The 286,231-nt window shown below is 38.9% G+C and overlaps 24 protein-coding genes, 5 long non-coding RNA genes and 3 other non-coding genes across 42 annotated transcripts in view; 11 read left to right on the forward strand and 21 right to left on the reverse strand.

Moving 5' to 3' along the window:
* Window positions 1–203: 203 nt before the first annotated feature.
* Window positions 204–4,218, forward strand: LOC116250635 (formin-like protein 8). The gene is made up of 2 exons (XM_031624419.2): window positions 204–1,522; window positions 2,374–4,218. Exons 1-2 carry the CDS (start codon window positions 258–260, stop codon window positions 3,683–3,685), a joined length of 2,577 nt encoding a protein of 858 aa, XP_031480279.1. The 5' UTR covers window positions 204–257; the 3' UTR covers window positions 3,686–4,218.
* Window positions 4,219–6,571: 2,353 nt separating this feature from the next.
* Window positions 6,572–13,274, reverse strand: LOC116250637 (uncharacterized). Of its 2 annotated transcripts, none has more exons than XM_031624421.2 (6): window positions 13,111–13,274; window positions 9,877–9,934; window positions 9,608–9,718; window positions 7,248–7,318; window positions 7,107–7,172; window positions 6,572–7,023 (listed from the first exon to the last, which is right to left on the reverse strand). In XM_031624421.2, the coding sequence occupies exons 2-6, from the start codon at window positions 9,932–9,934 to the stop codon at window positions 6,790–6,792; spliced, it is 540 nt and encodes a 179-aa protein (XP_031480281.1). In that variant the 5' UTR covers window positions 13,111–13,274; the 3' UTR covers window positions 6,572–6,789. The 2 variants fall into 2 exon arrangements, with proteins under 2 accessions (XP_031480281.1, XP_031480280.1); XM_031624420.2 differs by having other exon boundaries at window positions 9,877–9,937.
* A 661-nt stretch (window positions 13,275–13,935) lies between these two features.
* On the forward strand, window positions 13,936–20,309 carry LOC116250575 (alpha-mannosidase 2-like). Its single transcript, XM_031624301.2, has 4 exons — window positions 13,936–14,524; window positions 14,905–15,054; window positions 15,304–15,336; window positions 17,051–20,309. The coding sequence occupies exons 1-4, from the start codon at window positions 14,012–14,014 to the stop codon at window positions 19,811–19,813; spliced, it is 3,459 nt and encodes a 1,152-aa protein (XP_031480161.1). The 5' UTR covers window positions 13,936–14,011; the 3' UTR covers window positions 19,814–20,309.
* Window positions 20,310–20,539: 230 nt separating this feature from the next.
* Window positions 20,540–28,983, reverse strand: LOC116250772 (uncharacterized). Of its 2 annotated transcripts, none has more exons than XM_031624698.2 (17): window positions 28,569–28,983; window positions 27,924–27,981; window positions 27,478–27,721; window positions 27,250–27,347; window positions 27,055–27,155; window positions 26,840–26,918; window positions 26,610–26,670; window positions 25,634–25,680; window positions 24,905–24,997; window positions 24,704–24,794; window positions 23,734–23,782; window positions 22,627–22,743; window positions 22,386–22,533; window positions 22,204–22,296; window positions 22,028–22,096; window positions 20,857–20,899; window positions 20,540–20,765 (listed from the first exon to the last, which is right to left on the reverse strand). In XM_031624698.2, the coding sequence occupies exons 3-17, from the start codon at window positions 27,533–27,535 to the stop codon at window positions 20,665–20,667; spliced, it is 1,248 nt and encodes a 415-aa protein (XP_031480558.1). In that variant the 5' UTR covers window positions 27,536–27,721; window positions 27,924–27,981; window positions 28,569–28,983; the 3' UTR covers window positions 20,540–20,664. The 2 variants fall into 2 exon arrangements, with proteins under 2 accessions (XP_031480558.1, XP_031480559.1); XM_031624699.2 differs by having other exon boundaries at window positions 27,909–27,981.
* Window positions 28,984–32,836: 3,853 nt separating this feature from the next.
* Window positions 32,837–33,437, reverse strand: LOC126409930 (uncharacterized). Its single transcript, XR_007572875.1, has 2 exons — window positions 33,323–33,437; window positions 32,837–33,224 (listed from the first exon to the last, which is right to left on the reverse strand). It is a non-coding gene; the product is annotated as an uncharacterized LOC126409930 (long non-coding RNA).
* Window positions 33,438–43,280: 9,843 nt separating this feature from the next.
* On the reverse strand, window positions 43,281–44,626 carry LOC116251121 (uncharacterized). Its single transcript, XR_004171610.1, has 2 exons — window positions 44,568–44,626; window positions 43,281–44,121 (listed from the first exon to the last, which is right to left on the reverse strand). It is a non-coding gene; the product is annotated as an uncharacterized LOC116251121 (long non-coding RNA).
* Window positions 44,627–45,415: 789 nt separating this feature from the next.
* Window positions 45,416–48,394, forward strand: LOC116249683 (protein NRT1/ PTR FAMILY 5.8-like). The gene is made up of 4 exons (XM_031622878.2): window positions 45,416–46,069; window positions 46,165–46,382; window positions 46,807–47,312; window positions 47,513–48,394. The coding sequence occupies exons 1-4, from the start codon at window positions 46,018–46,020 to the stop codon at window positions 48,342–48,344; spliced, it is 1,608 nt and encodes a 535-aa protein (XP_031478738.1). The 5' UTR covers window positions 45,416–46,017; the 3' UTR covers window positions 48,345–48,394.
* Window positions 48,395–58,359: 9,965 nt separating this feature from the next.
* LOC116251346 (metalloendoproteinase 5-MMP-like) lies at window positions 58,360–59,474 on the forward strand. The gene has a single exon (XM_031625552.2). It carries the CDS (start codon window positions 58,405–58,407, stop codon window positions 59,329–59,331), a length of 927 nt encoding a protein of 308 aa, XP_031481412.1. The 5' UTR covers window positions 58,360–58,404; the 3' UTR covers window positions 59,332–59,474.
* A 3,603-nt stretch (window positions 59,475–63,077) lies between these two features.
* Window positions 63,078–64,474, forward strand: LOC116250819 (metalloendoproteinase 2-MMP-like). Its single transcript, XM_031624763.2, has one exon. The coding sequence runs from the start codon at window positions 63,319–63,321 to the stop codon at window positions 64,384–64,386; it is 1,068 nt and encodes a 355-aa protein (XP_031480623.1). The 5' UTR covers window positions 63,078–63,318; the 3' UTR covers window positions 64,387–64,474.
* Window positions 64,475–67,585: 3,111 nt separating this feature from the next.
* On the reverse strand, window positions 67,586–71,837 carry LOC126409865 (uncharacterized). Its single transcript, XR_007572703.1, has 2 exons — window positions 71,505–71,837; window positions 67,586–68,387 (listed from the first exon to the last, which is right to left on the reverse strand). It is a non-coding gene; the product is annotated as an uncharacterized LOC126409865 (long non-coding RNA).
* Window positions 70,839–70,925, reverse strand: LOC116251778 (small nucleolar RNA R38). The gene has a single exon (XR_004171835.1). It is a non-coding gene; the product is annotated as a small nucleolar RNA R38 (small nucleolar RNA).
* A 7,642-nt stretch (window positions 71,838–79,479) lies between the features above and the next one.
* On the forward strand, window positions 79,480–81,940 carry LOC116249977 (UDP-glycosyltransferase 82A1-like). Its single transcript, XM_031623291.2, has 2 exons — window positions 79,480–79,993; window positions 80,704–81,940. The coding sequence occupies exons 1-2, from the start codon at window positions 79,504–79,506 to the stop codon at window positions 81,675–81,677; spliced, it is 1,464 nt and encodes a 487-aa protein (XP_031479151.1). The 5' UTR covers window positions 79,480–79,503; the 3' UTR covers window positions 81,678–81,940.
* Window positions 81,941–83,231: 1,291 nt separating this feature from the next.
* Window positions 83,232–122,820, reverse strand: LOC116251298 (uncharacterized protein At5g50100, chloroplastic). 4 transcript variants are annotated; one of them, XR_007572838.1, is made up of 9 exons: window positions 122,383–122,820; window positions 121,030–121,169; window positions 119,629–119,736; window positions 118,780–118,836; window positions 118,175–118,240; window positions 117,898–117,958; window positions 117,279–117,325; window positions 115,905–115,994; window positions 83,232–83,245 (listed from the first exon to the last, which is right to left on the reverse strand). XR_007572838.1 is itself a non-coding variant. In XM_031625470.2 (9 exons), exons 1-8 carry the CDS (start codon window positions 122,498–122,500, stop codon window positions 115,959–115,961), a joined length of 633 nt encoding a protein of 210 aa, XP_031481330.1. In that variant the 5' UTR covers window positions 122,501–122,820; the 3' UTR covers window positions 115,548–115,818; window positions 115,915–115,958. The 4 variants fall into 4 exon arrangements, 2 of the variants coding, with proteins under 2 accessions (XP_031481330.1, XP_031481329.1); XR_004171649.2 differs by lacking the exon at window positions 83,232–83,245 and adding an exon at window positions 115,548–115,818 and having other exon boundaries at window positions 122,383–122,819; XM_031625470.2 differs by lacking the exon at window positions 83,232–83,245 and adding an exon at window positions 115,548–115,818 and having other exon boundaries at window positions 115,915–115,994.
* Window positions 98,311–98,412, reverse strand: LOC116251764 (U6 spliceosomal RNA). The gene has a single exon (XR_004171822.1). It is a non-coding gene; the product is annotated as a U6 spliceosomal RNA (small nuclear RNA).
* LOC116250359 (UPF0496 protein At2g18630-like) lies at window positions 101,544–103,360 on the forward strand. Its single transcript, XM_031623987.2, has one exon. The coding sequence runs from the start codon at window positions 102,051–102,053 to the stop codon at window positions 102,816–102,818; it is 768 nt and encodes a 255-aa protein (XP_031479847.2). The 5' UTR covers window positions 101,544–102,050; the 3' UTR covers window positions 102,819–103,360.
* Window positions 104,787–104,872, reverse strand: LOC116251780 (small nucleolar RNA R38). The gene has a single exon (XR_004171836.1). It is a non-coding gene; the product is annotated as a small nucleolar RNA R38 (small nucleolar RNA).
* On the forward strand, window positions 112,094–114,440 carry LOC116249956 (UDP-glycosyltransferase 82A1-like). The gene is made up of 2 exons (XM_031623274.2): window positions 112,094–112,631; window positions 113,178–114,440. The coding sequence occupies exons 1-2, from the start codon at window positions 112,142–112,144 to the stop codon at window positions 114,149–114,151; spliced, it is 1,464 nt and encodes a 487-aa protein (XP_031479134.1). The 5' UTR covers window positions 112,094–112,141; the 3' UTR covers window positions 114,152–114,440.
* A 1,468-nt stretch (window positions 122,821–124,288) lies between the features above and the next one.
* On the reverse strand, window positions 124,289–128,957 carry LOC116251213 (proteinaceous RNase P 1, chloroplastic/mitochondrial-like). Of its 3 annotated transcripts, none has more exons than XM_031625339.2 (7): window positions 128,613–128,957; window positions 126,996–128,069; window positions 126,521–126,616; window positions 126,237–126,418; window positions 125,931–126,051; window positions 124,914–124,979; window positions 124,289–124,777 (listed from the first exon to the last, which is right to left on the reverse strand). In XM_031625339.2, exons 2-7 carry the CDS (start codon window positions 128,046–128,048, stop codon window positions 124,613–124,615), a joined length of 1,683 nt encoding a protein of 560 aa, XP_031481199.1. In that variant the 5' UTR covers window positions 128,049–128,069; window positions 128,613–128,957; the 3' UTR covers window positions 124,289–124,612. The 3 variants fall into 3 exon arrangements, with proteins under 3 accessions (XP_031481199.1, XP_031481198.1, XP_031481197.1); XM_031625338.2 differs by having other exon boundaries at window positions 128,235–128,957; XM_031625337.2 differs by having other exon boundaries at window positions 126,996–128,957.
* A 4,560-nt stretch (window positions 128,958–133,517) lies between these two features.
* Window positions 133,518–138,355, reverse strand: LOC116250556 (DEAD-box ATP-dependent RNA helicase 22). The gene is made up of 7 exons (XM_031624264.2): window positions 137,972–138,355; window positions 137,122–137,409; window positions 136,766–136,888; window positions 136,047–136,489; window positions 135,446–135,770; window positions 134,088–134,240; window positions 133,518–133,905 (listed from the first exon to the last, which is right to left on the reverse strand). Exons 1-7 carry the CDS (start codon window positions 138,284–138,286, stop codon window positions 133,819–133,821), a joined length of 1,734 nt encoding a protein of 577 aa, XP_031480124.1. The 5' UTR covers window positions 138,287–138,355; the 3' UTR covers window positions 133,518–133,818.
* A 439-nt stretch (window positions 138,356–138,794) lies between these two features.
* On the reverse strand, window positions 138,795–144,895 carry LOC116250557 (protein PHOTOSYSTEM I ASSEMBLY 2, chloroplastic). Its single transcript, XM_031624265.2, has 5 exons — window positions 144,624–144,895; window positions 143,602–143,711; window positions 142,510–142,693; window positions 141,008–141,100; window positions 138,795–139,252 (listed from the first exon to the last, which is right to left on the reverse strand). Exons 1-5 carry the CDS (start codon window positions 144,709–144,711, stop codon window positions 139,122–139,124), a joined length of 606 nt encoding a protein of 201 aa, XP_031480125.1. The 5' UTR covers window positions 144,712–144,895; the 3' UTR covers window positions 138,795–139,121.
* Window positions 144,896–148,670: 3,775 nt separating this feature from the next.
* Window positions 148,671–149,903, reverse strand: LOC116250360 (UPF0496 protein 1-like). Its single transcript, XM_031623988.1, has one exon. It carries the CDS (start codon window positions 149,901–149,903, stop codon window positions 148,671–148,673), a length of 1,233 nt encoding a protein of 410 aa, XP_031479848.1.
* A 7,003-nt stretch (window positions 149,904–156,906) lies between these two features.
* LOC116250361 (UPF0496 protein At4g34320-like) lies at window positions 156,907–158,067 on the reverse strand. Its single transcript, XM_031623989.1, has one exon. It carries the CDS (start codon window positions 158,065–158,067, stop codon window positions 156,907–156,909), a length of 1,161 nt encoding a protein of 386 aa, XP_031479849.1.
* Window positions 158,068–163,188: 5,121 nt separating this feature from the next.
* Window positions 163,189–164,421, reverse strand: LOC116250362 (UPF0496 protein At4g34320-like). The gene has a single exon (XM_031623990.2). The coding sequence runs from the start codon at window positions 164,359–164,361 to the stop codon at window positions 163,189–163,191; it is 1,173 nt and encodes a 390-aa protein (XP_031479850.2). The 5' UTR covers window positions 164,362–164,421.
* Window positions 164,422–189,328: 24,907 nt separating this feature from the next.
* Window positions 189,329–190,378, reverse strand: LOC126409954 (uncharacterized). The gene is made up of 2 exons (XR_007572944.1): window positions 189,947–190,378; window positions 189,329–189,647 (listed from the first exon to the last, which is right to left on the reverse strand). It is a non-coding gene; the product is annotated as an uncharacterized LOC126409954 (long non-coding RNA).
* A 3,197-nt stretch (window positions 190,379–193,575) lies between these two features.
* On the reverse strand, window positions 193,576–194,757 carry LOC126409951 (uncharacterized). The gene is made up of 2 exons (XR_007572934.1): window positions 194,424–194,757; window positions 193,576–194,108 (listed from the first exon to the last, which is right to left on the reverse strand). It is a non-coding gene; the product is annotated as an uncharacterized LOC126409951 (long non-coding RNA).
* Window positions 194,758–204,993: 10,236 nt separating this feature from the next.
* LOC116250364 (UPF0496 protein At4g34320-like) lies at window positions 204,994–205,863 on the forward strand. The gene has a single exon (XM_031623991.1). The coding sequence runs from the start codon at window positions 204,994–204,996 to the stop codon at window positions 205,861–205,863; it is 870 nt and encodes a 289-aa protein (XP_031479851.1).
* A 3,580-nt stretch (window positions 205,864–209,443) lies between these two features.
* LOC116251264 (protein CYSTEINE-RICH TRANSMEMBRANE MODULE 13-like) lies at window positions 209,444–210,450 on the reverse strand. The gene is made up of 2 exons (XM_031625429.2): window positions 210,120–210,450; window positions 209,444–209,868 (listed from the first exon to the last, which is right to left on the reverse strand). Exons 1-2 carry the CDS (start codon window positions 210,353–210,355, stop codon window positions 209,823–209,825), a joined length of 282 nt encoding a protein of 93 aa, XP_031481289.1. The 5' UTR covers window positions 210,356–210,450; the 3' UTR covers window positions 209,444–209,822.
* Window positions 210,451–213,562: 3,112 nt separating this feature from the next.
* LOC116249707 (uncharacterized) lies at window positions 213,563–219,147 on the reverse strand. Its single transcript, XM_031622921.2, has 3 exons — window positions 218,730–219,147; window positions 218,136–218,303; window positions 213,563–213,958 (listed from the first exon to the last, which is right to left on the reverse strand). The coding sequence occupies exons 1-3, from the start codon at window positions 218,938–218,940 to the stop codon at window positions 213,738–213,740; spliced, it is 600 nt and encodes a 199-aa protein (XP_031478781.1). The 5' UTR covers window positions 218,941–219,147; the 3' UTR covers window positions 213,563–213,737.
* A 24,551-nt stretch (window positions 219,148–243,698) lies between these two features.
* LOC116250365 (uncharacterized) lies at window positions 243,699–244,761 on the reverse strand. Its single transcript, XM_031623992.1, has 2 exons — window positions 244,378–244,761; window positions 243,699–244,076 (listed from the first exon to the last, which is right to left on the reverse strand). The coding sequence occupies exons 1-2, from the start codon at window positions 244,759–244,761 to the stop codon at window positions 243,714–243,716; spliced, it is 747 nt and encodes a 248-aa protein (XP_031479852.1). The 3' UTR covers window positions 243,699–243,713.
* Window positions 244,762–247,786: 3,025 nt separating this feature from the next.
* On the forward strand, window positions 247,787–255,866 carry LOC116251081 (GTP-binding protein SAR1A-like). 3 transcript variants are annotated; one of them, XM_031625151.2, is made up of 5 exons: window positions 247,787–247,982; window positions 248,272–248,335; window positions 252,736–252,948; window positions 253,427–253,558; window positions 255,127–255,866. In XM_031625151.2, the coding sequence occupies exons 3-5, from the start codon at window positions 252,820–252,822 to the stop codon at window positions 255,445–255,447; spliced, it is 582 nt and encodes a 193-aa protein (XP_031481011.1). In that variant the 5' UTR covers window positions 247,787–247,982; window positions 248,272–248,335; window positions 252,736–252,819; the 3' UTR covers window positions 255,448–255,866. The 3 variants fall into 3 exon arrangements, with proteins under 3 accessions (XP_031481011.1, XP_031481012.1, XP_031481013.1); XM_031625152.2 differs by lacking the exon at window positions 247,787–247,982 and adding an exon at window positions 248,019–248,177; XM_031625153.2 differs by lacking the exon at window positions 247,787–247,982 and adding an exon at window positions 248,019–248,156.
* Window positions 255,867–268,489: 12,623 nt separating this feature from the next.
* Window positions 268,490–273,482, reverse strand: LOC116250913 (cyclin-D1-1). Of its 2 annotated transcripts, none has more exons than XM_050076932.1 (6): window positions 272,994–273,482; window positions 272,817–272,903; window positions 270,217–270,315; window positions 269,936–270,137; window positions 269,460–269,590; window positions 268,490–268,817 (listed from the first exon to the last, which is right to left on the reverse strand). In XM_050076932.1, the coding sequence occupies exons 1-6, from the start codon at window positions 273,237–273,239 to the stop codon at window positions 268,800–268,802; spliced, it is 783 nt and encodes a 260-aa protein (XP_049932889.1). In that variant the 5' UTR covers window positions 273,240–273,482; the 3' UTR covers window positions 268,490–268,799. The 2 variants fall into 2 exon arrangements, with proteins under 2 accessions (XP_049932889.1, XP_031480762.1); XM_031624902.2 differs by having other exon boundaries at window positions 268,490–269,310; window positions 272,994–273,480.
* A 12,622-nt stretch (window positions 273,483–286,104) lies between these two features.
* LOC116250619 (tRNA (guanine-N(7)-)-methyltransferase) overlaps window positions 286,105–286,231 on the forward strand; it is a 1,252-nt gene continuing 1,125 nt past the window's right edge. Inside the window, exon 1 of the mRNA XM_031624387.2 lies at window positions 286,105–286,231. This exon is cut by the window's right edge and continues 1,125 nt beyond it. Within this exon, the coding sequence (XP_031480247.1) occupies window positions 286,179–286,231 (53 nt within the window). The 5' untranslated portion in view covers window positions 286,105–286,178.

The raw sequence follows: 286,231 nt of genomic DNA on the forward strand, positions 1-286,231 counted from the left end.
GAGCGAACCAGTAACCAGCCGGATAAAACAAACCATTCATCAATGGAAATTTCATTAAAACGCAATCTCTCTCACCTACTCTTGAAACAGTCAAACCCATCAATATATTATAATAAAAAATAATTAATTTTATATTTTATATAAAAAAAAAAAAAAAACGGCACCAACCAAAATTCTAAAAATAATATGAGGAAAGATCCTGCCCGAAAATCTTCCTTGTTTCTCGTCCCCCTTCTCATTCCCCCCCTCCTCCTCTCATGGCGGCCCTTCCCTTCCTCTTCATTCTCTTCTCCTTCTTCTCTCCATCCTCTTCGGATTCCCCTCGTAACATAGAGACCTTCTATCCTCCCATAGCGTCGCCGCCGGTATCACCACCATCATCGTCCTCGCCGCTACCAGTACCGCCATCTTCGTCGCCACCACCGGCCCGAAACGATACGGGCACTATACCGCCTCCATCGCCAGCACCCACATCCTATAAACGAACCATCGCGGTGTCGGTGGCGGCCACAGCAGCCGGCACCCTCTTACTCTCCTTTCTTTGCTTCTTCTTCGCGCAGAAACACCTCGACAAGCGGCGGATGTCTCGGCTTAAGAGCATAGTCGTCTCCGGTCCCCCGCCCTTCGCCGGCGCGAGTCGGAGTTCGTTCAAGCGGGTTGAGGGGACGCTCAAAGGCCTGATCGTTGACGAGAACGGGCTTGATGTGCTCTATTGGAGGAAGCTCGACGACCAGCACACGGTGAAGAGGGAGAGGGCGTCGCAGACGGTGCCGCTGCGATCGCCGGGATCGGTGTCGTCCACTTCGTCCGCTTTTCGGTCGCAGGAAATTAGAGATGATGAGATCAGGGAGTATGAGACGATCCCCGCGCCGGTGGCAGTCACGGGCTCGGTTCCTGCATTCATGACGAAGACGAATTCGGCTCCGAAGTCGATAAGAGAGGTTAATTCTGTTTCGAGGGGACGAACAGATGCAAATCAGCAACCAACATCAAGTTCGGCGCCGCCAACACCCGCGGAAAATCATACTCCTGTGCCACCTCTCCCTCTTCCACCAGGCAAAAGAGGTCCTTCCCCTCCTCCTCCGCCTCCCGGTGCTGCTAACCAGGCACCACCACAGGCACCGCCTCCTCCGACTGAGAAAGCACCGCTACCCCCACCACCGGGAAGGGCTCCATCACCACCACCACCACCACCACCACCTGGAAAAGCTTCACCGCCGCCTCCACCACCACCGGGCAAAGCACCCCCACCGCCACCTGGGAAGGCGCCCCCACCACCACCCGGCAAAGCACCCCCACCACCACCGGGCAAAGCACCCCCACCGCCACCCCCTGGCGGCGCGTTCAAAAAGCCTCCTGCCTCAGCCAAGTCGAAGGAAGGCGAGGCCTCGTCATCCTCCGCATTGCCGGAAAGCTCGTCGGCCGCGGCGCCGGCGAAGTTGAAGCCATTGCATTGGGACAAGGTTCCGGCCAACGCCGATCATTCCATGGTCTGGGACAAAATCGGTGGCGGATCGTTCAGGTCTGAAAGCACATCCTCCTTCATTGACTTCCTCATTTGTTTTTCACGTCACTTACGCCCATTGTTTCTACATAACTGATCCGAACAACTAATCTAAGCTACGTGATTATTAGCCCCACTAAAGATTTAGTTTACGCGCATTAGAATGAACATCCAACAATGTGATTGCAGAGGAATTGTTCAACTCTATACTATTACTATTTTTTTTTTTCCAACTTTCGCCAAGTCGATGTGATCTCTAGCTCACAAGCGATGGAAATTTACTTCACATATGCAACCCTCGTGTTCTTTTCTTATTATATCTGTTTCTCATGAATGTACTGTAAAGAAGGCTTTAGTTCCCCCCTCTAGTCGTTTTTGGGCCATAGAATGCATCTCTTGAGACCAAATTTGTTTGACAAACATAAAAGAGTTTCTATATTTCTTCAGTGTCTTTCCTGTTTTAATTCTTTTACTTCTGTTACGAATGATATGGTCAGTCAGACATGCCAAATGTCTAATTCACTTTATTTTTGTTTAACAGCAAAAGCAGTATATTTACATGTTAAATAACCATTAAAACTTGGGATGTGTAACTCACATATTAAAGACTTCCTCAAACCACAAGGCGAAGGTGGGAGGAATTATCCAAAGTTGTCCCCTTCACGTTACTGATGGTCCTCTCATAAAAGCAACCATAATAAATACAACTTCAATGTACCGCCGATAGAAAAACATCTCTATTGAGCAAGTCAAATGTCAAAGTCAAGACAGCCATCGGAGGCACGCGCGAACCTTCTCCTCCGCTCAGTCGCAAAATATCGGGACATTTCATCACGATATTTTGGGTTTTTTTTTTTTTTTCTTGGCAGGTTTGACGACGACCTGATGGAAGCGCTGTTTGGGTATGTGGCCACCAACAAGAGGAAGGGAGCAGCGGGCGAGCCCACCACGCCCTCCAAACCTGACCCACAGGCCAACCAGCCCCCACAGCAGATCTTCCTCCTGGACCCACGCAAGTCGCAGAACGTAGCCATAGTCCTGCGCTCACTCGGCCTACCTCGCCAAGCCATCGTGGACTCGCTCCTCCTAGGGAAGGGCCTCCAACCGGACACGCTCGAGAAGCTCTCTAAGATCGCACCCACCTCGGAGGAGCAGTCCGAAATCGTCTCCCATCCGGCCGACTCGGCCTCCCGCCTCGCCGACGCCGAGTCCTTCCTCTACGACCTCCTCACCGCCGTGCCGACCGCGTTCCAGCGGATCGACGCAATGCTCTTCAGATCGACCTACGAGTCCGAGATGCTCACCCTGAAACAGAACCTCCAGACGCTGGAATCGGCGTGCAAGGAGCTCAGAAATCGTGGGCTGTTCTTCAAATTGCTGGAGGCCGTGCTTAAGGCCGGCAACCGGATGAACGCCGGCACGGCGAGGGGAAACGCTCAGGCGTTTAACCTTACGTCGTTGAGGAAGCTCGGTGATGTGAAGAGCACGGATGGTAAGACGACGCTTCTGTACTTTGTGGTGCAAGAGGTTGTGCGGTCTGAAGGGAAGAAGTGCGTTCTCAACCGGGACAGGAGCTTCCGGCGATCGGATTCAACGCGCCGGGATAAAACGATGGCTGGGGATGATGGTAAGGAGGAGAGAGAGAGCGAGTACTTGACGCTTGGATTGCCGGTGGTTGGTGGGCTGAGTGTGGATTTCACCAACGTGAAGAGCGCGGCGGGAATCGAGTACGAGTTCGTGGCTGGATGCTGCGACAGGCTGAGCGTCCAGGTTGAAAAGATCAAGCAGTTCGTCGGGAGTTTGAGCGGCGCTGACGGCGGCGAGTTCAAGGAGGAGATGAAGGGATTCGTGGAGGGTGCGGAGGAGGAGCTGAAGGTGATCAAAGGAGAGGAGAAGAGGGTCATGGAGATTGTCAAGAGGACGACGGAGTACTACCACGCCGGCGCCGCGAAGGACCGACCGGAGAACTTGTTGCAGCTGTTCGTTGTAGTGAAGGATTTCTTGAACAGTGTCGACCAGGTCTGCGTGGAGATTGCGAGGACCTTGCAGAAGAAGAGAAGCGGAACGGCTTCGCCGTCTGCCGCTGCCGGTGGCAGATCTCCGGCGAGGTTCGCAAACTTGCCCGCGCATTTCCTATCAGATACTTCAAGGACATCAAGCGAATCAGATGAAGAATTCTAAGGTGGCTGAGTTTCATTTGCCGTTGTCGGAACATCCTCACAGAGCTGCCATGTTCTTTGCGACTTGAAGTTTTAGGTCCGGCCACAGCGGAAAGTTGATCAGTGTGGTCTATTTTCTCTTGAAAATTTAGCCCTAGTGCACACTTCGACCAATTTCTTATGGTGATGCAATTCTAGTTAGAAAAATTCACCTTGGGGATGTTGATTGCACCTAAGAAACATGGTAAAAATAAATCAGCATACAAGGTTCAGCTCAGTGTAGTGTTTCTGATCGGAGGATCGCTTCCTGTTTTCAGTTTCAATGTGTGGGGGAAAATAGAAGAACAAAAGGAACAAGAGTTTTCTCCATCTGTACTTCTGTAATATCTGTCAATATTTTTTTTCTTCTCTGTTGTAAATATATCAGAGATGATTGTATGGAAGGGAAGTTGAATCTCCGTTCCATAAGTTGGTAATCCTGTTCTTCACAGAACAGTTGAGATTTTTAAAAGACTCTTTCAAATTGTATGGATTCATTTGTGTGCATCTTTTTTCTGATTTGTGGTTTATTTGCTTCAGATGACTCCGAATTCTACTACTGATTGTGTGAATCTGTTTCCTGTTTTCTTTACTAAGGAAAATTTAAAGTTAGTGCTGCTGCAGATGCTCTCCTCTATTGCTCTCCTCTATCACGACAATGAGTACTTGAGCCTTAAGAATCACAACTTTTTGCAATATATTATCTACCACCATGAAGCATTGTCACGAAATTTTTTTTAATAAGTTTTCTTTTTTAATCTTTTAAATCGGCCAATTTGCCGTATCGGCACGGTTCATGAATATGGAATTTAATAAACTGGCCATGAACTATGAAATAAAAAGCAGATCAATGGATCCTGAAAATTCATCTTAAAGTTCGTGTTCGTGCTAAAATTGAATCAAGCCAACACTATCACGTGTCTGTTTAAATTCGTGTTTTCCGTTCGTGATTCACCAGACGCTTTTAATAATTAGAATTTATAAAGTAGCAACACTAAAAACAATTAACGGTCACAACATCATCACTGATAACTGATGCTTTTTTTTTTTTCTTCTGCAAACAATTTCACTTATCAATTGAAAATATTAAAAAGATTCTTGCAGCTGCCAGCTTGTTAGGATTGTAGCCACAGATGGCGTTATTGGTCGAGATTTTTGTAAAAATCATAAAGAGACAAATATCCTTATCCAATGATCTTTAATATCCAGAAAAGGGGAATTCTCAAAATCAGAATATACGAATCAAACAACAGCACGGCATATGGAAGGCAACTAAAACTTGGAAATTTATTATTATGATTATTATTTGCAAAATTTACGTGAAAAAGAAAAGCGATATTTTCAGAAGAAATAAGAATAATTATGACTGCTGGGGACTACTCGTGGGACTCCTATCTGTCACCTGCTGAGATTGTGCGATCTGCCATTAATGGCGGCACCATGTTAGGCCCATTATAACGTGTGAATGCAAACGGAATCAACGTACCATTTAGCTTGGAAGAAAGAAGAAGTAGTGTCTGTCACCATTTAAAGTATCATGCTAAAACATGACAATGACCACGATAAAGAAAATTTATTAATCCAAAGACGAATATTAGACTGTGGAACATAAATTTCAGTTCCCTGTAACTGGTCTTATTTCAATATGGATCTAAATAAAATACACTTTCCAGATCTGGATCTGAATACCTTCCGGAAGTTCCTTCTCTTTTTCCCCTCATTGCTAAGTTGGTATCCGCTCCTGAGCTCCTTCTCATGCTGGTATGGAATTTATTTAAGACTTGGGCGCTATATAGGAAAGGGTTTGCTGAATGCATGCCTGCTTTGATTGGATGTGGAGCATAGGCATTAATGAGTTCATAGTTGGCATCGACAATGTTAATTGTTTATAAGGTACATTGCTTGCCCCTGCAGAACGGCTGCCATATCCAGCCATTAATGTTAGTCAATGAAGTTTCTGATGTAGTTGTATATGTCTTCCATTTTCTTAAAACATTGTAATTTTAACGAGAAATTACAATGGATAATGACATGAATGCAAATTATTCAAAACTAAAATGATGTATTTGGGATATATTACGTAATAACACTCTCATAAGGATTTCAGCATACAAACTACTAGGCCATTTTAATTCTATGACTGTTGAATGTTCATATAAATGTGCAAGGTAATCGGACTTCTCAAAATCATCAAAACCTCTTGTTCTTCCCACCTTCCCGTTTACACTTTTCAAATTTTGACCATCTTTAGAATAAGTTATAAAACATGGTTTTAAATATTTACATACTGACAGAACTCTGGTTTTAAATATACATACCGAATTCAGAAATAATAAAACACACTTTGACTGAGTTATTATTTTATTTCGACCGTACTTGTATGTTCAAGTTGCCAGTGTTGTACCACTGGATTTGATGAATCGGACAATTCATTGGTTCAGCTGAATTGGTTGTGAATATGCTTGAAAATAGTGAAAAATTAAACACATAAAAGTTGACGTGATGCACTCTTGAATCTACCACTGAATTGAATCAGTTTGCCACTGATTTATAAAAATCTGCCAATTTTGATAACTCCGCGTTTTAGTATGCATAAGCAACTATAGGACAACCCCAGATCTGATGATCTGATAGATCCAGATTTCGCCACCCTTTATTGAGACACCAATATCAAATTTTGCAGGTATACATGTTTTTTGTACCCAGAAACAATCTCTAATATGATTTAGGTATAACTAGTTTGATACCCATGAGATTTATCCGACCAAACCCTGGCATCAACGGTGAAAAAGAAATGTTACGCATACTTTTGATGGGATTGTTAGTGTAAAGGCCAGATGCAAATGTTTTTTGAGTGGTCCAAGACACAGGCATGAATCTCGCGCGCGAGACAAGTGGATACTAGGTGAAAAAGAATCGTGAAACATATAACTGATAACATTACCTGAGTGTGTATTGGATGCTTAAATTTTAAACTTAACAAGCTGTCCGATTTTGAGTACGCTAATAAAGGCCACTTCCTCCGGTTGTCCTTGCACCTTTGTAATGCTAAACCATGCTTGACAGATGCCAAACCAAGATTCCTCGTTAAAGTTCTGTAATCTTCGGTCGCTTTCTCTTTTTGTCTGACCTCTCAGATTCATCCTCTGACAATGGTGACTCAGATAAAGCAGGATGGCCTACGATTTCATCATCATCGCTGTCATCCGTATCGGAGGGGCTAACTGGCTCAGAAAGGGCCATTTGCGCACCTGCCACAGCAGATTCAGCAGCTGCAACAGCTTCAGGTGTGTAAAGATCAACTATTCCTAGACGCAAATCCTGCAAAGTCGTTGACAATCATTACGTGACAAAGATGCATCTCCATATATCAATGTAACGGGGAAAAGGTAAAAAGAGACTACCATTTCAATGTACTGCTCCTCATTTCCAGTTAGTGCTTCGATATCAAATGCTTCCAGAGGTTTTTCCTGCACAAAGCACCTTTTTGTTCACAAGAAGGTATAGAAAGAGATTAAGTTGAGACTATATTGCCGACTTCAAACCTTAGCTTCACGCATTAGTTTTTCATTTGCTTCTGCCATTACTCCCAAAAAGTTCTTCACTCTTCCCAGAACTGTAAAATGGTTTCATGACCAATTCAGTTCATTCATGAAATAATTTTACTTTTCTAAATGAAATGGAAAGAAAAAAAAAAAGATACTGAATTCAGCCAAGCAAATATAACCACACATCTAATGCAACTCATGATGTCAAGTAAATTCATTGTTACACACTTTCCAGTCCGACTACTTGCTGATGTTTCATCTCAGCTTTGTACCCACACTTTTGTGTGTCTTCCAGAAGTGACTTCACACACACAGATGGACCTTGGAGGTGGTGGTCTCTGTTGTGGAGGGGGTGAGCTCATTTCCTGGGACTTTGGCACAGTGGGTTGTTTAAGCTGAAACAGGTTCCTCCTCTGCTTTCTCAGGAGCCCTTTTTGAACAACCGGAAATTGATGGAGGTGTTACTGGTGGCTGCGGGTAATTCCCAGGAGGTGGTTCTCAGATCTAACAGTGTTCATTGGAAGGGGTGGCTCCAATGTAAAATTGACGATTCCTGTTCAGGGCATGGCTTGGAGTCCATTTTTAGGGGAATTAGCAGGATGGTGATCAGTAATCATCTCTGCCCCCTGCAGAGTTCATTGATCTGTTTGTTTAGCAGAGTTACCTAGGGATGTGGTTGGGTTATGTTTTTGGTTGAGTTTTCTGTTGACTGTTGTCAGTCTTTTATTCTTTCAATACCTTCTTGATTCATATTGAATAAATCGAAGTAACTCCCCCAGCAGGTTCCATGAAAAAATGCACACCCTCCGAACAAATTTGTGTGCTTTTCCATGTCCTCCTGGTAGAATGGTCAATTTTGACTAAGAATTTAGAGAGAAGATCCCTCCTCCCTTCCACTGGCAAAATGAAGACTTAAGTTAAAATTGAAAATGATACAAGTTGGACAAGGTTCTAAAAGGACTAGTAGGGACTAGGGACTAATCGGTTCAAGACAATCCAAGTTAACATATATTTTTAAGTGTGTTCACATATGTACATATAACTGTATAAGTGTTTGTGTGTGTGAAGCGGGCTCAACCAGGACAGGTTTTTCCCCACCTGCTTTTCCTTTTTGTCCCCTTCTTTCGTATTTGTCTTCTCTCAAAACCACCCTGCCTTAAGATTGGTGGATTAAAAGGAACTTGAAATCCCCTCATTGAGAGAGAGAAAGAGAGACGAGAGGTAGTACAGTAGCCTAAGTGAGATATCTCAGCACACACACACACACAAACAAAGAACTCTCAAGCTGAAGCATGCTCTCTCTCTCTCTCTCTCTCTCTCTCTCTTACATATATACACATGAACACACACAGGCACTTCATATTAACAAGCTAACTCTGTGTATCTATGTGTACATATATACATGCGCACACAAGACATACACACACACACAAAAAGAGAGAGAGGCTTCACAAAAGGAAAAAGGGAACTAACAAATGAACCTAAATAAAAAAACTTATTTGATCAGTCAGCTGATCATGAACACCCAGCCAACTAGATGGTCATGGACTGGTTCGCCAACTAGTCACTAAGTTGACAACAAAGCTTAAGAGGAATCACTTTGTAGTTTATACCTAAATAACCCTTTTCAATTAGATCTGCAAAAATACTCATGCTTCAAAGTATCATGTTTTACCATAACATTTACCTTCTATATGTTTAATTTTTCCTTCAATATTAGCACCACAAAAAATGTGATCTAACTTATTCACGAAAGTGACCATGTGAATCTTGAGACACCAACTGGAACTCCCATGGTGACTTCACAAAATTAAGGTCTCTATTATACGATGCAGCTGACTCACTAATTAGTTAATTGTGGTAAAATGGTGTAGCTACTTGGCTATGTCACACACAAACCTGAAAGGTCACTGCATGCATGTCAACACAGCTCGACATGGGTGCCACCATGCAGGTGCAGAACATGTGGACACAGCAAAATGATATTTAGTATTTTTTTTATCCATCTTGTTAATTTCTACTTAAAATTTATGTTCTATAAATAGAAAAGAAGAACATATGTATCTTGGTCTTTTGAAAGCTCATCAGCTTTGTAATTTTTTCGTGATAATATTCAGGGAGAAGACCTCCCAGCAGGCTTTGCATCGGAAAGCTTAACAGCTTTTCCAGATTGAGATATCAGAGTAGCAAAACGGCCAGATGCTCCGATTTCTACTAGAAATTCAGGAGGTGATATCTTAAACAAAACAGTATCAGCAGTTGGCACATCAAATTTGAAAATAGAAGAATATGTGTGGCTTATGTCAATAACATTCTCATCAAAGTCCGAAGACATGTTCACTGCATAAGTAGCATACCTTGGCTTGTGGGAACTGGTGTTGTCAAAGGCTTCTCACCACCATTCTTGTTAGGATGAAGATTTCCTTGTCTAGATGAAAGATCATTTTTGCATACGAGAAGCCTTGATTCTGATGGGAAAAGGAAACACAGTTTGTCTTAGATTTATGCAAGTTGGGTGATTCTATTGTTAATAGATCACCAGAGCTTGACAATACTTTTTCACAATTTTGGTCCTCAAATTCTCATGGTACATAACAAATCAAAAGCCACAACAAGTTGTCACAACCTATGGTGGAGGATCCTCGATGCTCCAAGCCCAGAAGCTCCTTGTTTGTCGAACCCATCTTCTGGGGACCAATCAAAGAGGAAATGAGTATAAGTAAAAATAAATATTTTATCTTCAAAGTATATGTTTGGTAGCCCTAACAGCAGTTATATTTCAATCTGAAAGATGCACAATGAGAACAACAGAATTAAGGGATTGGTGGAATATCTATTAAAGCAAAAAATTAGAAATTGAGAAAAAGCGATTGTCTTATTCTCAAAGTAGAAAGAAGTAATGTAAGATTTAACATTTTGATCTACAATGACGAGCCTTAAAACAAAAAGTAGACATATATACGATACACCACATGATTGCTTTTTACATGCAAAATTCAATGAAAAGATTTTCCTTTTCTTAATTATGCAAAACAACCACAGCACTAAGTGCAGTCTTCTCATTTGTGTTTTTCTATGGAAAACATTCCGCTCCAACCCTGCTAGGGAAGCCCCCATATTTTATTTTTGTTGAAGAGAATTAAAAAATTGCCAAAATTATGCTTATGGTGGGATCTACCCACCAAACACCAGGCAGAGATTCCCATATTAAAACCTACTCAGAGAAAGCAAGGGGCCATTAACAACATCATCAACTTTAGTTATGGGTGGCAACATTCTAATGTGAAAAGTTTATGAGGTCTCCAGAAAGAAAATAATTTATTTCACGGAGATCGAACTTACCTGATTCGAGAATGTCAATGGAACCCATTCGAGGATTTCATCCATCAGGACTTAACTAAGTGATCATTAACTTCATCAATAACAAATGTGATTATCTCCAAAGTCCATTTTCGTCATGGCCACTTGATCAACTCAATAGTTTCTCCATGAACAACTGGCATGGGGTCTAGAAAGATGGATGTGGTGGATAGCCACAAAGCTCTCTCTATCTGCTTTGAGTCTAATTCCTCATGGAAAATGTACCCTCCAAATCTCACCACAGGGTAGCATAAAACTCCTTAGAATGAGGAATAAATTTGTTATGAGAACAATTTTCCCTTTTCCAAATGGGACCTTATTTATCCATCATCCCTGGAAAATTTTAGATCAAGGAATTATTTACATCTTCTCAAAAGGCTGACATACCTCTCAAACCTGATCCCAATGAAATCTTAGACAGTCCTTGCAAACTTGCAACGAAGTTGTTCTCTTCATTAAACCTGTACCCTTTATATGAGGTTCTTCATTGCTTGTGTCCTTGATCTCATCTTCAATACACATTTTAATTCCTTTCCTTTCCCTCTACAGCAGCCCTTATTGTGAGAACCCTACTTTCCCTTTTGATCTTGTGATTAACATCTTAACCTCTAACTAGCCTTCCCCCTCCACCAACTTGGATTTTGCCTTTATCTCACTCTATTCCTTGGATGTCTTCCGCTACTATTACACTAAGTGGGTGCTTACCCTGCCTATCACATAAAATTTTTCCCTTTACTTTGTAGAAGATATCGTTTACTATGTTTTTGTCCCTTGTTTCTAGCTCCACCTCAAAGCTAGGGATGAAAATTAATTGAAAGGAACTTCAATACAGATTCTCCAAAATTCAAGACGTAACATGGATATTGTGATAGTATCCACTTCCAAACAATGTTGTTAAATGTGATGAGGCCAGGTAAAGCGAAGCCTTGAACTTGAGCTTGTAAAGCAAGGTGAAGTGAGGTAAAGCGAAGTGAAGCGTAAGTGTAACCAATAAAATTGTGAAGTATATGACATCCATAAACTAATTTTTCCAGGTGAGCGAGAGGGTTATCCTACTGCCCAGGCAAGAGCCGCAGCACCCCCTCCTTCCCCTTGCCCCAGGGTTGAAAGTTGCAATAGTACCAGGCAATCAAATCGTTGTGCACTTCAACTTGCACGTAGGACCCAGTCCCCTTACGGTATAAGGAAAATAGCCAGGTTTCAAACTGGAGACGTGCAGTCAACATGCCCCCCAAGCCCACCCATTTATGCTATGCCCCTCTGGGCATCTATAAATAATGTTTCAAATGAAAAACAATAATTAAAATAACTAGAGAGACCTAATCCTGATGTTAGAAAGTGAACTCCCACAATTTGGTCATTCGGTTCTAAAAATTAACAATTAATATCTAACAAATAGATTGATAAGAATCAAGACAAATTTTAGTCAATAGGTGGCATATCCTAGAAAATGTGCCAGCCCCTTTTGAAACTCAATTTTGTCTTATATGCTATAAAATAAAAGAATGCAACGAACTAATCCTATGCTAAAATGATCATGCAATGTTTCACCTAAATGGAATGCATGACCAAAAACTATCGATTCTAGTCATCATTTTACATTTAGGACGGACCATCTGGTCACCAAACTTACCCACTTGCTTGCAGTAACTCAAACAACAAACGATGATTCATATGGTTTTCTTTGATATGATAGGGAAATTCTAGAGGAGAGATGAGAACTGCTTGCAGTCCCTAAACCAAATAAACATTTGTTAAAATATTTTTCTACGAAGAAAATCTCAAAAACTAAGCATTCAGGATTCGAGGTTTGTATAATGGCAAGATCACCACTTAATTCGCAAAAGCCGCAACTAAATAACCAGTTTCTCATTTCAAAGCCAAGATTTTAGTTGAATCAACAAATAAAATCTGAAACCACAAGCGAAATACATCAAAATCAGAAGCGACAAAAGCTTCAGACGACTGAAATCACCCATTCTAGTAACACCGACCAGAAAACTAAACAAAAACAAGCACCCCACCGGCAAATTACCTCAGTGAACAAACCAAACTACCAACTCACTGAAAAATACCACCATTCTGAACATCAGCAGAAGCCATGGAGAGTAATAAACAACAGAGAATGCATCGGGTTCTCCTCTGAAATAAGCTCGGGCACCCGACGGTGCGTCTGTTTTTCACCACCGAGGCGATGGCCTGACCCTCCACCGCCAGGGCAGGCCCGACCAATTAAGGCCACTGTAGAGGCTGGCCGTGCAGCGCAGGCGAGGGCTGCCAGCCGGCCCTCGTTACAGCACAGAGAGAAGGATGGAAGGACAGCAAGCTGGCGGCCCTCATTTAGAAATTAGAACAGAGAAAGAGATAGTGAGAGAGAAAATGGTTGCCGAACAGTCAGACATTGCGGGCCGGCAGCCTTAAACCGATAGATATAGAGGAGGATACAGAGAGAGAGAGAGAGAGAGAGAGAGAGAGAGAGAGAGAAAGCAAGATAACTCACCGGCGCTCGCCGGCGAGAGTGAAAGCCGTCACCGCGAATAGAGAGAGGGGCGCCGGCGCCGAAGTTCGTGAAGAGAGAGCGACCTGCGTCCGTCAGAGAGACTCAGAGAGAGGAAGGGAGGGCGGCCGTTTTTGCGCTCGTCGGAGCCTGGAAACGGTCGAGACACCAAAAGGGTTTTATACTTGGAAAACCCCTTTCTTTATCGGGTGAAATGTTAAAAAAGTGTGTTTACAAAGTTTTAAATTTGATTAACATCCCGTTCATTAATACTAATGACTTTAGCATGTTGAACCGAGTGAAGAACCGGGTCAGCCCAAGACAAGAGGCACAGAGGAAAGTGAGAAACCATGTTGGTCGAAAACGAATTTTGTTGGTCTTCTTTACCACCGATTCTAGAACCTAGGAATTCTGATGGATTGAATTTATTCGATTGCATTTGCAGACGTGAATCAAAAATTCATTTATTTAGATTCTGTAAATAAATCTAGATTCAATTACTAATCTAATTTGTATATATCTGGTCCACAGTTTCAAATTTCAGTCTAAATTTGAGTCTTTATTCGATTTCGATCCAATAAAAAAAAAAAAAAACTGACTAGATCATACATTCATGTTGGATCTTATGGTTGTCCTCTCCAATCCGAATCTAATTACACTTGAACTCAGGAAAGACTGAAAGTACGACAGAATCTGAAGTTTAGATCCCCAGAACCTCTTGACCGTGTCTGGTTATAAATCCGGATCGGATCTGCTCAGACTCGATCCGTTTGCTTCCGTTTATATAACTTCGTCATCCCAAATTTGGACATCATGAGAAGAGCCTTCCCGACTGACTCGGCAAAGGGGACAGTGACCTCATGAATTGAAAGCTCACTCTCTCTCTCTCGGTCGACCGATCGAGATGGCGGGGAGGCGAGGCGCACAGATCCTTCCCTACTCCAAGCTCAAATCGAAGCCGAACAAGCGAAGAAGGAACAGGCTGAGTGATCTGCTTCTGACCAACGTCTTCTCGCTCGGGCTTTTCATTTCCCTCATCTTCTTTCTTGGTGTGGTCGTTAAATATGGAATACCGAATCCCCTCTCCTCGAAATCTGGAAATTCTTCCTACCCGTCTCCTTACAGAACCAAAAGACTGTTCTCTTGGAGACCATTCTCCTCGAATCACACTAATTCGCCCGTGGACATCACCACGAAGGGTCTCTATGACAAGATTGAGTTTCTCGATGTGGATGGAGGGCCATGGAAGCAAGGGTGGGTGGTTAAGTATAAGGGAGACGAATGGGATCGCGAAACATTGAAGATCTTCGTCGTGCCACACTCGCATAATGATCCCGGCTGGAAGCTAACAGTGGAAGAATACTATCTGCAACAGTCTCGCCATATTTTGGATACCATTGTGGAGACTCTCTCAAAGGTAACAGCAAAAAGACGTGCGGCGTTCGTATGTTCACATTCTTGGTGGGGGTCTGAATTGATTTCGTTGATGGACTGAGTGGCGGTAGAGCTGATCAGTTAGTCATGCGATTCCTGACTTGTTGCTGTTTTTTCTGTTGATCTGTTTGTGGGCAGCTTAATTTTTTATGGTTTTTTTATCCCTCTTTTTGGTTTCTTTTTGACATTGTTAGACCATCATTTAAAGGTGGTTACGTTTCTATAAGTATGCTTTAGTTGCGCCTGTGCTGTTTTGATTATTGGAGTCTCTGTATTCTCTGTTGCTGCCATCGGTTTTTGGCCTTTGCATTGGGAATTCTTTAGAACCAAATGGTGGTTCCTCACTGAAACTGGCAATGGCAGGATACTCGGCGAAAATTCATATGGGAAGAGATGTCATACCTGCAGCGGTGGTGGAGGGATGCTTCCGACTCAAAGAAACAAGATCTTATCAGTTTAGTAAAGAATGGGCAGTTGGAGATCGTTGGAGGTGGATGGGTGATGAATGATGAGGTAACTTTCTGAAAAGTTGAACGCTTTTATATCTTCATTGTGTTTGTTTCATAGATCTGATTTGACTTGTAGGAGAACGGAAGTATAAGAGGTTTGGCTGTGTAATGAGTGTCACATCTTATGATGTTTTCCCCCCTTTTTGGGCTTAGCCTTTGTGTCTTTCAGCTTAAAATCACTATTTGTTATATTATCTTTCAGTTCAAGAACAAGTAATGCTAACATCAGAAACTTAACATTTTGTGATTGCAGGCGAACTCACACTACTTTGCTATTATAGAGCAGGTACGTTTAGTAGATAAAACCCTTCTGATGTAGTCAATCATGATAACTGTAGTTTGCTGTCTATTTCAATTGAAGACTACTTAATCGGGAAATTAGGACCGCTAACCACGAATGGTTCCCTTGGACATTGAACCTGCCAGTTTTCTCAGCTTTTTGTTTTTGTTATTCTAGTCTATATTGCAGCATTGGATATCTTCATGTCATGGTAATAGGAAAAAAAAATCACTTAGTTATGCAATATAACCTTTAAATATCTGGTTTTAGAAAACATGTAGATCATGACATTACCATTTGATGGTTTCAGACTTTCAAATATCTGCTTAATGTTATCTCCATGTTTGGCTGTATGTTTGGATGTCCTACTTCTATTTTAGCTCTTAGGGTTCTTGGAGTATGTGTACTGTCTCATTTGCACAAGCTTCTGTGTTTGTGCTACATAGTACATAAGATTTCTGAGCTGCATTCGTTAGTTTAAACTAGGTTAACTTAATCCGAATTCCGATGGTGGTGTTCGTTACTTAGAAACTTCCCTTTAACCCAATTATCCTTATGCTGTTTTTCTTGTGGAAGGGTAATTCTCATTTAAAATCATGGCCTAAGCTGTGAAATTGGTTTGTCTTATTGAACTTAACTTTGAGAACTTTTTCCAATCAATTTTCTCTTTTCTTATACCTAAGCTATCTCAATCAGAAGGTTAAATCCTGGAGAAGTATAGGTGTTGACTCCGTAGTTGTAATGTGGAGGAGAGTGGCAGCAGAAGTGGAGTATGGAGAGGTTACACCGCCAATTAGCAGGCAGGCTACAGTGTAATAAAATGGTATGGACTATGGAGAGGTACACAAGGAGATCTATAAAGAACCCACACATGGCAATAGGTTCACAAGAACCTATCATACAAAGCGACAACACACACAAAGCTCACAACAAACAAAAACGCTCACAAAACAGATCTGAAGAAAATATTTCATCAACTCATATAAAACAGGCATGATAAGCCTTACACAAGAGAGTGGTTAAAGTTGAACCTCAGTTTACACATCCAAGAGAAAGAGGAGCTAGCAAACATCTAACTCAGTTCAACCTTTTGCTGGCTGAACAGAAAAGAAAAATGAAAAAACCAACGAGTACAAAATTTTAAAAAGAATATATATATATATATATATATATAGAGAGAGAGAGAGAGAGAGCTGTATGACTATGAGAAATATGACAGGTTTAAGTCTCTGGATCATGCAGGTTTGGCATGTCTAATATGAGCATCTTATGCAAATGCATCACTACATCTGTGTTTTCTGGATAATTTTAATGCCGGTGCCGTCATGTCAAACAATTATTGTTTGTTCCTGCTGAAAGCCATGTTGATTGTGCTACATATCAATGGCCAACCACTTTCAGTAATCACAATTACTTAATTCTCTTTTGCCACCTATTGCTAAGTCAAGATTTAATATATCTGGTTTTATTTTTTACCAGCCAGAAATATACTCATATTGTGAATTCCTATAGGCTTGCTACGTTTACCTTGTCTTCTTTACCTCTACAATATGCCATATATGCAGATTTAGTTGCACATATGCTGTTGGCACTTGGCTGTGCTGGTTTGTCTTGGACCAGAACTTCCGTGCAGTCAAACTCTGTTGCGTTACACAGGTTATTTTAATAAATACAACATCCGGATGAAACCTGTTTGACACGCATAAGCTTTATGTTTCAGATGATGGAAGGGAATACGTGGTTAGCAGATAATATTGGGGCTGTTCCAAGGAATGCTTGGGCTATTGATCCATTTGGTTATTCTGCTACAATGGCATATCTGCTTCGCCGTATGGGTTTTGAGAACATGCTTATCCAAAGGACTCACTATGAGTTAAAAAAGGAACTTGCACTTCATGAGAATCTTGAGTTTTTGTGGCGGCAGGGGTGGGATGTGGAGGGAACAGCTGATATATTTGTTCATATGATGCCTTTTTATTCTTATGATATCCCACATACTTGTGGACCAGAACCAGCCATCTGTTGTCAGTTTGATTTTGCTCGTATGCGTGGTTTCAGCTACGAGTCCTGTCCATGGGGCCAACATCCAGTTGAGACCAACCCAAGCAATGTTCATGAAAGAGCCTTGAAGTTGTTAGATCAGTACAGGAAAAAGTCTACTCTTTACAGAACAAATACCCTTCTTGTACCCCTTGGTGATGATTTCAGATATGCGAGTACAGATGAAGCAGAATCTCAGTTTAGTAACTACCAAATGCTATTTGACTATATCAATTCTAATCCATCTCTCAATGCTGAGGCGAAATTTGGCACACTAGAAGATTACTTTCAAACTCTGCGTGCTGAGGCAGAAAGGATAAATTTTTCTCTGCCCGGTGAGATAGGTTCCAGTGTCCTTGAAGGTTTCCCTTCTTTGTCAGGAGACTTTTTTACCTATGCTGACAGGCAGAAGGATTATTGGAGTGGATATTATGTTTCAAGGCCATTTTTCAAGGCTGTTGATCGTGTATTAGAGGAAACCCTGCGGGCATCTGAAATTATGTTTTCTTTGGTCCTGGGTTACTGTTACAGAGCACCTTGTGCTAAGTATCCCATCAGTTTTTCTGACAAGCTGACAGCTGCGAGGAGGAATTTAGCACTTTTTCAGCACCATGATGGTGTAACAGGAACTGCAAAAGATCATGTGGTGGAAGACTATGGACTTCGAATGCATACTTCTTTACATGACCTGCATATATTCATGGCAAAATCAGTTGAACTATTGCTAAATGTAAATCATGACAAAGCAGATCATAGTCAGTTGTCTCAGTTTGAGACAGAGCAGGTGCGGTCAAAGTACAATGTTCAGCCCATACACCGTGTCATCGAAGTGCCTGATGGAAGTCTGGAGACAGTTGTGTTTTTCAATCCTCTTGAGCAAACAAGAGAAGAAATTGTAATGGTGGTTGTAACAAGGCCAGATATATGTGTACTGTCGTCAAATTGGACCTCTTTAAGAAGTCAGATTGCTCCTGAGTTGCACCATCAAGAGGATGATTTATTCACTGGGAGGCATCGTGTTTTCTGGAAAGCTTCTGTTCCGCCATTGGGTCTACAAACCTATTATATTGTCAATGGGTATGTGGGATGCGAGAAACCAAAACATTCAAAAATGAAATTGCTTGGTGGCTCAAAACCTTTGTCTTGCCCTGCTCCTTACACATGTTCAAAGCTTGTGAAGGGTGTCATAGAGATTCAGAATCACTTGCATACACTTACGTTTGATGCCAAGCATGGCCTTTTGCAGAAGGTTTCCAATCATAAAGACAGTAATGTAAGGGTTGTTGCGGAAGAAATTGGAATGTATTCTAGCATGGGAAGCGGCGCATATCTCTTCAAGCCTACTGGTGAGGCTCAACCAATTGTGCAGGCAGGTGGAAGGATTGTAATTTCAGATGGTCCTTTTATGCAGGAAGTATATTCTTACCCCAAGGTGTCATCGGGCAAAACTCCTATTTCACATAGTACTCGTGTTTATCATGGAGAGGATACTGTTCAGGGTTTTCTGATAGAGAAGGAATATCATGTTGAGCTTCTTGGTCCCGACTTCAATGACAGGGAACTGATAGCTAGATTTAAGACAGATATTGAAAATAAAAGAATTTTCTATTCAGATTTGAACGGTTTCCAGATGAGCCGAAGGGAAACCTATGATAAGATCCCACTGCAGGGCAATTACTATCCAATGCCGTCACTTGCGTTCTTACAGAACATTAAGGGACATCGCTTTTCTGTCCATTCTCGCCAGTCCCTGGGTGTGGCCAGCCTTAGAAATGGCTGGCTTGAGATTATGCTGGACAGACGACTAACACGTGATGATGATAGAGGTCTTGGTCAAGGTGTCATGGATAACCGCCCTATGAATGTTCTGTTCCACCTTTTGATAGAATCCAATATTTCTGCTTCCACAAATACTAAAATGGAGGGTTCGGCAGCCCTGAACCCATCCTTGCTCTCTCACCGTGTTGGTGCTCACCTGAATTATCCAATGCACGCATTTGTGAGCAAGAAAACAGAAGAAATTTCGGTTCAGTTACCTCCAAAAATTTTCTCTCCATTAATGTCTCCCTTGCCATGTGACGTCCATATTGTGCAATTTAAGGTCCCTCGTCCATCAAGATTCATGAGTGGGTCACTTGAAGATCTAAGGTTCTTACTTATTCTGCAGAGGAGGGGTTGGGATGCATCTTATTGCAAGAGGGGAGGATTTGGATGTTCAACACTAATAGATGGCATGTTTGATCTCTTCTCGGTTTTTAAAGATCTTGAGATCCTCGAAGCAAAAGCAACTTCTCTCAATACATTGCATGATGACACTGAGAATGTAGGGAACATTGAGGAATTACAGAGAAAGCAACTGCAGGAAATATCTGGTGAGGGACAAGTGATGCTCTATCCGATGGAGCTGCATGCATACAAATTGGGTATAAGGCCAAAGCAGTAAGATTAAATGAAAATGCTTTTTGTAGTTCAGCGGGATTCAGCCTTGCCAGTCACCATTAGAAGCTTGTTTAGGTATGCCATTTTGATGTTCAAATTTCTTCTTCGCAAGCGAAGAATTTTATGGTGCAGTGTGCAATACACTTGTGAACTGAGATGTATATCTTGATGAGAGAAAGAAGCCAACAAAGTGGAATGTTACAGGCTCGCCTATTGGGGAAAATGTCACAGGTTCGCCTATTGAAAAAAACAAGAACGTCATAGGTTAGCAGTACCGTCTGGTGAAGCAATTTAGCAGGTTCAAATCTTATAGTTATCAAACCTGTTGTCGATATTCTTGATCAATATTTACAGCACACGGATGGTTCCATGGAGCAGTATGAAAATAATCCACTATGCGAAGCGTTGTTCTTGCTTCGGCTGTGTAACAACTGCTGTTCTACTTAGAACATTCTGAGGAATTTTGTCTATCAAATCTTCTTAACCACAGTTTAAACCAAGTTGCTTTTGCTTTCTTCCATTGGAACATTCAAAATTGGGGCTTTCAGTGCTGATCCTGATCTCTCTCTCTCTCTCACTCACACACACACAAACACACTCACACTTAAATATTGGGCGCGAGAGCAGGTGCTGAGGGACATACACACGTCTAGATGCATGAACAATTGAACATGCAGACTAGCAGTCACAGGAAACTCAATCCTGAGCCTTTGGTCCATATTCAATAAGATAAAAAAAAATGATTTTTTATTAAGTTGATAAGAGAATACAATGAAGTAAACTCTAATGCTATTTTGACTTGTTCGCACGAAAGGAAGGGAAAAGGAAAGATTAAACAGCACGGTGTTCATTTCATTATAAAATAATCTCCGCCTGTACACTGATATTGAGAATCTTATTAGGCAGTACAACACAGTTGCTGACCACCACCTCATCCTCCACAATCACGGACTCCCCTACATTTGAAGCAAATGGATTGAAAGTTGTCAAATTCAACTCCAAGATGGGTTAGTATCTTTATACAAATGTTAAAGTAAAAATGTGTACCTAGGATCGTTATTCCAAGTTTTGCAAAGTAATCTTCTATACCCTGTGAAAATGAACACTTAATTCAAGTGATTTCATGAACTTCAGGATGTCTTTTACATGCAAAACAGCAAATATCATATATTCATATGGGTTACCACTAAAGTATTTGATTTGACCCACAGTTACCAAAATGAGAGCTAAAGGTAGGAACACTATCAGGGTATAATACTTGCAGTACATGGGTGTGGGTGTGGGTGTGTGCGTAAAATTGAGTTAGTATGACATCAAAAAACGATGACAGCATGTGCACTTCTGCTAAGTATACTTTAACCATTCAAAGATTCACAGCCGATGATAGGAAACCCTACAGGAATGTATCTGATAATAGAAACTATAGGTTAGACATGGTTGCAAGGCTCGCAATAAACCAAAATGGCTTTGTTGTAGACCAAGAACTAGATGACATATCTTTGGTTTTATAAAGACATGAAACAGTGGTTATTTAAAAGAGAATGGTTAACCACAAATAAGGAATTAAACAATCACGATCTTTAAAATCAATTTGCATTCCATTATTAAACACAAATAAGGCTTAGCAAAAACACATTTTCTTTAATCAATAATAACAACAAAATATGTGTACCGATCAACCTGAATGCATGTGTACAGCGATCCCCCTACTTTTACTCTAATCCATAGCTGAATAGCTGGTCAAACCGTTACAGCTCCATAAGTTGAGAAATTACAATAATAGCATATGGGGTTGGAAGTAAGATACTAAGATTTATTCTTGATTTTATTTCAACCAGCATGAAGAAGATATTTCCTCTTCCATCATTCTGGCAACATAACCAACACAAATCCAGGCAATCAAGATACTATAAGTTGATTTTACTTCTTTCCAACATAAACGTACTTCCCTTCTAACATTTTTCTAGTAACGTAGACAATATGACTGTAGGCAATAAAGATGTCAGAAAAAAAAATAAAAAGGAGTGAAGAAGAGCCACAGTCTCTATTCAAGCATTCACTGGAATTCTAGAAACCAGAAAATCCATGACAACTACTTCTCACATAAAGCACCAAACCTAAGGAAAACGAACAAATCAAGAAGGACAACAGCAGTAAAAAAACAAAAGACGATAAAAACAGAATATTAAGCTGGTATTACATGGAAGCAAAGCTTTACCTGAACTCTTGACCATTTCCCTATAGATGACTTCCATCCAACAATTGAGTGAGTAATTAATGCATGTTCCTGCCATTGTGGTAACCATTTATGATATAGTCAATTTGAAAAAATTAAAATGGAATAAATGTATTTATGTGCTTATGATTAGTGACTGGTACAGAATTAAAGCTGACCTTGACTTCAACATCATCAAGAATGATGCAAGTGATAAGTCTTGCACCAGCTCCTATACGAGCATTTGCAGATATGGAGACATTTGGACCAATCTGTTCATGTACAAATAATAAAGTCATCAAAATAGGATTGCAATGGGAATGCTGTATTAAAAAAATGTATACAATTTGAAACTAATAACCTTTGCAGTCGGGTGAACTTTTGCAGAAGGATGAATGTAAACATCACCAATTATAGTGGGACTTCTAGTGCCATCACCAGTAGCCAAAAGGTCAGGGGAAGTATGCCGATATTGGGAAAGGTACAAAGCTGAGCATCTAAGGGACATTCTACAGAACATAGAAAAATGCCTTCTGATTATGCTGAAAAGCAGGTAGTGTCCATATATTAAAAACAGCAGAATGTCACATATATGATCATACCCTGGAGTCTTGATCTGCTCCCAAAAGTCCAAGGTCTCATAAGTGTACAACTTCTTTTTTCCAGCTAATGGGGATAAAATGTCCTGATCCAACCTCACAAAATCCATTGGGAGAGTCCTACCATAAATTTCAAAGGTTAGACTGCGTTTTCCTCGACCTCAAGGTTGTTCAGTTTAGTGAACCAAATTTTTATTACAAGAGATGCACCTATTCCCTTCTCAAATTGAACTATGTCCGTACATACACTGTAAACTAAAAGTCAATTGTCCAAATCACATTTGCCAAATTTGAGCATATGAGCACCACAGACATCTCTGTTTCAAATCACATTACCGTATAAACATACCATAAAAAAATTAAACCTGCTCAAGATGATTCTCTTCAAAATATAAATTCCCTTCACTTAACATGCAATACATGCACAAAGAGATCATGTACACCACATTAACTTCAGAATGCTAAAAGTGGAGTTATAACCTAGTACATCCTAATCAGCTTACAAATCTAATATACAAGGATCAAGTTTCTTTAGCTACATCTATAAGTACAGCATCAGCCCCAGGCTTCCAGCTAATCGCAGCAGGGAACTAAGATTTAGAGGCAACTGTGTACAAGTATAAAAAGCTACTTCCAGAAAATTTTGTTTGTTTTAGTGCAAAATTTATGTACAGCAAAGCCAATCATTGTCAAGAATTGTTAATGGATGATCTTGTGAAGATAGTGGATATTTTATATGAAACAGACAAAGAAATGTTTTTGTGCATGTTAACATTAATGGCATCTGATGTAGTTTGTTACCATTTTGGTCCTTACTTGTATACAGTTCTTGTTAGGCCTTGTTTCATATAAAAGAGATCGAGGAGATTCCACTTCTCTAGTTTGAAAATATCTTTTGTGACTGAAGAGATGTTGACACTCTATTTCTCTTCCTATTCTAGTGAATGGCATGCAAATGAATTCAGAAACTTCCAAAGTATGACTGAATGCTATGATAATTGATAGCCAACAAAAGTGTTGTGATATTCTTTATTCAGTTGATGATACAAGATTGCTTTGTACTTTACATAAACCAAAAAAAGAAGTTCAAGCAGTAGGCTGCGCTCTTACTTAGTTGCTGATTGAAGAGCTTCAAAGCTGGATATACGCCGCAAAGTAGCTGAAAGTATAGCATAGGACTCAGAAATGGATAACAACTTCAAACAAAAAGCAACTAAATACAAATATCATATAGATAAAGATGAAAGGGTTTATGAAAGACAAAGCAAAAGGTATAGTTGAAATAGATTGCCAAGCATCAATCTGCACTATTTTCCAAATGATAAGAGTCAACATATTTTCAAATTCAGACTAGCATGTACTAAGATATGATGTAATATAAGAAAGAAAAAGGTAGAAATAAAGGCAAAAGTCCAATGTTAGTATGAATTTTAGTATGAACTAATCATGGCTTCAGCACGTTGGTAGGTGCATAGCATGGAAGCACCAAATAAGCAAATGATACCAAATCACTTTGTTTCATATGCATCTCTTTCTTTTCATAGGTCATCAACACAGGCACCTTCGATCTCATGAGCTTCTCTCTTCAGACATTAGGTTCAGCGCTAACGAGTGGTAGTCATCATTTTCTATGTCAGGCATTATTGTTGGCACTTTTTTCGTTGCAACTAGACCATTTAAACTGGTCAATTGGCAGCCTTATCCGCCCATATTGCAGCATGTTTTGCCTATGCTCCATTCATGAACATCAAAAGTAAGCACCATCCTGTTCCTAATGAATGCTCACTACCAGAAGATTTCAAAAGGAAAATTTTCATTTCCAGAAATAGTGACTATTTTCGTATAATCCTGTTGAGAAGTTCCCAAAAGTCCAAAACAAAGGACAACAGTGCCACTGCTGTTTCTTAAAAGTTTCTGACTTTATTAATGTCCAAGTGATTCCTTACCAAAATTCAAGTAGAAAACATTTTTAATGTGTATGCATACAGTACACAGATGGAAACTTCACTTCTCACATTTTGGCAGATATAAACCTCCGGTTGAAAAATTGAAAATCCAACTGAAGCAAGATTTCACTGACCTCTGTCTTTTCTTATGGTAGAAACATCTTGGATGACTGAGAAAATTTCAGTTGTAAATATATATACACCACAATTTATTAGATCACTTACCTGCAGAAGAAGCAACAAATAATCGTAAGAAATTTACATAGCATGAATATAATCATTTTGATAAACTTTAACAGCAAAGTCAAGCTTCTCAATCACTGATATATACATACAAAAGTCTCCGGTTTTTCTGTGTAGTGCAATAGTTCATTAGTTTCTGGATCTGCCACTAACTCACCAAACTGGCTCGCTGACTCCGGAAATACCTGCATACGCAACAGATGATGACATTTTTTTCCTGCACAAATGAAAGCTTCTAGGAAGAATTCATAAAATCAAAAAGTAGGTTTCCAAACCCCCACATCAAACTCCATCCAAATAAAAAGTGCAAATGGGAAATCACACAACAATTATCAGGATTCATGTCACAGCAACTGAATAACTTTACATAAACACCTAAGTCAGAATATGTGAAAAGAAACAATAATTGCCAACAAAGATGCTGAAAGAATGTATGCATGTTTTGGATATATTTGGTGATCCATCTTGGTGATTAGGCCATTCAATGATTCAATCCATTGAATAAAATCTAGCTAGCGAACAGATATCAGTATCAGGCTCCTGTTCATCCAGCTTCTGTTCCTCTATTCTGAGGATCTCAATGGACTTTTATACTATCTTTTATGAAAGTTCATTTTTTCTCATTTTTCAACTTGTCGAGACATCCACAGTTCCTCATTATAAACAAGAATTTATTGCTTCCATTAAGGTATGCCATGCCAAACAATTCCTCTGTGTGTGCATGCTTTTGGTGCATGTGCATGTACGCACAGAGGCACATTCTATGAAAGATAAAAAAAAATTAGTGCAGTTAGACAGTTACTCATTAATGGATACCTTACCTTGATGACTAAGACGGTGCCCATACCGCCATATCTTCTATGAGCATCTGCAACCAATGACCATCAATGAACAAGTTGTCAGGATAAAGTACAGAGACATTTGCTGCTTAATGTGGCAGGACAAAACACATGAACGTAAATGTGATGGATCAAATGTTATAAAAGGTGTAGCGTATCGCGTATCGGTCGGGCCGACCTATACGCCGTATCGTAACGTATCGCAAACGTAGCGTACTGTATCGTAAAATTAATTTTTAAATTTTAAAAAATATTTAAAAATAATAAAAAATAGAGAAAAATCATTAAAAATCTGAAAAAAAATGAACAAAAAATCAGAAATTAAGAAAAATGTATTCAAATATAAAAAAGATCATCATACATAAAGAACATTCATGTTTATTAACGATACATTCAAAAATAAGAAATCAAATTTTTAAGAATAACATATAAGCATCCATCACGATTTTAAACTTGAAAATTTTATAGAATCTTAGGACTTAGAGTCTTAGGACTTGGAGTTTTAGCAATTTTATAAGTTCAAAACATATAGTTATCATCTTTCCTGATTCAATGATAATATCTTCCAAATTGATGAATCCTTGGTTATTTTTTATGAAAATGGGCAAAATTTCTCCCCCCTACGTCTATTGGAGTCTTTAAATACAAGAAGAGAGAGGGGAGGAGTGTTTAAACTTTTAAAAAATAAAGAAATATGTGTTTTCTCCCGTATCGTACGATACGGGGGTGTATCGCCCGTATCGTACGATACAGACGATATGCATACGATACGAACGCGTATCGTGTTTCAAACACGTATCGTATAGGTTTTCTTGACCTATACGAGACGTATCGTACGATACGCGTCCGTATCATACGATACGGATAACATTGCATATCAACGAAAGATAATTCTAAAATATCACAAAAGGGACATTTCTTTGAGCAATAGAACTGTTTTTTACAGGCAGAAGCTTACCCAGCATGTCTGGCAATGGGAAACTACAGCAAACATCACAATTCAACAGAACTATCTGTGACTGTTGAGAAACAAGGGAGAAAAGAAACGATCATGTCAATATAGAAAGAAATCCAATTGCTCCTGCTGATACTTTATCTACCAATCTCAGTTGAAATTGTCTCTAGAAGATTAAACCAAATGCACAAACTAAAAGAACTCTATAGCAGGACATCGTAAAAGAAGTTAACCGGATTATCTTCCATGATTAAATCTCTGAAGTTGTAAAGCCCCCCAGCAGATCCATGCGGTTTGTCTTCTCTTAGGTACCTAAATTCACAGCAAATGAAAAATTAAGATGTCATTTTGCAAGATCCTATCAACAAACCAAGCCCGTTGATGGAATTCCATCAAAATTCTCCAACATGGGAGAAATATAAAGAACAAATCTAACACCAAACATTACCTAACAGGAACTTTCAATTCGTTTGATACTGAAGAGACGAATAGTGCAAACTCGCGCTCTTCATAAAATCCTATAAGATAGATCTGCGCCAAGTTGGGGATCTGCCATCAGAGACCAATCAATGTTTAGGAATTTTGAGAGATTCATTCAAGCCATCATCAAGAAGTAGAAAAACTAAGAGAAAAGACAGTGAACCCTTTTGCAAGCAGAAATTGGATGGTAGACCATTGGCTGCCCCGCAAGAGGGAATAGAGGCTTTGGTATGTTAAATGACAAGGGTCTGAAACGTGTTCCTGAAATTCAGCAAAATGTCAAGCCAGAAGCTTCAATTTTTCCCAGAAATCTTACTTATAGACAAAATTTAGAACCAAAGGTTGCGTAAAGATTTCAAGTCTGAAGAAAAGCAATAAGAAGCAGACTCACCCTTCGTCGGACCACCAACCATTATCACGGCAACCACTCTGTCTTCCGAGCTACCCATCTCATCAAACAAGATGAAGAGAGAACGGAAGAAGAATATAAATTTTGCAACTTAAGTGGCGTTTGAATACCTGGAATCAAAATCCTAGAATCTTAATGCCCGGTATTTTATACCAGGCAAATGTGCAATGGAATTTCACTTCCACATTCCATTTTGGCCATGCACTTGGCATTCCTACACCATGAGCTAAGAAATAAACAAACAAATTAGAAAACATGCACCTGCAAATCGTTTAAAAGATACATATGTTTTAGTACTCCAGAGGTTTAAATAAATATACATATATTTTGGTACTCCAGAGGTTTAAATACATCCACGTAATTCCACAGGTTTCAAATATACATATTTCTCAGTACAAGGAATATGCAAGGACCTTCAATTAGCTCACCTGCTGGAGCAGGAGAAGCAGGTGCTTCTTGAGAAACATGGATCTGATTCTTTAGAACCTGTAGTTAAAGATTGCATAATGAGGAGCCTGCCTGGATGAATTCAAAGTTTCAAGCCATGAAAGGAAGATAATATGCACAGTCGGATAGAAGCGAATGCCAGCAGAGTAAAATACGCGCAGTAAAGCTTAGATCTGACTTGACAAACAACAACTTTGAAACTGAAAATCCTACCGAACACAAAGTATCAGAAAAGGGAACTGCACAAAGGATACCCGGGACGTGAAACCTAATACATGGCAAACCCACCTCTACCCTGCCATAGCAATTACCTTTCAAAATTGAAACAACATAGATTTAACAGTAAGAAGAAGATTCACCAAAAATCGCCCGAAAGTAATAAACAGAATATTATGGTAAACAAAAAAAAAATTGTTCTGCACAATTGAAGCAGATGGACCAAAATATCGTATGCACAGAGAGAGAGAGAGAGGGAGCCTTCAGCCAAAGGACGCAAACAGAGTTCTAGAGAAATGAAATCCAGAAACGTCACGGAAGAAATCGTCCCCAAATAGTGTAAATCACCCTTTACGAGCATCCAAGAAATGGCGCTCGCGCGCGAGAGAGAGAGGGTGAGGAATTGGTACCAGTGAAATGCGACGGTACTGAGCTCCTCTTCCCACGAGAAGGTGGATATCTGCTTCGTAAGTTTGCGGCTGGATTGATGAACGCGGAGCCAAGAGAGTGCGGTAAAGCGATGAGCAGGAACGCGGCCCTGCCGAGCATTAAGGAAAAGGGGAGAAAAAAAAGTGTGGCCTGTCTGGGTGGGACTTTAGATCCAGGCATTTTAGTTCCAGATCTGGTCGTGAAAACTCCTCGTTTTAGTTTTCTGTTTGACGGCGAATGACAAATGTTTAAGAAATTGAATTTTAGTTCCACTTTCAACAGCCGATTCCCACCTCATCGAACGTCCCTGAAAAGCAAATCTTCATCGCCAACTTCGTGATGCAGTAGAGTTGAGCAAGACAAAAAGGAAAAGAAGGGTCATTGGCTATATCCACAGTCATAGAAGAGGAAGATTTGAAAGTCTTCATTTGGGGAGAAATAAATTACAAAAAGAGATTTCCTGCTAAATGCAAGTGCTTTGTGAACTTTTATAAGGAAGAAAAGGGTTAGTGCCCCCCAATAACGTGGGGGCTGCTAGATGATTAGTCTCTATTTCGAATCTTTAGAATGTCAATTTGAAGCAAAGGAAAAGCCGCCATTAACATACAAGTTGAGCATAGATTTCAGATATGTAATTTCTTTTGTTGTGGGGATCCACTTTGTTTAAACAATGGGAAAAGGAGGGTCTAATTTGAAATCCACGAACTTCAATATGCAAAATTTACGAATCTGAGAACCATAAACTTTAAGGCCACCATTGAGCTTTCAAGAAGGAAGAGAGAGCCTAACTCGAAATCCATGGATTTTAAAGATGCAAGATTTGCAAATCAATAGTGTAATCCTTGCATCTTTGAAACGTTGGATTTCAGATCTTTGTCACAAATCAAGGATTTGAAATCCTTGGATCTAGGATCCTAAAAGCTTAGATCACTTTCGAATTAAGATCAGAGTAATAAAGAACACCCGTAATGAACGATGAAGCTAAAAGCTAGCTAACTAGAGAGATCGTTTGGTCCTTTCAATCGAAGGAGATCAAATGGCTTTAACATACTACATTGGCTTGGATAGGAGATAAGACCTCATCTTCCTGAAAAAAGAAAAACCATGACAAGCTAGCAGTTGGCCACCAGGGCGTTTATTGGAAGAAAGAACTTTTCCTAGGTCTACCTTTTAGGAGAGTTTATCTGCAACACTACATCCCCCCATCAAACATGGAAATATTTTTCACGAAAACGATTCTTACTGCAGAAAATAAGTATGGCCTGATAGAAAATGTCAACTTCCATAAGCGGAGCCCCACTATGCACGCACCTCTGATTGCTCAGTGGGGTCAATGACTTAATATCATGTTTGTTTCTCAACCAAGCAAACAAGGAAAAGGCCTATGCGACCTTTGTTCAATCATTAAGCACAAACCATCGGAATATTTTATAAAGACTCCAATGGAAGCTAATAGATCTTCAGAGGTTCCTCGTGGCTAATTTAAAAAAGAAGTCAACTGTACAACACCAATTAAATTGCCGACCTTGTGCAGAGATCCAAATCTGAGCCTCCCCAATTTGTCCCACATCAGATCTGCATCGGAAGTAAGATTTTTGTAAGGTATTATGAGACATCGAAAGTAGATCTTCTATCATGTTAGGAATGTGGCTTTCCCATACTCTCTCTTAACACACCAATAAAAGAAAAAACAGAAAAAGAGAAAGGAAAAAAAAAAACACAACGTTTTATGTGGTTCAAAGGTGGAGTTCTCCTATGTTTACAGTCACCGCACAAAAGTTTCTTCAATGTCACAGGCCCTTTTAGTTGCAGTTTAACTCTACCCGAATTCAACCTACAAAATCTAACCCTCTTCGTTGTAGTTTGTTGGACCGTTTAGCCCACCTCTAAAAGAAATCCTGATTGCAGTTCGTTTAGCTCGCCTCTAAAAAAAATCCTGATTGCAGTTCGTTAGACCGACTTGCCTCAGACATGACTCCGCCCTTGCACACTCTCACATATCCTAGCACGACAAAGGTCGCTCTCGCCGGAAAATGGATCTCCGTCGTTTTGTGGATATGATACGAGCAAGCATGGTCATTTTTCACGACGAAAAACTTTTTGCCAGTGTCAGATCGTGTTAAAGGGTTGCAGGATGCCAAACAAGGAGCGCTAAAATAAGAAAACTCAAGACAGATCTGCCAAACACGTCACGTGGGATACTTGGCATATGCTGGGACCTGCTTTACTTTCTTCCTAAAATATGCCTTTCAGATTCTTTTTCTCTCTCTCTCTCTCTCTCTCTCTCTCTCTCTCTCTTCCTTCTTGGCCCAAGGAGGGAAACAAAAAGTTCAACTCAACTTTGCCACGAATTTCATGAAATAGATACATCGTTTTCGCTTTGGCATGGGGGGTACCTGCAAGTATCAGCCAAAGGCAGCCTTCCCTTCGTATTTTAATCAATTACTTTACTTATATTTCGTAGGAAGAATACGATACAGTACTAACATCCTATTTTAAACGAGATGTTTGAGACGGATGATGGTCCATCTAATATTCTTACCAAATGCATCTTAGTGTCCTACAAAAATTACGATGTTAGAGCACGTAGAATTGCAAGATGGTTAGAACTTCGATGTCAAGTAGAGGAAAGAAATTTGGTTTATTTTTAGGACAATTGGACATATTGGACGTCAGATCCATAATGAATCCAGAACAGCCAAAAGAAGAAGCTCTAAAATTCACAACCGAACCATGTGCAGCCCTGCTTTTTCATTAAAGACCAGATAACGTAGGCACGTAGTTACTTTGTATTGGATTTTTGCTCTTTTTTTAGCTGGCACTTCTGGCCTTGGATTTTCAGTGTGGGTACTGAATTCCCTGTCCCCAAACAATATCAGACTAGAAAGCATCTGATGATTTCCAAGATCATTTGGGTGAAAGTGGTAAGAGTTGAAGTAATTGCTTAGATCAACCAAGATGCATCTTTTTTAATAAGATCATACATCTTTCTGCACCCACTTATGTCTCTGAATCAAGTAGTTAGGCCTTAAACACAGTAATGTCGATCAAGATAAGATATCCATTGCATTTGGTTGAACAACCCTAAATAAAATTCGCCTACTGCTAATCAACCTCAGTTTTATCTGCTGGATTTGGTTGATCATCAGCCCGAAATTCTGAGTATGGTGTCAAGTAAACCGAAGCAATTGATGTTTACATGATCTTATTAGACCTAATTATGAAGCTGAACGCAGAGTGCGTAGACCCATACAATTGAAGTTCGAGATCAAAGATCTTATTATAACTAAGCTTACGCATCAACCACCCACTTGATAATATATGGGGATCTGCCAAACGCCTCCACTTTGCTTGTTGATTTAGGAAAAAGAACTTTCAGAGATTTCAAGCAACAAAACTTTACCAAACTAGCCAGCAAGATCTCCCTACGTCCACTTGATTAGTTAGGCGACTTGACTTAGAGAACCATCAAAATTAAGAAGTAGCAAAGCGTTTAACACCGACCGAACTGGCAATGATAAAAAAACAAGCTAACTTTTCAAAGCGCACTTAAAAAAATTGGCAATTATAAAAAACGAGCTAACTTTTTTCATATTGTTAAGAAGTATGTCTCGGTTGCAGTGAACCAAAAAGATTTATTTTTGAAAATTTAATTGTTAATAAGATTATTTTTGAAAATTTATTTGTTAAAAAAAAATGCATTTACCCTCTAAGATTATCTATCCCCCTTCACCCCTTACTGCCAGGGTTAAAGTTGTTTCAAGATTTGGGTAGGGTTAAAGTTGTTTCAAGATTTGGGTAAGGAGTAATACAACTGGAGCATCATGCATTTATCAATACAGTCTAAAAGAGTAGTGCCTATAGGAATAAAACTAACAACCAGACTTTTCGTTGGCCCATCAATTTAATCAGTCATATTAACTTGGTGGCAAACTTGTGGAATAAAGAAACGCACTATCTTAGCGATGGATTTAACTATCACACATTAACATTAGCAACAGGCTTCATAATAACCTAACAAACTTTTACCAACAGTTCCAACTGTCGCCTAATATAATTTGGCAACGGATTTGGTCGTTATTAACATTAGCAGATGAATTTTACCATAACCTTTGCATAATGAATTACGAACAAGTATAACTGTGACAAAAAAAACATAATTAGGTGTAACAACCATGGCTAAAAATATGTAGAATATTTGGTCGTCATGTAATAAATATATTAAGCAAAGTTTAGAAAAGAGAGAATAATTTTAAAAATCATAATTCTTATTAACATGAAAACATTGTTACATAATGTCAAATCACATGTCTTAAAAACTAGCTCATTGGTGGGCCTTCGAATCCAGCTATTGTGGTAGGCGCTACACTCTAGTTGACAGATATAACCATAAGATCACCCAAGTTTCAAAGCAGTCCTGGAACCCAAAGACAAGATGCAGGGGCGGTTTTGACCTCATGTGGAATCACCATATTGTGTATGGAAAGAAATTGGCATGAACGGTGTCATTAAGGTACAACATTGAGGTACAAAGGACAAGCCTGTACATCCTGGCCACCTTCTGTTCTCTTGCTCTCAACAACAGTTTCCTTCTTTTCATTGGTCGTCGCAGTCATTATATTGTGAAAATCCTGCGTCTTCCCGAGCAATATATTGAGCTGCCTTCTATGTCAGCACAAGCATAAATTTTCATGTATCAGGAGAACAACTATCTAATTAGTTAAGCAGTACACACCTGTGAGTCAAGGACTCAAGGTGACATGGATATGGCAACCATTTGGCCTCCCAATCTGATCTCCTAGGTCAAGAAGTCAGGCCCCAATCTAAAAGTCTCTCAACTTTTTTAGAGTACCTGTAAGAACACCTTGTTTGTTGTGCTAATAAGGCAACTACAGAGAACTTGATGACTCTGCTGTAATAAGATGGACAATTGCAGAAAATAGTAGTAACATCTAAAAAGAAAAGCAACGAGCCATACAAACAATGAACATAAAGTATGAGACCGAGAAACTTGGAAAGCATAGCAAGTTCGTATGTATACAACTCAATCCACACAAATAAAACAACTAAAAAATTTCATAAGAAACTCACTCAAGTCTCTGGCCCCAATCTCCTCAGCATGTAGGTGAAGACAATCAAATTGATTAGCAGCCACGAGTAGCACTTCTTAAAAAACAGCACTCCTGTTCTTCAAAAATATGTGACGCCAAATTTCTATACACATTTAGTGCAAGGAACATGGCGCATGTTAGGTCCAGATTTCACTATGGGGAGCTCTTTAAGGCACCTTGTTTTCATCGGTTCTAAAAGTTTAGCAAATAAGAGTGAAGAACTTCAGTAAAACCAACATTAGCAAGGCGTCTCTCTATGTCATACATTACTGATCTTCAGCATGCGTTATTGTAGAAGTTGGGCATAATGGCACGGAGATGATGATTTATAGTATTCAGCGAAGTCCATTTGAATATGAACTTCAGCAGCACTTGAGGTATGCAACCTCTAGCATCCACGTCGCCAGATTGTTTCCATCTTTTATTTTTGATATACCACGAATCTCCTGTAGAAGTTGATAGCCTATGCCTCAACGTATAACAACCTTCAAGCAATGAAAAACCTAAATTTGTGGTGTTTAAAATAGAATTGCAGTCTACATTATTTTAGAGAGATAAGGTGGCAAGCAACCCCTCAAATCGTAAAAGGTGTCATCATCATGGGCGTCCCCTGCGACATTCTTGAATTTCAACACTATTTAGGTTTCATTGGATCTAACTTCTAAGGATGCCTGGACCTATTTGGGGGTCTCTTCACCGAGAGAAACAGAATGTAGCAACTAGCAATCAATTTCGTAATATATCAGTCTTCACACAATTCTTACCACAAAATGTATAGGTTTTTCATACTCGTTTCAATTGAATTAGCATTTGTAAAACAAATGCTGCAACGTGGCCATTGTCCTCTGTTCTTGGCTAAGCATTTTAGATGTAAACCAACACTCCCATAGCAAGAATTTGGGTAACCAGAAATTCTGATTTCACCTTCAATATATCCTCCTGTTTTCCTGCTAGCAATCCATCGACGTTGTCATCCATCTAGTGTAGCAAAGACTCCAGACCCGAATGCCCCATCTTCTCCTTTTAGCAATTGCGATATGTTTCCTACTATGTCCTGCTCTTTCGTTTCTTGCATGAAGGAATCAGTCCCCATTGGTACATGGAACAAAGTTAAAGTTATTGCAGACAAAAAGGAAAACTATATATAGGATAGCAGTAAGTATTATCTATGGCGCCATGGATCTCCAACGGTGAACGGTGCGACAGATGAAAAACTGAAGCTGTGATTGAACCTACTTGAACGCTAAGATAGATGTTTTGCACATTTCGATAGCCAGTTACAAAAGTTTGTTTATGTGCATCGACTCCACTTAAGGCTGCCTGCCTTATACTTCAACCGCCCTTAACCTTGGTGATGCATAAAATAACGAAGTCATCGACTAGCCATCATCTCCCCAAGTGGCAGCCTACTTGCGTTGAATAACCCATGTTCACCAATTTGTACATCTTATAAGCATTCACAAATTTCAATGTCAAAAACTATTGTTGGCTGTACCCATCATACTGGTCGTCGATTGCTTTGCCGACTGTCGGAGCTCTGTTTCGACGCATTGCTCACTGTCGGAGCTTCATTTTCTACACCATGTCCGAGCTCCTTCAATCACCAATGGATGATCCACCGCGTTGATTTTTTTTATCTTCCTCAGCCACTGACACTGCAAAGGGAAGTTTCAGTTGTAGGGTTTTTGGTGAACAGATCAAAAGTGTGAAGGCATCGTGAGAAGAGAGAAAAAGAAACGAGGAAGAAGAATGGGCCAAAAAAGAGATATCTCATTTTACATATGATGAGGTATTTATACAACTTTACAGGCATATACAGATCCCACAAATTTTGGGATTGAGAAATCACAATCTTATGATAGAGGGAAAGAATATAATTTCTTTCCTGAAATTTCTCTTTCTGATTCTTCTCTTTGATGTATAGGAAAGATTTTTCCTGATTCCTGAAAATCAACAAACTGATTTTCCTCTCCAATACTCCCCCTCAAGTTGGTGTGTGCAAATCTGAAACACCCAACTTGATTCTTAAAGTTTGAAAACTATCTTTTCCCAATGGTTTAGTGAAAATATTAGCTAGTTGCATACATGATGATACATGATGAGCCCGAATTATTCCTTGCTGAATTTTTTCTCTTACAAAGTGACAATTTAGCTCTATGTGTTTCGTTCTTTCATGAAAAACTGGATTTGCTGAAATATGCAGAGCAGCTTGATTGTCGCAATATAAATTGACTGGTTTATCATGACTCCATCCCAAGTCATTCAATAAGGCTTTTAACCAAACAACTTCACAAGTTGTCAAAGCCATTGCCTGGTATTCTGCTTCAGCAGACGATCTGGCAATAGTAGACTGCTTCTTTGATTTCCAAGAGATAGGACTATTCCCCAAGAACACAATATATCCACGAACTGATTTACGAGTGGTAGGACAACTAGCCCAATCTGAGTCACAATAGGCCCTCAATTGTTTTGCACTTGATGAGGATAAAAGTATTCCGTTTGCTTGTTTTGCACTCTAAGTGCCGCTTCATAATGTGTAGTTTGTGGCGATTGCATGAACTGACTGAGAACTTGGACTGAATACATTATATCTGGACGAGTAATGGTTAAATAGATCAAACGTCCAACTAACCTCCTGTATTTAGCTGGATCTTTCAGTGGAATACCATCATTGGGAGTTAATCGCAATTTTTGCTCCATTGGGAATTCTATAGGCTTGGCTCCTATCAAACCTGCATCATTCAAAATATCCACAATATATTTTCTTTGACTTATAAATATTCTCGATGGCGCTCTTGCAACTTCTATGCCAAGAAAATACTTAAATATTTCCAAGTCCTTAATGTGAAATTTCGAATGTAAATATTGCTTAACTGAAGCAATTCCTGGTTCATCATTTCCTGCAATGATAAGATCATTAACATAGACAAGAATAACAATAAATTGTTTGTCATGTTTCCGAGTAAAGAGAGTATTGTCAGCTGATGATTGAATGAAACCAGCGCCTTTGAGTGCAGATAACAGCTTGTGAAACCAGTTACATGGCGCTTGCTTGAGTCCATACAGAGACTTATGAAGGCGACACTCTTTATTACTAGAATACTCCCCCTCACGCAGAAGGCCTGGAGGAATGGTCATGTATATTTCCTCATGTAATTCTCCATGTATAAATGCATTACTCACATCCATTTGATATAAGTGCCATCCTTGAATAGAAGCAAGAGCAAGAAGTGTGCGCATGGTTGTTAACTTTGCAACCGGAGCAAATGTCTCATGATAATCAAGTCCCTCTAGTTTAGTGTATCCTTTAGCAACAAGTCTGGCTTTGTAGCGTTCAATACTTCCATCTGATCGTCGTTTTATCTTATAAACCCAACGACAACCAATAGGTTTTTTGTGTGGAGGCAAAGTAGTAATAGACCATGTACTGTTTTGTTCAAGAGCCTGAATCTCATCAGCCATAGCACTTCACCAATGTTGATATTTAACCGCTTCAGCATACGAGCTAGGTTCAACATCACTCATGATAGAGGTCAAAAATGCATAATGAGATTTAGAGAATTTGTGAACAGGTAAATAATTGTGTATGGGATAACGTGTACCTGAGGATTGCTTAGTTGAAGTAGATTCCTTAGGCGGTGAACTTATAACCATCACATTGGAACACACATAGTCTTGAAGATAGGATGGTGAATGACGAGGACGACTAGATTTCCGTAGAGCAAGTGAATCTGGAGGAGGTGGGTCATTGGACATAGCTCGATGATCTAAAACTGGTAGATTTTGGTCATTGTTGATGGAATCGTGAGGTTGAATGGGTGATAACGGAGAGGAATTTGCTGGAACACCATTCTCACACGATGACATATATTTCTCTCCAAGGTAATCAGGTTGAGGATGAGGTAAAACAACATTGTTCAGATCATTTGTATGGCATTGTTCGGTTAAAAAAGGAAAATTATCCTAAAAAAAAGATATATCTCTGCTTATAAAAATTTGTTTGGTATCTAAATCATATACCCGATACCCTTTCTGAGTATGAGGATATCCGACAAAAACACATTTGTGTGCACGTGATGAAAACTTATGCATGGGGTTCAAATTTTTGGCATAACACAAGCATCCAAAAACACGCAAATCCTCATAATTGGGCTTTTTATGAAAGAGAAGTTCAAACGGGGATTTGTTATTTAAAAGAGTTGACGGCATTCTATTAATTAAAAAGGTTGCTGTCAAAATACATTCACCCCAAAAAGTTACCGGGAAATTTGCTTGAAACCTAAGTGCTCGCGCTATCTCTAGTAGATGACGATGTTTCCTCTCAACACGTCCATTTTGTTGAGGAGTTCCAACACATGAGGTTTGATGTTCTATGCCATGCTCATGAAAATATGCTTGCATATTATGAGCTGTAAATTCAGCACCATTATCACTCCGAACACATTTCACATGAGTATTGAATTGAGTAAACACCATGGCACAAAAACGAGTTAAACAGGAAAATGTTTCAGATTTGAACCTCATCAAGAAAACTCAAGTAGATCGTGTAAAATCATCTACGATGGTAAGAAAGTAATGTGCACCTGTGTGAGATGACGTAGCATATCCTCCCCAAATATCACAATGAATCAAGCCAAACGGATCACTTGCTCTACTAGTACTAGTTGGAAAAGGTAAACTAGTGAATTTAGCTTTAAGACATGCATCACAAGGAGAATCATGCTTGGAAATAGAAATGTTTTCATTCAATAAAAAAAGCTTATCAAATGAAGGATGTCCAAGTCTCATATGCCATATATGAGCTGTCTTATTACTAGGAGAAGCAAACAAAGCATGAGAAGTAGTTGGAAGAAGAAGATGGTAAAGTCCACCGCTCAAGTTACCCACTCCAATCAGCTTCCTCGACAAAGGGTCCTGAAAAGCACAACAGGTTGGAAGAAAAACAGCAATACAATTAGTGGACTTGGTGAACTTTGGAACTGATAATAAATTGTATTTAAAATCAAGAATATATAGGACATCAGTAAGCTGAATATTGGCTGAAAGGTAAACTGTTCCAATAGTAGAAACTAGTGTTTGATGTCCATTGGGTAGGTTAATGACACGCTGTTTCGGTAGAATTTTGATATTATTAAGCAAATGTAGATGAGGGGTCATATGGTCGGAGGCTCCGGTGTCAATAATCCAAGGAAAATGAGTTGAGAATGATTGTTTACCTGCTAGATTAGCAGTAGCCGGTGAAGTATCAACATTTAACCAAGATGCCAATTGACTGACTTGTTCTTCGGTAAGTTGTGATAAAACAACACTGACTTTTACATTGTTTGCCGATGTTTCTCCCTGTTGCGCCTTTTCAATTTTAGATGAATCACCAGTTGAACCTGCAGCCTTAGGATGATTTGGAGGATAACCATGAAGCACATAACATCGAGATTTTATATGTCAAAGCATTCCACAATGATCACATTTTGGTCGAGGACGGTTGCGAGTAGCATTAGGTGTCATTGCCATATTCTTTTTGGTATATGATGTAGGAGAAGACCTGGCTGCAAGGGCTATGTTATTGGATCCAGACAGTTTTGGTGTGAGAAGACGTTGAGTCTCTTCTTGAAGCAGCATAGCATAGACCCTATTAATGTTGGGTAGAGGATCGATAGCAAGAATCTGACTACGAAGATTGCTAAAACTTTCATTCAACCCCATTAAAAACTGATAAACTTTTTCCTGATCTTGGCATGAATGAAACTCTTTGAATGCACCACAAGTACATGCAGACACAGTCGAATAAGAACCGAGTTCATCCCAAAAAGTTTTGAGTGTAGTAAAGTAGACAGCCAATGAATTTTGTTCTTGACGTAAATCAGATATCATCATCTTCAATTGATAGATACGAGTAGCATTACCTTGAGAGAAACGTTCTTGCAGATCAATCCAAACTTCGTGAGCTTCACTGGCATAGATGACGCTATTTGCTATCTCCTTCGATAATGAATTGAGAATCCATGATAGAACCAAATCATTACAGCGAACCCATGCCATATAGTCTGAACTAGTGGTGGTTGGTTTCGGAATAGAACCATCAACAAATCCGAACTTGTTCTTGGCACTAAGGGCCATCTTCATTGCTCGTCGCCATGTGGAATAGTTGTCGCCAACAAGAGGATTTGTCACTAGAATAGCACCAGGATTATCAGAGTGATGCATGATGAAAGGTGATTCATTTTGTTCACCAGTAAACCGATCAACCACAGGAGTTGTTGCCATAGTAAAAAAAATATTGAATGTGCCCAAAAATTAGTATAGTGCGCGAAGCTTCAGATCCAAACCCGAATCCGATTAGAAGAAGGATCCATGGCACAATGATAGCGCGTCTGACTCCAGATCAAAAGGGAGCAGTCGAGCGCCTCGGCGTTGGTCCTTTCGCTTACCTTCCTCCCCGTGAAGAGTACCGACTCCACGTTACACTGCTTGAGGACGACGGTGGGGAAGGCCCTGCCGCCCTGGAGCAATCCGGGAACGAACCAAAGAGGAACTCGCCGGTTTGCAATGATAAAAATGCACACTTACGGGTTGTGACCTTTGATTTCAAGAGTCTACGAGCCGGTCAGTGAGCTAGACGGACGGTCTCCCTCTCAACCAGCAGATTTGGGCGCTCGAGAGGGCGAATGAATGCGGAGCTTCGAGCGAGCGGATGACGCTCGAGTAGGAAGGACGCTCGAGCAGGAGGCTCGAGCGGCAAGCAGGAGCAGACGGGAAGCGGGAGCTTCGTGCCCGGCGCTCGAGTTCGAGCGGAGAATCTTCGAGCGAAGCAGACGGGAAGCGAGGGCTTCGTGCAGGAGCCGGGCAGAGCATGTCGCTTGGGCGAGCGCTTGGAGAGTAAGACGCGAGCAAAAGGGCGCTCGGGCGGAAGCGAGCGATGGAGCGAGCGATGCAGAAGCGGACGATGCAGGACGCTCGGGAAAACGGCTGGAATGGCTTCGCAGAGGAGGCAGAGGAAACGGACAGAACCCTCGGACGAACGATTGGAATGAACCCGCAGAGGAGGCAGAGGCAGAACTCGAGAGGACAGGCGATAACAGAGCCTTCGAGCGAGCGGAAGAGGAGCAGTCCAGTCAGTGAGGCCCTTTCTTCAGACGGTGATTCCCTTTCTAAGAATGACAACAGGGTAAGCGATCTCTTTTCTTCTTTCACGCTCTGATACCATGTGAAGGCATCGTGAGAAGAGAGAAAAAGAAACGAGGAAGAAGAATGGGCCAAAAAAGAGATATCTCATTTCACATATGATGAGGTATTTATACAACTTTACAGGCATATACAGATCCCACAAATTTTGGGATTGAGAAATCACAATCTTATGATAGAGGGAAAGAATATAATTTCTTTCCTGAAATTTCTCTTTCTGATTCTTCTCTTTGATGTATAGGAAAGATTTTTCCTGATTCCTGAAAATCAGCAAACTGATTTTCCTCTCCAATAAAAAGGACCAAAGCATCCACGCAATCCACTAGTAGAAGATTCATGATCAAGGTCAATAATGCAGTATTGCATTTCCACTAACATTTTCGTACGATGAAATCACTTTTAACAGCATTAATTAGGACATTAGATAGTGGAATCGACGGAAGCTTGCAGCCTTTCAAAAGAGAAAGCCATTTGTGTCATTTCAAATGCCACCATTTGTATAAAGAGATGAATAAAGTGAAGCTTGTCCTTTAGTTCAAGTGATCAAGGAAGAAGTGGGTGTTAATCAGGGAGGACTACAGTAAAAAAGAAAGAAAATTATTCCCTGAAGATTCTCCCAGAGAGTGGGACGTACATAACGCGCAAGCAGCAGCTTTGCTCAAGACGATAATCAGGGATTGTTGATACAAGTGAGATAAAGTGGTACAACAAAGGAAGTTGCATGGTTCCTCTTTTCCTCTCTAAAAATCATATACAGCATGAACTTTTATCTAAAATATTAATCCCGCTTGTGGAACCTGACTGATGGTGCACTAAACTGTACGTACATTGGAGACTGCATGTCGATAGAATGTGGTCATCTTGGCGTGCACAAGGAATGCGGTGCTTTGACAGTGTGGGGCTACGTTGTTGGACCATTCAATGTGCTTCATAATTTTTTCTTGAAAAAAACCCATTTGCCGGCCTACCCATTTTTTCTATGTTCAGAAAGAGGCTTGCGTTTCTGAATTTCTTGGGTTGGGCCTATGTTCTGAAACAGCCAAACAGAAGCCTGGTCTATTTATCATTACCTGGGCTATTATTAATGCTAAACACTTAGTTAAGTTGTCGTCTTCTCTTTCTTTTCTTGCAAAGTACAAAAGGTATTCTAAACTATCAAGGAGGAATTTGGCTTAGGATAAATAGTAAAAAAAATCATGCTTCTCAAGATGATATTAGGTTGATATGAAGTGTTTAATTGGCAGTTTATAAAACATGAGCCAATCTTGAGAAATTCCAACGTCCTCTCTCCCCTCTCAATACACACACACACACACACACAGATCAGAGCAACAAGTGCAGAAGGAACTATCATGCACTTCCATAAAATATGTTTGGCATCTGGGGGTTAGGCAGACCGCTATATCTTTACAATCAGATTACCTTACAAAAAAATCAGAAAGGAATCTGGCTGCCAAGAAAGGAACCCACCAAATTCTATTAGTGATGAGTTATTTGTGTGCCGATTTGCTAGCTAGCGATGCAAAAAGTGGTTAGCATATTGACAGAGAAAGGAGATACGGAATCAACGATGGTATATTTGGTCCAAGATCACACCTGAATTAAAAAGAAGAACGTAACGTGGTGCTTTCATGCGGCTGTCACTGATGAGTTAAGAAGAAAAAGATGAACACGTCCAAAATATCTTTGAAACAAGCAAGGCAACACAGAAATATGGGGTTTTCCTCTTACACCACGATCCGATCATAAAATTACTCCACTTCCTTTATGAATGAGGAATTAATTTTCAGTTTCTCCCTTCTTATTTGATATACAACTTTCATCTCCAACAAGATCTGAACTACCAATTTCTTGGCGAACAATTCTTCGGACTTATTCCCCGAAAAATTACTTTCCTTAACAATATTCACTATTTAAAAAATAGGAAATATGGGAACACTAAGAAAATTAATGAAACAATGGCTGTTGTGCTATTCTTACAAAAGGATGAAAACCGATTCAAAAGTTTGAAATTAGTGTACATTTATTCAGGTATGCTTTGTTGGCGATGTTTTTTAAAAATTAGAACGACTATTCGAATGACAAACAACCCAATTTCGCAAAATCTCTTAAATTGGTCGACAAACAACCCAATTTCGCAAAATCTCTTAAATTGGTCTTCCATCGGTTCCTCGCACTATTTTTGCGGCATATGTAGCTCTTATACATTGTGAGCTCATCTTATAAAAGAAATGAGGTACCTAATGTGTTACCGGACTGTTGTCGGGCAGGTTTCTTCATTTTCTTCGAGACGCATTTATTTTCTCTTAGCCCAAGTTGGGGGGTGTGCATGAGATTTTTAGGGAAAATTAGCATTACCCTTGTTTCTTAACACCGTGTACCAGTCATTCAAATGAAGATACAAAAGCACAATGAGCTACTTTTATAAGTCATAATCTGGTTACAACTTCGGGAAAATGTCTGTGGAAAGCTGCAGACAGTGAATTCCTTTGACATAACGAAAGCATTAGGGGGCCTTTGCTAAGTTATACATAAAACGAATCCGTCCCCAGTCAAAGAAATATATTTTGGAGAATTCTTCAGCTTCCACTAACTGACAGTGAATTGATATATTATTCGCTCCTCCCTTATCGTGATCGAGAAATTGACATGATAGTTGCACTCTTAACTCTTAAATTAAAGCTGTTGATTTGATGCATTAGCAGCCTACTACAGTCAGCTACTGGCAAAAATAAAGCTGATTTGGATATGCAAGAGTCGGTGGTGGATTTGCCTTGAGATAAGAATGAGACAGATGAAGTTAGAACGCTACAAATTTGTCAAAAATTGATCCCCAAACGAACTTTAGTAGTTATTATGGATTGTGGGGCAACAAGAATTCGTGTTTACTAGCCCAACAATCAACTGCCCACAATGTAAAAATAATTTTGTTACCAAGAATCATGTTGTTACTGTCAAAGAAACATGTTTTAGTATGTGATCCCAAGCAATGAACATGTTGAGTGTGCAACTTCTCACCCGTGATCTGCAGCTAAAATGGAGGCGTAATATGGCGCCATGATCACAGATTCCTGCTAATCTCCAGGACCGGAACCAAGCGCAGATTATGCGAGCTGCCAATTCACAGAGCGCTGATGCACGTACTTTTGGTGGATTCTGTATCCGTATTGAGAATGATGAAACCAACTGAAGATGAGATTTCAGATCATTCCTGAAATGGATTTCGATCGTATATGTTCCCCTGTACAATATATATAATCTCCAATTTTCATTATTTGGTACCATAAAGTGCCAAACATCTTGGAAAACAGTGGCTTTATGCTAAAATGTGGCACATGCCTTTTCAAACAAAAGCCTAAGCTACCACAAGAAATTCATTTCATGCATCAACCTGCTAAATATTGTGACTGTGCCATGATGGTTTGTACAGTTACTGTACCACAATTGTACTTTGATCCTAACAGTTCCACGCACCAGTTTCAGAATGGTTACAGTCATCTCTGTGCCAAAATGTCAACTAAAAATAGCTATGCACTCTCGACAAATGGACACAACTCATAAGAATGAGGTGTATTAGGCAATACAGAAAACCAGAAGTTCCAAGTAAGAAAACAACAAAAACTTCAGTCATAACTTAAGTTCAAGAAAAACCAGTGAACCAAGTCAGCTTATCTCCAAGAGATTTACCTCACCAAGTTTTCACGCAGTCTGCTGTTACACTAAGTTGCAGATGGTGAGAATGTTATCTTGGATCCTCCTTTATGTATTGACAGAAAAAGAATGGCTTCTTCTGCAACAGAAAAAAAAAATCCAGTCTCAAATCAGCAAAAAGTGAAACTTTACACGTGTATTGGAGGAAGAGATTGCGTACCTGCAACTTATATGTGAATGTCGTCATAGTGCCAAACTCATACCACTACTTACAAATGCTATTGCTCGAGCCAAGTGTGCGTCGTACTAGCAAGCACTTGCTGTGCAGGGGGAGATAATGGCAAAAGCACATAGACTAATCTAAGTGAACTCCACGTACTATCACTGCCACTATTTGAAGAAGGTGGTGTCTGACCCGAAAACTCAGGCAGTTGGAGAAGGTTTTGTGTAACGTAGTTGCTTCTCAGTTCCGATGATGTTTATGGGATGAAGAATTTGCTATAGAAAAGCATATTAGTGGATCTATCAGAGTTTAATATCCAGCTTCATCATGATGAAGAGCATTAACTATTTAATCTGAATAGGCAGTGAAATGAGGTACACATCACCATCATGCCAACCTATCTGTCCTTTCTTTGGTCAGAAAAATCATGAAATTCAGTAGGCTGTCTGGGTATTCTTTCTCAGAGCATACCATAGTATTTCTCGCAGGTGTCGACATCTATCGCCATGATAAATGAATGTTTACAGCACTCTATGCATGCGTCTGTAATAGCTTAGGCATCCTAGCACCGAAGTTCAGCATTTTAAATTATTATTACCCATTTCAAGGCTGTGAGATTGGCTACTGACTCAAAAAGCTGGGAAATTAAAATTCTATCGGGAACTGGAAGGGTTTTCATTCTCTATGTTACTTGGTTCAAAGAAAAAAAATTCTAGATTGACTAAAGCGAGTTGGTAGTAAAAAGGAAAAATATTTTATGACCTGAGAACTTGTTCCAGAAAAACATCTCCTGTGGATGATCTTGTTCTGCTATTAGCTGAGGACCCCGGAACCGAAAGCTTTTTTAAACGCAACACTTTGCTCGTCGTATCTTGTCCTCACATCAACTGCTTACGGAGATACCACTACGCGCCATTGAACTCATTCTACTTTTGGATCTCCACCCGATTCTTTTGCAAGCCCACTTCGAGCTATTGAATGCAAAAAAGGCCCCACATTATTGTTCGCATGTAAAAGTGTCGAGGGTATTTGAGGTTCATCTATTGTGACAAAGGAACGGCCCTTCGCTTGCTCTGCCGCAACAAACTAAAGGTGAAGTTTTCTCTGAATCCTCAAGCAATGCATCTATTTCGGGAAATTGGTTGAGTTTTGGACCCAAGGGACATTGAAGAAGGGCCTCATGTTCAAAGTGTGAGCTAGCAACAACCTCCTTGCAGTTTCAACCACTCGGTTGTCTCCGTCGTCGTCATAGTTTGGTTTCTCATGGCTATAACAAGGAGATCATGGCTGAACAAGTCCTGCATTCTGATCATTGGTGAATACTGATATAACTTTTATTTATTTAATAACTGACATTGTTGCATGCATGTCTCTTGCGTTTCTATTGCTCAAATCATCCTATAAATGCAGTTGTTGCCAGCGTTGAGAGGTTTGCATACAAGGGTGTGGCTGCCAATTTAGTGAGCTATCTTACTGATGTCTTGCACGAGAGCACCTCTGTAGCAGCAAAGAACATCAACACCTGGTATGGAGTTACCTCAATGCTTCCTCTTGTTGGTGCCCTACTTGCGGACTCTTATGGCGATCGGTACTCAACGATTCTGGCATCTTCTTTGCTTTATATATTGGTAAGTATATATATTCCCTTTCTATGTTAACCCCACGTTCTTTCTTTGTAGTCCACGTCTGCTTGCAGAAATACTTCACATCACTTAGACATGGCATCTGTTGTTCATGAGTATCTGAAATCTTCACCATTTTGTCATGAGAATTCCAGGTGCAGTAAATGCCCAGGAAAAACATGGACACTATTACAAGAACTTCCGTTGCAAATGTCAAAATGTTTTCGTGGTAGCTTAGAGCCAATTTTTGGTTTTTTTTCTTCACTTCAGCCATTGAAATATTAAGAAACTGATACTAACAAGAATTGTGACTATGCTTAAAATACATTAACACTTGCCTCTAGTTCATGAAGTTATGTTTATGTAATTATGTGGTCAAGAACACAAAATGACTTGAACCCCAAGGATTTCTTTTCTTCGTCACTTCTAGGGCCTTGCTTCGTTGTCTTCGTGGGCGCTTCTGTGGACTTGGTTTCCGAAGAGGAAAAGGTCATCTTCCCCTCTGTTTTTGTCTCTGTACTTGACATCTATAGGCCAAGGAGGTTATAATCCATGTCTCCAAGCCTTTGGCGCGGACCAATTGGAAGAAGAGGAAGATGTGCTGCCTCGAGACAGTACTGAGGAGAACACTAGCACAAGGAGCTTGTTTTTCCAACAGTGGTATTTCGGCATCTGCAGTGGGAGTCTCCTAGGGGTTATCATACTGTCGTATGTACAAGACACTTTCGGCTGGGGCATCGGATTCGCCATCCCTGCTGCTGCAATGATGTTGTCAGCCTTGTGTTTCTCGTGTGGGTCGCCCTGCTACAAGAGAAAACAGAGCAAAACTGAGAAGCCTACTGGCAGCATGATCGACACCATTAGAGCAATTGGAAGGAAAATGATGGGCAGAAGTCTCCCTTTAACTGCAAATGACGAGCATTTGGCCGAGCTAGAGTAATCTCCCTCTCTCTCTCATGTGTGTGTGTGTGTGCGCGCCTTTCAAACTTCAAAAAACCAGAGATCCATGCCAGAAATTGTGTTTCTGTGTTTCTTTCCATTTTTTCAGAAAACCAGTGATCCTCCCTAGATGGTACTCTTTGAAAAGGGCATTTTTCAGCAGACATGACTGGCAATTTGTCGGTGGTCGTTTGCAGGCTACAAGAGAAGGCTCCCATGGTCGACAATGGCCGCATTGGCGTTCTGCAGACAAACACTTGTAAAGGTATAATCTCAGGGGAAGATGCAAGGATTGTTCTCAGATTACTCCCCATTTGGGCAACATGCCTGATGTTCGCAGTCGTATTTCAACAACCCACCACTTTCTTCATCAAGCAAGGCATCACGATGAAGAGGAACATAGGAAGGAGCTTCGAAATCCCCCCGGCGACTCTCCAAAGTGTGATAACGATATCTATAATCCTGCTGATGCCGCTATACGATCCACTCCTCATTCCCTTAATCAAGAGAATCACAGGCAGTGAGCAAGGGATAAATACATTACAAAGAATATGCATTGGAATGTTTCTATCAATCATGGCGATGGTGATAGCAGCAATATTAGAGAACAAACGGCTTCAAATGCAGACGTTCGACAATGGAACAAGAGTCGACATCGTCCATATGAGTATATTCTGGTTGGTACCACAGTACATTTTATTGGGCATCTCAGACGTGTTCACCGTGGTGGGTATGCAGGAATTCTTCTACTCGCAGGTGCCGAGTAGAATGAGAACAATAGGAATAGCTCTATACACAAGCGTGTTTGGATTTGGGAGCTTCCTAAGTGCCATATTGATATCTATGATAGAACTGGGGACAAGGATGAGGGGACAGAGAAATTGGTTTTCAGATGATCTGAGTGAAGCAAGGCTAGATCTTTATTTTTGGCTTCTTTCTCTTCTAAGTACTTTGAGTATGGTGTTATTTATAAGTATGTCAAAGTATTACAGTCACAAGTATGCTTTGGCCAACAACAATTGTAAATGAATTGTATGTTTTTGTGTATCCATTTAGAACCCTTTCATGAATTAGTAATTTGCTTATTGATTCACTTTGCATACAGTAATTGAAGCATGTTACTCTTTAAGCTTAGTTTGCGTAGCAAAGTGCTTTACTCTTTTACTGGGGCCGGGCATCAATCTTACCTCTCATGTTAGTGACCAATGAAACTTCCCCTTAAATAAATATTGTTCAGTGGGTATTCTTTTGGATTTAATTTTCGTGTAGGATGTGCTCAATGACACAAAGAATGAAAAGTGTCACGTTAATCTTCAATCAGATGTGGTATTGGAAGATCCACTTTCTTACCGTCCAACAGTATTTTAACTATTTATGACAAAGTACAGTTTCAAAATCATCCAGCGTAAACTTTGTCTGTTCTTCCCTAGTGTCCGTGCAAGCAAAACTTTTGCTGATACCAATCAATAATTCGTGAACGTTCAGTTTAAGAATGCCTTAAAAAGCTCAAGGCGCACTCAAATTTTTAATACATGGATATGGTAGATAAGTCATATTAAATGTGACATAAACGCGAGATTTTCTTTTCTTAAAGTAGGAACGTCACATCGGATATATGCTTAGCTGCATCAGTTTTATTTTTCCAGATATTTATATATTTGGATTTGAATACGAACTAAAAATAAGTCATATTATCCAAATCCGACATTCAATTTACAATTCGGTTCTGATCTGATCTGATCTGAATCTGATTTTTACATTTATATTTGAATCCAAATCCGAATTTTGAACTGAATCCAACACTTTTGCCTCTTGTTACGTTTAGAAAGATTTATGTGAGTCAAAGGTGTGGTCATGTCTCAAGGGTTACTAGATATGAGTATTTCTAAAGGTTTGTCTCCACCAACCAATTTTTCTTGCAGATCTCTGCCAAAAGTCACCAGTTCAAAATCAAGTGATTCAATGACTAGCACAGTTTGTTCGTTGTGATCTATATAATTTTTTCAACAAAAACAACTCAATAGCACATTATTTTCTATAGACTGAGAAATGAAAGAAAGATGTTGTAAGATCAACAACTCAGATGGTATAAAAAGTTTGATGATTCAAGAAATCAAGCTGGTCTTGTCTAAAAAAGTTTGTAATCTGAAACATGGCTTCTAACAGAAAACTACAAGAAATATATCTACGCAATTATATCGGATGAGTTCACAAAGTAATTTACAAACAAATGCTTCGTGAACGCCACGTAAACACTCCTTTAGATGCCATGCATTTGCATCTCATTGGTGCAGAGCATGTGGGACGGTGGTGACTTTTCTTAATTTTTTGTTTTCTTAAATAAAATCGAATCGATGGTTAAAATAATAAAGCACCATTATGTTTTAATATTTTTCAATATGAAGAGATTATTTGTGAGTTTCTTGAAAAAGACAAGGCTTATTTATGATAAGCGTATTTATTTTCGGCACAAAGGTCAAATGCTTCCGTGTAAATTTTCATTAATTTAAATAAATCCCAAAAGTGTGAAGATGGAGCGGAGCCTTTCCCACGGTTTAACATGAGGGGCATTTATGTCATTTTATAGACAAATATTTTTGCCACTACCATTTCCAGCCCCCAATATATAAATTCGGGAACTGTGGCAAACCGGCCTCACCCATTTCCATTAAATTTCGCGTTTAGCCAACATTTGCGTGCTTGAGCGCTTTAAAAAACACATATCCAAATCGTGGCCCTCCAATTTTGACTGCAACCGGATAATATCCACGCCAGCGCCGTTCCGTCCCCAGCAAGACACTACTTGAATTTATATAAAAAAAAAGTGAACTCCAATAAAAAAAATATTTAATTGGGAGTGTATCTTATTGTCATACGTATAGAAAAGATATGCGAATTTTCTTGTTTCATGAGCTTATCTTTTAGAATAACCATTCTTAATCCACCTAGTTATTTGCATCAATTGATTGAGGATGATGTGATTAGTTAATGCGGTTCTAAATTGCTCCTATCTACAAAAAAAAAAAAAATTCAAAAATAAAAAGCAGCAGATCACCATCACCAAGCCATGGTTTTAGATATCAATTTTCTCTAACTAAAACAATTTCTTTCCTATATATCAAATTAAGTACTTAGTAACCGGAGAGATTACAAAGAATCTGTGAGAGTACAATATGTCCAACAAACGAATGGGGGGAGATGAGCAAAATCTGGCAAACAAATGAAAGAAGAATCGACTAAAAACATGAGATATTTGGGGAGAGAGGTGCTAGCTAGTGCTTCTGGGTCGTTTTGGCGTAGAGGTTTTTCATCCACTTGAGTCCAGAAGCAGTCCCTTCCTTCACCTTCTTCATCCCATCCGCAGTCCCTTCCTTCACCTTCTTCATCCCATCTCCCACCATCTTGGCATACTTGCCTTTCCCCTGTGCAGCGGCCGTGGATGTTGGCTGATCACCGCTGGTGTCCCACTGATCTGCCCATGTCATCCCAAACGAGTTCCTGCGCTCCATCGCCTCCCGCTAATTCTTCCACCCCAACCAAGAAAGGCTCCTCAACAATAAGTATGAATGTATGATCACAGAGATAAAAGAGAGAGAGGGCGGATGTAGTAGAGACCAGAATTCAGATGAAGTCTGGGAAAGGGAGTTGGTATATAAATAGCTAGTCCCATGCATCGCATCCTCCAGAAGGTTCGTCACAGGCGACTTGAGCTTCAAAAACAGGAGACGGTGGTGACTGGGAGTCGATTGGTCAGACACGCTTCCAGTTGGCGGCGATACCAGGTTCAGGTTCCTTCCTTGCGTGGGCTTCCGTTTCTTCGTAAATGATCTAATAAACTATTCCAGAAGCGATGACTTGGGCAGCCATTTCCCATCTCTTTTCCCCCTCTAATTGTCACGGAACACGCAACTTTAGTCTTGGCAAGTTGGGTTCCAGGGTTAAGACCTATCTTAGATTTTAAAAGCTTTAAAAATTTTATATGTAAATTTAAAAAATTTTAATGTAATATATATAAAATATTTGGAAATTTTTATTTCGGTGTTTGTTAAAATTTTGAAACTATAATTTCACCGTTCCGACAAAAAATTCACAACTCTATCGTTGGATTTGACCGCAGATGGAGCTTCATTGTACAAGGAAAAGTAGGCCGAGTTGCTAGTGAAATGAATCTGAGTAGGGTAATTTGTTATATCTGATTTAATTATTAGATGTTCACATATTCCACTTCAAATTTGAATTTAGTTATGAATAAACAACACCCTGTACCATATCTGAATTTGAAGTTTACATCCGCAATCCATATTTCATCTTCTTCATATGACTTTAATTTGTTTTCACACTTAATCCAAATTTCTCTTTCAAAATGAATAAATATTGGATGTAAGGTATTTATTTGAACCTAAGGAACAAAACAATTGACTCACTAACAAAAGCCAGTGGCTAGAGCTACATGTGGGCCATTGCGCAGACCAAGCTACAAAAATTATGTTAATTATATATATTGGTACCTTATCAGTTTTCGTCTTATTTATACGTGAGTGCCTTTGAAATCTAAGTGACTAATATCTTATACGCAAAAATTTCTGACTTGGCCACGCTATTGAACAAAGCTTGAAATAATTGAGCCGCGCCTGTCAGTCTACAATCCAGTTCATAAGATCAAAGACTAAACTGCAATAATATGCCGTGCCAAGGACTGAGATTAATATTGTGCCATTCAATGGTTATTCAAATTTCAATGCGGTTAATACATCCAAGGTTCAAGTCCGGAAAAAATTGACGAATTTTTTGAAATTCCATTTGCTTCTGCCAAAATAATGACCAGGACAACATCTGATAAGGAAATCCAAATTCAAAACAACACATGATATTGATCATCAGCAATTCTGGTGTTAGAAAAATACTCGCATCTTCTGGAGATTGAGTGTGTGTCATTTTTTTCAAATGAATGGTCCAAAATCGCTCGGCAGAAATTGATGAGAGATGGAGATTTTGAGAAAAAGATCAATGTTATCCTACTCCAGGGTTTCTAGACGAAATCTTTTTGCGGAAGCTTCTGGATTTGATGATTTAAGTCAAAAGTGACATAAAAATTCGTTCCCTTTATTGATCAAAAAAAAAAAAAAAAAAGACGTGTAGACGTGACCTAATCTGAAAAATCACAAAAAATGTTTGCTTCTAGAGAGAAAATATTCCATCATTCTTCATTTGAAAAGCACCTTTCAATGTTATGCTGTTGACATGGGAAGACAATTTCCTAGATAAGGCTGGGATACTTGGTGCTGAATAACGCCACCTCCTCTTCCGGTCGGTCTGTGGCCAAGCTCGGCCACTCTGTGGCTCACTTCAGCTTCTTCCAGAACAGTCCCCGATGGACTAAAAACACATTGTCATATGCTTTCTCCACCGAGAACCAAGCATTTGAAAGGGCTCAGCTGCAAGCGGTATTTAGCAGTGCATTTGCGAGGTGGTCGGCTGTCTCGTCTTTCAACTTTGTTGAGACGACGGACTTGCAGTCGGCGGACATAAAGATCAGGGGAAGGGGGATGGTAATGCATTGGACGGCAGACTTGGCACACGAGCACATGCATTTGCGCCGGAGGCGGGGATGTGCCATTTAGAAGCCGAGGAGACTTGAGCTATCGATGCTGCCGGCTCGTCGACACCATCCTCCTTCAATCTTGAGTTTGTTGGCGAGACCGGCCATCTGCTGGGTCTTGAACATTCTACTGTTCCAACCGCCAAGATGTGGCCAGAAATCCCACAACAAACAACGAAAGTGAATCTTGATGCTGATGATATCCAAGTCATCCGGACCCTGTATGGTCAAAGGTCCTTGAGACGGTTTAATTTGCTTGAGAGTTAAGATTGGAGAGCATGAACAGGGGAGCATCAACCTTGCTCATGAAATCAGTGTTTCTACCCTTTCTATTTGTTGCAGAAGAATTTCTTTTTTTTTTTATTATTATTGAAAATGATCCATTTATGTTAATCTAGTGCTGAATAAGATCAAACATGATCATGAAATCATTCTTGAGAATCTCTCTGTAGTGCAATTACTTGAGGGAAAGTTTGTAATATTCTTGAGGAACGGCCTAGTGCCAATACAACCTATTTCCACAAAATTAACGAAGATCAAAGGATTGTCAAGTGCATATGTTTTGATTGTGGCAACTTCTGAAATAATAATATTGATGATTTAGTTTGGTATGTAGTCATTATCTAAGGAAATAAACAATCACCTACCTACACGCATCCTGATTTCTATTGAAATGGTCTTTGCACTATTACAGATTACTTTGCTTGCAGGGGCAGAACGAGGGCCCCCTCATGTTTTGAGAAACTAAATTTTACACAATAAACTTTTCAAAAGTGTGAGGTTGGCCCTTGCAAAGCTTATAAAAAATGTAGACCCTTTGCCCGCCCCCATCACCCCCAAGAACAAAATCCTAGCTCTGCCCCTGCTTCCAGTTGGCTTCACGAGGCATTTGAGAAGCATAAGCGGGCCAAGCTGTTTGGAGAATGTGCATAGATCGGATTTGATTAGGGTAATTATCATTTGGACATATCTAGTTTATTGGATGTTCACATTTTCCGGTTTAAATCTGAATTCAAATTCAATTAAGGGGGCGTTTGATATATCTACAATCATTGAATTTTAGAATCAAAATACTCATTAAAAAAATAGAATTATTGAATAAATAGGGTATTATGTTTCTGAAATTAAGGAACTGAAACGTGAAATTTTGCTTCCATTTCAATTTGAAGAGTAATTATGATTCTAGAATTTTCATTCTTGAATCAAAATTCCAAACCAACAAACACCTCTTTCAGAATGAAAGACAGTATATAACATATCTGAATTTGATATTTACATTTGCAATCCATATTTGATCTGTATATCGCTTTTGTTTTCACAATTTAGTCCAATTTTTTAGTTTAAATATATAATTGAACCGGAAGTACATTATTATATGTTCAAACCGGCTTTCAAAATGAATAGATATTGGACATAAGGTATTTATTTCAAACTAAATTCGAAAGATCAATTTTTGACTCATTTATATACGAGTGCCCCTTCAGGATTAACATCTAAACCACTAGTGTCTCAGTCCAAAATTCTTGACTCCAGTACCGGTGAACAAAGCAAAATTCTAGACTAAACCACTGAACAAAGCTTGAACTAGTTTAGTTAAGCCGCATCTGACACTCTACAATCCAGTTCATAAGATCATAGACTAAACCGAAATAATATACTCTGCCAAGGATGAAGATTAATGCTGTGACATTCAATGATTATTAAAATTTCAATTCGGTTATAAGAACAAGGTTGAAGTCCTGGTAAAATTTGACGAGTGTTGCAAGTACGTTGAAAGTCCATTTGATATCTGATAAGGAAATCCAAGTTCAAGAAAAGAAAATTGGAACGAAGCGATGTCATGGAATGGGACCTTGGACTTGATCAGGATATGTATGTCGCTCAACGGTGTTACAGATAGATTCATCTCCATTTTTGTGAATAATGAGTGACAAGAAGCGAAGATGAGACTTTACTTACAAATATAAGCTACTTCATAAACTTCCGTAGAGTTGGCAAATGTCTAGTTTGTCTAAGATTATACTAGCTAGAGAGTTAATTGATCAAAAAGAGAAAGAAAAATAACTGTGTAAAGTAACTTAAAATCTAAAATGAACCCGACGGACTAAATGAAAAACAAACTAAAACTTATTGAGGTTCGGTTCATCGGTTGGAAAAAAAAAAAAGCAAGCTAGAGGATTGCCGACCGGGTAATTTCTACCAGCGAGCCGGATCTGAAATATTTTGGATTTGTTACTGATATAAATCTAAAACACCTGAACAGCAACTTAAACGATTAAAGAGATATAACAAAGTAACCTTAGAATAAGAAAAGAAACTTAAACCTAGTGGAACTATTAAAGAAGAAAATGATAAAATCATTATAGCTATCCCTAAAACAAAATTTAAATCAATAAGAGGAACCCAAAGCAATGCAATAATCAAAGAAGTGGCTAATCTAACATAAAACCGGCAAGAAAACAACCGAAAACTAATCAAGAAACCGATCCGCTGCTGGAATTTAAAATAATCAACAAAAGGGGCTAAATTATACATTTAAACCCACCAAAATGAAACACTGGATGACTGAACATTGGATTTTTATGCTTCTGCAACTGTGCAAAGTAAATACTGACTATGGTATGAAATCAAAAGTACAGAACAATTTAGGCAAATAAACTACAAGCAAGTTAGATTAAATAAATGGTTCTAGGAGAAGAACGATGAACCCCAAATCCTCTAAACTATAATTCAAGCAAGAAACAGTCAAAAGAACTCAATTTACCATAATAAAAACCAAAGTTTTGTGTACAATCTGAACACTGCAGCATACAAGGATTTTAACGATTCCCAACGCATAAAACCCAATTTCTCGTTTAGTACTTGTAAATGATAAGATAAGGTTCCTCTCCTCCTTTAGGCTTCGACTCAATCTGTCGTTTTCCCTTCTTTCCAAGTTAGGAAGGCAAACCAAGAAGAGGGAGTGACCCCATTTCATAGTTCCTTACAGAGTAGTAAATCCTACAATTTTCTATTCCCCTGCTAGAAGAAATGGCTGAAGCTGAGGGTCGAAAATGCATGCGATCTCTGTCTTTCTCATATATGCAGATTCTGCAGGTTCACAAGACATAGAGTTCTCGTCGTTTTGTTTTTATAGGTAATTGCTTGGTCTTCTAGTTTGGAGAGAACAAAAACCCATGAGAAATTTGTTATTGAGGAAAAGGTAATGAATGTAGCCGATCTCCTTCTTCCGACCACGGATCCTTCAATGCTGAATGAGTTGCTCAAGCCTCACAAATTCTGTAGACCATAAAAAAACAACGAAAGTAGGTTTCCCAAATTATGTGATTGCCATTTGTTTCTTTTTCTTTCCCCTCTGTAGAAGGTTGAACGTGATACTTGGTGGGCAGGTGACTACAAGATCTTGAATCACTGTTGAAAAGGTCAAACCTTGAGATACTCTTCAATTTGTGTCAGGCAAAATTGCTACATTCTTTCTGTCCATTTATGTTGTACTTATGACTCACTCAAATAGTTCTCGAATCTATCTCCATAGTTGCACTAATTATCACTTTTCCTATCTTGGTTTTGGACCACATGCTTAAAAGAATTAATTAAGATGGCTGTATTCACTGTCTGCATTGAAATCTTACTGTTTACTGTTTTTACTTTTATTTGAGCCGAAGTCACCTCAGCAGTTAGTGCTCTGTGCTCTCCTGTTTTTCAGTTACCATTGTCCTGAATTATTTTGAAGACGGATCGCACCAAAAGGTTTTTAGACCACCACTACCCAGACAAGTCAATGTCAACAAGCGGCCATGGCAGAAGATTGACTTGAGACTAATACACAATTAACGTACGTAAGTTGTCGAGTTCATTGTTGCTGCGTTTTCTTTGGCACCCCATGGCTTGTCAACAGACCCCGTCCTAGTACAAGAGTGTCCCCTTTCTTCTTCAAGAGGAAGAAACTTTCTCTCTCTCTCCGAGAGAGGAACTCTCTCTCTCTCCCCACCACTGTACTTTACCAGGGCGACTACAGGCAACGCGCGCATCATGATGATAATAAATTGGAGTATCAACTGTAAAGATCAGTAGGAGCACTTCAGTGGAGCAGATACATCTATTTAACGAGGAAAAAATAACAGAAATACTTGATGCTCATGGTTCAGTTTGTCTCTGCTAATTCAGCAGGGAGATAGTTATTTTGAATGCACAAAAACAAGATTGGTAGACGGACCAAGAACAATATGTTTCCAAGTTGGATTCAGGTTGTTGATATCTTGAAGTTTATCGAACAGCAAAGAATTTCGGAGTAGAATCTCATGCATGTATCAAGATCAGATTCACTTATACTTGCTTAATCGCTCCTTAATTACATGGAATATGATAAAATTAAGGTCAATTACCTAATCAATCTGGCGAGATAAAGGGTCCGACTTGGATATGATGTAAAACGGGTCGAAATAGAGACTAAAGTGGCCACTCGATGTGATCATTTGCTTTAATGCAATTCATGGCTTCAAAGAAATTCACTTGGATTAGAATTAGCTTACATGCGTACCTACATATACGAATATTGCTTAAAGTGATTCTGTTTAACCAGCTTAATGGTAAGAATAGATTTGTCCAAGTTACAAAGGTGAACTGGTGAAAATTATGTCATGAACGGTAACGTGAATTATACTTAGACAAATAGTGGAGGCTCCATTAAGAAAAGTGCCAAAAATTTAAAAAACAACACTATGCACCCGTTTTTCCTCCAATGGATTTTGTGAAGGCTACGTCAAACTCCTTTGGGTCTAGTCGTGAACGTACGTCAGTTCCTCGTCGATTGATTTCGTCCGCTTTCCGATAGACGTATCTTCAAATTAGCAGCATGATGTGCGGTGTTGGTCAGGCACAGAAATTTAACGTCATGTTCTTGAGAACTGAGGAGATATGTGAACCATAGAGAGATCACTTTTACAAATCAATGAGCAATGGTGGAATAAACTAATTACCTTCAAAATGGTAGCACAAAAAGTTTCCTCTTCTTATCGTTCCCAAAGGTCAAGATTGGTGTGTGTGTGGAAGATATCAGAGAGAGAGATAGAGATGACTTGGGAGGACGCCGTTGGACGCATATATAGCTTGACCTGGCCTTGCCCAGAAAAGCACTCCAACACCGAAGCTGTTGAAGCAACTCGATCCGATGACCAAGCAACAGAGGATGTGTACGATTATAGCTTGCCTTTATTATATATTTATATACATATAATTCGTAATCTTCAACAAAGAGTTGTTCATGACTAATTAATTCGAGACGCGGTCGAAAAAGGAAGGAAGAAGACTCGGGTTCCTTCAAAACCTTTGAACAAGAAATATGCAGTCATTATCGATGGAAGTGCTAGGAAATTTTCCTGTAAAGCGATGCGATGCATATAAGTACACCACTACGCTTACACGTTGATCACCAAGCCCCATCATTCCTGTGATCAAATAATCATATTGTTGCCTGATCATACACCCATCATGCATCCTTCACCTCCTTTTGCTGCACTGCTTCTTCTGTGTGCAGCCCTTTGTTTCTCTGCCACCGAAGCTTTTGGCCATGGCCATGGAAGCCAATGGTGGGACGAGTTCCATGGCCTCGCCGGTTGCCAAAAAGGCCAAAACACCAGTGGGCTGGATGCCTTGAAGAGATACTTCCAGCATTTCGGTTACCTCCACGACCATGCCAACTGCTCGAATGAATTCGATGATGATCTGGAGGAAGCGATTCGTCTGTACCAACACAATTTCCATCTCAACGTCACCGGAGTCTTAGACACTCCGACCGTGCAGGAACTTATCAAGCCGAGATGTGGCGTCAAGGACCTCGTTAACGGCACCTCCCCTTCCGGCCGGTATGTGGCCAAGATCGGCCACTCTGTGGCTCACTTCAGCTTCTTCCAGAACAGTCCCCGATGGACTAAAAACACACTGTCGTATGCTTTCTCCACCGAGAACCAAGCATTTCAAAGGGCTCAGCTGCAAGCGGTCTTTAGCAGTGCATTTGCGAGGTGGTCGGCTGTCTCGTCCTTCAACTTTGTTGAGACGACGGACTTGCAGTCGGCGGATATAAAGATCAGATTTGCTCGAGGGAATCATGGGGATGGGGCGGCTAATGCATTTACCGGAAAACTGGGCACGCTAGCACATGCATTTGCGCCGGAGGTGGGGATGTGCCATTTTGATGCCGATGAGACTTGGGCTATCGATGCTGCCGGTTTGTCAACGATAAACTCCTTCGATCTCGAGTCCGTTGCCGTCCACGAGATCGGCCATCTGCTGGGTCTTGATCATTCTACTGTTCCAAACGCGATCATGTACCCAAAAATTCCACAACGAACAAGGAAAGTGAATCTCGACGCTGATGATATACAGGGGATACGGGCCCTGTATGCTCAAGGTCCATGAGACAGTTCGTCGTTGCCTTGAGAGTTAAAGATTGGAGAGCATGCATTGGGGAGGGCTGACCCTTGCTCATGAAATCATTGTTTACTACTCTTTCTATTTGTTTTAATAAGAATATTTTTTTATTATTATTATTAAGAAAGATCCATATTTGTTAATTTGGTGCTGAATAAGATCACATATGTTCATGAAATTGTACTTGACAATCTGTGTCTGTTTTTCCAACCAGATTTTCTATTTTCATGGGACAAGCTCTAGTGCATTGTGTTGGTTTCTTCGATGGTGCACTGTGAATAACAAATTAAGGTGATTATGTGGAATTACCTTGGGTGCAATGGGTGTGACTATGTCAATTTGTATGGACGTATTGTAGGTGCTTTGCACTATGCAAACTTGACATTAGTTAGTGCATTTGCCTACTCAATATTGGTCTCCAGTAAAAAAGATTTTGCGCTGTCTGAAGGGCACAACAGATCTTGGACTGAGACTTAACTCAGTTGTTCATGTTATGTAAGTGCCTATCTTGATTCTAGTTAGAATTTGTTGAGAATGCTACATCATAGAGAACCATAAGAGAAGCTACCACTGCTACATAACACACCGATGCCGAATACATGGTAGTTGTGGATCTAGGTCATTTCAGAAGCTACTTGGTGTGTCAACTGTAGATGGAATTAACTATTGAAGTGTGAACTCACGTTCAAAAAATATAGAACGATAATCTTTGGGACATGTATCAACTTCACGATCTTGCCTTTTACATTCAATCCAATACATAAAAATAGATTAACATTCGTAAGCAAGAGAAGGTCTTGTAAAGAAAAAATCAAGTTCAAGTTGCTTGGTTATGATCCACTAGCTATGTTTCGAACCTAGTTATATGCATAGGTTTGTACACAATTGCATTGTTCATGCTACGTACCCTTAAAAGCGGGTCAGAGGCTTAATGCAAATGAATCAGAGGTATAGTTGTTTTTCTCTTAAAGGTTGTGTACCGTGCACAGCATGCACGTAACCATCTCTAATTGCATTTAACGACGGTAACTCTTCCTAGCACTACAAAAAAGATGGATTTACCTGAAAAATCTCACATCCGTGACCCAGTGAGGTACTTTAAGCTTCACCCAACATGTTTCCATGAGGAAGCTTCAAAGTTCTTACCAATCTTTAGAGGCTGGAAAGCATATGTTGGGAAGCGTGGGCCTTCCTCACGAAATCTTTCTGTATACTATAACAAGGTTGTCTTCTCATTAATTTGGCCTTATGTAGGAGGAATTATTTACCGTTAAACTGTTACTTTTCAAGTACCTTTTGATGGAATGTGGAGTCTGATCCCCATTTAAGAGGCTTTCCTTGTTTTAGGCAGACCGAATTTCATAAGGACAGCCACTGGAATTGGCGGAAGCCTTTTTTGTGGTGCTAGTCAATCAAGAACATGGCTTTCAGAATGAGCAGCGCCATTTAGAAGAAGATAAGTTAATATAAGGTTCCGCAGGCTAATTCCTGGAACCGCATGTTTGAAAGCCTCCAATTTAAGATAATCTCAAATCACTCTGGATCTCATATCCAAGATAAACAAATGCACCTCCTAATGTTTGAATAATTTTTTATGCCCAAAAAAATCTGGACATTGGTGCAAAGGCTTGTTTAGGATAAAGATGCCTTTGATTTGACAGAAGACGTCGAGGACTGATTGAGAAAAAGATGGAACCATTGATCCGTTCAAAGGGGGCAGGAAGGATAAACATCTGGAAAGGAAAGCTGCTTTCACATGCTATCATTTGGATATTATATACAAAGAACTTGAGGAATTTGCAAGGTCATGTTTGAACGCAAGAAAATAAAAACTTTCGCACACAAAAGGATCAGTCAATCAGATGGCCGCGCTCCGAGTAGCGACTGGTCTCTCGCACAAGTCCAAGGAAAGAAGATTGTGGCGATGTCCAAAAGTGTTCCGTTTCCTACGGACAGACAAGAAACTTTCAAATAACTTTTCAAGCACGAGCTTCGAGAATATTTTCATTCGGACCGGTGTCATCAGAATCGGTCTCAGGCGATTCACATCAAACCGGTAGCTAATCGATTTGATCGACAAGTTTTCCCTAATGTTTAGTGTTTTTTATATTTTTTTGCAAATGGCATTTTTAAGTATTTTTTTGGCAGATTTAACTGGAATCGATGAGTCGGCCGATTCGTCCCTCTGATGGATCGGGTTCACGTATCGGATTTCTATAACACTAGAATGGATATGAAACGAAGAAAAGGTCCGTATGGTATGAGGGGCGCTGTTCCCCACGCGCTTTTGCGCAGTTATGAGCGTTGGGCCGTTTGAGTTTCTCCTCCATTGGACGGTAATGTGACCGTTACCTAATTTTGACGCTGCCAAGCAAGCACCTTTGATGAAATGTGTCACGAAATTTAGGGCCAATAATGAAATTTTGTCTTATCGGGCATTAATTAAAATGTGTCGTTCAATTTAAAGAAGTTTAGTGCCTATTATGGATTATTGTAGTGTAAAACCCCCGGTGCATTGTTTAAAGAAAAAATTAAAGACTCGTATTCGAAATTTAGAAATTATAGGTTCCTTTTCCATGTTATGAGTAAGAGTTTTTCCTCATAATGAAATTTTATCGTATAAAGGAATGGGAAAAGTCGAGGGGGGGTCACCATTTCATCATCATGGGGAGGATCAAGTCAGCATGTCCTCACACATTGAAAGCAGAAGCCGCCTTCTTTTTGTAATAAAAAAATGGAACATGTGATTCCCACAATGGGAGCTCTACCGAACATTGTTCAGTTTTCTATTCAACGAAAAGTAGTTAGAGTTCTGGAAGCACGACATTCACCTAAACGCTTTTGAAATAAGAAAACGCCGCCATCTTTAGTTGACAAGTTCAGATCAAATGTTCTTCTACATAAGTGAACGGGACTGTAGATGGGATTCATTGGGGGATGATTACAGTGATTTGGCCCAGAATTTTCTTGGCAGAAAATACATACAAAGTTGTGAAAGTATGGAAAAGGAATATGATTATTTAAAGTTAAGAATGATCAAATAAGGACGTCAATCGATCGAACTAATTGAATCCAATGTGCTCTTTAATTGCCATAGTAGATTTATCTATTGCTCACATAGTTAGATTTGAAATATGAGTAAAGAAAAGTTTAGATTACATCTAAATCTGACTTTTGAATGAACAACCCAATCTGACCCATATTATGATATGTTAAAAACTGACTTTCAAAATAAGATCATATTAGATGTATGTTGTCTATTTGAAATTGAATTTGAATCCATATCCGAATGTGGTTAGATATTTGTTCAAATTGAATCCAAATTCGATTGAAATCCAATCCTCGGCTGGGTATCAGATTTCAGTCATATCCATTAGCATCTCTGTGAAAAGGTACACAACTGAGTTGGCTATCTGATCAAATGATTGAACCAAGCAACGTACAGGGGCTTGATACGCGGTCCACTTCAAGTCCCACTTAGTTCCAAGTTTGGCAATTGGATTTAGCTAGACACGTTTTGGATCTTATTAGAAGAAATCGAGCAGCTAACAAACCCTGAAACTTCATGGGGATCATCTGAGCCATCAATTCTAAGCATATCAATGATAGAGATTAAATCGAAAATATAAAAGTTCAACTGTTTTTCAAGATACAAAAATGAGTATATACACAGGGAAGGCCTGTAGATGACCTTAACAATTAGCACTAATGGTTGTTTATTAAGTGGCCCAATATTTGGTGATCCATATGGAAAAAAGAAAAAAAACTTCTTGTTCCTTTGACTTTGACGAGGGAAGCCCCGAGAAGTCATGAGGAGTAGTAGAACCTCACGTCTCTTGGCAGCCACCCTGAGAGAAGGAAGGAAAGGAAACTTCCTCACCAACAAAAGCCTGCTTCTCACATTTATATATACATTTGTGCTTGAGCCATGCCAAACATTTTTCTTCCCTGTATCTATCTCTCAAGGAGTCCCCAATGAGGACTTCTTCTTCAATCTCAGGTCTACTGCTGGTTCTTCTCTTGAGCTTCTCCGGCCGCACCTTTGTCTCCGGTGGCTTTGATTTCCCCTTTGAAGATGTCAACCAGGCATGGAGAGGCTTCCTCAATTTGTCCGGCTGCCACAAGGGAGAGAACGTCACGGGGCTCGACGCCGTAAAGAAGTATTTCCAGCAATTTGGTTACCTTACGAACGGCGATGACTCGGATGAGTTCGACGACGATCTCGAGAAAGCCCTCCAAATTTACCAGACTAATTTCGATTTGAACATCACCGGGTCATTGGACAATGAAACATTGCAGCAGCTGGTCAAGCCCAGGTGCGGCGTCGGAGACATTATCAACGGCACCTCTTCCATGAAATACGGCCGGAGACTTGCGGCCGTCGGCCACTCCGTCGCCCACTACTCCTTCTTCCCGGGCAGGCCCAGTTGGCCGCGGCAGGCGAGCCTGACGTACGCGTTCTCGCTGTCGAACCAGCCCTTCACCGCAGAGCAGCTCCGGCCGATCATCGTTCGATCATTTGCCAGGTGGGAGGCAGCCACGACGCTCAAGTTCTCGGAGGTTTCCGACTACTCGTCGGCCAACTTGCGGATCGCGTTCTTCCGAGGAGATCACGGCGATGGGGAGCCGTTCGATGGGCCGCTGGGGACGCTCGCTCACGCATTCTCCCCGGAGAATGGGCGCCTCCACTTCGACGCAGCCGAGAATTGGGTGATCGACGTCGCCGGCCTGTCGGCGGCGGGGACGGTCGATCTCGAGTCGGTGATGGTCCACGAGATCGGCCATCTGCTTGGTCTGGGTCATTCCTCGGTTAGGGAGTCCGTCATGTTCCCCACCCTGTTGACGGGGACGAAGAAGGTGGATTTGCATTCAGACGATGTCCAAGGAATTCAGCTTCTCTATGGAGGAAACCCCCGTGGAAACGTCTCTACTCCTAGCCAACAGAGCGAACGTTCTAGCGATGCTTCTTCCCTCTTTTGGAGTCCTCTCCTCAGCTGCTTTACAATCATACTTTCCATCATTTTCCTTTCCTTCCCTCTGTAAAAGCGGACACTGATTTGTTTAGTTGTTTCTGTTGTTGTTGTTGTATATATGCATAGAAAAGGTGAAGGAAATAGCATTCTTTTTCCCAGTCCTTAGGACCAATTTCGGGGACATGTTTTTGTTTATTTATATAGAAAGTTCACCTCATCAGCACAAAAAAGCAAACACTCTCTCAAAGTTTTCTTACACTTTTAGAAAATGGCTCGGCTCGAAATATGCACCGGTTCCCTTGTTTGACTGGTTCTTCTCTATGGAGATAAAGAAAAATACTTGGGGCCTCAAATTTTCGGATTTTCGAGATCTATATATCTCTCCATTTGACTTTCACACAGGTGGCTGAGAATTCTCCATTATTTTAATGCAAAATTTAACAATTCAACATGTTCGTGAGATGTTCCTGAGAGGATGGTAGGCTGTCAGTTCCTGTTTTCATATTGAAGCATCAATTTTCTGTATTGCAAACAAGAAGTTCCTCTTGCGCCTGGCAGCTTTCAAAAGCTATGTTGTTTTCACAAATTCTACTATATGAATGGATAGAAAATTTGTAGGTTAAAAAAAATATGTTGATGTTTCAGAAGTCGACCGTCTTGGGCCTATAAGACGCAATTTAGATGACAATTTTTTTGTATATTTTTTCTTCTCGTATTGTCATGTATTACCCATCAATCCTTATATACAATTAAATTCGTCGAATAAAAGATAAGAAGCTGGAAGATAAAGATAGGAGCATAATTCAAGGAGTTGTACAGAATTCTTAAATATGTCTAAGTCCTCAAGTATGCCTCTCAACGTTTTAACTTATTTTAATGGATCTGAGAATACACTTAGACGCATAACATATATATACATATAACAAGAATAAGAACGTAAAACATAACAAGGATAAAAAATCATGAAATTCGAAATTTCTATATTATGATTTTTACGCCAGAAAGTTAAAGCCGTCAATTTTGAAAGAAAAAATGATTGGTTTTCAGGTCTTCTAGATCATTGTTCTTTTACCTCGTAAATTCATAAATTTTGGATCTAACCACATATTTGGATTTAATTTTGAAAATTGTATATGTATTGATGGCTGATCATATGAACCTTGAGAGTGAACATGAGCGCATTTTGATTTCATAATTTCGAACGGCTAGAAGCCGCACAAGAAGAACAACACAGAGTCAATGGACTACTTGTACTGAGAATTGAGAATTCCTCCAATAATTCTCTCAAACTGAGGTTTCTTCGTTATCACGAAACAAGACTTCATCATCCTGGGCAAATGTACTCCATTTTCAGGGTAGGGCCAAACGCGAGCATCTAGATTTTCACCAACCGTGCATCATCATCTTCATCAGGCTTCTGTAGTTGCTAAAATTGCAACAAGTCTTCAACTACTGACGGAGCAAAATGGGAAGGTAGCTCCCTGGCAATCATACCAGAACAAAAGGCGGATATGGATTAAATAAATAAATAATTTAAACTTGACTCACAGTAAGTAAAGGGAAGCAGTCAAACTCCAATTCAACCGCCCCTTTTTGCTTAGTCTAGAAAAGACCCTGGTTTTGGATCTAATACCAATTTGTACCAGGGATCTGACGCCCTTATACAGATCTAGTTTGATTTTCGTGGGTATTATGCAACTGAAATGATGAGGTGTGATACCTTGAAAGACACCTGCTACCATCACTGATGCCACACAGTTGAGAACCCCAAACATCAGCAGTGGTAATGCCTTTTAAAAATTTGAAAAAACAACAATATTGGCCTCACCCACCCAGTAGAGAAATTCGAATTCCCTGTCCCTTTAACTTGCTGATTCCGACGTTACCAAACCCTTCGATCATAAAGATTAGCGAAATTTCCTCAGATTTTTAGAGGTCTGTAATGCTCTTCTCTCGTATACAAGGACAATTAGATATCCCATGTTCAACGCCTACGTCACGGTGAACTTTCTTATTGGTTTTAAAAGTGCCATTTGGATCCCTAACGTGCCGATAATTAGTTCTCTTCTTTTCTTTCATCGCAAGTAGATTTTGGAAGAAAACACTTGGCATCAACGGGGAACACAATCAAGTTTTGATACTGTTGAAAACTCGTATAACCTTTCTGAGATATGAATCAAAACCATCCTTTCGTCAATCTAACCTGCCTTTGTCAACAACCCAAGTTGATTTTTTTTTTTTAAATGTAATTTTTAATGAAGTAAAAGTCTTAGTAAAGCTCCAAGAAGAAAGAAATAAAGTACCGGCCGTAATCCTCACTCAGAGAATTAGGGCACTAGTGACATCATCTGAATTGGGCACAGTTATCTTCTCGTGGATTCCATTAATATCTAACCTCTCTCTACTTGCAGCATACTGTCAACGTCATCCACTAGTAGAAACTGGTTAATGATCAGACATATCTCCAACGAAAGTTACAATATCTGCCTAAGTACTTCTCAACCACTTCTTTCATCTAGAATTGTTGGCACAGATCATGTGGTTGGACTTTTCATTCAACCATAATTCTGTAAGTGGCCTTATTAATGATATGGTAACTTTATGTAAAGGATTATCTTATTGGCATTTATATTCCAATTATTGCTATATTAAAGGTACTGAAAGTAGATAAAAATGTCATCAATAGCCATGTTGATTGTTTTTAACCTTATTAGTCCATGTGTGATGGCCTCACTATTGCTGAAAAATTGAGCATAACACATATGAGAGAGATTCTCATCATCCCCGTAAGGCCTGTGCCTATTGAGGAGAGTCATCGATTCAGGAGATCAAATGGAAATTCTGCAACCACATTAATTTCTAGCATAAGATAATTCCAGCATTGATTATGGACCCACTGCCACGCTTATCGTGTGATGTGGATCTCAGCTGCACACGAACTATGACATCTATCCCGCATACTGGTGGGATAGAGCCCAAGTTCTTAAGTTTAATGTGAAACAGGTGATGGTGTGAAGGAATGGCAGGGGAGGAGTCAATGCCGGGACAGGTCTCTGATTCATGTTCAACCACGTGCTTGACTTACTATCCGAACAGTTTTTATATGCCGTGTTGTTCTTGCATGTTGTTTAAAAGTTGTTATGATCAGTATAAAAACCATATGATTCTGCCTGTCGATAGGGATCCTGTAGCTGAAGCGACAGACATGGTACACCTGGGACACTTTCACTCTTGTATCAAAAGAACTAAATATATTTGACATGACATGGTGGCTTTTCGCAAGTGCAACCTTTTGTTCCCTCCGTCTTGAAAGTTTTACATGGTGTTGATGGTTGAATATTGAAGCACACTGCACTGCTGTCCACTCCACTGTTGGAATAAGAATTAAGATTGGTTTTATCACTTGTAATTGTCAAGGTTTGTTTCAAACTTCCTTCTTCAGCTACCTGCCGTGCTCCAGCAACAAGAAAACCAAATCCTTGCAGCGTGCTTACAGTTTCTCATCCATAATATAAACCCCGGTTTGGTGAATTTCAGACTGTTGGTTCCCAGCTGCCAGATCATTGGCCAAATTAATGGTACATAAATACACCATTCTACCCGAAAAATGATCTCATCGTTTCCTTTTCATTTTTCCAAATAAGACTGCTTCTCAGTTGCCTAACATGGAAGATGATGCATAACAGTAGCTGGTGGGCTTTTTGGAGCTACCTAGTCATCGAAATACATGCTTGAGTTTAGAGTTCACCGACTTCCACCATATCAATCTGGCTCTCCCATATCAAAAGGTTGCTTGGAGTGGGCTTCCTCCTCCAAACTGACCCCGCTGCCCGACTCTTCTGCAGAATCTGCCTTCTTCTGGATGTTGGCATCCTCCATGCTCCTGCAAATCGTGCAGGGAACAGAAACTGCAGCCGGAAGGGTTACGACTTCAGACAGCCAGAGCACGGTTCATCCAGTGGTCTGTGAATCTTGTCTCAGGCTCAACAGCTTTCTTTTGATGTGTGTGTTCCAACAGTTCATGATCTCATTCTGTTCTTCTTGGCAACCTTCCTGCTCTATATGACCACCCTAAAGAGAAAGATAAACAACAACAATAATGAGAAACAGTAAGCCAAGAAGACCTGCTTTTGTTTATTCAAATAGTTGGTGAATTTTGTATGCTTTAAGGCCAACTGCCCTAAATTTCTAATGATGCTATACTTTGGGCACAAGTAGAGGGGATCACACTAAAGTTAATTAACCCTGTACCAGTGGAGTCACCACTAGATTCTTGTTTGGTTTTCGCTTCTAAAAGTCAAAACAGAAAAAAACAGATCACCATCATGTATCTTTTTTCATGTATAACAAGTAGCAAACTTTTTGGCCAATAGGGGCATCACATGTTCCAATGTGTTTCTCAAGAAAGGCTTAAAGAACACAATGAACAGGCGAGAATGGAGCTATATCCAGCACATCACAAGAAACTGAAAAAATATCTCTAGAAAGGCTCCACAACCCGATGGGACAAACGAGAACACAGCAAGTATTTAGCATAGCAAAGAAACTGAAATAATGTATACCCTAAACTAAAAGTAGATGATTATGCACAAGATGAACAAGTAGCCAATGAAATCTTGAGCATGTGCCTAATGGTTGTTGGGCATTGCGTTTTTTTATGGTAAAGAAGGAAGAGTTATGATGGGGTTTAATGCAGTCTATTTTCTCTCAAATGTCTTATCTACACATTCTAGGACACTATAACTAGTAGAAACATTGTGTAATAAGCTGTGATAAAGTCATGTGGGTTGCAGTCGTGAACCAAAGCAAGTTATTTGAGGAGAAATCAAGTTCAGTGATTGACTCATCATTAAATCCATGCTTATTTTTGGTAACCATTGCACAACTCCATGTGAGGGTCAGCCTCAGTTATGATGACACAGCATATCAAAAAAGAAACGTTCACAAGTAATGCTCTAATAACAAGTGAAGAAGATAACAACCTAAGAGGAAAAGATACGTAGTACAGTTTTCATATGCTTGCTTACCACTTGTGAATCTGTGATATCGATGGTTATTTCTGAACACTTAATATTTACGTTTGGCATTGCAAACGGAATTTTGTTCAAGCACATAGGATTCTCAGCATCAGCCAGTATCCAGCAGAATGGCCCGAATCAATCATGAAAAACTAATTGAAAAGATAAATATTAGTTTGTTACTTTATTTTCTTAAACCATGGGCACATAGAGCCCCATATTGGCCAATATACAGAAAGGGCCAGATCAACAACATATAGAGAACTATGTCACAGATTCTCATAATTGTGGCAATGGATTGAGGTGCAGAAAATATCGTTTTTAGGAATTTCTTCAAATACAAAATAGTTTTCGTCATTATCTTACTAAAATATCAGTTGTATTTGAACGTCATTTTATCAGCCCTTGGGTCTCAAATTGATAACATTGCTACCGTGCAAGTTTCTTCATGCAGAAAAAGCGAATTCAAAATCCAAAGAAAATGTTGCTTTAGAGTTGAGGAATAGTATTATAGTTCTCAGTCTTCTGATACAAAATTCCCTAGACTCTATTTTTCAATATTATGTGTTTGCAGTAGTTGTCAAATTCATGGATGAAATTAAAATGGAATATAAATCCTTTTTTTCTGCAATAAATCTTAAAGCCTTCTTCTCCAACATAATACAGCCACAGTGCCACTGCAAAGACAGCAGGATAGGCCTCAGACAATCCTAGAAAAGGATTCGAAGCTTACAGAAGTATATAGAGCAAATTGTTTATTACGGCATTTCACCTGCGACGGTGGAATGTCATAATCAACTGACCATTTATCATCAGTTGACTATGACATTCCACCATCGCAGGTGGAATGCCATAATACCTAAGTTGCCCCCAAGTATATACTCAAAATTTTCAAAACTTTCAAATGTCATCATTGGCCAAAAGAAAGGGAGAAAAGGTGGGGAAGTGTGAACCAACAATAGGTGAGATTAAATTAAGGAGAACCAAGAAGACTAGGCAAGGGAAGGATCCTGAAACCTGAAACTGGTTTCTTGAGGAACCTTACCTAGACAGACTTAGATAATGAGAACTTAGTTCTCACTCATGCACTGATGCGCATAATTAAAACTCAAACACTAAAATTTCTCTCACAAAATTCTCAGGAAACGCTGGCAATATCCTAAGAGCCCTTCCAACATGACCCAAGCCCTTTAAACCCGACACTTATTGTTTTCAAAAGAAAGAACTGCAGTGCTCTAAGAAATAATATAAGCAACAAGAGTCACCAACTGCGTTCTTGGCTCTATTAGAATGCACCCAAAAACATGGATACAGAGAATCTTATAAACCAGAAAGAAAGACGACATTGTGCTACCAACATCTACTTTTCCTCGTTTCTTACTGAATCCTAGGAAATAAGCAAATTGAGCAAATTGGTGGTTAACAAAAACACTTCTTTAGGTCTTTCACCATGCCGAAACTATGAGAAAGATCTACAAACAATGCAAGTGAAAATCAACTATACAAGAGTGTCAGAGAGAAAAAAGATCAGCAAGCATATAGCTCAGACAGGGATAACTGTTTCTTTTTTATATTCTCATCATTCACACTCCGATTTGCAGTGTTCTCACCAAAAAAAAAAAGAAACCTAAACTTATCATAAAAGTATGTGAACCTAAGAGAAACAAATAAAACAACAAAAATAATTTAATCACATTAAGGAAGAAAAGCCCATGAATCCGCTTCCCAAAACCGGACTTTGGAAAGCAAATCAAGCCCCACTTCCTAATTGTCAGAAATAAGCAAAAGCACTTGCAAAATCTAAAAGCAATAACAGTTTTCACTAGAAAGGGGAGGAAAAGGAGATTGGAGAGGATAGAGACATCCTATCTTCCTATTAGATCGAACACGTTATATTATACCCAACGTTCGTCGGGTATATTCTAGAAGATACCATCATCTGCCTCGCATCAAACTAACAAAAAAGAAAAATGATAAGCAAATAGCGGGTCGGTAAACCACCAAGAATGGAGACGAGGTGAGGTGAGGTGAGGTGAGGCGGGCGTGCACCTTACACACAGACAGAGAGGGCGACAGATAGAAAGAGGAAGAGAAAGAGACTGGGAGACGAGGCCAAGAAAGGGACATAAATAAGCTAAGGTTATGATTAGTGATGTTAAAAGTAGCCGACCTGTCCTCAAAAAAGAGGCCTTAAAAGACAATCAAAATCTAGCATCAACCACCAGCATTTGACTGCCCTACAGGGTTTATGACGTCGTGAGAAGCAGCATTGCTGGGAGCAACTCCAAGATGCTTTCTCCTGACTCTGAACCGCCACCGGAAGCTCCACCGGTATGCCACTACATGCTTTAAGGGTCTTCGGCAGCTTCACGGTTTAGACTGCTGACGTGATGAAAGAAGTAGGAAGGAAGATGAGGGCCTTCTTCGGCCCAAAGGCTTTGACAAGGCAGAGGGAGAAGAAGAAGGGAAAGGCCTTCCTCGAATGATAAAAGGCGGTACTGAAACCCTAATTTGGAGTTACGTGCCCGTGTTCAAGTTCAAATCCAGTATCTTATACATATCCAAATGCACCGATTCAAATTTGATCCAATGAGTTGTTGATCGATACTCAGCTTTTCCCGTATGAATCTATTTGATTAAAATTCAGATTTGGATAATGTAAAGTTGGAATTGTCGGAACAATCCGGTTTGGATCTTGAGGACAGCATGTAATGTCGACCATTTAAACATTGCATAGGGGCAGAACCAAAGGGGGCCGGCAGGTGACCTCGCTCCCCCTCAATTTTTTTTTTAAACTTACGTGTAAATTAAAAAAAACATTTATCTTATATAAAATTTAAAAAAAAAATAATGTTTCAAATCCTGTCAAAATTTTGAAACTACAATTCATCTTCTCTCATGAAAATTCATTGCTCATTTCCTGATATTGGATGCCTTTCATGTCAAAAGTAAGGATGTCAATATACTTGATTTGGAATAAACTTCCGACCGAATCGTTCAAAAAAAAAATCGGATATATATATGAGAAAACCATTATTATCTGGTTACGAAATTGGATCAGATTTAGATTTAAGAAATAACATTCGATCGGATTCAGATTTAAATATACACAAATATCCGATCAGATTCATATCAGGTTTATTTTTAAAGGTATATCATATACCTAATGTTCTTACATTTTGGAAATCGGTCAAGTTTGATTCAAAATTTAGATCAAATTTGGATATGCATGTAAAAATAAGATTCAAATTGAATTCGAATTATGAAATCGGATTTTGGATTCAGATATTATTTTTTTATTTGTATTTGAATCTAAATTTGAATCCAAATATGTGAATATTTGAGATATGGTTGAGAATACATCCTATTCGAATATGATCCGTTGTATCTCTACGTCAAGCTCAACCCGGTCATCTCTAAATTGACTTGTATCATAATCTAAGATTTGTTTCACTGAGTTGATCTAGGGGAAAATGAATCGATTCACAGCGTACTAGCGTCGGAAATTTATGTACTAAAGATCACCGCAGAATTTCACTTGGTTGAACACATCAAATTTATAAGTCACAATTTGATATTTTATATAGTTGCATGCAATGTTGCTGCAAATTTGGCATAAGGTCTTCTCTCATTAAAGGACCAATTAATAGATTCTAAGGTTAATCCTGTTTGAGAAAAATTATCAGAACTGGCACCTCGAGATTCTTTACTCATCGCTTGAGAAGATTTAGTTCATCACTCTACGACGAGCTTTGTTTCTGTAGCTTCCAACCTACATGAAATATCAAATATAATTTAAACCTCTCTTACGAATTTTAACAGAGAAATCCACACGTCCTAAGATCACGGTTAGTGCGAGGCCAGATGATTTCTTCTTTAAATCCTAAATTTATATATTTATAATGTGGAACCCAAGATAATGATTTCGGCTAGCATTGTGAGAGAACTCAATATTTCGCTCCAGGAGAAGGTGCGCTTGGGCAAGCAAACCAGGTTGTTTGGAAAAATAATCATCAAACTTGTGTTGGGGTGGGAGACATCCTCAGTCACTTTAGGGGATCTGGTGAGGAAAAGAACATGAAAAGGTATATTTGGTGAGGAAAAGCCATGTCCAATGCATGCTGGTTCAACTTTCTTGTGAACGAGGGAAGACTGCCCACTTTAAACAAGATCAAGAAGCAATGAATTCAACTTGCTAACTGCTGCTTTTTTTGCTGGAAGAAAGGAATGAACATATTATTCTTCATTGCAAGGTAGTTCGACAAAATTTGGGAGGAGATCTTGGTCAAGTTTGGCATCATCTATTCTCCCACAGGAAGCTTCAGATGTGGATGCAAAAGAAGGTGCATGGCGGGTGGAGAAGGGGAGAAGGGTGTGTTAGAGAATCACCTTTCTTGTTGTATGCTAGTGAATCTGGTAGCATCGAAACAAGATGACTTGTGAAAAAAAAAAAACTAGTGCAGCTACATACATTAAAGAAGACATTTGGTCTACATGCGTGGACACGGTTTTGGGTATCAAATGGCTTAAAGAGATAGAAGGCTTGGTGCACATTTGGGCTATTTCTAACTTAATGTCCTCTAACAGGCATATAGAACATCATTATATGTTCTTCTTTGAGGTCATGCAGGTTGTAATAGCAGAGCAATCGAGGGTTGTAGGTAACTCTTATTTTAGTGATGGAGCCAATGGTATGTTGATTTTGTTGACTTCAAGGGGCAGGGTGCTAATAGGCGAGTTGGAGGTGTTTGAAAAGATGTTCAGATATCATAAGGAATATGATGGTTTCATATCCATATGCACCAGGATGGAAGCCCTTAGTCGGAGGATACGACAACATTATGAATGTAAAAAACTATGGCCGGAGTTCTACAGGCTGGTTAAAGATTTTCATCACAATGTTAAAGTTGAAAAAAGGTATCCTACAGCTAATTCGGTTACTTCATCACCTCTCACATCAAGCAATGGAGGGACGTAATTTTGTGTGCATGGTGACGTTGATTTTTGCTGTTTTTTTCTCTTTTTTAATGTGATATGGTATCTGTATTTTGGAAGTGCTAAGTCAGGATCTATTGTATATTGTATATGAATGATAGCTCATTTTTTGGGTTATCACTTCCTGTTCAATAAAAGTAAGGGACCGCATCTCCCAGCAAGCTGTTATTGCGACCAAAAAAGATAACGATAGGTGTCTTTAAATAACCACCACAAACTTTAGCTTGTTAGTTATTTTTAAAAATAATAAAATAGTAATTGTATTTTTATTATGCAAGTTCCTGGATATAGGTACGAATCCTTTATTTTATTGTTGTTCTTTATTATATACAGATGTGGAAAGCAATTTGTCGCCTAATATATAGTGAAATGTCGTAGAAATAACAAAGCGAAAAAAAAGAAATGCCGCAGCCACTTTTTCCTCTTTTCCATTTTAAATGTTGCATAGATCTACTGACCCGCACCTAAGGTCATATTCAACTATTGATTATTCAGCCGTAGAATAATCGAGTCATGATCGCCACGAGGAAGCTTACGTGTTAGGTGCAGGTAGAGGTATCTAAAATAATTGAAGTAAACCGAAATGGTTGAGGTTCAGGTATCATTGTCACACAAGCAGGATTAGCCGGAAAAATGTTGATTATTTTTTGGCACAAGCACCATTGCATCATTTGTATATATAAACAGGAAACCGTGAATATATATGTACTTAATGCACCATTCTTTGTTGTTTCTGACGCGCGCATTACATATTTACAGGATGATCATGGAAATATGCAGCACGGAAGACAAAGGTCACTGCTTGAAGCTCAAGACAGTAGACATCCAGCTATAATATACAGAGTCCATGGTTTCTACTTAATATCAACAGGTTCCACTATAACAGATTTATACATTTGATAATTTCAGGAGCGTTGAAAAAAAATGCTTCTACACCTACAACAGTGAGAATCACCAGCACTGAACTATTTTTTTTTTCTTTCACTCTCATAAAAAACAACTCAGAAAGAAAAGAAGAAGAAAAATAAGAAGAATGCCCAAAAGCCCAACCCGCACAAAAAGTCGGTTAATCAGGTTCCTTTCTCTTGCAGCCCTTCTTTAAAAATTAGATTTAGTTCACCAACTTTATTGAAATTGCTCTTTTACCATTTTTCTTAAGTATGGGTGCTTTTGTGCTTTCCTTTTTCTTTTTTTGGCTTGGATATGGATCCTCCACATCAAGGGTTCCAATCTAACAGGTATGACAAGAATGGACAATGTGTGAAATGAACTAAAGCTTGAAATGCTAAAAAAACTAATGCTTCCAAAGAAATGCAGATTCAAAAGCAGAAAACTCATGCTTGGAGGCAATATACAGTGAACTCTTCAATGAAAGTTCAGAAAAAAAAAAAACAGAGATCGTCTTCATCATTTTACACATTATAGTGACACGGAAAGACAGTATGGTCGCATTAACAAAATGATAAGGACCCAGATCAGAAATCGACCATATTAATCCTTTAAACTATTAGAAATTAGCATTCATGCCCACACGCACACGCAAAAAAGCATCGAAATATTGTCATAAATCCTGACAATTTGACTTGGCGATGTTTTTCAAACTACCGTACATGATTCAATTTTCTTTATTGTTTCCACTTTTAACAGAATATTTCAGAAAGACGAGACAGCCAAGTTTGTGACAACGAGAAAAATGAAGCTGCTATATATACTATAATAGAATGCAACTCAGATCCATCAATCACGTGACTGCACCTTTCGTGACTCTTCTGTTTCAACTTTCGCAGGGTTCAAAGATGACGCTGAATAAAGCCTTGGCTGGCTTATTTCGGCAGTCACAAATTAAGTTTGCTTAGTACAAAGAGCTGGGAAGAGAAAGATCAGAATGCTAACAAGAGAAACAAAGCGCCTATAGACAGATGATTCCATCCAGATCATGAAGCCAAAGACAAAACCACATTGCTGACAACAAAAAAGAGAAATGGAAGCAGTCAAGAATTGGCTACGAGTGAAGTGTCCTATGGTTCCCAGTGACCTCCATCAAATCGATGCTCGAGCAGTTGAAAAGAAAATGTACGACAAGCATGTGTCTCGGAATTAATTAAACATCTTAAAGCGATTGCACGTATATATAATACAAAAGAATCATTATGTAAAGCCATTGTTAGCAACCAACATTAATTATTGGCAGTTGAGATTAAAAACAGTTCCGTTCACATTTTTCACCACATCAAAATGATGATCCTGCCGAAACATAGCAGCATCTTTCAAGAACTCTATAATCGACCTTCATAGAGACGATCCTACAGATCGTTTCACTCTATGAGCAATCAAAGTACTTTTACTGAACTTATTGATGTTATCTTGGTTAACATCTTCGCTTCTAAACAAGCAATATCCCCCAAGGGGTTTTCCCATTAAGATAGATTTCAACTGATCTAGCTTTTTTAAACCCCCCTCCGCACTCATACAGACACTGCTTATTCATAGACTTAATTGATCTATATCCTCCCGATTTTCTTTTTCAGCAGGGGAATCTTATTTCTGAAAGAATATGCTACATTGCAATCCTGTAGCTTAATTTGCTGTCATTTTTTTGTCAGATCACCATCATTTTGCTACAAAATTTGGAACATATATACCTGTAAAACAGTGTACGCACTTTTTCGCTAGATCCAAAGATAGTTGTATGAGGTTTGGCCGTTTTGCATTAATGCCTCTATTAAGATTGGCCAGACCGATGTCGACCAAGGCTTACAATAGATGAGGCATGGGTTTAGTAGGCAGCTCATTTGAAGCTCGTAAGGTGTCAACTCTTTGTGCTGATGGGGGTGTCATTCCGGTGCACCAAAACAGGCTTGGTAGGCTTGGTATCTTAAGGAGATGGAGGGAAGAATGAAAGCAGCTTCATATCTCAGTCAAGTTTAAGCTGAAACACTCTTCCTTCTCACTCTAAAGTGATGGGTCATGAGGACGATAGCATGGGGAACCTATATCTATTTGAAAGAAATTTAAATATGCATCTTACATACAAAAGCATATATATAGTTTAATGACAAAATTGTAAATTGTCAAAAATGAAAATAATAAACTAAGAATTTGGAAATGGATTTTTGAAGTAAAGTTGGAAAAGGATGGCTCGATTGCATGAATCTATATTGAACAAATTTCCTTAATTAGTTGCCCTAATTGGCATTCATCCCTAGGCATTTAAAATTTTCTTTTCGGAGCAAAGAAACTAGAGCCCTGTAATTTGAAAATTAGTGTTTGATAAAGGTCTGATATTGAAAATTTGAACGCAGCTTTTGTGAAAAAGAAGCATAGGATAGGGCAGGCAAATTAACCTCATTTTGTGGGCTTAATTGAAGCCTAATTGCTAGGGCAATCCATGGATATCAATAGAAACATGTCTATTTCAAGATTGATGACTTGCTTCTTTCTTTATCAGTTGCTTGTGAAAATAAAGTGCAGAGGCAACATAGTAATGATAAGACATACAAATACAAGTATTTATTGAAACGGGAATTTGTAGGACCTAAGTTTTCTCCAGAATCAGCCAATAAGATCATGGATTCTTGGTTAGATTAGCTCACGATCTTTGGGAGACAGATCCCAAGAAAATCAATTTATGATGGGAAACGGAGTAAATTATCGCACGATTTCCCACCCATTGAGAAAGCTGGAGAGAAGTGTTGACCTGCACTTTCACAGTTGACTGCATCAATATATGTACCGGGCAGATCAGCATCCCATGTGCAATTCTCAGCGTTTGCAGATCAGCATGGTGGGTAGACATTAATATTGAACATATTGATAGGGTCCCATGGAATCAAAGGACTGTCGACCTGGAGCTTGTGCTTGAAGCAATTAATCACTTGCGTGAAATGAATGAAGTGATAGTGACGCCGTTTTGTTTTTGTGTGAAGAGATAATCACGTGAACATTCATCGACTTACTTGCCAACATGTGGAACACGAAAACGTCGTCGTTTACTTTTGGCAACACGTGAAGCCTATGATCGCACTCTGTTGATTTTCGTTCTTCTTCTTCTCTTCTTGCTATCCATAACACAAAGGAAAATGATTAAGAAGTGATTGAATTTTCATGGAAGAGAACCACGTTTTGAAGTCGAGTAGGCGATCGATCTTTTATCCCCTACTGCCAAGATGGGAGTTTCTGTGGATTCTAGTGATTCTGATTACCTTTCTCCATGTCTTTCACCTTTTTCCTGCAGCCGACTTGCACTTTCTCTGTTCTTCTTTGTATCTTTCTTTTTCCTTTTTTGTTAGTTTTCCTTCTTCCGCTTGTTTTCCTTTGGTACCTTCCCAATTTTTGGTGGCACATCATATCACTTCACGCAAAAAGTTTTTCTCATAGCATCCATCTCTCTCTTTCTCTCCCTCTCCATGTGTGTGTACCACTCGTAATTATGTCATTTGATATCCCCACCTCTACTACCAAATTCGCCTAATCAGATCTATGGCAAATGCAAACCTGGGTTCGAAATTGGCTCTGGTACTAACTACAACGTCCCAACTGGCCAAAGGACACGAAAACTTGATCTGTATCAGTTAAACATAAGCGCTTATTATGGAAGTTTTTTTATTTGATCTATTATACAACACCAACCAAACACAAAAACATCTGTATCTATTAAAATTTAAGCCCCAAATTTTATAAAAGTGTTAAAGCGACGGATTCAATGTATTTCGTTTGATTAAATATCAAAGAAGATTTCGAAAAACATTCAGTTTGGATCCACCCTAGTGTAGTCTTTTACATAAAAGGACGGTGCCGACCGTCACTTGTGTATTAAATAACATTTTAAAGTAAGCCGTCAATTTCAAAACTTTGATATATTTTTCACAGATATGTTTAATTAATTGCCTTCTCATGTGAAAAATAATTCCCCTTTCCGTCTCGATGATCCAAAATCTCCAGCGTGCTGGATACCAATTCGTGGTCTGCATCAAAAAATTCAATGGCGTATGAGGAGCATGTTTGAGATTGAGTCAAGACTTTTGAAAGCTAGCTGCAATTTCCTCTTATAATAATAATCTATAGGACAGTATTACCTTTCTTGACGCAGATGGAGACACATGCACGCACATGATATTTTCTATAAGAGTGTGAAAATATGATGCTCTGAAGCGGGTTTCCGTCTACTCCCAACAATGGAAGTCCAGTGCTCAAGGCCGAAGGTGGTTTTGGTGCCATATCCTGCGCAGGGTCATGTCTCTCCCATGGTTCAACTGGCGTCAGCCTTACACAGTCTTGGCTTCCAACCGATCGTCATCAATGCCCAATTCATGCACGATAGATTATTCAACAATGGCGTCGCTCGTGATGATCATGACAGTGGAGTTATGTTTCTCTCCGTTCCTGACGGCATCCACGGGGATCGACCTTGCGACTTTGTGAGCATCTTGTTCGCCATGGAGAATGTCATGCCCGCACACCTCGAGAAGATCCTTGAAAGCTTTGGCCACGGTGAGGAAGGAATTGTCTGTGTGGTTACTGATTTGTTGGCATCTTGGGCGATCCGAGTTGCCGAACAGCGCCGAGTTCCGGTTGCCGGGTTCTGGCCAGCCATGCATGCTACGTACAGTATTGTCAAGTCCATACCAGATCTCATCCAACAGTCTCTAATTTCATCCGTCGATGGTATGTTTAGATTCATTAGCTATCTTGTTTGGCAACATACCAATTAGATCTTTCATGTTCTTGATATAGTCTTGAATTGAGATTACCAAGGGGTTTGGCATAGCTGGTTGCCCAGCAGCTGATAAAGGGCCAGGCTGGTTTGCTTTTTGAGCCATTAACCTCTCTGCATCAGATGGGAGCAGTTTTTTCAGCCATAAAAGGAAAAAACAAAAAACAAAAAAGGCAAAAGGTTACAAATGGGATGGATACAGTAGCCCGGACCTGAACCTAATTATTTGTTGGTAATTGTGTGCTAACATAGAACTGAAGCTCACAAGTGGTCGCCCGGACCTGAACCTAATTATTTTATGTCATTGTCGTTCCGACGTAGCTAGGTAGATCCACTTGACTAAGGTCTTCAATTCGAAAAATGCTCAAGAGTTTGATACCTAGAGCTTGTTTTCTTTGTCACAAACACAAAGGCATCACAGAGATCTTTCCTAATTTCCAGGCACTTCATGCACCCGAATCCTTCTAGGACGGATTTGCACCTTCATCTTTCTTTGTTAAAACGATTAGAAAAGGTAAAGTAGGCAGCATCTTGTCTAATCTAGACGCGAGTTCTTCTACTCGATCACGTGAAGTAAAATTTTATAGTTATTACAATAAGTTAAGAAAGTCGTTGGTTGTTCCGCCATCTTGTCTGTCTGATCTCCCTTAATTTATTGCAGGTGCTCCATTAGTGGAAGGAACGGTGAGCTTCCTACCTTCTGATCTTCCGAAGCTACGGCCAGAGCATCTACCATGGTACAGTCCAGATCCTGTTGTCCGTCTGGTCAGGTTCAAGTTCTGGTTGGAAGTCTTGCACAGGTCAAGCACCGTAAAATGGGTCCTAATCAACTCATTTGCAGCAGAAAATAGAGCACTTGGCATGGAGGCCAGACCAAATATTGATCCAATTTCTTCTCCACTAGACCCACATGTGTTTCATGTAGGCCCTCTAACGAGAAAGGTTGATCACAATCTCAGCATGTGGGAGGAAGATGGTAGTTGCACCAGCTGGCTGGCCAAGCAAGCCAGGGGTTCTGTGATGTATGTATCATTCGGAAGCTGGGTTAAACTCTCTCCCCAACACCATGTGGTCGAATTAGCCATGGCGTTGGAAGCCACGACTTGGCCATTTCTATGGTCACTGAGAGCACCATGGCAAGCCATGCTCCCTACTGGGTTCATTGAGAGGGTTGGATCTAGGGGGAAGGTGGTGGAATGGGCGCCACAGAGAGAGGTCCTATCTAGTGACGCTGTTGGTTGCTTCCTTACTCACTGCGGTTGGAATTCGACCTTGGAGGCCATAATCGCCGGGCAGCCGCTTCTGTGTTGGCCGGTTTCCGGTGACGAAGGAATCAACTGTGAGTTTATTGTGAAGGTTTGGAGGGTGGGAACCAAATTGGAAGGCAAAGGGATGGATGAGATAAAGGAAGGGATGTTGAAGATGATCTTTCAGAAGGAAGAGCTGAAGAGGAATATGGAGGCAATGAGGGAAAGGGTGCTGGGAATTGAAGGGGAGTTGATGGCAGAGGAGAGCCTTAAGTCTTTCAGGGATATTATCATGAAGAAGCATAGGACTAAGCCGGATAATGTAAAAGCAGAATCCCTGCCAAGATCTGGGTCGCTTATTTGCCCACCCTTGGAAGGCAAATCTTGACAGCGGCTGTCCCACCTTACAAGCGTCGGCAAATGGATTTGCTATCTCCATAGAATGTCGTATATGTCTTTTGCTTCTCTGTTGTTATCACAATGTCTTATTTTGTTTGCTTCTATCTTATCTCTAGAAGGAAAAACGTGTTACAGACGGCCTCTCGCCCTTTCCACTACCTGTTAAAATCGGAAATGTGATTAGTTAAATAAGCATTAGGTGCTGTACAACAAGGAAAGCAGTATGGTTGTATGATAATATATAAATTTTACTTGCCAAATGAATTTGTTTAAGAGGTTGCCGTGTGATCTCGCTTGCAAGTACTGTTTTCTTAGATTGCACTGCTACTAAGTCGACAAGGACATGAATAAAAAATCCTCTTCTTAGGAGTCTCATTTTAACAGTAGTCTGAACGGTGGAGATAAAACAAATGAGGCAGACCTTTTGTCTCCATCTTACACGTGCAAACCAGACAAAAAAGGGGTTTCTCCCAAAATTTTTGTGGCACCTAGACGGATGAAGCAGAAAAGGTAATGGAAAATTATGTCCAAGGCATTCATTTATTACTCGATCAAACGCGCCCTTAAGCCTTTAAGTTGAAGGAGATTTAAGAGATTGATGCATAAAAGAACAAACCTACATCGAATGCTAAAAGAAAGGAGAATTTCTTTTGGCCCACATAAATTGTCAAAAACCTAGCTACTAGAAGATTCTCACATAGGAAAAAATAGAGGCCGGTTTTAAAGACAAAAAGCGGTTGGAAAAAAAAAAATTTTAAAAAGTGTAATCAAGTAAAGGATTAAGACTATCAAACTGGTCCCAATTCATAAGACCAGTGATCTCCAATCGCTCAACGGATCAGCACCGTGCACAGACTTGCTCACCCTTAAGCCGGGATATTGCCAAAATGCTTCAGACCTATTATTGAGTGAAGCAGAGGGATTGCCGTTTTCAACTGTATTGATTCTGATCCAACGCCTATCTTTTGGGCTGTCCTTTCGCCCTTGTTTTTCTGTTTTCCACTCCTAAATTTTAGACCTGCTGCTCCTGAGAGCTAAGTCCTGGAAAGCTGCAAGTGGTAGTGATGATAGCAGTGGGCGAAGATAGGTTGTGCGTCAGGATTTAATCTTCAGGTACAAAGGCAGATGTTCCTTAAGCCAAATCAGACCTTCATTAGCAGGTAGCGGTCAAATTCCAGGTTCATTTTACTATCGGTGGTCCTGTTGATTTAGGTCGACATCCATAAGGAAGGAGGGAGGACCAAGGATGAGTGAGCTGACCAGGTGTCCTTATAGGGATGCAGAATTCAAAACTAGTATTGATCGAAATCTATACAGCCAAAAAAACTAAAATCTCAAAACCATATCCTATTTCCTATACATTTTGAATTTTTGATGCGTAGTGTATATAATACACATTGCCAATAATGTTGCATACATCTTATCCTTTACTTTTACAAGGAGCAGCATCTCAGATAAGGAAAAAAATGAGCCAAGGAAAAAGATGTAATATATGCATGTTACAGAAAAAGGAAAACGGATCCCGCATGCTTTAGCCGTCCCAGCAAGACACTGTTCCTGAAAAATTTAGAATGCTTGTCACTAGCTCCTGTAGCTATTAGCATAATATTCATTGCAGCACAATATAATGAGTATTTGTTGCCCGTATGATACAGATCACACGTCGTCCAATAAGCGACTGGCCAACCGAAAGAACTTCACATTCTACAAGCGTCATTTTCACATGCATCCACCTGAAAGCAGAGTCCACAGTTGGTAATTCGAAATACAGCAACGGAACAAGTCAATAACACCATATTTCATCTAACATATGGGTCCGAAGCAAAGTTAGAACGGATACTTCTTAATAGGGCAAATAGTCTACAAATTTGATTGAACTGGACACCTCAGTTGGACATTTGCCAAACACTGATGCTTAATCTTTGGCCTAAGAAAACATGAAGCAAAGAAGCATTTCCAAAGTAAAAGTAGAGAACAGATTATCAATGTAATCATAATAAACCTAGACATAACCGATTGCGAAACAAGTGGCCAAGGATTATTTAAGAGGTCATGGTAAGTTCCATCCTTCAGTTTCCAATTCCAGTGCAACTAAGAGGCTTATGGCTTCCTTCTATTCAACTTATCAGAAAAAGTTGTGTGATGTGAATCTCAAGCCTAAGAGTCAAATCGGTATCAAGGCTTAAGCCAAAGAAGAATGGGTCACCTCTGAAACCAGCCTCCTGGTGGGTACGCCACCTCTTTTTATTACGAGGAATCAGCAGACAAGAAAAAATGAATTTCAAGCAGCTCCTATTGTGTCACTTCATTATGAAAACAATCAAGCATTTCCTAATCCAACACATAAAATATATATCATGTGAATGTCCATGAATTTGTGGTATACATGAGATATGACTGCCATGTTCCTGAGATATCAACAACTTCATTGGCGCTATTTTGAACTTATATTTTAACATCGACCACCACCAATGATGGCAATTTTTCATCACAGAAATACTGGCTTTTGTATTCCATAATTGTCACAACATAACAACTTAAATGAGATACATGATACAGTACAGAACCAAAAAAGGTACACGGATCAAAGTATAAGATGTTCTGCAGGTTACAACTTTGTACCCAGTGCAAGTTAGGATCTTGTTATAACAGCCTACATCACATGATTTTATGGATAGAGCCACAAGGCCAAATTTTTCAAAAAAAATCTTCAATATAACTAGTATATAATTGGATATAATACAGCAGGAACAGCAGACACATGAAAAAGCAGCTGACCAGTATACGAGCATATCAAGATAACTTAAGAGGTTAATGCAACATAGAGTTGAACGTACAAGAATATGGAAAGGGATAGTGTTTCTCAAGATAAATAAAGGGACAAATTTGTGACAAAAAAAAAAAAAAAGGCGGATACCTAGATTAAAAGGTTGCAGTTTTGCATCTCAAACCTAAAAGAAATCGAAGATACAGAAACTACGTTGAAATTACGTAATCATCCTTCTAAGGATTACCGAGAAGACATCCGGCACAATATTGGGCACATACCATCCTTTTCCTCCGTTCTTCCAAAACATTCTCCAGAGGTGGTCGGCCTTCAACAACAGAAAAACAATTTCAGGTTTCTTCAATATTCAAGAAACCAAGTGCCTAACATTTTTCCCATTTGCTTAATGCAACTATGAAATGTGTCAGCAGAAATTTAGTGGTGAAGAGAAAAGTCTAAAAGATGTATCATGGTACACCAACTATAGGTCTACCTCATGGATCTTATTGGTAAATTTTCTAAACCAACATTTGACAAAGTTATAGTTTTGATAAGTGTTGTGCACAACATAGCTTACATAAACTTATTAGTTACGTTTTCCATAGATATGAATTATGTTTGCAGTAAAGGAAGGCTCCAACATATGAAATTCAGAGGAATTTCATTATCACACAAGGAAAATAAGATGCATGCAGAACAGTTGAAGAATAGAAAGATGACTGACAGATTATGTAATTAAGACAAGTAGATTATAGTGATATAGAAGTTCACATTACAGCTCCTGCAAACATCAAAAATATTTTCGCAGTAGTATGGAGAGAATGCTGAAGGAATGAAATGTTGTTTTCAGATTATTGGCAAACATATACAAACAAGGTGTTGGAAGAATGTTCTACCTGTAATTTGCAGACGGTATTTGGCCCAAACACCATAAATTGCATCTGCTATGCTTGCAATCTGCAAAAAAAGAAAAAAAAAAAAGGCACCACGCTCATGGCGCATTGAGAAAAGATACTAATGCATCTAAAGTAATTGTGCTCTACATAAGGTAAGTGTCATTGGTACAATGACATATATGTCAAGCAAAAGCAAGTTAATCCAATAGTCAAATGAAACTCTTGACAGCCACAAACCATTACAAGTATCTGGTAATGTAGAAACCAGCAATGACATACCGGTTCATACTTTGTGATGGCATAAACCCATCCCAGTCCAACTTCCTCATACAGTCTTCTAAATGCCTGCATAACATTATTAATTAATTAAGATGGCAGTGTTAAATTATTTACATGGATTGCTTTATTTTTTGTTCCAGTGAGTGTGTGCATGCAAAGAATATTTTTGTTTTAATGAAGGCAAGGGCCAGGTGGAAATAATAGTGCAAGTTCTATCAACTCAATCTGAACTCAACGTGGTATGTCTACTAAAGATCAAAAATATGAATGATGTGTCTTCGATGTAAGAACAGGAATATAAGACATCGAATTGTCAAATATAACAGGGTGTTGATTTCTGATGAATTGGAGTAGCACACTTGCTACAATTGCCTTCAGTAGAAAAAAAAAATTATGTAGATCGCATATGCAAGGTTCAAGCCATTTTAATGACAAGATACAGTGTTAGTCATAATGGCTTAACACAAGAAATCTTAAGATGATAATTATTAATTTATTTTATATATTTGAAACGTTGAACAAACTAGTTAGAATCAACTCATGAGCTAGATAAATAACATTAAAAATTCATAAATAAGCAGAAAGTGGTCAGAGGTAAAGATGACAACATACAGCAACATCAGTTAGCACAGTTCCATCATATGAGATGGCATGAATTCTCCCCATAACCTACAGACAAAAGGCAACCATTTTAATTGCTTATTAAAATTAAATAAAGAAGCACGGAAATGTATACCAATAGAAAAGCATTAACTGTATTGTCTGCTTAATGTGGAATCTCACATCAATCAATTTGGTTTCAACAGCTGAAATGGATGCCAGTTTTTAAGGCCAATAGATAACTCGTTGGTATATAGAGTGGCCTGGCAGTGATCACAAAACTTAAGTTGTTTATTCATGACCAACAAGCAAAATTGAACGGTAAACTGTGAGTCCGAAAGTGCCTCAGATTGCACAAACTCACGAACCACATACTATGGCCAAAGAAATTACTGAGAAGGAATGCAAAAAAGAAGAAAAGAAGAAAAGAAAAGAAGAAAAAGAGGTCTAAAGCACCCATAGCCGCAACCTAGTTCAATAAGCATCTAGTGACAATTTCATAATACCGGCTTCAATTTGTCACCCATGGCAAAGCTTCATTCATATAACAAATGCTGCCTCTGTGATTCTTTCGCAGCACATCCCAGTCTCAGCTTCTCGGTAAAACAGGATTGCCTAGTTGCATGCAAGACAATAAGCTCTCTTTACCATAATCATGGGGAACTAGGCAGCTTATAGCATTAGACAACTAAAATTAGGACGGAATAACAAATACTTACCACGTTCAAGCTTCTTATTAGAAAACGATACTAAATAAGTTTCAAGGTATGCATTTCTCCTATTTATCGTTTCAGATTTTACTGCTGAAAATACCAGATGAATAAAATGGCATCAAGCAGCAGAGAGAAGTTCTACTACAGTTACATACAGTCTTGCAGTCTAGTCCTTCATTTTCTTCAGGGAGTAATTGCTTGAGCTAATGTCCATAAACTTAATAGTCCCAAAACGCTCATCTGCTCCTTCAGCATATTGACCTGATTATTTAAACAATTGATTCATACAACTCAAACTTCAAGTCAAAGGTTATAGAATGAAAATATTATGCGTAACATGTAGAGTATTTCTCTTTCTACAAATCACTTCTAAAATATTAAACAGATCTCTTTCATCTCATGATAATGAAAGCAAGCAATTGTTGTAGGCCAGGGACAAGAACTAAAATCAAAAGTATGAGCTACAAGGCAAATTCACTTTGCAGCTTTATTTTAGCCCAGGAAAAAGCTTCAGAGGAGGCCAGAGTTTCCTATCATAGCAAGCACTAAGCCTTCAACCAATCTCCCAGTGCTTTTCGGGCCAAACCTTTCAAGTTGAAAGCTCAGAAGCATTACCATGAGCTGGCTAACATGCTATAGATGTATTTCTCTATGAGGGGACCTTGCCATTTTATATAGTTATTCAATTGCTACTTGCAAGGTCTTACAAGCCTTGCAGCAGAATTCCAAATTACAAGCTGTTCAATGTGAAATCAGCATGACACACCAAATGTTTCACCTTCTTGTAAAGCCAATAGATCAAAAACCAGTCTGTTTTGACAAACAAGCAGACTCACAGGATACATCAAAAAAGGGAAAAAAAAAAAGAAAAAAGAGGGGAAATTCATGAGATCGCCAAGTGAGGGATTCTTGAATATGTGAATGTGACAAAGAATTAATCTTTTCATACAAAAAATACTTGCATATAATCAACTGATAGTCGGTCCTAGAACTACATTATCCACCAGCCGTAACCATGTTATCCAGTTTTTAACGTTTGGATATCCCATCCAAAAATGTGTCAAAGATCTTAGTTAAAGCTGACACATGAGGATGCTCAATTGCAATCGCCTGATGATTCTTCTTTTGAAACTTAGATACCTTCCACAAGAGATCCAGAGAACTTAACCAAGCAGAACTTCTGTCATCATTATAATGAGTTTCTATGCTGTATGATGTGCATGAGTATTATTAGTGTGGTCAGAATAAGTTCACTCAAGTTTTCTGGAACTTGAGCCTGGAACGACAAAATGTGTCTGAGACTTTGTTTCTATGCAGTTACGTCATTGTGAACCTACCTTAGACAAAGTATAAGGCTCCTGAGGATAATGGTCAAAGATCTGCTAGAGTAGATATATGAAAACATACTATAGCTAATAAAAATGTATCATTGTTGAGGACTGGAGATACAGGCCTTTACACATACAGTTAAATTCAGCAGCAATGGATGTTCCAATAATGTTGAACAAAAGCAGATGAATAGTTAAACAGTACAAAGGATTCAACTTGAGATTAAATCCACCAAAATTGACATCACCCATGCATAACAGGCATTCCCCATCATAGAGCATCTTGACTTTCCATTTGTCAGATGGTTTCTCTTGCTCTTTCTCCAACACTTTCTGAGCAGAAGCAGTGTCACTATGCACTGCAGAAATCTTATATTTGGCACCTGTTGTAAAGGGTATACAAGGAAAATAGTACCAAATAGATCAAGAACCAAAGCAAATACACCTGACACCCTGTTTAAGGGAATAAAGAAAATTTCGCGATGAATAAACCAGCAATTGGCTGAAACACAATTAACTTTGCACACGCACTTCAGAAATCCTATACTTGGCACATGTTATAAAGGTATGACCGTACAAGTACCATTCTGATACAAGTAAAGTTAAGACCAGATAATTCAAGAATCAAAGCAAATGCACCTGATACCTTTTCTGTCAATCAGTGAATAAAAAAGCAAAACTTTATGATATGATTGACAAAAGCAGCAATTAGCTTAGATACACACACACACACACACACACACATATATATATATATATATATATATATATATATATAACATGGATTCATCCAGCCGGCCTCTCAAGCATGCAGCCCAACATAAGAGGCTGGATGACAGAGGAAGGAGAGAGAGAGAAACTGGTAGGTGCTAGACACTTAGATGTTAAACAGATAAGGAACAAGCTCAATTCTTTATCATTAGTAGATCAACGGTTGAGAGCAAATGTTGTAAGCTAATACTATATGATGAGAGTATATATATATATATGGACTAACATATGCCAAAGCAATTCCGCTTATAGAATACAAGAAAATAGTTTAATTGAATTTTAATTTGGAGTATCTTCATTTTCAGGGTTCCCCTGAATCCATGATCGCACGATGAGAATGCAACCCCAACCCCAAGATTACTTGTTAACGCTACCAATAAAATGAACCGAAAAAGAATACCACAGGCAGTAGCTCCCAACAATCGTAAAACGAACCATCACAAAACGATACAGAACCAAAGAAGGACTGTATCATGCTCAAAATTTTAACGAAGAAAATAAATAAAATTAAAATAAATAATTTGGAAGGAAGAAGAGGTAGCCTTACCAGCCCGGTGGCGATAACCAATGTTGGCGAGAAGAGGAGAGGGTAAGTTCAGGTGATGAGGGGTCGAGTTAAGGAAGAAGCTGCCAGATTTTCCTAAGCACATCACCCTTGACACCATTTTCTTCCGATCACTCTCTCTACCAGATCAATGGGAAACAGTACACAAAAGCAAGCGAGCTTCAGTGGAACTTACTCCCTTAATTATTAAAAGTTAAGACCACAAGAAATGCATCACCGCCTTCAATATGTAACCAAGAATGCATAAACCTGGAGAGGGAGACGCTGCAGTTCACAGCTAGCTACTTGTTTCTGTAGATCTTTCCCCAGCGGAGAAGATGCCAACACCACCAAGCCCAGCTGCCCAAAGATTCAGGCCATAGTTCGTTGACTCCGCGGCGACGTTGTCCCTGCCATCCGATGGATTTGGGGGTTTATATACTGTGATTGCTTTCTCCGGTTCCTCTTCTTTCAGTGGAATTACTGCATGTCCTGATTGCTTCTTCTTATTATCTTCTTTGTTGTCGTGACCATGTTCATCACCTATGGTGGACAAGTTCTTCGCAGGGATTGACGCACCCCTCGTCAGTTTTCGGGCTTGCTTTTTCACTTTCTGAACTTCAAGGAGGAGGACGTCGGGATCTACGTTTCCCATCACCACCACCTTCCTCATTTCTGGGTACAAATCCACGGATTCAACACCTGCAATATACAAGTTTATCAATTTGAACGCATCATCATTCCTCAATCAGATGACATGCTTAATTAGTATCATATACGAATCTGCCAGGCCGTCCATTACAATGCAAGAATCATTTTAAGAGGGTGCCATCTTTTATTACCTTCAACACCTGTCAAGTACGTTTCCACGTCTTCCCGGCATTTCTGACAGCAGCCAATGTTAGCATCAATCTCGCACTCTTATGACAAGTTAGAGAAAGAAAATGGTACATGAGAATTGCAGTATACAGGCTTAGTAGAAGAACCAACAGAGGAAACTAGACCCGGAGCTGAAGGAGAGGAACAGGGGAGGAGGGGAGGAAGCACACCATTTTTCAAGAAGACGCAAAACGAGATATGACAGATCGATGCCTGAAACGGTGGGAATTTCTCCGCGACTATCTTTGCGCAAGGAATGTTGATTGCTGAAGGAAAATAGAGAGAGATTAAGTGTTGTCCTGTTGAGAAGAACAGCGGGGAATAATTTTGCTTTTAAAGGAGAAAATGAATTTTTCCATTTTTCCAGAAGTCGATGTGGATCGTCCGATGAGGGGGCTGGGGGTGATTTAGTGGGGGTTGTTAAAGACCCCTTCAGTTTTTTCAGTTTTGCCTTTACAACAAAAAGGCGAAACTTTTTTTAAAAGAGCGGCGCCACCATCCTCGGCAGCACTGGTCACTTGGTTTTTAATAAAAGATCATAAAATATAAAAAATTGATACATAAGATATTTATAATTAAAACTACACCATGTCAGCTTCCAAGTTTACTTACACATTTGTCGAAAGGGTACTTTGCTAATGTATTGAGTGGACTATGAGTCACAGGCACACCAAGAAGACATTGAACCAGCTTCTTCTCCCAAAACACTAATGGCAACCACAAAAATTGGAGATGTGAAACATACAAGGACATCTTCTTAAACAATGCATTTATTTAGCCATATTTCATATTAATGAATTTACATATTAACATGCATTATCCTCTATATCACTACATCATGTTGTACGTCTCTGAAACTCCATAACTTGCTAAAAGAAACTAAGCCTGACAGTGAAGCACAAATATGAAAAACAGAAACCACACGTCACAGAAATGCAAGAGATACAGGTGCCAAAATAGAAATCATTTATTCAGTTGGACTTAGTGGTGCTATGCAAGATGAAGCATATCATCCCGATGGTTTTGAAGCCCATGACACCAAATGTCAATAGAAACACTAAAACATATTGCAAGTATTATGAAGCTTTTCACATGCACATAAAACAGGTGCTTGAGTGCATGAACTGCAAGCATGGTTATGCATGTTCAATATTCATGGTCTGAAACATGAAGTATAAAAACGATGTCAGCAATTGTTAGTTCATAGACAACATAAAGAGAAATAACTTAAAAATTAAAAGGCATAATTAGCAAAAACTCACAAAAGGAAGGCAAAAATTAAAGGACCAAGTACAAGAATAAGCACATATACATGGCACCACATCTTGTCTATGAAGCATTATGGAATTTCCAGTATCCATGCTTTATATTCTTCTCAGTCCATGAAGAGAAAGGCACGAGAAGCAAAGTTGGATAAGGTCAGCAGTGAAGTGAGAACAGAGAGCAGCTACACAAGTTACATGTGATAGGAAAACAATCAAGCAATTAACCCTTGGACATACAGCTAAAAACCATTTTAACATCCAACGCAAAATCAGGGTTCTGCATGAAATTAAACCTTTTCTGTTTTGGGAAGTAGTACAAAAGATGGCCTTTAAGACAATGAGAACGCTGAAGCACGTTTTTAAGACTTTCATCTTCAGATATATTCACTTCCTTGGAGATTGTTCAAATTAGAACATGATAATAAAAGAAACTTAATAAATAGAAAACTATTCCAATACAAAGAAAATTGTAGCACATGAAGTGTCAATGTGTCATGTACAATTGCTCAGACCATGATAAATTATATCTTTGTCAAGGAGAACATACCATATTGATCACAGTGATCTGCCAACATGGCTCCCACATCAAAGATCAACTTTCCAAGAGATTTGAATGCTTCATGTACCAAAAGGACATAGAAGACCAAGTTATTGGAAGTAATAACAAAAATAAAAATCAGTCGTTCTTATATACCTTAACCTAAACAACTATGTAAATCAACCCTTGACCACTGAACAATTTGGCAAAGGGAAAAAGTATAATTAATACACACACACAACCAAAAGAAGGTATTTTGTCCTTTCTTAAGTTTTCTTTTTAATCAGACTTTTCTGGCACATTTAAGGTGGAAAGTTCAATAAGTATCAATCTAGGTATAAAGTCAGAATCAGACATTTATTGGAATATCATAGGCCAAGTCAGTAATCCATCTGAACAATGATTTATTATTCAAGTAGTTAAATTTGATATGAGGAGACAAGATCTGAAATCCTCGTACATTATAATCCTCACAGTCTGTGAGTTCCACTACCATGTATTCAAGTTTGTGGGACAAAATAGACAACAAACAACTAAACAGATCCTATATCAATGGAATTTCTCATTACCATTTTTCTGACATTTGATCTTGAACGTGACAATATGAAATAAAAAAAAGTTATCTATATCTTCACATAGTTTTCTTTGTTGTTTTGGTTCTAATACTATACTTTTGGTTTGGCAATAATTTAACAAAATGATGCCATCATCAGGTTCCAATTCTTGGTGACAACATGAGATGCTATAGGAGCTCTACCTTTCTCTAGAAATCTGCTTTGTTATTATCAGAAATCTGCTTTGTTATTTGCAATGAGCCAAATGGTTACTTGTTTTTCATGATCTAGAAATTAAAAGAACTAGGAAGCAGAAAAATATACTTACCAAACTCAAGTTCCGGCAAATCATTCCTCGGCCATATGTTTGGTTGACAATAAGATGGATATCTAAAAAAGATAGACAGAGATAATGACAAATAACAAAAAAACTGCATAATAAAGCAAGTGATAGAAAGAAGCAGTGAAGCAAAAGCATAGAAAATGAAAGGACATGTCCCCCACCCAGCCCAACTCCCCCCCCCCCCCCCCCAACACACACACACACACACAAAAGAATATGATGTGTTTTACATGAACAACAGTATTTCCTTAAGGAACTAGGGTCCATGTGTTGGTCTTTAGTTTTAGGGACATGAAATGTTTGCATATGTGAGCAAATGAATAGGGTCGTCTCAACAATAAAAGACTAATGTTTAACATTGCACAAGAAAGCACTCAGTGGTCAATTTAAAGATTTGTGCTATTCAAAAATTGAATTTCAGTATTGCCTATTTGAAAGAAGAATAGCAACGATGGCACTGTCCATTAACCAAGGATGACTCAAGAAGGTTAATGGTTATACCATCCCTCCACATGACCGTTTTTATAAAAGAGGAGAAATTTTTAGCAATATCTTTATAGAACCATATATAGTTGTTTAACAACCTTTGCAGAAGAGAGACCTCAGTCGAAGGAACATCAATAATTGGATTTGCATAGAAGGATCCTTTAAGCATATACAATATGGAAGAGGGTTTGGGATTGCACACTCTTAGATTCTTGGGAAAAAATAACTAATATATATAGAGGGAATTCAAAAAGAGAGAAATGAAAAGGATAAACTCCAATTTCTGCTTTGACATCTTGGATGTTTAGAACCCTATAAAACAAAGTTTGGAGTTTACAAATGTAAACTAGAAACTGACAAATCCAGTTTTTCCAGACTCAACCTTCTCTTTCCCATGACTCCATCCAAAATTATACCTAAAACATGACAAGTCATGGCCAGCTTAAACCTTCTAAGTATCGGCGCCAAAAAACATGTTTTTCATTGTCAAGGATAATCATAAAAGAAGTACAAAACTAATTCATATATCAGCAGAGAAAGATGTTAATTATAACCAACATGAAAAAGAACAACTATTCAAAAAATGGCTGAAAAAATGATAAATATTCTAAATACATCTAGTCATGCTTCTTTATAGTGCTGATGAGAAGTCCTCCTATTAAGCATGCGCCTGGAACCTTCTAATATATAGCATTTGTTCTTCCACAAAGTATATGAACAGTGTTAGGAACAAAATATTTTGACCAAAAAACATCTCATAGAAACTTTACCTTTTCTTCATTACAATCTTTTCTTACAATTTTTTCTCAAAAAGTGCGGGGAAAAGAACAGAACATATATACCAAAATTTCATCTCGACCTGTTTACCATGGCTTATAATGACAGCGAGCATTGATAGCTTAGTTGTCTCTCGGTTCGATCTCTCATTTTTGCATGATGATTTTAAATGAGGGGAGACTTCAGAAAAGCATTTTGGGGAAAAGGTAGAGTGAACATCTACAATGCAGAGACCTGGGAGTAACCACCTGCATATTTTCAAGATTTCAATGCATTTTTCTTTCTAGGCACCCCTGAGTGTACTCTTATCAAAGTGTACTTTCCCTCTAAATCTAACGAAGAAAATAAAAAAGGGAGAGATCCGATTTTCATCCCTTAGTATCATGGCAAAAATATTCTATGACAGTCAAGAAAGTGTTGAACATTTCACGAGGTAAGTTATGCGGGCAATGAAAAGAGTCTTAAAGGATTATCTACAAAAAGATTATGAAGGTGAGAGGAGAAATATATCAGGGTTAATATCTTCTTAGTTGACCTTTTCTGAAAGTCAACCTTAAATAAAATATTAGCTTAAGTTCTTAGGTAATGAAACTGTTCACAAGTGTCACCGCTTCATAGAATTTTTTGTGGGACGGTTCCCAACACAACAATCACTAGATATCCGTACTCTCTTCACTTCTAATAGCAGTTCTTTCCTTGGAGGTCAACTAATCCTGCCTACATGTTGACTTGCTGGTTTAGCTTTAACCACATAGATGTGGCTAACAACAGAGAAGGTCCCAGCATGAACTTACTAATCATCTAGTTATTCAAGGGTCGGAGTTATCCACTTACCAACTCGAATTAGGATCTAGATAGATGGATTTGACAAAAACTAATATGCACAAGCAGATTCATATGCAATTTTATCCAACTCCAAGATCCAACAAGGACCTTACCCTATTGCATGTAAAAGTCAGATCTTAACTGTGGGATCCAGATTTGGTTTAAAAATCCAGGTCAAGTCTAAGTCCGTATCTGAATGGGATTTAGGGAGATCTGATCGAGTCAGATCTGATGAACACTGGATCTGAATTAGGTCTGAATCATTTATGTTCTGAAGAATGACAATGTCTGCGATGGTCCAAGAAACCAAAAACCGAAAGTATTACTAAAAAATTTACCGACTATCAGGGTCTTCAAGCTTCCTGGTAAAGATGCTAATACAAAAACAGTAGGAATAATCAAAGGCTAGTATGTTAACCATAAGGTTGAAAGACAACCAATTCTAAAGAGATTCAAGGAAAGGAAAGAATCCCAATAATAAATCAAAATTAAATGATAAAGGGAAAGAAAATCTTTCTACAAAATCAGATTTATTTTTCATGTTTATTGTCAAATGGATGCCAATGTCGCTTATTTAAGCCTTTTTTTTGCATTGTGTAATTAAGGCTCATGATGGCCTTCCATGATGAAAAACCATGCATATTTAATAAAAATAATATTTTCATTGCATTTGCTTGTTTACTTTGCTTCTTTTATTTTCAACATGGTATCAAAGAAGAAGAAGAAGAAGAAGAAGAAGAAGAAGATCGAAGTCCAAAGATGGCTTACAGACGACTAAAGAGATCACTGCCTTCTTCATCAAAGCAAGGACTTGATCCTTTTAAAGCAAAACTTCATGAAACAAATTTGGGCCTGCCGAATCACCGCCTGGAATGATCAGCTTTTACAAAGTTCTGCAGAAAACTTGAACTTTCGGATCCATCGTCCAGTTTGAAGGAGGATGTTAATGATAAGGTTGAAAGACAACCACTTTTAAAGAGATTCAAGGAAAGAATCTCAACAAGATAAATCAAAATTAAATGATAAAGGGAAAGAAAATCTTTCTACAAAATCAGATTTAGTTTCCATACTTATCATCAAATGGATGCCAATGTCGCCTATTTAAGCTCTTTCTTTGCATTGTGAAACTAAGGCTCATGATGGCCTTCCATGGTGTAAAACCATGCATGTTTAATGAAAATAATATTTTCATTGCATTTGCTTGTTTACTTTGCTTCTTTTATATTTTTTCAACATAGTACTCCACAATGGCCCATTATTCAGGTCTAGCTAAGGAGGAACTGCATACCTAACTGAAAACGTAACAAGTTTCTTTGTAGTACATCAAGTTGAGAAACCTTCAGAGGTAGAGAAGAGAAAATTATACCCAATAACAGACCATATCTTTTACAGCATCAAGCAGATACAGCACAAGTACCAATTAGTGCGAACAATAACATAAATGCTAGTAAAGGCTGGTTCTCCACATGGATCATCCAAGCATGATTTTTATGTATATGTCCACTTGCATAAGGCAATTGCAAATTCCTACTAAAACTCAGGTATGATTAATAGCCTAAAGTCCTCTACTGCTTAAAGCTATCGACTTTTAAGTGCTTGCTTATAGGTTAACCAAAAATGTGCTTACGTAAGCGGATGCCCACCTGCAGAAGGAAACTGCAAGTTTCGTATTAAACTCGGGTATAATTCATACCCTAAAGTTTTTTACAGCTTATATATAAACTTTCAACTTCTAAGTACTTGCTTATAGTTTTTTGTCCCTTATGCGGGAGAAGCAATGCAAAGCTACATTATTTCTCAAATAAATTGGTTCTCAAGTAGAGCGTGACTGAACGAAATTCCAAAATCGATCAGTTTAGGATGGTTTTCCAAGCACACAAAAGCAAGTCCACATTAACGCGTACACCAATGATGACAACGATTCCCAGCCCGTCGCGTGTGAATCCATCTTCAATCTTCTTCGAGATTGAAGAAAACAAAGAAAACAATTACGACGAACATCATCCAAAGAAAAGGAAAACAATATCATAAATAAAACAAGAAAAACCCAATCGATTCTCTGTTGACCGAAGTTCATCGTAGAAAATGGTGACGGGCTTGACGACCTGAGGTTCGGTCTCCGGCAGAGAAATCAACCCCTTGCAGGAAGACATGGCGGCAATCTCTCTGTTTCTTGGTGCGCAAGTCGAACGCGGATGCTTTGAGCATGAATATTGAATTGTCGAATGGACAGGGATTTAGAACTCGGACCCACAATTGCGTGCTGCAATGGTACGTCAGGGATTTTTCTTTTCTTTTGGACCTGCATTTTATTTATAATTTTAAAAAGCGCACTGATGTTTCACAATTTTTTTAATAAAAAAGTAATAAAATGGCTTTGTTTTATCTAATAAAAAAGAGAGAACTCTATCTTGGTAGGAAGGAGATCTCATAAGAGGTCGGAGCCCTTCCCATTTTTCTTGTGCCTCTAAGGTTGTTTTGAAATGTGGGTAAATAGCAAAACACCCATTAACTAAGTACTGCACATTTATTGTTTGCAGTTCAAAGAAATAACAACTATGAAAATTAAACTGACCAAGCTAAGCTGTTAGCTGTTATACTATGCCCATGGAAAAAGAGACGAGAAAAACCAACTGGAGAAGGGAGACAGAAGACTACAAGGAAAGAAATTGGTCGTGCTAGGAAAGGCGATGAAGGTTCAACGTTCTCCAATTTGTCCTAAAAACCATAAGAAAGACGGAACATGATTTCTTCTTCCTTTCTGCAACATTTTTCAGTAAGATAAAACAAACTCCAATGGAGTTGCTCGTTATTTTCAGAAAGGTAATTTTAGACCCGCCTTTTCCCTCCAGTATTGTTATTTGACCAATACGAAGATACACTTATTTTTGAGAAATTTATAAAGAAAACCTAATTTTTAATTATTAATTAACGAACTATATATTTAACATTTGAAACAAAAATTTAAGTTCATAAAATAATTCACAACAGCACTTGCGTGAACAGAAGAAAGTAAGATATATGTTTGCCATTTACTTTATAAATTTATGTATATTTTTTTAACCAGAACCTTTCTCGATCGGTGCGTGCCATTCTTATACAGGGCCATGCTGATCTTATCTGTATCATTCCAATGTTATTGGATGCCTCTCGCAGGACCTTTTCACTAAAATCTTAAGATATACAAAGAAGACGTCTGATGAAAAGCAAATTGCTTTCGTATAACACATGTATTCGTAAATACACAATCCAATAACCCAATAATGCCTATATTTTTTTATTTCGAGAAAATACAATATAATTATAGATGTCATTCTTAGATTCAATAATTAAGTGCCAATCACATTATATTTCCTGAAACAAGAAAGTAGTGAACGCTCTTAAAACACGTATTATGAGAATGTGTGTTCAAAAAATTCATCGTTCTTTTTATCAAGTACCTTCATAATTCGGGACAAATTTCTTTTGCCCCTCAATTAGAGATTTAATGATGTGCTTCTCACTCGAACTTCTTGCTAAACAAAGATTTTGCACAAATAGAGGATTAAAAACGAAAAAGAAAGAAGATAAACGAGATTTTATATGCAAGTGAGATGATTTCTCACTAAACAAAGTGCATGCCCTTATGCATAGCATTAACTGGCGGTGGGAGTCCAACTGAGGAAGGCTGGCTCTTTTGATTCACGTTCAAGTTCTACTTCCTCCACTGGTGGTTAAGGAATAAGGAATTTTGAAATTTGAGGATACCATGATAGAAAAATCAGTCACTAATGGGTTTGATTGATTGGAACGTGGAATTATTTTAGAACTGTATCGTGTCACGACATCCTGCCTATTCAATCGTCTAGATTGATGTTCCAGTGAAATATATTACACGATAGTCATCCATGCTATATTGTCACTAGCATATAGCTATGTGCATAGAGATTCCTCGGCTGATCCAGAGTCCCAACAACTCTTTTGTGGAGTCAAGATACTTTATTCCAACATACGGAATATGTTTGTCTACAGATAATATTTATGCACCTGCATATTTGCAAAAAAATCTTTGGCTTATTTCCTTCTTTATCCTGCTTCGACACTCTTGCTCATGAAGGCTCAGGTCTCCGCTCCTTTCCTTCATACTTTAGTTGCTGTTTTTTGTTTGGTTTTCATCATTCAACCCCTTCTTGAAGACACATAGATTGTGTTATGAACCACTATTGCATTGAAGTTACTCTATGCAGCAGAGGATTAAACCGAGTTTTTTTCCCTTCTACTTGAGTTTCCCATCTTTAATGGAGAAGGTCCTTGTTTCTTCCTGTTGTTGATCTGGAAGCTTTCCTCTGTGGTGGTGAAGTTTTTATTTCTTGTTGCAGCTGCACTCAAGGTTCTTTCGTACTTGCCATGGCCTTACTCGGTGTTAAGCCTCTTGCTAGTAATCCTAGCTCCTCGGAGGGGTGCAGTTTATGACTGTATAGCGAACCGGCGCTATAAGTGGTTTGGAAACGAAGATGATTGCATTATCCCGAACGAAGAGGTGCTCAATCGCTTCATTGACAACTCCGCAAAAGTTCCTAGCAGACCTGGGGAAGTGTTTTGGGATTAGTCTGGTCCATGGCATATACAACTGCTGATTCCATCTGGCGAACCGGCGCTATCAGTGGTGTGAGGATGAACGGAGCCCTTGGAGGACGCGATCTCCTGTCTCTGGTAAATGTAGAGATTCCGAACAGAGTTACGGCTGTTTCCTTCAGTGAACACAGAAAGCAAGGGAGAAACAGAAAATGGCATTCGATCAAGTCCGTACTTGATGGCGGAAAACTCAACTGAAAAATAAGTCCAGGGATTACAGTCTGCTCATCTTATATAGGAGGAAGGAGAGAGGGCGGATCTGTTTTTTTTTCATTTGTGAAAGCAAGTCGGATTCCGAAGTTCAATTAAAAACTCTAAACCAATTTCTAATTCGGAAGATACAATGCGATAATAAAATAAATACAATTACAAACTTGAAATTAATTACGGTAAACTCAATCCAGTTGGATTTGATCGGAGCAGAGTCAGAATATTGACTACATGAGTTCAGACCCGATCCCCCGACACATTGGTTTGCTAAAGTCTGCCTTCTCTTAAACTGAAACCTGAAACGTTCTTAAAAAAATTATATGGGGATGTTTGTTGTTTGCATGAAAAATTAGGATTTTTTAGTGTTTCGGTGTCATTAAATTTAGATTTCAGAAAAACCCAGTTTTTGACAAACCTTTATCGTTCCAAAAAATACATCGAAATTACAGATTACAAAAAGGAAAGAGTTTCGATATTAGAAAGCGCACAGGTCATGTAACCCTGACAAAGAAGATATATGGCTTTTGGGAGTTCCTATTCGACTGAATTGTTGTAGAGAGTGGAATCACTTACCGGATGGTTAGACTAACCTGTTAATTTGGAAGTGATTCTTCTTGCCATTAATTTTCTATTACAGTTCTCATTTTCTGATGAATAAAAGAAGGGGAAACTAACTCCCAGCACGCCTGCATCCGAAAATAATTTCACTTCTAGAACCACTTGCGACAAAAGTGAGTTCACAGTTAGTTTAATACTTGGAGAATGCAGCCCTGGCTAAAACGTAACGGGACACGACCTGACTGTTTCATTTTGGAACATCTCCTTAGATACAACAATTCAGTCGAATAGGAACTCCCAAAAGCCAGATATCTTCTTTGTCAGGGTTACACGACCTGTGCGCTTTCTAATATTGAAACTCTTTCTTTTTTGTAATCTGTAATTTCAATGTATTTTTTGGAACGATAAAGGTTTGTCAAAACTGGGTTTTTCTGGAATCTAAATTTAATGACACCGTAACACTAAAAAATCCTATTTTTTCATCCAAACAACAAACATCCCCATATAATTTTTTTAAGAACGTTTCAGGTTTCAGTTTAAGAGAAGGCAGACTTTAGCAAACCAATGTGTTGCGGGATCGGGTCTGAACTCATGTAGTCAATATTCTGACTCTGCTCCGATCAAATCCAGCTGGATCGAGTTTACCATAATTAATTCCAAGTTTGTAATTGTATTTATTTTATTATCGCATTGTATCTTCCGAATTAGAACTTGGTTTAGAGTTTTTAATTGAACTTCGGAATCCGACTTGCTTTCACACGCGAAAAAAAAACAGATCCGCCCTCTCTCCTTCCTCCTCCTCTCTTCTTCCTCCTATATAAGATGAGCATACTGCAATCCCTGGACTTATTTTTCAGTTGAGTTTCCCGCCATCAAGTACGGACTTGATCGAATGCCATTTTTGGTTTCTCCCTTGCTTTCTGTGTTCACTGAAGGAAACGGCCGTAACTGTGTTCGGAATCTCTACATTTACCAGAGACAGGAGATCGCGTCGTCCAAGGGCTCCGTTCATCCTCACACCGCTTTTCCGCTTCGTTTGGCCATCATCCTACGGATCCACACCACCATCTACCTGTGGTAACTCTTCTGACCGTCTGCCTCTGGTAAGCCTTCTGAAACCGGTAACTCTTCTGACCGTCTGCCTGTGGTAAGCCTTCTGAAACCACACCACCGTCTGCTGGTAAGCCTTTCGAAACCAGTAACACACCACCGTCTGCCTGTGGTAAGCCTTTCGAAACCAGTAACACACCACCGTTTGCTTGTGGTAAGCCTTCTGAAACCAGTAACACACCACCGTTTGCTTGTGGTAAGCCTTCCAAAACCAGTAACACACCACCGTCTGCCTGTGGTAAGCCTTCCGAAACCAATAACAAAGAATTGTCTGCCTGTGGTAAGCCTTCCAGCAAACGCAAACCATGGCTAATGGCCGCAGCTTCTACAAGAAATCCATGCGCCATTACCAGCAAGCGTGCCGGGAGGACCCAACGTTGTCGACCAACGACGAGAAGTTTCAGCAGAGGACGACGAGCATGGTGCAGGGCTTCTACTCTCCTGGAGGGGAAGAAGGTAATAGCAGCACCCTCATTCCTTCCTTTGATATCATAAACGAGATTAACTTAGCTGCTGGGGAGATATTGACCTACAAGCAAGACATAGGTAGCAATGCCCAAATCCTCCCAATGGTCAACAGCTACTTCGAGCTTTGCAAGACGACACTGGATTCTTTATGTAGTTTGGAGGTACATCTCTCTTGCACCATGAACAAATTGACGGCGTTCCGTGGCAGCTGGCATGTGGATCAGAAGGTGAGGGAAGCAGTCACATGCGCCGAGGGCGACGTGGGCTGCTTCTTTCTCTCCCTTCCCGGGCTGATCCGAAAGCACGTTCAGATGCTCCACAAGCTGCAGTTGGCGAGGGATGAGGAAATGCCAACTAGACCGAGGAGTTTGAAGAACCCAACGCCTCGAAGAGTAATCACGATCATGTTCTGGACTGTGTACGCTGGTGTCGTGATCTTTTCCATCTTGGCAGCATCCCTGCATGCACCCCCAGTTCTGGCAATGCTCCCCACGGCGGTCATAAGCTTATTGAGCTGGGGTCCTTTCGTCAACTGGGTTGAAGGTTTTTGGGACATAGCCGAGGAAACTGAGGGGTGGCCGCGGGGGAGAAGAGAATGGTTTTGATTCGAGAACTGGAGGACATCAAACTTTTAACGATATGCAATAGGGAGAGAGCAGTCGAAGCTGTGTTGAAGACAATGGCCGAATTGAATGAGCAGGTGGAAAAATGCAACCGTGTGATTTGCAGGGCAAGGAACAAGTTCTTGCGAGAAAAATTACAGAGCCCCAGAGGCACAAAGATCGTGCTCGAGCATTTACCCATCGGCAAGTAGTTCGTTTGGAGCAGAAGAAAGACACATTTCTTGAGAAGATGTCCGAGTGTTTGAATCAAAGAAGAGCTTTTTCTAAATTTTGTAAGAAACTCACTTTCGGGTTTGTCAAACTTGGGTTTCCCCAGTAGTGTTAAAAAATACATCACGCAAAAAATGGGTGGCAATCATCCAAATAACGCAATCTAGTCTTACTTGCTTAATTAGTCAGCGGCATATGAATAACAACTGCAAAATTGCTCTCTCGTGTGTGCCTGTCTTGCCTGCGTGTCTAAGAATTTGAAAGGACATTATGGAAACTAGACATGCAGATTGGATTGATCTAAGGGTTACAAAATTTCATGAATCTAACTTATATGTGTAGATTGTACTTGCCAAAGGGCTTTAAAAACGATGGTTTTAATTCTTCCTTGGTTTTTATAACCGCTATTCTAAACATTAAATTTCCGTGATGTTTTTACGCCAAAATCGTTGGGAGTTCCTATTCGAGTGAATTCTTGTGGAGAGTGAAATCACTCACTGGATGGTGAGACTAACCTGTTAACTTGGAAGTGATTCTTCTTGCTATTTCTATTCCTGTTGCTATGTGGGGCAACTAGGACCCACATAATTTAGTTTAATGGGTAGTAGTGCTCTTCAGTATTTTATTACGCATTTGATGGGTCTAAGATTTTTCTTGAAGGGTGTCTTTATATTTTTGAGATATGCTAATGCAGCGACCATATTTTCCAATTTCGTTAATGTTTTAAAAACTCGAAGCCTGCTTTAAAATAATTGAAAATTCACAAAACCATGGAAAACTAAAAGTTACTTGGGGCGACTTGACTTTATGGGCACAAAGAGGCAAGCGCAAACCCCTCCTCCACCCCCTTTCTATCCCAAATTGACATATACAACTGATTTTGACAGTGGGCGCATTGTGGCCCTAAGCAGTGTAGGGTAGGCAGTCGCCAAGATGGTATGTTGAAAAGAGAGAAGGGTAATTAGTATTACAGCTGAAGTGCCACCGCAAAGACAGCAGGAGGCCTCAGACAATCCTACTAATTAGTAAAGGAACCGAAGCTTACAAAAGTATAAAAAGCAAATTGTTTATTACGGCATTTGAGCTACGATAGTATAATCAACTGACCATTTATCGCCAGTTGATTATGACATTCCACCGGTGGAATGCCATAATCCCTAAGTTGCCCTCAAATATATACTCGAAATTTTCAAAACTTTCAAATGTCATCAGCCAAAAGAGAGGGAGAAAAGGTGGGAGAACCAAGAAGACTGGGCAAGGGAAGGATCCTGATACCTGAAACTGATTTCTTGAGGAACTTTACCTAGACAGACTTAGATAATGAGAACTTAGTTCTCACTCATGTGCGCATAATTAAAACTCAAACACTAAAATTTCTCCCACAAAATTCTGAGGAAACACTGGCAATATCCTAAGAGCCCCTCCAACGTGACCCAAGCCCTTATTGTTTCCAAAAGAAGGATCTGCGGTGCTCTAAAAAATAATTTAAGCAACAAGAGTCACCAACAACTGCGTTCTTGGCTCTATTATTTAGAAGGCACCCAAAAACATGGATACAGATAATCTTGTAAACCAGAAAGAAAGACGACATTGGGCTACCAGCATCAACTTTTCTTCGTTTCTTACTGAGTCCTAGGAAATAAGCAAATTGGTGGTTAACAAAAACACTTCTTCAGGTCTTTCACCATGCCGAAACAATGAGAAAGATCTACAAACAATGCAAGTGAGAATCAACAATACAAGAGTGTCAGAGAGAAAAAGATCAGCAAGCATATAGCTCAGACAGGGATAACTGTTTCTCTTTTGTACACTCATCATTCACACTCCGATTTGCAGTGTTCTCACGAAACAAAAGAAAACAAACTTATCAGAAAAGTATGTGAACCTGAGAGAAACAAATAAAACAACAAAAAATAATTTTAATCACATGAAGGGAGAAAAGCCCATGAATCCGCTTCCCAAAACCGGACCTTGGAAAGCAAATCAAGCCCCACTTCCTAATTGTCAGAAATAGGCAAAACGACTTGTAAAATCTAAAAATCAATATCAGGTTTCACTCGAAAGGGAAGGAAAAGGAAATTGGAGAGGATAGAGACATCAGATCTTCCTATTAGATCGAACATATTATATTATACCCAACGTTCGTCGCGTATATTCTATGATTCGAAGATATAATCATCTGCCTCCCATCAAACTAACAAAAGAGAAAAATGATAAGCAGATGGCGGGTCCGTAAAACACCAAGAATGGAGATGAGGTGAGGCGGGCGTGCACCTTACACACAGACAGAGAGGGCGACAGATAAAAAGAGGGAGAGAGAGATACTGGGAGACGAGGCCAAGAAAGGAAAATAAATAAGCTAAGGTTAGATTAGGGAAAGGGCAGTTGCCGGATGTTGCCGTCGGTCAGTCGACGGCAGCTGGATTCTTGGGAAAAAAAAAAACAAAAACAAAACAAAACAAAAATGACAATCAAAATCCAGCATCTACCACCAGCATTTGACTGCCCTACAGGGTTTGTGACCTCATGAGACGCAGCATTGATGGGAGCAACTCCAAGATGCTTTCTCCTGACTCTGAACCGCCACCGGAAGCTCCACCGGTATGCCACTACATGCTTTAAGGGTCTTCGGCAGCTTCACGGTTTAGACTGCTGACGTGAAGAAAGAAGTAGGAAGGAAGATGAGGGCCTTCTTCGGCCCAAAGGCTTTGACAAGGCAGAGGGAGAAGAATGAGAAGGGAAAGGTTGTCCGGCGATCGATCCCACCCTTCCTCGAATGATAAATGGCGGTACTGAAACCCTAATTTGGATTTACGTGCCCGTGTTCAAGTTCAAATCCAGTATCTTATACATATCCAAATGCACCGATTCAAATTTGATCCAATGAGTTGTGGATCGATACTTAGCTTTTCCCGTATGAATCTATTTGATTAAAATTCAGATTTGGATAATGGTAGGTTGGTTCGGACAGGGATCATGGGATATGCAAGGTTGGAATTGTTGGAACAATCCGGTTTGGATCTTGACGACACCATGTAATGTCGACCATTGGATAGTGGCAGAGCCAAAAGGGAAAGGGGCCGGCAGAGACCGGCTCCCCTCAATATTTTTTTTAAAAAATTTATGTGTAAATTAAAAAGAACATTTACTTTATATAAAATTAAAAAAAATTGTTTGGAGTCCTGCCAAAATTTTGAAACTATAATTCAACTTCTCTCGTGAAAATTCATTGCTCATCTCCTGATATTGGATGCCTTTCAAAAAATTGAATATGAGAAAATGTTAATGTCCGGTTACCAAATTTGGATCAGATTTAGATTTAAGAAATAACATCCGATCGAATTTAGATTCAAATATACCCAAATATCCGATCAGATTCAGATCATATTTATTTTTAAAGGTATATCATATGCCTAATGTTCTTACATTTTGGAAATCGGTCAAAATTGATTCAAAATTTAAATCAGATTTGGATATGAATGTAGAAATATGATTCAAATCAAATTCGAATTGTGAAATCAGATTTTGGATTCAGATATGATTTTTTTATTTGTATTTGAATATAAATTTGAATCCAAATATGTGAATATCTGAGAAAGCAGATATAGTTAAGAATACATCTGATTAGAATATACACCGTTGTCAACTCTACTTCAAGCTCAACCCGAACCCGGTTATCTATAAATTGACTTGAATCATAATCTAAGATTAGTTTCACTGAGTTGATCCAGGGGACAATGAATCGATTCACAGCGTCGGTGCACTTATTTCTTGATCGGTTATTATACATGTTAGTAGTTGTTAGGTAGTAAGGTTTTTTGAGGTTTTAAGGTCGTGTGTGTGCGCTTTCATTTTTTATTCTTCGAAACGATTGACAATTATTTATTAAGTATTGGCAACATTAAGCTATGAAAAGTTGTTTTGGACCGAGGTATTAGCGTCAGAAAATTATGTACTAAGGATCATTTAAGAATTTCACTTGGTTGAAATTTATAAGATCACAATTTGATATTTTATATAGTTGCCTGAAATGTTACTGCAAATTTAGCATAAGATCTTCGCTCATTTAGAAACAAGAGTTTTGTGAAACGACAGATTAATGGTACCTCTTTCACTAGTTCAGCAGCCTACTTGACCAAAAAGATAATCATAGATCTTTTTAAATAACCTTGACAAACTTTAGCTTGTTAGTTTTTTCTAAAAATAATAAAATAGTAAGTGTACTTTTTTATTATGCAAATCCCTGGATATATGTACGAATCCTTTATTTTATTGATGTTCTTTATTATATATAGATCTGGAAAGTAATTTGACGCCTAATATATAGTGAAATGCCGTAGAAATAACAAAGTGAAAAAAAAAAAATGCCGCAGCAGCTTTTTCCTTTTTTCCATTTTAAATGTTGCATGGATCTACTGACCTGCAGCTAAGATCATATTCAACTATTGATTATTCAGCCATAGAATAATCGAGTCATGATCGCCACGAGGAAGCTTACATGTTAGGTGCAGGTAGAGGTTTCTAAAATAATTAAAGCGACACAAATAGTTAAGGTTCATGTATCAGTGTCACTCCAGCAGGATTAGCCGGAAATGTTGATTATTTTTTGGCACAAGCACCATTGCATCATTTGTATATATAAACAGGAAGCCGTGAATATATATGTACTTAGTGCACCATTCTTTGCTGTTTCTGACGCGCGCATTACATATTTACAGGATGATCATGGAAATATGCAGCAAGATACGGAAGACAAAGGTCACTGTTTGAAGCTCAAGACAGTAGACATCCAGCTATAATATACAGAGTCCATAGTTTCCACTATAAGAGATTTTTACATCTGATAATTTCAGGAGCGTTGAAAAAAAATGCTTCTACACCTACAACAGTGACGGAGTCACCAGTGCAAAACTAGTTTTTTTCCTTTCACTCTCATAAAACAACCCACAAAGAAGAAGAAGAGAAAAAAAAGAAGAATGCCCAAAAGCCCAACCGGCACAAAAAGTCAGGTTGCTTTCTCTTTCAGCCCTTCTTTCAAAAATTTTTAGATTTAGTCCACCAACTTTTGAATCTGCATATCTTTGGAAGCATTGGTTTTTTGTGCTTTCCTTTTTCTTTTTTGGCTTGGACATGGATCCTCCACATCATGGGGTTCCAAACCTAACAGTATAACAAGAATAGACAATGTGCGAAATGAACTAAAGCTTGAAATGCTCAAAAAACCAAAGCTTCCAATGATATGCGGATTCAAAAGCGGAAAACTCATGCTTGGAAGCAATATAGTGATAGAGTGAACTCTTCAATGAAATTTCAGAAAAAAGAAACCAATTAACAGAGATCATCTTCATCATTTCACACATTTAGTGACATGGAAAGACGGTATGGTCGCATTAGCAACATGATAAGCACCCAGATCAGACCATATTAATCCTTTAAACTATTAGAAATTAGCATTCATGCCATACACACACGCAGAAAAGCATCAAAATATTGTCATAAATCCTGATACTATCGTACATGATTCAATTTTCTTTATAGTTTTCACTTTTTAACAGAATAGTTCCGAACAATGAGAAAAATGAAGCTGCTATATATACTATAATAGAATGCCAATCAGATCCATCAATCATGTGACTGCACCTATCGTGACTCATGTGTTTCAACTTTCGCAGGGTTCAAAGATGACATTAAATAAAGCCTTTGCTGGCATATTTCGGCAGCCACAAATTAAGATTTGCTTAGTACAAAGAGCTGGGAAGAGAAAGATCAGAATGCTAACAAGAGAAACAAAGCGCCTATTGACAGATGATTCCATGCAGATCATGAAGCCAAAGACAAAACCCAATTGCCGACAACAAAATGAGAAATGGAACAAGCAGTCAAGAATTGGCTACGATTGAAGTGTCCGACTCCTTTGGTTCCCAGTGACCCCTATCAAATCGATGATCGAGTAGTTGAAAGAAAACGTACGACAAGCATGTGTCTTGGAATTAATAAAACAACTTGAGTGACTGCACAGATGTATAATACAAAAGAATAGTTGTGTAAAGCCATTGTTAGCAACCAACATTAATTATGGGCAGTTGAGATTAAACTCCCTTCACTTTTTTCACCACATCAAATGATGATCCTACCGAAACATAGCAGTGTCTTTCAAGAACTCTATAATGGACCTTCACAGAGACGATCCTACAGATGCGTTTCACTCTATGAGCAATCAAAGTACTTTTACTGAACTTATTGGTGTTATCTTGGTTAACATTTTCGCTTCTAAACAAGCAATATTCCCCAAGGGTTTCCCAATTAAGATAGATATCAACTGACCTAGCTTTTTTAAACCCCTCCGTACACATACAGACCCCACTTATTCATAGACTTAATTGATCTATATCCTCCCGATTTTCTTTTTCAGCTGGCGAATCTTATTTCAGACAGAACATGCTACATTGCAATCCTGCAGCTTAATTTGTGGTCTTTTTTTTTTTTGTCAGATCACCTATTTTGCTACAAAATTTGGAACATATATACCTGCGAAACAGTGTACGCACTTTTTCGCTAGATCCAAAGATAGTTGTATAAGGTTTGGCTGTTTTGCATTCATGCCTCTATTAAGATTGGCCAGACCAATGTCGACCAAGGCTTACAATAGATGAGGCATGGATTAGTAGGCAGCTCATTTGAAGCTCTTAAGGTGTCAACTGTTTATGTTGTAAAAAGGAAAACAAGCACCGATATGCAAGTTGAAGTATAATGAGGGTGTGTCATTCCGATACACCAAAACTGGACTTGGTATCTTAAGAAAATGGAGGGAAGAATGGAAGCTTCATATCTCAGCCAAGCTTAAGCTGAAACACTCTTCCTTCTCAGTCTAGAGTGATGATCCATGAGCACGATGATAACATGGGAAACCTACATCTATTTGAAAGAAATTTAAATATGCATCTTACATACAAATGCATATATATCGTTTAATGACAAAATTGTAAATTGTGAAAGTTAAAAATAATAAACTAAGAGTTTGGAAATGGATTTTTGAAGAAAAGTTGGAAAAGGATGACTGGATTGCATGAATCTATATTGAACAAATTTCCTTAATAAGTTGCCCTGATTGGCATTCACCCCTAGGCATTTAAATTTTTCGTTTTGGAGCAAGGAGACTAGAGCCCTGTAACTGGAAAATTGGTGTTTGATAAAAAGGGTCTGATTGAAACTTTGAAAGCAGCTTTTGTGGAAAAGAAGCATAGGATAGGTCAGGCAAATGAACCTCATTTTGCGGGCTTAACTGAAGACTAATTGCTAGGGCAGTCCATGGATATCAATAGAAACGTGGCTACTTCAAGGTTGATGACTTGTTTCTTGCTTTATCAGTTGCTTGTGAAAATAAAGTGTAGAGGCAACACAGTAATGATAAGACATACAAATACAAGTATTCATTAAAACGCAAATTTGTAGGATCTAAGTTTTCTCCAGAATCAGCCAAGAGGTTAGATTAGCTCACGATCTTTGGGAGACGGATCCCAAGAAAATCAATTTATGATGGGAAACGGAGTAAACTATCGCACGATTTCCCACCCATTGAGAAAGCTGGAGAGAAGTGTTGACCTGGAGTTTCACAGTTGACTGCATCAATATATGTACCGGCAGATCAGCATCCCATGTGCAATTCTCAGCGTTTGCAGATCAGCATGGTGGGTAGACATTAATATTGAACGTATTGATACGGTCCCATGGAATCAAAGGACTGTCGATCTGGAGCTTGTGCTTGAAGCAAATAATCACTCGGGTGAAATAAATGAAGTGATAGTGACGCCATTTTTGTTTTTGTGTGAAGAGATAATCACGTGAACATTCACCGACTTACTTGCCAACATGTGGAACACGAAAACGTCGTCGTTTATTTTTGGCAACACGTGAAGTCTATGATCACACTCGGGTTCACCGACCTTTCTAGTGATTCTGATTTTTGGCAACACGAAAACTTCATCTTCTCTTCTAGCTATCCATAACACAAAGGAAAATGACAAAGAAGTGATTGAATTTTCATGGAAGAGAACCACGTTTCGAAGTCGAGTAGGCGATCGATCTTTTATCCCCTACTGCCACGATGCGAGTTTCTGTAGATTCTAGTGATTCTGATCACCTTTCTCCATGTCTTTCGCCTTTTTCCTGCAGCCGACTTGCTCTTTCTCTCTTCTTCTTTGTATCTTTCTTTTTCCTTTTTGTTAGTTTTCCATCTTCTGTTTGTTTTCCTTTGGTACCTTCCCAATTTTTTGTGGCACATCACATCACACAAAAAGTTTATCTCATCAACGTCCGTCTCTCTCTCCCTCCATCTCTGTGTATACCACTCGCAATTATATCATTTGATATCCCCACCTCTATTAGCAATTCGCCTAATCAGATCTATGGCCAAATGTAAACCTGGGTTCGAAATTGGCTTTGGTACTAACCACAACGTCCCAACTGGCCAAAGGACACGAAAACTTGATCAGTATCAGTTAAACATAAGCGCTTGTTATGGAAATTTTTTATTTGATCTATTATACAGCACCACCCAAACACAAAAACATCTGTATCTATTAAAATTTAAGCCCCAAATCTTATATAAGTGTTAAAGCGACGGATTCAATGTATTTCGTTTAAATATCAAAGAAGATTTCGAAAAACATTCAGTTTGGATCCATCTTAGTGTAGTCTTCTACATAAAAGGACGGTGCCGACCGTCATTTGTGTATTAAATAACATTTTAAAGTAAGCCGTCAATTTCAAAACTTTGATAAGTTTTTCACAAATACGTTTAATTAATTGCCTTCTCATGTGAAAATAATTCCCCTTTCCGTCTCCATGATCCAAAATCTCCAGCGTGCTGGATACCAATTCGTGGTCTGCATCAAAAAATTCAATGGCGTATGAGGAGCATGTTTGAGATTGAGTCAAGACTTTTGAAAGCTAGCTGCAATTTCCTCTTATAATAATAATCTATAGGACAGTGTTACCTTTCTTGACGCAGATGGAGACACATGCACGCGCATGATATTTTCTATAAGAGTGTGAAAATATGATGCTCTGAAGCGGGTTTCCGTCTACTCCCAACAATGGAAGTCCAGTGCTCAAGGCCGAAGGTGGTTTTGGTGCCATATCCTGCGCAGGGTCATGTCTCTCCCATGGTTCAACTGGCGTCAGCCTTACACAGTCTTGGCTTCCAACCGATCGTCATCAATGCCCAATTCATGCACGATAGATTATTCAACAATGGCGTCGCTCGTGATGATCATGACAGTGGAGTTATTTTTCTCTCCGTTCCGGACGGCATCCACGGCGATCGACCTTGCGACTTTGTGAGCATCTTGTTCGCCATGGAGAATGTCATGCCCCCACACCTCGAGAAGATCCTTGAGAGCTTTGGCCATGGAGAGGAAGGAATTGTCTGTGTGATTACTGATTTGTTGGCATCTTGGGCGATCCGAGTTGCCGAACAGCGCCGAGTTCCGGTTGCCGGGTTCTGGCCAGCCATGCATGCTACATTCAGTATCGTCAAGTCCATACCAGATCTCATCCAACAGTCTCTAATTTCATCCGTCGATGGTATGTTTAGATTCATTAGATATCTTTTTTGGCAACATGCCAATTAAGTCTTTCTTGATATAGTCTTTAATTGAGATTACCAAGGGGTTTGGCATAGCTGGTTGCCCAGCAGCTGATAAAAGGCCAGGCTGGTTTGCTTTTTGTAGCCATTAACCTCTCTGCATCAGATGGGAGCAGTTTCTTCAGCCATAAGAGGAACAACAAAAAAACAACAAAAGGCAAAAGGACTAAGGTCTTCAATTCGAAAAATGCTCGAGTTTGATACCTAGAGCTTGTTTTCTTGTCACAAACACAAAAGCATCAGAAAGATCTTTCTTAATTTCCGGGCACTTCATGCACCCGACTCCTTCTAGGACGGATTTGCACCTTCATCTTTCTTTGTTAAAACGGTTAGAAAAGGTAAAGTAGGCAGCATCTTGTCTAATCTAGACGCGAGTTCTTCTACTCGATCACGTGAAGTAAAATTTTATAGTTATTAGAATAAGTTAAGAAAGTCGTTGGTTGTTCCGCCATCTTGTCTGTCTGATCTCTTTTAATTTATTGCAGGTGCTCCATTAGTGGAAGGAACGGTGAGCTTCCTACCTTCTGATCTTCCGAAGCTACGGCCAGAGCATCTACCATGGTACAGTCCAGATCCTGTTGTCCGTCTGGTCAGGTTCAAGTTCTGGTTGGAAGTCTTGCACAGGTCAAGCGCCGTAAAATGTGTCCTAATCAACTCATTTGCAGCCGAAAATAGAGCACTTGGCATGGAGGCAGGCCCAAATATTGACCCAATTTCTTCTCCACTAGACCCACATGTGTTTCATGTAGGCCCTCTAACGAGAAAGGTTGATCACAATCTCAGCATGTGGGAGGAAGATGGTAGTTGCACCAGCTGGCTGGCCAAGCAAGCCAGGGGTTCTGTGATGTATGTATCATTCGGAAGCTGGGTTAAACTCTCTCCCCAACACCATGTGGTCGAATTAGCCATGGCGTTGGAAGCCACGACTTGGCCATTTCTATGGTCACTGAGAGCACCATGGCAAGCCATGCTCCCTACTGGGTTCATTGAGAGGGTTGGATCTAGGGGGAAGGTGGTGGAATGGGCGCCACAGAGAGAGGTCCTATCTAGTGACGCTGTTGGTTGCTTCCTTACTCACTGCGGTTGGAATTCGACCTTGGAGGCCATAATCGCCGGGCAGCCGCTTCTGTGTTGGCCGGTTTCCGGTGACGAGGGAATCAACTGTGAGTTTATTGTGAAGGTTTGGAGGGTGGGAACCAAATTGGAAGGCAAGGGGATGGATGAGATAAAGGAAGGGATGTTGAAGATGATCTGTCAGAAGGAAGAGCTGAAGAGGAATATGGAGGCAATGAGGGAAAGGGTGCTGGGAATTGAAGGGGAGTTGATGGCAGAGGAGAGCCTTAAGTCTTTCAGGGATATTATCATGAAGAAGCATAGGACTAAGCCGGATAATGTAAAAGCAGAATCCCTGACAAGATCTGGGTCGCTTATTTGCCCACCCTTGGAAGGCAAATCTTGACAGCGGCTGTCCCACCTTACAAGCGTCGGCAAATGGATTTGCTATCTCCACAGAATGTCGTATATGTCCTTTGCTTCTCTGTTGTTATCACAATGTCTTATTTTGTTTGCTTCTATCTTATCTCTAGAAGGAAAAAACGTGTTACAGACGGCCTCTCGCCCTTTCCACTACCTGTTAAAATCGGAAATGTGATTAGTTAAATAAGCAGTAGGTGCTGTACAACAAGGAAAGCAGTATGGTTGTATGATAATATATAAATCTTACTTGCCAAATGAATTTGTTTAAGAGGTTGCCGTGTGATCTCGATTGCAAGTACTGTTTTCTTAGATTGCACTGCTGCTAAGTCGACAAGGACATGAATAAAAAATCCTCTTCTTAGGAGTCTCATTTTAACAGTAGTCTGAACGGTGGAGATAAAACAAATGAGGCAGACCTTTTGTCTCCATCTTACACGAGCAAACCAGACAAAAAAGGGGTTTCTCCCAAAATTTTTGTGGCACCTAGTCGGATGCAGCAGAAAAGGTAAAGGAAAATTATGTCCAAGGCATTCATTTATTACTCGATCAAACGCGCCCTTGAGCCTTTAAGTTGAAGGAGATTTAAGAGATTGATGCATAAAAGAACAAACCTACATCGAATGCTAAAAGAAAGGAGAATTTCTTTTGGCCCACATAAATTGTCAAAAACCTAGCTACTAGAAGATTCTCACATAGGAAAAAATAGAGGCCGGTTTTAAAGACAAAAAGCGGTTGGAAAAAAAAAAATTCTAGGAGAGTGTAATCAAATAAAGGATTAAGACGATCAAACTGGTCCCAATTCATAAGGCCAGTGATCTCCAATCGCTCAATGGATCAGCACCGTGCACACTTGCTCACCCTTAAGCCGGGATATTGCTAAAATGCTTCAGACCCATTATTGAGTGACGTAGAGGGCTTGACGTTTCAAACTGTATTGGTTCTGCTGATCCAACTCCTTTCTTTTGGGCTGTCCTTTCGTCCCTGTTTTTCTGTTTTCCACTGCTAAGGCGTCGTTTGATGGCAAAGGATTTTTTTGAGTGGAGATTTTTTCAAGGAAAAAAATGCAAGGAAAGTGTACGATAAGAAAATTTTAACTTTTTTCAAATCAAATTTCAGATCTGCTGCTCCTGAGATGGAAAGCGACGACAAGTGGTAGTGATGATAGCAATGGGCGAAGATAGGTTCTGCGTCAGGATTTGATCTTCAGGTACAGAGGCAGATATTCCTTAAGCCAAATCAGACCTTCATTATCAGGTAGCGGTCAAATTCCAGGTTCATTTTACTATCGGTGGTCCTGTTGATTTAGGTCGACATCCATAAGGAAGGAGGGAGGACCAAGGATGAGTGAGCTGACCAGGTGTCCTTATAGGGATGCAGAATTCAAAAGAATCAAAACTAGTATTGATCGAAATCTATACAGCCAAAAAAACTAAATCCTCAAAACCATATCCTATTTCCTATACATTTTGATGCGAAGTGTATATAATACACATTGTCAATAATATCGCTTACATCTTATCCGTTACTTTTACAAGGAACAGCATCTCAGATAAGGAAAAAAGAGCCAAGGAAAAAGATGTAATATATGCATGTTACAGAAAAAAGAAAACGGATACTGCATGCTTTAGCCGTCCCCGCAAGACACTGTTCCTGCAAAATTTAGAATACTTGTCACTACCTCCTGTAGCTATTAACATAACATTCATTGCAGCACAATATAATGAGTATTTGTTGACCGTATGATACAAATCATGCGTCGTCCAATAAGCAACTGGCCACCCGAAAGAACTTCACATTCTACAAGCGTCATTTTCACATGCATCCACCTGAAAGCAGAGTCCACAGTTGGTAATTCCAAATATAGCAACGGAACAAGTCAATAACACCATATTTCATCTAACATATTGGTCCGAAGCAAAGCTAGAACGGATACTTCTTGAAAGGGCAAATAGTCTACAAATTTGATTGAACTGGACACCCTCAGTTGAACATTTGCCGACCATTGATGCTTAATCTTTGGCTAAGAAAACATGGAGCAAAGAAGCATTTCCAAAGTAAAAGTGGAGAACAGATTATCAATGTAATCATAATATAACCTAGACATAACCGATTGCGAAACAAGTGGCCAAGGATTATTTAAGAGGTCATGGTAAGTTCCATCCTTCAGTTTTCCAATTCCAGTGCAACTAAGAGGCTTATGGCTTCCTTCTATTCAACTTATCAGCAAATATTTGTGTGATGTGAATCTCAAGCCTAAGAGTCAAATTGGTATGAAGGCTTAAGCCAAAGAAGAATGGGTCACCTCTGAAACCAACCTCCTGGTGGGTAAGCCACCTCTTTTTATTACAAAGGAATCAGCAGACAAGAAAAAATGCATTTCAAGCAGCTCCTATTGTGTCACTTCATTATGAAAACAATCAAGCATCTCCTAATCCAACACATAAAATATATATCATGTGAATGTCCATGAGTTTGTGGTACACATGAGATATGACTGCCATATTCCTGAGATATCAACAACTTCATTGGCGCTATTTTGAACTTATATTTTAATATCGACCACCACCAATGATGGCAATTTTTCATCACATAAATACTGGCATTTGTATTCCATAATTGTCACAACAACTTAAATGAGATACATGATACAGTACAGAACCAAAAAAGGTACATGGATCAAAGTATAAGATGTTCTGCAGGTTACAACTTTATACTCAGTGCAAGTTAGGATCTTGTTATAACAGCCTACAACACATTATTTTATGGGTAGAGCAACAAGGCCAAATTTTTCAAAAAAATCTTCAATATAACTAGTATATAATTGGATATAATACAGCAGGAACAGGACACACATGAAAAAACAGCTGACCAGTATACGAGCATATCAACATTACTTAAGAGGTACAAGAATATGGAAAGAGATAGTGTTTCTCAAGATAAATAAAGTGATGGATTTGTGACGAAAAGAAAAGCGGATACCTAGATAAAAAGGTTGCAGTTTTGCACCTCAAACCTAAAAGAAAGCAAAGATACAGGAACTACGTTGAAACCACGTAATCATCCTTCTAAGGACTACCGAGAAGACACCCAGCACAATATTGGGCACGTACCATCTTTTTCCTCCTTTCTTCCAAAACCTTCTCCAGAGGTGGTCGACCTTCAACAACAGAAAAACATCTTCAGGATTCTTCAATATTCAAGAAAACAAGTGCCTAACATTTTTCCCATTTGCTTAATGCAACTCATGAAATGTGTTAACAGAAATTTGGTGGTGATGAGAAAAGTCTAAAAGATGAATCATGGTGCACCAACTATAGGTCTACCTCATGGATCTTATTGGTAAATTTTCTAAACCAACATTTGACAAAGTTATAATTTTGTTAAGTGGTGTGCACAACATGGCTTATGTAAACTTATTAGTTACGTTTTCCATTGATATGAATTATGTTTGCAGTAAAGGAATGGCTCCAACATATGAAATTCAGAGCAATTTCATTTATCACACGAGGAAAATAAGATGTATGCAGAACAGTTGAAGAATAGAAAGATGACTGACAGATTATGTAATTAAGACAAGTAGATTATAGTGATGTAGAAGTTCACATTACAGCTCCTGCAAACATTAAAAATATTTTCCCAGTAGTATGGACAGAATGCTGAAGGAATGAAACGTTATTTTCAGATTATTGGCAAAACATATACAAACAAGGTGTTGGGAGAATGTTCTACCTGTAATTTGCAGACGGTATTTGGCCCAAACACCATAAATTGCATCTGCTATGCTTGCAATCTGCAAAAAAAGAAAAAAAAAAGGCACCACGCTCATGGCGCATTGAGAAAAGATACTAATGCATCTAAAGTAATTGTGCTCTACATAAGGTAAGTGTCATTGGTACAATGACATATATGTCAAGCAAAAGCAAGTTAGTCCAAGAGTCAAATGAAACTCTTGACAGCCACAAACCATTACAAGTATCTGGTAATGTAGAAACCAGCAATGACATACCGGTTCATACTTTGTGATGGCGTAAACCCATCCAAGTCCAACTTCCTCGTACAGTCTTCTAAATGCCTGCATAACATTGTTAATTAATTAAGATGACAGTGTTAAATTTATTTACATGGATTGCTTTATTTTTTGTGCCAGCGAGTGTGCATGAAAAGAATATTTTAATGAAGGCAATGGGCCAGGTGTAAATAATAGTGCAAGTTCTATAAACTCAATCTGAACTCAAACGTGGTATGTCTACTAAAGATAAAAAATATGAATTACGTGTTTTTGATGTAAGAACAGGAGTATAAGACATCGGATTTTCAAATACTACAGGGTGTTGATTTCTGATGAACTGGAATAGCACACTTGCTACAATTGCCTTTAGTAGAAAAATCATTTACGTAGATCACATATGCAAGGATCAAGCTATTAATGACAAGATACAGTGTTAGTCATAATGGCTTAACATAAGAAATTTTAAGATGATAATTATTTAATTTATTTTATATATTTGAAATGTTGAACAAACTAGTGAGAATCAGCTGATGAGCTAGATAAATAACATTACAAAGACATAAAGAAGCAGAAAGTGGCCAGAGGTAAAGATGACAACATACAGCAACATCAGTTAGTACAGTTCCATCATATGAGATGGCATGAATTCTCCCCATGACCTACAGACAAAAGGAAACCATTTTAATTGCTCATTAAAATTAAATATAGAAGCATGGAAAGGTATACCAATATAAAAGCATTAACTGTATTTTCTGGTTAATGCAGAATCTCACATCAATCAATTTAGTTACAACGGCTAAAATGGATGCCAGTGTTCAAGGCCAATAGATAGCTCATTGGTATATACAGTGGCCTGGCAGTGAACACAAAACTTAAGTTGTTTATTCATGACCAACAAGCAAAATTGAACGGTAAACTGTGAGTCCAAAAGTGCCTCAAATTGCACAAACTCACGAACCATATACTATGACCAAAGAAATTAAAGAGAACTAATGCAAAAGAAAAAAATAAAGAGGTCTAAAGCACCCATAGCCGCAACCTAGTTCCGGAATCATCTAGTGACAATTTTATAATACTGACTTCAATTTGTCACCTATGGCAAAGCATCATTCATATAAACAAATGCTGCATCTGTGATTCTTTAGCAGCACATCCCAGTCTCAGCTTCTAGGTAAAACAGGATTGCCTAGTTTCATGCAAGACAATAAGTTCTCTTTACTATAATCATGGGGAACTAGATGGAGCTAGGGCAGCTTATAGCATTAGATAACTAACATTAGGACGGAATAACAAATATTTACCACTTTCAGGCTTCTTATTAGAAAACGATACTAAATAAGTTTCAAGGTACTCATTTCTCCTATTTATTGTTTTCATATTTTACTGCTGAAAATACCAGATGAATAAAATGGCATCAAGCAGCAGAGAGAAGTTCGACTACAGTTACATACAGTCTTGTAGTCTAGTCCTTCATTTTCTTCAGGGGAGTAATTGCTTGAGCTAATGTCCACAAACTTGATAGTCCCAAAACGCTCATTCTGCTCCTTCAGCATATTGACCTGATTATTTAAACAATTGATTCATACAACTCAAACTTGAAGTCAAAGGTTATAGAATGAAAATATGATATTAAGCAGATCTCTTCTAAAATATTAAGCAGATCTCTTTCGTCTCATGATAATGAAAGCAAGCAATTGTTGTAGGCCAGGGGCAAGAACTAAAATCAAAAGTATGAGCTACAAGGCAAATTCACTTTGCAGCTTTATTTTAGCCCAGGAAAAGGCTTCAGAGGAGGCCAGAGTTTCCTATCATAGCAAGCACTAAGCCTTCATCCAATCTCCCAGTGCTTTTCAGGCCAAGCCTTTCAAGTTGAAAGCTCGGAAGCATTACCATGAGCTGGCCAACATGCTATAGATGTATTTCTCTATGAGACGACCTTGCTATTTTATATAGTTATTCAATTGCTACTTGCAAGGTCTTACAAGCCTTGCAGCAGAATTCCAAAACAAGCTGTTCAATATGAAATTATGAATTCAAAAGTTTCACCTTCTTATAAAGCCAATAGATCAAAACCAGTCTGTTTTGACAAACAAGCAGACCCACAGGATACATCAAATTTGCAAAAAAAAAAGAAAAAAGAGGGGAAATTCATGAGATCGCCAAGTGAGTGATTCTTGAATATGTGAATGTGACAAAGAATTAATCTTTTCATACAAAAAATACTTGCATATAATCAACTGATGGTCGGTGCTAGAACTGCATTATCCACCAGCTGTAACCATATTATCCAGCTTGTAACGTTTGGATCTCCCACCCAAAAGTGTGTCAAAGATCTTAGTTAAAGCTGACACATGAGGATGCTCAACTGCAATCGCCTCATGATTCTTCTTTTGAAACTTAGATACCTTCCACAATGGATCCAGAGAACTTAACCAAGCAGAACTTGTGTGATCATTAAATGAGTTTCTATGCTGTATGATGTGCATGAGTATTACTAGTTTGGTCAGAATAAGTTCACTCAAGTTTTCTGGGACTTGAGCCTGCAATGATAAAATGTGTCTGAGACTTTGTTTCTGTGCAGTTACATCGTCATTGTGAGCCTACCTTAGACAAAGTATAAGGTGATATCCTGAGGATATGAACGGGCAAAGATCTGCTAGAGTAGATACTAGATACATGAAAACATACAATAGCTAATAAAAATGTATCATCGTTGAAGTCTGGAGATACAAGCCTTTACACATACAGTTAGATTCAGCAGAAATGGATGTTCCAAAAATGTTGAACAAAAGCAGATGAATAGTTAAACAGTTCAAAGGATTCAACTTGAGATTAAATCCACTAAAATTGACCTCACGCATGCATAACGGGCATTCCCCATCATAGAGCATCTTGATTCTCCATTTCTCAGATGGTTTCTCTTGCTCTTTCTCCAACACTTTCTGAGCAGAAGATGTGTCACTATGCACTGCAGAAATCTTATATTTGGCACCTGTTGTAAAGGGTATACAAGGAAAATAGTACCAAATAGATCAAGAACCAAAGCAAATACACCTGACACCCTGTTTAAGGGAATAAAGCAAATTTCACGATGAATGAACCAGCAATTGGCTGAAACACAATTAAATTTTCACACGCACTTAAGAAATCCTATACTTGGCACATGTTATAAAGGTATGACTGTACAAGTACCATTCTGATACAAGTAAAGTTAGGACAGATAATTCAAGAATCAAAGCAAATGCACCTGATACCTTATCTGTCAATCAGTGAATAAAGCAATTTTTTATGATATGATTGACAAAAGCAGCGATTAGCTTAGATACACACACACACACAGACACACACAGATACAGATGTATATATATATATATATATATATATATATATATATATATATATATATATATATATATGTGTGTGTGTGTGTGTGTGTGTGTGTGTAAATAAAAAAAACTAGTAGGTGCTAGATATTTAGATGTTAAACGGATAAGGAACAAGCTCAATTCTTTATCATTTGTAGATCAGCGGTTGAAAGAAAATGTTGCAAGCTAATACTATATGATGAAAATGATGCATCACCATTTTCTTCTTGTTACCCCCGATTTCGAAAAAAATCAAGAGTTGAAATTGTTCTTATCTATCTAGCATCTGAGAGTCTAATACCTACAAATTTCTCTCTCTCTCTCTCTCTCTCTCTCTCTCTCTCTATATATATATATATATATATATATATATATATATATATATATATAGGAGAGAGACGGAAGCACACAGTTATATTGTCTTCTTATTATATTTCTCTTTCCTCGGTTCCCCCTCCACCGTCATATTGAGGTATCAGCCCGTTGAGATTAAAATGTACAAAATCAGTGGACTAACATATGCCAAAGCAATTCGCTTATAGAATACAAGAAAATAGTTTAATTGAATTTTAATTTGGAGTTTCTTCATTTTCAGGGTTCCCCTGAATCCATGATCGCATGATGAGAATGCAGCCCCCACCCCCAAGATTACTTGTTAACGCTAGCAATAAAATGAACCGACAAAGAATACCACAGGCAGTAGTAGCTCCCAACAATCGTAAAACCAACCATCACAAAACGATACAGAACCAAAAAGGACTGTATCGTGCTCAAAATTTTAACGAAGAAAATAAATAAAATTAAAATAAATAACATGGAAGGAAGAAGAGGTAGCCTTACCAGGCCAGTGGCGATAACCAACGTTGGCGAGAAGAGGAGAGGGTAAGTTCAGGTGATGAGGGGTCGAGTTAAGGAAGAAGCTACCAGATTTTCGTAAGCACATCACCCTTGACACCATTTTCTTTCAATCACTCTCTCTACCAGATCAACGGGAAACAGTACACAAAAGCAAGCGAGGTTCAGTGGAACTGCACTCTTCAACGTCGCACGGATGCCTCCACACGGCGTTGGACGAAAAGGATTTTTCTTCTTGTTAACTTATGAACTTGTTTAGAGATCAATTACACGTTCTATTCTTGCCACGTTTACACGTTGTCGACTTTCCCTCTCTGGTGTTCGGATGCCGTTGGGTCTTCGAGACGGATTCAAGCCATCAAGGATGGCAGATATGCCTCCGTTGTTTAGAGATGATATAGTAGTGGCTTGATTATGGGGTGTTCATGCCTGTTAGAAGAACAAAGAAATCCTCTCTGACGTGTGGTGTCTATTCGATTGCTTCAACTGCTCCGAAATATTTCGAGCTACGTGTCCTTCTCTGCGTCATACAAAGTAATGCGCTTGATCGTGGTTCACAGATCTCTCCCTTTTTCCCCAATCACGACCCATTTCTTTGGGTCTTTACCATGCAACATAAACGAGCCAAAAGAATTTCCACGCCTCATAGAAAACATGTAAATGGCACCATGTTGATAAGCATGTCCTTGAATGAGTCTAAAAAAAAAGGAAAATAATGAGGTCAACTAAAGCATTAAACGTTAGCTTGTTTTTAGGGAGGGCCATAAAAACATCTTGAATGTAATTCAGTGCCTATAGATTTGATTCGTCTGGAAGTACCATCAATAAAAATCAAAACCCAGTTTACCCATACGAAGGAATTAAGATCTCATGACCCTGTGGTTGAGTCTCCTAACAACGTAGATTATATATCTCAGTAATGCACTCATATTAGAGTTGCCAATGTTCTATTTTAGAATATTGATGAGAATGCAACATTTTAAAGAAACTATGAGCCATCATATCCTCTCCCACATGAGAATTGTAATATGTCTTATGTTCTAAGTAAAAATTTTATTAAGCGTTAAAAAAGAAAGCACAACAGAGGACTATTAACCCATCACACCCTCTTGTATGATAAATCACATACCTCATAAGCCTATGCCACTTGCTGGAGTTAAGAGGTCCTTGCGTTCAAGAAGCTTCCACTTTTATTAGTAGTAGTATTACGTTGTTAAGGGGGGAAAAACACAAAATATGGAATTACGAAATCTGCCACCCTGTGGGTCTTGGCAAAAAAAAAAAAAATTGAAAGGCTGGAAGTTCACAAGAATTTTCACCATTTAACGAGATCATGGATGAGGCGTAATTGTTGATACATCGGGCCCTGCAAATATTCTGCTGACAATGGAGAGTTTTGTATGGCTTGACCAAAACAAACATATGAAAATAACAAATAATCATTTTTAACTTTCCGCTTCAGAGGAATCAACTTGTCAATGAACAAAAATTTAACAAGCACCGTTCTTAGTCCTACTTTACAGAAAAATGAATTCAGCCCCATGCTAGGTACCGTTACATCCATCCATCATCGAAAATGCCGCCTTGTTTCTTGGTCGATGCCCAAAGAAAAGCTCCATGCCAGGTACCGTTACATCCATCCATCACCGAAAATGCCGCCTTGTTTCTTGGTCGATGCCCAAAGAGAAGCTCCATGCCAATCGCCAGGTACCGTTACATCCATCCATCGCCGAAAATGCCGCCTACTTTCTTGGTCGTTGCTCAAAGAAAAGCTTTTGATTACTGAATGGAATAATTTTCGATATGTAAAATCATAATGGCTACAAGAAAATTCAGACAACCTTGTCATAATGTTACTCATGTTACCAACTGTAGTAGTTCAGGACTTGAATAAGAGGCATAAAGAGGATGAACCTTCAATTATATGAAAAATACGGTATTGAATTTCTATTACACACGGCACGTATTAGGTAGGCCTAGCTGGAGCAAAAAAGGGGTTAAAGATCAGCAATGGTGTACATCGTCTAGCTGATCCAAACTGCAAAAAGGCCCACTAATCTAATACAGGACAGCTCAAATGAGCAAACTAAGCTTAATAAGGGCCTTACCCAGAGGGTTCAGGACCAGGTTTTCCTTTGATTTGGTCGAAAAGAAAAAACTAAAATTTGTTAGTGCTTAATTGACAGCTGTGGCTCTACAAAATTCAACTTGAGGTTTAGTGCGGAGAGCTAATCTGCAAGTTGCTTGCATTAGTCGGTTCAAAATATCCACTAACGTGCTTCAAATGTGGGAACCTGGGCCTTGTTACGCAAATCCATTGTCTTGGAGCATTTTGATTTTCAGCAGCAATAGGTACATGCCAACTCCCACATACCGATTCCTGCAACTCCAGAGAAGACATTTTCCTTGTGAATTTACTAAGCAATAATCGCTCAAAGACAAGCATTGAAGATTATTAAGGATAAAGCAACTATAGCACGAAGGAAGGAAAACTAGACTAAGAAAATATTGATCACCTGGATAACTGTTGAATATGGCAGTGGCATCTGAAACTTGAGTCGCCTAGATGCAGACAGCCGAACCTGCAAAACATAAGGTAATCACTAGGCTACTATCTCAGGAAGAATAATTCAGTAACGTAATAATTTTAACATTCAATTGAACAGAAAAAAAGTGGATACAGGAACCATATAATTGGAAACTATAACTTATAAGCAAACATCAAAATAGTACACAGACTTCACAAAGATGTAGCACAACTATGGTTTTCCCCTTCTTTCCTTCTTCAGAGGGCAATTAATGATGTTCATTCGTTCACCCATAAAGTTGGTTTTACCTGGGCTTATATGCTCCATTTAATAAAGAAAAAGTTTAGATAAGCACATGAGGGAAATATTTTTGTTAGCGCAGTAGGAAGGCTCCTCCATCAAGTTGATCATGTTCAGAAATGGAAAAAAAAAGTTCCAAACATTTACCAGAACCGTGCATGCACAAGAGAGAGAGAGAGAGGATATCAAACATAACCTAGAGCAAAATCTTATACCATACAAATCATAACCCCTTTTGCATTGAAGCTATAGGATGCAGAGGTCTAAAGGAAGACCATTTTTAATAATTCAACCATTGTCCCGCGTAAGATGTCAACATGGCAATTCACATCAGCCTAAGGAGCAGATTGACTATTGGGTACCAAGATCACCAACTGTGAGACCTTTCATAATCAACTAAATTAACTAGTGAAGCCCAAAGAATTTCTAAAATTGTAGATGCTTGTATAAGAACAAAACGAGATATTCCAGAAAGAAGAAACAAATGCATGGGCCCTTAAATAGAAGGCATAACATAAAATATGTAACCATTTAAGAATGGTGATAGAAATTCAGACAGAGGTTTGTCTGCCATGATCTAACGACAAGCTTCACAAGACTACTTGTAGAAAACTAGGCAAAAAAATCTAGGACCAATATAAGGTGCAAGTACAACCCTCAGACGTAGACTTATCCCAGTGGTTAATACAAGATTAATGAACTAACCTGATGTCTTTCTTTCCATGTTGGAAAAAAACTTTTTCCTAGTAGTTGGAACAAATGATCCCGCATTTCATCGTTTGTAACAAGCAGACAACGACAACTAACAGCTGCATATAACCAATACCTGGTCAACATATTCCAAACAACAATCAGTTATATATGATGGGAACAAACAAAAGAACAAATCAATCATAAGTCACGGCACAATCTATAATCATCTCAAACACACAAGCGATCTACAAACTGCAGATAAACACATATAGAAGCAAATATACATGGCGCTTAAATAGGTTGGGGTTTAGAGCAAACCAGTCATCATTCGAACCAACAGGGGTAGTATAGATTGCACGGGACCTCCTCCAGCTTTCTATCAGATGTTTGATTTCCGGTCTATCCACAGCATCACCCTTTAGGTGCCAGCTGTGCAAAATAACAAGCGGTAATTTCTTTGAAGGACTCATTTTATGTAAGGCATTTACAACAGAATTCAGCTGCCACGAAATTGAAAGAATTGTATCAGAAACTAAAAGATTTCAAATTTTGCTATTTGATCCAGCCACAAAGGAGGTTGTAAATTTTGGAACGCCTCTTACCCGAGAGAAACTAGAAACGTGTAAACCTGGTTTGAAGTGTCCCATATTGGCACCATCAATTACAGCATCAAAAGGCCCATTCTTTTCAAGCCAATCCTATAAAAAACAATCAATTGATTAGGCAAACTCAAACTCGCCAATGACAGATGTTGCGCAGCATGTAACATTATACTGACTAGCAAATTTGCCAGAAAATCCCTTTTCACCAACTAATTAAGTTGTCCCAACTTGAGTCTCGACTTTTTAAAAAATTCTTTGGAAGTTGTGTGCTCATAATGACTTATTAATTAAAAAAAAAGAACTCTTTCTCTGCAAACTTGGTAGATGGATAGGAAATGCAAACAAAGAGCACAAACATCCATCAGTAACAACATAACTATGACGACTACCGCCAAAAAGATTAGATAACCTTGAATGGATTCAAAATCACCAGGAAGAAAAATCAGCATAGAGACTCACAATATAGAAATCCTACCTGAAATTTTGTAAAATCATTCTTAACTTGTTTTTCACAAGCCAAATCCGCAATGGACTTTGCAAAGTTCTCTGTCTCACGTGGGTCGATGTCAATGGTTACCAGTCTCTCCCCACAAACCTTGCAGACACCCTTCTCGCTGATCTTCGACTTTGCGACCTTCCAGTCTCCCTTCCCCAACCAACCTTTCCCATGCCAACCACCTCCCCCCTCAACAATCCCCATCCTAACCTCCTCTGTGTCGCAATTTTCCACCCCCACCTTGGCAGCTGCCTTGCTGCGGAACCACCTCTCTAAGATCTCTGCTGTTGACTCAGATATCACCCACACTGCCCTTCTCAATCTATGTAAAATTGAGTAAACCTTGTCTCCTCTCCCAGCCTCAGAGCTTGCCTGCAGAAGTGCAGCAAGCTCACTCTCTTCTGGTACAATCCCAAAGTTCAGCATATACTCATCAACCTCATAGGCCTTCTCCACCTTCCCAAGCCTGCAGAAACCGTATAATGCTGGGCCAAATGAGCGGAGACGTGGTGTGAGCCCATAATCAGTCATTTGCTTAAGAAGGTTGAAGGCAAGATCAAAGTCGCCCTTCTCAGCAGCAAGGCGGGTAAGGTTAGTGATGGTTGCTTCATTTGGGGGCACGCCATCAGCACGCATACGGTCGTAGATCTCAAATCCTCGATCAACCCAGCTGCCTAGGGAGGTGGGGAGAGAGCAGAGGTACAGAAGGGAGTTATAGTGGTAACTGCAAAGGCGGACACCTGCTACACGGGCCTCGTCGAAGAGGGAAAAAGCAGAGGCAACGTCACGATTCTCTGAGCATACTTCAAGGCGTTGACGGAGGGTATTCTCCGGCGACTCGAAGCGGGGCTTATTCTGCCGCCGGAACGACCTAGAGGTAACAGCAGCTAAGAAGAGAGAAGCAGACGGAATAACCGTGGCAGCATATTGGTGACGGTGGCATGGGGCACGCTGGAGCGAAGACAAGATGGACAGACATCTGAAGAAGGGATTGATTCGAATTGCTGAGCAGGTAAGCTGCCCAAGCAGCATTGGGAGTTCGGCTCACAAGAACTGAATGGAGACAGTTCGAAGCAGTATCCTTAGAATTCGTTTCCAAAACTAATAATATCTCAAAAAGACTGAAAAAAACAGCTGGAATCGAAGGCAAAAGGTTTAGGAGATGATTCTTATAAATCAAAATCCATAGACGATGAAATTTAATGATAAAAAAGATACCATGACAGGTGCCAACCATGACCAGGCTTCGTATTCACCATCTTGTACGTCAGAGGAACGAACAAGATGAAAACATCAGAGTCTCCATTCGATACATGATTAAAACAGCAAAAAGCCAAGTTTTAACATAGAACCAAAATGCCTAGATCAGTTATAGCTCCAAAAACTCAGGAACAGAATTAGGGATTCTATGCACGGAAAGAGGGGGAGAAAATACTAAAACAACCTCCAGTTAGTAGCACAGACAATGAACCAATGATTCAGAAGTCTCTCGTCAGCAAAACGCAAAAAGGCCGAGAAAGAGAGTAGAGACAGAGAGAGAGGCGAGAGAGAGAGAGAGAGAGAGAGAGAGAAAGAACTGATTGGACGTCCACTTACTGGCAGGGCGGCCCGGCGGAATCCAGAATCCAGCGACCGATGGTCATATAGGTCGCAGGAAACGGTGGAATTACGTTGCACAGTGCTTTTTCCGAAGGGTTTATGGGCAGATGGAACCACGACGCTTTTCCGGAGAGAAATGAAAGACCAGAGCGACCAAGTTGGGTCGACCGACGGGGCCGACTCACTCGGATCACAATACGATCCGGACCAGTTCGGCAAAACGACAATAATAGTAACAATAACGGCAATAATTTGTATGCAAACGCATCTGGGTTTTGTTAAGATCTTTCAAACTGATCAACTGGAGCTGGCCGAAATTTTAATCGCATTCAAGACATTCAGATCTGGCACTGCACCTTCAGCATTTGAATCTGAGGTCAGCCATGAATCCAGAGAAATAGATCTTTAAAATGTAATCTGAACTAAGGTGCCTGAATGGTGGAGGAAAATGTACAAATTCTCTCTCAGTGCAACTCCTCCCACCAAACAGGTATGACAGATCTTCCCTTCCAGGTGAGCAGAGGGAACCTCACTGCCCGAACCAAAGGCTTAGGCTCCATCTTTTTCATTGCCCAAGCGTCTAAAGCTGACAATCATATGAAGCTTTTTCATTTTGAGACGTCGAGGCAATAAGGTTTTAATGCGCAGAAGAAGACAGAACATCTCACCAACATTCAGATCTACATGTCGTGATGTAAGCTAATTTTGTCAAAGTTATTTAGCATGCCAAGTTTAAAACACACCAAACAATGTGAAAATGCACATTTAAGCTATATTCTGAACACCAAACTCTCCAAACGAAATACTTAAAAAAATAAAAACGTAGGCGGAGATTTACCATGTGGCAATTAACTCTTACCGGTTGATAAATGTACCAAAATCAAGTAAGGCCTACGAAAAAAGCAAAAATACTATTACAACTGAGCATTTACAAGGTAACATTATCTGATATACCTTTTCTTTTCAATACGGTATACAACATAATCATAAATAAGGTCTCAGAGTTTTAAACGGTGAGGTTGTTCTTATGTATAATACGGTGAACTTGAAAAAAACGGAATAAAATGAAAAAAATACTGTAAATTTTAAAAAAATTAAAAACAAAAAATAAGAGAAAAATAAAATAAGTAAGAAACTAATAACACAAGCATTAAAAGATAAGTAGATTCGCAACAAATAAAAAATAAAAAAAACTGCTTGGCATTAAAAAACTGAAAAAATGGAAAAAGTGAAAAAAGCGCGAAAATTTTCATTTTTAACGTTTTTTCAAAAAAAAAAAAATATTTTTTAAATTTTTAAGCAGCCATTTAATTTATCGCATTTCTGTGACTATGGGTCACTACTGGCAACACATTTGTCTTGGGTACCAGCAAACAGACTTGTTACTCTGCTGGTTCGCTCCTATCGAAAAAATTTCATGAGTGCAATCAGCTTTTATAGAGAATATACATATGAAAATAAGCTTAAACATGTAGTAGAAGCTGGCATTTTGAAGTACCTCACGACCATTAGATGCTTTATAAACTTCTCGGGTACCTATGAGTCCAGTAAGGGCAAAGAACATTACCTTCAAAGCACCTGTCTAAACTGCCTGTTCTCTTGAAAAGTTGACCAAAATGTCGCTTACAGTACAAGACACCCTTCAAGGAAGAGAAGTTGATGACTTGCAAATGGGAAGCGAATTAGAACATTCCTAGAAAAAAGAAGCATCTTCCGCATAACATTACTTTCATTATGTAATGTAATCTTTCAAAACTATAATCTTCCACAAAATTGCCCTTCATTGATTACTCTGATGGGCAATATACAAATGGAACTTTTGCATGAAAAACAACATAATGAAAGACATCGTCATTACCTTTACGAATATCACTACAATATCAACACAAAATCTCATCGAAGCTAAGTCTTGAAACCTGAACTGCTTGCAAACCCAGCAGAGTTTTGCACACAAAGGAAAGCTAACCAGAGAAAAAATGCAAAGAAACTCCAAAACATCTTCTGGCAAGAGGACATATGCTTCAAATTTGTGCCGAACCTTGGCAAACGGCTAGAAGTTTAATTGGCTATTGTAAAATTAATGCTTAATTGGCTATTGCAAAACTAACTACCACCATCCACTCCTCAGGTACTCAATACCGATTTATCATTTGAATCATCTAATCTCAGAACGACCATCTCAGCGCATGCAATTAAGAGAAACCCGGCAGACATTAACGAAGCAAAAGAATGATCGTCTTAGGGAAACCACACGAAACAGAACAATTTCTTGTATAACAGTGTAACGCAAGCCAAAGGTAAATGCAAAAACCAATATAAAGCAACCTCATAACAATGCATCAAATATTGACGGCTACAATTTGGCAATACTAGTTACAGATGTAAACTACAAAAAAGGCCAATTGGAATCGCATCCAAGAAGAACCCATTAAAGGATAAATCAATAAAACAAACAGATGAACTGGTAAAACAACATGACCATAAGACAAGAAGAAAAAGTGAAATATAAACAAGTAAAGTATACATATGAAAGGTTTAATAGAAAGGGGGCGTATACCTTGAGAGTGCCATTACAGTGATGGCATCGGAAGCAGGCCTTGTGGTAGACCCAGTTATCAGCAGTGAGCTGATCGACCAAATAGACAGTCTTATCACAAAATGTGCATTTATGGGTTGTTCCAACGAAAGTAGCCATCACCACAGGCCCCTCTTCTTACCAGAACAATCAGAGGGGAAGGCGACAAGTTCTTGCCTTCTTGGGGTACTGAAAACGTGAGATGGGAGAATCTTGTTCAGGCAGGTGGCGGGTTCTTCTGTGTTAGATTACAGTCGATCCCTGAAGGAAAAAAATCGGACAAATAAATCAGTCTAAAAAACTGGCCGGCTTTCGACTTTTTTGTCTGAGTTAGATTTTGATTTTTTCTTCCTTATTTGTTACATTAACGAGTCCAACTCCAGCCATTCTTTTCGCTCTTCAAAGGGCGTAACTAGTTAGGCCTGCACATTCTTATAGGTTCTGGCTTTCTCAAGAAACCACGAATGCTTGTATGGTTTATTACAGCGGACGTATGATTCAACTTTGCTTTCAAAGTGAGGCTTTGTGTTACTAACTTTATATGAGTCACGGATTTCATGGCAATCCTAACTAGCGTACCTCGTGTGAAAAGTCAGTCCACTTAAGGGGAGGCAATCTTTGCCGTTTTGCATTGTCTGCACAACGTCGTCGGAAGGAACAGTTCACTCTTTCAGATTCATAAGAAGGCACACGATTACTGCCATTTAATAAGAGAAGCTTTAATAAGCATGACTGCAGCCATAATGGTAAAAAGTAAATTTTTATTAGCCTCAGCCCGAATTGGTTTCTTATATTCTTTTTCTTGTTGCTGGTGCTTGAATCAATTCTGGAAACTACAAATGTCAGTAGATTATGTAATCTCCCGAGCCTCAACATAAAATTATATTTATGGCCAAACGACAAACCAATCTTGGCCATACTACGATGGTGGTGACTGCCTAAACTGGGGTTTGAGTCTTTGAGATGTGAAGGAATCAGAGGGAAAGACAAATCTTGATTGAAGTATCTCATAGCCTTCATTAAGCTACGAGACTGAACTTCATGAACGCACAACCATGGTGGATAGCTCCTCGGAATAATCCAGCCAACAACAAGAAGTCGAGAAAGAGAGAGATAGCGTCCAACAAAGAGATTGGTGGTCTGAAGCCAACGAAATCACTTGGAGATGAGACTGCTTATGAAATGAGAGAACTATGGGACCTGACCTATTAAACATACGCTATACAAATTAGCGTTAATGAAAAAAATTTGGAAATTGGTCCAATATTAGTACTGGCTGTGGGACTAAAATACTGCAGGAATGATGCTGTATAAGTAAATGGCTTGTGGAATGAGAATAACATAAAAGTTATAGGGAGCTGGTAATATCGCAGAATGGAAAACCTAATAGTGGTAAAACAAACGCCGGCCCAACTGTGGAAAGTTTTCACTTGAGCTACTAATGCTTCAAGGTATTTTTATAATCGTTTTCCTCCGTCACCGCCGTTAAGTCAACCGTGATCTAATTTGTGTTAGCATAAAAATATGGCTAAAACGTCCACGTTAGCGATTACAACCGCTGCTAGTGAACGTTGTCCAGCTGTTTAGGGGAAAAAAAAAAAGAGAAGAAGATGGCTCAGGTTGTCTTTTAATCAGTAGCAGACTAACTACCAGAATCCAACGAAGCTGGTCGAGTTTCAAGCCGAGTCTAAATCTTAAAACGAACGAGTAATGTGGAAGCCACCAACAATAATGATATGACTAAAAAAAATTTGTTTCAAAATGAAATATTATGTGATTTTTTTTATTCAGAATCTTAATTAATATTTCGGTGTATCCTTTAGGAGCTCAAACCTAATATTAAGGCATATCAGAATGAAAAAAAACCAATAAGATTGACTAAATAGTATCCCTATAAGTTCTAAATGTATCAGTATTCCTCACCTTAAAAACATTTGATCGAATACTCAGATAGCCAAAACTATTTGATGAATGAGATTTACATAACTTATTTAACAAAAAATATGCCTCAATGCATAGTCTTATTTAGCAAACACAAAGCGGTGTAAGATGAAAAAGTCAATCCATCAAAACTTAATGGATTAACCAAGGAACTCAACTGAACATCATTTTCAAGAAACGTATATTAAAAAAAAAAGTCATTGCCCTCTAACTTGGAACACAAGAGAACACACAAAAAGTAGTTTGTGGTGCTACATGGAGGCTGACAGTAGTATTGAACTGGTAATAACGGTGGATTTGCGAAGAGACGTTAAATAAATGAAACAGCCAGTGCAATTCTACCATCCCTTACTCCTGCAGCAGCTTTGCTAGATGAGTCTTCACAATTGGTGCCAGAAAAAAGGAGTGACTTCTACTTAGATTATGAAAGTAAATTACATAATATTAAAGAACAACGAGCTATTCATGAGGCCACTGCTGGGGATAAACAAAAAAAAGCAACGGCAGGTAGTTCATCCTGACGAGCTTTTTACAGTCAGCAGTCCTTATCATTGCAGCAATGGGTTTAATGGTCGTGAAGGGTAAAAAGGGACCACCACCTGTGGCAGAAGGCCTATATGATTCCCTGTGATCAGATACAGAAACTAAAATCCCATTACAAACTAGAGTAGCATGTAAAAGATGTTCTCATACTCCACTTGCTTCCATAATGTCGAGATGCTTGCCCTTCTTAATTTTATTCCTGAAACTCCTTTTTCTGCTAAATGCTTTCTCCTGCAGTAAGAAAACATCTTATCCATAAGCTCAAAAAATGATAGAAATAGTGATAATTACATGTGTGTGTGTGTAACATAGACTAATATCTTAGTCATCCACATCCATTTCACAGGATCGCTCTAAAATTGTTCCCCCTGTAGAATTTCTATTACCAAAAAAGCTCAAGAAAAAGACATCACCACTGGTTGTCCCAGCTTCCCTGCTTGACGGACAGCAGCAACAAGATCTCGGTTGGCTTCTGTATACAAGCTCGTAACAACTCCTGGTTGACCTGCTCTCGCTGTACGTCCAATTCTATGCAAAAAGTCGACAGCTGAAGTTGCGAACTCGGCCTAACATTGTAGGATTAGGTTGTTAGCCTTGACCAAAGTTGTTTAAAATTTTAAATAACAAGAAAAACACAAACAGAAGCAGGTGCACTGATAGAACCCGAAACAATGCCATGTTGATCTTGGTAAAAATGCAACCAAATGTGAATGACTAAAACCAGAATTTTTAGAAGCATGCTAAACTAAACAGTAGAATCAAAGAGTAAAGTCTGGCAAACGTCTTAACCACATTAGCAAGATTACACATGGCAAAGGTGGCATGCATGGCACACATGATAACTATGCAGATAAGCAGGGGCATAGCCGCATGTGGGGATGTGTAGGCAATTGCTCACACAGTCCAACAAAAATCACTTATCTACATATTGGTTAACCCCAAATTTTTGCACATTTGCGTATAACTGCCCCTCAAATATATAGTGAGTGCCCCTCAGCCAAGTATGTCTGGCTCCCCACTGCAAATAAGGATAGCATCAAGAATGAAGGCATCAATTATTGCATTCGTAACAGAAATGACAGAGATCAAAAATCTGTTGACAAAGTTAGCAAAAATTCTGTTCATGCTGTTACTGTTACCAAAGCTAATAAGGAAACAGATCAATCTGTTACAAGAATGATAAATATTTCTGTAAACAGCTCCTTATACTAGCCATGACATTTGTAAAAGTTGATCTATTTAAAGAGGACTTGAACACCGTCAATTCCAAGGACAATGGTGGCCTTCCATGGACTAGGTATTATTCCAGCCATGTTGAAAACTCTACTAATAAGCAAACGGTAACTTAAGTCCGCTTTCACTATTGCAATGCAGTTGCAGAGACCATGAACAGACGACACAAGAAATAGTTCATTGACATCAAGTGGTCAACAAAGTGGGAACGTCCTGTTTCTCCTTTTTCTCGTCCCTTACATTGCATGTTCACTGACACACAAGTATCCGACCCTTTTAAGTCAGATATGGCGAAGACTAGTGTGCCTACTTTCTTTCTTTGATTTATAATCTAACCAAAAAGGAGCAGCCTCTGCCTTCTTTTTTACCTAATTTTATAGCAAATTAAGAGCCTATATAATCAGTCAAATAAGGACAAAAATGGAGAGACAATCATTAACAAGTGTTGGCTTTTAGGGGTGTGGGAGTTTTGTGCTTAGAATTGTGAGATAATGACATCATGCTCATGTAAGTTACGGGCCCCATCCAGATATCATACCTGAATAACATGAGAGACATTCTGTATGTCAAGACCACGTGCAGCAGCATCAGTACAGACGAGTACTCCACCCCTTTCCTGGAAATGTATCAAGTTCTCTCCTCGCTCCTCAAGAGAACTATTACTGTGGTAGGTCACACAATCAATGTCAACTTTGGCTAGTATTTTGGCTATAGATTCCACAGCATCCACAGTGTTTGCAAACACCATTGTTCTAGGTTTTCCATAAGCCACAGAGCTGCTTGATGAAAGCCCTCTTTTCACAGACTCTATAAGCACACCAACTTGGTTGTCAACTGTAACTTCCATCCATCTTTGCTCCAACCTGCAAAGAAGATGAGGTACAGTTGCTACACGTTACTGTAACTTAGAAATATGATGCAGGCAGAACAGAAAGCAAATAAAGCTTCTTCACAACAAATTGTTTGAAAAATGAAATAGTACTAAATGGTGAATTGGTGATCTATAATTGGAAGGTATCAGACCAAGTAGGTGATAAAGATCCAGACAACTACTTTAAGACCAACATGGTTGAACAAGGGTAGGTGTTGGAAAACATGGAATTGGAACGAAGAAAATTCAGATGTAAGAAGAATGGAACCTTGGGTTGTGACAGTGGAGGAAACTCCCACTAACAAAACTGGCATCAGGAAACATTCGTTTTAGTATTCCACCAGCAGTTCTTTTCCCACTTTCTGGAAGGGTAGCAGCAACAAAGATGTACTGCTTACTACGCTTGTATGATTTCCTATTCCTCAACCAATCTTTCTTACGAGTATTTTCAGTTGTGAGCTCCTCCTCAAAACTTTCACCATCAACATTAACTTCAGCATCTACATCTTCTGTAGAGCAAACAGGCTCCAGCTCATTACAGTCCTCAGGCTTAAAGTCCACCCAAGACTTTACTTCATCTTTATTTTCCCTTCCAATCAGGAAATTCTCTTTCTTAGAAAGTGACTTTTCCTCATACCGGAACATGTTAATCAATTGGATCACTTGATTCTGAAAGCTTCCACATAGGAGGAGGTCTGCTTCATCAAACACCTGTTGACACCAAAATAATACCATAAAAGTTTTCAATCCAAACAACAAGAAAAACGGGCTTGAATTCTATAAACCTGACAACCTTTATTACTGTGTCCTTCTCTTCATTGTATGTGCTTCAATAAAGAGAAATAGACATAATACTCAGATTGTCATGCTTTATATAAGTAAGAGGCCAGTTTTCTCAATGGAAATATCTAAATTATTTAATAGCACTTAGAGAGACCAATGCATCCGTCAACTGAAATAGCAGAAATGTTAAACTCAACAAGTTACCACATATTTGACATCTCGGAGAAATGCCGTTCTACGACGCCTTTTTGGGTCAAAAGCAAAGAGGTTGTTCAGAAGGGCAGCAGGAGTGGAAACAAGAACATCCGGCTGGGTAAATGGCCAACCCTACAATACCCCAGAAAGCCACTCAGTAAGGAAAAAAGAACAACAGTAGCTGCCAATACACTATATTTAAGATAGTACGGCATTTGATTTAGCTTTAGAACCTTTTCAGCAGAAGGCCACCATTTTTTTTGTAAAACATATCTTTATAGTTTTCCACAACCTGGCGCATAACATATTTTGTGCAGGAAAATGAACTGAGAAGCAAGACCCTATTCAGCAAGCAACAGACTCACTTGGTTTCCACAAACAGCCGATGCCCTTAAAAGTGGGCTGCCATCCATGTTTTGCAGACAATTTGTCATACTAACAACTTGTTGGCATAACATCACATTTGGGCAGAGAACAAGTGAAAACTTCCGTGGCAATGGCGTAGCTCCATGATCAGCTGCAGCTGCAGCGGTATCACACGAGGCACATAACTTGTCAATTAGTGGAACTAGATATCCATGAGTTTTACCACTACCAGTCTCAGCTGCAATTACAACATCATTTCCAGAAGTTATTAAAGGTATACAAGATGCCTGCAAAGGAACAGAAGGTATCACAACAAAAATATGGCAAGAAAAAACCCCTACAGCATTGATACAAGAAATAAATAACTGAATGCATAAGAAATTTCAGAATGCTAAATGCTGCGACACCTAGAACCAAAACAAATCACAAGAGAAGATTACGTAGGGGAGAAAGAGAATGCTGATAATTCAAGTCCATTACTTAAAGACTTTCGAGTCCTACGAGTGATAAATAGCAGCAAAAATTTGAAAAGTTATATGCTCAAATTTCATTTGCTCAATTGCGATTTGCACTTAAAAATCATCGTATTCTAAGTAGGATGGTACTGTCGCGAACAAGCACAAAAAAGACTATGATTCATCTCATTCCGGTGATAGTAAATCTCAATTGAAAACGAGAACTTTGACGGAAAACAACCACAATCAAGCGACTAAATCACATAGTTTTGCTTTACGAGTACTTCAATGGAGAGTGCTTATCATTCCGTGATCCCAAATGCCTCTATAGGAGCAGGATTTACAAGAACATAATGATCAAGCAGTTGCTCCGTGGACTCCGAACAGATTCTACCTGAACCAGGGAAGGCCTATGGAAACCGGCGGCGGAGAGTGCGAGACAGAGCTGGTCGGAGACGCCAAGGGACTTCCATGAAACGTTCTCAGCTGCGAAGAACGAACCTCCGTCCTGCGACGCCGGCGCTGACGACGAGGCTGAAAGCGGTCTAGCCCTCGGGTACCACTGCCCACGCCCGCAACGGCGGTGGAGGGAGAGGCCCGGGGAAGAAAAGAAGAGCCTCAACGGGCCAGCTCCACATGGTGATGGTGACGACGGAAGTTTACACGTAAACAAACAACAGAAATGGCGAACCTGCAGAGTCGTCGTCATCGTCTTCCCGGAGCCCCTGTATTCCTTCACTTCAAGACCGAGAGGCACAAGGAGCGCCTCAGACCATATTTCCAATAGGAATTAAAACCTCCGTGATCCGGTCCGCCAGCTCGAAATCCGACGGCGCAGATTGCTTGCTCAGGTTGCGGTTCGTTTTGCAGCCAAGATATTGGATCGGACTCGGTCCCATTAGGACGCATATTTTTGGCTGAGTGTTCAGATATGCATATCAAGAACCCGTAATCAAATCCAAGATGACGACCTATAATCGTATTGCTCATATGAGCTTTGCTGAGAGGTACAAATGAATTGATTCAATGGAATTGATGTGAAGTTCTGGTACAAGTTTGACGGTACTGAGGTTTGATTCTTTATACGCGCAAGTAATCCAAATTCAGTAACTCTCTCTCCATGCAGAAGAGGTGCACTAGGGCGTCTTCAGACACAGAATGGTTGTTGGTGTGCCAAACAGTGAGAATCATTCAAAGAAATAGGCTTGAGCCAGTAATAAAGGAAAAAAATAATTAGATTATTACATTTACTCCGAACCTTTAGCAACAAAATCTTACAGATCACTAGTGCAATATTGCTGGCACAATGAAAATTGAGACTTTACAGCCAAATGGCATCTACAATTGAATCATCGATTTGACAAAAGTTTTGGAAGATCATGTCATCCTCCAAGCATTTTCAAGCGAGGCCAAGATGACAATCTTCTGAGCCATCAATAGCGTAATGTCATGGCACCAAACACTCTCGTCGCCATTCACTTGGGCACCGTCGAGACATGAAGATGGATGAGGACAGCCTACCATTCATTACTTTAAGAAGTACCCTAAGAACCTGGAAGAAGCCTTCCGTTGTACATTTTGTCCAACAGTTTACGCGCTTCTGGCCTTCTCAAAAGACCTTTGTTGTTTGCCAAACCAGTTCCAAGACAAACAGGACATACTAGTATCCCACGGCCTGCAACAGGGGAAAACACACAGCTGTGAGATTTTAGAGCATGCAGCTCAACTTGCATAAATTAGTATAGCAGTTGTAATCACGAACGTTGGTTTCAATTCAACACAAATAGAACAAGGAGATAACCTGTTTAAACAGGTGAGTAGAATGTACAAATGGCCTTCTCCAAACATTTCAGAAACTGATTCAGGACTCAAGAAAAGATGCATGTTATAACAAAAATATATACGGCTTCAGTTACGGTTTAGACAATACCAGGCATTTTCTACTTTTGCCAATTATCAACTCAGACATTTAGGGGCCACTTGGCAACAGTACATTTTGCTACCGTTTCATGAATATGCTCAATTTATGGAACACTGACTGAGGCAGATTCATAGAACAGTAACACACTGTTCCCATCGCCAAATGGCCCCTCAAGAGTGCCTTGAGAGCTATAGACTATAACTTAGTTAAGCCATTGTCCATTGCACTGCCTCATTAAACATTATTCATCTATGACAAACTTTTTTTTTATCCTCTTTTTGTTAGTTGCGAACATATACCAAAACAATGGCTAAGACAAGCTATAAATCTTACGATCCTATGTTTATTTTATGATCATAAAAAAGGTTACACTCCTTATATTCATGGCAATGCATGAACTCGGAATTGAAACACAACTGCATCAGTTAGAAGTGCTATTATTATGGTAACGGCAGTAAAAACTATCACACACACATGGAAGTATGATAGCTCCATTATGATAACCAAAATCCATGACCACCTTGAAGGATAATCCTGTTTACTTATTAACCAGCATCTCAATATGTACTACCAAAATTTGCAAGGATGCTTTCAAATCATGCTTGGAGAAAGAAAGAAACATGGTCTTACTCTAATGGGAAGAAATAAATGTAGCAGACTACAGAGAGGTACAAGTAGTCACCTTCAGATAGGGAAAATAGAGTAAGAAATGGAAAAAAAATCAGAATCCAAAAAACTAAGAAACCAAGAAAGTCTTTGTTTGTCTCAAAGATTATAGAGACAACTAATGTTCATTATACAAGCCCTACATGCTAATGAATCTGAAAAAGTGCGTGCATAAACCATAGCAGAAGGGGTCCAGAATTTCATCAGCAGATGAAACTAATCATGATCAACAAATGTCTTGCCTTTGTTTGATTCCTAAGAAGCAGCATTTTTCTTCCAAGACCTACCACAATCGTATTTGCAAATCTTTGACCTCATAAAAGTACAGGGCGACAGCATGATACTTGCTTAAGCATGTTCTGGGAAAAGGTCTTCTCTAACTGGCAAAGTTATCATACCTTCCTGCAAGTCATCCCTCTATTGATAGGATAATTTAATACAATATTATCGTTCTTTTGGTGTTCAGCTACGGTGAAGCACTTCATTCTATTTGCTTAATTTATCAAGGAAACATTAACCCTTCTATCTAATAAGATAGCAGACATCTGAACAAAGCGCGAAAAACCAAATAAAAATATTAAAAACCAGCCTGTACTTCCAAAGTTATCCAGAGAAGGATATATGTGTACTTAACATACATAAGCCTCTCTCTACGAGTCAATATTCAGAAAAACGGCTCATAAAGGAAATAAATAAATAAACCACATAACTTAGATGGCATGTTTTCTAAATGTTATTACTTTTCCATGTTTAAGTAGTGGTAGTTGCACCACACAAACTGATTCAAAATTTCAAAAATAGAACATCTTTGGTGGTATGCTAGTGAAAAAGTGCAGAAAGTACCATAGCAGTTAGGGCATTCTGTGAACTCATAAACATCTTTTGCACGTTTTCTATTAAGTGCTTTCCATTTTCCTGTGCCACCGCACATGTCACCTGTCAGAACAGTATAAAAAGCAGTTAGAGTTGACACTAGAAAAATATAACCTTTACACCAAGATATACCACATGCATAAATGAATGAAGATACTGGAACCTGGAATTTACTATTTCATGTGCCACTGTATGGCATTAGGTCATATGTTACCTGGACAATTCTAACAGCTGCACACATTTTTTGAAACTTGACAATTAAAATTGATGATACCAACAAACTGAGGCACAGGTTCTTGGATCATTCAGTTTTCAAATTTACTTTTCGAAGTGCATTTTAACTATTGGATTTAACATTTGAGTATCCACAAAAACAAGCATCTAATTGACTTGATATTGGCCACTTCTCATGGAATTTTTTTGAAACATTTTAAAGGACAATATGCATGCAGTATTTCACTTCTTTGGAACGGGTATGTCCCTTGCATGTATTATGACTGACATATAGTATGGTAACAGGTAAAACACACATAGCAGCATGCAAAAGATACAAAATGAAAATCTGACATGGTATGAAACAACAATGTCATCCAAAATTAAAACATTTGACCTTTTTGTATGTTAAGCACACTAGAAGATCAATTACTACATATGCAAGGTATAGCTGTTCCCTTAAATATGCTAGGTGCATGTATATGAGATAAAATCACTAGCACTATCGCATATTTTAAGCACTTCTAATCCATCTCTAAATTGATGCCTATATTGTATCAAGCCTTCAACTTGTAATATATCCTTAATATATAGCAGGTGAGTATAGGATACAGAAATCCATGCAGATTGCAGCACCTCTCAGAAGAACTTGAGTGGAGATGTGGCAAACATGTCAGTTTGTGATGGTTTACATGTTTATATATGTGTCTATGTAAGTGTTACATGCGGGGTGGATGCGCATGTGTGTGAAAACAGAATAGTGTGCCCTAGAACTCATCAGCCTAGAAGAACTATGTAATGGAAACTGGGTATGAAATATGCATTACAGCAAACAAAGCAGCCCACCCATACCCGAGTTGACTTGGGAGAAGTGGCCTATAAGCCATGCAACATGAAACAGTTTCTCATCATGCACCTTTATGTAGTTCAAGTGTTTGACTAACAAAAGGACTAGCATAAGATTTCATGAGATATCCATTGAGCACATAAATAATGATAGTGCATATAAGGAAATCCAGCTCTCTAGCCATCAAAGGGTGTAAGTTGTGTAAACAACAACTAACAACAAGCAGATCCATAATTTTTAACAAAAAATCTAAGCACATTTGAATATTTGATTGCAGATGTTTAAAAAAACATGTGAAAGATCAGTGGACATGTTTATACCACCAGTGAACTTATTAACTAAACGATAGAAACACACGAAAGACCACTAACATTAGCATTGAAAAGGTAAAAAAGAAAGGATCCACACTTACAGATTATAGAACCAGTGCCTCTACAATTACGACATACAGGCTTCTCCATTCCAGGTGGTCCAGCCATCGCCTCAACTTCAATGTCATTAGATGTTGCTCCACAGGAACAAGTCAAGCTAGGAAATGCTACAGCTGAACATGTGGTGGCCACAAAAAATCTCCGAGAGGTTGGCCCTGTAAGCTCCTTTCATTTGGAAAAGAAAAAAGCGTCATCATTGCAACTGAATAAGAGTGAATTAGTATAACCACAGAAGCATTTAGTACGATGAAGAAAATCTAATCTCTGTCCAGTAGCAGATGTAAAGGTTTGAACTAAAATCTTGTATAGATGAATAACAAGTAATAAGACTTTTAGTGATTACAAAGCCATAAAATTAACTATTGCTTCTTCCAAATGGGCAATAAATCAAGTAGAACAGCATGAAAAAGTCAACGCTCAATCTATGTTAAGCATTTCATGGGCTTCCCATTAAACAAGGGGGAATAGGAAAATAACAGAAGACCCCAACTTAACTTCTTTGTAATGGCATGGTTGCCAGATTCTTTACCTAGTAGTAAACACTATATGTATCTAGAACTTAAAATTAATCATCTGCAGTTAAACAATTACAGCAATTACAGAAAATATCACCTTCCACTCATTACTATCATCCATAGTTTTCTTTGCTTGTAGTAAGTTACGTTGGCCAACATTAATTTATGTTATTTAGTTTAGCTTGAAGAGAACCAGTAAAAGGAAATAAGAAAGAGAAAGCACCACTATGTCAACAGAGTTTCTAGGTACTTAAGTAGGGTGTTAAATAAGATTCTACAAAATCTACCTAAAAGCAATAATACATGACCAAAGACTATATCAGCACCAGCGTACAAACTCATCTTGTGAAACTTTAAGCCTAAAATATTTGGTAAAGAAAATTTTATCACAGTTAAATACTGATAAGTTGATATACATAATTGCTCCTGAGCTTTCAAGCTTTAAACCAATTTTTTTGCAGTAAACTTAGATTTGAAATTGATTCACAGTTTCAGGTTTTCAACAGGACAGTAGTAGACAGCACAAAGGGGACAGAAAATTATGGTGTATTAAACAACCTTCTTCCCAATGTCCTCTCCTGGTTGAATTTTCTCAGAACTTGTACAACCATCTTTCTCCAAGCAGCATTGAAATCGACAACCATGTGGCTTGGCATATAGCTTTTGATCTGCCAACAACATAATATAGAGACAGAAAGAATATTAGGACCTACCACGTAAAACCTGCAAATAGTTGGCAAATTGAAGAATATCCTCGTAGGGAATTGGTACCACAGGTTTAGGAGTTCAGATGAAAATTCATCATAAATCCTACAAAGTGCACGATGAATATAACATTGTCAATTGACGCGGGGTCGATCCAATTATAGAAAGCTATCATCCACATGACCCAACAGGTAAAGATTTTCCGTTGAACTAATCTTTAGAATTTATAACACAATAATGAATAGGAACACAACAGAAGCAAGCAAAAATAAAATGAATGCCACTCACACCATTCAGCTAAAGACTAGAACCATTCCATCCAGCAGAAAAATATTAAAAGAAACTGCAACAAGTTTAAAAACAGAGTCGCTTAAATCACCCAGGCAGACTGGCCTGGACCTATATTCCCAATACAACACATCAAGACGAAAAGCACATCGAGAAACGAAAAATATGTATGTAAATGAATTCCCAACCACATCAGTTGAGTAAAGAGACTATCCTAGACCAATCTCCCTCAAATAAAAATGAAGATGGAGTTTCAGTAAAATCATGTCATCACGAAAAAACAACGGCGATGACCCACAAGTATACTACCAACAGAAAAGGGTAAAAGTTTCTACAATTTCCAGCAAAAATGGGTAGCTGCCAACCAATTTCTAATGAATAAATTCCACAATTTTTTTTTTAAAAAAAAAACGAGATGACTTGCGTGTTTTGTTTGCGCATTCAATATAAAACCATAATTCCAACCACAGGAATGGAGTGGGCAAATAAAGGAAAAGTGCGCTTTATTAGGGTGAAACAATACAAAATGGAGCAATGCTCATTGGACAAAGCACATGGAATACTAAGGGGAGTTCAACGAGATTTACTCCTGTGCCCTGTGGGACGATATCCGGAAGGGGCAGCTCGAAAGAGAAGATGTAGCTGAGGAAGAGAGAGGTGAGAGGCCGGAGCCATGACGCTTCCTCTCGTCCTTTCCTCTTTCGCACGTCCGCCTTTCCCCTCCCCTTTTCCCCGTTTTTCTCAGATAATTGCGATTTTTCCTGGCCATCAATCTAGATTCTCGAGGTCGGGTTACGTGATAGCCTGTGTAGGCCCCTGGAGTCCTGGACTAGGAGTATCACGGGCAGACACGTTTCCAAGGGAGGTCCATTCCCCCTTCTCTCCGCTCGTCACCCAATCTTCTTCTAACATTCCTCACCAATTTGAGCTTTTTTTGCTCGCTCTTTCGCACATTCTCTGTCTCTCTCTCTCTCGACGATTATGTTTTTCACCATGTGCATGTCAACGAATAGAACCGATAGACCGGGTTTGAATCGGATACTTTTATATCTATTTTTTGAAATGTTCACGCATTAAGACTTGAAGTCGGGCTTAAAGAAAAACCATAAATATGAATTCGAATCTGAATTTTAAACCAAATCTGGCTGACTTCCAAAAGGTAAGGGCATTGGAGACAGAATATTTATTTAAAACTAAATTTGATTTGAATCCAAATTCGTTTGAACATTTAAATATTTAAGTATATTCAAATTCAAATTTGATTCGCTGTCATTTTTTCAAATTTAAATATGATCTGATTTTTAATCATATATATATATATATATATATATATATATATATATATATATATATATATATATATATATATATATATATATATATATGTATATATATATATATATATATATATATATATATATATATTTCATATCCCTTTTTTTTTTTAATGGTTCGATATTCATGGAATTTTTTTCTATTATTTTCTTTCATATGAGCATACATCACAAATATCCAACATATATGCAGGGAGAAAGAGATAAATCAATGGGGGAATTTTTTTTTTTTTTAAAAAAAAGATATTAGGAACAACCTCTTTAAACATAGCAAATGATAGTAATTTGATCATGATCCAGCTTGCGTATGATCAGTATTGGAGGCAAGGATAACGATGACTCTTCGTCGATTGTGTATGCAGTTCTGATCACTCTACCAATGCAGCTCCCTACTTGCTTCCTACGTTTCTCAAACAAGATCGATCGCAGCTTTATTGGATATATTTATTAGCATCTTCTTCACTTTTAGTATAAGCAGTAGTAATTTCAACACCTTAAACATTTTCACATAGTGGCTGTTGATTCAGAATATGCTTCCTAAGATAATGAAAAAACACAATAAATAATCGACTATCATAGCAAAGGTCTACATTTAGGTTTTATAACACTGAATCAGGTTTCATTCAATAGTGTCTTCAGTGTCTGTTTAGATCGATGGAAAGAGAGAGAAAGGGATGCATGGAAAAGAAAGGAGAGGAAAGGAAAATGAAGGATGTCACACATCATTTCATTGCAATCTCTGCAATTTATTGAGGGATTATATTTACATTGACCTTTTTTTTTTTCTTTTCCTCTCTCTTCTTTTCCTTTTCCTTTCATCCAACATGTTTTTTTTCTTCATTTTTGTTCTTCCTACTTAATTAGCCAACCAAATACAAATACAGAAATTACCACCATTTCCTCTCCTTTTCCTCTATCCAAACAGGATTTGTCTGAATTAGCTTGAACATGGAATTCATTTGCTGGTCAGTGGCGTCAGAAGATTTTGGTTGCTTTTCCTTCTTTCATTGCATGGTTCCTTTGATGAACACTTTGCAAATGGGTAGGACCTTAGGGCTTCATTGAAATCAATGGAGGATACCTCTGACATCGCACTTGAATATCTTGCTCCATGCTGGGTTTAATGTGATCCTATAGTTGTATGAGCTCATAGCCAGGATGTTTTATTCAGCTTCAGCAGAGACGTCATATATCTGCTCTTAATGGGCTGCCGTACCGGCATCGACACGAGTCAAGTGCTGATTGCTAGTGCGGCTCTGACACAGTACATCCGCTGCAGTCAGCCGAACTATGCTAAAATTGATTATTTTAGATGCATAACATACTAAACTAGCCCTATTATAAATGTTTAGAAGAAGAGCAGTTTTAGGAAAATCATTCTCCATTTTCCCTATATTTGAGTTGCATTTTAGGAACATGCATTCACAATTATCACATCTAAACTGTAAATGAGGGAGTGCTAGGAGTCTAACTAGCTAGACAGATAACCCGAGTGTGAGATTTTCCACTGTCTGGCGCCTCATGCAAGAAAAAAGAAAATGGCTAATTCGTTTATCAAGGGTACAACATTCAATTACTTCACCAATTGTCTGCTCATTGACATGATGATTTTGAAATGTCACCTTAGAGGAGAAAATTGCACATTGCAACCGTGGATTTTAATAATTTTACTCACAAGCATGAGATTAGAGGCAAGGAGAGGCATGTTGAATTGTGGCCAAGAGATTTACTATCGAACTCATCACCGAAAAAGTCAAGTAGTCCCTCCTATTGATCAATGGCAATGCTTCAGCTAAGTAGAATCAACAATGCTAAGTTGGCTGCTAGTTGAATTTTTTTCAGGTTTGGCACAGTTCTTATATAGCACTTTTCAAATGCTCAGGTTCTCCAAATCTGCAACGCAAGGAGAATGAACAAGGACAAAAGGACAGCAGCATTCCCCTATTTTCGTCGTGCTTTACAGCAGTTGCCGCAATTTTTGCTTGGAAATCCTTTGAGCTTGATATATTCTTGCTACTTGTAGATGAAAAGCCATTTGGTGAACGAATTCCATCTAATACAGAAAGATGATCGGGACCCAGGGCCAGTATTGGGTCTCTCACTCACTCTCTACAAGAAACGGATCGAATCAGTGACGATAGAAAAGAGTTACAATCATGGGATTTACCCACATGAAACAAACTCTTTTTGATGGTGAGCTAAATTATAGAAATGTTCAATGTCCTTATCGATGCCTTTCCTGTGGTGCAAAGTAGATAAGAAAGGCGCTTTGGGTGGTTGTGTTTGTTCATCTGCTTAAGAATTAAAGAGGATAATGGAAGGATACTAAGAGATGAGAGTTTGCGTTTCAGTCTTGTCATGCCCATTTTGAAGCCCCTCTCTGTTTCGGATGGAACGTAGATCTGCTTTTTTTCGCTTCATTTATGCATGAATGCTTTTCCTTTGCTTAAAGAATATGATCTTCCTTCTCAAGTCTGCATGCCCATGTATCAATTCATCTCTTTATTGCAAAACAAAAGGGTAATAGCTAATATCTAAGTCATATAACTATGTTTGTATGTTTGTATACATTTAAGATTTTAATAAATCTTGAAGCTAATGCTTATATAACCGCATGTTTCATACTACAAATGTGTTTAGATTTTTTTTAAGCGGGAACTGAACCTGGCTAAAGGAAGAATTGGAATCTGCCGCATCAGGCACTTGATCAAGAGCTGCCACAATCTTAATTAAAGGGGATACCAAGATTAAGGGCACCAGGCTTAAAGATAGTTGATGAAGAAGCGGTTTAGCACGAATTAATTGTGACTGATGCTGGCCTAGATTACATGGCGCGAAAAAAAGAAAAAAACACTTAAAAGAGGACGGTGCAAGAAGATTAGAACGGCTCTTGCATTATGATCGTACATAGGCTCTGTATATGCATTATATCCTGTAAATATTCTATTGCCTCATCCATTTTTTGGTTTAGTAAAGGTCCCGAGACCATCGTACCAGAAGATTGGCAGCCGCATATTGGAAATTGCGGTAGTGAGACGGCAGGAGAAATGAGACCTGGTCTGATGGTTGCATAGAAGAAGCTCGGCGACCATAGAATGCAGCTGAAGACGACAAATGACTTTGATGCACATACCATAGACAACTTTATGTATTTCCAGTAATTAACAAGCAACTTCCTTTAATTGAGTTACAGCTTCATAAGGGAAAAAAAATTATTAGTATATTACTTCCAATTTTCTCTTTTTTTAACACACAAACACACACACACATATATATATATATATACACAAAATGAATTGTTTAATCATGGCGCGATGATTTGCAGCAGAAAAATGATACGCACAGGCTTTTGGCCCGATTCAAAATACCGTTGACTGGTTGGTTGCCAGATTCTATCTGATCTACTACGCCCTGAAGCACCATGTTCTTCGCCTGCTCAATCCTGATGCAAGCAAGCCCGACGTGGTCGCTCAATTCATTGACACCCCTCATCAGGGCAATCATTTCTTCAACCATCTCATGCTGCGCCGCTCGAAAGGCTCCCGTGTTTTCGTGGCTAATCTCAGTTGCGGATTGCGAGCTATTCACCAGACTGGCTGCATCCTGCTGCAGCTTCGTCACCAAGTTTCTGATGCTCTCCATCTCTGTTATCACCATCACGCTCATGTGCCCCTCAGAAACCAAAGATCGGGTCCGTTCATTACCAGCGTCGCGGTCTAACAAGCGAATCAAGGGCTTCCACCCGGCCTGCGCCGCAGCTCGGCCCAATGCAAGGGCTTGCGCTACTGCTGGCGGCGCAAAGATGGAGACAAGCACAAGAGAACACACCAAAGCGGCGGCGAAGACGGCGGCGAGAATGATGCGAGCCACCTTCCACCGCTGCTTCCTCCTGAAGAATCTCTGCTGCCCGCAGAGCTTCTGCAACATGACCTGGTGCTGCGAAACCAGCTCGGAGATCGACAGGGCGACACCGGCGAAGCCTGTTGCTGTTGTGGACGAGAAGGTCTCGAGGTCCCGCAGGGCCTCGTCGACGGAGGCGGGGCCGGACGGCCGGTTGAGGAGGGAAACCCAGAGGGTCGTCTGCCGGTCTCTGGTTCCGCTCAAGGCCAGCTGCAAGCGGTTGAGGAACTGAACCGTCATGGTGGTGAGGTTGACGTAATCGCGGAGGAGGAAGAGGAGGCTGTTGCTTCTGTGGATGTGAGGTTGGTGGTGAAGTATCACCTCGGCAGCGTGCTGGTTGGTTTCCTGCAGCCAGGTAGCGGCGTGCCTCAGTGAGTCCAAGGAAAGGAAGGGAGAGCTGCCATGTTTTCCGTGGCCGTCGGCGAGGGCGCTTGTGATCTTGTCTATCATTGTCCGGAGCTTCTTATCGTGCCGGGACAGCTGCTCGTCTTGTTCACATGCAGCCTCATAATGAGGCAGAAGGGTAAAGAACAGGCCAGTGGCTTCAAGATCAGCAGCCATATTGATGGTGGTGCTGGAGGAGGAGGGTGCTGGTGTTGCATCTTGAGTTGGTTTCCCGAATTCCTCTTCCATTTCTTTTCCCTCTTCTTCTTGCACTAAAATACAGATTCTGGTGGTGCTGGTTGAAATTCGTGAGTAAGAGAGCACGGCAGAGATGGATTGTAGGGCAGTTTTTCCTCTTAAAATTATCCCAATCACGCAGCGGTTGGCCTAAGTTACATCATGTATTACTTGTTTCGGGGAATGCTTGTTGCGGGACTCTTTATATTACCTAGATATTAGTTCATGGGAACATTGTTTGTCGAAACCGGAAACCGACGTATCAAATAGAACACTACATCACTATTTTGTGCAGCACGGAGTGTGTCAACGTACCGTTCGAATTCGGGAGAAAACATCCGTGTTCTATCCAATAAATCTGATCTTCAGTCTGTCGAATACTGAAATTATACAGGCTTGTTTTTGGTATCAGTTTAGTGAAACCAGATGCTGTCTGCATGTAGGAAAGTCTAATTGTTTCAGCTTGCGAGTCACCATCATCGAATTAAAATTTGATTTTTAAAGCTTATTTTGAATACTGATCATACACATATAACTACATGAAAAAGAGGGCTTCAATAAAAAAAATTGAATGGTAATGTTAGTTTTTTAGAGTCATTCAATCATTTAATCAAGGATATCCAATCCAATATAATGAAAAACAAAAAACAAAAAGGCTAAGTGTATTTTTATCATCTAAGTATTAATTCACAGTTTTTTGTTATTGTTATTCTCTCAACCATTGATCTGTTTTAAATAGACAACTCTTATTAAATGGCTTAGTTTCTGATAACCAAAATCATTATTCACTCATTATATATACACGATCAATATTTGAAACCAGCTTAAAAAATAAGCTTTAATTCGGTGATTGTGGCTCGCAAGTAACAAAAGGGCTTTGACGCTAAATATACTGAATTTGTTTCCTAGAAGTGTTAACCTTGGGGAACCCAACGATTTTGTCAGATTGCTTAAAATATTGTGAGCGTTTAGAGTATCGAAAATCTTTATTATGTAGCAAAATGTTTTGCGTCAAACGCACTCATACAAAAAAAAAGAAAAAAAAAAAGTGCGGGAAGTTAGTGCTAGTAATGTCTGTTATTAGATTCCAAAGTGAATAATCTAATACCTGAGTTTTACGCGAACTTATGATATAGCAGTTTCGATCGTGTCTGGTACACCCAAGTCAGATACGAATGACATGCTTGGGAAGTTTGGGAAGAACTTCCAAAATTTCAAAAGATCTCTTTAATCAAACACACCAAGAAATTTAACTGAAGTTTTCTTTTTTTGGGTCGTATATGTAGCTGAGGTCAGATCTTCCTTGGGAATTTCCTGAAAGAAATAAGCGCGGGATCTTCATGCGTCAAGGATTTTCATCTTTTGTGGCGGTTCTGTGCCTAATTTATCCGAATATATAATATATATATATACCCATATCCCAGTAATTGGTCGATATCATTTCATGGGGTTGTTTATCTACCATTGGCCATCATTAATGATGGAATTTACCTAATTAACTACAGAGCTTTATTTTTTCAATTTGTTTCAACTGCGACAAAACAAAAAAAAAAAAAAGGAAGAAAACAATCAAAGACTCACGACAGGCCCATCATGGCTTTTCATGTTTGCAAGTGTTTCTCAATGAAATTATTCTACCGATGCAATATTCAAGCCAATTAAATAGGCCCATACAATTAAGGTCGGGCATCAGGCTGGGCCAGCCTGAGGCTCAACAAAGTCGGGCTAGGGCTGGTTTGATGCCTTTGTTGATGGCCCAAGCTCCGCCTACTTAATTATTGAGTCAAACCCGAGCGTCAACTTTATAATGGTCGGGTACTTGGTTAGATGTCTACTTATATTTGAAACTCTTAATATTTTATATTTTAATATCTCAAAAACTCTTAGCAATGTGCTAAGAGGTTTTAAGATTGTCGCCAATGAAGAATTTCTAAGGGTGCCATCAATGACACATGAAAACTTTTTAAGGGAGTCATCGAAGATGCACCAAAAGTTTTTAAGTAAGTCCATTGTTAATGTCATATATATATATATATATATATTCATGATCTGGTACTCAACTTGGCTGTCGGGCCTGTTGCTCACCCTTAAAAGACAATTGTGACAATCGCATCGGCAAAAGTAAAGTAGACTGTGACTTTGCCTCGTATTCAAGTAATGATCATAGAAAGCTCACAATCTGGAAGGCAAGCCAATGATGCACTTCTGTTTATGCGTGAACATTGCATATGATACAGATTCATTTCCCAACCAAGAATAACATAATGTCAAGGGGGGGAGGGAAAATTGATCCATTGTCTCCAACGAACAGAGGAGACCGTTACAGCAAAATACATTATCGTATCTGGAAAATGGAAAACATAGCAGCTCTTGGTCACAGTTAAATGAAATGAAAAAGTAGACTCACTAGACAGGAGGAAGTATGGGAAATATAAACTGATGGTGGCAAACCCATTACCGAGCAAAAAAGAGCAAAACACATATTAGAACGTTAAATTAAATTCTAACATAACATTGAAGTTATCAAGTTTCAACAAATGTGATATCGTTTATGACAAAAATTAAAAATTTGAAAATGACAAAATTTGTTTGTGGAAGAAAATATCAAGGAAAAAAATACCATGTGTCTAAAACAGAAATGCCATGTTCTTGTTTGAAGAAACGTGACATCGTTATGCATGAATTGGGAAAGGCATTAAAGTTGATGCCCAGTGTGTCGATCAAGAAGGGCAAAATTTCCTGTTAGTTTAAAGGGTTATTTTGGTAACAGTAATACCTTATTACAATACTATAGATCTGCCTTAAAAAATGGGACAGATTTGTTACAATGGTAAGTTTTTATGAATTTTCTCTATTTGTTTGGCTAGATAGATTTATAAGACACATCGGTATTATTATCGCCAAACAACCCTTAAAAAGCACTCTAATCACAAAGATACTTAGTTCGAACCCGTCAATAATTTGAGTCAACCAAATCTTATTTTGACCTTGTCACCCCCATGAATTCTATATATGTACAAATATAGAACTTGATTGGGACAAGAAAATCTTTCTTTAGAAGGATAAAAACAGCAATGAAAAAAAATTAAAGTAAAATATTTTTTTAAAAATTCCTAAGTACCCCAACCTTCATTATTTATTTTTAAAGTGCATATTAATTTTTCTTACGTTTGCATGTACAGGATGGTGCACGCAACTCAGCCAAAATGCAAATCAAATGCTAGTTATAAAAAAATAAAAAACTAAAATAAAAAACTATTGACCATCGTGGACGTTTCTCGCGTTATTCCTGCTGAGACAAAGTCAGAACGGCTGGTGCTTCTTACTTGTGGACATTTTATATATATATATGTATATAAAGGACATAAACAGGATCCCTTTACTTTCAACTATTAAATTATGTCTGTGATTCCGCAGTTAGACCTAATGGCTCTGCGAATGGTACTCGTCTCACCCTCTCTTTGTCATATTCGTCGTTGCTTAAACACCTATATATATATATATGAAGAGGAAACAATTTTTTACAATCCGGGTGCGACCCCATTTACAAGATCCAAAGGAGCCACCGTCACAAGGACAGTACTTACGATGACGTCGAGTTATTTTTCCGGGCAGGCGATTCTTGGTGGTTTCATTTCCGAGATATCAATCGGTTGGCGTGGACTTTGTCCTCTGCAGGAAGCGTTTGTTCATGCGCCGGTCCAAGACTGTCTTGACTTCTTCTTGCTTCCCCTGGACTGGAGTGATTGTGTCAAATTTCTTTCTTATATATATTCCAACCTTCTCCTTTCTTCCTTCAACCATCACCTTCCCCTTCCTCGCAGCGTGAAGTGTCAGCAAGTGTTGCTGCCCTGATTTTAGCAAGCCCATTTATCTCCTCTTCCGCCTCTGTTCTTATTACTGGGAGCCCTTTCAATGGAGAAGGAAGCCATGGGAATTAAATGTTTCCTCAATCCATGCCACAGCCGCAATACTCCGGTGGCTGCTGGCTTATACTCTAAGCTCGCCCGATGGTACGAGAGCGCGTGTAAGAAATACCCCGAGCTGTTGAAGTAGGATGAAGCCTTGCAGGCGACAATGAAGGGCATCATGGATGGCGTCCAAACTGGAAAGGACGGGACGGACGAGTCATCGTCCCTGTCCTTTGATTCCCTGACACAGGCAACGACCTGCCTTCTCGACACCAACGACCAGGCCGCCATGGAGATTTTGGCCTACAAGAAGGACATACGGAGCAACAACCAACTCTACGACATTGTCAAGGAGTATTTCGACCTCAGCTACAAGACGTTGGACTTCTTATATGATTTGTAAGGCTGCCACAACGAGTTCAGGGAAAAACTAGCGATGCTCTGCTCCTCCTTCCAGCATCCTACCTCCATAAAGATGAAGGCGTTGGTGCTTGAGGAATTTGGAGACTGAGAGGGCTTCACTGGCGACTTCCTTTTGTCACTGATGGACTTAATCGAGGCACACACCTCCTTTCTCAGGAAGTGTCAGAGATGGAACGGCAAATGAGAGAAGAGTTAAAAGTCAGATAGCTTGGAAATGGTTTGGCCGGTTAATACGGCTAATTACTAAAGTTATATAACTTTAGTTCACACTAATTTTTTTTTGTAAAGATAAAAATATAAATATAAAAAAACATTTTTTTTAACAAATTATCAAAATGTTATTCTCTTTTACGATGTACTGTCTGGTCACGCAACTTCCTTTCATAAAATAAAGTAAAGTGGTAGGTGGTACATTTTATATATATAATGTCCACAAGTAAGCAGCACCAGCAGACTTTATCTCCACATAAAATAACTAGGGATGTCCATATATCCGATTTGAATCAGATATCCGACCGATTCGATCTGAAAGAACGGATATTGATAAAAATTTAATATTCGATTAAGAAATCTGATCGGATTCGGATTTAATAAATGACATCCGATCGGATTCGAATTCGGATTCGGATTTGCATATACATGAATATCGGATTGGATTCGGATACGGATTCGAATCGGATTCAGTTCTAGACAAATATCCTCTATCTAATACTTGAAATATGGCAAAATCCGGTTCAAAATTCGGATTCGGATTTGGATATAAATATAAAAATCGGATTCGGATATGACTTTGTTTTATCCGAATTCGAATCCAAATCCGAATCCGAATATATGAATATCTAAAAAAACGGATATGGTTGAAGATGTATCCGATCCGAATATGATCCGTTGACATCCCTAAAAATAACCCCACAAGCGTCCAGAATGGTCAATAGTTTTTTATTTTTTTTACAACAAGTCTTTGATTTGTATTTTTTGCTGAGTTGCATGCACAATATGAGAAAAAAAAAAAAAGAAGTAAAGGCAAGTGAAAGTTAGAGGCATTTTATAAACTTTTTAACAAGAATGATATTTTTAAACTTTCCTATTTGATGAATCTATCCTAAATCTGACAAAAAATTTTGCACTTCTTGAATCGACACACCTGAGCATTCACTTTACTTTACGTCTTTCCCAATTCTTTTTGACTAATTTTGGGCTGGCCTTACTCTATTGCTACTGCAAATTCACTCTCGGGGCTTGCATGCAAATCTTCAACTGTCAACATTGTCCCAAACGGATATTGTGCCAATGATTTCAAAAATGCAATTTTATTATTTTAAGAACTAGTCTTAGTCTATAGTTTCACTTTGTAAACAACTTGTTTTACATAATATTAGCTTGTTTGGCTAACGGTAATTGAATGACGTGCCATGTATCATGCCTCTCCATTGCGTGTAACCCTTTTTTCAGTGACAAATTATAACCTTATATATATATATATCAATCAATGAACCACTACATTCAACATATAAGAAGGCCTTCAATCTGGAGTTTCAATTTTCCTCAAATGTATTTACCATTAATCGATTCAATTTGACCTAATATGCCGCTCTTAACTATATAAAATATTTGCTGAACCCTTTGAGGGTTTATGAGTAAAACATTATGTTCCTGGGACATATATTTTCAAAACATATGTTCCAAAAACACTGCTTTTGTCTCAAGGAACATACTATGATCAAGTCCAGCATTTCAACAATATTGGACTTGAAAATACCATAATAAAATACCATATCTTCAAGAGCAGGAACATGGCGTTCTTAAAATATGTATTAAAAAAATATAAAAAAATAGAATATAACGATATCATATTACTTGATGCAATTGCATTGTATTTTATTTTTTAGAGACATGGTTTTTTTTTTCCATTATATTTTCTTCCACAAAAGATTTTTGTCATTTTTCAAAATTTCAATTTTGTATGCTTCTTGTCAGTTCATACAATTTATAGATATAAGAGCATACGTAAGTCTCATAAGCTCACAAATATATACCTCTTATAACAAACTATAATCGATCGTCATGACCTTTTGTATAGTTGTTTATGCAAATGTTACACTTGTCCATTTGTGAATTGTTTAAATCATATCAATAAAATAGTTGAATCCTATTAATACAAATACACATATATTATGAATGTCGATTCATGTAATTAAGTTTTCATTTAGGAATTATATAATATATATATTAAGTTTATTTTCCTAAATTTCCTCCCGTTTAGTGAATCTATTGAGCATTTAAAACATTGAGATAAATTCGAACGATTCAACATAGAAGAAATGAATATGAAAATCGGCTGAAATTTGAGCAACTTGCACATCAAATTTAGTTTCAAGCAGAAAGGAATCAGAATTTGATTTAGAAGCCCAAGTCTGTCCTTGATGGCGATGTTTGATTAATGGCTCGGATTCAAATACCTTGTTTGAGAAGCCCCTGTTAACTAACCTTTAGCTCTCTCTCTCTCTCTCTCCCCCTCTCATCTTCATCATTTATCCACTGGCGTTCACGTCACTCGCCCATAAGAAAGTTGTGTAAGAATCATTTATTGATTCAATCACAAATAAATTTATAAATTTACTACCTACAAGGCGTTAACCTGCTTAAAAAGAACAATGGAAGAGAAAATGCCCTTTCACTTTTTACATACGACAGCAACATACAGAAGTACCCGTCTCAGCTTCTTGAGGCTCGGTACCATTTTTGATCCTCTCCAATATCTCACTCCTCCTATTCTCAATGCCGGAGCAGCATGTACTTACTTGTTCGTCCAACTTATCCATTCTCTCAATCAGACGGCTCGATCTCTCCAAGATTGGCTTCAAATCGTTAAGAAGAGTGGTGTCATAACTTGTCCTAATGGTGAAGTCTGTGTTGCTTTCTAAAATTGCCTTGTGGTCCATCAATGCCTTCACGGAGAGTTTGATGCCCCTCAATTCATGTATCACAACAGAGTTGCTCCTATTCATCCTCTCCGCAATCTGCACGCCCGCCTGCAAATTGCCCTCTTGCCCTTTCCACAGGTTTTCCACCCATGAGGTCAGCGGACCCCAACTGGTCAAAGAAAGGGCAGCTGTAGGAAGCGCTGCCAGTAATGGCGGGGCATGGAGAGCAGCCGCGAGAATCGAGCATACCACAGCACACACGAAGACGGTCACGAATATGATGTAGATCATCTTGCGTCGCCTCCGTAGGATGTGGATTCTCTTCTCCGATTTGTCTTTCCATCCCTTCAGCTTCCCGAGAAAGGAGGTGTGTGCCGTGATTACGTTCATCAGTGACAAAAGAAAGTCGGCAGTGAAGCCTTCGCAGTCTTTAAATTCCTCAAGCGCCAACAACGCCTTCGTCTCTGTGGAGGTAGGATGCTGGAAGGAGGAACAGAGCATCGCTAGTTTTTCCCTCAACTCATTGAGGCGGCGTTGCAAATCAAGTAAGAAGTCCAACGTCTTGCAGCTGAGGTCCAAATACTCCTTCACGATGGCGTAGAGTTGGTCGTTGCTCCGTATGTCCTCCTTGTAGGCCAAAATCTCCTGGGCGGCATGGTCGTTGGTGTCGAGAAGGCAGGTCGTCGCCTGTGTCAGGGAATCAAAAGGCAGGGAAGATGACTCATCCGTCCCGTCCTTTCCAGGGTGGACGCCATCCCTGATGCCCTTCAATGTCGCCTGCAAGGCGACATCGTACTTCGACAGTTCAGGGTATTTCTTACATGCGCGTTCATACCGGCGGGCCAGGGTCCGGTATAAGCCAGCACCCTTCCGAGTATTGTGGCTGAGGCATGTATTGAGGAAATATTTAATTCCCATGGCTTGCTTGTGAAAGGGCTCCCACTCTTCCTGAACCAAGTAATAAGAACAGAGGCGGGAGAGGAGATAAATGGGTTTGCCAAATCAGGGCAGTGCTTACACTTCTGGATGCGAGGAAATTCAATTGGAGGGTGATGGTTTGAAGGAAGAAGGGAGGTTCGACTATATATATAAAAGAAAGAAACGCAGCACCCTCACTCGAGGTGAAGGAGTCAGGACAGGGCCTGGATGAAAAAGTCCACTTGGGAAACGGCACCACGGAGTATGGCCTGCCCGGAAAAGAGACTCAATGTCACTGTGGTAAAATGAGAAATCATGTACATGGGGGTCACACCAATGATGCAAAAACTGGTTTCCCGTTCTATTTGTGAATTGGTAAAATAATAATTGTACAAATATAAAAATAAATTAAAACTTAGGCACAATCATTGTATATGTATATATGTATTACAAATATATTTGTTTGGGATCAAATTTCTGCTTATTTTGAGGATTTTCTTCTCTCTCGCAAGAAATTTGGAGAATGTAATGACAAAACCGCAAAAAAGAGGCTGGAAGGAGTCGCGAGGAGACCATACGCCGAGTCATAAAGTTTTACTGAGGAAGGGTAGACATAAATTAATAGTTGAAACTAAAAAAGGACCCTGTCTATGTATTTATATATTTATATGTAATAAAAAAAGCGAGGCCCTCTGACCGTGCCTCCGATAATCTTGTCGGATTTGACATTACATCCGACCCCGGCAGGGGCTTGGCCAGGCCCGGCCCGGTTCTAGGAACCGGGTGAGGACCCACCAGATATCCGCAAGACTCATCCTTTTTATATAAAAAAATAATTTTTTAAAATATAAAATAATATTTTTAATAATAAAATATATATTATTATTAATAAAAAATATTTTTTAAGTGTAATCGGCCTTATCGAACCCTCATCGGCCTGACCATAGCGCCCACCCCCTACTTGGTGACGACGATTTCAAGTATGAGCATGTTCAAGTAGTAAAAAGGGGTAACCGATGACAGGCCTCTACATTGCATGCAACCTTTTTCAGTGACAGACCATGACCTGCTTCTTCTTACATACTTAAATGAACCACTACTTGTAACATACAAAGAAATCCTTGGATCTGAAGTTCTATTGCTCCTCAAATAATTTACCATTAATCGACTCAGTTTGACCTAATATGGCACTCCTAACTACATAAAATATTTATTGAACCCTTTGAGGTTCAGCATATAAGTAAACATTACCCTCCTGGAACATATATTTTTAGAGCATTTGTTTCCAAAACACTGGTTTTGTATCAAGGAAAATAGCATGATTAAGTCCAGCAATTCAACACTGGATTTGAAAATAGCGTAATAATACCATGTCTTCAAGAGCAAGAACATACCATTCCTAAAAATATGTGTTCCAAAAATTTTTTTTATGCCCTTTTAGAAACTTGCATTTGGTTTCTTCTTCCATCTAGTATTTGGCCTCAGTTGAATTTGTTTGTACGTACCTTGTGATCGAAAATACATAGGAGTACATTAAAATGGCATTTGGTAAGAGCATTGCAGTCTTGGAATTGCGTGTACTATCGTAGAAAACCATATTCTTGTTCAAGGAAATATGGTGAGACTATAAATATCGTTTTTAAATTTAACAACCAAATGTTAGAATATAATGACATCATGTTTCTTGAAGCAAGAGCGCAGTGCTTTTTCAGAGACACAGTATTTTTTCCATGATAATTTCTTCCACAAATTTTTTTTTGTCATTTTTCAGTTTTTCAATTTGGCATGCTTCTTGTTACTTCATACAATTTATAGAGATAAGAGCAAACGCAAGTCTCATAGGCTCATATAAGGATACCTATTTGTGCACAGCAGTACTCCTTTCAGAACCCACATACCTACAGCAAATTAATTCTAGCCTCAAGTGTAGTTAGCGGGAACTGGAATTACAGCAAACACAAACCATGGCTAATGGCGGTGGCTTCTACTCGAAAACCATGCACTATTACCAGCAAGCATGCCGGGAGGACTCAGAGTTGTCGATCAACGACGAAAAGTTTCAGCAGAGGATGAAGAGCATGGTGCAAGGCTTCCACTCCACTCTTCTCCTAGAGGTGGAGAACGTAATAGCAGCACTCTTATTCCTTCCCTTGATATCATAAAGGGGGCGACCATATACATACTCGAGAATAACAAGAAATGTGGTGAGGAGATATTGTTCTACAAGCAAGACTTAGGGGGCAATGCCCAAATCCTCCCCGATGGTCTCGAGCTACTTCGAGCTTTGCCAGGCGACACTAGATTCCTTACGTAGGTTTCTGGTACATCTCTGTTGCACCAAAAACAAACTAATGGCGATCCGTCGCGACCGACCTGTGGATCAAAAGGTGAGGAATGTACTCACATGCGCCGACGGTGCCGTGGACTGCTTCTTTCTCTCGTATCCCGGTCTGATCTAGGAGCACGTCCAGGTGCTCCACAAGCTGCAGCAGGCGGGGGATGAAGAAATGCCCAACCAGAGCAAGGAGGGCGAAGAACCCAACGCTTCATGTTTTGCAAAAATTATGGAGCCCCAGAGGGCACGGAGATCGTGCTCGACCATTTATCTACCGGCAAGTAGCCCGTTGGAAGCAGAAGAAAGATACATTTCTCGAGAAAATGTCGGCGAAGATTGATAACTTTACCATGAACGGAATAAATCGCAGCAATATGTAAGGAAAAATTACATATTAGATGTTAGTCCTAAGGGTACATATTAGATGTTAGTACTAAGGGTGGGCGGCCCGACCTGAGCATGCGCCCGAAAAAACTTGGCTTGGGTCGGGCACGGGCCCGTTAGGCCGGCCCAGTAGACTCGTTTAAGATTAAAAATATATATATATATATATATTTAAATTTTTTGATTTAATAATATATATTTATTGTTAACAAATATATTTTGTATTAACAAAATATTTTATAATTAAAAAAATTATTTTTTATTTTTAAACAGGCTCAAGACCCAGGCTATCGGGCCGGGCTGACCCCGGCTCACCCCTAGTTAGTTCCGTTAAAGCTGATTGACTAGTTTCAGTCATTGGACGGTGCAAGACCTGTCTAGTCGTAGTATCCTTCTAATGAAAATTCTTGCACTTTTCAAAACTCTGTCCCTCTGATTAAGAGGGCCGGATAATATAAAAAAAATATTTTTTTATATAATTTTTAAAAATTATTTTGTAATTTAAAAAGTAGTTTTTTATTATAACTTGACTGGGTCAAAACCCTGTTGGGCCAAGCCGACTGGATGCCCATCCAGTCAAGAAAGAAAGGCACTCGATGACAATGCTCCGGCCATTTAGATGGGAGCAAGGACAAAGGAAAATTTCCAGGCCAAATAGCTTCAAAATAGTTAGTTGACCGTACGCCAAGCAGCTTAACTGAGTAAAGACAAACATATATTAAGGAAGTGGCTGTATGTATTATATTGGTCCACCAATTTTTGGTATTAATATGGTTAATCACTAAAATAACTTTATTTCATACTAAAAAAATTTTTAAAGACAAAATAAAATTAAAAAAATAAAGAAATTAAAAAAACTTTTTTTTAACAAATTATCAAAATGTTGTTCTCTTTTACTATGAACTGTACGTGCACCAGTCACGCAACTTGCTCTCATAAAATAAGGGACGTTTTATATACATAGTGTCCACAAGTAGGCAGAACGAGCCGACTTTGTCTCCGCCGGGAATAACGCCACAAGCGTCCACGATGGTATCGTTTTTTATTTTTTACAACAAGTCTTTGATTTGTATTTTTGCTGAGTTGCGTGCACCACAAGAGAACAAAAAAGAAAAATGAAAAAAAAAAAGTAAGGGCAAGTGAAAGTTAGAGGTATTTTATATTTTTTTTTAACAAGAATTATACTTTTAAACTTTAATTTTTTTTTTCATTCCCGGCTTTATTTTTACTAAAAAATTTCTTTATAAGATGTATATGATGAAAAAGTAAAAGCAAAAACAAGTGAAAGTTGAGGTATTATAAGTGTCTTCCTATCAATGTAATGACCAATGGAAGCAACCTGAATCATCCATTAACGTCTTGCCTATACATGAGAGTTCCGTTAAATGGCATTTGATAAGATCAGCATTGCAGTTTTGAAATGCGTGCACATAAAATACATATTTTAAAAAACCATGTTCTTGTTGTAGGAAAAATGGTGAGATTATAGACATTGTATTTAAACCTAACATTCAAATGTTAGAGTATAACGATATCATATTACTTGATGCAATTGCATTGTATTTTATTTTTTAGAGACATGGTATTTTTTTCCATTATATTTTCTTCCACAAAACATTTTTGTCATTTTTCAAATTTTCAATTTTGTATGCTTCTTGTCAGTTCATACAATTTATAGATATAAGAGCAAACGTATAGTTGTTTATGCAAATGTTACACATGTCCGTTTGTGAATTGTTTAAATCATATCAATAAAACAGTTGAATCCTATTCATACAAATACACATATATTATGAATGTCGATTCATGTAATTAAGTTTTCATTTAGGAATTATATTATATTTATATTTATATATATTGAGTTTATTTTTCCTAAACTTCCTCCCGTTTAGCGAATCTAATTTTTCATCCATTTAACTGTCACCAAGACCTGCGACGTCTTCCATTTCCAGTTATGATAATGTATTTCTGCTGCTAGGAGACAATGGATCAATTTTTAGTTTCAAGCATAATGGAACCAGAATTTGATTTAGAAGCCCAAGTCTGTTCCTTGATGCCATGTTTGATTAATGGCTCGGATTCAAGATCAGAGGTGATTCCAGATTCTCCAGTTAGGGAATTTAAGGTCCAAGGGCTTCTCAAATACCTCGTTTGAGAAGCCCTTGGTAACTAACCTTTAGATCTATCTCCCTTATGCAGAACCCCCATCATCCTCTCTCTCTCTCTCTCTCTGATCATGCATGCACTGGCGTTCAGGCCACTCTTCCATAGGAAAGTTGTATAAGAATCAAATATTGATTCCATCACAAATAAATTTATAAATTTGTGGCTTCCTGTGGATTACCTACAAGGCGTTGAACTGCTTAAAAAGAATAATGGAAGAGAAAATGCCCTTTCACTTTTTACATACAACACCAACTTGGAGAAGTACCCGTCTCAGCTTCTTGAGGCTCGGTACAATTTCTGATCCTCTCCAATATGTCACTCCTCCTATTCTCAATGCTGGAGCAGCATGTAGTCACTTGTTCGTCCAACTTATCCATTCTCTCAATCAGACGGCGCGATCTCTCCATGATTGACTTCATATTGTTAAGAAGAAAGTTGTCATCCCCTCTCCTGATAATGAAGTCCGTGTTGCTTTCTAAAATTGCCTTTTGGTCCATCAATGCCTTCACGGAGAGTTCGATGCCCCTCAATTCATGTATCACAACAGAGTTGCTCCTATTCACCCTCTCCGCAATCTGCACGCCCGACTGCAAATGGCTCTCTTCCCCTTTCCACAGGTTTTCCACCCATGAGGTCATCGGACCCCAACTGGTTACAGTAGCGGCAGCTGCTGGAAGCGCTGCTAATAATGGTGGGGCATGGAGAGCAGCTGCGAGAATCGAGCATACCACAGCACACACGAAGACGGTGACGAATATGACGTAGACCATCTTGCGTCGCCTCCGCAAGATATTGATTCTCTTCTCCGATTTGCCTTTCCATCCCTGAAGCTTCAGGAGAAAGGAGGTGTGTGCCGTGATTACCTTCATCAGTGACACATGTAAGTCAGCAGTGAAGCCCTTGCACCCTCTAAATTCCTCAAGCGCCAACGCCTTCGTCTCCATGGAGGTAGGATGCTGGAAGGAGGAGCAGAGCATCGCTAGTTTTTCCCTCAACTCATTGAGGCGGCCTTGCAAACCATACAAGAAGTCCAGCGTCGTGTAGCTGAGGTCGAAATACTCCTTGACAATGTCGTGGAGTTGGTTGTTGTTCCGTATGTCCTCCTTGTAGGCCAAAATCTCCTTGGCGGCACAGTCGTTGGTGTGGAGAAGGCAGGTCGTTGCCTGTGTGAGGGAATCAAAGGACAGGGAAGATGACTCGTCCGTCCCGTCCTTTCCAGGGCGGACGCCGTCCTTGATGCCCTTCAATGTCGCTTGCAAGGCTTCATCGTACTTCAACAGCTCGGGGTATTTCTTGCACGCGCGTTCGTATCGTCGGGCGAGGGTAGAGTATAAACCAGCGGCGACCGGAGTATTGCGGCTGAGGCATGCTTTGATGAAATACTTAATTCCCATGGCTTCCTTCTGCATTGAAGGGGCTCCCACTCTTCCTGAACCAAGTGACAAGAAGAAAGGCGGAAGAGGAGATAAATGGGCTTGCTAAAATCAGGGCAGCAACACTTGCTGACACTTCACGCTGCGAGGAAGGGGAAGGTGATGGTTGAAGGAAGAAAGGAGAAGGTTGGAATATATATAAGAAAGAAATTTGACACAATCACTCCGGGGGAAGCAAGAAGAAGTCAAGACAGTCTTGGACCGGCGCATGAACAAACGCTTCCTGAAGAGGACAAAGTCCACGCCAACCGATTTCCCGATGTGAGTAAGGGGGAGGAAGGCTAAAATCAGGACACCAGTACTTGCTGACACTTCCCGATACGAGGAAGGGGGAGGAAGAGAAGGCTTTCAAGTGGAGGGTGATGGTTTGAAGGAAAAAGGGAGGCTGGATTATATATACATATAAGAAAGAAAAGCAGCACAGTCGCTCGAGGGGAAGTAAGAAGGAGTCAAAGGCTTCGGCATTTTGGACCGGCGCAAGAAGGAGCGGAAAAAGTCCCCGCCGGAAACGGGACCACCGAGTATCGCCTACCCGGAAAAGAGACTCAATGTCGCTGTTGTTACGGTACTTCTTCCGCGCAATGCAAAGAAGGGCGTTTGACAAGTGTGGGCGAAGAAATTTACTGCAAAGATAAAATGAGAGAAATCATGTACAGGGGGGTCACACCAATCATGCAAAAACTGGTTTCCCGCTCTATTTGTGAATTGGTGAAAATAACAATTATAAAACAAATTAAAAATTAGGTACAATCATATATATATATATATATATATATGAATGATTTATTTGTTTGAGAACAAATTTCTGCTTATTTGGAGGATTTTCTTGCGAGGAGACCATACTCCGAGTCATAATGTTTAACTGAGGAAGGGTAGACATAAATTAATAGATAGTTGACACTAGAAAAAGACCCAGTCCATGTATTTATATATTTATATATAATAAGAAAATCGAGGCCCTCTGACCTTGCCCCCGTCGGAATAACGCGAGAAGCAGTCCACGATAGTCTAATGACGTAATTTGACATTACATCCGACCCACTTGGCGGTGAGAATGGGCCGGCCCTATATCGGTAAGTCAGGTTTGGGTTCAGATTTGATGTCTAAACTCATGGCCCAACCAGCCCCGTTATATAAAAAAAATTTAAAATAATTTTTTAAATATGAAATATATTTTTATAATAAAATATATAATAATAATAATAATAATTTTTTTTTTAAGTGTAACCGTGATCCCGTCGAATCGATCCGGGTAAGGTTTTCAGGTCTAGGCCCAGTCCCGTATCGAACCGGGTACCGCGACACCGACACATCAAAGAACGTATGCATATATGGACGGGAATTAATGCTCATATGATGACAGCTTTTTAACAATAAAATTAAGGTGCAAGAAATCTTCTTTCTTTCATGTCATCTATCCTCTACTAGAAAAAACAAGAAGTCTGCGGAATGTACAGATGAACAATGCCTTTAAGATTAAGAAGCGACAGGATGTACAGAAACTTGACTATGATTATATATATATGTTCATCCTTTGAGTTTGATATTGAGAAGTGACAGTATGTACAAAACATCGACCAAGTATAATATAACTCCACCCGCTTTCATTCTTTGTAGCTTCTACAGAGCTATCTATCCTGATGGATGACTAATCCACAGATTCTATACATTTAAAAACATCCCATAATTTTGAAAGATTCAAAGGAAAAGGATGAATATTGAAAATTATATATATATATATATAGTTGGATCGTTGACCTACTTGGGGACCATTCACCAATGTCACCTGGGTGCATTTCCCAGGAGCTCGCACCCGCACCCGGTGCGTTGCGGGTGCGGGTTCGGGTGCGCTCCAGGTGCGCACCCAAACCGCACCCGATGATGAGGCGCACTCAAACCGCACCAAGAGGAGTTGGATCAAGTTTCGAGTCGAATCCAAATCCAAACCAAGTTTATTGCGTGTATGGTTTGGATCTGGATATGATTTCGAGATGAAACCAGATTAAAAAACCACAAAATCAAATTCCCGTCGGCCGTTGTATCTAATTTAATACATCTATAGATATATTATATGTTCTCTTTTCTCTTTAAAAAAAAACGATACAGTTAAAGAATGGTGGCTTTCATAAAACGATCTGTTTGCCTTTTTTTCAAACATTTCTTTTTTGATTTTTTCCCACTATCATAAAAATGTATAATTTTAATTGTGTTATTCAATTTCTATGAAAAATTAATAATAATAATAATAATAATATTAATATTAATAAAATATCTTCACCGCACCGCCGCACCTAATTTTTTTGAGATGTGCCGCACCGGCACCCGCACTCGCACCGGCACCGGCACCGACACCCCGCATTCAGGTGACATAGCCATTCACCCGTTTAACTTGCAAAATTAGAGAGTTTGGATCAAGGGGTGTCATTCAGTAGTTTAGAGAGAAGGTTGTTGGATGTTCCCCTCTCCCCATTCTTTTTCTCTCTCCTGATACGACACTTTGTGTGTGCCCACATGAGAAGTGCAACCCCTCGTATCTGATCGGAGATTTTGTAGATTTTAAATCGAGCATTTGTTGCTCCTTCAGATCTCCCAATAGATCGTTAGTCCTTGCATTTGCATTTCATTAGCTCATTTAGATTTCAATCATAATCGTAAATATATTCTCAAGATTTTATGAGGAAGGAGTAATTTCTCGCTGAATATTATTTTCTTTGTTGGGCAAATGCTAATGTAGTTAAGTTAGAATATAATATAGATGAGGAAACCTATAAAAAAATTATGTTCATGTTAATTCATAACAAATGAGACGTGGATGTGTAGGATACATTATCATTTTTCTTTACTTTGTTCGTTTCAGAAAATATCATAGTTCAGTATGCTGATATTATAGTTAAGTATGCTATTTTTGAGAAACTACCAAGGTTTATGATATTATTCTCAAATGGGTAACAGATGGAATCTCAACACATTAAGTATTTTGGTCCCCAAACACTCAAACTGAATTAATGTCACTTCTAAGGTGAGTAGGAGGTTAACAACTCAATGTCCAAAAAGAGGTCCCAAGGTCTTCCTGCGCTCCGGATCCTGGGCTACATCAGGACCTAGTTGAGGTACAATACACTGTTATGATCCCATCGCTTATGGTCTAAGGAAGTACCACCCACAGAAATCGAACCAATGATGCGCCTTCTACACAACTGTCTACCCAAGCAGCAGTGATGCAACCTGTGAGGTGAGTGACCCTAAATCATCTTAATTACTTGATTATAGTTTTAACTTCTTTTCCAAACTTGAACTAATTTCTATTGGAAAAAAAATTGATAAAAATAAATCATTAAAATTCACCTACATATATTTAACTCACAGTAGAATATTACATTTGTATTTTTTTTTGGGCTAAATATGTATTAGTGCTCCTCAACGAAAAAACTTTTGGCTCTGCCACTGGCATGAGAGAGTTAGGATGTACAAAAACTATGTAAAAACTGATCAATGAATCCAAATTTCACTTGTAACAGTTTTCGAATGTCCGCCAGAATGATTATATGCCCAATTAATTGATGAACCTCGTCGTTGAAAACACGATTAGAAACTAGCTGATTCATCTTGGAATTGATCATCCGAAGTCTTTTAAGCTCTGAAGATCGTACGTCCACATTGGAGATGGTAAAGAAGATGCTGGTGCCAACAAAGACATGGATAAAAAAGTAGCACCCACTGAAATCGAACTAACGATGCACCTTCTACACAACTGTCTACCCAACCAGCTGTGCTACAACCTATGAGGTGAGCCAACCAAAATCATCTTAATTACTTGATTATAGTTTTAAATATGAAAAAATTGAGTTATAACTTCTTTTCCAAAGATGAACTGGTTTCTACTTGGGAAAAAAATTGATAAAAAATTAATCATTAAAATCCACCTACAAAGATTTGACTCATAATAGAATTTTACATTTGTATTTTTTTTTTTTTTGGGGGGGTGGGGTGACTAAATATGTATTAGTGCTCCTCAGCAAAAGAACTGTTGGCTCTGCCACTTGCCTGAGAGAGTTAGGATGTACAAAAACTATGTAAAAACTGATCATGAATCCAAATTTCACTTGTAACAGGATTTGAACGTCCGCCAGAATTATTATAGGCCCAATTTACTGATAAACCTCGTCGGTGAAAACACGATCGAAGACGATACTTGTGACTATGACGGATACTGAACTAGCAGATTCACAAATAATTATCAGGAACTGAGCCACTTAGGAGTGGGGCAAGTTGTCAAGAAACTCAAGGAATGCTTGCAGAACGGCATTAATGGCAACGGACGATCTATATCAATATGAGGTCTTTATCATTCGTATGTTAGACACAACACCAATAACGTCGCACAACCTAACAATAATCGTAGGAGCACCAGCAGGCGGATTAGAACATGCCTTCAAGCACAAGTTCAAGATTGATACAAATCAAACGTCATGGATGAAGGAAACGATTACCATGGGTAGGAGCTGCACTTAATTTTCTACCATTTTTGAGATTATCAAATAGTTTTGATGCGTAAAAAAATTAAAAAAGATATTGCTCACTGGTCCATGGACTGTACTGTGAAGGATAGATAAACTGAGACAATGATTAGAAAAGAAGGTGGAGAGAAAGAATGGCACACGGTTTACGTGGTTCAGCTTTGCAGCCTACATCCACGAGCAAGAGAGACCAATATGATGATATATTCACCACTGCCGATACACTTGTCTTTATACATCAAGGGAATATTAAAAGGAAAGGAAATTTGAGAAATTTCCATAAACAATGTATACGTTAATTGATGACCGTTGCCCAACTTTATTTCCTTGCCAATAGTTGCCATATTGATCTTCTTTTGGTCGTTGCAATTCTGTCACTCCCCTCAAGTGGGGCGTACATGTTGTGACATCCCCACTTGCTAGTGGCTATATTCAATTTCAGTTTGCTGACTCCTTTAGTTAAGGCATCGGCAACTTGATCGGTGCCTTTAATGTAAGGAGTTCTAATTTCTCCAGATATGACTTTCTCTCTGATGTAATGACAATCGATCTCAATATGTTTGGTTCTCTCATGAAATACAGGGTTTGTAGATATGTGTATTGCAGCCATGTTGTCACAAAACATATCCATTGGCTTGGTAATACTAAAACCCATTTCTTCAACAAGGTTCTTAGTCCATGTGAGCTCACTAGCACCAGATGCCATTGCACGGTATTCTGCTTCTGCACTAGACTTAGCCACCACTCTCTGTTTCTTGCTTTTCCAAGATACTAGATTTCCTCCGACAAAAACACAGTATCCTGTGGTAGATCTTCTGTCACTAATGTCACCTGCCCAATCAGCATCAGTAAAACCAACAATGTCAATATTTTTGTTTCTTTTATACCAGAGTCCTTGCCCTGGAGTACCCTTCACATATCTGAGGATGCGATCAACTGCGTTCATGTGAGATTCTCTTGGACTTTGCATATATCTGCTAATGACATTCACAACATAAGAGATGTCAGGACGAGTAACTGATAGATATATCAACTTACCCACAAGTCGTTGGAACCTTTCTTTTTCAACTTCAGGTTCATCATCGCAAGGTCCAATTTTGAGGTTTGGTTCAATAGGAGTGTCTGCCGGTCGAGCATCTAACTTTCCAGTCTCCTTTAAAATATCTAATGCATACTTTCTTTGACATAGCATAATACCTTTATACGATTGAGCAACTTCAATACCAAGAAAATATTTGAGTTTTCCCAAATCCTTTATGTCAAAGGTTTTCTTTAAGTAGTCTTTCAGAATCTGAATGCCTTCTGTATCATTTCCAGCCACAACTATGTCGTCTACGTAAACTAAGACCACAGTGATGTTTTCTCCACATTTTTTGACAAATAAGCTATTGTCTGAGTGACACTTGTGGTACCTTGATTTTTCCAATGCCTGACTCAACTTTATGTACCAAGCTCTAGGAGATTGTTTTAAGCCATATATAGCTTTATTGAGTTTGCAGACTCTTCCTTTCCTTTCATCTGGGTGACCTGGTAGTAAAGACATATAAATTTCTTCATTGAGTTCTCCTTGTAAGAAGGCGTTTTTGACATCTAGTTGATGTAGACTCCAATTCAAGTTGCAAGCAATAGAAAGCAATATTCTCAAGGTGTTCATCTTTGCGACAGGAGCAAATGTTTCTTCATAATCCAACCCTTTAGTCTGTGTGAACCCTTTAGCCACTAGACGAGCCTTGTATCTCTCTAAGGATCCATCGCTATTGTACTTTACTCTATAATGCCATTTGCACCCCACTATGTTTGTGTTTTTTGGTGCGGTGACAACCTCCCATGTTCTGTTTCGCCTTAGAGCTTCAAGTTCTTCATCCATAGCCTTCCTCCAATTAGGATCTTCTTGAGCCTCTTGAAATGACTTAGGCTCTTGAATGTTATCAAGATTTCTAACAAACTTGGCATGATTGTTGGAAATTTGATTGTAGGACACATATTTGTTGATTGGGTAGGTTTCATAATCTACTAGGCGTGAAGGAGCGTGCCTAATTCTCTCAGATCTTCTGAGAAGTGTTGAGTTGTTCTCTACATCTTCGGTAGTAGTTGCAAGTTCTTGATCATTTGTGGGGCTTTCATTCTCAGCATGAATCTCATTATTGGCTCCCTGTACATCAACCACAGTAATAAACAAGTCATCATAATCATGCAAAGTTGAGTTAGTGGGCTCCCCCTGACTTTGTCCATCTATATTGACGTTAAAGTAAGAGAGAGATTCATTGAATTGCACATCACGGGAAATAAAAGTTTTTCTAGAGACAGGGTTATAGCAAACGTACCCTTTACTTTGCATATCATAGCCCACAAAAATGCATTTAATAGATCGAGGACTTAACTTGTCTCTTTTTGATGGATGTTGCCACACGTATGCAACACATCCGAACACCCGAAGATGATCGAGCTTAGGTTGAGATCCCATGAGACGCTTGATAGGACTATGGTAGTTCAACAATTTGCTCGGAGTCCTATTAATAACATAGCATGCTGTAGAAATAGCATATTTCCAATAATTTTTTGGTACATTCATCTGAAACAAGAAACTTCTTGCTACTTCGAGTAAATGTCTATTTTTCCTTTCAGATATACCGTTTTGTTGAGGTGTATCCACACAAGACGTCTCATGTCTAATACCATGTTCACCAAGAAAAAAATTGAAATCATGATTTTTATATTCAGTGCCATTGTCAGATCTAATACTTTTAATTTTCAGTCCATATTGAGTTTCAATCATTTTGTAAAAATTTTTGAAGTGAGAGAACACTTCGGACTTATTTTTCATAAAATAGACCCACGTGGTCCTAGAAAAATCATCAATGAAAAGCACATAGTAACGAAATCCATCCATAGAATCAATAGGCGCAGGGCCCCAAACATCAGAGTGTATTAAATCAAATGGTTTTTGGCTAATGGAATCAGATAAAGAAAATTTAGGTCTAGTCATTCTAGCAAATTTGCATATTTCACACTCTCTACAATTGAAACAAAGATTAGGAAATAGATATTCTAAAATTCTAGAAGATGGATGTCCCATCCTTTGGTGCCAAATTTCTCCATTGTTGGCATGATTCACGTTCAATGCATGATTCATAGTTCTTATTTGATAGAGTCCATGGATGAGTTGCCCTTCACCAATCGTCTTCTGAGTCATCCGATCCTGAAAAATAACATTAGTAGCAGAAAATACTACATTGCAATTTAATTCCTTTGTAATTTTAGCAACTGATAGGAGATTGTTAGTAAGGTTAGGCATGACAAGCACATTGCTTAAATGACTTTTGTTAAAAAAATCTATTTTACCCGATCCATTGACAGCTATTGGAGCCCCGTTGGCAGCAGCTACATCTCTAGAATGACAATAGGAACTTAAGAGAGAAGATTTATTGGCCATGTGATCTGTTGCTCCCGAGTCAACTATCCATTGTAAATCTTGACCATCAATGTTATTAACAGAAGTAAGAGCCATACCTGATTTGATTGTACCTTTGTCCCCCAAGTTGGTTGCGATGCCGGCGGTTCTTTGGACTTGAAGTTCTTTAATCATTTCAGCCAATTTGTCCAAAGTGATCTGATTTTCCAATGAAGTCGTGGCATGATTTGCTTGATTGGAGTTGTGATCTCTTTTTTCTTGATTGCGAGCCATGCTTCTAATGAAAGAATTCTGCCCTTTTTCAGGTTTCCCATGAAGGAACCAGCAGGAATCTCGAGAGTGCCCATTCCTCTTGCAGTGAGTGCACTTGACTTTCCTAGAGTCCTCACGTTTGTATTTGAATGACCTCTCACCGGTGGTAGAATAAGCATTATTGCTTGTTGCAAAAGCCAATTTTTCTTCATTGGGTATTTCTTGATAACCGTCAGCCAGCATTCCCATAGCCTTACGCCTGGACTCTTCACGCATAAGCAAGGATAAAACTGATGCTAGAGAAGGCAAATCATGGGCCATAAGTATTTGACTACGAAGTTGTTCATAATCATTAGGCAGGCCGGCTAAAATTTCAAAGATGCGATCTTGTTCACGCTGCCTTTTGGCCTTAGTAAGGTCTGTAGTAAGAGGTGAGTATATGTCCATCTCATCCCATATTGCTTTAAATGTACCAAGATATTCACTAATAGATGACGTTCCTTTTTTCAAGCAACCTTTCTTTTGTGCTAATTGATACATACGGACAGTATTGTATTGTTCTCCATAAAGGTCTTTGGCCCTTTGCCAAACTTCTTCGGCGGTTTCTAAGAAGGTAAAACTTGCTGCGATCTTGGGCTCCATAAAATTTATGAGCCAAGATGCTACAGTGTCGTTGGTGGACCTCCATTCCTTGTATTTTGGATCATTAATGGCAGGTTTTTTTATACTACCGTCAATATAATCCAACTTAGATTTTTCACTAAGAAATCGTGTAACTGCCTTAGACCATGGCAAATAGTTGAAACCATCAAGCAAGGTGTGAGTAATTTTGAGATTGGGGTTACCTTGTTCATGAACGACAATCTTATGCATCGACCCATCGCTGGTTTGAATGATGGTGGCTTCATCGTTGTCATTCCTGGTTTCCCTTTCTTGCTCCATAATGACTCACTGTTTGAAGCTTGATGGTGTTTGTCTCATATGATCTTCTTATGCTCTGATACCATGATAAACTGAGACAATGATTAGAAAAAAAGGAGGTGGAGAGAAAGAATGGCACACGGTTTACGTGGTTCAGCTTTGCAGATAACCTTTCTATAAATCAAATATAAAAATAGAAACACTCAAATACTGAATAATATAATCTTAGACACAATGAACTAAGAGTTAACTGATCCAGCCACCAACAATTGTTTTTGCATCTAATTCACCCAGATGTAATTTTTTCGTCGAGCAATCAAATTTAGACTATCCTAATATTAACACTTGATCACGTCGACAGCGTCATATCCATGCATAATATTCACAATATTGTCAGCTTTCCTGCTAAATACTTTTAAACAAATCTAAGTATTGCCATTCCAGAAGTTGGGCATCCCCCAGAGTTTTGTTTTTCCCCTTTGCGAGGAGAGAACCCATTAAAGAGAGAAGATGGATACTCATAGCTTCCAGTAAATATTAACATTATGCTCCTGGAACATATATCTTTTGGTGCATGAATATGTTTCCAAAACACTGGTTTTGCCAAGGACCGTAGCATGATTAGGTCAAGAATTTCATTTGAACATAGCATAACAAAATATCATATTTTCAAGAGCAAGAACAAAGTTTTCTTAAAAAATATGTTCCAAAAACCTGATATACTTTTTATGCCCTTTTGGAAACTTGCATTTGGTTTCTTGTTCCTTCTACTTTTTTGCCTCAGTTGAACTTATTTGTTTTGGCCTTGTGATAGAGAAACTATCCGACTTGCCTATCCTTGTCTATACATGTCAGTCCATTTAAATGGTCTTTGATAAGAGCTTTGCAGTTTTGAAATACGTGTACATAAAATATATATTTTAGAAAACCATATTTTTGTTCTAGGAAATATGATGAGACAATAGATATTGTTTTTAAGCTTGACAATAGAATGCTAGAATATAATGATATCATGTTTCTTGAAACAAGAGCACGGAATTTTTTTCCATGATATTTTCTTCCACAATTTTCTTTTTCATTTTTACAAATTTTCAATTTTGCATGCTTCTCGTTAGTTCATACAGTTCATAGACATAAGAGCAAACGTAAGTCTCATCAGCTCACATAAACATAACTCTTACAAATGTTGCCCTCGGGCCAGGGAGGATAAGAAACTTGTATCACTCACCTGGTATCGAATATGAGAAAGGCTTGGTCTGCATCACCCGGTCATCCGCCGATCCGACACGAGATTTAGACCAATATCTTTTTTTATCATATCCAAAACATTTTTCAGTCGAATATCCTTCAGGGACATGATCCAGGGCCAAGAGCAGCGTGCATATATAAAGGCCGTCGTCGCCTTAGATTTTTAGTTTCGGGACATTTATTTTGGATGATCCATTTGTTAAGAACATTTGAATCGTTGATCCATATCCAAGTTTTTTTGTATGCATGCGACTGGATTTTTAGTAGGACTTTGGATGGTCTTTAATTATTGCCACTGCGATACGTGGCCTACTCTGTTTTGATTAATTGATTGACGTTGGGTAGGACTTTTGATCGTCTTTAATTATTGACGGGTCCTACTTTGTTTGATTTTAATTGATTGATGCAACCTCTCCCTTTTTTGCCGGCTGACTGTTGAAATACCTTCACAACGACTTGGTCATACGCGCCGACGAAAAGAACAGGTCCTCCTTCTTCCTCCCATATATGATCGTGCATAGCAGTACTCCTTCAGAACCCACGAAGCCTACAGCAAATTAATTCGCTGCGTGAAGAGTAGTTAACGAGAAGCGAATTACAGCGAGCACAAACCATGGCTAATGGCCGTGGCTTCTACTCAAAAACCATGCGCCATTACCAGGATGCGTGCCGGGAGTACCCAGCGTTGTCGATCAACGACAAAAAGTTTCAACAGAGGATGAAGAGCATGGTGCAGGACTTCCACTCTCCTGGAGGTGGAGAGGGTAATAGCAACACCCTTATTTCTTCCTTTGATATCATAAAGAAGGCGATCGTATGCATACTCGAGAATAACAAAAAATGTGCTGAAGAGATATTGGCCTACAAGCAAGACTTGGGGGGTAATGCCCAAATCCTCCCGATGGTCAAGAGCTACTTCGAGCTTTGTCAGACGACATTGAATTCCTTACGTAAGTTTTTGGTACGCCTCTGTTGCTCCAGAAACAAACTGATGGCACTTCGTGTCGACCGAACCGTGGATCGGAAGGTGAGTAAAGCAGTCACATGCGCCGAGGGCACCGTGGACTGCTTCTTTCACTCGCTTCCTGGTCTGATCGGAAAGCACGTCCAGATGCTCCACAAGCTGGAGCAGGCGAGGGGGATGAGGAAATGCCAACCATAGCAGGGGGGCGAAGAACCCAACGCCTCGAAGCGTAATCATGATCATGTTCGGGACTGTGTTCGCTGGTGCCGTGATCTTTTCGATCTTGGTAGCATCCCTGCATGCACCCCCAGTTCTAGTAGTGCTCTCGATGGCGGTCATCAGCGTATTGAGCTGGGGTCCTTTCGTCGAATGGGTGGAAGGTTTTTGGGCCACAGCCAAGGAAACAGAGGGGGTGGCTGTTGGAGAGAAGAGAATCGTTGTGATTCGAGAATTGAAGGAAATCAAACTTTCAACGGTATGCAATAGGGAAAGAGCAGTCGAAGTTGTGTTGAAGACAATGGCTGAATTGAATAAGCAGGTGGAAAAATGCAACCGTGAGATTTGCACGGAAAGGGACAAGTTTTTGCAAAAAATTACAGAGCCTCAAAGGCGCAGAGATCGTGCTCGAGCATTTATCTATCTGCAAGTAGTCTGTTTGGAGCAGAAGAAAGACACGTTTCTCGAAAAAATGTCGGAGATGTTTGATAACTTAACAATGAACTGAAAGAAATAAATCTTAGCAGGGTAAAATGTTAATTTGGGAAAACAGAATTTTTTTTTTGTTTTCATGAATCTTTAAGTGTCCGTCTTCCAATTAAATCTTACAGTTCATTGTGTCTATATTATATTATTTAGTTTCTGTTTTTTATATGTAGAAAGGCTATGTTCACAGTGCAGGCAAGGGACCAGTGAGCAAAAACGTTTGCGCACAAACTTTTTTCTCTTTTTATGCATCAAAAGTATATGATAATCTGAAAAGCGTTGTAGCAAATTGTGTGCAGCTCCTATATATGGCAATTGTTTCCTTCGTCCTTGGCGTTTGATTTGTGTCAATCATGATCTTGTGCTTGAAGTCTTACTACCCAGAGCCGGACTTTGACAAAGCCTGGCCCAATACCCAGCTATTCCCTATTACTTGCCATCAAAGTTTGTTGGAAAAGTATGCACACAAAAGTACTTCGATTTTAACTAAGAGTTAACTGACCCATCCACCAAAAATTGTTTTTGCATCTGATTCACCCAGATGCAATTTTTTAGTCGAGCAATCAAATTTAGACTACCCTAATAGTAGCACTTTATCACGCCCACAGCGTCATATCCATGCATAATATTCACAATATTGTCAGTTTTCCTGTTAAATACTTTGAAACAAATCTTAGTATTGCCATTCCAGAAGTTGGACATCACCCAGAGTTTTCTTTTCCCCATTTGTGAGGAGAGAACTCTTTATGGATACTGATAGATTCCAGAAACAAACGGAAAACCTTTTCTGTTTTCCCAAATTAACATTTCCCCCGCACATTTTCTCGACTAATCTGTCTTTCTTCTGCTCCAAGCGAGCTGCTGCCTAGAGATAAAAAGCCCAAAGGAGCACACGATCTCTGCTCGTTTGGGGCTCTGTAATTTTCTGCAAGAAGTTGGGGTTTGCCGTGTAAATCCGCTGCATTCCTCCATCTGCTCATTTAATTCTGTCATTGTCTTCAACAGAGCTTGAACTGCTGTCATTGTTATGTTCTACCACGGGAGAATAGCAACCACCTGCTGTCATTGTTATGTTCTACCACGGGAGAATAGCAACCACGGGAATGGAATTGAAGTTACAGACACTGTTAACACACGCTGTGATGCGGAGTTGACATCAAATACCAAAGGTTCGAAAAACCATTGACATCGTTGTTGATCCGAATTCATTGTAAAGGAAAGATGTGGATCCAAAATGGTCCAAAGTGGTCAGCAATAAAGGAACCGGAAATATACAATTTATTCACGTACAAAGAAGAAAGCATTTGGAAAACTCAAAGATGGTTGGTTAGTGGGAAATGTCGATCCAACCAACTAAGCAGAAAAGGAATGATATTGAATGGTAACCAATAATGAGGAGGATATTTTGATCAATCGGCTGCCGGCTTTCGTTTTTCTGAAGAAGGACTTCTTCAAGTGAAAGAGGCCGACGACATGTGCAAGTACCAACAAATGACAACCTAGCAAGTAGTGTCTGGGGTCCGCAGTGTTGGTGTATGGAAGTTGATCCATACTGGACACTCTTTATGTAAGGGCATATATGTCATTTTGTACAAATGCGGGTTTGCCCTAATCCTTATGTTTTGAGGATGGCCGCCGCTTGAGAGCTGTGTGTTTTTCTGAAGAGAGAGAATACAAGAGATCTGTGCGACCGTGGACGTAGGAGATTATTGCTCTGAACCACGTAAATCGTTGTCTTTTTTCTTGTTGCTTCTAACCCCCTCTTGAGAATGTGAGAGGAGAGTTTATTGTGTGTTGTTCCTAACACCCAGCTGGTATGCTGGCTCTGGCTCATGAGGAAGTTCTTATAAGAATCAAATATTGACTGAATGACAAATAAATTCATAAATTTGTGGTATCCACTTTATTACAAAAGGAATAATGAAAGGGAAAACGCCGCTTCAGAGTTTATGTGGAGGGAGGAGGAAGAAGGGTTTTATGTGGGGGCCCGGCGCGATGGTTGAAGGAAGAAGGGAGGTTGGAATATGTATAAGAAGAAGAAAGCAACAGGATCCTTCGGGGGAAGCAGCCAGTCAATACAGGGAGTAGATGAGATGGAGAAAGCTCCATCAATTTGGAACGGCGCGAGAAGGAGAGGGAGTATAGTCCACGGCCGACGCTGGAATGAGAGGAAAAAAACATCCACGCCACCTGCCGTGAAATGCAACCACCAAACCAGTAAGGAGACTCAACGGTGGCGCCGTGGTTGCGGCACTCGCTCTTTCAAAGAACGCTGCTGAATTAATACGAGCAAAAGAATTTATTGTAAAGACAAAATGAGAAAACACATTTCTTCAAAGTGAGTTTGCATCTTGTACATGAGAGTCACACCAGCGCTGCAAAAACTGGCTTCCCCCTTCATTTGTGAATTGGTAAATTTAATAATTTTTTAAACAAATAAATACAAATGTAAAAAAAAAAAAACTTAATTACAATATATATTACAGTTATGTTTGTTTAGGAACAAGTTTATGCTTATTTCTAGGATTTTCTTTTCACTCACAATTTGTAGAATGCTAATCAGCCAAAGCATATAATTTGACCAGGGGACATGTGTCATACTGGTGCACAAATTTTAATGCACCCATATAGTAATAACTAAATACCTGTAGTTCATACTAATTTTTTTTTTTTTACAATGCCAAATGAAAATGAAAAAAAAAATTAAAAAGAAACTATAAAAAGCATTTTTTTTAACAAATTACTAAAACACGGGAGGGCCACGCTAACTTTCTGTGGGGTATAAACGATGAGGACTTCTAGAAAGGCTGGGAGGAGGCGTAAAGTTGCCCTGAGGAAGGGCATCCATCAATTATTAATAGTTGAAACTAAAGGGAGGACCCAAAGTTGTCGACCAACAACGAAAGGTTGTTGGCAGAGGATGAAGAGCATGTTGCAGGGCTTCTACTCTCTTGAAAAAGCTTCACTTCACGCCAATTCAAGACAGAGATTACTCTTAATCAAAAAAAGACCAGCGTTGCTGCTTTCGATAAGCTAAACTAGTGTTTAATAAAATAATAATAGTCGCAATGTCAAATGCTTTTCTACCGTGTCGTCGATCCTAAAAAAAAAAAAAGAATATGGTGATTCAGACTCTCCCACTGGTTTGCCTTTCAAATGGCATGGCATGATCAAGGAAAATGAATGTAAGTGGAATTTACTAAGCTCAATTGGCGATACTTCACCAAATCAATCCTTGTGAATCAGATCAATTGTTCTCACTTCAACACATAAAGTGTAATATATATATATATATATATATATATATATATATATATATATATATATAGGTATATTACAGTTATGCTTGTTTAGGAACAAATTTCTACTTATTTCTAGGATTTTCTTTTCACTTGCAATTTGTAGAATTTTAATCAGCCTAAGTGGACCTGGTTATGTGTCCTATAGGTGCACGAATTTTTATGCCTCCACATAGTTAATAACTAAAATACCTTTAATTCATACAGATTTTTTTTTTTGTAAAGACAAAAACAAAAGTTTATTTTAAAAAAGTTTTAACTATTAATTTGTAATTTTGTAAACTAGTAGTGTAAAGTTTAACTGAGGAAGGGCAGACGTCAATTTTACAGTATTTATATATTATATATATATAATGTCCACTCGGACTTTGTCTCCGCCTGAAAAAACGGGGGGAGTGTTCACAATGCTCTTTATATGTCGAAGCCAAAGTCAATTTGACAATTGACATTAGATCCTTAGTCCCGCGTGGCCAAAGTGTAGGACCAAAAGGCTGATTGACCAGTTCGAGTCAATCGATGGTGCAAGATATGTGTCGCTGCAGTCTACTTATAATGAAATTCTTGCACCTTTCGAAACTCTGTCCCTCTCATTAAAAGGGTCCCAATAATATTAAAAAAAATATTTTTTTCCATATTTTTATTATATATATATATATATATATATATATATATATATATATATATATATATATATAACCCCGAATTCCCAAACCCAAGAACCCAAAAAATAAAAAACTGACGTATTTAAGTTAATCTAGCTGAGTCTGGTTTAAAACAATAATAATAATAAATACAACTGCATGCCTGATTTCATATCAGTTGGCCAAAATCTAACCAATGCAGCGTTGTGAAAAATATTTTTTTTCTAATTTCTTTACATTAGTTTTATTTTTTAACAACTGGTGTTTGATTTGTATTTTTGCTTGCCCCTTCCCACTAGCATATTGTTTTCACTTTGTAAAGCCATTACTTTACACAATAGCTTGTTTTCCCAACGGTTATTCAACTGAGTGTCATGGATCAACATCATGCCCCTCCGTTGAACGTAACCTTTTCTTTTTCTTTTTCTTTTTTTCATGTGACAAACTATAACCTGCTTACATATTTAAATGAACCCCCACATGTAACTAGCATGGTGATTCCATGATTTTTTTTTTCTTCAACAAAAAAAATGTCATTTTTCTATTTTGCGATTCTTCTTGGTGGTGCATAGAATTTACTGCCATAAGTGCAAACGCAAGTCTCATTAGCTCACATAAACATACATCTTATAACAAACCGTACTCATTACGACTCTTTGTTCAATTTTTTATGCAAATGTTACGCATGTCCCTTTGTGGATTGTTTAAATCATATCAATGAAATAGTTGAAGCCACTTCATACGAAAACACATATTTAAAGAATGTCAATTTATTTTTCCAATTAGGAGATTTTATATATATATATATATATATAACTAATGTTCAACCGTTAAATGAAAGACGAAGCAGTAAAATTTAAAAGAAAAAGCAAAAGCTCCGTTATCTCCACTGGCTCCCTCTTATTGATACTACCGCCGGCGATTGAGAAAAGGAGGCTGAAGGAGGCAAGACAAGTTCTTTCACAATCCCAAGGAGGTCGTCCATGGAGGCAGGGCAAGTTCTGTCACGGTTTTAAAAGGAGCCGTTTGATGTTACGTTTCATAACTCTGCCCGGAACATGTTCACAGAAAACTACGGTGTAGTATTTTATGCACAATATTTTATGCATCTGCCTCAATCTTCGAAATTGATTTAGGAAAGAATAACAAGTTGTTGTCACTGCCAATCAACTCCAAAGTGAACCAATAAGAAAGAATGGAGGAAGAGAGAAAATAAGAAAAAAAATTTGAAAAATCCATAAACGCACATACATATATATATCCGTTTTCATGCCTTTTCAAGCAAAAAAAAAAAAATTGTATGTTGTGACTTCACTGCTTAGACGAATACAAAATTTCTGAAAATGTGGAAATGAAAAGAAAACAACTATGAAACACAACTTTAACGCTGATATTATGAGCCAAAGTTGAGATCAGTTATCTTTATAAAATTTGATCTATAGATTTAAATTTCCTCATCTTTTTTGTCAATTATATAAATTTAGATATTTTGCGTCCATTTATACGGTTGGATTTATGATCGAACGAGTAACACAGCGGCAAACAGTTAGAAGGCCCAAGTGAAAAGATTGCATATATACATATTTAAAAAATACATGTATACACACAAAGAGAGAGAGAAAGAGACCGAGAGAGTTATTGAGAAACATAGCAATATCAGTGTTCCCAATGTCAGAAAAAATTGCTGAGTATCAAGAGATGCAATTCAGCAGTTGCTACTTTATGAACCAGACTAATTCAAAAAACGATTCTCAGAGTTGCCGAGAAACGTAACAATGTCACTGTTACCAACATCAGGAAAAAATTACTAAGTGGGCATCATCAAAAGGTGGAATTCAGCAGCTGCTATGCCATGGACCAGACTAATCCAAAACGTTTCTCTAGGTCTGCTAGGAACTCTTGCGAAGTCTTTCAAAAATCTCATGCCTGTCAATGAAGCGATCGAGTACCTCTTCATTTGGGACAATGCAATCTTTCTCTTTTCCAAACAAACTGATATCGCCGCTTCGCTATATAGTCATAGCCTGCATCCGTCAGAGCGGTTGGGATTACTAGCAAGAGGCTTAACGCCGAGTAAGGCAATGGCGAGTACGAAAGAATCTTGAGTGCAGCTGCAACAAGAACAATAACAGCTTCACCACCACAGAAGAAAGTTTCCGTATCAACGACAGGCAGAAACAAGGAGCTTCTGCAATCTGCATTAAAGATGGGAAACTCAAGTCGAAAGGAAAAAAACTCGGTTTAGTCCGCAGCTCCACGGAGTAACTTCAATAGAATAGTGGTTCACAAAACAATCACAGTTTCTTAAAGAAGCGCTTGAATGGTGAAAAGCAAACAAAAAGCTGCCATGAAGTATGAAGGAAAGGAGCAGAGACGTGAGCCTTCGTGAAAGAGTATGCACGTAGCTATAATAAAAGTGACAATATGGCTTGGATGGCTATCAGACAGGTGTAGTATTTCACTGAGACACTACGCAAAGTAGTTTTAAAGAGCCACATGACAATCAACACAAGAATCTATTGTCCATGTCAGGCACTTGCTTAGCTCATAATACTGAAACTGCTGAATGAAAATGAAAGAATAGTTGAAGTATCATCAGTCGATGCCTAAGGCCTCTTTACCAGATGAATAACAATTCACATAATACATTTAAAATAGTCATGTTGACGTTTTTTTTATTTACTAAGAAGTAACATAAATCAATCAAAAGAAAAAAAAATTGAACAAAAATTATCATACAATCAAATCATCAATCGAGTATGTCTCTGGTACGCTGTAACTTTGCAATTTTCCTCTATTGTAGCATAAACTTTTGTAAGTTCAGCATTTGAACAAAGAAACGGGACCATAAGAACAATTAGTGAAAATAGTTGCACATGCACGCAGAAAGACCTATCTCTGTGCCCTTGATTGTGAACTCTAACATTAGCATCCTACGCCTGACTTCCGATCCTTACTCTTGGTTTCTGACTACTGACTTCTTGATGATATCCTAACAGAGTTTCCGCACTCTAATGGGTTTCCTTCCCTAGTAAAAGAGCACAAGGACAATAACTCAACAAGGGATAATTGCCTACTTTAACTTAAAAAACTAAAAAGGTTATGGAAGAAATTTTCCTAAGCTTAAACAGGTAATAACTTTCACATATTTGGATAAGGAAACTCTTGAATTTGCAACCCAGGGAGGATGTAACAATGAGATGCCAGCATCAACGAAAATCTTACATCATCATGACAGCTAAAGTCACTTGAGAACACGGGCCTCCAATTGAAAATTTCAATGGCTCCCTCATCATACAGCTTTTCCATTTGAAGCGTATTCATCTTTACACAAATTAAGAAAAGAAGAGTAGAAAATTCTTAGTAACAAGTCCTTATTCCAGTTATATTTCATTGTTTATAACTTTATATTATGTTTAGTCCCGTGATGACCATTTCCTAGTGATTGTTCCTTCTCCACCTTTCTATGAATGTGGATGATGCTCTTCTCCTTATTGCAATTAAGCCAACATTTTCTACACTGGTCCATTTTGTTCCTCAACTTTTTGATGTAATCCTTTCTGTATTTTCTCTTGCATTCAGTTTCCGCGCCAAGCCAAATTGGCCCGCACTGATGAATACATTGTCATATTTACTTTGATTCTCTATAGCTGTCAAAGTATAGGGGTTTTGATGCTCGCCAGTTTTTTCAGTTCTTTATGGGTATCAACCAATTTTCTACGTTATGTGTGCTCCAACACCATGAATCCATTTCCCACAATGGTCGAAAAAGTACTGCAATTTGCTAAAATAAAGTGAACCCACTTCTAAATAACATAAAATAGATAATTATTAGCTAGTTCATCTGATTCGGGAAAAACAACAGGTCCTTGCTGCCGCCTCCTGAAAAGAAGTTTGAAAAAGCAGAATGAACATATATATATATATATATATATATATATATATATATACATATATGGTGTTAATTATCTTGGAAAAGGGGGATTTGTTTTGGTTCTACTTATTTTGTCATTCCCTTTACTAGAAATTTGAAAAGATCAAGGAATTAAATGATAATCTTGGCATAAAGGAGATTCTTACAGACATGAGAGGCATGAAGAATAGACATGTCTTGGCACCCATTTATTATAGTGTGACGCTTCATAATTAAAATGCCTTTGTAACATTGAAAAAACAATATGAGAGAAGAAAAAAGCTAAGAGAAAAGAGTAAAAGAGGAATATGAGGCACACGCAGTACCTGTCTATATAATCAGCTTCATGTGATCAATTTTCTAATGATGATTTATCATATGTTGATCTTGTGATGTATCAACCAACAACACAAGCTCCTATTTCAAGAGTGCCAATGCCAATTGCTTGTTGTTCATGCCATACCACTAGCATATCTAGTCGACATTTCAAGTTATTCATGCCACCGTAATCTAGGCGTACATTTGAAATGAAATTCATTGGAACAGGACCATCGCTGTTAATGAGTTCCTTGGAAAAACTGAAACACAAGGTGGGGTAGTATACCACGTCCCAAAAATTGAGAACCATGATATGAATAAAAGAAAGAAGAAACGAGACATTTTTATATATTGGTCCCATAAGATTAATGTGCAGAAAAATTGACAAGCATCTGGCAGGTGTTTCATAACCATGTTTTTCATCCATACCCTGGTGAATCGTAATAAGGCTGAAGTAATTACCCAACAAGAAAAAGACATGTCAAGATGCACCATGGAAGGTCCAACAAAGATTCTCAGTCTGGTCGGGTGGAGGACTTAGTGATGTAATAACCCACCCACGATACTGTTTTTAAACAGGGGGAGTTTACCCTAATCGTAATAGAGAATTTTCTGTTTGGAGAAGGCTAGGCTTTCTGTGTGTGTGTGTAGTGTCTCGAGCTCGTACGTTGTTAGCAGGCTAACAAACTGGTATCAGAGCCAGCAAGATGGGAGAAAGAGCGACGGCGGTGGGAGGTATGCTGGCCATCGAGTCACACAGAGTCCGCACTGAGGAAGCCATGGATTCCATCAACCGGCAGGTGCACTTGGTAGAAAGACAACATCAGGAGCTCGACGCCAGACTACAAGCGATCCTCGCTGAGCAGCAAGCAGTTTCGGAAATGATGAGAGAGCTTCTTCATCAAGGTAGGCCACCTCAATCCCATAACACCGAGCACACAGAGACAGATCCTTCGTCGGGAGATACGGCATTTCCCTTGTCAGGAGAGGGAGTGACGGGGGTTTGTCGAATTGGAAACCGGCTAAGATGGAGTTCCCTCAATTCGGTGGGAAGGACTTGCTAAGCTGGATTTTCAAGGCAGAGCAGTTCTTCGAGTGTCAGGGCATCGACGAAGAACGCAAGGTAAGTCAAGCAGCGATGCACCTTGAGGGACCAGCCATACGGCTGGCTATTAGCGCATCACGGGAAACCAGATTGGTAGGGTCTGGTAGAAGCTATGAAGGCGAGGTTTGGGCGTTCGACTTATCTCGACTATAGGGCGAAAAGTTTTGAAGAGCTAAACAATATGGTACGAGGCTGGCCAGTGGAGGATCTCATCAGAGCCTTTGTAGGGGCCTCAAGGATGACATCCGTATAGAAATTCAAGCATTAAAACCTCGCAGCCTTTCCGATTGTTTTCATCTTGCATGGATGGTGGAGGAGAAGCACTGCAGAATTCAGTTTGCGGGGAGGCAGGGAGAGGGGGACAGAGGCGGTCGTGTTCCGTGGGGACGACCAGAGGCATTTCCGCTTCCCGCAGGGACGCCAACAATCCCTATGGACATACGTTTGTCCACAGTGAAACCAAAGACCATATAACAGATTGAAAATTTGCAAATAGCATTCTTTTCAACTAGAGGAAGAGGTCATGGTCGTGGATCGTTCCGCAGTAAGGGACGAGGTCATTCCAACAACCAAAGCACAAGTGATGGACAGTCTCCAAATCAAAGAGGAAATTCCAAAGCATTGGTTGTATGTCAATATCGTGACAAGGAAGAACATATAGCCAACGCGTATTGCTGGGACATACCTTAAGGTGTTCTCTGTCTTAACTGTTCAAAAAGGAGATGATGAAAATTGGTATCCGGATAGTGGTGCGTTCAACCATGTTACTTGAAGTGACCAGGCGTTTGTTGATAAGCAACCGGCAGCAAATGGTGAAGGTATATTAGTCGGTAATGGGTCTGTTGTTCAAGTTTCTAGCATCACTGATATACAATTGCATTCCCAGTAGTCTTATTTTAAACATAATAAAGTTTTACATGCCTCGAATATTGCTAAAAATCTGCTACCAGTTGGTCAATACACTAGAGATAACATTTGCATATGTTAATTTACTCCATCTAAATTAATTGGTTAGGTTCAACGGACCGAAATACTGCTCCTTTGGCAACGAAAAAACAAGTGGCGGCTGTTTCCAGTTGGAGCTTGGGAAGTAGCAGTAATGGCAGACGTTGGTCAAAGAAGATCATTCTCCATCAACCATTAGCACAAGCGTTTGGGTCATGTACATCAACGAGCAGTGATGCTCCTAATAAAAAATAAAGGTATTTCAGTCAACTTTTCTCCATGCTCGGAAATTTGTCAAAACTGTTTAATGAGCGAGGCACATAAGTTGCTGTTTAAGTTAGCCGCATCACATAGTAGACAAGTCTTGAAGGTCTTACATGTTGATATTTGGTGATCTTCCTTAGTAGTATGAAGAGAAAGTTTTCGATATTTCTTAAAATGTGCGGATGAATTTTCTCACTTCAGTTGGTTGTTTCCTATGAAGAACAAGAGTGATGCTTATAATTGCTTTGTATTTATCAAGTCTGCGGTTGAAAAATAGCTTGGTGTGCCCTTTACATCTCTACCAAAAGACAACGAAACTGAATTTACAAGTTGCCGTTTTGAAGGTTTCTTGAAAAATTATGACATTCACCACCGCTTCTCTTGCGCCTACACCTCCGACCGAAATGGCTTGGTAAAAAGGAAAGAAAGTGATGTCGTAGAGATGGTTAATTCTCTCTATGATAAATGATATCTCACTAACGCAAGCAATCATTCTGGATTGAAACATTTAGGCCCGCAATATAACCGCCTTCCATGAAGTTACTCAATGGGAAGTTTCCATATGAAGTGATGATCGGTAGAAGACCATATGACACTCATAATGTTTGGGTCTGTATAATACCCATTAACGATGCCTCAAAATTCTACAAAATTTGAACCACGAACGAAAGTTTGTATATTTGTAGGATACGGCGCAAGGTAAAATGGGTACTTATGTTTTTAGCCAGCCACCAACAAGGTAATAATTTCTTGACATGTATTTTTTTATGAAAATTCTAGATGTGCAGGGAAACAAGGACGCACAGATACCAACATCAAAGTGTGTAGGGCATCTTGGCTTTGAATTAAACTGATCCGTTGGATTCTCTTTTTTCTCTTAGCTGCATGTCACAAGAGATAAATATCTATTATGAGCATAAACAAAATGTGGTTCCAAAGAGCTGGCTAGGTGTTTAGCTCAAACCTTTGCAGCTAAATTGCTAAGGTTTCCTGATCTACATGGCACATCTTTCGATGACTCGAGTTAAAAAAAAAAAAGGGAAACGAAGCCAAAGTATAGTTTCACACGATCAGAGAAATTCTAAATGGGAATGCAAATATCTCAAGAGTTTGGACCTGGATCTCATCCTGGTTTGACACACATTGAGAGATTCTGAGATTCTAAGATAATCTCCTTTGGGATGTATGAATTTAAGATTAGACCCTTCTTTCCCTAGCTTAGACCTTACTTTTAATTAAACAACAATAATTGTCGTGAAGATTTTCCGTTCATTTCTGATCTGAGGTCCCCAATTTGATTAAGCGTGACTTAATTTTGTGTGAGTCGCTTCTCGAACACACAAACGATCTTGATCAGAAAATAATGATGATACATGGTCAAGCTTAATGATCATTGTTCTTTGTTTTTGGATTGTGATCAATTTTTTCGTGAGAAAGTTAGTAGAAAAATCGAATTATTATTATTTTCTGTTATTTTTATGATTTTTAAATTTTAAATCGTCCTGAGGTTTTCTTCACCAAAACAAACTCCACACTTAATACCCAAGAAAAACCACACCAATAAAATAAAAATACTAAGAAGTTGTTTGATGACAAGAACAATGTTTTTTACTTTTTTTTTTTTTTTAAACACAATGTTCTATGAATCTATCATAAAAATTCATGAACCACTATATTGTAGCACTTTTATTACGGAATTCCCTTTAAGGGTATGTTGGGTGATGGGTGCTAAAATAGGCTTTTACCTACACATACAAAAAGGTATATGTCTAATTGAGTTGAGTATAACATCAACATCTAGAGATTGTGTATGGCGGACACACCCCCATCCTAGGCAACTTGGCTGTGGTGAGATAAAGGGCGGAAGCAGGTGCGGGCATTGTGTGGACAATTGCCCACACATATTCGCAAGAAATTCCTATCTTCATGTTGATATTTGAGGATTTTTTTTTTCATTTACATGTTGGTGCCTTCTAAAAATTTAAAATTTTTATAAGTAATGCTCCTTGCCGACAATTTCGGGCTTCCCAAGCATCTACCATTAACCTGAATCCAACTATCACCTTGCTGAAAAATGAATGCATGCTTGCTTGCTGCTTAACATTGTGTCTCTTGGACTTATCAACATCCCATAACTGGAACTGGTTTGTTTGGGAATTTTGAATCCTCTTGTCCTTTTTCTGCTTAGCAAAGTATTGATTTTGTTCAATCTGAATTTTGAGGTGCCTCTCAACAGAATTTCAATCAAGCATTCACTTTTTTTTTTTTTTAATTTTCATTGCTTGCTGGTTTAAGTTTTAACTTTTATTTTGGTGCAAATTGGGCTTTTGCTCGGGAAAGGCCAGTTCAACCTCAAAAAAGAGCCCTCCACCTTGCCCCTCATCTCCCAAGTAAAGTATTAGATTTTTCTTGGTGCCTAGTGAACACTAGACCTAATATATATACTTCAACTGGCATAACGGTGTAGATGTGTTGAGAATATATTTGCAAAAGCAATACATCACGCATAGTACGCACATATGCTGCAATGATGTTAGAATGTACAAAGACTTGTTTTTTTAAAAAAAAAAATTACAACAGGCTGAGCCAATCACATCTAATTTACACATCGAAAAAAGTAGACTGGGAGAAACGACAGCCTTGAACGTCAACCACAAAGGCGTCTTGCAAACCTGGTTACATGCACATGCTTAACCCATTGAAGTCGCACATGCCTGACCCACTGATGCCACAGTAACCCAAGCAGCAAAGAGCCGAAAGCCTGCCATGAAAGTGTATCAGCAGCTTAGCCCCAAACACATGGAAAAAAGAGAAACAGAAAAAGAAAAAAAAGGAAAGTGCCATGGTGGAATATTTTAGATGAAAAAATCTCTCTCCTTTCTGTTAACATTTCTTCAGAAAATACCTTCGTTCTTTTTTCTTCTTCCTTTTTTTTTTGCAAAGTGAAAGAAGAATATCTCGGCCAGTTTAATCTTACCAAACAGTGTTTGAGACTAAACATTCAAGGCAATGGATCATAAAAAAGGAAAACGGACGCATGAAAGAGCTTTGCCAACTTACGCTGGTCCGAGACAACCCATGCAGCCCTGCTGCGGAGGTGTCTGCACCTGCTGCGGAGGCGCCTGCATGTAGATCACCGTTGGAGGTGGCCCCGCCGGTGGAGGGTATCCTGGTGCAGGGTAGGGTGCTCCATAGTTCGGAGGTGCCTGATTGTAATAACTCATCTTGACGAACTACGAGTCCCTGAAGCTTGAAGCTACGAGTGCAAACGAAAGAAGAGGAGGAGCAAGGAGGAATGGGAGGTGGGTGAGGAAGAGAAGGATGTAAATAAATACAAGGGCAACAGGCCAAATCAGTTGAAGGTGTAGACGATGGTCCCGACTTCCAACCGAGCAATTTTCTTCAGCAAGGAGGAATGGGAGGTGGGTGAGGAAGAAAAGGATGTAAATCAATGCAAGGGCAACAGGGGAAACCAATTGAAAGGTGTAGACGATGGTTCCACCTTCCAACCGAGCAATTTCCTTCACATATAAACCTTTTGCAAGGGCGGTTCCAACTTCCAACCGAGCAATTTCCTTCACAGTTAAACCTTTTGCAAGGGCTGATGAGGGGAGAATTACTCGTCTCGATCAACAAGTCCACAGCGCAGCGTGTATATGTGATCCAGTAGTTGGTGCTCGACTGGAAAGTTGCGTTGACGCAGTGGTCTCTTTCTTTGATATTTCTTCATCCAATAATGTTCTCCCAGAGCCCCCGTGAGAACCACACTTCTCTCATTCACAATTTGAATTGGTCAAAAAGCAGGCATGGATTAATAGCTTTCATTTAGGCAAGCTGTTTCCATTGAGTGAGACTCTCAAAGCGTCCCCAGGGAATAAATTTAGTTGGAATTGCCAGCGAAGTGCTTCAGCGTGCGAACAAATAATCGGTGCGTGGATCTTTCTAACGATCGATCAATGCATTATCTTCACTAGTTCATATTCCCTTGTATCCGAATCAGCGTGTAAGTTCCAATCAAGAAGACGACGCAAGATGTACTAATCAAGAAACTTGCGGGTTGGCTTTCTGTATCAATCGGACTCTTGGTAGAGCGGTAAGCAGAAAAGAAACATATTGATAACTTCTCAATATGTATTTTTTTTATTAATATGTATTTCTCAATAATGTCCCATCAGTTGAAACTAAAGGGACACTGTTTACGTATTTATATATTTAATGTCCACAGTCCCTCTGACTATGTCTCAGCCTGAAAAAACGCGGGGAGTGTTCACGATGCTTTTTATATGTCGAAGCCAAATCAATTTGACATTAGATCCTTAGTCCCACGTGGTTAAAGTATAGGACCAGAAGGCTGATTGATAAGTTCCAGCCAAAGGAGGGTGCAAGATCCGTGTGGCCGCAGTCCCCTTCCAATGAAAATTCTTGCACCTTTGAAACTCTGTCAAAATTATTTTTATATATATATATTTATCATAAATATATGTTTATATATTTTAAAATTTTTGCAGACTCAACCCCCATGTTGGTCATACCGGACCAGACCAGACCGGAATAAGTTGCACGGTTGGTACCAGACCAGACCGGAATAAGTTGCACGGTTGGTCATACAGGACCAGACCAGACCGGAATAAGTTGCACGGTTGGTCATACAGGACCAGACCAGACCGGAATAAGTTGCACGGTTGGTCATACCAGACCAGACCGGAATAAGTTGCACGGTTGGTCATACCGGACCAGACCGGAATAAAGTTACGTACATTCTCATTGAGAAGGGTCAAATCAAAGCATGGACCTGACTTGGATGACTTACACGTTGTCCAACAACGCTATGGGAACCTCTTGGAGCAATGACACAGGTAGCATGGTGCATGGTGATTCCATGTTTTTTTTTTCTTCCACTAAAAAAAAAATGTCATTTTTCTATTTCGCCTATTTTGCGATTCTTCTTGGTGGTGCATACAATTTACAGCCATAAGAGCAAACGCAAGTCTCATTACCTCACATAAACATACATCTTGTAGTAAACCGTGCTCATTATGACGTTACAATTGCATCACTGATATACAATCACACTGTAGTGTTAAAAAATACATCACGCAAAAAATGGGTGGCAATCACCCAAATAATGCACTATGGTCTCTTACTTGCTTAATTAGTCAGCGGCATATTTATGAACCACTATATTGTAATATAGTAGCACTTTGATTACGGAATGCCCTTTAAAGGTATGTTGGGTGATGGGTGTTAAAATAAGCTTTTACCTACACATACAAAAAGGTATATATCTAATTGAGTTGAGTATAACATCAACATCCAAATATTGTGTATGGATGCCACCCCCCCATCCTAGGCAACTTGGCTGTGGTGACCCATACATATGGGCGGGAGCAGGTGCCGGCATGTGCGGACAATTGTCCACACATACTCGCAAGAAATTCCTATTTTCATGTTGATATTTGAGGATTTTTTTCTCTACATTTACATGTTGGTGCCTTTTAAAAATTTTAAATTTTTATAAGTAGTGCTCGTTACCCATAATTTCTGGCTTCGCAAGCAACTACCATTAACCTGAATCCAAGTATCACTTGCTGAAAAATGAATGCATGGGTACTTGCTTGCTGCTTAACATTGTGTTTATTGGACTTTTCTACATGCCATAACTGGACCTGGTTTGTTTGGGAATTTTGAATCCTCTTGTCCTTTTTGTGCTTAGCGAAGTCTTTATTTTGTTCAAAAATCTGAAATTTGAGTGCCTGTCAAGAGAATTTCAATAAAGCATTAATTTTTCTTTTTTCATTGCTTGCTGGTTTTTGAATTATCTTCAATTTGACCATAACAATTTAACTTGCATTTTACGTTACAGATATATGATTGGCTTGGGCCTCACCCGAAAAATCTAATGACTTTTTTGGCTTGGCCTGGTCAGACAATCTAATGGCATGGGCCTAGACACTATAATGAACCCGTCGGCAGCCTGATAGGCTCTACAATTTTTTTCATTTAAAAAAAAAACGCAATTAAGAAAGTTAACTGTTAAAGTTTTAACTTTTATTTTGGTGCAAATTGAGCAGCTCATGCTGGAAAAGACCATGTCAGCCCCAAAAGCAAGCTGAAGCCCCCACCTTTCCTATCATCTCTCGAGTAAGGTGTCAGGCCTGTTTTGGTTCCTTGAGGTGAACACTCGGCCTCATATATATACTTCAACAGGCATAAAGGTGTTCTTTTTTTTTGCATGTCTTGAGAATGCTAAACGGAGACTGGTTGTCCAGCTTCCATCACATCCGTTATGCCAACCCCCTCAACATCAAGAGTTACCGTCAATTGGCTGCAATCACCCATTGTAAATGTAATTTTGTTTTCTAACATTCATTTTCTTGCATCAATAACTAAGCGCATGTGGCCTGTTTTCTTACTTCATTTCGAAAATGAGAAACCTGTACATCCCTCACTGGAGGCATAAAACTTCCAAGATGTATCATTCTTCTTGGTCCTTGCGAGCATTGGCATCCCTAGCTAATGAGGGGATGCAGACAGCTGTTATGATATTAATAGAATGGGATATTTTTCTTGCCGTTCGCGAGATCGACTGCAAAATCTCTCTCTCTCTCTCTCTCTCTCTCTCTCTGTGGTTGTGTGTTTATGTGTGTGCGCAAGTGAGTGTGTGTGTACCTAGAGAATTCGAAAGGAAATTATGGAAACCAGACATGATGATTGGATTGGTCTAAGTGTTACAAAATTTAATGAATCAAGGTTAAAAATATACATTGTACTTGTGTAGGAAACCACAAGACATAAAAATCAAGAAAATTTGATGTGCCGATTGAATTGACCAAAGGGATTTAAAAATCGGTGGGTTTAATTCTTTCTTGGCTTATAACATCTATTCTACACATTACATTTCCGTGGTTTTTATTTATGCCAACATTGTTGGTCATTTTCAGACTACCTATGCACTTAGATTAATATGAATATATTTACAAAATCACTACATCACGCTGCATACTACACACACAAATTGCAATAGACGATAGAACGTACAAAGCCTTCAAGTCTAATCACATCTAATTTACACAAAGTCGAAAAAAATGGACTGGGAGAAACGAAAGCGTTCAACTGCAACCTCAAACGCGTCGTGCCAGTAGCAATCCCTGGTTAGCAGCACAGGCATGACAGATTGGAGATACAGTTAACGAAGGAACTGATGCACCAAATACCCGAAAGACTGCCATGAAAGAGAGTATCAGCAGCTTAGCTCCAAACACATGGGGAAAAAAGAAACAGAAAAAGAAAAAAGAAACTGCCATGATGGACTATTTTAGATGAAAAAAGATATTTCCCTTCTGCTAAACGGCAGAAACCGATTTCTTCAGAAAATACCTTCTTCCTTTTTTTCTTTTCTTTTTTTCCTTTTTTTGCGAAGTGAAAAAGGAATATCTGAGACTAAACATTCAAGGCAAACAGTGCTTGAGACTAAACGTTCAAGGCAAAGGATCATATAAAAAGAAAACGGACGCATGAAAGAGCTTTGCCAACTTACGTTGTTCCGAGATAACCAAGGCTGCCCTGCTGCTGCTGGGGAGGTGGAGGCTGCTGCGCGTACTGCGGTGGCGGGGCACCCGTAGGGTAACCTGCCGGCGGTGGCGGAGGGTACCCCGCCTGTGGAGGGTACCCGTATGGAGGGTACCCGTACCCTGGTGCAGGGTAGGGTACCCCATAGTTTGGAGGTGCCTGATTGTAATAACTCATCTTGCAGAACTACGAGTCCCTGAAGCTTCAAGCTACGAGTGCAAACGAAAGAAGAGGAGGAGCAAGGGGAGGTGGGTGAGGAAGAGAAGGATGTAAATAAATAGAAGGGCAACAGCGCAGACCAGTTGAAGGTGTAGACGATGGTTCCAACTTTCAACCGAGCAATTTCCTTTCACATTTAACGCCTTTTGCAAGGGTTAACGGGGGGAGACTTACCCATCTCGCCAAGTCAACGAATCAGCGTGTATAAATGATCCAATCGTTGTTGCTGGAGCGGCAGTTTCCAGTTTTCGAGGAAGTTCAACTAAACTGGGTGTAGCACAATAAATCTTTTAATTTCTTTTATGAACGGATGCTTTCGAAATATTGCGTTAACAAAAAAAAAATTTATTTTTTAAACTCGTCTGATGGGGATTTCACATCGTTTTTTAGGGATGTCAAGGAATCCCATTTCATTTAAGCTATACCCTTTATTATACCTGGCTTTATTAGTTCATATATTGTTTAGTTCATAATATGGGAATATGAAAGAAGAAAATTTTATATATCCATACTTGAGTTAAATTCACCATCCAAATCCAACTTTCTTCCTTCACATTTGAATCCCAATCCAAATTTTAAATGCACATTGAATCATAAAACAGACCTTCAAAGAGAATGGTCATTGGATATTTATTTAAAATTAATCCAAGTACGAATTTGTGCTTGAATTCGATCAAAGCACTCATTTAAATGCAAAACTTTCGGACAGAGTTTTTAGTGAACTCCTACTCCGACGCCCTACGAGGACCGCGTGAAGGTAAGGGTCATTGCTGGCCGTTGGGACCTATTTAATGTCTTCAACTTGGTCAGCGACATGCAGTGAACTCTTTCTTTGACATTTCTTCATCCAATAATTGAATTGGTTAGAAAGCATGTTTGTATTAATAGCTTTAGTTTAGGCAAGCTGTTGTTTCCATTGAATGAGACTCTCAAAGCGTCCCCCAGGGAATAAATTTAGTTGGAATTGCCAGCGAAGTGCATCAGCAAGCAAACAAATAATCGGTGCGTGGATCTATCTAACGATCGATTAATGCATTATCTTCACTTAGTCCATATTCCCTTGTATTCGAATCAGCGTGTAAGTTCCACAAGGTTATACATTTTTTAGCCAGACATTTGAATTGGTTTCTGCCAAACAAAATTTGAGTTTGTTAGGTATAATTTTGCATATAGAGTTCAATGGCTGGATTGGAGTCTAAGCAGTTTATATGGTATTGCTTAACGAGGAAGACGTGAAAGTCCCTTGGTGGTACTTTACCAAATATAGACCAAATCAATTTATTAAGTACAATTGGTGGTACTTCACCAAATCAATTCTTACGACTGAGATTATTTGTCATTACTGCAACATGAAAGAAGCTCTTACTTTTCTTATAAAACCCTTTTATAAAACCTTTTGAGGTCGTTTGACAGTTAGAACTTATGTCTTGGTTAGAACACAACACAACATTAAAAAAGTGTCAACCAATTAAATACTTGCGTATGAAATTAGTCAAATTGGTTTGTCATTCCTAAAAAAGATATATTTGACAACTTGGTGTCGCAAATTATCTTTTTCATGTAAAACATTCACCGGCAAAAGCACTACTAGATTTATCACATCAACTTTTTCATACATCACTACGTACCGAAACAAAATGGTTTTTCTTCACAGGTGCGATCCATGGGACGTAGACCCAACCATGTTTGATCCCTTGTCCATTCTTTTTTCTTGTTCTTGGTGGTATCAAACACTTATCTGTCTCTCCGGTAAAATGGATACCTCTATCAAAGATTTCTAGTTTCATTTTTTTATTTCTTTTCGTATCAACCCATGTATTTAGCTTCTTTTATTAATATTATTATTAATATTATTATTATTATTATTATTATTATATATATGTATGTATATATATATATATATATATATATCAATGCCATTATTATTTTTTTAGTGCGCATGATTTACTTTGCATTCCCATTTGGAATAATGTGCTCCTTCAATCTCATATTTCGCGGGGCGATCAATTTTATATTTTGTATTTCTTAATGCAGTTGAAGTGTCTAGGTCATCTTGGCTTTGAATTAAACCGATTCATTGGATTCTTTTTTTCACGCCCTGTTTAGTTGGAGGGAAAGGAAGGGAAAGGGAGGGAGGGAAAGGAAAGGGAATGGAAGATAAGGGGAAGGGAAATGAATTGATTGCTCAATCACTCCCTTTCCTTTCATTTTTTTGTCAGTCCCTCTAATTTTAGAGAGATTAGATTTACACTACATTCTCATTTTCTTTCTCTCTTTTTCATTCCCCTCCCTCTTAGCCAAACAAACTTTCCCTATTTCCCTCATTTCTAATTAATCAATCAAACAGAGGAGGGATTGCTCGATTCTTCACTTTCCTTCCAACCAAACAGGGTATTAGAGGCATGTCATAAGAGCTAAATGGCACATCTATTATGGGCACAAACAAAATGTGGTTGCAATGAGGTAGCTAGATGGTTAGCTCATACCTTTGCAGCTAAGTAATTGCTACGGTTTCCTGGTTTGACCCACGTTGATAGGTTCTGAGTTTCAGGGTGGTGTTGGAATCTCATTTACGCTCTTGCCTCAAGATGCTCGTCAGCTTTGAGATGTGTAAACTTAAGTTCAGAAGCTTCCCTCCCTAGCCTAGACCTGACCTTCAATTAAACTAAAACATTGTCGTGAAAATTTTTCGTTCATGTCTGATCTGAGGTCCCCAAATTAGGTATACCCTTTATTGCACTTGATTTATAAGTTCATATATTAGCATCAGAAAAAGAAAGAAATATCCATATTTGATTTCAATTCAGAGTCCAAATCCGACATTTTTTTGCATTTGAACCTAAATCCAATTTTTAGATGCACAGTTGAACCCAAACTGGATTGGATTATGATATGCGAAGAACTGAGTTTTAAAATGTATGTTATTGGCCATTTATTTAAACTGAATCCAGCCACCAAAAATGTAATAATTTGTCGACATGTATTTTTTTTATGAAAAGATGTTCAACCAAGAACCCAAATGAGTTCAACGAGATCAACTCTTCCGCCACTCCAACCCACTCGTTCACCTCTTTCGATGTTTAAGAGATTACACATTTGTTCTGTGGTTGGAAAAGTATGTACATTGTTGTGATAAAGATACACCGGGCGAAAACGTCACATGCTGCAATGGACTTGCTTTCACACGTCGGCGAAAAGAACAGGTCCGCCTTCTCTCCTTCCTCCCATCTTCCTTCCATATATGATGGTGCATAGCAGTACTCCTTCCAGAACCCACAAAGCCTACAACAAATTAATTCGCAGCCTCGAGAGTAGTTAGGGGGGAGTGGAATTACAGCAAACACAAACCATGGCTAATGGTGTTGGCTTCTACTCGAAAAGCATGCACCATTACTAGCAAGCGTGCCAGGAGGGCGCAGAGCTGTCGATCAACGACGACAAGTTTCAGCTGATGATGAAGAGCATGGTGCAGGACTTCCACTCTCCTGGAGGTAGAAAGGGTAATAGCAGCACCCTTGTTGTTCCTTCCTTTGATATCATAAAGGAGGTGAGCATATGCATACATACTCGAGAATAACAAGAAATGTGCTGAGGAGATATTGGCCTACAAGCAAGACTTATGGGGCAATGACCAAATCCTCCCGATGGTCAGGAACTACTTCAAGCTTTGCCAGACGACATTGGATTCCTTACGTAGGTTTCTTGTGCATCTCTGTTGCACCAGAAACAAACTGATGGCGATCGGCCCGTGAATCAGAAGGTGAGGGAAGCAGTCACATGCGCCGAGGGCGGCACCGTGCACTGCTTCTTTCTCTCGCTTGTCGGTCTGATCCGAAAGCACGTCCAGGTGCTCCAAAAGCTACAACAGGCGAGGGATGAGGAAATTCCAACCAGAGCAGGGAGGGCGAAGAACCCAACGCCACGAAGAGTGATCACGATCATGTTCTAGACTGTGTTCACTGGTGCCGTGATCTTTTCAATATTGGCAGCATCCCTGCATTCCCCCTCAGTTCTGGCAGCGCTCTCGACGGCGGTCATCAGCGTATACGGGTGTGGTCCTTTCGTCAAATGGGTGGAAGCTTTTTGGGCCACGGCCGAGGAAAATGAGGGGGTAGCCACAAGGAAGAAGAGAATCGTTGTGATTAGAGAAATGGAGGACATCAAACTTTTAACGCTATGCAATAGGGAGAGAGCAGTCGAAGCTGTGTTGAAGACAATGGCTGAATTGAATGAGCAGGTGGAACAATGCTACCGTGAGATTTGCAGGGCAAGGAACAACTTCTTGCAAAAAATTACAGAGCCTCAGAGGCGCAAAGATCGTGCTCGGGCATTTGTCTACCGGCAAGTAGCCCGTTTGGAGCAGAAAAAAGATACATTTCTCGAGAAAATGTCGGACAAGTTTGATAACTTTACAATGAACAGGAATAAATCGTAGCAATATGTAAGGGGAAAATGTTAATTTGGGAAAACAGAAAAAGTTTTTTTTTTTTCAAGGAATCTTTCAGTGTCTCTCTTCCGATTAACTCTTACAGTTCATTGTGTCTATATTACATTATTTAGGATATTTGTGTTTATAAGTAGAAAGGCTATCCTTCACCAGGGCGGTCCTTTATCGTCTTAACTGTTTAGTACGCTGCGTCTAGCATATGAGTGATACCACATAGGCACATAGTTCATATGAAAAAAAAAAAAGCAAGAGATGGCAAATATAAATATTTCCAAACCTTGAAAAGAAAAAAATGAATTTGGAAAATGGGACCGTGGTTGCGGCAGCTTGTGGCGATGGCTCTTTCAAAGAACGAACGGTGTTGAAGAAGTCATAGGGTATATATATTACAGATATGTTTGTTTGGGAACAAATTTATGCTTATTTCGAGGATTTTCTTTTCACTCGCAATTTGTAGAATGTTAAAGGGTATAAGCGAATACCAATTTTCATGAGTTGGCTAAAATACTTTTTTTTTACACTAAAAAAAAACATTTTGTAAAAATAAAAAAATATAAAAAACATTTTTTTTAATACCAAAATACAGCGGCATAAACAGGACGAGACTAGGACGACTAGGAGGACATCACTGTTCATGTATCTATATATTTATATATTTAATGTCCACATTCCCTTTGACTATGTCTCAGCCTCAGCCTGAAAAAAAGCAGGGAGTGTTCATGATGATCTTTATAAGTTGAAGCGAAACTCAAATTGACCCTAAGGGTGGGCGCTGGGCGCCGCGCCGGGCCTTTGCCCCACACAAACCCTGCATAGCATGAAGAGGAGGCAAGATTTACTAATTAAGAAACTTGCGGGTTGGCTTTCTGAATCATTCGGACTCTTGGTAGGGCGGTAAGCAGAAAAGAAACTTATTGAGAATTTCTCATTGAAGGCATTAATTCTCTTGAACATATTTTAGAGCTAGTTATGCTGAATTGACATCAAAATTCCACTCTCTTGCTTCTCTCACTGCGACCGCACGCATGCAAATGTGCAGAGTGCCCAGGCCCTCCTTTCAGCTAAAAACCACACCTTCGGGGTGGCTTGGGGTTTGTTGCATAGGCATTAACCCTGCTCGCATACCAAAAAAGTTTTTTGCAGGACTAAGGGCTAATCTCACTTTATCAAAACATATTTTAAAAAAAAAGAAGTAAAAGTTATCCAAAAAAACTTAAAATTCGTATAAAAATATTGTTAAATTCAAATTTAAAGTTTGGGCTCGAAAACTCTCTATAAATATCTCCACAATATTCTCTCTTGTGCATGAGTTAATCATTGGGGAAGCGTTGGTGTTTGCTCACTTGAAAATTTAGAGTTTTCCTTTCCCCTCTCTCTCTATTTCTCTATTCTTTTCTTCTTCTCCTCCTTCAACCTTAGGAGCAAGCTCTTCAAGTTCCAACTCTTCAAGAGAGTACAATGAGATCTTTTGGAAGACCTTTATCATCTTGTAGCTTCACCCAAGTCAACCATAAGATCATTCGAAGAAAGAGACTCGCTTCTATAATCATTTATATTAGAGGTATGTAGTTCTCTTCTTGTTTTATTTATTTTTATTTCTTATTGCCACCACCCAATGGTCATGCAAGAGAGCTTTAAAGATTTTCTATATGGAGTAGAAAGCTACTCTTGAGTGCACCTAGAGTATGAGTAAAATGAAATAAATTTCATTTCTTCATTTATTTCTGAAATATACTTACTATATTGCTTTGTTCATCATTTATATTTGAGATAATGTTCATACATGGTAGTTTAATTTTTCTTAATTAATAGGCAAATGAGCCGTAAGAATGAGCGTTGAGGTTGGGATTTCTTCATTGTTACATTGATTTTGAGGTTGAGATTTGTTCAACCAGGACAAAGCCATCTACAAAAATGTACATGTTAAAATGCAGCTTCATGATATTCTCACTTTTAGCTTCTCTCTTAATCATTTGATTAAGGACCCCATACGTTGCTCTCTATTTCATTGACAATTATATAAATAAAAAATGTGAAACTTGAATATATGTGATGGTGAGAATTATTTTAGATGAATGTTATGTTAGTAATGAGTAATTTACTTTTAATCATGTAGGGTTAATACATTCATGCATTCACATTTACTTGTGAAAATCACGAATGATCACAAGCACACATCTAAAAGAACTTAAGTAAGATGAAATAGAGTTCTAGTAAGATAGTATTCGAATTAGAGCAAAATCTCAATCCTACTTAAAGTTTTAAAAGAACATTAAAACAACTTCAAAAAAAATGATTTTCAAAGGTTTTCAAATGATATTTATAAAAATTCTTCAAATCAAAGTGTTTTATACTCTCAAATGATTCTTCAAAACTTTTTTCAAAAATTTAAAACATCAAATCTTCAATATTTTCTTAAACATCATATCACATTTAGAATGAAGAGATGTTTAAGCAAAAACAAAATGCATCAAGAATAAGCATAGCCTTAGGAATGGTTGTTCCCAATAAATGTGCCGGGAACGGTCAATTCTCGTACCGAAGGACGAGTGCCTTTTTCTCTTATTTCAAAAAAAAAGAATCTAAAGCACTCCAAAAACCAAAATAGATTTTTGGGAGTGCAAACACCTTTCAAATGACATGACATGATCAAGAAAAATGAATCTAAAAGGAATTTATTAAGCTCAATTGGCGATACTTCACCAAATCAATTCTTGTGAATGAGATCAATTGTCCTTACTTCAACACTAGAGAAGATGGCTGGTATTTTTTTGATAGAACCTTCTATGTCTTGGTCCTAACTCAATACTAAACAACCGCCGACCAATTGAATACCTGTATATGAAATTCGTCGGATTTGTTTGTGAAAAAGGATATAATTGGCAATTTGGTGTCGCACTTTATTCTTTTCCTGGAAAATATTTGGGAAAAGCATTATTGGATGTTCATATACCACTAGCTATTTTGCTGAAACAAAATAGTTTTTCTTGATAGGTGCTATCTGGCCGACATAAACCCAATTTTCCATTTTTTGTTCCTTTTTTCTTGCTCTTGGTTGTATCAAGATACCAATATGTCAAGACTTGTCTCTTTCTCCGGGAAAATGGATACCACCACGAAAGATTTCCACTTCGATTTTTTATTGCTATTTGAACCAATCCACGTATTTGGCTTGTTGTATTAGATCGTAGTTCATATGTCTACTCCAATGACAGTATTATTCTGTATTGTTAATCATTCACTTTGTATTCCCGTTTGGATTGTGCTCATTCAAGCTCATAATTTAGTTGGGCGATCGAGCTGAACAAAGTGGATAGATGAACACTTTACCTTTGTTTTGTAGGTACCTTATTTAGTGATAGATTGTTTTATATTTTTGTATTGTTTAATGCAGATGAAGTCATGAAGTGTCTAGGGCATTTTGGCTTCGCAATAAACTGTCCATTGGATTCTGTTTTTCTCTTAGCTGCATGTCACAAGAACTAAATGGCATTTCTTGATATAAACTGTCCGTTGGATTCTCTTTTTCTCTAGCTGCATGTCACAAGAACTAAATGGCATTTCTTGATATAAAGTGACAAAAAATGAGTGTTGGGAGTCTTGGGACTTGATTTTGAAGTTTCAAGTTGATCAGGCGCAATATTAGAAAACCAATGAACTTACTTTATACATATTAATTGAAGTCTTCAGTAGACATTTTCTTTTGACTTTTCATCAAGCAATATATGTTGTGAGGAAGGTCCTGCATTGACAGCTTTCGTCTCGGGAAGCTGTCTCCATCCATTGAATGATCTTTAAAAGCGTCCACGCGGAAAAAACGTCGTTGGAATTATTTGACAGCAAAGTGATTCGAAAAAGAGATCAAATAATTGAAGCATGGATCTACCCGACTGACATATTTTTTCCCACTTCATGTTCCTTTCTATTGGTGTCAATGCGAGAATTGGTAACAATGCGTGAATTCCGCAGAGGTTGCACATTTTTTATCCAGTTTTTTCAAACAAAGTCTGAGTTTGGTAGGTATAATTTGGCATATAGAGTTCGATGGTCAGAGTGGAGTCTAAGCAGTTCATATGGTATTCTTAAAGGGGAAGCGTCAAAGCCCCATCTCTCTCTTTATAAACGTGCAATCATAGTTGAAAAACTCACCGATACGAGTAGTGAGTCGTCTAAGTTGGTTAAGATCATCCACTTTTTAGATCACGTGTTAGGGTCTGCCAAGTTCGCTGAGATCCTTAGCCAATATATTTTCTATAAAACCTTTTGAGGTCATTTGGCAGTTAAAATACCTTGTGATTATTCCATGAATTATTGAAAAGTTTCAATGTGACAAAGTGTTTCATTTATCAAACAAACCCCTTTATGTCATGATTCTAACACAATATTAAACAAAATATCAACCAATTGAATACTTTCGTATGAAATTCGTCAAATTGGTTTGCCATTCCCAAAAAAGATATATTTGACAACTTGGTGTCCCAAATTATCTTTTTCAAGTAAAATATTCACCGGCAAAAGCACCCTTAGGTTTATCTCATTAACTCTTTCATATATTTCAGATATTACTACGTACTGAAACAAAATGGTTTTTCTTGACAGGTGCGATCCATCGGACGTAGACCCAACCATGTTTTATCCCTTGTCCATTCTTTTTTCTTGTTCTTGGTGGTGTCGAGATGCCAATACATCAAGACTCATCTCTCTCTCCAGGAAAATGAACACCTTCATCAAAGATTTCCATATCGATTTTTCATTTTTATTTGTACCAATTTTATATATATATATATATATATATTTAAATATATACATACATATATATATATATACACATATATATATATATATACACTCCAATGGCATTATTATTCCGTATTGTGCATGATTCACTTTGCATTTCCATTTAGAATAATGTGCTCACTCAAGCCCATATTTCACGGGGCGACCTGAACAAAGTGGATAGATGAACCCTTTACCCTTGTTTTATAGGTTCCGTATTTAGGGACAGATTAATTTTATCATTCACGATGACTGGAGTTTGCTGCTGCCTACCAAGAACCCAAGTGAGTTGAACGAGTCCAACTCTTCCGCCACTCCAACCCACTCGTTCACCTCTTCCGGCATTTAAGACATATACACATTTGTTCTATGGTTGGGAAGCATGACTTCTATCTCAACTGTTAGGTTTTTTGGTATGAATATGATCTATTTTTTAGTTTGTCGTTTTGTAATGAATGTGAGTTTCAACTAGATAGAGAATTTACTATTGAGTTCTTGCTCCGCCACTTGTTATATCCAGTTCAACCCACTCGTCCACCTCCTCAAGCTCAATTTGGACCGGCGCTAGAAGGAGAGGAAATAAATGTAGTCCACGGCGAACGCTAGAAAGAGAGGAAAAAAAATCCGCGCCAGCTGCCGTGAAATGCAACCACAACAATTGCCTACACAGTAAAGAGAAGAAAACAATCCACGCCAGCTGCTCGGATCAGGACTTGGATGGTTGAGCTCGAGCAGGCCCTCAACCTCAAAGACTGGTGTTTGCTGCTACATTCCAAGAACCCAAATGAGTTGAACGAGTCCCACTCTTCCACCACTTCAACCCACTCCTTCACCTCTTCCACCTCAATTTGGACCGACGCAATGGAGTCCACGGCCAACGCTAGAAAGAGAGGGAAAAAAATCTACGCCAGCTGCTCGGATCAGGACTTGGATGGTTGGACTCCAGCAGACCCAAGCTTCGCGAAGAACAGGTCCGCCTTCTATCCTTCCTCCCATATAAAATGGTGCATAGCAGTACTCCTTTCACAACCCACAAAGCCTACAGCCAAGGCTGAAGAGTAGTTAGTGGAAAGTGGAATTACAGCAAACACAAACCATGGCTAATGGTGTCGGCTTCTACTCGAAAAGCATGCACCATTACCAGCAAGCGTGCCGAGAGAACCCAGAGTTGTCGATCAACGACGAAAAGTTTCAGCAGAGGATTAAGACCATGGTGCAGGACTTCAACTCTCTTAGGGGTGGAGAAGGTAATAGCAGCACCCTTGTTCCTTCCTTTGATATCATAAAGGAGGCGACCATATGCATACGCGAGAATAACAAGAAATGTGCTGACGAGATATTGGCCTACAACCAAGACTTAGGAGTCAGCACCCAAATCCTCCCAATGGTCTCGAGCTACTTCGAGCTTTGCCAAACGACACGGGATGTCTTACTTAGGTTGCAGGTACATCTTTGTTGCACCATAAACAAACTGATGGCGTTCCGTGGTGACCGGCCTGTGGATGAGAAGGTGAGGGAAGCAGTCACATGCGCCGAGGGTGCCGTGGACTGCTTCTTTCTCTCGCTTTCCGGTCTGAACCAGAAGCACGTCCAAATGCTCCACAAGCTGCAGCAGGTGAGGGATGAGGAAATGCTAACCAGAGCAGGGAGGGCGACGAACCCAAAGATTCGAAGAGTAATCAGGATCATGCTCTGGACTGTGTTCACCGGTGTCGTGATCTTGTCGATATTGGCAGCATTCCCACATGCACCCCAAGTTCTGGCAGCGCTCTCGATGGCGGTCAACAGCATATACGGTTGTGGTCCTTTCGTCAAATGGGTGGAAGGTTTTTGGGCTACAACCAAGGAAATAGAAGGGGTGGACACGAGGGAGAAGAGAATCATTGTGATTCGAGAACTGGAGGACATCAAACTTTTAATGGTATGCAATAGGGAAAGTCAAAGCTGTGTTGAAGACACTGGCTGAATTGATTGAGCAGGTGGAAATATGCTCCAGTGAGATTTGCATGGCAAGGAACAACTTCTTCCACCCTCAAGGCGCAGAGATTGTGCTCGAGCATTTATCTACCGAAAAATAACCCGTTTGGAGCATAGGAAAGACACAATTCTCGAAAAAATGTCGAAGATATTTGATCAGCTTTACAATGAACAGGCATAAATCGTAGCAATAGTGAAAATGTTAATTTAGAAAAACAGAACTTTTTTTTTTCAAGGAATCTTTTTGCATCCATCATTAGGTCCCGTTTAATGCATAGCAAAAAAAAAAAAAAAAAAAAACTGTGCATCGTGGGGATTTTGCCGTTTTTGTATGGCTTTTATCTTTTTAATAAAAAATAGGTACAAAAATCCCTGCCGAGATCGTTGGACTAGCGTTAATTTATTCTGGGAAAAAGTCCGACCCTGAACCATGGGGGTCCGAATCGTTTCTCTATGGCCACCGCCTTTTCCTCCTCCCACAAATGAGCGATGGATCCACCAAGAGCATTGTCATAATAGAACAGTGCAACGTCTTTCTCTTCTCTTTCTTTTCTCTTTCTCATCACAGGACAGCCGGCGAGGTGATTGTGTTTCTTCAGATGTGGTAAGATCATTCACCATACCATCTCTATTTTATCTCGCTCCCTCTCCCTTTGTATGTCGGCCGCGCGTGCCATGTCTCCCTTTCGATGGTGGCAGCAAGATCGGCTGAGTTATAAGCATGACCTTGCGATTTGGGTACAGAGGCACCGATCAGAGGCCCTTTGTAATCACCCTTCTCGAAGAGTTTGAGCTCAAAATAAATTGTTGTGTTTTATTTTCTTCTGTGCACCAGTTAATTTTTTAACAAAAAAAAAAACTTTTCTGCCATCAAACATGATGGTTCGATTGAAAAAAAAAATCAAATTCTTTTTCCTGCATATGTTTTTGTTGAAATTTTTTCTATGATAAATTTACTGCTGAAAAATTCATCAATGCATCGATACCTTACATTCACGGTACAGACCAGGGAACTGGGCTTTCCTTTATGTCTTAACTATTTAGCACACTGCGTGATACCACATGGTTCGACCAAGGCTGTCCTTTATCGAATTTGATAGTTTATAAATGTTAATGGGTTGAACGTTCAAATTGAATATGGACCTGCCCTAGTAAAAATAAAAAAAAAAACAAGAGATGGTAAATATAAATATTTACAAACCATGAAAAGGAAAAAATGAATTTGGAAAATGGCACCGTGGTTGCCGTTGCTTGTGGCGATGGCTCTTTCAAAGAGGGAACGTTGTTGAAGAAGTCAAATTGAATATATATTACAGATATGTTTGTTTGGGAACAAATTTCTGCTTATTTCGAGGATTTTCTTTTCACTCGCAATTTGTAGAATGTTAATCAGTCAATACGAATTTTCATGAGTTGGCTAAAATACTTTTAGTTTACACTAAAAAAAAAAACCTTTTGTAAAAGATAAAAATAAAAATGAGAAAAGTAAAAAAACTATAAAGAACATTTCTTTTAAAAAATTACCAAAATATCTTTTGGTCCTTGCGTATGGTGCCGATGTGCTTATAAGCGAAGAGGCTAGGACGAGTCACTACTGCGTAGCCAAAGGGAGGACTTCAATTAATAGTTGAAACTAAAGGGACACTGTTTATGTATATAGGTATTTATATATTTAATGTCCACAGTCCCTCAGACTATGATTCAGCCTGAAAAAACGGGGGAGTGTTCACGATGCTCTTTATATGTCGAAGCCAAACTCAATTTGGCATTAGATGCTTAGTCCCGCGTTGTTAAAGTTTAGGACCAGAAGGCTGATTGACTAGTTCGAGCCAAAGGAGGGTGCAAGATCTGCGTGCCCGCAGTCCCCTTTCAATGAAAATTCTTGCACCTTTCGAAACTCTGTCCTTTTGATTAAGAGGGCCCCGACAACATTTAAAAATTATTTTTGTATATATTTTTTATTATAAATATATATATGTATAATTTATTTATTTATATTTAATTTTTTTGTTTAAATCAGAGCAAGGACTCGGATCAGGACTTGGATGGTTGAGCTCAAGCAGACCCAAGCTTGACTTTGGCATGGCCAGGTCCTTGGACAAATAACTTGGCATCAAAGTTTGTTGGAAAAGTATGTACACAAAAAGTAGAGCCCGATCGACATGCCTAAACAGGATCACAAGGCTTCGCTTTAAGCTCATCCTTCACCCAATTGTGGATCCCCTGGATATGGGTTTATATGTAAAAAATAAAAATAAAAACGAGACAAGAACCTAATTAATTATAGAATTTGGGTTTAATATTCGGTTATATATATATATATATATATATATATATATATATATATATATATATATATACACACACACACAATCCCAAATTCCTAAACCCAAAAATAAAAAATTGACGTATTTGAGCTAATCGAGCTGGGTCTGGTTTAAAAAATAGCAATAACAAATCTAACTTCAGGCATGATTTCATATCAGTTGGCCAAAATCTAACCAATGAAGCATTTTGAAAAATCTTTTTTTTATTTCTTTACATTAGTTTTAAAAAACCCCTACATGTAACATGCAAAGCAAGCCTTCAATCTGGAGTTCAATTATTCCTCAAATATACGTACCATTAATGGACTCATTTTGAGCTAATATGACGCTCTTGATTAGGTAAAATATTTATTGAACGTCCCTTTGAGGGTATTCATTATACAAGTAAATCATCATGCTCCCCGAACATATATTTTTTAGAACATATGTTTCAAAAACATTGCTTTTGTCTCAAGGAACATACCATGATGATTAAATCCACCATTTCAACATTGGATTTGGAAATATAAGCATAATACCACCATGTCTTGAAGAGCAAGAACATAGTATTCTTATAATATGTGTTCGAAAACATCATAAACTTTTTGTGCCCTTTCTGAAATTTGCATTTGGTTTCTTCTTCCATCTAGTCTTTAGCTCAGTTGAATTTATTTATTTTGACCCTGTGACAGAAGAACCGACGACTTGCCTATACATGGGACTCCATTTAAATGGCATTTGATAAGAGCAGTGCAGTTTTGAAACATGTGTACACAACGTACAGATTTTAGAAAACCATATTCTTGAAACCATATTCTTGTTCTAGGAAACATGGTGAGACGGTAGATATTGTTTTTAAATGTAACAATCAAATATTAGAATATAACGATATCATGTTTCTTAAAACAAGGTCAAGGTACTTTTTAAGACATGTATGATGAGAACATGTAGTTTTGTAGCTAGCAGTTGGGAGATTGGCACCATAATTCTTTAGACATGGTACGATAAGAACATCTGTCTCCTTTAGACAGTGGGATATTTTTCCTTCTGTTCGAGAGCTTAACTGCAAAATTGCTCTCTCCTGTGTGCGTGTCTTGTGTCTTGTCTGCGCGTCTAAGAATTCGAAAGGACATTATGGAAACCAGACATGTAGATTGGATTGATCTAAGGGTTACAAAATTTAATGAATCTAACTTATATGCGTAGATTGTACTTGTGTAGGAAATATAAGGAAATCAAAATCAACAAACTTTGACGCGCAGATTGAATTTTGCCAAAGGGCTTCAAAAATTGGTGGTTTTATTTCTTGGTTTATAACATCTATTCTAACATTACATTTCCGTGGTTTCTTTACTTCAAAATCGTTGCACAGTTTCAGTCCATCTATGCAATTAGATGTATAAGAACATATTTGAAAAATCCTCACATACTGATGCTGCATAATACTCACATAAATTGCAGTGATATTTTGTCAGAAGCACTCATAAACGACAGAAACTACAAAGACTTGTCTTCTTTCTGATTTATACCACAAATGAACCAATTGCATCTAATTTCCACATCTGGAAAAAGGTAAACTGGGAGAAACGAAAGTCTTCAACCTCAAAGGCGACGTGCCATAGGCCATCCAGGGCCTTCCTCACTAGAGACAAGCTTCCAGGACACAGCAGCAACAAAGAGCCGCAAGACTGCCATGAAAGAGTATCAGCAGCTTATCTCCAAACACATGGAAAAAGAGAAACAGAAAAATAAAACAAGGAAACTGCCATGATGGAATATTTTAGATGAAAGAACTCTCCCTTAAAAATGCCCTCATTTTGGCAAAGTGAAAGAAGAACGTCTCCAGTTTAATCTTGCCAGACAGTGTTTGGGACTTAACATCCACGGCAAAGGATCGTGAAAAGGAAAACGAACGCCTGAAAGAGATTTGCCAACTTACAGTGCTTCGAAACAACCAGGGCCGCTCTTCTGCGCAGGGGGAGGTGGAGGCTGCTGCGCGTACTGCGGTGGCGGAGGGTAACCTGCCGGAGGGTAACCAGCCGGTGGTGGCGGAGGGTAACCTGCCGGAGGGTAACCTGCCGGTGGTGGCGGAGGGTAACCTGCCGGAGGGTAACCAGCCGCCGGTCCAGGGTAAGGTGACTTAAAATTTGGAGGTGCCTGATCGTAGTAACTCATCTTGCAGTACTACGACTCCCTGAAGCTTGAAGCTACGACTGCAAACGAAAGAAGAGGAGTAGCAAGAAGGAATGAGAGGTGGGTGAGGAAGAGAACTGAGAAGGGTGTAAATAAATACAAGGGCAACAGTGCAAACCGGTTGGAAGGTTCACGCGATGGTTCCAACATTCAACCGACCAATTTGGATCCAATAATTGGTGCTGGGCTCGCAGTTTCCAGTTTTCGAGCAAGTTTAGCACAATAAATCTTTTCTTTTATGAACGGATGCTTTCAAAATATTGCATGTAAAACTAAAGAACTCGTCTAATTGAGATTTAGCATGGTTTTTAGAGATGTAAAGAGATTGGATTTTATTTAGATGTAACCTTTATTATACCCGGTTTATTAGTTCATACATTTTTCAGTTCATAGCATGAGAATATAAAAGAAGAAAAGTTTATAATATATCCATATTTGATTTTAAATTAACCATCCAAATCCAACTTTTATTTTTCATGTTTGAATCTGAATCTAGCTTTTAACTGCACATTGAACCTAAACATAAGAACTGAGTTTCAAAATGTATGGATGTTGGATTTTTATTTAAAATCAAATCCAAGTCCGAATTCGTACTTAAAACTGATCAAGTATTTATCTAAAAGCAAACCTCAAATTTGATTGGATGTCATTTCTTACATTAAAACCCGTTCCTATATATGAATCATATATGACTCTTTTTATATATAAGTAATTTGGTCAGATATCCAATCTAAAACGGATTCATTGACAGCTCTTTTTTTTTTCATTTTGTATTTTTATTCAACATCTTAACGAGGTCTTTTGGACAGAGGTTTTTTAGTGAACTCCTACTACGAAGCCTTATTAGAACCAAGTCAAGGGAAGGTTCAAGTGATTACGATTGTTGGGACCTATTTAATGTCTTCAACTTGGTCAGCAATATTAAAAAATGAAACACCCTATATATATATATATATATATATATATATATATATATATATATATATATATATATATATATATATATATATTAATTGAAGTCTTCCTACAGTGAACTCCTTCTTTGACATTTCTTCATCCAATAATGTTCTCCTAGAGCCCTATGGGGGCCACCCTTCCAATTGGCTGTGTCGCTCATTCACAATATTGGTGAAATAGGTGTTGCATTAATAGCCTTCGTCTCCTGAAGCTGTTTCCATTGAATGATCGCGTCTCCAGCGAAGAAATTTAGTTGGACTTGCCAGCCCAGTGGTTGAGGGATCTACCCAACCAATATAGTGTTTCTCCTTCCTATGCCTTTTTTTATTGGAATCGGCGCTTAAGTTCCACAAGGTTTTTTCAAACAAAAGATGAGTTCGGTACGTATAGTTTTGCATATATGGTTCAATAGCCAGGTTGGCGTCTGAGCAGTTTATATGGTATGCTTCAAGGGGAAAGCGTGAAAGCCCCTTCCCTCTTTCTATGGACATACAACATGGTGCACTCAGTGCAACATGGTACACTCAGTGTTTAGTTGAGTAGGATGTTAACAATCCACCACAGAAAAAAAACCCGAAAGCACTCCCTCCTCCCCAACCCTTTGGCATAGGGTTCTGAGTTGTGTTGGTATGTTACATTCATTAATTAAAGTATCGTGATCTTACTGTATATAATATATAATATAAGAGAATAGCACTTACAGTAAACAGACCGACAACATACCATCTTGGCAACTGCCTACCGGATCAGTTATACTACACTGCTTAGAGCGACAATGCGACCACTGTCAAAATGAGTTGAATATTAGAGCGACAATGCGCCCACTGTCAAAATGAGTTGAGTATGTCAATTTGGGAGAGAAAGGGGGTGGAGGAGGGGTTTACGCTTGCCTCTTTGTGCACATAACGTCAAGTCGCCCGAAATAACTTTTAGTTTTCCATGGTTTTTTGGATTGTCAATTCGATTCTTAGTGTTGCTGCATTAGCATATTTCAAAAATATAAAGACACCTTCAAGAAAAATCTTAGAACCTTCAAATGCGTAATAAAATACTGAAGAGCACTACTACCCATTAAACTAAATTATGTGGGTCCTTGTTGCCCCACACAAGTCCTGCCAATGGTTGTCAGCAGACATCATTCACTTCTATGTCGCTCGGCAGGACAAGGGTACGACGATTTCAAGCAGAGATAGATTCGCCTTTGATGTTAAAGACTGTAATCCTGACAAAGAAGATATGTGGTTTTGAGAGTTTCGATTTGACTGAATTCTTGTAGAGGGTAGAATCACTTACTAGATGGTTAGAAAAACTTGTTAATTTGGAAGTGATTCTTCTTGGTATTTTTATTCCTGTTCTCATTCTTTGCTTTTTGATGAATAAAAGAAGGGAAAACTAACTCAGTTTCGAACTCATTCATGACTCTTCCTCGTGAAGTCTGGGTTAAAGCTGGATTGGATTGAAATAAGTTTTGGATCCCAACATAAATTGATGAGACGTAGGGCCATGTGCATCGTTCCATCTGTAACTCGGATCCCAATATGTATAATAAGTTGTCACTGATCTAGTCAGAACCACTTGGACGGTCACCACCTCTTAGACAATGAAAGGTTGTTATTGTATCCATCAAGGAATAAGGTGGAAAGAGTCGTCGCCTGTCTGTTTGAGTATTTGCCATTGCTGTTCATTGTTATTTATGTTGTATTGATCACAAAAACTTTTAATTGAAAAAAGCTGTCATGACTATTCTTGTATTCTTTCCTGTCTGAATGGCGCGAGTGTGAGTTGATTTTCGTGAGATACCAGCAGAGCAACGAACCAGACCATCTCTCCACCTCGGTCGCTGTTTCTTCTTCATGGCATCGAGATGGAAATCCCTCTTCCAACCAAGCAAAATTGTTGTGCAAGAGAACCATCTCCTTAAGATCGCCACTACACCATTCACCGGCAAAGAGTATCTCACTTGGTTGGGCGAAACCTGTCAAACTCAACCTAAGTGGCAAAGCCAAAGTTCTCATTTAACACCAGGCGCACATTCATTTCGATCGGCCCTTGTGAAAACCTACACATGGATAATAACTAAGATATCTAGACATTTACGTGTTGATTCTCATAAAATCAAAAAAGTAAATTACCCTGTATACACATATTACCGTATTATATATATATATATATATAGGGGCTCACACACACAACTTTGTTTTGTGGTTACTAAGTAGCTACGAAACAGACTAATTCAAAAAACTTCTCTAGGTCAGCTAGGAACTTTGAGAGAGAGAGAGAGAGTCGCTGAGAAACGTATCAATGTCAGTGTTTTCAACATCAGGAAAAATTACTGAGCATCAAAAGGTGAAATTCAGCAGTTGTATGCCATGGACCAGACTAATCCCAAAACACTTCCCTAGGTCTGCTATGAACTTTTGCGGAGTCTTTCAACAATCTCATGCCTGTCAATGAAGCGATCGAGCACCTCTTCATTTGGGATAATGCAATCATCTTCTTTTCCAAACCACTGATAGCGCCGGTTCGCTATATAGTCATACACTGCATCCCTCAGAGGATCTGGGATTACTAGCAAGAGGCTTAACACCGAGTAAGGCAATGGCAAGTACGAAAGAACCTTGAGTGCAGCTGCAACAAGAAATAAAAGTTTCACCACCACAGAAGAAAGCTTCCAGATCAACAACAGGAAGAAACAAGGACCTTCTGCATTAAAGATGGGAAACCCAAGTAGAAGGGAAAAAACTCGGTTTAATCCTCTGCTGCATACAGTAACTTCAATACAATAGTGGTTCATAAAACAATATATGTTTCTTCAAGAGGGGCTTGAATGATGACAACCAAACAAAACACAGCAACGAAAGTATGAAGGAAAGGTGCAGAGACCTGAGCCTTCACGAGCAAGCGTGTGGAAGCAGGATAAAAACGGAAATAAGCCAAAGATTTTCTGCAAATATGCAGGTGCATAAATGTTATCTGTAGACAAACATATTCCGTATGTTGGAGTAAAGTATCTTGACTCCAAAAAAGAGTTGTTGGGACTCGGTATCAGCCAAGGAATCTCTATGCACATAGCTATATGCTAGTGACAATATAGCATGGATGACTATCAGACAGGTGTAATATATTTCACTGGAACACTAACCATGGTACTAAAGAGCCATATGACAATCAACACACGAGTTGGTTAACCAAGTCAGACTCTTATTTAGCTAATAATACTGGCACTACTGAATGAATATGAAAAGAATAGTGACTATGCTAGTGACAACACGAAAGAATATGCACATAGCTATAATAAAAGTGACAATATAGTTAGGGTGACTATCAGACAGATGTAGTATTTCACTGAAACACTATGCATGGTACTAAAGAGCCAAATGACAATCAACACAACAGTTCATTGTCCAAGTCAGGCTCTTGTTTAGCTCATAACACTGAAACGTTCCAAAAATAAATCAAAAGAAAAAAGAATTTTTGAACAAAAACAGTCAAATCATCGATAGAGTATGTCTCTAGTATGCTGTCACTTGGCAATTTTCCTGTATTGTAGCATAAACTTCAGTAAGTTCAGCATTTGAACAAAGAAACGAGACAATAAAAACAAATAGTGAAAATAATTATACATGCAAACTGAAAGACCTCTCTATGTGCCCTTGATTGCGAAATCTAACATCAGCACCCTAAGCCTGCCTTCAGGTTATCACTCTTGGTTTCTGAATACTGACTTCTTGGTGATATCCTAACAGAATTTCCACACTCTAATGGCTTTCCCTAGTAAAAGGGCACAAGGACAATAACTCAACAAGGGATAATTGCTTGCTTTACCTTAAAAAACTAAAAATGTTATGAAAGAAATTTTCCTAAGCTTAAGAAGTAACAACTTTTGGTTAACAAAAATCTTGAATTTGTGCAAACTGAAAGACCTCTCTCTGTGCCCTTGATTGCGAAATCTAACATCAGCACCCTAAGCCTGCCTTCAGGTTATCACTCTTGGTTTCTGAATACTGACTTCTTGGTGATATCCTAACAGAATTTCCACACTCTAATGGCTTTCCCTAGTAAAAGGGCACAAGGACAATAACTCAACAAGGGATAATTGCTTGCTTTACCTTAAAAAACTAAAAATGTTATGAAAGAAATTTTCCTAAGCTTAAGAAGTAACAACTTTTGGTTAACAAAAATCTTGAATTTGTGCAAACTGAAAGACCTCTCTCTGTGCCCTTGATTGCGAAATCTAACATCAGCACCCTAAGCCTGCCTTCAGGTTATCACTCTTGGTTTCTGAATACTGACTTCTTGGTGATATCCTAACAGAATTTCCACACTCTAATGGCTTTCCCTAGTAAAAGGGCACAAGGACAATAACTCAACAAGGGATAATTGCTTACTTTACCTTAAAAAACTAAAAATGTTATGAAAGAAATTTTCCTAAGCTTAAGAAGTAACAACTTTTGGTTAACAAAAATCTTGAATTTGCAACCCAGGGAGGATGTAATAGTGAGCTGCCAGCATTAATGAAGATCTTACATCATCATGACAGCTAAAGTCATTTGATAACACGGGCCCCTGATTGAAATTTTCAATGGCTACCTCATCATACAGCTTTTCCATCTGAAGGACATTATGTTTTATACTACTTAAGAAAAGAAGAGTAGAAGATTATTAGTAACAAGTCCTTACTCCAGTTACATTTCATTGTTTATATCATGTTTAATCCTGTAATGACCATTTCTTTGTGATTGTTCCGTCTCCACCTTTGTATGAATGTGAATGATCTTCTTCTCCTTATTGCAATTAAGACGACAATTTCTATATTTTTCTACTGCTTGTTTACTCTTGTCCATTTTGTTCCTCGATTTTTTTATGTAATCCTTTCTGTATTTTCTCTTGCATTTAGTTTCCATGCCAAATAAAATTGGTCTGTACCGATGACTACATTCATTGCATATTTATTTTAATCCACTATAGCTGTGTCAAAGTATAGGGGTTTTGATGCTCATCACTGTTTTCAGTTCTTTACTGGTATCATCCAATTTTCTACACTATGTGTGCTCCAACATCATGACTTCATTGCCCAAAATGGTCTAAAAAGTATAGCAATTTGTTAAAGTAAAGTTAGATCATATTTTTACTGATAAAGCCACTTTTAAATAGCATAAAACAGATAATTATTGGCTAGTTCATCTGATTCGGGAAAAACAGCAGGTCCTTGCTGCCACCTCCTGAAAAAGAAGCTTGAAAAAGTAGAATGAACATATATATATATATATACACACACACACACACACACACACTCAATTTTTATGGTGTCATGCTTCATAACTATCATGCCTTTGTGGAATTAAAAAAATAAGATGAGAAAAAGTAAAAAAAAAAAGAATACAGGACACAAGCAGTTCCTCTATATAATCAGCTCCACATGAGCAATCTTCTATTGATGATTTATCATATGTTGATCTTGTCATGTACCAATCAACAACACAAGCTCTATTTCAAGAGTGAATTTTTATAATTAAAACAATGTCAATCTTCAAATGCCACTTGTTTCTCGTTCATGCTCTTCCACCAGCATCTAGTCGATATTTCAAGTTATTCAATTTCATGCCACTATAAATCTAGGGGTACATCTGAATTGACATTCATTGGAACAGGACAGTAGCTGTTAACCAGTTCCTGGGAACAAATGGAGTAATATACTACCCAAGCAACAAACACTATGATATGAATACAAAAAGTGGCAATGAGACACTTTATATATTTGTCCCATAAGATTAATGGGCAAAAACAATGACAAGCATCTGGGAGGTGTTTCATAACCATGTTTTCATCCTCACCCAGGTGAAACCTAATAAGGTTGAGGAATTGCCCAACAAGAAAAGGACATGTCAAGATGCATCATGGAAGGTCCAACAAAGATTTCAATTGCCCTAACCAAATAACCCTTGCCTCATATTCTCTTTTTCCACTTGTCACTTTCACCTACTAAGATAGTTCGTCTCTTTTTTCAAATGTTCAGCCAGTTTTAGTATCACTCCCACCATAAAGTTCATACCTCATAAGTTACATCACTAGTTTTATACTGTCCCAATGTTATGTGATCAAAACTAAGAGCAACCTACACGTGGTTACATTTTTATAGGCTTTCAACTTCTTCAGGATATTGGACATGAAGTGATTAAAAAGAAAAATAAAAACATCTGATATAAGATCATTCAACGGTGATTGACTTGAAAGTGAGCACCACTTCCTACATACCAATTCACTAAGAACCTAAAAGTAAAAGAGAAAAAGTGCTATTAAATCAGCTCCATGGGATGCCCCTAAGGTCGCAGGGCCAGCAGACAGAGTAGACTTGCATAAACCACTACTAAAAAAATTTTTTGTTCCATGGTCATGACATAAATCTTCATCAACAGATGAGGAATGTCTTTCTGTTAGTCATTATTGTCGACGAGCAGATGGTCAATGCCTTTTCTGCCCAGCCATCATAAAATTCAACAATAAAAGGAGGTCTGAAGTTTCTCAACATAGAAATTATTTATCACACACATTAAAGAAGAGGAAATCAAAACAGGAAAGCAGCCAAGCAAAATTTATCCGAACATAAAATTGACAATAGTCGTAGTCCTACCACAGTTTTTCAGATTCGCCAGTTATCCAAAAGTCATTCTGAAGTTTAACTAACACATGGTTACACAGGGAAAAAGGGGACAGCCAAAGTAAGACGATGAAGATGCATCTCAATCGAACACTTCTCTATTAGATCCCGAACGTAAATATCTGTGAAACAACTACAAATGCGAACCTGTGGATCCTTGATGACATAAACCAGGCCCTTCTACAAACAAAAACCGCCTTAAAACAGCTTCACGACCAACCCCACAGAAATTCAAGTACGGTTCGGCGGCTCTTGACTGCACAGCACAGAATTTGATCTTCTTGTATTTGTCTGCCCTTATAACCCAGTTCACGCCTTCCACATCAAACCCCAATTCATTGGAACCATCAGAAAATTGTCATCAAGAAACTACCTCCAATGCAAGTAAAATGACAAAAAGAAAAAGGCAGACATATTTGCACAACAAGAACCAAATTGCATAAAACTACTTAGATGTGGATCATCGGCAAAGTATCATCTCAGGCAAGAAAAATTGATGGAAAAGAAATATCCGAGAAATAGTTTTACTATATCATTGCAGAAGTAAAACCCAATTTCCTAACTGGGATACGATCATCAATTCTCACGCAGTGCAAGAATCTTGGCAGAAGTTCAGTACCCACCAGGATTCTTTCGCATTATCATTTCCACAAACAAAACGCAGTTTCTGAACTATTTGGGATTTGGATCAGCAAATCGACGGTTCCCATGATCACTCATTTAGCAGAAAATTAAGCATACCTTTGTTGCAAAGATGGCAGACCCCATCATACACAACCACACCGGGCTGAAGCAGGCACGGTGTGGCAGTATCGCTTAGCCCCTGGTGTAATACAGTACATGACCCATCTTCCCCGGCAACACTATAGGGCCTACCCGAGAAGGAGAAGCAAGAGCTCGTTACCATATAGGCTGCTCTGCTATATCGTGCAATACACTTGTTCAGCATCATTCCGGCGTCACCGTTTCAACCGCATAGAATGAAGACGACGCATGATGTACTAAAAATCGTTGCAAGAAACTTGCGGGTTGGTTTTCTGTTTCAATCGGACTCTGGGTAGGGCGGTAAGGACAAAAGAAACACGGAGAATTTCTCTCTGACGGCATTCTCTTGAACATATTTTAGAAATGAGCTAGTTCTGCTTAATTGACATCATAATTCATAGGCTCTCCTGCTTCCGGAAGCTGCAGAATAAAGACCAGCTTTCCTGCCGTTGATAAGGTAAAGTATAATTAATAAAATAATAATAGTCACAACGTCAAATGCCTTTCAACCAGAAAAAGTACGGTGATTCATACTCATCCCACCGGTTTGCCTTTCAAACAGCATGACATCCATGGATAGTTTAAATCAATTCTTATGAATGAGATCATTTGCCCCTACTTCAACACAAGAGAAACCTGTACTTTTTTTCTGTAGAACCTTTTATATCTTGGTCCTAACTCAACATTAAACAAGTAACAACCAATTGAATACTTGTATATGAAATTCGTTAGATTGGTTTGCCATTTCCAAAGGATATAATTGACAAATCGGTGTCACAAAAATCTTTCTTCTTGTAAAATATTCAGCGAGAAAAGCATTGTTAGATTTATTTCATCAATTATTTCATATATTTTGTTCCTGATTTAGTGATAAGTTATTTTATATTCTTTTATTGCTTAATGCAGATGAAGTGTCTAGGTCATCTTGGCTTTTAATTAAACTGATCCACTGGATTCGCTTTTTCTTTTAGCTGCATGTCAGAAGAGCTAAATGGCACATCTATCATGAACACAGACAAAAATGTGTTTCCAATGAGGTAGCTAGGTGGTTAGCTTATACTTTTGCAGCTAAGTAATTACTACGGTTCCTGACCTTAAAAAAAAAATTGAAAAAGAAAAGGAAGACAAGGTTGAGTGAGATATGATCTATTCTTTCAGAAAAAATTCTAAATGGGAATGCAAATGTCACAAGAGTTTGGAGCTGGATCTGATCCTGGTTTGACCCACATTGCTAGATTCTGAGATTCAAGATGGTGTTCGAGTCTCATGTACTATCTTGTCTGAAGATAATGGTCTTTTGCATGAATTCAAGATTAGACACTTCCCGCTCTGGCTTAGACCTGACTTTTAGTTAAGCTAAAATATTGTTGTGAAGATTTTTCATTAATGTATTATTATCTGAGGTCCCCAATTTGATTTACCATGGCTTTTTGTGTGAGTCTCTTGTGAGTTGACCTTGTCGCATCACCAAAGCTGTGGATCACGAACACACAACGATCTTGGTCAGAAACTAATGAGGATACGCGGTCAAGCTTAATGATCATTGTTCTTCCTTTGCTTTTGGATTCTGATCAATTTTTTGTGAGAAAATTAGTAGAAAATTCGAATTATTATATTTTTCTGTTATTTTTATGTTTTTTGAATTTTTGAAACGTCCTGAGATTTTCTTGAGAAAAACAAACTTCCCACTTAATATCCAAGAACAACCACACTGATAAAAATACTAATAGGGTGTTTGGAAACAAGAACAATGTTTTCTTTCGAACACAATGTGTCATGAATATATCGGAAAGATTGGGATAGGTTGGTTCATGGAATACTAGATTGTAGCGTTCTTATCAAAGATATGTTGGGTGGTGGGTGCTAAACTAGGCTTCTACCTACATACACAAAAAGGTATATATCTAATTGAGTTGAGTATAAACATCAACAATTAGAGACTGTACCCTTGCCACACCCGCATCCTAATTCCTAGGCAACTCTGTGTGGTGACATATACACAAGGGCAGAGGCAAGTGTGGGCACTGTGTGGGCAATTTCCCATACTGATCCACAAGAAATTTTCTATTTTATATTTTGGTATTTTCGAAAATTTTCTTCATTTAACCTTAAAAATTTAGAGTTTTACAACTAGTATCCTTTAAACAGAATTTCTGGCCTCCGCCTATGCAGTGAGCAATTATCATTAAGCTTAATCCAACTATCACCTTTCTGAAAAATGAATGCATGGGTACCTGCTTGCTGCTTAACATTGTACTTCTTGGGCTTTTCTGAATGCCATAAGCGGACCTGGTTTGTTTGGAAATATTGAACCCTCTTGATTTCGTTCATTAATCTGAAATTTGAGGTGCCTCCCAACAGAATTTCAATCAAGCATTTCACTTATTTTGGATTTTCATTTGATTGCTGGTTTTTTGAATTCTCTTCAATTTTACCATATCATTTAACTTGCGTTTTACATTGTAAATATACGTTCTGTTCAGAATTGTGATGTTCATATCATCTGCTGGCATTTTACTCTGAACTGAAATAATTTTCCACCTCCAGAGTATCATTTTGGACTGGCTACTGTACTATGCTCCCTTTGACTCTCCAAGGAACAGAGGAGACACTACAGCAAAGTACATTATCGTGTCTGGAAAATGGAAAACGTAGCAGCTCTTGGTCACAGTTAAATGAAATGAGACTGAAAATTTGAAAAAAGACAAAAATTGTTTGTGGAAGAAGATACCTGAAAAAAAAAAATACCATGTGTCTAAAAAAAATACCATGCTTTCGTTTCAAGAAACGTGATATCGTTTATGTATGGTCTCACCTTTTTTCCTAGATCAAGAATATGGTTTTCTAAAATATGTATTTTATGTCCTTGCATTTCAAAACTGCAATGATGATCTTATCAAATGCCATTTAAAGCAAAGGGAGTCCCCTGCTGACCTGCTCTTTGCTGAACTTGCAATTCTGCAATATGTACCCATCTTCCAGTGCTTGCGATTCAAACAGTTCATAATGAAACTCTTTTTCTTTTGACAAAGTTAAACTGTTTTTCTTGGTGGCATCTTTCTTTTTTTTTTGGACAAAGTGGGAACATAAAAGCATGACATGAAAAGCGCATCGGCGACGCAGCCGTGATGTAGAAAGCTAGCGTTTAAAAGTACATAGAATGCGCCTTCCTGTTGCCGAGGACGGTGGCGCCGCTCTTCTCTACAAGTATTTAGGCCGATGTCACCGATGCGCTTTCTACAATCCAAACTCTCTCTTTTTCCTTTCTGTTCTTGACAATAAAGTGGGAACGTATAGCATACAGAATTCAGGCCAGATAAAGACAGGCGCGAACTGGCTGGCCCTTTTCTTCTTGTTAAAGTCTTTCCAGCAATAACATGCATACTGTTATTTCCGCAATAACAATATAGAAAATTGGGTTTATGTCCGCAGATCGCACCTATCAAGAAAAACTATTTTGTTTCAGTACAACATGAACATCTGATAATGCTTTTCCCGATGAATATATTTTACAGGTGTAAAAAATCCATTCCTACTTATGAATCATATATTACTTTTTATGTATATATATATATATATATATATATATATATATATATATATATATATATATATATATATATAGCACTTACAGTAATCACACCGACAACATACTATCTTGGCGACTATCTACCCCACCAATTATACTACACTTCACGGTCAAAATCAGTTGTATATGTCAATTTGGGATAGGAAGGGGGTGGAGGAGTGGTTTACTCTTGCCTCTTTGTGCACATAACATCAAGTCGCCTGAAGTAACTTTTAGTTTTCCACGGTTTTTTGAATTTTCAATTATTTTAAAGCAGGCTTCGAGTTTTTAAAACATTAACGAAATTGAAAAATATGGATTAATTCACACTAATTTGATGAGGCAGATACGGCCCGATTCTTATTGTCGCTGCATTAGCATACTAAAAAATATAAAGGCCCCCTTCAAGAAAAATCTTAGACCCTTCAAATGCGTAATAAAATAATGAAGAGCACTATTACCCATTAAACTAAATCCTACTAAATTATGTGGGTCCTTGTTGCCCCACACAAGCCCTGCCAATGGTTGCCAGCAAAATCATTCACTTCTATATGTCGCTCGGCAGGACAAGGCTATGACGATTTCAAGCAGAGACAGATTCGCTTTGATGTTGAAGATTGTAATCCTGACAATGAAAATATCTGGCTTTTGGGAGTTCCTATTCGACTGAATTCTTGTGGACAGTGGAATCACTTACCGGATGGTTAGACTAACCTGTTAATTTGGAAGTAATTCTTCTTGCTATTTCTATTCCTGTTCTCATTCTTTGCTTTTCTGATGAATAAAAGAAGGGAACGCTAACTCCCAGCACGCCTGTGTTCCAAAATTATTCACTTCTAGAACCAATTTCGACAAAAATGAGTTCACAGTTAATTTAATACTTGGAGAATGCAGCTCCGGCTAAAATGTAACGGAACATTTTAAAGGAGGACACGGCCTGGCCCATATATGGCTGTTTCATTTTGAGGCATCTCCTTAGATCCAAATCCGATCTTAGATCTGGGCTGAGAGAGATTCAATACTTTGTATGAGATTTAAGATCCAACTGAGGGAGAAGGTCTGTTCTGAAATCTGCAGTTTCAAATATACAAGGATCCAAAATCACCTCGGAGCTTAGTCAAAGCCTTCAAATTTGTCATTTCCACATTTTTGTATCTTCTTGTTTGCTGGAGGAAAGTTGAAAAGGATATGTTAGTTCCTCATGCCTAATTGTATACGTTATTACATCTTACAGCCTCCTGACGACAAGCGACCTTCTTGGCAAGCTGTCTGTCCACATCTTTGTCATTGAAAGTATTTAAAAGTTCAATTGCAACTCAGTTTCGAACTCGTTCATTACTCTTCCTCATGAAGTCTGGGTTAAAGCTGCATTTGGATTGAAATAAGATTTGGATCCCAACATTAACTCGGAACCCAATATGTACAGTAAGCTGTCATTGATCTAGTCAGAACCACTTGCAACCGTGACCACCTCTTAGACAATGAAAGGTTGTTATTGTATCCATCAAGGAATCAAGGTGGAAAGAGATGCAAAGATCGTCGCCTCTGTTTGAGTATTTGCCATTGCTGTTCGTTGTTATTTATGTCATATTGATCACGAAAACTTAATCGAAAAAAGCTGTCATGACTATTCTTGTGTTCTTTCGTGTCTGATTGGTGTGCTTGTGAGTTGATTTTCGTGAGATAGTATCAGAGAAACGAACCAGGCCGTGTCTCCACTTCGGTCGCTGCTTCTTCTTCGTGGCATCGAGATGGAAATGAATGCCTCTTCCAACCAAGCAAAAATTGTTGTGCAAGAGAACCAACTTCTTAACATCACCACCACATCATTCATCGGCAATGAGTATCTCACTTGGGCGAAATCTGTCAAACTCTACCTCAGTGGCAAAGCCAGGGTTCTTATTTAACACCACGCGCACATTCATGAGGGAAGGGGATTTGGTACGAGTAGATAATCAGCCCATATAAGAACATATATACATGGACAATAACTAGCATATATAGACATTTACGTGTTGATTCTCATGAAATCAAAATAGTAAATTACCCTATATATATATATATATATATATATATTTGTGCTTTCCATTAGTTGAGCATACATACTGAGTTTCTTGCCAGCCAAACGCCCAATGCTGGTGCTCGACTCATGGAAATCCAGTCTAATTATGTTGCCTCATTGACATCTACTGGATTTGCATAAAACCAAATCCCCGATTTAATGCCAAACTCGTAGGTTTCTACGATGATGCAACTGTCCTTGACATATCAGAATTTGACAATGCAGAATTTGATGTTCATCATCTTAGGTAAGGTTCAAATATGAGATAATCACAATTATAAAAGCAAATCATCATCATGTCATGACTGGTCATAGTCACATGACTTGACAAGAAGGTCTCTCACATATACCACGACATGTAAAGACCACTCAATGGCCACGATAACACAATTCTAATTCACATGCAAGGCTTGCATGTACATATCATTCTCATTCATTTCATTCACATGCACATCGTTCACATACATTTCATTCATATTCTTTCATTTTCATTAGCTTTAGTGAATTGACAGTTCTTATAGGTGCAAACACAGGCACATGCACACCGCGGGTGGCCTATAACCGGAAGACAACCCCCGTGGTGGCCCAGAACAATATGGATTCATTCCCGCTGCAGCGGTAGAGCACTCGTCCATTGATGTGTGAATTCCAAGAAGAGATACTCAGTTTTCCCTAGAAGACCCAGTTTGGGAAGTTGGGAGCCCAATGTTCCAAGCACATCACACAACAATACCCTGAGGTCTTGCACCGCCTGCACTCCGAATAGGCGAGACCAGTGACGAAGGCGGACAACTCCCAAACATAATGTCACAACCCATTGGTCTCTCATATCTTATTCTTTCATTCTTTATCGTTATAATTGCACATTCACAAAATGGCTGGCTAGCTCATGAGGTTGGTTCACTCCATGAGTGCACTCACACCTCCAAATGCCTCCACACGAGGGCTACACATATCATTAACATTTTTAGCTAGCCGTCATAATAATATGGGTACAACTACATTTCAATCTCATTTAATTGCATTATTGCTCATAGCAATGCATATATAACACATCACAATATTCATTTTGATCAAACACATCAATCACATCTTTCAAAACTTAGCAAAACCACGAAGAGTAGTCTCGATCTGTGATTGGCTCATAGTTGTCCTAGGCAATTATCATTCTAGGATGCTTTCTAATGCACAATTGGGGCCGAGATGATATTCGACACAATACCCCACCACATCTGTCCTAAGCAGTTGTCAATTCTAGCATGCACATGCAAATACGTAATAGTTTTCAAAACAAGCTTCTAATAGCTTTCCAAAACAAAACTTATCACATAACAAATCATTCGTTTGCATACATACATTCACTTACAAAACAATCGTTCGATCACGTCACAATCGTAGGATCCCATGATTAAAAAAAAAAAACACATTCACATGTTGGACCCAGCAAAAATTTTGCCTGGAACGCCGCCATACCTGTCGCACGTCCACAAAACACCCAAAATGCCTCGAGCTTCGAATCTGGTTGCTTAAGGTCTACGAGACGTGCTCGGTGTACCTACAAACATAAGCAAGAGATAAGATTTCTATTAGTTTCACTTTACAATGTATAGAAATGTAAAATATAATCATTGAGGCATGTCACCGCCTGAAGAAGGTGTCGACGGGTAGTGTTGACCCACAAGGCCCTCCAATAGGCCTCTCTCTAAATTTTTGAGGTTGTGACCAAACATCTAAACTCAAAGCTTCAATCAATCTATCACTAACACATTTCTCATTTGCTTTCTTTAGTTGAAGTATCTTCACAATAATACACCCAACTTACATGCTCTTTCCCAACCAACAACGTAATTTGCCCATTGACAATAACATGTGTCACGTGATCACTAAGACGGTTCTAAATCTTCTCAACCACATCAAACTTCTACCATGTTTTCAAATAGCTTCGAGAACCAACTTATCATGCTAAAAAGGGCATTATAAGCTGAGACAAAGAAATATTCATCCAAATCAAGTGTCTCTGTTTCTCTTTATGCTATTGAAGAAGGTGAAGATGCTTAAAAAAAAAAAACATTAGCACAAGCATTCAATAATATGGGAAGGGCAGAGATGGATAGAAGAGATGGATAGAAGGATCAGAAGGTTCTTTTTTGCAAGTTTACTTCCTTTTAATGTAGCCAGAACTCCTTATTGAAAAATTGTTGTTACAGGTTTGGCTAATTACAGTTTGAGTGGTTATGTACCCCCGAGTCCAGAGAAGCTGAGAACAGTAATTCTTGCAGAAGAGAAGGCAAACGTTGAAAAATTATTAGAGAAGAAGAAATTTTCATGGAAACAATATGGAGTGTTCATTGTTTCTAACGGGTGGACTAATATACAAAGGCAGCCCCTGATAAATTTTATTGCTTATTCGCTTGATTGACCAATCTTCTTGAAATGTGTTGATGCATCTGGGGAGTATAAAGATGTTGAGTATTTAAAAGGGCTATTTATAGAAGTCATTAAAGAAGTGGGTGAAGATAATGTTGTGCAAATTATTACTGATAATGCTCCAGTTTGCCAACAAATAGGAATGAATTTGGCAAGTGATCCCAAGTATAGTCACATATTCTGGACTCCTTGTGTGGCACACAATATAAATCTAGCACTTAAAAGTATTTGCAACCCACCAAAAGATGATCCAAATGCCGGTTTCTTGTATTCATGGATTGAGGAGCTTGAGCATGATGTCAGAAACATCAAAAATTTTGTTGTAAACCACAACAATGTTCTTTCTATATTTAATAGGCATTCTAATTTGAAATTGTTGAAGGTAGCAAAGACTCATTTTGCATCCATTATTGTAATGATAAAAAAGAATAAAGCAAGTGAAACATACATTAACACTTATGGTGACTGACAATGATTGGGAGTTTTATCGGAATGATGACATTGTAAAGGCTCAAGAAATTTAAAAATACATTTTAGATGATGAATGGTGGGATAAAGTTACATATTTTCTGCAGTTTACAGAACCTATTTGGCAAATGCTAAGATGGAACATAAGCAATAACCCTTTGCATTGTATGGCACACTCCTTAAATCCAAAATATTATGGACAAACATGGTTAGCAAGAGGTATTGGTCGTGTTCCTCCTAATCAAGATCCAGAAATATCAAAAAATAGGGAGATATGTTTGGAAAAGCTAAGATAATAAATAATGAGTTTGTGAGCTTCTCTGGTGGAAGAAATGATTCAATACAAGCTGCAATGGCAAGAGATGAAGAAGATCCTATTAATTGGTGGTTATGTGTTTTGGACCATCAACACCAAATTTCCAACATCTTGCATTGAAGTTATTATCTTAACCTGCAACCTCTTCATGTTGTGAAAGAAATTAGAGCACTTATTCCCATATTTACAACATCAAGAGAAACAAGCTAACTAGTAAGCGATCAAAAAAATTAGTTTATGTCTACTCCAACCTATGCTTACTTTCACGTACTTCAAATGATTATAGGTATTTCTTTCTTTTTTTATCTCTGATATGTATACATATGTATATTATGTTGGTTGTTTAATTAAAGTTAATATTAACTTAAATCATATTTTGATTTTGTTGCAGCTTGTAGTTCAGGATCATCCAAGTATTGGGATGTTAATCCAGAGGACATTGACGTAGAACTTGAAGGAGAACATGATTTGCATGCTCTTAATATGGATCTTACAGAACCTGTTGTTCCTTCTAATCTTGATGATGCAACTGAGGAGTGAGGAGATCAACAAAGCTGATGTATTTTGAATGTTAGTTATGAGACGGAGGAGAATGAGAATCAAAATTGATAAATTTTGGATTATGATTTATGAATATGGCAATATGTTATTTTTTTTGTAATTTTTGATATATATATATATATATATATATATATATATATATATATATATATATATATATATATATATATATATATATATATATATATATATATATATATATATATATATATGTGTGTGTGTGTGTGTGTGTGCGAATATGTTATTCTGTTTGAAATTTTTTGACATATATATGTATATGTGCATGTGTGTGTACGGCCCTACCCAGGTTTTTTAAAAATGGTTTGTATTCATAACCGTACCTGTACCTATGTGACATAGATTAGATTATGAGGAAGGACAATGTCTATGAAGGGTCTTCAAGCTTCTCTTTGACCTCTTTCGCTAAAGATGCTAATTTGAAAACAATAGGAATAAACAAAGGCTAGTATGTTAACGTTAAGGTTGAAAGACAACCACTTCTAGAGAGATTCAAGAAAAGAATCCCAACAAGATAAATCAAAATTAAATGGTAAAGGGAAAAAAAATCTTTCTACAAAATCAGATTTAGTTTCCATGCTTATCGTCAAATGGATGCCAATATCGCCTATTTAAGCTCTTTCTTTGCATTGTATAATTAAGGCTCACGATGGCCTTTCATGGTGAAAAATCATGCATGTTTAATGACAATAATATTTTCATTGCATTTGCTTGTTTACTTTGCTTTTTTTATATTTTTTCAACTATCAGAACATGAAAATGAGAAGAAGATCGGAGCCCAAAGATGGCCTGCAGATGACCAAAGAGATTGCTGCCTTCTTCATCAAAGCAAGGGCTTGATCTTTTTGAAGCAAAACTTCATGGAGCAAATTTGTGCTCGCCAAATCACCGCCAAAGAGATGGAATGGTCAGCTTTTACAAAGTTCTACAGCAAATTTGAACTTTCAGATCTATCGTTCAGTTTGAGGGAGGATGTTAACGATAAGGTTGAAAGACAATTTCAAGGAAAGAATCCCAACAAGATAAATCAAAATTAAATGATAAAGAGAAAAAAAATCTTTCTGCAAAATCATATTTAGTTTTCATGCTTATCATCAAATAGATGCAAATGTCACCTATTTAAGCTCTTTCTTTGCATTGTGTAACTAAGACTCATGATGACCTTCCATGGTGAAAAACCATACATGTTTAATGAAAATAATATTTTCATTGCATTTGCTTGTTTACTTTGCTTCTTTTATATTTTTCCAACATAGTATTCCACAAAGGCTCATTATTCACGTCTAGCTAAGGAGGAACTGCATACCTAACAGAAAATGTAATAGGTTTCTTCGTAGTACGTCAAGTTGAGGAACCTTCATAGGCAAAGAAGAGAAAGTTATACCCAATAACAGGCCATGTCTTTTGCAGCATCAAGCAGATACAACACAGAGCAACAATTAGTGCGAACAAGAATATAAATGCTAGTAAAGGCTGGTTCTCCACATGGATCATCCAAGCGTGGTTTTTATGTGTATGCCCACTTGTAGAAGACAATGGCAAATTCCTACTAAAACTCAGGTATGAATGATAGCCTAAAGTCCTCAACTGCTTAAATCTATCGACTTCTAAGTACTAGATTATAGATTAACCAAAATGTGCTTATGTAAGGAGATGCCCACTTGCAGAAGGAAACTGCAAGTTTCGTTGTATAATTCATACCCTCAAGTTCTTTACAGCTTATATATAAACTTTCAACTTCTAAGTACTTGCTTATAGCTTTTTGTCCTTTGTGCGGGCCAAGCAAGGCAAAGCTACATTGTTTCTCAAATAAATTGGTTCTCAAGTAGAATGTGTATTTAGACTGAAGGGAATTTCAAAATTGATCAGTTTAGAATGGTTTTCCAAGCACACAAAAGCAAGTCCATAGAAATGTGTACACCAGAGACGACAACGATTCCCAGCCCGTCGCGTCCGAATCCATCTTCAATCTTCCTCGAGAGATCCACGCCCTCGCCGTGAACTCGGCCCAGCCCAAGAAAACAATTACGACGAAGATCATTCAAAGAAAAGGAAAACAATATCATAAATAAAACAAGTAAAACCCAATCGATTCTCCGTTACCCGAAGTTCATCGTAGAAGATGGTGACGGGCTTGACAACCTGTGGATTGGTCTCCGGCAGAGAAATCAACCCCTTGCAGGAAAACATGGTGGCGGTCTCTCTCTTTCTTTCCCCTCCATCTCTTGAAGGAAACGGAGATGGAGGGGAAAGAGTGTGGGGTGTGTGTGTGTGTGTGTGTGAGAGAGAGAGAGAGAGAGAAGGTAGAAGTACCTCAACACTGTGTAAATGTTTAGAGACAATCTGAACCCAAGAAGAACAGAAAAAAGTAGAAAATTACTGGAATGAAAAGACGAGGATGAGGGGCACTAATACACAAATCAAGTAAAAAAGCTTGAATACAAAAATACGCTGTTTTAAAAAGCAAATCAAATAACTATATTCATTAACAAATTCACAATCAGCCACAAGAAAGAAAAATCAAATAATAACCCTTGTGGAAATTAGATGTAATTGGCTCATTTGTGGTATAAATCAGAAAGAAGACAAGTCTTTGTAGTTTCTGTTGTTTATGGGTGCTTCTATTCTTGACAAAATGTCATTGCAAAATGAGGGGGCTGGGGGTGATTTAGTGGGGGTTGTTCAAGACCCCTTCAGAACTTTTTTGAAAGATGAGAGGCGCCACCGTCCTCGGCAGCACCTTTCACTTGAGCCTGACTTGATTTGTAATAAAGGATCATAAAATATAAAAACTTCATACATAAGATATCTATAATTAGAACTACACCATGTCAGCTTCCAAGATTACTTGCACATTTCTCGTTCTCAGTTTACTTTGCTAATGTATTCAGTGGGCTATGAGTCACAGGCACATTTTACTACAACCACATGAAAAGTGCCAAGAGCATGTTCACTGTGTTGCATTGTCAAGATGATCCAATAACTATCATTTGCTCAAGTTGTAAACAGATAAAGTGGACATCATGATTTGAAGTATCACTGCTGCACATCTTCAGTAGAGATACAGTACCTATCAGCTTAACAGGAGGGCTTTTCTAATAAACTGGTCATCTATGTCGTTTTCGTATATGAAGCATTCATATCTCTTGGAAAGTTGATCTTTGATGTGGGAGTCATGTTGGCATATCACTGTGATCAATATGGTATGTTCTCCTTGACAAATCTTCATGTGCTACAACTTTCTTTGCATTGGAATAGTTTTCAGTTAATTAAGTTTCTTTTATTATCATGTTTTAATTTGAACAGTCTCCAAGGAAGTGAATATATCTGAAGATGAAAGTCTTAAAAACATGCTTCAGCGCTCTCATTGTCATAAAGGCTGTCTTTTGTACTACTTCCCAAAACAGAAAAGGTTTAATTTCATGTAGAACCCTGATTTTGCGTTGCATGTTAAAATGGTTTTTAGCTGTATGTCCAAGGGTTAACTGCTTGATTGTTTTCTTATCACATGTAACTTGTGTAGCAGCTCTCTGTTCTCACTTCACCCCTGAACTTATACAACTTTGCTTCTCGTGCCTTTCTCTTCGTCGGCTGAGAAGAATATGAAGCATGGATACTGGAAATTCCATGATGCTTCATAGACAAGATGTGGTGCCATGTATATGAGCTTATTCTTGTACTTGGTCCTTCAATTTTTGCCTTCCTGTTGTGAGTTTTTGCTAATTATGCCTTTTAATTTTTAAGTTATTTCTCTTTATGTTGTCTATGAACTAACAATTGCTAACATGGTTTTTATACTTCATGTTTCAGACCATGAATATTGAACATGCATAACCATGCTTGCAGTTCATGCACTCAAGCACCTGTTTTATGTGCATGTGAAAAGCTTCATAATACTTGCAATACGTTTTAGTGTTTCTATTGACATTTGGTGTCATTGACTAAAAAACCATCGGGATGGTGTGCTACATCTTGCATAGTACCACTAAGTCCAACTGAATAAATCATTTCTATTTTGGCACCTATATCTCTTGCATTTCTGTGACGTGTCGTTTCTGTTTTTCATGTTTGTGCTTCACTGTCAGGCTTAGTTTCTTTTAGCAAGTTATGGAGTTTCAGAGACGTACAACATGATGAAGTGATATGGAGGACAATACATGCTAATGTGCAAATTCATTAATATGAAATATGGCTAAATAAATTCATTGTAAGAAAATGTCCTTGTATGTTTCACATCTCCAATTTTTGTGGTTGTCATTAGTGTTTTGGGAGAAGAAGCTGGCTCAATGTCTTCTTGGTGTGTTATATGTGCTGCACACCATGACCATACCCATTGTAATATGTGTTCTTGGTGTGTCTGGCATACGGACCATGTTTCGCTGATAGGTACTGTATCTCTACTGAAGATGTGCAGCAGTGATACTTCAAATCATGATGTCCACTTTATCTGTTTACAACTTGAGCGAATGATAGTTGTTGGATCATCTTGACAATGGAACACAGTGAATATGCTCTTGGCACTTTTCATGTGGTTGTAGTAAAATGTGCCTGTGACTCATAGTCCACTGAATACATTAGCAAAGTAAACTGGGAACGAGAAATGTGCAAGTAATCTTGGAAGCTGACATGGTGTAGTTCTAATTATAGATATCTTATGTATCAAGTTTTTATATTTTATGATCCTTTATTACAAATCAAGTCAGGCCCAGGTGAAAGGTGCTGCCGAGGACGGTGGCGCCTCTCATCTTTCAAACAAGTTCTGAAGGGATCTTGAACAACCCCCACTAAATCACCCCCAGCCCCCTCATCGGACGATCCACATCGACTTCTGGAAAAAAGGAAAAATTCATTTTCTCCTTCAAAAACCAGCGACATTCCTTGGGCAAGGAAGGACAGTCGGGGAGAAATACCCAGCGTTGCAGGCATCGTCTGGCATCTCGTACTGCGGAAAAATGGTGTGCTTCCTCCCCTCCTCCCCTGTTCTTCTCCTTCAGCTCCGGGTAGCTACTGCCCACTGTTGTTTCTTCTACTAAGTCTATACTGAAATTCTCATTTCTTCTAACTTGTCGTAGGAGTGGGAGCTTCAAGCTAACATCGGCTGCTGTCAGAAATGCCGGGAAGACGTGGCAGAGTACTTGACGGGCGTTGAAGGTAATAATAGCTGAAACTGATTCTTGCATTGAAACGGACGGCCCGACAGTTTCGTATACTAATTAAGCATGTCATCGGATTTAGGAATGATGTTGCGTTCAAATTGATAAACTTGTATATTGCAGGCGTTGAATCCGTGGATTTGTACCCAGAAATGAGGAAGGTGGTGGTGACGGGAAACGTAGATCCCGACGTCCTCGTCCTTGAAGTTCAGAAAGTGAAAAAGAAAGCCCGAATACTGACGAGGGGCGCGTCAATCCCTGCGAAGAACTTGTCCACCGTAGGTGATGAACACGGTCGCAACAACAAAGAAGATAATAAGTAGAAGCAATCAGGACATGCAGAAATTCCACTGAAAGAAGAAGAACCGGAGAAAGCAAAAACAGTATATAAACCCCCAAAACCATCGGATGGCAGGGGCGAGGTCTCCGCCCGCGGAGTGGAAGAACTATGGCCTGAATCTTTGAGCAGCTGGGCTTGGTGGTGTTGGCATCTTCTACCGCTGGGGAAAGATCTACAGAAACAAGTAGCTGAGCTGTGAAGGGTAGCGTCTCCCTCTCCAGGTTTATGCATGCCTGGTTAGATATTGAAGGCGGTAATGTATTTATCGTCGTCTGTAAAGGCATTATTACAATTTTACCGCTGCCGTAATTCTCATGTTTGACGGGGAGCAGGTATATCCTGTACGCAAACACCATGCGGCAATGGCAAGAGAAGTTTGGTTTTCAACCATATAAACATCGTTGTATGTTTTCTTCTTCTTCTTTGTTTTCTCTTGATGTCGTGAGAAAGAGAGAGAGCGAACTGCGTTAACAGAACATTGCACGGTCTACAAGCCAACCATACCGTGTCGATTGGGGCTTCAGATCTTCACCAAAAGTACCGAACATGCCAACCCTATAATTGAACTTGGTACGCCTAAACGTTGTGAAATCCACTTGGATTCGGGCTGTAAATGCGTTGAGTATACTTTTATTTCAAGGTTCGATTCTCACGAGCATCAAAACTGTAGATGTACCTCGAGTTTGGTGGGAAAAAAGAAAGAAAAGACAATTTGTTTTGAGAGGCATGTTTTTAGAACATATGTTCAAAAGCACTAAATTAGTGAGATATTATGTCCTGATTGTTGGATCTAATAGTCTTTTTTGGAACAGAATAATAAAGTTTCTGAATGTTGTCTTCTATGAGCATGTGTTTCTAAATAGTAGTCGAAGACAATATTTTATTTTTTTTATCAAAAAACATTAATCAACTTTATTAATATAAACTTGCATGTAGTGAAATTGGATCTTCACGGATACGCGGGTCATATTTCAAATTTGAATATATTTGGAACTCGGTTTTTGAAGTTATACATAATTGAACAACATCAAGTGAGAAAAAATGTGAGCTTTGCATGGACTGGATCTAATCAAACTCGGAGAATACGTGGCAAATGGCACAATTTGTAAGTGTTTGGTGAACATGCCTCAAATAATATGTAGATTTATAAATATTTAGTTTTAGTATTTCATGAATCTGTCTTAAACTTTAACTTTATGTTGGATTTATGAACCTTTTTCAAAATATTTGAACTACCAAACAACCAAAATGTTAGTGTGCACTGTCTTTTCATAAAAAGCTAAAAAGCGCTGAACGACAGCTGCAGGCCTTCTAAAAGAATTTTTTAAAAAGTTACAGTGCGATTTGGTAATCCGGAAACATTTCTTGGAACGAAATTTAGCGGAGCATGCACAAGCCCAGGCTGTGACGCTTTTTAACCATTCATCGCTGGACTCTGCGGTGACAGCCATCCGATCAAGTACTGTAAATTCATTCCAGTAAACGCCTCCGACCCTTGAATACCTAGATTATAGATGATTGGTAAGTTCATGCAAGAACCTTCTATGTGCTGAAAGTTAAACCAGCAAGTCAACATGTAGGCAGTATTAGTTGATACTTGACCGCCAAGGAAAGAACTGCTATTAGAAGTGAAGAGAGAGTACGGATATCTAGTGATTGTTGTCTTGGGAACCCTCCCACAAAAAAGTATATGAAGCGGCAACATTTTGTGAACAGTTTCATTACCTACGAAGTTAAGCTAATATTTCATTTAAGGTCGACTTTCAGGAAAGATGAACTGAGAAGATATTAACCCTGATATATTTCTCGTCTCACCTTCATGATCTTTTTGTAGATAATCCTTTATGACTCTTTTGATTACCAGCATAACCTTCTTCACTGTCGTATAATATTTTTGTCTTGATACTGAGGGATGAAAATCGGATCTCTCCCTTTCTGATTTTCTTCATTAGATTTAGAGGGAAAGTACACTTTGATGAGAGTACATCCAGGGGTGCTAGAAAGAAAAATGCAATAAATCCTGAAAATATGCAGGTGGTTACTCTTGATCAAGTCTCTGAATTGGATATGTTTACTCTACTTTTTCCCATAAAATGTTTTTCTGAAGTTTCCCCTCATTTAAAATCAGCACGCAAAAATTAGAGATAGAGTTGAGAGACAACTAAGTTATCAATGCTCGCTGTCATTATAAGTCATGGTCAACAGTTTTATATGAAATTTTGGTATATATGTCTTGTTCTTTTACCAGCACTTTTTGAGAAAAGATTATAGTGAAGAAAAGGTAAAGTTTCTATGAGATGTTTTTTGGTCAAAATATTTTGTTCCTAACATTGTTCATATATTTTGTGGAAGAACAAATGCTATATATTAGAAGGTTACAGACGCATGCTTAACAGGAAGGCTTTTCATCAGCACTATAAAGAAGCATGACTAGGTGTATTTAGAACATTCATCATTTTTTCAGCCATTTTTGGAATAGTTGTTCTTTTTCATGTTGGTTACAATTAACATCTTTCTCTGTTGATATATGAATTAGTTTTGTACTTCTTTTGTTGTTGTCATTGACAATGAAAAGCATGTCTTTTGGAGCCGGTACTTGGAAGGTTTAAGCTGGCTATGACTTGTCATGTTTTAGGTACAATTTTGGATTGAGTCATGGGAAAGAGAAGGCTGAGTCTGGAAAACTAGGTATGTCAGTTTCTAGTTTACATTTGTAAACTCCAAACTTTGTTTTATAGGGTTCTAAACATCTTAGATGTCAAAGCAGAAATTGGAGTTTATGCTTTTCATTTTTCTCTTAATGAATTCCCTCTACATATATTAATTCTTTTTTCCCAAGAATCTAAGAGTGTGAGCACAAGTCTAGAAAGGGATTTAACTTTACTATGCAACCATTTTCTGAAATCTTAAATCCTCTTCCATATTACATTTTCTTCTTCTTTTGTGGATATGCTCAAAGGATCCTTCTATGCAAATCCAATTATTTATAGGGTTCTAAACATCTTAGATGTCAAAGCAGAAATTGGAGTTTATCACTTTCATTTTTCTCTTTATGAATTCCCTCTACATATATTAATTCCTTTTCCCAAGAATCTAAGAGTATGAGCACAAGTCTAAAAAGGGATTTAACTTTACTATGCAACCATTTTCTGAAATCCTAAATCCTCTTCCATATTGCATTTTCTTCTTCTTTTGTGGATATGCTTAAAGGATCCTTCTATGCAAATCCAACTCTAGTGATTGTTGTGTTGGGAACCCTCCCACAAAAAATTCTATGAAGTGGCAACACTTGTGAACAGCTTCATTACCTACAAACTTAAGCTAATATTTTGTTTAAGGTTGACTTTCAGAAAAGGTAAACTGAAAACACTTTTTAACCTTGATATATTTCCCATCTCACCTTCATGATCTTTTTGTAGATAATTTTTTAAAACTCTTTTGATTGCCCGCATAACCTTTTAGCTTGTGAAATGTTCAACACTCTCTTCACTATCGTAGAATACTTTTGCCATGATACTGAGGGATGAAAATCGGATCTCTCCCTTTTTGATTTTCTTGATTAGATTTAGAAGTCAAGTACACTTTGATAAAGAGTACACCCAGGGGTGCTTAGAAAGAAAAATGCATTGAAATCCTGAAAATATGCAGGTGGTTACTCCTGATCAAGTCTCTGCATTGTAGATGATCACTCTACCTTTCCCATAAAATGCTTTTCTGAAGTCTCCCCTCTTTTAAAATCATCACGCAAAAATCAGTGATAGAACTGAGAGACAACTAAGCTATCAATGCTCGCTGTCATTATAAACTATGGTCAACAGGTCTAGATGAAATTTTGGTTTATATGTTCTGTTCTTTTCCCAGCACTTTTGAGAAAATATTGTAGTGAAGAAAAGGTAAAGTTTCTATGAGGTTTTTTTTTGTCAAAATATTTTGTTCTTAACATTGTTCATATACTTTATGAAGAACAAATGCTATATCATTGTTCATATACTTTATGGAAGAACAAATGTTATATATTAGAAGGTTCTAGGCACATGCTTAATAGAAAGGCTTCTCATCAGCACTATAAAGAAGCATGAGTAGGTTTATTTAAAATATTCATCTTTTTTTCAGCCATTTTTGAAATAGTTGTTCACTTTCATGTTGGTTACAATTAACATCTTTCTTTGTTGATATATGAATTAGTTTTGTACTTTTTTTTTATTGTCCTTGACAATGAAAAGCATGTCTTTTGGCGCTGGTACTTGGAAGGTTTAAGCTGGCCATGACTTGTCATGTTTTAGGTACAGTTTTGGATTGAGTCATGGGAAAGAGAAGGTTGAGTCTGGAAAACTGGGTATGTCAGTTTCTAGTTTACATTTGTAAACTCCAAACTTAGTTTTTTAGGGTTCTAAACATCCTAGATGTCAATTGGAGTTTATCCTTTTCATTTTTCTCTTTATGAATTCCTTCTACGTATATTACTTCTTCTTTCCCAAGAATCTAAGAGTGTGAGCATAAGTCTAGAAAGGGATTTAACTTTACTATGCAACCATTTTCTGGAATCCTAAATCCTCTTCCATATTGCATTTTCTTCTTCTATGCTTAAAGGATCCTTCTATGCAAATCCAATTATTGATGTTCCTTCGACTGAGGCTTCTCTTCTACTTCTGCAAAGGTTGTTAAAGAACTATATATGGTTCTATAAAGATATTGCTAAAAGTTTTTCCTCTTTTATAAAAACTGCCATGTGGAGGGATGGTATCAACCATTAACCTTTCTGAGTAATCCTTCGGAAATGGACAGTGCCATCGTTGCTATTCTTCTTTCAAATAGACAATAATGATATACAATTTTTGAATAGCACAAATCTTTAATGACCACTGAATGCTTTCTTGTGAATGTTAAACATTAGTCTTTTATTGTAGAGACGACCCTATTCATTTGCTCACACGTGCAACCATTTCATGTCTCGGATGTTGGAAAACTAAAGACCAACAAATGGACCCTAGTTCCTTATAGGAGATACTGTTGTTCATGTAAAACACATCATTTTTTTTTCTTTTTTTTGGGGGGTGGGGGCCCGGGCGGTGGGCAGGGTGGGGGACATGTCCTTTCATTTCCTATGCTTTTGCTTTGTTGCTTCTTTCCATCACTTGTTTTATTATGAAGCTTTTTTGTTATTTGTCATTATCTTTGTCTATCTTTCTTAGATATCCATCTTATTGTCGACCAAATATATGGCCCAGGAATCATTTGCCGGAACTTGAGTTTGGTAAGTATCGTTTTTTTGTTTCTTAGTTCTTTTAATTTCTAGATCATGAAAAACAAAGCAATCTGGGTCACGTACCGGTGTCGACACGCCTACACGTGGACACCGCAGGATACGTTTTGAATCGGGTTTGGGTCAGACCCAATCCAACACTTTCATAACCCAATTTTCTTTTTAACCCTCGTTTCTTTTTACGCTTTACCCTCGACAGTCGACCTTCCTTTACCCTCGATGATTTGCGGCGACAGCACAGTTCGGCAATGGTGGTCGACGGCGACGGCGATGACCTCCGGCGATCGACCGCGACATCCTGTGGCGTCCGGCGGCAGCCGGCGACAGACAGGTAAGTGTTTTTTCTTTTTCTTTTCGATATTCAACTTTCATTTGGGGATTTTTTAGATTGGGTATTTCTTGCCAATTTGGGGATGTTTTCCTTTGAAGATTGGACAGTTAATGATCCTATTCTTCAATGCTATGTGCGATATTTTCTTTTTTTGTTTAATTTTGGGATTTGGTGATTTCGCCGATTTGGAGATTTTGCCTTCGTTTTTGTAAGGTGGCCATTGCAACAGTCTCTAGAATGTGCCATAGGTTGCTGCTTTCATTGAGGACTGTTTTACATTATTCAGAAATAAATCTCCGACTGCGTGTTTATACTTTGTCAGTTTGTTGTATTGTTTCATAAATTTTATGTTCATTATATGTTTTTTCCATCTTTTTATTATGTTTAATGTAGTATGATTTATGAGATTGTAAGAGTGAATTATTAATTTCGTGTTTTCTTTATTATCATTTTTAATTTTTTTGAATATAATATTCACCGTGTCCGCGTATCCTAAAATTTTGAAAAAATTGCCGTGTCCGCATACCCGTACCCGTATCCACATCAAATAAACATTTGGCTCATTGCAAATAGACAGCGATTTGTCCTTCGTTACTGATAATAACAAAGCAGATTTCTAGAGAAATGTAGAGCTCCTGTAGCATCTCATGTTGTCACCAAGAATTGGAACCTGTGATGGCATCGTTTTGTTAAATTATTTACAAACCAAAAGTATAGTATTATAACCAAAACAATAAAGAAAACTGTGTGAAGATATAGAGAACTTCTTTTTATTTCCTTTTGTCACTTTCAAGATCAAATGTCAGAAAAATGATAAAGAGAAATTCCATTGATATAGGATCTGTTTAGTTGTTTGTTGTCAATTTGTCTCCCAAACTTGAATAACATGGTAGTGGACCTCACAGACTGTGAGGGTGTGTGTGATTATAACGTACGAGGGATTTTAGATGTCGTCTCCTCATATCAAATTTAACTACTTGAATAATAAATGATTGTTTAGATGGATTACAGACTTGACCTATGATATTCCAATAAAGTTCTGATTCTGACTTTATACCTAGACTGATACTTATTTAACTTTCCACCTTAAATGTGCCAGAAAAGTCTCATTAAAAAGAAAAATTAAGAAAGAATAAAATACCTTCATTTGGTTATGTTTGTCTATTAATTATACTTTTTCCCTTTGCCAGATTGTTCATTGGTCAGGGGTTGATTTAGATAGTTGTTTAGGCTAAGGTATATAAGAACGAATGATTTTTATTTTTGTTATTACTTCTAATAAATTGGTCATCTTTGTCCTTTTCGTATATGAAGCATTCAAATCTCTTGGAAAGTTGATCTTTGATGTGGGAGTCATGTTGGCACATCACTGTGATCAATATGGTATGCTCTCCTTGACCAAGATATAATTTATCATGGTATGAGCAATTATACATGACACTTCATGTGCTACAGTTTTCTTTGTATTGGAATAGTTTTCTGTTTATTAAGTTTCTTTATTATCATGTTTTAATTTGAACAGACCCCAAGGAAGTGAATATATCTGAAGATGAAAGTCTTAAAAACATGATTCAGCGCTCCCGTTCTCATAAAGGCCGTCTTTTGTACTACTTCCCAAAACAGAAAAGGTTTAGTTCAATGTAGAACCCTGATTTTGCATTGGATGTTAAAATGGTTTTTAGCTGTATGTCCAGGGGTTGACTGCTTGATTATTTTCCTGTCACATGTAGCTTGTGTAGCTGCTCTCTGTTCTCACTTCATTGCTGAACTTATACAACTTTGCTTCTCGTGCCTTTCTCTTCATGGGCTGAGAAGAATATAAAGCATGGATACGGGAAATTCCATGATGCTTCATAGACAAGATGTGGTGCCATGCATATGAGCTTAACCACTCTTTATGTTGTCTATGAACTAACAATTGCTAACATGCTTTTTATACTTCACGTTTCAGACCATGAATATTGAACATGCATAACCATGCGTGCAGTTCATGCACTCAAGCACCTGTTTTATGTGCATGTGAAAAGCTTCATAATACTTGCAATATGTTTTAGTGTTTCTATTGACACTTGGTGTCATTGGCTTCAAAACCATCGGGATGGTGTGCTACATCTTGCATAGCACCACTAAGTCCAAGTGAATAAATCATTTCTATTTTGGCACCTGTATCTCTTGCATTTCTGTGACGTGTGGTTTCTGTTTTCCATGTTTGTGCTTCACTGTCAGGCTTAGTTTCTTTTAGCAAGTTATGGAGCTTCATACAACATGATGTAGTGATATGGAGGACAATACATGTCAATCTGCAAATTCATTAATATGAAATATGGCTAAATAAATGCATTGTTTAAGAAAATGTCCTTGTATGTTTCACATCTCCAATTTTTGTGATTGCAAATTAGTGTTTTGGGAGAAGAAGCTGGTTCAATGACTTGGTGGTGTGGCTGGCACACAGACCATGGTTCGTTGACAGATACTGAAGATGTGCAGCAGTGATATGTTTTGGGAGAAGAAGCTGGTTCAATGTCTTTGGTGGTGTGGCTGGCACACAGACCATGGTTCGTTGACAGATACTGAAGATGTGCAGCAGTGATACTTCAAACCATGATGTCCACTTTATCTGTTTCCAACTTGAGCGAATGATATTTGTTGCATAATCTTGACAATGCAACACAGTGAATATGCTCTTGGCACCTTTCATGTGGTTGCATTAAAATGTGTGTGACTTATCGGCCACTGAATACATTAGCAAAGTACCCTTTCGACAAATGTGTAAGTAAACTTAGAAGCTGACATGGTGTACCCTTTCGACAAAAGTCCTCCTCCTTGAACTTTAGAAAAGTGAAAAAGAAAGCCCGAATACTGACGAGGGGCGCGTCAATCCCTGCGAAGAACTTGTCCACCGTAGGTGATGAACACGGTCGCGATAACAAAGAAGATAATAAGAAGAAGAAGAAGAAGCAATCAGGACATGCAGTAATCCACTGAAAGAAGAAGAACCGGAGAAAGCAATCACAGTATATAAACCCCCAAAACCATCGGATGGCAGGGCAAGGTCGCCAAGGAGTCGAAGAATTATGGCCTGAATCTTTGGGCATCTGGGCTTGGTGGTGTTGGCATCTTCTACCGCTGGGGAAAGATCTACAGAAACAAGTAGCCGAGCTGTGAAGGGTAGGTAGCGTCTCCCTCTCCAGGTTTATGCATTCTTAGTTAGATATGGAAGGCGGTGATGTATTTCTTGTGGTTTTAATAATTAAGGGAGTAAAGCAGTTCTTCTGGTCTGTGCTGTTCAGTTTTTGTTAAAGTATGGAAGGGTTCCCTGTTATCGTCCTCTGTAAAGGCATTATAATTTTACCGTTATGTATCATGTGACCTTGGTTCATGCGACTTTTTCAAAAGCAAAGCATCTTGTTTCTGGTTTTTCTGTATTAATGCAAATACAGAGAAGGTTGATTGTCTCCATTTTTGTACCTTTAACATGAAGAAGATCACTTAGTCAGAGTGCTTAGAACAACCAAGAAAGGCCCAGATGTCAAAACGATGAAAAAGATACTGGCATATACTTGCGGATGTAGTTACCAACGATCCATTCCTCACCAAATTAATTAAATCTCTGAATTTGATAAACTAAGATTGTGGTATCAGAATCGGCCCAATTAATACATCTGAATCGGCATATTCGACTCGAATCCTCTGCAAAATGATTCGGTTCGGCACCAACTCAGTGGTGAATAGTCTCTCTTGTGGCCGACTTAAATTTCAAACAGTGGCATGTGTACAAAATGTCGTAAGGTTCTTGCAGAAAAGCCCACCATTTCTACTCTTGCTCCTTAATGGAGCTTTAAAGGTGCTTTCTGGTGCAGCCTCTCAGTGGGGAGACAGGTGATTTCATATGGTGCTTTAATATTCAACGAACTAATGTAAGTCACATTAGTTATTAAACTAAACAATTGCTTTTTCTAAATTTTCGAAGAAAGTCATCCGCGACTTTGTCAAAAAGTTCGGTTTTCCCAGTATTGTTAAAACATACAACAGGCAGAAAATGGGTGGCATTCATCCAAATAATGCAATGTAGCCTCTTAGTTGCTGAATTGGTCACCGTCACATTAATACAATGGCATATTTTTTCTCTCTGCTCGTCGGCGAGCGCCGGCGAAGAACGCAAGCTCGGGCATGGTTATCTTCCATGACGAAAGAGGAAGGAGGCAGAGATTAACTGCAAAATTGCTCTCTCTCTCTCTCTCTCTCTCTCTCTCTCTCTTCCCTCTCCTCGTGTGTGTGTGTGTGTATAGAATTCAAAAACAAATTATGGAAACCAGACATGTCTATTGTACTTGTGTAGGAAATCTAAAGAAATCAAAATAAAAAAAATTCGACGCGCGGATTGAATTTACCAAAAGACTTTAAAAATCAGTGGTTTTAATTCTTTCTTGGATTATAACATCTATTCTAAACATTAAATTTCCACAGTTTTTTTATGCCAACATTGTTGGACAGTTTCAGTCCATCTATTTATGCAATTAGGCGTATAAGAATATATTTGAAAATTCCACAAATACATCACGCTGCATAATACGCACATAAATTGCAGTGACATTTTGTCAAGGATAGAAGCACCCATAAACGACAGAAAAGACTTGTCTTCTTTCTGATTTGTACCACAAATGAGCCAATTACATCTAATTTCCACATCTGGAAAAAAAGTAAACTGGGAGAAACGAAAGCCTTCAACTCCAAACGCGTCGTGCCGTAGGCCATCCAGGGCCTTCCTCACTAGAAACAAGCTTCCAGGACACAGCAGCAACAAAGAGCCGCAAGACTGCCATGAAAGAGTATCAGAAGCTTAGCCCCAAACACATGGAAAAAAGAGAAACAGAAAAAAGAAAAAAGAAAACTGCCATGATGGAATCTTTTAGATGTAAAACGATCTCTCCTTTCTGTGAAACGGCAGAAACCGATTTCTTCAGAAATTACCCTCCCCCCCTTTTCTTTTGCAAAGTGAAAGAAGAACATCTCCAGTTTAATTAATCTTCCAAAATAGTGTTTCAGACTAATCATCCATGGGAAAGGATCATAAAAAAGAAAACAGACGCATGCATGGAAGAGATTTGCAAACTTACACTCCTTCGAAACAACCAGGGCCGCTCTTCTGGGGAGGTGGAGGCTGCTGCGGGTACTGCGGTGGCGGGGCACCCGTAGGGTAACCTGCCGGCGGTGGCGGAGGGTACCCCGGCTGTGGAGGGTACCCGTACCCTGGTGCAGGGTATTGTGCCCCATAGTTTGGAGGTGCCTGATTGTAATAACTCATCTTGCAAAACTACGAGTCCCTGAAGCTTGAAGCCACGACTGCAAGCGAAAGAAGAGGATGAGCAAGGAGGAACGGGAGGTGGGTGAGGAAGAGAAGGGCGTAAATAAATACAAGAGGGACCAGTTGAAAGGTGTCGACGATGGTTCCAACTTCCAACTGGGCAATTTCCTTCACAGTTAAGGGGAGACTTGCTCATCTCGCCAAGTCAACGACACAGCGTGTATATATGATCCAATCGTTGGCGCCGGACTGGCAGTTTCCACTTCGCGGGAAAGCCGCGTGGACCCAGTTCAACTGAACCGGGTCTAGCACAATAATTCTTTTCTTTTATGAACCAGTGCCTTCAACAAAACCCGTCTTATCGGGACTTCAATGCATCGTTTTTAGGAATGTCAAGGATTCAATTTCAATTAGATATAACCTTTATTTTACGTGATTTCACATTTTTTTCAGTTCGTAGCATCAGAATGAATGCGAAAGAACAAAAGATTAGCGTATATCCATATTCGATTTAGACTCACCATTCAAATCCAACTTTCGTTTTTTCACATTCGAATCTGAATCCAATTTATAAATGCACATCGAATCTAAATGTTATAGTATGTTATGTTAAGAACTTACTTTCAAAATGTATGGGTATTGGGCATTTATGTAAAAGTGAATCCAATGCTGAATTCGCTCTTGAATCTAGTCAAGTGTTTATTTGAAAGCGAATCTCAAATCTGGTTTGATGTCATTTCTTAAATATGAATTCATTCCTATGTATTAATCGAATATTAATTTTTTATTCATATTATCAATTTGGTATACATCCATTCTAAATTAAATCGGTTAGCATCCCATTGTTTCATTTTATATTTTTATTCAACATTTTAATTACGAGATCTTTTGGGCAGATTTTTTTAGTGAACAACTATGACGAAGCCTCGTGAGGACCACACAAGGGAAGTTTGAGATATATATATATATATATATATATATATTTATTTATTTATTTATTTGTTGAAGTCTTTTTAGACTCTTTCTTTCTTTGACATTTCTTCATGCAATAGTTTCTTCCCAGAGCTCTCTCGGGACCACTCTTCTTGGCTTCTCCCGAGAGTGTCGTTTATTCACAATATGGACCGCTTTCGTCTAGGGAGACGGACTCCATTGAATGATGTTTGAACGCGTCCCCAGGGAAGAAGTTTCGTTGGAATTAGTTTGCCAGCAAACAATCAAATAATTGATGCGTGGAATGGATCTACCCGACCAATGTATGGTTCCCACTTCATATTCTTGTTTTATTGGAATGGATTTATGAAATCCACATGGTTTCACATTTTTTATCCAGTCATTGGATTGGTATTTTCAAACAAAGTTTGAGTTTGGTAAGTATAATTTTGCATATAGACTAAATGTAAGCCATGAACAAGACATTTTAAAGGAGGACACGACCCGGTCCAGCCATCGCTGTTTCAATTTGGGGGCGTTCCATAGATCCAAATCCATCTGAGATCTGTGCTGAGAAAGATCCAAATCTTTGTATTAGATTTAAAATCCAAGGGAGGGGGGGGGGGGGTGTTCCGAAATCTACAGTTTCAAATATATCGAATCACCTCGGATCGAATCGGATCTTAGTCAAAAACATACTTTTTTTTTTAATTTTTCACATTTTTGTATCTTCATGTTTGCTGGACGAAAGATGAAAATGAGATTTTAGTCTCTCACACCTAACTACGTCACGTCTTACGTCCTCATAACTTGAAAATATGTAAAACCTCAATCGGACATTCAGTTTGGAACCCGTTCGTGACTCTTCCTGATGAAGGCAGTTGGATTTGGATTGACATAAGATTTAGATCCTAACATCACCTGATGAGACCTAGGGCCTCTTGCATCTCCCCATCTGTAACTCCGACCCCAATATATATATATATATATATATATTAAGTCGTCACTGACCTAATCAGGACCACTTGCATTCCTCTCTGCAAACTTGAGTGGCCTCAATAATATTTCCGACTAAAATAATATTCCTCACCCCAAGATATTCGTGCAATAATATAAATCAGATGTACATAAAAGAAGGGTTTACTTTATAACATCATCTACTGTTCACCGTAAGGCTTGCGTAAGTATTTAATGTGCGCCTGAACGCACCTGGACAGGACATTGCACGGTCTACAAGCCGACCATACCATACCGTGCCGATTGGGGCTTCAGGTCTTCACCAAACGTACCGAACATGCACATGAGTAAGAAATCCATTTGTGAAACCCATCTGGATTCGGGCTGCAAATGGGTTGAGTATACTTTTGTTGCAGGGTTCGATTCTCACGAGCATCAAAATTATAGATGTACCTCGAGCTTGGTGGGAAAGAAAAAGAAAGAAAAAACAATTTGTTTATGAGAGGCATGTTTTTAGAACATATGTTCAAAAGTACTAAATTATTGCGATATTATGTCATGATTTTTGGATCTAATAATCTTTTTTGGAACAGAATCATGAAGTTTTTGAATGTTGTGTTTCTAAATAGTAGTAGAAGACAATATTTTATATTTTTATCAAAAAACATTAATGAACTTTTGAATGTAAACTTGTATGTAGCAAAATTGGATCTTCACGGATACGTGGGTCATATTTCGAATTTTAACATATTTGGAACTCAGTTTTTGAAGTTATACATAATTGGATAACATCTAATGAGAAAAAATGTGAGCTTTGCATGGACTGGATGTAATAAAACTCAGACTTATATAACTCAATCGCTGCATTGAGAATTGAATACATCAAACTATTTGACAAATGACACAATTTGTAAGTGTTTCATGAACATGCCTCAAATAGATGAACATGCCTTCAAATAGTGTGTAGATTCATATATACTTAGTTTTAGTATTTCATCAGAATCTGTGTTTTAGACTTTATGTTAGATTTACAAAACTTTTCCAAAATATTTGGACTACCAAACAACCAAAATGTTAGCGTGCATAGTCTTTTCATAAAAAGCTAAAAAGCGCTGAACGACAGCTGCAGGCCTTCTAAAAGAATTGTTTAAAAAGTTACAGTGCGATTTGGTAATCCGGAAACATTTCTTGGAACGAAATTTAACTATTATTTCACCAACCCAGCGGACCACGCACAAGCCCAGGCTGTGACGCTTTTTAACCGTTCATCGCTGGACTCTGCGGTGACAGCCATCCGATCAAGTACTGTAAATTCATTCCAGTAAACGCCTCCTCAGCCCCGGCCAACGTCGGAAGCACGAAACAGCGTTCTCGTTTTCACTTTTCACTGCTTCAGTTTCACGAAGTTAACACCCGTGAGGAAATGTAATGTGCCTGGGAACATCTGTCTCTGGCGGGTATGCATCTCTGTGAATCTCCGCCGCGTGCTGGTGTCTGCTAGCGGTCGACCGTAGCCTGCTCCCCTGAGTCTCTCTCTCACTCTCTCCTTTCTTCTTTTGATTCGGGCATTTTGATTGGTCCTTTTAATTGCGGATTGGGGGTTCCGATTTGGGATTTTGATTGCGGAGTTTGGGGTTCGGATTTCGGGGTTCAATTGCGGATTGGGGAGGGTTTCATTTCGGGGGTTTTGATCACCACTAAGTGTGCACATCCCATATTTTTGTATGTTCCACTCATTGTTCTAATGCCACTTCAGATTTTCAGCTTTGAGAGTCTACCGTCTTTTTTCTGATTGCTTTCTCCTTTGCTGATATAGGTTTTTGAAGAAAACTGGAACTTTGTGGATGGTTGGACTGCAAGATTCTTTTCAAACTCCTGGGGTATGCATATAATCAGTTATCCCTTGTGTCATCTGTTTGCAATTGATCGATCTGCATTCAGTTGTCTTTGATAGCTAAGAAAATTTCGATGCAGCGGTCATGGCCCTCTTATCCATGTTCTGGTCTATTAACTTCTTCCTCATGAATTGCTTGGCCTTTGTTTTGGCAAAGTTGTGCAACTGGTTAAACCTGCTATTCGTTTTCAAATTAACTGGCGAGACCTGCATGCATTTTCCAGCTCAGTTATCCCTTGTGTCATCTGTTCGGAATTGATCGATCTGCATTCATTTGTCTTTTCTAGTTAAGAAAATTTCTATGCAGCGGCCATATCTCTCTTATCCATGTTCCGGGCATGACATTTTTGGACTCTGTTTTGATATAGTAGTGCAACTGATCAAACCTGAAACATGTTTACAAATTAACTGGTGAACCCTGAATTTGTTTCCCAGATCGTTTATGTGCAGTACAGAATCCGTCTTCATGTTAGACGGATTCTGTGGGAAAAATTACAGAAGGCTGCTGAACTTAAGGGCGAGTTATAAAAGACTGCCCACTGCCCAGTCTTTCTTGTTTCACTAATAAATGCCCAGCATTTCATTAAGTTCTCAAATAAACGTTTCCATTCACCACAGTGGTAACTTAGGTTAATGTCCTTTTAGCAATTTAGTTGGACAAGGATGCCTTTGTTCTCTTTACAAAATTTTTTTCTCAAATGCTAATAAAGTTGCTTGATCGTGAGAGAGGTGTAGATGGTTGCCAGTCGGTGCCTGATGACCAGATCGTTGGCACGCCTTTGGACATTGAGTAGTCAGGGCTTTCCCTGAACTTTCTAAAGTAGAGGAAGCTCATTAGTTCCTTAACAGAGTGAAGGCTTGATTCTCAACAACTGTTTTTCAAACATTGATGGGTCTTGATATTGTAAAAGATGGCAACATTGATGAAGAAGAAAAGGTTCTTGGACAAATGTTTGGATGTGTCTCATGTGATCATTCATAGGTTTTTTGTTGATAATTTTTGTAGAAAAGAGGATGTGAAGAAGACGTTTGCCTTGGTGTTATGAGAGAGAGAAAAGAGGGGGAGGGGGGGGGGGGGGGATGTAGTTCTCATAGAATTGTGCTTGTCTGAGTATTTGCACATCCACCTTTCACCTTTCCAATCTTCCAACCTTTCAAATATGTCCGATTGGGATGGCATCTCTTCAACCCTAAAACCCCACCAGATTTCATTCCCTTGCCCCCACAATTCCCTTCCTTCTCAGTGTGCTCCAATACTCTTCCTTCCTTCTCTTTCGCTGACTTTTGGACTTGGACTCACCATAAGCTTTCTGGTGCTGATGCCTACCGAACAAAATTAAGGAAGAACACGTCATCATAATTGATTTCTTGGGTTCTTCTCTTTTCGCGGCTGGCAGGTAGAAAACAGCGTGACTTGGGAAAATTACACATACTTGCCTCAAAGATCTTGAAACCAAAGGTGGTCATGGAAATAACTCGCTTTGTTATCTGAGTTTCGCTTGTTATGGATTTCTTTTTCATTATTCTTGTTCAATTCTACTGCAAGGATTAGGTTTTTGGCAGCTGATCTTCAATTACTTTCTTTTGTTGAGTGTAGGATTTGTGATGACGATCGTTTCTTTGTGTTAGTTAATTGATGTATGTCATTATGTTTGGCAGTGTTTGTGCTTTTTTTTTGTTTGGTCTCTTCTAGTAAGGTTAAGGACATTTTGGTACTTTTTCTCTCACTTAGAATTTTCACCCAGCTTCCTTGGCCGGGGCAATTACTTGAGAACTAATTTATGAACTTAGCTTCTAAATGTAAATTTTCAAAAGTAAGCAGTGATATGCAACTTGCTCAACTTTCTGAGTGGCTATTTGTGATTCATTTATTTTTTAACCCTTTTTTATATGGTTTCCACCACTGAGACTGGTTCGTTGTGTGATCTATAGCCAATTCTCCACTTCTTAATCCTTTTCGATAATCATGAATAAGCATTTTATGGCCGAACTGAGCTAAACTGAAAGCACAAGTTCTTTAGTTTATTTGATGCATTTAATTGCAGACTATATTTACTGCTCAATATTTAGTTTTAAGGAAAGGCATTTGCTGAATTTCTAACTCTTGATCTTCTATATTTGTCTTATGAAGCTCTTGTAAACTTCTATGTGTTTTGTCTTCCATGATCAATGGGATAACTGAGATTTTGATAGTTCTTTGATTGGCAAAAGATAGCAAAGTCTATGTGACTTTCCTTCCAAGTTCTCCATGATAGATACTTTAACTGTTTAACATATTAAGTTACTTGTTTTTTGACATGTGTTTTATGACAAGTTATCTTTGACATTGTTTGGGACAAGATGTTTTGATATAAGGTATCTGTTTAAGACCTATGTTGTCAAGGCGCCTAGGTGGGCCTAGGCTAGCCTGGGTAAAATAAAAGTAGGCGACCAATTTTTTATTTTATTTTTTAGTTATGTTAATATGTCAAGTTATTTTGATTAACTATCACTAATATTTGAACTGTGGATTGTAGTAAAATCAACTTAAACAATCAAAGATTATTTGTTGACTTCATTGAATATGCAAAATCAGTAGAAGTTTAACATTACTCATTAAATGTAATCTAATACAAGAAAAAAAAAAAAAAAATCTCTAGAAGAAGGAATGTAAATCCGTAAGAAGACATTAATACATCTATACTTAAAGAAAGACATAATATAAGACTAACAATACATAATAGTATCCATATAAATACACAATAGTAACAATACCATCAAGTACATAACCATACTAACGTGTGTATATATATATAACATGTATAACAGACTGTACATAACAGTGTATGCATATAACATGTATTACAATACAATTTAACATAATAGTATATACATATAAGTTTATAACAGGTATAACAAATTAACAATACATATAATTATATGATATAAGTACGTAACATAACCATACTAATGTATACATATAACAGATATGAGTTATCACAATACTCTATAACGTATGTCCATAGGTACGGGTATGGGTGCCTGTACGGGTTCTAGTACGGGTATGAGTGTGGAACACTTTCAAACAAATTTGCGTATGGGGATACGGCCATATATATATATATATATATATATATATATATATATATATATATATATATATATATATATGGACCAAAATGGACTTGGTCATCTTTGACCAAGTCCAGAAAAGGACAGATACGGCCATGGGTGTGGTCAAGCCATGGGTGCGTTGACCGCACCCGACACTGGTTTGACTATGTCTGGGCCATGTCCAAGGGTGTACCCATACCCGTACCGATTTCGTACCCATGTCGACATGGGTACCTCACTCAAACGAAGTACCGTGTGACATAGTATATAACAGATCAAGTGACTAACAATATATACATATAACAGATCAACATAATAGTACATAAAAATATGTAATCAATACAAAATAAAATACATGACAATATATACTCAATTAAAAAACCTTAATTGAAAGGGAAGGTAACTTTTCACTTTCACATGGATTAGGCACATTGGCGCCTAGGCCAGCCTATGCGAGCCTGGGCGCCAACACATATCCCGTTGCCTAAATGGTGGACTTAGCGACTCACGCTTAGTCCATGCCTAGGCAAGGCCTTAACAACGTAGTTTAAGACAGGTGATAACTGAGGCAGTCCAAAAATATGCAATTGTGGTGATAGGCTTTTCCTTAAGATTTGTGTTTTTACATGCTTTGATGGAAGGTATTTTTAAAGGATGAGATTTTAGAGACATGCCAAAAGCCTACAATTGTGATTAATGTTTATCGTTTGATGGAAGGTAGTTGTTTAAGATAAGGTAACTGAGATGGGCCAAAATCTTGCAATCATAATGATATCCTTACCCCTTGCAATCAAGATGATACCCTTACCATGAAAACAGGTCAATGGTGCTTTGGTTACTTACATTGAGAAGGGCGCATTTGACAACGTCCTCCTTGTCAAAATATGAAAAGCTGTCAAGGCCAATTCTAAATTTGTCCACAAGGGTTATTATTTGATTTTTCTTTCTTGGGGCTGATTGTGAATTTGTTAATGAATATAGTTATTTGATTTGCTTTCTAAAACAAAGTATTTTGTATTCAAGCTTTTTTACTTTATTTGTGTATTAGTGCCCCTCATCCTCGTCTTTTCATTCCAGTAAATTTCTACTTTTTTCTCTTCTTCTTGGCTTCAGATTGTCTCTAAACTTTTACGCAGTGTTGAGGTCCTTCTACCTTCTCTCTCTCTCTCTCTCTCTCTCTCTCTCTCTCTCTCACACACACACACACACACACACACACACACCACAGTCTTTCCCCTCCATCTCCGTTTCCTTCATGATCTATTTGTTCATTCTCTCGATCTTTTTCCCCAGCCAAATTCCTGTGGTCGTTGATCCAGGCACTTGTGGATCCTGCGGATCTCCAGAAAGAGAATCGTAAATTTTCGAGATTGGAAGATGTTTGTACTTGATTGGTTCTATGGGGTTCTTGCCTCGCTTGGGCTGTGGCAGAAGGAGGCGAAGATTCTTTTCTTAGGGTTGGATAATGCTGGGAAGACCACACTTCTTCATATGTTGAAGGATGAGGTGAGGGGTTGAAATTCATGATTTCCTTTTGCTTGTTGTTCCCCTGTCTTTGTGGTCACTTCAGTTTGTGGAGTTGCAATTTGTTTACATTGGGTTTGAATCTTTGTTCCTCGATGTTGGTTAGGCTTTGCTAATTGTATTCTCTTTCTCTCCTCCCATTTGGTTGTGGCGTTTTTATGTTTTAAAGGATATGATTTCTTTTTTTTTTTCTTCTTCTTCTAATTTTCTATATTTTCTGGAATATGTTCATATTTTGGAAATTTTATGTTTCTTTTTATCTTCGTTCCTCTTTCTGTAAAGGAGAATGGAAATTTTTAAACAGAAATGATTTTTTTGTTAAACTTCTTGATTATGTTCAATATATTGAGTTGCAGTATGACAGCAGAAATCCTTCCATGTTCTTTCTTTCTTTTTTCTTTCCTTCTTCATCCTGCTGTGTTGCTGATTGATCTTGGTTGTGGGGTTTCTGTTGTTTTAGAGATTAGTGCAACATCAACCTACTCAATATCCAACTTCCGAGGAGCTAAGCATTGGCAAGATCAAATTTAAGGCTTTTGACCTTGGAGGCCATCAGATTGCTCGTCGGGTTTGGAAGGATTATTATGCAAAGGTGAGTGTTTGTCCCCACTTTTGGATTTTGATATGGTACTACCTTTCATGTTGATCATGGATGTGCTTTTTTTTTTCCTTTTCATTTTCTGGCAAACTAGTATTTTCTATGTTTAGAGACAAAATAAAGAGACTTATTAGTTGTTTCTTTAATAATGTTTGCTTGAGATTGTTGTTGACATGTAGCTAGATATAAGACTTTGGTAATTTCGTGTGGCACATTTGACATGGTCTCCTGCAAGCTAGTCTTTTTTTGAATTCTCTGAATTTCTTTGTGGATTAAACGATTTTCTTTCCATCTAGAAATTGGTAACCATTTGAATTCAAGAACTATTTGGTTGCAGAGACTAGGAGGGAACTGTTTCTAGGACCTGCGTGGCTTTGGTTGTTTATTACTGTATCTATTGCAGTTTGCAGATTCTTTTCTTTTATTCAAGGGCAGCTGTCCTGCCTGTTTTTGTAGGACTAGGATTTGTCAGCTTGCATATTTTGATTAATTTCTCAAAAGGTCTTCAAGAAGGGGTGCAGTTGATGTATCAACACTAGTGGATGAATTCTTGCAGTTTCTCCTAATTTGAGGCCCATTATTAACCTTTGCAAGGAATATTATGGTTTCACGCATGCAAGTTCATGGAAAAAGTATAGCTTAAATTGTCATCATTTGGCAACCTGCTGCTTGGTTGTTTGGATGAGAACTCCTGCCACTATTTTATTGAAGATATACAAATGGTTGAATTGGTTCAAGAATGTAGGTGGAATAGGAGAGACATTATTATGTGGATCTGAAGGTCCAGAAACAGTTGTAGAGAAAATCAGTAGTTTCTGTTGGCTTCTGTGAGAAATTATGTATATTTTTGGCATGAGTACATGACATACAGAGACAGAAGAGAGAGGTTTTACAAGGATCTTTTTTTTGGTTATGCTTGAGCCACCAATTATGATGATGACCGTCTTTTCTTGAGGCATCCACATATTCTTTTGTTTAGCAATAACAAACAATAACTGGCAAAAACTTAGCATAGTAAAAGGTGTTTTCCTTTATTTGTTGTTGGAGCTCTGTTAAAATTTTGATTGTCCAAATTTTCCTTTTTGACATTTTTGGTAATGCAACTTGTTGATAATTTAGCGAACAAGTGTGCAATAATATGTGGCTTTACCTCTCCGAAGATGGGTACTGCAAATTATAATGGTGATTGTCATCGACATGTTAGGAATTGTCTACAGGGGAAACTGTGAATGGTTGCAAGAGGTTTGTGCCCATGGCATGCTTGTCTCTTGATAGATGCTCAATTAGTGGAATATCATCTATGTATGAGAACCAGGATTTTTCAAACTGCTGAATGGTTGTCCATATTTGTGAATCACTTGTGTTTTGATCACCTGATTAGAGGGCATGTCCGAGTTCTTGCCCCATAGCCATGTGGAGTCCTTACACCATGTTTTTACTAAATTCTAAAGGCTCTGTCTGAAGAACGTTTACTTCTCCTGCATTAATGAAGGTGCATTGGCCATTAGCATTCCGACAGATGCGTTTTACTTTTGTCTAATATCCGCTAAAGCAATATGCAGGTAGATGCTGTGGTATATCTCGTGGATGCAGCTGATAAGGAGCGGTTTGCAGAGTCGAAAAAGGAACTGGACGCACTTCTTTCAGATGATGCATTGACATCAGTTCCATTCCTTGTCCTGGGTAATAAGATTGACATCCCATATGCAGCATCAGAGGAGGAGCTGCGTTACCACCTTGGGTTGAGCAACTTCACCACAGGGAAGGGGAAGGTGAGCTTGACCGACTCGAATGTTAGGCCACTGGAGGTCTTCATGTGCAGTATAGTCCGTAAGATGGGGTATGGTGATGGTTTCAAGTGGATGTCTCAGTACATCAAGTAGATGATTATGGTTCGGAAAGGAAGTCTGTGCACGCCCATCACACTAGCATGCAAGTTAACATCGCCTGGACTTTTTTGAACAATTGTTTTAAATCTCCTCTTTCCTTTGCTCATTTTTTAGTTTAGGTTGTGCCTGAGAATCAAAGGACCAACTACAGTACCTTATCCCTGTGGAAAGTGAAGGTGTAATTTCTATCCAGTTTTGCCTTCCTGAGCTGGTCTTGCTGGAGTTTCTTTTCTTCTACTGGCTGCTGTAGATGCTTGACCATCGGTTCCACTTTCTTCGTGGTCCTTTGTTATTTATCTCATTCGGTCATCCTTCACACTCAATTTCTGATGGTTGAGCTCCCTTGTGTATCTTAGTTGGAGCTGTTCAGGCTTTTTAGTGAATAACTATTGGTTGATGGAGAATTATTATTAGTAGGGCTAGTGCCATTTGTTCGAAATTTAGTTGTGCTCTCAGAGGTTGCATGCCCGTCTGCTAACAGACCATTTGATGCTTGGGATCTTTGTGATTTTACGTCTCCAACCTTTTTGGGTTCATGAGTCAGTTGCCTACGAGATAAATTTAGAAAAAGAAAGGAAGAGAGAAAGAGGGGCCCTTTTTTTTTTTTTTTTTTTTGTAAAGAAAATTGGTTTCTTCATTGAAATGAACTAATGCCGCATTCAGTTCAGCACAAAAACAATTGTCGTTCTAATGAGTTCAAACTTCAAAAGGGCTTTTAAAGGATGCACCTATAAGGTTTTGACCTGTTGGCTGTTGCCATTCACTATATGTGAAACGAATCAGTTTCTTTCAGCCCGACATAAAGTAATTCTTTCGCATGGAAGCAAAAACATCATAATGTTGTAGGATATGCCAGCCGCCTATCATGTGGAGCACGCTGTTGATGACTCTTATTTGCTGTGGAAATGTTGTGGTTGGAAACGGGAAGCGACTGAAAACAGTTCATGTTGGTTCTACTTCAATTGGTACGGAAAAAAGAAAAGAATTATCTCAACAATGTATTAGTTGTGCCTGAGATCAAGAAAAAGCTCATATCAGGCCGCCAGCTTACTTCATATCGAAATGTATCGGCTTACCGAAATTGCTTTATTATAAAGGATAGGTGAACGAGAGCCACGGTAGTGGAAGAGCGTAGGACTCATGTATCTCAAGCACCCTGTGTTCCTTTTCAAATCAGCAACGCACAGCAGGCAAAAGAATTACGGCATCGTGGCTGCGGCACCCTAACAAGTATACAGTCGAGCTTTATTAAGTTTACTTCTATTCTACTGAAAACAAAAATAAAGGACTTTCCTTTAGCGTGTGCTTGTCCAAATCCACTCGCTTAAAATTTGCTATTTCACATCTTTTTGTGATGGGTTAATAAAGGGAAAGGGAGTCCATCTCCCTGAATGTTTGCGTCGTAGATTCTATTTGTTGATCAGCCATCTACGGAACTCCGTTGTGACCTAGGGGGACAGGTCAGCCTCTGAAATTTTAACACAAGGCTTGAATAATTATGCGCTAGTTGTGGAGGTGACTTCCCTAGCAACGTTTTGGAACAGCATCTCGTCCATTTGTCCTAATTTTTCGTTACCAACGTGCTGAAACAAAATGGCCAAGTGGGAATACGAAGACAGAACATTTTACTTTAAAGCTTGCTTTGTCCGTGATGTTTATGCAAATGTTCCTTGCAAATACTGGTTGAAATTGTCGATATAGTTGTTTGTCTATCAAATTGACGACGTAGACATGTTCTTAGCATCATCTCACAGCATAGGAAAATTTCCAAAACAACCAGAAGGTAGCTACTTATCTATGAGCATGTGATGCTAGTTTGTTTCCACATCTCAGAGATTATGAAGCATGAACTTTGGCCTCAACGTCTACTATCTATACAAGTACACCTATGAGGATAATAGTGGTACAGTCCTCACATGTTTACCTATAAAGCTTGATCGTGGATGTGCTCAACCTACTACAGTGAATTTTTCTGAAACTCTCACGTATAATCAAGCCCAACAATATTAAGATTCTTTTTATGCATATCTTTTGTTAAACAATGGTCAATTCACGGAATTGATATAAGGAGACTTTGTTGCTTGCCTGGCAGCATAAAACTATTTGTCCCCTGCCCCCAGGGGCTATGCTTGCTTAGGCCACAGGGGTTGACAGCCATGGGGGTCGAATTGGCAACAGGCATTACAGCAGCCGCTGACACAACCATCTAAGCCAAACTCGAGCTTGAAGCTGCTTACCCTTTTTGTTGATTATATAATCTTAACATGGAACAAGGCTCATTTCTTTAAATTGGTTATTTAGCATCTAATTCGCTGTATGAAAGGAGTACCAGTTCGAAATTCACTTATTGGCCCTTTCTAGATTAAGTTGGTACTCATTCACGTGAAATTCCCAGAAAGGCTGAGATGACTGCAAGCCTATAGCTACTCCTATGGTGGGCCGACGCAATCTCCTAAGCATGATGAACCCATTGAAGATATCTGGTGTTGCAGAATCCTCTTGGAAGTCACTAACATTTGACTTTTACTAGCTGCGATATTTCCTACAGTGTGAATTATCTGTTAGAATATGCATGCTCCATCATGCTATCATCATCAAGGGGTAAAGCATGCCTATAAATTAAGGGCACCATCCGATATTAATATGGCATCCATCTTCTAGCTCACGACCCAATAGTTCTCTATATATGCTTTAACAAGACAACCAAGACGAATATATACTGCCACAAGTGATCAATCTAGTAGTACCAGATTTTTCATGCGTCTCGGCAAAAATTTTATCTCAGTAGTGCAAAAAATTCATCCTGCTATATAACGCTCTACCTCTAGAGCAAGGTATGGAGCTATGATGTCTTGATATACAACGTTACCTTGGATTATCGGTCTCTTGTGAGACTTGGGGTGCCTATTTAGAGGAGGCTCCTATTCTATTCTGCGACAATAATCAGCCATCCACATGGCCATTAATTTGGTTTTCTACAATTAATCCAAGCATATACAGGTCCAATATCATTTCGTTCGGGAAAAGTCACGCTGACAACTAGTTACCTGATTTGTGTTTCAAAACAAATACCATAGCCTCGTTACAGAATTTGTGCACCAAACTCGGTTTGTGGTCTCCACCACCACCTCATTTGAGAGAGGATAAAGCTAATAGTCAAGTGGTTGCTATAGACATATATCATCTCTAATAATCAAGCTGATAGCAAGGCAGAGGATCACAGCTGTAAAATGATTATGCACAGATGAATATTTGCTGCATATCTATCAGAAAATTATGCTAAGAAAGAATATGTTGGTAGGTATGGAAATACTATGGTAACCAATCCTCCAAAATGTTCACCCTCATCTTGTTGCATGATGAAAGTGAAAGAGTGAAACAACTTGTGCGCATTCTCCTCTCTATCCAAATGCCAAACCTCCTAGTTCGTTCATTCTTCCTTTTCTTCCTAATTAGCTGTATTCTGCCGTTGTTTTTCTCTTTAGTTTGGTGAGGAGCCAATGGCTCACCGCATTCCTCCCAATGGCTCACCGCATTCCTCTTGGCCCCAGAGTCTGGGGATGCGTCGGCTTGTGCAAAGAATTGACACCCACGACCCATGCCGTTTGAGCCAGCAACCGGCCACCTACCAGCCACCAGCCCAAGCCAGTTCCCTTGACAGATAGGATGTTTTTGTCACTAAATTTCATGTGACGAAGCTCCAAGCGTGGCATAAATTAATGCAATTGGTTCAATTGATAAGTGTTCAACAAGTTAGTAGCGTACATTGATATTTTGGAAAAGAAACATTCTTCTGTAAAATTAAAGAAGCGGCGAAGCATTTAAATGTTTTCACAATTGTACATGTAGGCCAAATTAGCAATGTTGAATAAACCGATACTAATGTTTGCTTCTTCTCCTTAACATGGTTTGTTGCATACAAATGTGATGTTACTGGAGGGGCCCGTATGAACTTGCCACTGAACTTTTTCATTGCTACCCTTTATTCTTCAGATCTTTTTATTCACAGGAGAAGCAACTTTTGGGCTGTGTAACTTCCCTCCCAAAAAAAAGCCTGTATCTTCCTCGCTTTCACATTGCACTGAACCTTCATTTTCAGTCCTTCATTAATGAAGCCCTGTGCCCTTGTCAGGCATGAAAAGAAAAACCGCTCTTTGTGCACCTCCCTATTGCTAGTGAGTACCACTGGCTGCAGTCCTCAAATGAGGGGCTATGAGTTGGAAAGGCAGTGAAGAGAATTCTGTCTTGCATTCATCTGTGAGAGAGAGAGAGAGATGTGCGCAAATATATATCCACCTCCAAGAGTTTAGAATCATGCCAACTTTTGACTTCATTATTCATGCCCCACCCCAACATCATCAACAGTTCTTTATATGTTTTCACCCCTATTGTTCTTTTTAGATAAATTTATCATTGGATCCCAAACTTTTTCCTTATTTCTAACAAAAAGGTTGCCACATTGTTCTTGAACTGCAATATGACATGGACCAAGGATGACAGTGCTGCAGAAGCATCAATATACAAATGTTAGGGCGCGTTTGAATGATGATCAATAGAACCACCAATAAGATATAGTGTTCCAAATCTGCATGTTCCATGGCTTATCCCACCAAACACGGTGAAGAGTATCTCACTTCATCAAGTAAAATATATCTAATTTCACCCAAATTTGCTGTGAAAATCGTTTCGTGGGTAGCCATGCATCAATTTTGAGAGTGTTCAATGCAAGATGATCGCATGACAGTCACGATACATTCATTATCACCTATTTAACATGCGCTTATGCTAATTATGTCTTGAATATTTTGGGTTTTGGAGGAAGGGAAAAGAAGGAGTGTGGGGAGGGAAGTGGGGATACCATGAAGGGGGGAGGAAGGAAGGGGAGGGAAAAAGGGATACCTTGAAAAGGCTAAAGCCCCTCTTTCTTTCCCCTATGCTGGGGTTCAAGCTGCTTTGGGACTTGGGTGGAGAGTGGAATATCTGTTAGCTAGAATGTCGGATATCTATCGTTTACAGTGTAAAAGAGTAGCATCCATAGGAATCGAACTGACAAATGGACTTTCACCCACTTGCTAGTCCGATCAGCTATGTTACGTCGAATCGAATATTATGATAAATATAATTTATTAAAGCATTTTAATTATTGCCTTTACTAATTAAAAAAAATATTTACCCAGTCCAACGAGAAGTCATATGGTTCCTTATTTGAATGTAAAAATACGATGTCCCTCTTTGGTACTTGTCAAAATAGTTGAGAATATGAAGCCCTCCATTGAATGAAAGACAAAAAATGTGGTTCTTAAATAACTATGCATTTCCCTTTATGCATTGTTGGAAAAGATGAAAGAAGGAAATAGCAAAGCCCAACGTTGAAACAAGTGGGCCGTGCTGCTGCTCTTGGGAATTTACTTCACACATCACAGCACGCAAAAAGCTCAAAATTATCTAAGTGAAAAGGATGCAAAAGGGAAGCAAAAGGGGAAGAAAAAAAAATTCCTCATGCACTCTTCTTTTTCTCAGAAAAAGTAGACCTTGGCTTTTGGCACTCATTCATAGGATTCCTCTATCCATCAGTAATGGGGATGGAAATAAAAGTTAGTCCATTCTCTCTCTCTTTCTTTTTATAAGATTTTAGACTGGATAACCCGGTACATGTCCCCGCAATTTTACATTGATATATATGAGTACTAAAGGGCAGGCACTAAAAGCATGGTCTTTAGGTATGATGATCATCAACTACACGTGGTCGGCACTCATTGTCTGGTTTAGTGTTTCACGTGCCCGATGCCTACACTTTATTACTATAAGACAACAATCTTTATTGAAGACCCAAGTAGCTTCTCTTGAATCCAACTTTGAATGCTGATCGCGAATCTCGAGATCTACGGACGCAGTGGAGCCTTTGAATTCGGTGTAGATTAATTTAGCACCTGGATTTACAGTTCATACCTGTGACGATACTTTTGGCTATGCCGAAAGAAGCATGTATTTTGCAGATGCAGTCTTTGACACCAACTTTGCAGCGTTCTTTTTTTTTTTCCCCTTTTTGATGAATAATCCTGAATGTTTACTGACTATAACTGTAGCTTAGCCTTTGAGACCAGTTTGGCAGGCCGGTAGCCAAGTGGGTTCTGGTCAACAATCGATGTCATGGACAGAGATGGACCCTCACAGTTGAACTGAGCATACTTAGTGAAGTAGGCGTGTTCCCTGCTTGAATGAGTGGGCTCCCATATATAGACAGCGAACTTGATTACTCCGGCAACTTGCATGCCCCTCCTGTACTGCTCGTGTGGCTCTTTTATGCTTGAAATACTCGTGCATGTACATAAAATTTATAAAAGGTGGGTTGTAAACTCTAAGATACTATAAGCTAAGTTGTGCCTCATCTCTTTTTTCTCTCTCCCTCTCTCTCTTTCTCATGCGTGCACGCACACACCATGTGGTCGAGTGTGAGTGTGGGTGCATGCCTGTGCGGCACACATAAAAAGAGAGACATTTGGTGCTTTATAAGTGAGTGGAATGAATTATAATTTAAGACAGTGGTGCTTGGTTTAATTATCCTTTTTGTGTAAGTTAGCTCAGCTCAAGTGCCAAGGCATGTGGCTTAGAAGAGCTGGGCCGGTCTGGCTGCTAAATGGATGGTCATGGTTTGAGCTCCATTAATGTTAGCTCCTTGCACAAGCTGATGCATACAACAACCTGGTCTATTCCCATTCTTAACCCAAAAGTGCTAGGAACTAAACAACTAATTGTTTCACCCACCCGCATATAAACCTTCAAAGATTTTAAATGATCTTTAATATTAGACTAAACTTTCTCATAATGGGTGTTACACTGAAATTACCGCGGCTAAGAATTGATGAATATATTTTGCAGAATACCAGACTAAAGTGCATACTTACAGATAGAATAAAGTAAGATTGGTGTCCAAAATTAATACATCGTCTGAAAGTTGTAGGCTGCTGAATTTATTCTCAATTTTTTTTTTTTTTTTGTGAACAGTTTCAATGGGCATGAAGCTCTCTTTTACTGAGATAGGCAACTAGTAATGATGCAAATGTGTCGAATAAGGGTCGTTTGGTAATAAGAACATTCTATACATGAATGATGAATCTGCCTTGAAAGATAAAATGTGACACTAGAACAAGAGTCCCATTAATTTACATTTTACTCCAAAGAAAAAGCAGATTCATGTAACACTTACAAGGTGTTCCTCATAAGGTGTTCCTCATGTGAACTGGTGATGACACCAGATCTGAGCCATTTGGGACTCTAGGTACCAATGGTTGGTAGAAGCACACATGCTTTGCAGTTAATGTCCAAACTCCAGGTCACTTTGACGCCCAAAGCTGCCTTTGCTAAAGCAAAAAACTTGAAAGCAGAGGAGCTAGAGAGGCATCAATGTTCCACAAACACCAACAGACACTCTCAAAAAAGAGAAAAGAAAAAAAAAAAAAAGTGAGCATCCCCATGGAAGTGTAGCAGAAGCGAGTATTCCCATGTAAGAGTAGCAGGGGCGTGATTATCAGCTGCCTCCTGGTGAAGCTCCCCATGCTAACCTCTTCACCTTGCCACTGTCCTGACAGGGGGAAAGTAAAAAGAAGCAAAGTGGAAAACTGAGCGATGCATGCACCCTTGGTGGGGCGCGCTGATACGAAACAGCCCATGGATTTTGATTTCTTGCCATCGCTTTCCCGATTTCGCGACAGCTTTACTGAAACTGATACAGTGTAACTGGAAACACTTCGTCTATCTGTCCAGCTGAATACATTCAAAGGTTTTTTTATTGTTTAAGGCTTAACATATGATTATAAATAATATAAAATGGTAGCTATAGTTTGAAAACCCAGCCACTAATAATTCCAACCAGCCTAAGCTATCCAGCTACCCAAACGAACTGCTTATAGGAGAGCCGAAATTTCCACCAAACTGTTTGTTTGTTCCTTGTGTCTCAAGGTGCTGTCACCATTAGGCTTTAACTTGCAATGTCAGTGGTCTTTTCTTCAACACAAAAGAATTGATGTACTAGAGATTCCAAACGAGAACTGATTGCCTATCAGCCTTTGTCTCCACTATTGCACCAACTCCCTCGGTGACCCAAATCTGATTCTTTTGAAAATCAGGTGTAGACAGGTAAAGCCTTGAATCATGACCCAACTCGTAGGGGATAAGCGGTGACTCGGGTGATTCCTGAGTTCGAAAACGGAGCATGCCAGCAAAATATTGCCAATATACATGTTAGTCTCTCTATCCAGCTTTCTGCTGTTTACCGAAAATATTGCGCCATTTTGTGAATATCAGTAAGATCTTTCTCTGTCTTCAAAGAAAACGGAGCTTGAATAACTGCAAATTCTCCATTAAGAATACTGAACTCTTTGGGACCTGTTGTACAAAGCGATTCCTGTGCTCAAACTAGTTTGAATTACAGTTCCACGAAAATCTGCGTCCTCCTTTTACAGGTAACGAGGGCCGGTTGCATTATTGGAAACGAGTCAAAAACAGGGAGAAAAATTGACCGAGGTATGACATGAGCACAAACTTCTCTTTCAATCATGATCGAAAAGTATGAACTGTTGAATCTTTTCAAGCATCTAAGATTCGGAACGGAGAGAACACAGTCCATTGTCCACACCAACAGCTCACAAATCCATGTGTCGATATACGAGGCAGCCAACACTGAAGCAGCTCATTTCCCAAATGTTGCAAAGCCAATAATTTTCAACTACTCTCTAGCATTTGCAAGAAAATGACACAGAGTTGTCATGTTTCTTTTAACATGTGCTGTCCAAGTGTTGCCTACTTAGCAAATTATATGGAAAGCAATGATGGCAGGCACTGAACTGCCGGTCCCATTCAAAAGGAAAAAGAAGAAGAAGAAGAAAGATTAATGGTTTAACAAGGTGCTCATGAAACTGTAAGTTGTTGGGTTATTGACAATATGGCTTCTCCCTTTTCTTTCCTGGGTCAGATGTTTTCAGCTTGCTTTTTGACACGCTTTGTTAGAAAGCTTCTGTATGGTTAACAGCATCTTTATCTTGAAATTTCAGCTGTAAAATCCTAATTTACAAAAGCTGTTCCGTCAGTGCATAGCACAAGAATTTCTCCACTTAAAAGATCTATTTATTTATAAACAGAAAACACTTGTAACCAAGGATTTCTGCTGTTTACAGGTACAATGTAGAGTTGTCTCTCCAAAGATATTACTTTTTTGATAGATGGCTTTAATCCCTCTAGTGCCAGCCCACAGAGATGGGAACTCGAGATCAACATGAAGAGGAAAGGAGAAACATAACGAGATCGAATAAGAGACTTGCTACAGGGTCTTAGACATATCTCACTTTTTCTGTTTAAGCAAATAAAAAATGAAGATTGCATAGCATTATAGGACTCGGAACAATAGTGCTGGCTAACACAAAGCCTGGTCTCCTACCCTTTTAGGAAGGGGTATCTTTGTCTTTTTCGGAAAAAAAAATATTTTTTTGGTTTCCACTTTTGTCCTTCATATAGGAGGGAGACCCTTTTTGCCCATTAAGGGTATTTTGGTCATTTGGCTCTTAAAACACAGTCCCATTCCCATATTAAGGGCCTAAAATATATCCTTCTCCACCAGTAAATGTCAAATGCGAAGAGCTTTGCAATTTGTGACTCAGAAACAGAGACAATATTAACTTCTGCTTTTTTCTTGTAATCAGGTTAAGCAAAATCTGCCAGGAGGGTTATTAGATGGCTCATTCTTTTGCCTTATTCCCATATTAAGGGCCTAAAATATATCCTTCTCCGCCAGTAAATGTCAAATGCGAAGAGCTTTGCAATTTGTGATTCAGAAACAGAGACAATAATAACTTCTGCTTTTTTCTTGTAATCAGGTTAAGCAAAATCTGCCAGGAGGGTTATTAGATGGCTCACTCTTTTGCCTTCTTCCTTTTAATAAATATAGAGTGAGATGAAAGATTTGGTCGGGAGCTTCACCCTGTCGTAAAAATCTGAAACTTTGACCGGCCATCAATTACAATCACCTCCAAACCAAATCTGTTGTTGGGGCCCGCATGCTGAGCACTTTCATGTCTACATTTTAGGGCAATAATATCCTAACTTTAGGAACATAATATACCAATTCAAGCTTGATCAAACTGTAAGATAAGGTACATGGAACAAGGCCCAAAAAGTTTAAAGGATGAGTTCAGCTTTTACGCTTTCTGTCATGTGCTAAACTGGAACTTGGCAGGCCCTTGACTCCTCAGGATCACTGGTTTAATCAGCGCCTTAAGTCAGTTTCATCAAGATAAAAGTTAGGGAAACCGAGTACTGTACTGCCTGCCAATCATGATATGGGCCTTGACCTTTTCAATGAACTCATGAACCAGTGAGGCTTATCATCACTGTAAGTAGTTACAGAAGCCTGCACAAGTAGAACCATGAAGAGTTCATTTGTGTCAATCTCTTGAAGTGAGATGCCCAAAGCTCCGCACAAACAGTGACATGCTTCAGCTGGGAAAGTTGAATTAAGTTTTAAATGGCAATTAATCGACAGTGGTGTAGCAGTTCAAAGGTGATTTCGAATGCCCAAATGTTATTTGTTTGCCAATCAAATTGGAATATCCGTCATGCTGAAAATTTTGGTGGCAAAAAGTCCCCACTTTAACGAAGAAAACAAGAACAAGGGGAACTGGGAGGAAGGAGCTAGTCAGCCATGGAGCAAAGCTTATAACCAACACGAAAGTTAAGGTGGCATGGCTCTTGTGGATTCCATCTGGGCAGCAGTGTATAAAAGAATAGTATTTGCCATCTGGGCAGTAGTGTATCTCAATGTCTAGTTGGGTGATCAGGAAGAGCATATGATCCTACCACTTCATCCTACGAGAGGGCCAAAACACTTACCTTTTCTCTCATCCCCTTGAGGAACAGTCGTGCTATAAGTGATTCGGGATAGGCGCCCGCACTATACTTTAACTTGCATATTAGTGCTTTTTTTTGCAGCAAAGAGAGTTAACATCCCGAGAATTCAAAATGGATACTAGAGAGTTAACATCTCGAGAATTCAAAACGGATACTAGCTGCCCACCTGCTCCATCTCATCCATTGCGTAAGCCCCTCAAAGGTATATCTGAACACCCAGTTGTTGCACTCTTTCCAAATCCACTGACAACAGCTAAAGAGCAGGGGCATTTTAACCATTAATTAGGAACCTAATATCCTAACCTATATCGTTCCATATTGACTTTGCATGTGCAACTCATGTCTAGATCAACCAAGATCAACCTGACAATGAAAAACATGGATTTCTTCTCCTTTTTCTTCACTTTTTTTTTTCTCTTTTAAATTTTCCCCGTGTTATTCATTCCTCTGTCTGCCAAACCATCTCAATCATCCATTTAAGGCATAGATGGTGTAGATCTGTAGGTCCCCAAAGGATAATTTTACGGATTGAGAAGATTGGGTGGGTCAGAAATTTTTTGGACCCTAATTCATAAAGAAAATTATGTTATAAGCAAAAAAAAAAAGAAGGTACCCAAGTTGAAGTATTAATTTCCAGCAGCTACCCACATGTCTCCTTATAATGAGGTGGCCAGCAGTAGAGAGACAAGGTGGCAGTGGTTCTTTTTTTTTTCTCCTCCTTTCTTTTTTTGAAATTTAAGGCGAATTGATATTTGAACAATAGGAGGTGAGAAAGTATCAAGTCTGTCTTCACATGATTAAAGAAATTAAATAGGTACGCACTTCCCCATAGTATATTATTTTGCGTTCGGGGAATGAAAGGAAGAGTATTAATTAAAAAATCTGAAGCCAAAACTTTTCCTTTCATAGAAGATTCCATGGACACCTCAAGACTCGTTTGTGGAATAGAATGCTAAAGAGAAGAGAGGGTTTTCGGTTTTTTTTCCTTCTGCAGATGAAGTAATCAATTGCTCGTTATGAAACTGATGTTGGACCCGATCGCTCGCACATACAAAGTTATGATTGATTGTATCTGGTGTTCGGGTCCTCGGAACTTCAGATCCAAAGCCCTCCGGGAAAGTAACTTTAAAGTCGGAAAACATCCTCTTAAAGCTAACCAGAGTTAACCATCAAAGCTACAGACCTTGTGCTCTCATTAAGGAAGCTTCACTGAAGCTGGTCCTGATACTGCAACTGTTATTTAAGTGGCTTTTCTATTCGGTGAAAATTACGAATTGAGTGTCAGAAGAAACAACGGCGACGCAAATATTTTTCTCGCAGAGTAAATACAGACTATGTACTGGAATTTTACTGGCCAATGCAAAATTTGATCATTCTTTAAGATGCAAAATTTGAAGCTAATTAGGCTTCCTTTTTTGGGCGTAATAACTCAACAAGACGGCTTTCTGGGGCTCGTTACGGATCTAATCCACAGAGGACATGCCCGCTGTACTCCACCAAACTAACTTTGAGGACAACCGTCCCCTAATCGGATTCCAGAAATAGTTGGGTGTGGGAATCATTGGCGTAACTTCACAGTTACAAAAGAGATGCGACAGCTTTTCGTTTTGTAGCCACTACCAACAATTTGTTCTGGATTTCACCTGCTTTGTTTTGCAACGAAAAGTTAAAAACTTTTGTCTTATAATCACCAAAAAGATAATGCAATAAATAAAGTGGGAAAGAGTGGAGTGCGTTACCCAGTAAAATAACAAAATTTTACTTTTTCTTGTAACTTTCAGAAAACCTGATTTTTTTCTTCCTCTTTCATTCGGACTTTTTCCCTCAACAAAGGCACTTTTGGCTTTAAATCTGTGCACGACAAAGGCTAAGAAGATCCATATAGAAAGCAACTCTCTCTCCCTCTCATGAAGTGAGACAAGAAAGCACAAAAAGATTCACCGACTAGTGAAAATCTCCTTAGAGCTGAGAGGAAGAAGCCCCAATGATACCAGCTAAAAGAAGAATGATTAACTCCCATTATAGGTCCGGTCATCACGAGATTTGGTAACACACTACAACCTCAATTCAATTGTTTCAAAAGCAGAGAAAACATTGCCGTCATCAATAGTCATCATTGACATCATCATTCTAGATATTATATGAAACCAATAGAATTCATTAATTGATATTATGAGAAACAACCAGAAATTACATTAAAAATGAATCAAAAATCAATCACACTCAACTCCCACTCCTCATCAGCACACACCCATAATGCATTGATGGTAGGTGAGTGGGGGAACCTGCCTGCCCATGATGACTCAATAAACCACACTTTTCCATCCAAGGTCTTCCCCTTCCTGTCTTTGCAACTCCAACATGGGGGACCCCCACACACAACCCACCATTCCCTCTTCTTCAGCTGACAATTAATTGCCACCCTTGACCTCTTCATCCCTATCTTTTCACCTCATTTTCAACCCCTCCAGAAAAATACCACATATAAATAATAATAATAATAATAATAAAAACAAGCCCAAAAGGAATTAAAAGCTGTAAACAACAAATATCCGAAAAAACACCCGGAACAGATATCGGTAGCTGGGTGTCTTTCCCTTTTTTTTGTTTTTGGTTATCAAGCATCGGAACCCTTTGAAAAAAATACTTCGGGTCCTGCACCACTCAAACAACTCTACACAGGCTATACTATTTTCCCATCTTTACCACTTTTTTTTTTCTTTTTTATTACTATGACCATCACTTATTTTTCTGCTCTTAGTTCAGTCTTCTCCTTTTGTTGGAGGAAGAATATGAAGGTGAAGAAGAGACTGCTGAGGATCCTTCGTTACGCTCCAACACTGTAACGGGACTTTGAGGAATGGTGACTCTGAATTTTGGTGGAGTCATGGACGCGCTCCTATGGTCACTTTCAGTCAAATTATTTTGCATCAGTCTACAACAGTTGCTTATGCTATCCTGTAGAAAACACGGTGCAACAATTTATATCTGTTACTGTAGTTTTGTAGTTCTCGTTCTTTCGAAACATCCGTCGGTGAAACATTTTTTTTCCAAATTCCTTACGCCCCTTAACCGTAAGACGACAAGAATGGCGATTTTAGCCTTACCTTGTCCATTCCAGTGCCCCAAGATGCAGCACTTCCATGATCAGTCCTAGCAAGATCTGGGATCTCATCAGCAGAACGAAGAGCAGCAGCGGCAGCTATGGACGACGGTCGAAAGTCCCCGAAATCAACCACTACAATCAAGCAATTAAGATCGTCAGAATTAATTGTTGCTTCAAGAAATATAGGATAATAAACATGACCAAGAAGGATTAATTTGCTAACAAACTAGGTGCGGCAGGACTAAAAGCAAGTTGAGGGGCAATAATTTACACGAACAAAAGCAAGCAACCATACGTGTTCTTCCACTGGGCTTAGATAAGATGGTAGATTTGTCCATTCTTTGTACTATTTATTTGGCCTCAAACAGAGGTTAAAGACACTTTCGTTTTCATGGGGCCAAGGATGATATACGCGTTCGGCACACGAAGAAAGGACTCATAAAGGCACTCCAGTGCCGGTTATGATGCGAGAATTACCTCGGATTGTATCAAGAATTAGCTGGTTCGCACGGGATACAAGAAATCTCGTGAACAGTCGGCTCGAATCGATCTTCCGAGCGAACGTATCAATGAAATTGAAAGGCGTGACAGATCGCAGCTTCCAATTCAGCTTGGTCAGGATCAGGAGCTCCATTCTGCAAATGGTGCGGGGTTCAAAGATGAATTTTGTTTGCCCAACCTGTAAAAAAACAAAACCACCAAAAACTTATTCAAAGAACGTGGGAAGTATAGGCTGAATAAAGTTTTATAAAAATTACCTGCAGATCTACCAGAGAAGGGACTACTGTCTCCTCCATTTTAGCAGCTAGTGACAAGCAAGCTACCGATAACAGTTGCAGTGGCCATCCATTTGCTTGCTGGTAAACAGATGAAGAAAAACCCGGATGAAAAACAAGCAGATAAAGATCGTGAAGCAAAGAATACAAAGGCATTACCAATAGAGCAATTTTCAAACCGCGATTGTTGCAAATTTTTGGCAAAGGGTTAAAATTTCATATTTAGGAGTGGAAAGAATTAAAAGAAAGGATTTTCTTGACCTTCGATAACTGAGTCACACCCCATTAAGAACTTTTTTTCCTTTTTGCCCCTTTAAGAAGGGTGAAAAGGCAAAGATTCTATCCAAGGGCCTTTTGGGTTTTAAACTTTTCTCATTTTCCCCACACCCCCACAACTGAAAAAAGAAACGGGTACACAGTCCCGGGGCCCAGAGATGCTCCACCCAATGCCAAAAACAGTTCATGAATATTGAATTGTGGGTCCAACCAACCATAGCAGACCGCTCCCACCGAGCCATTGTTCTGTAGTAATAAACTAACCTAGAAGGACGTGAGAATTGGTCGCCCTGCATCGGTATTAAATTGCAAGAACAGTGAGCATATTATACCTTCTAATTTGACCAACATAGCTACCTTACCTAAAATACAAGCAAACAGCAGCACTAATCCAGTACCTCTACAGAAAGCAAGTATGAAAATCAGATGTGACGTTTAGAATTACCAAACTTCGGAAAGATACTTTTTTTAACATTGAAAAGAAGCAAAACTGTACACATAACTCGACCAAGATATCCATCGGTACTGCATGAGTGCAAGTGCTTATTTATTGCATTCCACTCATGCGGAGAGCAGAAACTGGCAAAAACCGTATCCTCATTATATAAATCTGTCATTGCATCTCCACTACTAAGCGAGAGCGCCACGATCATCAAATACGAACTTATGCCTAACATAGACATGGTGTTCTATATAGCCCACATAAAGTTTCATTCTTTCCAGAAAGAAAAAGGATCGAAACGTGGTAGGCTTCCACGTTGCAGCAAAATGCAACGTTACTCAAGAAAATGGAAAAGCCTAGAGAGAGGAAAAGCTCGGGTGTTTGGTCAATTTCGTAATCAAACAGCGCCAACGCTTTGCAGAGGCGCGGCGCAGGATATCGAGACGCACGAAACCATGCATCTCCTCTTCTTTCAACGCAGTTTTCCAGTAGACAATTATAAAGATGCCTCTCGATATTATGCCAAGAGCAGCGATTCAGAACGGCCTACCACTCTGCCCTCAGGAGTAAAAATTGTGGACGAGGAACTTCAGTATGTAGATCAGCGATAACACGAGTCGGCAGATGAGACGAAGTGTTTCAACTCAAACATTTAATTGGGTGTATGCCCACAAAACAAGCGGACTTGGCCGAGCCTCCTATGCTCGAGCAAATACAATACAATCATATGAAAACGATCCTCTGGCGTGTCCTCCTGTCAAAAAAAATTCAGGAAAAACGCAAGTTTTCCTTGTATCTGATCCCAGATAGCCATAATAATTTCTCATAGTAACAGCAACTATGCCATTTTTTACTACGTTAGATTTAAGTTGTAATTGTAGGGACCGCATGACCATATTCTGAGATTGAAGACCCTCCCAAAAAATATGAAATCCGCTGCTCCATATGGAAAATATTCGCTTCCAGCCGTTGGTATTTCATTAAAAACAGGAGATAAAAAATGGTCATCAAAAAATAAAACTTTCTTTTTGGTGAGAAATTATGAGGGAAACGGTAACAAGAAGGTGCCGCCAGACGAAGGAAAAAAAAACAAATAAAAAACGAAAAAAGGTAATTCGACCACAGGCTGTTTTCAGAATGACATCCAATATCGCCACGATATTTTTTACTAAAGAAAACAGCAGCAACCACTGGACGATTTATTGACTGAAAATCGCCGATAACGTATCTCTTTCATCAAAGCTAATAAACGACGACAGAGACCGGGAAAGACGATAGACGACGACGATTTTTCAATCGGACTGCATATTCGTCACCATCAACTACGATAACGATTAAAACGGACAAAAAGGAACAGAGTACGGTAACAATAATTTGATAAACTCGTCGATTCTGAATCGCCGAATAATACGATCCAGGACCAGATGGAACAGAAAAAGTGACTATTTTCCTTTGATAAAAGGCCTTTTACATCAATTAGAAATAACAAAGATAATAAATAGGACGAGACGATCGCCGCAGCCGATTTTGTTGAATCAGCCAGAACACTCGACGTTATTATCCACAAAAATAACTATGAAAAAAGTGGGAAAATCATGATGAAGGAAGCCGATTTTTCACTTATTTTCCGACGTTAAACGCCAAAAAGTGGCCATAGACGCAGCAAAAAATGAAGGTAAAGAAAAAGAGAAAAAACGGTCATCACTTGTAGTCGCCGATTCAACGTCGCCACTGCGAGAATGCAGCGACTAAGAGCAAAAATAGAACGAAGAAGAAGACAGACGGACGAACATACTCACGAAAAGCCGTTTTATTACGTTAAACGCCGATCGGATACCAGAAAGCGAGCGAGAGGGATGATTACCGGCAAGCAATGAACGGACAGGAACCGATCCATGTAGTTAACGGCCAGGTACGCCGTCAGGGGACTGAAACTGTAGTACGAGCGAACCTGCAAATCCACCGGATTCCGGTCACCCTAACGCCATTACGTCCATCAGACGGCAACAAACGAACGGATGAAGCGGGTTATTGTTTTTACCTCAAGGATCCAATCGACGGCCTCCCGCCGAGCGGAGGCCTCAAACGGGCGGCTCCTCAGGCTGGCCGGGAAACCGATCCCTGGCAAGAACTCACCCTCGAAGCCTAGGAACACCGCGACCGACTCGTCTTCGTCCTCATCGTCATCCACTGTCGCTGGAAAATCAGTCTCGGACGGGAGAAAGGCGCATTCGTCTGAGTCGACGAAGCTCGCGTCTTCTCCGCACAGGAGATTCTGGAGAGACATGGCGTCAAGGCAACCCTTCCACCTCCCCCTATGTTCATGCTCTTTAGTATTCCGGCGAGTCGAACGCCGCCATTTTTTCAAAGAAAATCGGTTATCCGGAGGTTCTCGCGTCTCTTAACTGCAAATTTTGGTCCGAAAACAACCGCGTCCTTTTCCCGTTCGACGGAAACTATGGTGCCGGCGGAATTGACTCGGCGGCTACAGAAGACGAGAGCAACTCCAAGACTGCACTCACTCTCCCCTTTTATCCGTGGCATGGCTGCTCCCAGATGACAAAGGAGCCCTTCACCATCCCGTAGATAACAAAATACTTCTCACGCTTACCAAAATTACCCTTCATTTGTCATCATATGACTTTACTTCTTTTCGTGCAATTTTTTTTACTATACACTAGATTAAATTTATGTCACATGCTTTATTTTATGATTATTATTATATCCATCTGTTTCAAAAATTAGACAATTTCATAAAATTATCTTGCTGCTAAATAATTTTTACAGACCCTAAGAATCTTATGCAGCGCCAAGTTGTTTGTATGATTTATTAGGTTATCAACATTTAATTTAGTCACAATCTGCAATTAGAAGTGAAAAGTAAATTCTACGAACGATACGTTTACACGAGGACGCTTCTGTAATTTGAACGCCATTGGTATTTTGATGTCAGTAGCCCTCGGCTTTCGTATGGGAAAAGGGCATCGTGGTAATTAAAGGATAAACTAGGGGGCGTAGATGGATAGCTCCTAAATGGAGCCCCGGGGGGGGGGGGGGCATTTTGGTTATTTGCCTGAGGGTGAGGCCAAAATCCTTTTTCCCGCTAAATTTGGTGGCTCCGATCGAGATCCCCTCCGGCTTCCCGCTCCCGCGACCACACCGCGGTAAAAACGAGAGAGGAGAGAGAGTGGGAGGGTAAAAGAAAATAAAAAGCGGGAGAAAGAAGTAATCACAGTAAAATAAGAAAACTTATTGTACGTAAATACCCTTCCGCTGTGCCCCCCCTTCTCGTCCTGCGTGAGTCAAACCCCAGGACCGTCAATGCTGCGATGTACCTCCGCCAAGTTACGAAAATACCCGTGAACTCAGGTCTATTTCCGCGCCGAAGGAGTTCGAGTTGGTGGGAACGAAGGAAGAGGGTTAGGTGCTTTTTCGGTATCCTGCGGAGTTAATTTATTCCCCGAAACTGACAGGGTCTGTTCTCGTACTTTGACTCAGGAAGAATCAAGGAGCCTGCCCCTCGGGACACGTGTCGAGATCTGAGGAGCGCGACGGAACCATCTATGGCTCCCCGACTTCCTCTCTGTTTACAGCTGTTATCCAACGAAGGTGAAAGGATAGAGCGATCTTTTGGTTTTTACTGCTTGGATTTACCTTCCCCGGAAATGCCGATCGTGTCCCCCCAGTTCCCGGCCCCTTCTGTTTACCGCAACCCACTCTTCTAGATGCCAAGACCTCCGGATCGGATCCAGACGCATATATGTTCAACTCGACCCGTCAATGACAACGAAAATGGATTTTTTTTTTTTTTTTTTTTTTGCATCGTCTATATATGCGCCTACCAACCAAACCATCTTAAGAAGGTCACAAAAGCCCTAGCTATTCACTGCTTAAGATTTGAGAGATTTTATTCCGTTTTCTTTTCAATTTTGATAAAACAATAAGCAGAAAATGGACACGGTGGTCAAGGCATCAAAATTGTAAAAGCTGTGATCAACTGCCCCCCTTGAATTCCCCAAATATATTATCTATTTTAATATACTTGTTAAAGGAAAGTCCTACTAGTAGGCGCTATTTAGCAGTCCCTAATTGAGAAAAAAACATTAAGCTCCACTTTGATTTGATCCGTGTACATTGACTTGGTCGGCCCCGGAGAAGCGGGTCCCGGGTCTTCACTCGTCTTTCCATCAACTCAGCCCAAACCAAAGTTGTGGATCTTAACTCGAAGCAGGCCTCCCTTTTTTTCCTTTATAAGTTGGAGCCAGCCAGACATCTACCAGTTTATGCCCTCAGATAAACTTTTCTCAGTCATCTCTTAACTTGGAAGACCACTAACCCCAAGATCCCATTTTGGTTCAACGGATCGTCCTCAAAGCAATTCCAGATCCGAGTAGGTTACACTATGGTAGAAATATGGATCTAGGTGGGGAGTTATTTAAACTACCAGCCGACACTTGCATGGTTGAGCGAGAGACAGTGGATGCGGTCCCGTTCCAAGGTCCAGACCCGTCCCATGTCCCGTCAGACCAGGCATGTGGTTGGTGTGATTGCTTGTGGGTCAGTCGGGAATGTGTCAGTTTTGGTGGGGTTCGATTCTTAACTCGGACCCGTGCTATCCATTGTTAGATAGACCCGGACTCTAGCTTGGTCCACATTTTGCTCCATGAGTGCTCGGGTCTTTCTCATTTGGATGTGGTAAGTCGAAGTCCATACCCAGATCCAAAAACGTGAGATTGAGCAGCTTTTTGACGTGAGGATTGCAGTTACTGAACGCAGCGATGGACAGGTCAGTTAGTCCTCTGCATGGTCAGACCATCGGTACCGTTGGGTCCGAGCAATTGATGACTGGACACAGGTCGAATGGTCAAACGTTCAGAGCCGAACCACCTTTAGCCAGACGCGGTCCGGCTGGCAACAGGAACATAAAATATAAAAACTAGATTGTCGACTACACCCTCACTCCTTGTCCACAGAACGGAGTCACAAACACGTTTATGTCAATCAAGCTATTAATTATCAACTTAAGTGTGCTTTATGCATAGCAGTACAAATGAAGATTTTTTTTTTTTTTATTGCCATATTTAATATATTATAAGTGAGAATAAACCTCATATAAGCTATGAGCGCAAACTTACTAGCTAGGACACCAATAACCTTGTTAGGCATAGTTTGGTTTGTGATGATTCAAAGGGGAGCTGCTAGGATAAATGCATCTATAGCGGTGGAGGGGGAAAAGCTTTTGTAAGAAAAGCACTAACGTCCAAACTTTTAGTTTAAGAACAAGGACTAATATGTATAATGTAAAAAAAGTTAAAAGAGGGTATCAGCCTTCACTGAAATTGAAGTATATTAGGAATCGTCCAATATAAAAGGCGTTCAACCATTACTGCAATTCCAATAGAACATCAAGGGGAACGAAAGATTTGGAAAAAAGGCTTTATTGGTACACGCTTGTTAAGATTCGTGAGAATAAAAGATTTATATATTGTGGGCATCTTAGACTCTTGATTTAACTAAAAGGTGTAGCGTAGTTGGCCGGGCCGATTGCACATGAAAAGGTGTGTCGCTAATTTGGTGTCTTGAATCGGCCCTAAACCCAACAAACATAGAGAAGAAGAGATATGAAGAGAAGAGAGATTCAGCCTTCTTTTATAAGCAGAAGTTGCATATGGAAATATTATGTGTCCTTTTGTCACCGTCTTCATTTAATTTCTTTTAATTCTTGTTGTGAAAGTTGGAGGCCTAAGGCCCAGCAGTATTTTATGGAACCTTATTTGGTTTCATGATTGAAGGACGCGAGGACAGACTGACGGGAACGGCCTGTTCTGAAATTGAGTGACAAGCCCTGCTTCTCTACGGAGTGGCCTTCTGTGGGCCCTTCGATTCGTATGGTGAACGTTGAAACGAAGCAACACGCAATTATGCAAACTCGACGACGAAAAACTGGGAAAAGAATGGTGACTGCGTGTTCCATGGGTATGACGTGCAGCTGGAAAACGGAACGCTCTGTTCCACATGTTCTGCTGTACCATTCAATGCGCATATGACAGAAGTAGACCCCATTTGTTCTTGGAGCCCAGCAGTTCGTTGTCGCAGGAGGCTAAGGATCAGACAGCTGGCCATGGGACCAATGGCAGAACTTCGTCGTGTTCTCTCAAACACCTAGAGATAGTAAGGTTTTTTTGTTTTTCACCGCTCAGTCAGTTTATTATATTGTAGAAGAAGAACGCATTGAAATGTGACATTGATCAACTCATAAATTTGAACCCAAGTCCCTTTTTAAGGTGAACAGTTAATGCCGGAGCTAGAAAATTTTATCAGAGTAGCACTAACCTTAGTGGGTTTAGTGTATGTGGGCACTGACACGAGTTTGATGTGCGCACCACATCTGGCTGAACCTAGGTCCAGCTCCCTCATAATAATTTTTTTTTTTTTTGCGGGCTGGTGTGGGCAGTGGCCCACACGTAGCTCCGCTTCTGTGGAACCTAACTTTACTTTCACAGGAAAATATATCCACAAGACCCAAACCTTATTGAAACCCGTTGGAAATTAAGCCAGAACATTCATATAATGCCTTTGTTCTTCATCTTAAAGCGTTTTCCTTAATTTTATAACAGCTATAGATATGCCACAACGACTGCAAAATCTTTCTATGTTTTTACAATCAAATGATATTGCAAGTTTTGTGCGGAATTTAGACAAATATTAAATAGACAAATAAAAACAACTTCCTCATTTCCAACATTTTCTGCAAAAGCGATAATAATATCCCAGCATGATTAAAAGAATGGCTTAAGGGAAGGAATTCTTGGCTGCCAATTAAGTGAAGGATCTCTCAGTGCATGGAGAAAGCCATGAAGAAGAAGACAATTGACTGATGGGAGGCGTCCCTTTCTGCTGATTCAAACGTGCCCCAAATCAAACGCATAATGTATCGAACTTAGAAGCATGAAATATAAATAAAACCAAGCAAGTGCTGATAGTAACAACTCGATGGCCCTACACAGGTTTTGTAAACAACTAACAGGGGAAAGTTTCAAGTGCGAATCTCCACGCATTGAAACCAACAATAAATAATAACACTATCAAAACCCAAACCCTAGTTGGGCTCCAACCTAACAAATCTTTATATGCTCTGAATCTTTCTTCTTCTTTTTAAATTGGCAACCTAACAAAAAGATCTCTTTTTCATTAACCATGAGCATTTTGGTCATTAAACATATTCCCGCACAAAAAAGATGTGCACTGGCGTGTGCATATAACCAGCTTCGTGTTTGATAGCCTTGAATTTTTGAGATATGAAGAGGCGGATCTTGAATGGGGCAGTAGGTGAAATTCTTTAATGAAGCAAATAGTGGATTTGACAACAGTGGACTTGAGATCTGCATTACGTCATCAACTCTGTGTCTGTGGATCTATAATTCGAGGGGGGAGCCGACTAAATGTGGCCTGTGGTTTTAAAATCCTTGTGAATCTTTCCTAGTCTCGGATCTCAATCATAGATAGACAAAGAGTGCCGTGGTTTACTTTTGATCGAGAGAGAGAGAGATCAGAGATTCATACCATCATGACCAACACAATCCACATATATAGATACCATCATAGCCAACACACCTTTGATTCACATACTTTAGCTAGCCCCTTCAAGAACAACCCCGAAATCATGTTTCACATTTTGAAATTAAATACGACACAATATCTTTGGCTCAGCTTCATGTCATCAAGTTGGAAATAATGTCAATTTTCTACTATCAAGATTTAAATTTTACAACTTGTGGTGTTTACTCACACACATGCGTGCACACACACGCTCGATAATTTATTAGGACGAGATGGGTACATCCCACATCATTCTACAGTTGAGAGGGTGTTTGGTAACAAAAACATTGTGTTGTTTTGGAACACAGTGTTTTATCAATGTATTCCAAAAAATGGACACAATCATGGAACGTTAAGTTACAAAGAAACACAGCATTCCTGCTACCAAATGGCCTCTAGAGTAACAGTTGTTCATTCCACACACCATCTAGCCCTGGAGTTTGATCGCAACAGTGGCGGCAGCTGCGCCACAATTAGATTGAAGAATGCAGACAATGTTGAACATTCATGGGGACATCCGAAAAGCAATGAAACGACTCGGCTTCATATGAAAATATTGCCTGTCCTACTTTAATGATCAAGTTCCAGACACAGAATCCACCAGTTCTACACCTCCACGGAAACTAGAATCCAGCTACGGCCAAATGATGTCAGTTCTTTTTCACCACAGTCTTCGCATGTGACTCCTATTTCCTTCAAAATAATTACCATGCATGTCACCTCGCAGTCTTGGATATATGACTATCTTGTCTATGAGAGAGGGAATAGTATTCCTACCAGCAGCTTTCTCAACATACAGAACCAATTATATGAGGGAATACAATGACATGATTTAATTTGCTGTAGTTACTTTCTCATGCGATTCTGTTTCGTATATGACAAGGAACCAGAGCTCTGCAGGCGTGCGACAATGGAATTCTCCTGAAGCGATGATATTCCCGTAAAAATCTCCGCCTCCTTGAGTTCTATTCGCCATGGAAACAGTTTCATACCAATTCAATTTCACGCTAAATAGTAAATACAACAGGTGTTTGGGAAATTAAACTCTTGGGCAGTTCGTGCCGGCGCACGGCTATCCTTTCACACGTCGCCGGAGAAAATGGATAGCACTTTCACAGGAAAACTAGACAAAACAAAAGGATCCAAAACAAGAAGAATGCTGGATTTCGTGGCATTATTCTCGAGGGGCATCAGCATTTATGTCCTGTTTTAATGCACTTGCTTGTGACAATCACAATTTCCTAAGAATAACTTTACATGGATGGACGGATCCTCCCCATGAAGACAAATGGCAGGAAGTAGACGTATAAATTCGTTACTTTTTTCGCCTGTACATGATTAACAATTAGACATTCTTAGTCCTCATTCGAAGGTCTAACAAATTTCCATATTCAAGGATAAAAAATTTCAGGGAAGTACTGCAGCAACGATATGATTAACACTTACAAATTGTTAAACTAACGCTCCTAATAATATAATCGTATATTTGGATATTCTCTAATCCTAACGCTTCCACTTTATGAATATGGGACATATCTGTTCCAACTTCTTATCTTTAGTGCTGAAAATGGTGTGTGTGTGTATATATATATATATATATATATATATATATATATATATATATATATATATATATAGAACTTTAGAAATGGCACTAAGGCCAATTGGCCCAAGATAGCCGCCAGTAAAGTGTTATCCACTCCTTTTCCTTTTGTTTCTTACAATTTTATTTTATCATTATTCTATAAAATGATAAAAGTACCAATGCATGGCAAGTATTCATGAAATAATTGCAAAGGGTAAAGGGAGTGGCTACAAGCCTACATCGCCAAACCTATAGTCACTTTAAGATTTCTTGTCCAACTTTGTAACCATGCAGCTTTTTCTGCATAGCGATTAGACCAAAGTTGTTTTAGCTTCTGAAATTGGTTCTTCTTCTTCTTCTTCTTTTGCTGTTAACTTTATGGTAAAACTTTTTTAACTAAAAATGGATGCTCTGCAACTCAGACAAATGGCTAGGTGTGTGAGAATCGGGGAAACATGTTTTCAGAGTTCAGGAATCTGATCAGTTTTACGATTGTCTGATTATCACCAGTTTTCTACGAATGTTTAGAAGCCTTCACATGAAGGTGAAGGCGATTCTGATCAGACTGAACGTTAGCGCGTCTTTGGATCCCGAGACCTAGCTGGCACCGAACATGCAAACACAGTTCAAGCTCCATGTCAATATGGAACCAGATCCCGATATTAAGGGAGGGAGGCCGATGAGATCAGTCAGCAGCCTTAGTCTGTCAGACTATTCTCCAATAAACAAATAATATATGTGTATATACATATATATATATATATATAAGTTGGTGGACCAGAGAGACAGCGTCGTATTATTGTTATTAATGAAAAAAGAAAAGTTTGTTTGAACAGAAATTCAAATCAAACACTTTCTGCGGAAAACACAGTCACAGACAATGAGTTGCGTGTGCTGTTCACTGCATGCAACACATGTACGCCAAAAAAAAAGTAGGGAATAGGAATATTTTGGAAATTATTTTAAAAACATGTTCTTTTTAGTTTTTTAACTTTCTTTATTTTTCTTTTTTGTTCTTAAAAGTGTGTTTTGTATTAAGTAGATGTATTTTTGTCATTAATCATACTGGTGCATGAAAATTTTGTGCATATACATAACCCACTCCGGTCCGGAAAGCACATTGGTTATGTTTGGAGAGCAGATTGCAGTGGTGCCTTCCATAATTAGGCGTGTTAATGGATCAGATTTAGACTGGATATTTGAGTGAATTACTTCAAATTAAAAACTGGATATGAGAGAGAATTTAGCATCCCATTAACAAATCCGAGCGGGTTCGAGTTTAGGAAGTGACATTGGATCGAATCTAGCTTCAAACAAATATCTGATCTGATAATAAGCATCAAAATGGACGGTCAGCTTTTCTTACATCCAATCTTCATACATTTTCAAGTTCATAACATCTCACAATGCAGTTCGGATTTAGCTGTGAGTTTAAAGTTAGATTCAGATATAGCATTGGACCTTTTTTTCATCGGCATTCAAAGCCAAATATGTAAACATCCAACAAATGGGATCTGGTAAAGGTTAAATTAAAAAAAAGGGGCGGAAAATAGAAGAAAAGAAGATGACGTTCAAGGTTGGATCAGATCAGAGTTCAAATCTGTTCGTACGTGGTCAACTAACTGGACTGATGGCCTGAAGCGACTGTAAAATGTCGTCAGATCAGGAACACGCCCTGGTGTAGCACAAACGCAACGCAGTCCATTAATACCTGCGTACCCATCGTTGGGTGCTTTGAAAATACAGTCACAAATATCTTCATTGTTTATGCTCGTAAGTTACTGTAGGATGTGATATTATCGAAACATTTTGGTTACAGATGAACTATCGTATTTTTTCAACATTTTAAGCAATACACATCCGCCTTCCAAAAGGATTACTCCCACACATATTGGTTGGTGCGAAGATCTGCATAAAATAAGCAATGTTGTATAAGCATGATAAGAAACAAGGATCCTTTAGTTGTTGCCTCGCAATAGGAACATTTCGAGAATATTTTATAAGGATGCCCAAAGATTGAGGCAAGTTCATGCAATATTAGGTATAATGTTTCAAAAATCTGGTTTAATTTTTACAGCAGATTCATGGGATACTCACATAGTGTTTCTTGCTGCCAAACAACGTTTTAAAATCTTTGGTGCATCACTAGACAATTTACTTAATGTTTTTTAAGTGATTGATAAATTTATAACATGTTAATGGTTAGTTGTTACTTCATTTATGTGAAAATCCTAAGCTATTAGGCCCTCGTGTACCAAACTTTGATATCGATTCCAATGTGATCGTTGGAGATTGAATTGCAAATGTATAAGCTAAAATGTATTTTCAAGAGTCCGATAGGCCCCTCAAATGAGACAAAGAGTTTTGTTTAAGTAAAATAATTTGTTTCCCTCTTTCTTCCCCTCCCCCTCCTTTGGCAGACATTTTGGACTCCTTAGGATGAGTTTTCTCAAGGCTACGTCGAATTCTCGATACAACAGCCTATCTTCTTTATTTACAACTTCACTGATTTATACCAGATGGTATTCTTGGAATCAACGACCTAAATGATTTCCATTAAAGGATTTCCGAGAGGGTTGGTAGCTAACTTCATTACGAGATGCACTTGCAAAGCTGTAAGCACGTCGATTCAGGTTAACAATGTGAAATACTGTTCTACGCTCTCGTTGATTTTTTACGATCATTGGATCTTACTGAATCTTGTCAGTGATAAGTAAAGGCAACGATCCTTGGCTTCTAAATCTAACATCTTTAAGATGGTAGTAGGCTACCCATCTTGCATTTATTTGTCTCTATTGCTTTCGTCTTGGGTAGGAGGCCGGTGGTTGATCTGATTCAAATTCTCAACTCCAATGCCTTAACCCCTATAAGTAGATAGAGTTTAATTTTAGGAATTCTCGGAGACATATTTCACTATTTCTCACAGCTCCTATTTATTAAAATTTGTTCTCTTACTCTTAAACAACTAACGTGATTTTGTTGATCAAGTTCCAACGAGGCATTCTCACTATAAATACAAGGATCAACACAGTGAGAAGCTGGGAATCTGGTTAATGGCTTTTTTACAGGTTGAAAACCCAAGATCAAATCCTAACCCGGTGTTGTCCTTGTGGGTCAAGGCTCTCCTGGGATTATCCAACGATCTATAGAAGTGGACTCACCATTAATTGGCCTAAGTCCCAATGAAGCTGTTGAGAACCAACTCTTGCTATGAACTTTGGATTCATGTAGATATTTCACAGCAACATTGGAAGCTTGGATTCGGAACACAACAAAAGTGTTTGGGGACCTAAAATGACCAAAAGCACTCATGACAAGAAAAAAGTTAAAAGAAAAAGACGAGCACTCTCTTTCACGAAGACTAAATTGCCTCTCAAACAGTGAAGTGACGGCAACCAAGGATCGCAATCAATGGTAGAGCCAGAAATTTTGCGTTGAACAGCACTAATTCAAAAAAAAAAAGTGATAACCTTTGGGGCAATGTACATGAGTAAATAGTTAGAAGGTACCAATATGAAAAAATAAAAAAAAAATTGCCCAGACCTACCTGCCTTTAGTAAATTCACCATTGGGGTCCAATAGCGAAGTTGGTTACATACAAAGGTGCACCATTAGTAGGTAGGTCCATGTGCATAAGTGGTACTTCTCTTGAGAGTGGACCAGAAAGACACATGTTATGCACCGAGGGCTGTACTCCGATGCTCATAACTACCTCTTGTCCAATAGAGATAGAATAACACACACATACCACAGTGTGGACATGGATCAGAAACTACATGGCTAGATGACATGTGGGACCCGGGTCCGAATGGGTCCGGTGGACCAATTGGTCTTGAGTGAGAAAATTGACAGGAACTCCCGGACAGAGCTCTCCCTGTTTTCTTAGTCACCTTCACGTGTTTGGTTTGGTACATACCAATAGCAACTTGCTTGTCTCGTTCAATGAGACAATTAAGACTAGTGATCACTTTCTAATTATACACCTCTTTAGACTACCGTGGAGCCTTTATTTCCTAAACCACCAAGTCATCACGTGCCATTCAAATGGTTCAATGAGTTCTCGAAAGACAACAATAGTCAGTTTTGTACCAGCATATTAAATCCAGAGGGAAAGAAAGACAAAGTACAAGTGCGACGACGGGTTAGTGGTGCCAATAAGTTAAGCGGTAGGTTTGTCTGGGATGCCCATGTAGCTGTTTGTTTTTGAGGGCAACTATCGAGAGGGACATAATATTTGTCCAAACTTTGACAATGGGTTTTCAAACAAGTGAATGCGTTTGAAACACGTATGATAAACAATTATTATAACGTTTATTCTTTGTGAGAATGTATAATATATGGGTGAAACGAGACATTAAGCTCGTCTTCTTATGCGTCGGCATGTTCGAGAAGAAGAAGTGGAGACAGTGAACATGAGTTACATGATCATCAATCACATGAAATTAGGATAAGATATATATTGCAACTCAGACGTGAAGTGACAATAATTAGTTCTAATTGACATCTCCGATCAGTGTAAACTGCATTTCAAACAATAGCAATAATAGCATGTTACTGCTTGTTTTAAAAAGTGAACAAATTCATAAAACACTTTTTGAAATGAAATGTCCCATGAATCTAATCAATTTTTCTGTTCGGTTCGATGCATGAAACAACAACGTAATGTTAATGTTATTGTTCCCAAACAACCCCTTAAGTAATTACCACCGGCGCTTATCCTTTTTGGAAAAACAAATTTTATGAATTTTCTTCGTAGGAAAGCAAGATTGTTCATCTTTAGTCCATCTCCTCCTTATTCACCTCCTCCACTTTGCCAACGAATGGGACGCTTGGTGTTTCGTTCAGGGGAGGTGAAGTGTCATTGTTAAGGTACGGCAGAGATGACTGAGATCACAACAAATAGTTTCCTGAAGGCATCAATAGTTAATTTCCCAAATCCATTTATACATTTAAGATGAAATCGCATAGTACTATAGCTAAAAGCTTTGATCATATGTTGTAAATAATGCCAACAAAGGAGTTAATTGCTGAAACTTTACTTATTCAACTGTAGTTTCATAATCTTATGAAAGATGTATTGTACTAGTATGATCTTGTGTGCTATGAGCAAGAAAAAGAAAAAGTGTCGTTAACAGAACTCACATATAATGGTGATGCTATTATTCCCTGCCCAGTACGTGCTGCATTTGAAAGAAATATTGTCAAGAGGTACGTAGACTGTCGGTAATTAGTGCAACTGTTGGTAATAAGTAGTCTGCCCAACCACGCCCAGATTTGGGGTTGAGATTTCAATTTTCTTAAGGGCGCGTTTGTTTCATCCTGCCGTGATTTCTAGATTCATAGATTTAAAGTCGAAACCTTTCCACCTGATAATTAATTACACTCTTAACGTGCAATTACAGAAATCCATTGAGAAGCACATTTTTAGTGCAACCTCAAGACTCCAAACACAACTTAAACAAACGAATTATGAAAAACGATATATCCAAATCCAAGAGACGCTCGGCCCGATAAATTTTACACTGGGCTGAGCCCGATCGGGCAGGTCCAGTTGGCTTGCTTCGAGGCCCTCGCCTGGGTCAGGCAGGTCTCAGGCAGACCTGGGCACTCAGCCGGGCTACTGACTCGGGTCCGAGCCCGAAAAAACCCAAACCGAGTGGGCATGATAACTTTTAAATAATATTTTTTTATTATAAATATATATTTTATTATTAAAAATATATTTTATATTTTAAAAAATTATTTTATATTTAAAAAAGTAAATTTTATTATAATCGGGCCAGATCGACTCAAACCCAAGTTTCGAGCATGGAACCCGAACAACGGGGCCGGCCGATGCCCATACCCGGCAGCGGCTCGGTGACGCTATTCAGCTGAAAACGATGAAATCCCGATCCGATAAAGAACCGATCCATTGATACCGCAAGTTCCGAAAGGACCAGGTCGTTCGAATTCCAACGAAAGCCCTAACTCTTTCCCCTTTCCCTCCACCCCCTTCCTCTCTCTCTCTCTCTCTCTCTCTCTCTCTCTCTTCGAGCAGCCATGGCCAACGACACCCCAAATCCATCCGTCACCGCCACCGCCACCGCCACCGC

Source organism: Nymphaea colorata, chromosome 3 (genome assembly GCF_008831285.2).
Source record: "Nymphaea colorata isolate Beijing-Zhang1983 chromosome 3, ASM883128v2, whole genome shotgun sequence".
NCBI classification, from domain to species: Eukaryota; Viridiplantae; Streptophyta; class Magnoliopsida; order Nymphaeales; family Nymphaeaceae; genus Nymphaea; species Nymphaea colorata.

Bases quoted from the DNA above. Each gene is read 5' to 3' on its own strand.
- LOC116250635 (XM_031624419.2), top strand. From the start codon at position 258: ATGGCGGCCCTTCCCTTCCTCTTCATTCTCTTCTCCTTCTTCTCTCCA. The intron at 1,523-2,373 runs GTCTGAAAGCAC...TTTTCTTGGCAG, and splicing joins ATCGGTGGCGGATCGTTCAG to GTTTGACGACGACCTGATGG.
- LOC116250637 (XM_031624421.2), bottom strand. From the start codon at position 9,934: ATGGGTTCGACAAACAAGGAGCTTCTGGGCTTGGAGCATCGAGGATCC. The intron at 9,719-9,876 runs GTTGTGACAACT...TTTTCCCATCAG, and splicing joins TCGAGGATCCTCCACCATAG to AATCAAGGCTTCTCGTATGC. The intron at 7,173-7,247 runs GTTTGAAGTCGG...TGCTTTGTGCAG, and splicing joins AACTAATGCGTGAAGCTAAG to GAAAAACCTCTGGAAGCATT.
- LOC116250575 (XM_031624301.2), top strand. From the start codon at position 14,012: ATGGCGGGGAGGCGAGGCGCACAGATCCTTCCCTACTCCAAGCTCAAA. The intron at 15,055-15,303 runs GTAACTTTCTGA...TTGTGATTGCAG, and splicing joins GATGGGTGATGAATGATGAG to GCGAACTCACACTACTTTGC. The intron at 15,337-17,050 runs GTACGTTTAGTA...TTTATGTTTCAG, and splicing joins ACTTTGCTATTATAGAGCAG to ATGATGGAAGGGAATACGTG.
- LOC116250772 (XM_031624698.2), bottom strand. From the start codon at position 27,535: ATGGGTAGCTCGGAAGACAGAGTGGTTGCCGTGATAATGGTTGGTGGT. The intron at 26,919-27,054 runs GTAATGTTTGGT...CTGTGAATTTAG, and splicing joins GAATTGAAAGTTCCTGTTAG to GTACCTAAGAGAAGACAAAC. The intron at 22,297-22,385 runs GTTATTAGTTTC...GTACATGAACAG, and splicing joins AAGTTCACCCGACTGCAAAG to ATTGGTCCAAATGTCTCCAT.
- LOC116249683 (XM_031622878.2), top strand. From the start codon at position 46,018: ATGGCTATAACAAGGAGATCATGGCTGAACAAGTCCTGCATTCTGATC. The intron at 46,070-46,164 runs GTGAATACTGAT...CTATAAATGCAG, and splicing joins GTCCTGCATTCTGATCATTG to TTGTTGCCAGCGTTGAGAGG. The intron at 47,313-47,512 runs GTAATCTCCCTC...GGTCGTTTGCAG, and splicing joins GAGCATTTGGCCGAGCTAGA to GCTACAAGAGAAGGCTCCCA.
- LOC116251346 (XM_031625552.2), top strand. From the start codon at position 58,405: ATGCATCCTTCACCTCCTTTTGCTGCACTGCTTCTTCTGTGTGCAGCC.
- LOC116250819 (XM_031624763.2), top strand. From the start codon at position 63,319: ATGAGGACTTCTTCTTCAATCTCAGGTCTACTGCTGGTTCTTCTCTTG.
- LOC116249977 (XM_031623291.2), top strand. From the start codon at position 79,504: ATGGAAGTCCAGTGCTCAAGGCCGAAGGTGGTTTTGGTGCCATATCCT. The intron at 79,994-80,703 runs GTATGTTTAGAT...AATTTATTGCAG, and splicing joins TCTAATTTCATCCGTCGATG to GTGCTCCATTAGTGGAAGGA.
- LOC116250359 (XM_031623987.2), top strand. From the start codon at position 102,051: ATGGCTAATGGCCGCAGCTTCTACAAGAAATCCATGCGCCATTACCAG.
- LOC116249956 (XM_031623274.2), top strand. From the start codon at position 112,142: ATGGAAGTCCAGTGCTCAAGGCCGAAGGTGGTTTTGGTGCCATATCCT. The intron at 112,632-113,177 runs GTATGTTTAGAT...AATTTATTGCAG, and splicing joins TCTAATTTCATCCGTCGATG to GTGCTCCATTAGTGGAAGGA.
- LOC116251298 (XM_031625470.2), bottom strand. From the start codon at position 122,500: ATGGTGTCAAGGGTGATGTGCTTACGAAAATCTGGTAGCTTCTTCCTT. The intron at 119,737-121,029 runs GTCAATTTTAGT...TTAAATAATCAG, and splicing joins GCCCGTTATGCATGCGTGAG to GTCAATATGCTGAAGGAGCA. The intron at 115,995-117,278 runs GTACGTGCCCAA...CTCTGCTTTCAG, and splicing joins AAGAAAGGAGGAAAAAGATG to GTGGATGCATGTGAAAATGA.
- LOC116251213 (XM_031625339.2), bottom strand. From the start codon at position 128,048: ATGCTGCTTGGGCAGCTTACCTGCTCAGCAATTCGAATCAATCCCTTC. The intron at 126,052-126,236 runs GTTTGCTCTAAA...TATGTTGACCAG, and splicing joins GTTGGTTCGAATGATGACTG to GTATTGGTTATATGCAGCTG. The intron at 124,980-125,930 runs GTTAGTTCATTA...TATGTTTTGCAG, and splicing joins CATGGAAAGAAAGACATCAG to GTTCGGCTGTCTGCATCTAG.
- LOC116250556 (XM_031624264.2), bottom strand. From the start codon at position 138,286: ATGACGACGACTCTGCAGGTTCGCCATTTCTGTTGTTTGTTTACGTGT. The intron at 137,410-137,971 runs GTAGAATCTGTT...GTTCCTTTGCAG, and splicing joins ATAGGCCTTCCCTGGTTCAG to GCATCTTGTATACCTTTAAT. The intron at 134,241-135,445 runs GTATGATATCTG...CTACAATGTTAG, and splicing joins ATGTCTCTCATGTTATTCAG to GCCGAGTTCGCAACTTCAGC.
- LOC116250557 (XM_031624265.2), bottom strand. From the start codon at position 144,711: ATGGCTCCGGCCTCTCACCTCTCTCTTCCTCAGCTACATCTTCTCTTT. The intron at 143,712-144,623 runs GTAAATCTCGTT...TGTTGTTGGCAG, and splicing joins TCGTCCCACAGGGCACAGGA to ATCAAAAGCTATATGCCAAG. The intron at 142,694-143,601 runs GTTGTTTAATAC...TCCAAATGAAAG, and splicing joins GAGAGGACATTGGGAAGAAG to GAGCTTACAGGGCCAACCTC.
- LOC116250360 (XM_031623988.1), bottom strand. From the start codon at position 149,903: ATGGAAGAGGAATTCGGGAAACCAACTCAAGATGCAACACCAGCACCC.
- LOC116250361 (XM_031623989.1), bottom strand. From the start codon at position 158,067: ATGGGAATTAAATATTTCCTCAATACATGCCTCAGCCACAATACTCGG.
- LOC116250362 (XM_031623990.2), bottom strand. From the start codon at position 164,361: ATGCAGAAGGAAGCCATGGGAATTAAGTATTTCATCAAAGCATGCCTC.
- LOC116250364 (XM_031623991.1), top strand. From the start codon at position 204,994: ATGGCTAATGGTGTCGGCTTCTACTCGAAAAGCATGCACCATTACCAG.
- LOC116251264 (XM_031625429.2), bottom strand. From the start codon at position 210,355: ATGAGTTACTACGATCAGGCACCTCCAAATTTTAAGTCACCTTACCCT. The intron at 209,869-210,119 runs GTAAGTTGGCAA...CTTTCATGGCAG, and splicing joins CCTGGTTGTTTCGAAGCACT to TCTTGCGGCTCTTTGTTGCT.
- LOC116249707 (XM_031622921.2), bottom strand. From the start codon at position 218,940: ATGATGCTGAACAAGTGTATTGCACGATATAGCAGAGCAGCCTATATG. The intron at 218,304-218,729 runs GTATGCTTAATT...TTGATGTGGAAG, and splicing joins CTGCCATCTTTGCAACAAAG to GCGTGAACTGGGTTATAAGG. The intron at 213,959-218,135 runs GTTCGCATTTGT...TTCTTGTTGCAG, and splicing joins ATGTCATCAAGGATCCACAG to CTGCACTCAAGGTTCTTTCG.
- LOC116250365 (XM_031623992.1), bottom strand. From the start codon at position 244,761: ATGAGCAAGTCTCCCCTTAACTGTGAAGGAAATTGCCCAGTTGGAAGT. The intron at 244,077-244,377 runs GTAAGTTTGCAA...CTTTCATGGCAG, and splicing joins CCTGGTTGTTTCGAAGGAGT to TCTTGCGGCTCTTTGTTGCT.
- LOC116251081 (XM_031625151.2), top strand. From the start codon at position 252,820: ATGTTTGTACTTGATTGGTTCTATGGGGTTCTTGCCTCGCTTGGGCTG. The intron at 252,949-253,426 runs GTGAGGGGTTGA...CTGTTGTTTTAG, and splicing joins TTCATATGTTGAAGGATGAG to AGATTAGTGCAACATCAACC. The intron at 253,559-255,126 runs GTGAGTGTTTGT...AGCAATATGCAG, and splicing joins GGAAGGATTATTATGCAAAG to GTAGATGCTGTGGTATATCT.
- LOC116250913 (XM_031624902.2), bottom strand. From the start codon at position 273,239: ATGTCTCTCCAGAATCTCCTGTGCGGAGAAGACGCGAGCTTCGTCGAC. The intron at 270,316-272,816 runs GTAATCATCCCT...TCTGTTTACCAG, and splicing joins TGTCCGTTCATTGCTTGCCG to CAAGCAAATGGATGGCCACT. The intron at 269,591-269,935 runs GTAATTCTCGCA...GCTTGATTGTAG, and splicing joins AATTCTTGATACAATCCGAG to TGGTTGATTTCGGGGACTTT.